Consider the following 202447-nt stretch of genomic DNA (forward strand, 5'->3'; position numbering starts at 1 on the left):
CACATTTATTTACTTATGCATGTATATCGACATGTATTTCAATTTATAAGCCAAGTATTTACTTAAAAAAAATAAACATTAGAGTCATATTGTCACAAAAAGGAATTTACAGAAGAAAGCACTATTTTAAGGACACACAGTAGACCAACATGATAACTATAAGATAACAACATGATAACGTTTCATGATAACTATATGAAGAAAAAGAACTTAGGGGCATGCATTACATTTCTTTGCCTATTATGGGAACATGTGTGCAACATATGTACACAATAAAGGATACAACTTGGTGAATATAACATGTAATGCTATTTTTGTCTTCATTTAAAAATATTGTATATGTATTAGCCATTCATGGTCAATGAATATATTGCAGTATATTGAAAAATATAAGCACTAGTTTCCCATATATGGAAATTCATTATGTAATATATCGCATTACAAGTATATTCCCATATATTTTTGTTCCGTGAGGCATTGAGTAGACCTAGTAGAAAGGATACTGACATTTAGATATTCGCTTCTGCTTCAATAAGTTTGCTTAGATATGAATACGTTTCTAAACATATCGAAACCAGACATTTACACACTTGAATTCATTATCAATGTAATTGTGACCTGACGCCAATCGACCACAAAAATGGAGCGACTACGCCACCCTGGATACTTGCCAGAGACAAGATAGAAATTTGTATAACTTAAAGCACACAGGTCCACTTCAAGAAGCGGCAAGAGACGTGAGCATAGAAATATATATACTTTTATTTAAAAGACTCCTACACATAATCATTTGAAAATAAAGAAATGTAAAATACAAACAAAAGAAAATGCGAAGATGAAAGAATGCCACCGGAAGCCACCGGAGATGGCAAACCCCTCTAAATGGTCCGAACCTAAAATAGAACAGGAGCCGAGGCCCAATCACGGGGTCTAGGGACACACTAGGCCACACTACACCTCAAACTGGTTACACCGGGGTACACACACACCACAGCACTCGTGGGGAACACCACCACACCACACTACGCCCGCACTCGGCAATCAGCTCCTGTAAAGGAAATGGACAGGAACAGATTTGGCACAAATTTAAGGGATGCAGGCATTCTGCAGGTACTGGGCACTACAATACAATAGGGCTAGTAGGCGCTCTACTTGCCCTCAACAATACAGCAAAAAAAAACAACAAGCATCGAGAAAACAATATAATAAGATCAACTTAAATTAAACCTGCTGCTACAGCACCACCAGGGACCCGTTTCAGAAAGCAGGGTAAGTGCAAACTCAGAGTAAGTTAACCCCAGAAAACGGGATACTCTGGGTTTTCAGTTTCAGAACGCGAGGTATATCAAACCCGTGACCGCGGGGTAAGTCAAGCCTGTTTCAGAAATCAAGGTATCTTATACTTAGAGTGAGTAACCATAGTAACCTACTCTGTGAACCTAACCTGGTCAGGAGCAGGTTTTATTCCACAAACCCGAGGTTTGTTTCAATCTCCGCCCCTTTTAGAAGCGCGAGTGGTGTTGAAATTGCCTTCGCCGTTTGTTTTTTCATTCGTTTTCCTTAATCGCGCACAAGTTCGTAACACAGACATTAAATTTCCGTTTATTCAGGAACCCGTAGACGAGGAAGTTGCATTCATTCAGAGAGAGTTACATTTACGTCGGGAGAGAATATATGGTGAAGCCACGTTTGGATGTTTTATCATATCCGGAGGATTCTTTATTTGAGCGGCACAGTTTTTCTTTACAGTCCATTAAATATATTCATAATCTGCTTCATCCTTACATCACAAACCTCACTCGTCGTGGCTGCGCTCTTACATCTGAGCAGATTCTCTGTATGGCTTTACGTTTCTTTACTAATGGAAGCTTTCTTTATAACACCGGGGATGCAGAACACGTTAGCAAGGCAACTGTATGCAGAGTAAGAAAAGTGTGCATCGCTCTCAAGCACTTTATATACATGTGTGTTAAGTTTCCTGTGAGAACCATCAAAGAGGAGGTTCATAAGATTGCAGGTGAATGGTGAACGTCTTTCTGAATAAGCTGATCAAATAAATGTGCTCTTGCTGCCAACTCTAATAATTCAAATACCCTTTAGGATTTCCCAATGTGATTGGGTGCACATTTAAAAGGTCCCACTCGCCCCGTTCTGTTCTGGCTTCGAACTGCCGTCGGTCAGAACGAGGGACGGGCGCTCTAACCACGAGCCTAACGACCGCAGTCCCTATTGCATCTGTCTCTAGAGCATCTCTAGCTGGCCTCCGTTAGACATAGCTGGAGCAGGGGCAAGCATGGCCAGTTTTTTGTCTTCTACAGCCACAGTGCTCGGTTCTCATATACTCAAAACTTTAAAGGCCAGTTTATTAAATATATCAAACATTTCCCAGTCAGGCATCCTACTAGTAAGAGCATTTAAACTCATCGGACTGAATGATGTTTTTATATTTTATTCTCAGCTGCTGCCATGTTCTTTTATTGCAGAAGGATTGCACCTACATGACAAAAAATCGTAGATATATATGTTTATATATACATATATATATATATAGTGCCTCCAATTCGACTGGCGAGAAATAAACCGAGCGCTTTTTGTCACGTGGCGTTGCCATGGTGAATCGTGTTATCTTCGCTCAATTGATGATGGCTTTTTAAAGCCGCGGTGAACACGCGTAACTCGTGTTCACCACGGCTTTAAAAAGCCATCATCAATTGAGCGAAGATAACACGATTCACCATGGCAACGCCACGTGACAAAAAGCGCTCCGTTTATTTCTCGCCAGCAGTAGCGGCTCCAGACAATTTTGATTGGGGGGTCAATGGGGGGTCCTGGTCATTTAAAGGGGGGTCTCATGAAAACCAACAGAAAATACAGTGGACACGGGTAACAACTGCATATTAATGCTATAAACAAATAAAACAACACAGCATATCAACCACTTTGTTTTTAATTAATTAATCAATTGTAGTTTGCAAACAATATGCTCGAACTTTAATTGCCATATCCACACCCAGTGCCGCTGCTAGTCATATTGGTGCGTTAAGGATAATTCCATTATGATGCCTCCCCCCACCCTGAAATTTGCCAGTTTAACTTTTTATTACCAAACATTTAACTCAATACCAATAACACAATAGCAGCATCGCAGTATAAAACCTAGGAACACTAAATTGAGAAAGTAAAATCTTCACAGCTTTGCTGACTTTGTCAAACATATGTAGAATAGCCAACACACACTACACATTTGAAAGTGCAAACTTTTCTTCAGTAAACAGAATTAGTAGCAGCACATCCACATTTCCCGAATTAAAGTTAATTAAACATGGACATACCTGCATGTGATGCACGGTCATCATCTCGCAGTTTCTTCTTCTTTCTTTTCTCTGATCCTGACTCCTAATGTCTTTTCGGGGCCATTTCCAAATAAGTTGCCTAGACTACCGTCTGTCACACTGCTTCAGGCGGACGCGCCATCAACCGGCGCTGCCGCGCGGACCGTACATGGGCGGGTGGTGGTGATATGGGATTGTTCGGCCGTGTTTTTTTTACATATACATGGCTAAAATGTGCCCGCCTAATCATTTTTCTATAGCCTAATGAAATAATATTAGATTTGAAAAAATGTTTTTCATTATGCTATTTTGGTGTCGCCTCAGCACTTAACTTGGCGTTAAGTTAACGTCACACGTCACTCAAAATGCAAACGTAATAGCTCATTTGCATAGCCCGTCCTTTTCTAGGTTGCGGGCTCTACGGCAAGTTAATGGTTAATTTGACTGCAGTGAATGATGTTTAATACTTTAGGGGAAAATCTTGGTATTAAAAAATGAACAATACATTTCTGACGTTATAATTAGCTATTAATGTTACCTGTCTACAATACTTTGTTCTCCATGCTCTGGTGATGCTTCCAACAAACAATCAAGTTGTGAATTTATGCGATCCCTTATTGCAGATAGGCGTCTTCTAAAATGATGATTAGGTTCTGTAGACATAATAAGAATGAATTGAACTCCTGACTTTATTTTAAATCAATCCCTTTGACCCGCGCTTTTGCAAAACTGGATGCTCCGACTTGCCGTAGAGCCCGCAACCTAGAAAAGGACGGGCTATGCAAATGAGCTATTACGTTTGCATTTTGAGTGACGTGTGACGTTGACTTAACGCCAATCGGCGTGCGGCGTTATTTAAACGCGTGGCGGCGTGTGACGTTAGTTTAGCGTCAAGCGGCGTTTATTTATGGAAAGCCGTTTGGGTCATATTTCGCCATCAACCAGACGCCTGGTGTTCATATGACGCCTGCTTTTACGGCGTTTAAGACGTACAGACGCCGTAAATTACGGCGTTTAAGACGTACAGACGCCGTAAATTACGGCGTTTAAGACGTACAGACGCCGTAAATTACGGCGTTTTAAATGCAATGCGAAACGCCGTTCATTTCGCCGTTAGAACTTCCATATTACGCCGTAAATTACGGCGCCTCCGTGTAACAAAGACGCCGTAAAAAGCGGCGTTTTTTATAATATTAAAATCAGCCCCGCCTTTTCTACACAGTCCAGCCCCTCCAATGAACACAAAGACATGTGTAGTAGAATGTCGATCTGAATAAGTGTTCCTGTTTTTAACTTTATTGCGAATAATGCTTAGACTTTCATCATGTGATATTTTTCCATTGAGCGCGTTTATCCTCCTTTTCGTTTATAATAGACTTTTGAACGAGCACGTTCGTGACACTTTGTGCGTTTATATGACTTCGAGCTCGTCATGCTTGTCATCCACGGTGGCGTAGTGGACTGCGTGCGCAGCAGCGGAACTTCATCACTTTTAACGATTGGAGTTCGACTCCGCGGTCCGACCATATTCTTCATTCCTTTTGAATTGTTCTATTGAGTCGTGTTTTTAAATGTTGGAGCACTACCTGTTGCTGGCAACTTATTAAATGACAAGAAACGCTTATTACAAGCCAACGGCCTAAGGCCTTTATGCATGCAATAGCTGCGGGCTAAGTCTGCTACTGTGGCTGTTGTCAGTATGTTTTTATTGAATTAAATTTTTCCCATCTACGAACCCGTTTGTATTTCCATTTACATATAGACTGCATATGCTGCATGCATTCAGTATAAACCTCTATAAGATTTTGACGATCAAAAATCTTAAAATTGAGGAGATTGTTCACATACAGAAACAGTAAGGGAAATGCTGACCAAAAAAACATTGTTGCGTTATTATTATATAGCAATTTTTAAAGGAAAATATAGGCCTGTTTTATAACTTACTTATTGGTAAAGACATAACAATCAGCAAAGGTGCAATAACGAAAGTTGCAGGCATCTTAAGCTAAATTGTCAAACAATAAAAGCCAATTAAATAAATAAAAAAATTAATTAATTAAATGAAAAATAATGTACACACAGTCGCCTAACTGGGCAGAACGTAAAAGGTATGCAACACAAAAGCACTGGATATTTAGGTTATTATATGCTCCATCCACATCGAGCTGAGTTTCTTTATTGAAGAAATACGTGCTTTGACGAGAAAAATAAATCATATCTAAATTCAAGTTTGTTTTTCATTCTCAGTCTGTTGATGCCGGCTGCGGAGAAACGCGCTCTTTGAGGCGCGCGGCTACATAAATACTGCCTTTCTTTAGAAGTTGCTAAGCGATCATGTTTGTTAAATCGTTTTGTATTTTGGGATGGCTATTTTGACGAGGCCGCGTTCACTTATCATAGTTTTAGTGTGGGACTTATGCATAACTGCATTATGTAAGTGATTTTTTATTTATTTTTACGAATAATATATAACTCCCTTAACTCTTATTTGCTTAACCAAATTATTTAGCCTTAATTATGCGTGCGTGTTGTTCTTTTATTATATTTATATAGGCTATTATATAATTTAAAGTAATGCATTAATATAATGAATTTATAAATGATTGCAAAATTAAGATGTGTTCTTCCAGAACTGTATACTGTACGTTATAAAATAACCCAACAGACTACTCAGATCATTAGAATCAAGTCAGTTAGAGATAACAAAAGTTGACTCAAAACAAGGTTCGTCAGCGATAAGAAACTATGCCACCTGAAGCCGCAGGCATCAGATGCTCTTCAATATTAGCTACTTTTACATCCAGATTAAAAACACAACTAGTCGTTCATTTGTCTTCCTTTTCCTTCCGTTGCACATTTGATTTCCTATTTATTGTTATTTTCTATTCTTAAGTATGTGTGATTTAAAAGAATTAACGCTTTTTGAATATCTCTTTTGCATATCCTTCTTTTTTTGTAATTTATATATAAATCACCATTAACTGTTTGAAATGTGCTATATAAATAAACTTGCATTGCCTGTATGTATGTAAATCATTAAATGGACGCCAATTGACAACAAGCCTACCCCAATTCTAAATGTACCGCAAACTCTTAATTTGATTGAAAATAGATGCCCTTACGATCTGATGTGAGATGTGCAAAAAGAGGTAAAGTATTCGATGAGCGCTCTTACGCGCCACCCCACTAGAATGAATGCGCAAACAAAGTGGTTTTTCATCGTGACTTCAGTCAACATGGCGGTATCGATCCCTATAACTGTAGCGGCCCCTTGGTTATATTCATCAAGATGCAGAGAGTTTCAAACGGGTGTCAATTTATTTATTCCTCTCAACGAGCACCATGCACCATGAACACCGTGAAAACTACAGAAGAATAGAAGAAATACAAAATGCTTCTATGTAGCTTCACATAAGAATCATGTTTACACACAATACAAATAATTGTAACAAATTACCAATATGAAATGAAATAAAATATGTTTACATTCTCTTTAACTTAAAATCCGTTCTGACAATAAAATACAATCCACACATTTTCCTTCATACCTCATTCCGCTTCTCCAAGGGCGCTAAATCAAAGAGTTTCTGCCATCAGCTAACATGCTCTCTAGCTCCACACACCATCAAAGTTCAGAGCTCTTAGAAATGACATGGACGAGTAATACAAAATAATAAAGTAAATTAACATGTAAACTCTTTCTTTATACGATTGAAATGGATGAGCATGATAAATAACCAAAAATTGTTATAAGTTTTTTACCGTTCCTCAGACGATACATGAGCACCACATTGTGAAGTGTAGCGGGAAGTTAGCGTAACAAAAAAAAACATCCGAAGAAGAAAAGCGCTTTTTCAAAATAAAAGCGGAAGCGGAACAGACAGGGAGACACTGTCGAACTATAGCCTTTTCAACATATACAAATAAAATATTATATATCTTATAAACTGTGTAGGAAAATATTAATTTGCTTTATAAGACATTTACAATAACATTACCAGTTACGCAGCATTTGTTAAAGCGTATTACTCAGCGCCGCCGCTCCCACCAGGCGCATCTGTGCGTAGGGGCACCAAAAATAGCCAAATCATTTTTTTTTATCTAATGTTATTTCATTAGGATATAGAAAAATCATAATGGAATTATGCTTAGGGAACCAAAATGACTAGCAGCGGCACCGGTATGTCTTGTACAAAGGAATTGTTAAGCAACTTAAAGTAGGCTATTTAGCATTACAATGACTGATCGCCGTTTCAATGTAATATTTACATTGAAACGGCGCTTCAGAGCCGCAAATACCAGGACAGTCAGGCACAAGAACAGTTTCTTCCCCCAGGCAATCTACCTCATGAACAGTTAAATGTTCCCCACTTATGCAATAAAAATGTGCAATATCCTTATATTTATTGTTACCCCCCCATCCTAGTACATCCCTGCATCTACTTAATCCTATCCCATTATAATTTCTAGCACAATTGTTTATACACTTATTTATTTGCCTATTTCTTGTCTGTGTGTTGTTGTCTCTGTGTACTGGAAGGTTATGTCACAAAAACAAATTCCTTGTATGTGCAAGCATACTTGGCAATAAAACTCTTTCTGATTCTGATATTTATATCATTGTTGTTGTTATAAGTGCCCTTAACAGACAATTACAAGACAAGGAAGTTTTGCTTTTTATACTTCGTTGTCGCAGCACCACACCATCATACACGAGCTTGAGGTTTAGAAGTTAACTTAGTTTTTTACCTTTCACGCCAAGAACAATCAAAATGTGAATTTGTCAGCATCATTACTCCAGTCTTCAGTTTCACATGATCCTTCAGAAATTATTTTAATATAGCAGTTATTAATAATGGCTCATATTATCAATTTTGAACATCTATTTTTATATTCCTGTGCAAATCAGCATACTAGAATGGTTTATGGAGAATCACGTGACACTGAACATAACGATGCTGAACATTTTTGATAACGTATCACATATTAATATAGACAACTGTTATAACAATGCACTTTTTATTACAGCCTCAACTAGCAGAATAAAATGTACTACATAGGCTAAACTCAAACCTCAATTAGCACCATGTAAAATAAACAATATTACGCCTTTCCAAAGCCTATGGAGCCTTTTGTGGCAAGCTACAACAGCCACAGTAGCAGACTTAGCCCGCAGCTATTGCATGCGTAAAGGCCTTAGACCGTTGGCTTGTAATAAGCGTTTCTTGTCATTTAATAAGTTGCCAGCAACAGGTAGTGCTCCAACATTTAAAAACACGACTCAATAGAACAATTCAAAAGGAATGAAGAATATGGTCGGACCGCGGAGTCGAACTCCAATCGTTAAAAGTGATGAAGTTCCGCTGCTGCGCACGCAGTCCACTACGCCACCGTGGATGACAAGCATGACGAGCTCGAAGTCATATAAACGCACAAAGTGTCACGAACGTGCTCGTTCAAAAGTCTATTATAAACGAAAAGGAGGATAAACGCGCTCAATGGAAAAATATCACATGATGAAAGTCTAAGCATTATTCGCAATAAAGTTAAAAACAGGAACACTTATTCAGATCGACATTCTACTACACATGTCTTTGTGTTCATTGGAGGGGCTGGACTGTGTAGAAAAGGCGGGGCTGATTTTAATATTATAAAAAACGCCGCTTTTTACGGCGTCTTTGTTACACGGAGGCGCCGTACTTTACGGCGTAATATGGAAGTTCTAACGGCGAAATGAACGGCGTTTCGCATTGCATTTAAAACGCCGTAATTTACGGCGTCTGTACGTCTTAAACGCCGTAATTTACGGCGTCTGTACGTCTTAAACGCCGTAATTTACGGCGTCTGTACGTCTTAAACGCCGTAAAAGCAGGCGTCATATGAACACCAGGCGTCTGGTTGATGGCGAAATATGACCCAAACGGCTTTCCATATTTATTTAACGCCTGGCGGCGTTAAGAAATCGGCGTTTCAATATTAATACGGCGATTAAAAGCACGCGTTTTCTGACCCTGTTGGCTTTCCATAACAGCGCGTGGTAGCGGCGGCGTTTGCCACAACCATGACAGAAAACATATTTACAATCCAAACGAACTAAGCGTGTATGATTTAAATTGAGGCTGTCTTGGTTTCTCGGCTGGGCAATGGATTAAATCCCCAGTTAAATCCTCTCCGCCGTCAGGATTCCCACCATCTGTGCCCGCTGTAGCGCTCGATGAGGCGCCATTTCTTTCCATCTGCTCACCTGTCTCTTCCGCCCTTTTTTAGGTATGACAAAACGATCCATTTTTAGCTTCAAGAAAAGTGCGTAGCAGCTCTTGCGGTCGCGCGACAGCGCCTTGAACGCAATGACGCAAGACGCAGCGGCAGCAACGTTCATAGGGCGTCGCATTGATTCTGATGTTTATATTTTTTTATATGTCGATTAAATTATTAATTATTATTGTTCTGCGTAGTTTGAAGAGAACGATTTTTAAATCTTTATCCCGGATATATATTTTAATATATATCAAATATTTTTTAATCAGGAAGGGGTGGGGGGTCTAATGGGGGGTCAAGGCGTTTTTTGGAAGGGTCTTGAGACCCCCCAAGACCCCCCCTGGCGCCGCCACTGGCTTCCATTAGTAAAGAAACGTAAAGCCATACAGAGAATCTGCTCAGATGTAAGAGCGCAGCCACGACGAGTGAGGTTTGTGATGTAAGGATGAAGCAGATTATGAATATATTTAAAGGACTGTAAAGAAAAACTGTGCCGCTCAAATAAAGAATCCTCCGGATATGATAAAACATCCAAACGTGGCTTCACCATATATTCTCTCCCGACGTAAATGTAACTCTCTCTGAATGAATGCAACTTCCTCGTCTACGGGTTCCTGAATAAACGGAAATTTAATGTCTGTGTTACGAACTTGTGCGCGATTAAGGAAAACGAATGAAAAAACAAACGGCGAAGGCAATTTCAACACCACTCGCGCTTCTAAAAGGGGCGGAGATTGTAACAAACCTCGGGTTAGTGGAATAAAACCTGCTCCTGACCAGGTTAGGTTCACAGAGTAGGTTACTATGGTTACTCACTCTAAGTATAAGATACCTTGATTTCTGAAACAGGCTTGACTTACCCCGCGGTCACGGGTTTGATATACCTCGCGTTCTGAAACTGAAAACCCAGAGTATCCCGTTTTCTGGGGTTAACTTACTCTGAGTTTGCACTTACCCTGCTTTCTGAAACGGGTCCCAGCTCACTCACGGTTCGCCTGTAAACACAAAGCCTGTCTGGTGTCACCCCTAGCCAATCTTACATCACACCACCACACCCAGTACATTTACCTGTAGAGGGGCGACGCCAACCAAATGACAGTCACAAGGTTTCCCAACGCGCCGTTCTGCAAAGAACCGCTAGCATTAATCTAATACAGGCTATCAATGACATAGCCGACATTCCTACATACCTGTTGGACGACCGGATGTACCGCAGAAGCAAAAAAAAAAAAAGAAAGGGCGGGACTAGTAGAACAACCAACCCCTTTTACCTAGGATATATATATATACCCTCCCCGTATCAACGGATAGGACAGCTAATAATCGGCCCCACCAATTGGTGCCATGGAAAATGTATAAGCCCTACCACATAAGGAACAAAAGTAACATGGTTATATGCAAGAACAACAAGTCACTTATGAGATCAAATCGTTTTTTCTTACCTGCTTCGACTCTTGCACCAGGAGAAATTGTAGCTCCGCTCTCGTTGCTGAGCCGAACCGGACCGCAGGCGGCTACAGTGTTTGGGTGCGCCGTTTTAATTTACCCGTGTAGAACGTTGAGTCATATTAGTACCGCTTTTGGCGCTCGCATGTAAAATCATGATTAATTGATACATTTTTTTGGTCAGCACGGGGGGCCACAGGGGTGACCAGGGACATGTCTACAGAGGCACAGGCCTCCGTGTAGAACCGCCACTGGTTGAAAGTATAAAGAAAGTCTTCATAAGATAGATTTCTCCATTTCCATCAATAAGTCCATAACAAAGTTTATGTTTTTGTCAAACCAATTGGGAAAAAATAAAGATTAATTTCTAGAGGTCAGACAGTTATTCCATAAAAGCGCTTTGTGTGGGGAAAAATTATGTTGAAAACAATCTTCCAAGCCAATAAGACTTGCTGGTGAAAATTTAAAAAATGTAACTGGTAATTTCCCGGGCAAACCGTTGGGGCGAGACTAGTGGCGCTCCACTCAACAGCGGAAATTCATCACCTCCACTGGAAGCCCGAGCGGCTATATGTAACCTAATTCTGACCTCAACCCGGAAGTAATTTATGAAACGAGTCTGTTTTAATGGCAATAAATACTTGTAATGTAATGCTATTAAATACCTTTAATGTTTCTAAATCGAGACATTGCTTCCAGGTTTGTATTTAAAAGTAAACATTATAATAGTTAGCAGTGAACAATAAATTAAACTTCAAATACATTCATTTTTATAAAAATGAGAAATGTGAAGACATAAAATTGAGGTAACAGACAAGACAACCACAGTAAAATATTGAATAATTTCCACAAATTAAGTTTGAATTGTTTTGAGTAAAAAACACAAACTATATAAAAACACATATGGGCACATCACACACACACGTTCATCATCACAGTAAAACATTGAATAATTTAAGAATTTACATGAGAAATTACATGTGAAAACTACGGTGGCGTATTGCTTCCAAGCACAGCTGGTAACGTCACTGCCGTTGAGATGAAGCGTGGTATTTGGACGCATCTGCTCCCCACTGAAATTAATGGAAAGGATTGGCGTATCCCATGCACGCAAAATTGGACTTTGGCGAATGCTATATACGCAGTTTGAAAGTGTAAAGTCGTGTTATTTAAACGCAGGTTGATGAGAACGGGTTTAGTCTGTTCTCACGGTAGTTTGTGACATGGGATCGGGCATGGGCCACTTTTAAGTCAAAAACCCAGTTCATGGGTCTATGTCTCTCACCCCTGTTTGGTCGAGGGGTCTAAACGAAAGTCGGTAACAAATGTTTTGCCTAAATGACGGCGCATATAGTGATAAGTAGATGTCTAACTCGTCATTGGAGGTTTCGTGCGAAGCTGACTATTAAAAAATCAGTTTGAATGGCCATGACGCCTCTGTGAACATCTTGGTAATATCATAAAACTATTTTGAAATATGCAATATTTGAAACATTTCAAATGTTGTGTACGAGCAACTCAAGTCTGAATTTAGTTTACGTATAAAATCCTCTTTTTACGATTTTCCTTTTTCCTGTCCTATCCCATAAATAACAAGTGTTTATTAAAACACAAAAAACAAATGAACATACCAGGGAGAATTTCACAAAACTGTCAATGTCATAAGGCTGTTTCTGACCCAAACCATCTAAGCGACATGGATCCCAGGGCACGATTTTTTACAGCATCTCTCCCATAGGCTTCCCTCCATCACAAACACAAGATTGGTCAAACTTATTAAAACATTAAAATATAATCAACATTATAAATGACAATTATTACAATATTAAGGGAAATAATATAAACAAGTATGTCATAATTGTGCAGTCCTACAAGATAAACAAAGAGTAAATGGAGTGAATGTGTGTTGTTTCCTAATTTTCTATTAAAAAGGTGTGCTGTGAGACCTAATCGCTTGCACAATTATACCGGTATTGAGTGACAGGCACTACAGTGGTTCAGATCTTACTTATCAGACAGACATCAATTTGTCCATTTAAATGAGGAATCATCAAATCTAACGCAAGTAAATTATGGATTACCTCAGGGATCGGTTCTGGGACCCTTGCTATTCTCAATATACAGGTGCTGGCCATATAATGAGAATATCATCAAAAAGTTGATTTATTTCACTAATTCCATTCAAAAAGTGAAACTTGTATATTATATTCATTCATTACACACAGACTGATATATTTCAAATGTTTATTTCTTTTAATTTTGATGCTTATAACTGCCAACTAAGGAAAATCCCGAATTCAGTATCTCAGAAAATTACAATATTACTTAAGACCAATACAAAGAAAGGATTTTTTTAGAAATCTTGGCCGCCTGAAAAGTATGAACATGAAAAGTATGAGCATGTACAGCACTCAATACTTAGTTGGGGTTCCTTTTGCCTGAATTACTGCAGCAATGTGGCGTGGCATGAAGTCGATCAGTCTGTGGCACTGCTCAGGTGTTATGAGAGCCCAGGTTGCTCTGATAGTGGCCTTCAGCTCTTCTGCATTGTTGGGTCTGGCATATCGCATCTTCCTCTTCAGAATACCCCATAGATTTTTATGGGGTTAAGGTCTGGCCAATTAAAAACAGGGATACCATGGTAATTAAACCAGGTACTGGTTGCTTTGGCACTGTGTGCAGGTGCCAAGTCCTGTTGGAAAATGAAATCTGCATCTCCATAAAGTTGGTCAGCAGCAGGAAGCATGAAGTGCTCTAAAACTGCCTGGTATACGTCTGCCGTATTCCAGACTCTAGGACCCTGATATCCAAAGGAAATGCAAAATTTACTTTCATCAGAGAACAGCAGTCCAGTCCTTTTTTGTCTTTAGCCCAGGCGAGATGCTTCTGATGCTGTCTGTTGTTCAAGAGTGGCTTGACACAAGGAATGCGACACCTGAAACCCATGTCTTGCATACGTCTGTGCACTGACTCCAGCTCCAGTCCACTCTTTGTGAATCTCCCAAACATTTTTGAATGAGTTTTGTTTCACAATCCTCTCCAGGGTGCAGTTGTCCCTATTGCTTGTACACTTTTTTTCTACCACATCTTTTCCTTCCCTTCGCCTCTCTATTAATGTGCTTGGACACAGAGCTCTGTGAACAGCCAGCCTCTTTTGCAATGACCGTTTGTGTCTTGACCTCCTTGTGCAAGGTGACAATGGTCGTCTTTTGGACAACTGCCAAGTCAGTCTTCCCCGTGATTGTGTAGCCAGAACTAGACTGAAATACCATTTAAAGGCTTTGCAGATGTTTTGAGTTAATTCGCTGATCCGAGTGTGGCACCAGGTGTCTTCAATCTTCAACCTTTTCACAATATTCTAATTTTCTGAGATACTGAATTTGGGATTTTCCTTAGTTGTCAGTTATAATCATCAAAATTTAAAGAAATAAACATTTGAAATACAGTAGGCCTATATCAGTCTGTGTGTAATGAATGAATATAATATACAAGTTTCACTTTTTAAATGGAATTAGTGAAATAAAATCAACTTTTTAATGATATTCTAATTATTTGACCAGCACCTATACATGCTGCCCCTTGGAAACATTTTAAAAAAACATGGAATTGGCTTCCACTGTTATGCAGATGATACTCAGGTATATATCTCATCAAGACCAGATGAATCCTCCCATCTATCCAAATTAGCAGAGAGAACATCGAATGACTTGTAATTTCCTTCTTCTAAATTGTAATAAAACAGAAATATGACTTAATGGACCAAAGACACGTAAACAGAATATTTAGGATTATGCACTGTTAAATACTGTAAGTCTAGGCGTTATATTAAACAGCATCCTGTCATTTCGAAATCACATCTCAAATGTCACAAAAACAGCCTTTTTCAACCAGATTCCAATATTAATATTTGTAAGACTGTGACAAGTTATATTAACTCTCAAGGCGTTTTCCAAGATGGGTATGTGTTAATTATTATCGGTATGTGCAAATAATAATATTTTTATTTTAATCAGTAAATTAATAAGTTAAAAAAAAATACACAATCAAATAGTTTCTCAACTGTATTTTGTATTTAGCTCCTCTGTTTAACCATCTCCAATACGCTTCAGCAACACCGACTTCCTCCCTCTGAAGGGAATGACATAAAAATATTATTTATCTAAAAAACTCTTTAATGATGTTTGAATTACAAGGTGTGAATTACCTCCTGTGGAAACGTCGATATGGTTTGTATCCTGAAACATTTTCATTTACCCCCCCCCCCCAAGCTGATTAAATCAGCAAACAACTTTTCAAGAATATGTCATTGAAATATTGAATTGATGAAAAATGAATTCTACCCAAGTTCTGGGCTGTGTCAATAAAGAAGAAAGGGAAATAAAGAATCAAACATGTTATCAGTGATAGAGATTAGATAGTGTATCTGGAGAACCAAGAATCAAGTTTCTACTCACTGTTGTGTCCATCTCATAAACGTCTCCAGAAAGGTTCTCCAGTTTATTGTGTAAATCACTGGACGAGGACAAGTAAGAGTTAATTCTAAGAGTACTGGCTCGTTTATTGAGATTTTGAGCTGCTGACTGACAACCTGCAATTAAAAAGGGAAAAGTGTAGCTTGCAATAAACATACAGTGAAGTAGAACTACATATTTTGTATCAGTGGTATGAATGAATTCTGTCATGTTGTATAATTTAGACATTCTTACTTGACGTTCCAATCTCCGCCAACCCCAACAATTTATTGATTACAGAACTGAAATCTATATTTGCAATAAATACTTTGGTTAAACTATATGGCCAATAGTATATATTTTAATATGGTATGTATTATAGAAATGATTAAATAGTTAAAAATATAAATTCATTACATCAGATGATTTTGAATCTTTCCTTCTCCAAGAGCTGAAATAAAATCCCTAAATGATAAAAAAACACTAAATGATGTCCAGCAATGAAACCAAATTTGCATTAGAACTGAAACTGAACAATATGAAAAAAAAATCATGAAATTATAAATGTATTTTCATGAGTCTGATCAGAAATAAATGCTCAAACCCTGACAGTGATGCTACATGTATGTGGTTGTTTCCAGACCGCTTGATGTGCACCATAACTGAATCTTTCTGTAATAACTGTTGATCCAGCAGATAACAGGAACGGAAAGGCAGTGGTTTTTAATTTGCTTTAACAGGCTCGAAAGCTTTCCTAAAGATATCCTCATCCGGAGAGAACTTCTGGAAATATTCTCAATCTTCTTCTCACAGAAGCCCACAGTCTTCTTAGAACACAGTTCTTGAGCACTTTTTTGAGTCTCTGCTTGTCTGAAGAACTGGTGGTGACCAGCAGGAAAGATTCGGGGAGGATTTGTCCTCGCATCAGTGCACAAATACAGACTTCCGTGGGGGCTTTCTGAAATCGATCAGTGGCTTGTATTGTGTGAAAAATGCAAATCCATCAATAATGAAGTGCATTTTTGTTGAGAACCACTGCAGCATCTTTGAGATCTTATCTAAAGGTAAATCGCAACTCCAGCTAAAGAGCCCATTGAAACTCATCTCCTCAGAAAAATACATCAGCTCTTCACACCTCAGATAAAAAACAGATACAATTTTGCAGGGTATCTTTCAGATGCCCAGTCAAACATAATCCTTTGTGTTATGGAAGACTTTCCACTGCCAGAGCTTCCCTGCAGAATAACAGCCATTGGATTAAGCAGATCTCCAAAGAAGTGATCTACACAGACTTCAGTATCTGGAACAAAACCATCCAATTAAATAAGAAATGTAGGAAGGCAGAGAGACAGTTTGTAAAATCTGTGGCAAAACTTTGACCACTATTGCTATATCATAAAAAAATATATATATGATACCCCCCCTCAGTTGCCAAAGGTCCAGAATTGAAGTCGTTTTTTTTCATGTGATTATTGTCATCATTGTTTTAATCAATGCTTGTGACAAATTTCTGGGTTGCTGTTTCAAGTTAATATGATTATTGTTGCTGGACGCAGAGAGAGTTCTCACAATACACTTTTCAAAGCAACGGCGAAGAAGCATCGCCTCTGAATGATGGGGGGAGGGGTTATATATATATACATTTTATTAAAAGGATTTGTCCACTCAATAGTCTACAATATAATAGCCATATAAACGTAGCGTACTTATAATAATAAAACATAGCAAAGAGGCATTGACAGAGAGTCAAGAAATGACGATGAAGAATTATGATTAATATTTCAGTAAAGTTCATTAAATCTATTCTGTTGTTAGTGTGGTCTTTAAACTTATGAACTGTGTATGTTCAGAGATGCTCTAGCGACAGACAGACTGCGGTCTTTAGCCTCCTCGTTAAAGCGCCCATCTCCCATTCGGACCGACGTCGGTTCAAAGCCCGCGAAGAAGCAAGTTGACAAAAATGCAATTACAATTTTAGGTGCATGAAAAAGCATGCTGGTTAAGATACCAGCAGACAAGCTAATCCAGCACAAATTAGTGCATAAAAGGTCACCAAAATGAAGTATTTTAACCTCATAATTAAATACAAAAGGAGGAAAAAAACTGCAAAAAGGTCCACTTTTTGAAAAAAAGAACCTCCCCTTTCAATAGGCTGGCTACGGACCGGATTACTGTGCAGAGTTCTTCAGTTTTATGAAATGTGTCCGCGAGAGAGTCTGATGAGGGAAGAAACTTTTCCTGAGTTTTGGCCATTAAAAGGATAAGACATTTTAAACAAACAGACTGGGGGATTTAAAATCAATAATTTAGAAAAAGCAATAGTTTAAACCTTATTAAAAGCTTAGAAAGTAGGCCTATATATAAACGTTACAACCATCGCTCAACATCTGCCATAAAACAGTCATTGTTGAAGATTATTTCCTTTTTTTCTGTTCGAAAAATCCAGTGTGGACAAAATTGAAAATGATAATGGTTTTAATGCGTTAATGAATTTGCGTCCGCTGTAGACACAGTGTGTGTTACTGGCCAGTAAAAAACAAACATTGGGGTTCATTAGAATCGCATATGTGATTTACTCACCGTCATCTGAATAAGCCATTGTGAAATTCGAGTTCATTTTAAGAGTTCACTTAATCGCAATCTAGTCATGTTCGCTGACTAGTTTGAGGTCCATTTCAACATTCTGTGAATTACATATTGAGATCTATAAAATAATCTGAATGGCATTCAATCCACGTGATAGTTTGTTATCTTCTGTAAAATTTCACAGAAGACGGGATGAAGAAATGTTTATTGCTCATATTACATAGTAGGCTATGTGGCGCAGACAATCTTTTTTTAATAATTTGGTCACCATGGCATTCGAGGTGGTTTTAGAGAGCGTATTTATTGAGGTACGAGGTTATTTCTACCAGTAGATGGCAGCAGTGGGCTAAACCAGACGTATACTGAAATAACGGTACGGCCGATAGACAGACAACAAAGGGATAGAGAAATGATCAAAGTTTATTCATCATATAGTGATTTTTAATTCAAATTGGCACATGATGATAAAGATACACATCTGCACTTTACAATTGAAAGAATGGCAGATTTTTACTCGGCTGTAGATTTTACATCTCGACTGTATGCACTCGTTTTCATTTCACTACATATCTACTTAAAATTAGAGACAGGAAATAATTGCTGTTGCGTTCGTTTTGGATTTAAATGGTCATGAATGACACAATGAAAACAAAATATTTCCAGTTTACACTTTATGCAAGAGGTTCACCAGTTTATTTTGACTTTGGGCGAAAAGTGACCTACGTAAGGTTCATTACATTAACATTTCGCACTGCAGCGACACAGTGACAAGCTACGCCATCGGACTTCCCTGCCAGTCGGAGGCGCTATATTACTATGTGGTGATCGTCACGAGGAAAAAAATCGATATATATATATACACATTCCTATTCCCCAACTCTTTAATGTAATAAACGCCAAGTGCATATTATATATTTGGATACAGAACAGCAGCCTAGTTTTAAAAAGAACGTCGTCTGCCTAAACAGGGAGGGGTTTTAGAGAGATGTTCTTCTCAGTGCGTTAGAAGGTGATGTCGTAAAGCAGAATGTCGTAAACCAGGTGCAGACTAGGGGCTGTAATGGGGAGGGGTAATGGAAGAGAGGGGGGCTCCGCAAGGCTGCGTATAGACAAAAATCATGGCGGATGGCCCCAGGTGCCAGCGGAGAAAACAGACACAGCCACGACACAACAGCGGTGAGTGCCGCAAAGTGAAATAAACAGTGCAGTCAATAACGAAAAATGGAAGTTTGTTTAATGTTTCTTCTGATGGTTTGTTCACCTTTGGAGGAGTTTAGTGGTGACTTTGTAAGTTGTGGAGTGGGAGAGTAGGCTGCACCGTTATACCTGAGTCTACCCGGACCGTTATACGGAAGGACGCGTGTTTTTTCACTCGTTCGCGTGAAACTTGTTTATAACCTTTAGTGCAAGTCAGAATTTAGTTTGTTTTACATATACTTTTTGTGAGAAATTACTTGTGCTTTATACTTAACGTCTGCTGGCCACCTTATAAAATGACGTTGTCATAATTCGGGTTAACCTGCTTAACTCGCATATTTAATACAGTAAAGTGGCAGATAAGTGTGGATTTATTTACAGTGTTTACAAAGTTATGAATAGACCACACAAGGGCATGTGGGCTCTGAAAAATTGCGTGCTTGTCTTTTTTCGGTTTAAATTCTGGTCGTACGGTTGTTTTATTCTTCTTTGTTCAGGCAGACTTTTGACGTTAGTTGTCAGAGCCGATCGCTCGACCACCCCCCCTAACACGAATAGTTGTGGTTTGATGTCGCTTTCTCTTTAAATAACCTCACCGGTAACCCTGTAGCACAGTTCGCTATTCGCTTACGAGCGCCTCTACCTTTTCCTGCCCGTGCGTGCGTATGACACCGAGTTCCGATCCGCCCGCGACGTCATGCGCTCAGGAGCCGTCAACGTGTTTACCTGAACGGTGAGGAGACAACGGAGAGAGCCAATGTCCTCTTTTACCGTTCGTCGCACTCCTCCCGTCTCCACAGCTGCGATTACACGACCAGTGAACGGAAGTCGTTTCGCGAAACGTGATCTGCGCGAGAGAAGCGAGGCGCACGCCGCGGCAAATGGCAACTTGTGCAGGTAACGTTAGAGAGAAGATGGTGTTTGATGGCAGACGTACATGTCGACCTGCGTCGTTTACATCACCCCGTGTGACTGCGGCTCAAACTGACGATTGTTCCGTCTTTTCTCGTGCTTTCACTCCGCGTTGTGACATTTTGGGCTTCGCTGGAACGCGCATTGTTTTGATTTCATTTTCGTGCAGTTGAAAAGACCGTGGAGTGTTTTGGCACAAGAGGTGGTTGGTCAGATTTCCGCGAGGTATTTATGTAATGGCGGTGTGGACCGTTATTTGCTGCAGTGAGGGCGGGGCGGCTGCGCTCATGTCGGAGAAGAGCCAGGTAGGATAGGTGACGAAACACCTACATAGGTGCTTTCATTGACACGCATTTTAAATCAAACACACCTTATCGTGACATATACGCACGACTGGTCGTATTAAAGCAGTTTTAACGAGCCTGATCATATTCAACCTACATTTCTTTGTGGGGAAACAAAGATAACCTACAGATCCCTGCGCGGACAGGTCCGGTGAGGAGCTGATTCACCGTTTCCGTATTTGTCGAAATTACAATCGCGGGGTTCACCGTTTTTGTCTATTAAATACGTTTCAATGTTTATGACTGTTTTAAACAAGGATGGATAGTTAACAGATGCTTTATAAACACACAGTGGCCAGGATGGTGAACAGGTTAGAGCGCGGATGTATTGCGATTATGCACAGTTCGGCGTACGCACATGCAGTAAACAGTGCATTTTATTTTCGATTTAAGAGCAGCTGTCTCTCTGTAGGACTCGGATTTGACATATACACAAGACATTACGATTTTTTTGGGCGTTACTACATGGCTCGGAAATGAGGTCAAGCCCGGGTCCACCCGAGGCTCATTTCTATTGGTTCAGGTAGTGAGCCGTATGTTTTTAGAGAAATGCGAGATATAAAAGGCGCATCAGATATCCTGCGTGGATTTGTGGTTGAGGGGTTTGTTTGCTGATGCAAAATCGGTTCAGATTCATGTTTTGGATTGTTATGGCTCGGTGAATGATGGCAGGATAACATGACTGCATGATTGATACAAGGATTGTTAAAACACAGGTAACGTTGACGTTTTTCAATAGTTTTTCAACCAGTGTTTAATGATTGAAAGGTTGTCTGTTTAAAAGTTGTTTGGTGCCGAATATAGATATTGTTTATATTTTAATATTAAGCCCTGTCAGTTTAAAGTAACAAGTCAACGTGACCTTTCCTCCTTTGATTTGATTTGATTCAATTTATTGTCATTACACACATACAAGTACAGTGCAACGAAATGTGACTGCCTATGAAAAGCCAGTTAGTCATTTTTGGTGATTTACTGTTTTCCACACACAATCAAAATGTGAAAATATAACCTTAATATCTTTAATACGGCGTAAGGCCATGAAATCATAGTGAACTTAATGGTTGAAATCAAACTTGTGATGCTTGTTAGGGCTGCTTGAGTATTGTGACAGAAATCTATATTGAGAATGCCAATATTGAGATCACGAACATTCAACATAATAATCAAAAAATTGATAAACAAAAAATTCACAGCCCTTAACTTTTTTTCATTCTATAGATTTTTCTATAGATAGAAATGATCAAAATTAAATTGAGAGTCAGTGTTACATATTTGTGATGTCTTGCAAGGATTTTGGTGGTTCTTCAACAAGGAGCCATGAATGACAGACACTCACAGATTAGCATTAGAGTGATTTTGAAGTCTTTCTTGTGCTACTCTATAGTGTTCAGCTAGAGCAAAAGTATCCATATTGTTCTTACCCCCCGCCCCCCCAGTGTGTGTGTGTGTGTGTGTATCATGCATATGTTAATTCAAGCTGTAAATGTGAGGTGTATGCATGCAAATTACAGGTAAAGACAACAAAACGAACACCTGTGGAATTAAGTACTTACACTTCCCTGTTAATTGAAAAGGGAAATGTGAGGCCATCAAGGAGCTTTTCGCATTTCAATGTGTGTGTGTGTGTGTGTGTGTGTGTCTGGGGAGGGGGAATCTTGCGACCGCTGGGGATCTCTTTTAGCATGCTAATCTCTCCCAATGGTTTGCCGCCTCTCTGTACAGCAGGGGGAACGCTTCTCAGGGTAAAGAGGAGGGTCCTTCTCTTTCTTTTTTTAAGGGTGGGGGAAGGTGTAGGGAAGAACTTTGTGTGAATTACAAGTAATATGCTGGGTTCCACACGAGTTAAAAATAAAACCTGATCTACAGAATTTCTGCATTGGACTGGCCTCATTCCTTTCCATTGTAAGTCATTTACTGGATAACCGTGAATTTTAAAACGAGGATGGATAAGAATATTTCAAAATGATGACGCAAATCTTGGTTTAAATCATTAGCATTCTTTAAAAAATGTGTTTGTGAATATGTTTTCATGCATGAGTGAAAGAAAACGCAACTGTATTTAGTGCAGTTTTATTGGTCTCATGTGGATGACACTGTGTGTGAATATTAGGCCTCTTATTAGGCCTGGGATAGAAAACAGCCATCTCACTGCTGCTCCCAAGGTACTTTATTATGTCCCAAGGCACACACAGAGCACCTAAACATAAACACACACACACTGACATAATAAAAGTCTTTCCATCATTATAATCAGTCACTTTACAAACACACCTTTTTCAACCAATCATTTGATTTATGAACCAGATTAAGAGTTCATTTATATCTGCAATAATTCTTTTTGACAAGAAATGATTCATACTTTTGGCTAAAAATAGTGCAAGACTTTTAGCCATTATTTTTAATAACGGAGATGCTTCTGTGCATAAAATGATTACATATACTTACTCATACATATAGACCACTGTGGGATCCTCCTGCAAAATAATTACTTAAATGCACTTGGAAAAGTAAAGATGTACAACAGCTATTTATAACAAATACCCTAAAATATTTATAGCACGGAAACCAATTTTGCTACATTCTATATAGGTGTGACAATATATAGATTTGGCAATACGAGAATACGCTGCGCCAAATATCGATATTTTAAGTAATTTATAAAACAAGAGGCTCTAAATATATTTATTATATTTACTTAGAAATGTGCCAGTATAAGCATTTTTAAATGTGTCAGTTTACAAAAGGTAAGCTTTTAATTAAAGCATAAAATGTTTAATAAACTTGAAATGGTACACTTATCTTTTTATGGGCATTTTGTCTAAATAGATAGGCAGATATTATAATCTATCGTTACAGAATTACAGAACAATATATAGATTACCGTAGTATCAGCACATCATGATATTATCTGTATTGAGCCATTTATCGTGATCCGTATCATATTGTGAGGTACCTTGTGATTCCCACAGCTAATTTAAGATGTTAACATTGTCAGTTAGTAAATCTATGAAAGGTCAAAGCACTTTTTTCCACAACGAAATGTATAAGATTTAAGTTCCAATTTGCAAACATGTTTCCATCCCATCGTTTTCATTTGGCAGACGCTTTTATCCAAAGTGACTTGCATTGCATTATCTTATGCATTTATACAAAGGTATCTGCAATCCCCTGGGATCTATCCCCCAAAACCTTGCGTTGTTAACACCAATGCTCTTACCACTGAGCTACAGGAAAGCTGTACTTAAGATTTTGGGTACTCCACAGTGTGTCGTGAAAAGAAGGGATGCAAACTCGTCTAGTATCTGAAGATCATCTGCATGTTTTTTTGTGTTGGGTGCTACATGATCATGTGTGTTATGGTTGTTATGTTTGATGTGGGTGTTCTGACAAACAGATCCGTTTTTATCTGGAGAGAAGCAACATACCAGGTAATGTTAAACAGTTGTTTTTGCCTTTCCAGACTGTTTCAGTTTTATCACCTGCAAAAATGACTTGAAAGTCCAGTGCTGCTGAAATCAGCACACTTCATGCGTCTTATGCAGGGTTTTTTCTGCATAGAGAAATTGGAGGCGGCCGCCTCCGTCAAAAGTAGACACAGACTCCCGCCAAAATTATTTCGGATGCCTTTAACAGTCATTTGTAACTGCAGTTGCGGCTTAACGCCTACACGGGGGCGCTGTTTCATAATCAGCACACAGAGGCGCTAAAAAGAGGTGCAGAACAAGACCTTGTTGTGTTTCACGGCCAGTTTTTTGTTTGTTTTGCATCAAAGTACATTTCATTTATTGTAATCTCTCCAATTAACATGATTTACATAATTGTAATGTCTTTATATGCGCAGTTGTTTCAGCGTATACTGTACACAGAGAGTTCACCAGTATTAACGCTTATCGTGTACTGAACAAGTCCGCACGTGATTGACTCATTTGGACCGATTCATTGAAACTATTGAACTTTTCAGTCACTGGCGAATATACAAAATCATTCCATCATTTAAAGTGAACCACAAGAGACTGCAAGATGTGAATGAGCTCTGCTCATTTAGTAAGACTGGTTAATTCAGTTGGCTTTTGTGGGCTGAACAGTGAAAATAAAAACAATAAAAAACATTTCTGTTTGGCTGAATAAAAGTAATGTTTTATATAACTTAATAATTGTCATTACTTTTTTATATGTTGCAGTCATTTTGGTTAAAACCACTTAAACGTACGGTAGGCCTACGTGTGTGTACACCACCTCCTGTTAAAACCCTGTTAAGTCATTGTGTCTGTGAATGGTAGCAGTTTCACTCTATAACAAGCCAAAAAGTTAATTCAAGGAAATGGCACATAAAATGGTGATCGATGATCGCTTGGGTCTATAAATACATTTTTAACTTTCTGATTGGTTATGCTGGCATTTCGGGTGGTACCCAGAGATTTCCTCTGCTCTGTGCATGCCACGTGAACATGCGCTCAAGTTAATAAGAATGGATGCTACTGTACCTTCTCATACAATGAAAAACCAAGGACATAGACAAATATGCAGCATAAAGGCTCTACTGCTCGTGTATATTCCAAATGTACTGTATTTTTATGTAAGCTTTATGTGAAGAACCAACTAAAGTTGTTGTATATCACAGACAGTGAGTGTTCTCAGCATTGCATGCCTTAAATTAGCTAGTGCTGGGCGGTATACCTGTTCGCACGGAATACCGGTGTGTTTTTGTTTGTTTGTTATAATACGAATTTTAAATATACCACATTACTGGTGTATGTAGCTTAAACAGTTTTGGATTAGTGTAGTGTTGTAGACTATTGTTGTAGAAATGATAATGAAAGCTAGTTCCGCTGCAGGAACGAGATATACAAACTAAAACAAACAGTAATCGATAGGGATGTAACAATATTATCGATACTGTGTTATCGCAATAGCAAAATTGTCTCAATAGTGTCGTGGTCGCATGACTGTGTGAAACGATAGGTCTTCTGGGCCTAACCTTAAGTTGGTTAGAAAAAATTATAGATATTACCTTTGTCAAGGTCCATCTGGTGCAATTATTTTGTTTTATAAAAGGGAGTCTTAGGTTAATTATATATATATATATATAGTTATATATTTTTGTCCCTGGCAAGAAGTGGGAGTGTTGCCTGGCAATAGGAGAGTAGTGTGTTGCACGCGCTGCTTTAGTTAGACTTCAGCTTTTTTCTGTGAACTTTTGTTTTGGCTTCTGTTTTTGCAGCGTTGGATGACAAGCCACAAGACTACTGTCCACATACGGACATCCATCGTTAACATTATGAAAAGCCCGCTAGCCATACACGATTGAAAACCGACTAAAGACTAAATCCTTAAAACAGTGAGATTTGTATATTGTTAGATCCCTAGTAATCGAGTGAACCAGCAACGCACAGACAAACCTCCAGCAGCAGACCTTCTGTGTTTTGAGCAGGTTGCTTCTGTCCTTTGGACGGTCAGCATGGGACACATATTCAGCAATGATCTGTATCAGCTGTGAGAATAGAGAGAGTTCTTAAATGAATTTCCATCTGTATATCTGAAATAGTTGTTTTCCCATCAGTCCTGCTCCTGTTTTAAAATTCCTCTCCTTTCTGGCATTTTTATAGACCGTTTCATAGGTCTGTGTTTAATGCTTAATATAACAATTTTATATTTCATTTATATACACATTTTATTGTATATTAATTGTATGAAATTAAGATAAACTACTCAACAGTTTTTTTGGCGGAAAGTTAAGTTTGGGCCACATAATGTTTGTTCATGTTGTTGTCTATGCCTAGAAATTACTCCTATGTTTTACTAATGTTTTCATTCTGACATGCACAGATTTTCTAAATAAGATAGTGTCAACAAATGTGAGGGAACAGAAAGCTTTAACAGGAACTGTTTTTGCATAATCTGAAGACCTTTACATCACTTCCTGTTTACGTCTTCTATTTCTGCTAGTTGTCAAGACACCAGAAGAAAACAAATGAGTTCCATATAAATTAAACCTGTTCAAATATCCAATTACAATCTGTGTGTACTCAAAAACACTAGTTTGACACTTGCACATCTGGAACCATTTATCATATCCCCCCCAGACACAGATGAGTTTTCCAGAACTTCATGCTTGTTCAACATCTAGAGACATTTGAAGAGTGAAGCACTCGCTTAATTTTGTATTTGGGCTGATATTAAAATGCTAAAACAACATTTAAACACTCCTCTTCCTGTAATGATACATAGCAGGTAAATTAACTTGTACAAATTCCTTGTGTATTGAATAAATATGAAGATTTCCACTGGCAGCTCACAGCAGTTTCTGGTTTACTGTTCATCAACATTGCCGGTAAATTAAGCTTCTTTAAGAGGTTTTGCGCATCAGAGTATTTAAAATAAAACGTATGCAAACTTGGGATTGTTGTAATAGAAGTAAACATGCAGTGCGCATAACACTGCAAACACCAGCACTCAATGGGGAAGGCCAAAGATAATATATATTTGCCGTTGCAATAAATTGGAAGAAATGCAACGCTAATATTTTACATTTGGAGGCGCTCTTGCTATAACGTAAATAGCTGTCCAAAAGGCTGCCGAGTGGCATTAGATATTAACTCGTGGGGATGCGATTATCGGGGATGTGTTTATATACTTTATACACATTGATAACTATATCTATAGTAAATTATATCACATATCTTCTACACATCTCTCCGAAAGATCTTAAGCTGTAGGCCATTTGTGACACTGGAAAAACAGTTCAAGTTATACAGTTAACAGTTAAAGTACTATCTGCTGCTAAACTGAACAGGTCATTCTCTTATGTACCTGCAGTGAGGAGTTTAAGAAGCGTGCCGGAGGCGACCTCAGATTCAGATGATGAAGACAAACTGCACATTGCAGAGGAGGACAGTATTCACGATGATCCCGGCCAAAAGCCCTCAGTGTTTCAGCTCGAAGCTTCACAAGACACGGTCAGCCAAGACGGTAAGTAAACAAACTAAATAAAAAGAAACATGTCAAAAAAATCTACTGCAATGCTAAATCGATCCTCAAAACATACACATGATTTATAGATTTTTACTTTGTATAAATTCATTTTTATTTGTATAGCACTTTTCAAAATACATAAAAAAACGTTTGTTACTACATTTAAATTGTGGCAGCAGAAGCAATTGTTACTTTGCGATATAATGTGGCAAATTTGAATATTGATTCAATTTTCTTTTACTTTCAACAGATGGCAGCCTGGGGCCAGATGCTTTGATACAAGAAATAAGGGTCAAAGGTCAGTTTAAAGCAAACCACTCAAGCTCTTAGCTTTTTGCCCATATGGGTGATCACCAAACGATAGGTTGAAGAGGGAAAATGAGATCAAGATGTGACATGCATATTGGCTCCTAACCTGTCAGAGCACATGTTACCCACCAGGCCACACCTCTGACCTGATAACAGTGGATGGGGTGGGGGTTTGGCTTTTTTGGACGGTTAGCTGTGTAATCATGGAAAGTGTTGAACCGAATGTGAGAGTGTATTACGAGTGGATAGCTGGAATAGGTGTGAGTTAAGCTCTCTGGCCTTGTAATTATTACCTTGTAACGTGTCGCCTTTAGTGGCCCACTCCCCAGTCCTATATAAAGACAATTAAACTTAATAAATCAAATGATTGCATATTACCATCAGGCATTTAAATTCAAGGTACCTTTTGGAATCTCATTTAAACCCCCTGCAGGTTTCATCTGAAGCTGAAATACATAACTTTTGACTTTTTTCCTGCAAAATCCAACCCAACAGAAATTATTTTTGGGCATTATTATAAGCTTAACATTAGGCTGGGCATCGATTCTGATTCACAAGCTCTTGATTCAAGTCAATGATTACAGATTTAATACAGATCTGATAGATATTATATACAGCATAACAAACAAAATTTCACAAAATAATAATAATCATGAACCGCTGCCTTTTATGTGAAGGCGATGTTAAATCCGCCATGTTAATTAAGCAATGAATGAAGGATATGCTCCTTGTAACATCCACCCGTTGTAAAAGGAAAAGTGACATCTAGTGGATAGTAGTAGCAATAACATTCATGTTAATGAATGTGCTGTGCTTGCGTAAATATGAAAGGAACAAAATTGGTTCATGGCTTGATTAAAAAAAATGATTAATCGATTTTTTTGCCCAGCTCTACTGAACATTATGAATCAAAGAAAGTTATGGAATGCAGCTTTAATATTTCAGTGGAAAAGAATGTGTTTTTATAAATGTATTTATTTAAAAGAATATTTGATGCTTAAGCTAAGGATGCACTGACGACAGTAAACACATCAGCTATATATAAAAAGTCCTACTTCATAGTAAAAAGAAAATCGCAGCTTTATTAAGAATATAGAATACTTTAATATTAGCAGTAGCTGAGATATAAACTTCTGCTGGAGAAGGACATTGTGTTTGGTGTTGATCTAATCTTGCTGTGTGTGTTTGAAAGAGGAGTGTGTCACTGATGAGGAGGAGGATGGTGCTGATGTTGACGTGACCGCTGAGGAACAGCAGCAGGCAGAAATGAAGGCCATTTCCTCAGAAACCCCAGAGGAGCACCAGAGCACGCCAGAGAGAGGAGTCCACGATGAGAACGGTACTTCTACCTCACAAACGTTTTTCTCTGCCCTTCTGTTTAACACTGTCTCCCTTCTATAGTATAAATTGTGCAAACCTTCGCTCACCCTCCCTCTCTCTTTCTCCCTCAGGTACTCCCGACGCATTCTCTCACATGCACACCTGTCCCCACTGTTCTCGTGGTTACAAGCGTCAAACCTCTCTAAAAGAACACATTAAACTCCGGCATGAGAAGAGCGAAGACAACTATTGCTGTTCGCTGTGTAGCTACACTTTCACCTACCGCACACAGCTGGTCCGTCACATGACCGCACACAAACACATCCGGGAGCAGGTACGACACCCCCTCTCACACCACTGTGATATTCACACCTCTGCCTGAAAAAAAATAAAAATCACACAGACCTTTTGTTCTCCGTTGCTGCCAAACGACGCATTTTAACCATCTGCTTTGTTCCTTCATTTGACCCTGCACCTTTCTTTTCAGCGGAATATTTCTCAGTCAGGTGGAAACAGGAAGTTCAAATGTACAGAATGCTCCAAGGCCTTCAAATACAAACATCACCTGAAAGAGCATCTTCGCATTCACAGCGGTCAGTTCCATGCAGATATTGTTCTTTTGAAGCTATCAAATGAATGAAAAACTAAATACTATTTCCTTGTATTATTAGCAACTTATAGTTTATTGTGATTTATTAAATTAATTACAATGACGATTAATAATATCAGTGACTAGATATTGTCTCTCTCTCCTAATCTAGGTGAGAAGCCATATGAGTGCTCGAATTGTCAAAAGCGCTTTTCCCACTCGGGATCCTACAGTTCTCACATCAGCAGTAAGAAGTGCGCAAGCGTGACGTCCGCAGTCAACGGCTTGTCCCGCACACCAGGGGTAAAAACAACTCTGATGCTCTCTCGCCCTACACCCATCCTTCTGAGAGAGAAGGTGGATGTTACGAACAAGCCTTTACAGGAGCAACTCCCCCTAAAACAGATCAAACAAGAGCCAGTTGAGCAACAAACCAAACCTGTGTCAACAACACCCACTACCACAAATGGAGTTGTTCAGGCATCAACCCCGCAAGGTGTTGTCCAGACTTTGGTGGTGCCCACTGTCGGGCTAGTCCAGCCATTCAGCATCAACCTTACTGACTTGCAAAACGCACTAAACGCTGCGATGGACGGTAACGTTACTAGGCCAGTGTTAGTTAGCACCAACATGAACGGGACAAATGCCAAAATCGTAGGCCAAGTGCAGACGCCAGCGCAGCCGCAAGCGGTTCTGTTACAAACACAGCATACGCAGCAGCAGCGACAAGTGATTTCTGCTTTCTCTTTGCCAGTTGTGGGCCAGGATGGAAATGCCAAAATTATTATTAACTACAACCCCCACCTAGACCCACAACTTAGAAATGCAGCGAAAGCAAAAAAAACACAGCCTGTTGTACAGCAGTCAACAGTGCCAAAGCCTGTTGAGGAACAAACTGATACGGCACAGATAAATTATACTCTGTCTGATGTCGCACAGCCAACCGTGGCGCAGGGTCTTTTAACCCAGTCCAAAGTGACTGAAACCCAAACATCACTCAATCCAAAACCTACACAGGTTAGTATTGTTCGACCGATCCAAGTCGGAAATTTCAGCAAACCTGCATCCATCATCAAGATAACACCTGCGCAGGCTGCTAGGTTGGTCCAGGCCCGTGCAGCGCAACCAAAGTTCACCCAGCAAACTCTTCTGCTGGTGAGAAGAGCTGATGGGACGCAAAGCCTGGTGGTTCGTCAAGTTGCTGTTGCCAATCCCAACACGCAGGGAACTCCAGCAGTGGAGACCAAATCCACAGAGATAACCTCAACCCCAGAAAAACCTGTAAACACGGTTATTTCACCAGAAGAGAAAGAGACGACAGAAAATACTTCCTTCGAAGAAGTCTGCAAGTTGGAAAACATCAATATTAAAACCGAACCTGAATCTCCGTCCAAATCAGAGACCGAGATGGAGGCAGACGGAGAGAAGGACTCACGCACAGATGGAATGTCCACGGTGGAAGATAAGCTGACAGTCTCACATTCTGGAACAGTTCACAGCGGTGTTGCCTGCGGAGATAACTTCCATAACTATGCCACTTGTCTGGTTTGCGATAACAGCCCAGGCAAACGTGATGGCATCGACGGTCTGAACGGTGACACCAAAGGGTCGCCTACAACTATCTCCCTCACCTCTCTACTCGATAAGGATAAAAGTGGAGCGGCAGAACGTCTCCTTCCTCTCTTGAAGGCCTACAGTCAGAACCCTCAGCCTACAGAGGAGCAGCTGTGTCAGGTTGCGAAGACGGTTAGACTTCCTTTAGAGGCGGTCAGCAAGTGGTACCAGAGGATGCGTTCCAAGAGGATACTGCTCCAGGGTGAAAAAAAACTGAAAAAGAATAATCAAGTGAGTACAAAACTCATTTGTAACTAATTATAAATTCATGTATTGTTTCTGAATTGTTCAGCACATCGTGTGCTGTTCAAAATTGGCTGTTAATAAATCCTTACTTCTATAGGAAAAAGCATCATCTGACTCAACCCAAGACACCTGCACTCCTGCTAATCCCCCCGAGGACACCTCAACAGACGTCCAAAATGGACTCCACAGCGCCACTCCTTCTCCTGTCCCTTCTCCGACCAGCGTGTCCACCGAAGATCTTAAAGTCATCGTGAAGACAGAAGACGTGGAAGAGGAGTTGCAGTCGGAGCCTCTGGACCTCTCGCTTCCTAAATCCAGCCCCGCTCAGGCCAGCGTCACCACCAATCTGCCAATCTCCGCCCAAAAGGAGCCGCTCAACCTCACCTGCCTCAAAAAACAAGAGTTTCTTGGCAACACCATCTATGTGGCGCAGACCAGCACGGGTCCGTTAAACATCATGGCGACGTCGTTGCCAACACTGGTTGCCATCGCGGAGCCAGGCAGCGCCCCGTGCATCAGTGCTACGGTATCTGGTAACACACGGACAATCCTCATCCCTCAGCTCACATATACATACAACTCCAACGTGAAGACGGCCGACAGCACCGCTGTGAACACGAAGGGGATGGTGGTACTCAGCAGTTGCCCGGTAGGGACAAATCAAATCATAGTTTCCTTTCAAATCTGATTAATTTTACATTTACACGTACGCATTCTAAACATATTTGTCCCTGGGAATCAAATCTATGAATTTTCTCCTGCCAATGAAATGCTTTACCTGATGATCTTTTCACTTTGGTTTGCACTCTTTTTCACTTCCTTGTCTCAATCAGAAAGTAACGGAAGTTACAACTGACTCCATGTCAGCGAAAGAGGAGGAGAATGATGAAGCCTCGCCTGTCCAAAAGAAGAGGAAGAAGATTTCCGGTGGCCTGTATGCCTGCAATCTGTGTGACAAGATCTTCCAAAAGAGCAGCTCGCTGCTGCGACACAAGTATGAGCACACAGGTTTGTACAACTGTGCATACATCATTTGCAGTGGGTCCTGAAAGTTTTTAGATCACAGAATGTGCTGTTCAAGATACATACTAGTTTCCAGAATAAAAGTTAAATTTTTCTTAATGGTTTTGAGGTATAGAGCTTAAGATACACGAATGTTAAAACTCTAACATTTGGAAACGTTTTTATTGTCACACTTAAAGGTCCGATTTCGCTTAGCTGTTGTTGATGTTCAAACCACCAAGAAATACACCCCTACACCTATCGTTCGCTTTCGTCAGCACTCGGCTTGACTAATGTCCATCCTGTGCACTGTGCAGCTCACTGCTGATTGGCTACAATGTTGTTTTGGTACTCGGCCCGACTTTGTCTAAACAAGTGTAATTTGGACACCCCACCTTCAATGTAAATATCTAAAGTAAAATAATAAACTACACCTCTGTTAACTACAGTGTTAACTTGAAAAGGTGACTTTATACTTTCAATTAAGAAAAAATGTAAATAGTTACTGAAAAAATTTGAAAAACGTTTAGTAAATTAAAAAAAAAATCAACAACGTTCAATTATTCACCAAATAATGACAATGAAGAATACTATGTTTCTAAATGACCTACATTTTACTAATGTGATTTTAAATAATTATTTATTAATGTATTTACCTCATAAACTGTTTTTCATTTACAACATTTTACAGTGCTTTAGAATTGTTCATTATTATTTTACGATATTGCATTAACAAATGTTAAAGTAATAGTTCACCCAAAAATAAATAATAATATATTTTGAAGATGAAATGAAGATATTTTATTAAAGGTTTGTAACGAAGCCATTTTCGGTCACCATTGACTACCATAGTATATCTTCATTTTGCGTATACAGGTTTGTAACAACTGGAGGCTGAGCAAATGATGATAGATCATCTGAATTTGTTTTTTATATTTTATATTCCTTTATCACACTTGGCAATCTAATGCATGCCATTCACACAGTTTTGAAAGTGTGTATATTCTTTTAGGGCCACTGTACCTGTTTATATCTCTGCCATTGCTTATAAACATTACCATCATTACCATTTCCAGGAAAGCGACCATACGAGTGCGGCATCTGTCAAAAGGCATTTAAACACAAGCACCACCTGATCGAGCATACGCGACTACACTCCGGAGAGAAGCCGTACCAGTGTGACAAGTGTGGGAAACGGTTCTCTCACTCTGGGTCTTACTCTCAGCACATGAACCACCGATACTCCTACTGCAAGAGAGAGAGCAATGAGCATCCAGAACCAAACAGTACCCCCACCCCACCCTCTCATCTCGACTCTGACGACAGAGAGAGCGATGGGGAGGAGGAAGAGGATTTATCCGTTCTGGACATGAGTGACATCCGAGTGGTTCGAATAGGGGAGGAATATGATGATGATGATGATGATGAGCAAAGTGGGGAAGAGGAAAAGCAGGGAAATACGCAGGAAGAGACAGAGGAAGGAGAATCGGTGACGGAGGTGGAGCTTCGAGATATCGACACACTGGAGGAGGAAGTGTGGGAAACTATGGAAACCGAGGACGCTATGGAAACTGAGGAATCAGGCTATGGTGAAGGGGACCTAAACCAAGAAGAAAATGCAGAGATGGCGACTGAAGAGGAACAAAATGACTGAAGGAGTTGTCGCGTAGGACAGGGTGACCTACTAAGCATCACATACAGTCCCCAGGTTGCCATGAAACTATCTCAGCTCTTTACTGTGTATAAAGCCCAGGTGTGCCTGATTCACAAACAAAATGTTCCTTGTTTTAAAGAAATATTCAGCGTTAACAAGGAAAAAGGAAAAAAAAAAGTACACAACACAACTAGACTTCTTTGGACTTTGAAGTTTGCTTGTTTGTTTTACTGAATCGCCCCAGTATGTCGATTTATCAGTGTTCACGTTTTCCTTTTTTTCTCTCTCTGTTTTGTTCTCTGTACAGTCAGATTTCTATACCTTTTATATTTGCCAATGAAGTTTACGAAATCAGTATTTTAAAAGTTTTGAGAAACAAAACTAAATTCTGCACTGCAGGTATAACCGGTTTACTCACAGGTGTGAATCTCACAAGAACGGTCAAGAAACATATTTTACACGCAAAACTAAAGAAATGGTAATGTTTTTTTGCAATGTAACACATTCATGACAGTTAACAATCCAATTGTTAAGTACATCTGTAAGTATAGACCTGTCGTAATGCAGATAATTTTATTAATGTATTTACTTGTATTCTTTTAATTAATGTATTGGTGCAAAGGGTGTTATAAGATGATTTTCATCCATATTATAGAAATTTGGAGTATTAGGGAAATATGCTTAATTGTCATGAAAATTGGCACAATGCAAAATATTGTGATAATTCTCTTTATTTTGGGGTAAAATGTGACCTGGACATTTCTGTGTGAGATTCACCAACAGATACGTCATGCTTCAAGTTTAAGATACCATTCAGTATTTTTACCTTGTTAAAACAAGCAAGCTGTTGTTGGCATTGCCTTGTTTTCCCACCAGATTGTTTGTCTGCCTTATGAAGGAAATTAGTTTGCACTTCACCGTCGAGAGCTCATCTATAAATAATGACAAAAAAATCATTTGAATTAACAATGGCAAAAAATACTTACAGGAATGCTTATTGTTATTTTCAGATTTAATAATTTTATTGAAAGCTTTTAAACTGTACATTGATAAAACGGAATAAGGGTTTTACCAATTCAGTTTTGTATCAAGCACTCCAAAACAGTTTTATTTGTTTTAATAAATCGTCAAAATATGTTTCGTTAGAGAAGGTTCTCTAAAGTACATTTTCACGACATTATAAGAAAAAGAAAAAACTTAAGTCAGGGAAAGGGTTTGTCGTGTCAACCTCAAAGCAAATTTGATGTGTTATTTCATTTACCTTTGTGTGGCTTTATATTGTAATATTAGTCTGTGTAGTCTGTTCATAGAAGATGAACGAGAGACTTGCACACCCATAGCCTTATGCAAGACCGCCAAGCTGTAAATGTCATTCACAACATTAATATAGTGTTCCACAGACAATCTTTGACTTTTAGTCAGCTGGCCAAGAAATGAATTAAATGAGATAAATCCCAGCCAATTGTCAAAAACTCAACAAGCCAATGTTAGAAGTACAGATGTCAAAGACTGTACAAAAAGTTTGTGACACTGCCCTCTACCTGTGATAATCAAAATGGCACATCATCTAGCTGTTCAGTGTTTAGAAATGTTAATTGTTTTTTAAGCAAACAGTCTTTCACCCTCTTTAAGCTTACTTTTGTGAACTCAAACCCAATTATTGTAAAAAAAAAAATAACAGTAATGTTGAAATAAGATACAATATTTGAAGTCCTATTAGACCAAACCCAGTAAATTGTAACTGCATGTCATTGATAAAGGCATTTACATTTAGGAATCTAAACATTTTCCGCATTTCACAACTTTGTTGTTGTGTGCGACACCTCGAGATGAAACAAATAAGTGAACTCGGCTATTTTTACAAACTAGTAGCAAGATAACGAATAATTGTTCTCCCAATATACATTACGAGTATGAATTATAGGATTGTATAGATAAAGTGTGTGGCTAAAGATGAGCAATATTTGTCAGTTAGAGCCAAAATTTCCCATTTAAGTTACTGATTAAGATTAATGAGGCTCATGGTTTGACAGCTAAAACAAAATATTGCGTCTAAAAGCCAGCACTCAGGAAAGATACACTCGAGTATAGGAAAACAAAAATGGCTAGATAAGTGCAGAAAGAAAACAGCACTTGCAATATGTGTATAGACTTTTTTTAGTTGACTGTTTGAGCAAACATTACAGTATTATTAATTTCAATGTATTACTAAATGTTTATTCTTTTTTTGTGTTTATGCATGTGTGTATTGTGTTTACCATCAGTATTATTGTCTTTGACAAATGTTTCATTTTTAGATCCTTGTTACATACTTCTTATTTTTGTATTGCTTTATTTATTACACGTGTAATACACAATACTGTAGTTTAACACAATGATACATTTTAGAATTTATCTCAGTGCCACGAAGGAGTTTAAACCATGAATATGATGCTGAACTTGACAGTGTTAGTTTTATAAGTTCCTTTATATTACTACAGAAAGGTAATAATGAAGTCGTTTGCACTCATTGCCAGTTTGGTCATACCCACTTCTTCAGCATGAATTCATATTGTTGTGCTAGTGTTAAAATTGCTATTTTGAAACCAAAATGAGTCAACTCATTTTAGCTCCATGTGTTTTCATTTGTGCCAATTTTGCATTGTGTGTATGTGTCATATTTCGCAAAAAGGGGATGATGAATCCATCATTTGTAGGATTTTTCTTCCTTTGTTTCTTTTTACGATTCCCCATATAATAAAATGAATTGAACCATCAGGTAGTTACATAATTATTTAACACAATGTTTATGGCAACTTTCTTTAAAGCACCAAATGATCAAAAACATTTCAACACACAGTGTCCACTGGTGTGAATCATGAGGTTTTCCATTTAAATGTAATTATGATTGTGTAACCATTGGGTGGAGCACTAAAGGAATATTCTGGCCTCTGCTTTCATTTACCTTAGAAAGAAAATTCTGGTCCCTCACTTTGTAAAAACAAAGCAAAGTTGGATTTTTAAGAACTTTGTATTTGCTGCCCCCTGGTGGAGAAATGTTGATAGTTAACGCCAAACAGTTTTTTATATTATATTTATTCTTGCTAGACAAAACTCAGCAAAGTGCCAACAGACACTTAATAACCATCTGTGTTAAATTTGAATTCTTAAAACATTTGTATCCATGTTAATACATTTGATTTCACCTCCATGTACTCTTACTCACCAAGTACACACATAAACTCAGTACCATAAAACATTTTTAAAACAGAGTACCACAAGTATTCTAGTACCTATGTCACCAAAAAACCAAAAACATTTGCAGAGCTGAATGTGATAGATTTTACTGCAGCTCTGTATTATAATATTTAACATGTGGTTTTTTTTTATGGGTGTTGTGAGAAACAGAGTCAGGTTGGATGTATCCTCTAAGGGTTAAATGTGCCACACACACGTGTCATTAAATTTCCTTTCCAAGAAAGCGGAAAGAGGGAACAGGTAGTCTGAATTTTACCCGACATACACTAACATACAGCATGAACAAAGCAGTACGTTCAGAAACTTTCTTTGATAAAGAATTATCAACAGGAAATCGAGACAATTATTTAGCGTATTCCAAAACTCAGTCCTCCTAGAATGTTAAACACAGTAACTCCAGTGCATCTCAGCAGTGGTCATTTCAGAGGTCATTTCTGGCATTCGTGAGCTGAACGTAATACATCGTGGAGTTTTATTATTATTTATATAATATAATAATTTCCATGTCCATTGTGTCAGTCATTCGGCGTGCTGTTCCAAGATCAGACTTAAATGTGATATTAACAGAACGGAAATCTAGAATAAAAGCATTTCGCTTCATTCTCAATCAGTGCCGTTTTCAGTCAGAAATTCTCCATATGCCCTCATCCTTCCAAACGAGAATGTGATTAATCCAAATATGGTCCAAAAAGGATGAAGTCCAATGGGAACGGATATATGCATTACATCCATATAAACGGTCCAACACTAAGCCCAATAAAGATATAGGACAGTATTTTTTTGTTGAAGCCAAAACAAGAGGACCTTTTTCTAAATTGTGTGGTCCTATGTAAACGGAGCAAAACATGTTCAGGCTGGCAGTCCAAGGGCGGTTGGTCTTCAGCAGTCCTGGCCTGTTAAGTTCGGTCAAAGAGTCTCTGTGGGTGTGACCTACCTGCCAAATATCGTTTCATATTCTATAAGAATGAGCTCAACAATTTGGTTCTGGTAGACCATGTGCACTGCCATATTTGCCGTTTCCATCTCCGGCCGCAGGAGCGTTGGGCCAAACACGATTGCTACACTCTGATTGGTCATTCTGTTCTCATCTGAGTGTTGTATTACTCTGCAAACAGAATAAGAGAAAGTAAAAGTATTTTTATGGGACAGATCTTATTTTTAGAATATCTTATTATATTATTGTCAAAACATGATTTGTTGTAAACGAATACTTTCAAAAGTGATAGAATCATGCAATGAAACTTGGATCTCATAAGCAAATTATATAAATGGCCCAGAAACAAGCATTTTCTTTCAGCGAAATTACACATTACTCACTTTTTCAGGTGTTTAAAAAGCGCTTGTATGGTGTCATGGTTCGGCCGTGGCAGCTGCTTCATCAGATCCTTGATAGTCTGAACTTTCTGTTTATAATCTGACATTTCTACAAAATAATGCAAACAAATGTGTTAAACTTGTCTAACGTTTCAACATATAGCAAGCACGTGTGATTTGCCTGCACTCACTGATGGCGCTGATGAAATCATTAAAGAAAACGTAGGTGAACAGAGGTTCAGGTAGTTCACGGAAAAACATCTTCAGGGCTCCAGTGGTCACATGAATGTCTTCCCATTTACTGTCTCCTAAATCCACCTTCTCATCTGTTTGTTTGAGCAAGATCAACACCAAATCGCACTCATCAGATACTCAACAACATCTACTGTATGATTAATAAAAGTTAATAGAGATGCATGATAAAAAAAAGTTTGTGATGATTTGCTTAGTTGTAATTTATGTTTTTTTCATTTTGAGATATTATGTAGTATTTTATAAAGAATAAACATAATCTCAAGTATTCCACTTTTTGCTTTTAACCTTACTTTTACCAAATTAAATAAAAAGTTCACTATTTGTGCTATCAGTGAAGCTGGGAAGGCAGACATGACTTACCATGATTAATTGCAAATCGCAGTTTTTGTATGATGGCTAAATTTCCACTGACTCTGTACAAACCATCCACTCCTAACCCTACAGTGTAGAAAAAAACTGAAATGAATTCACAAAAACACATCACAATGTGTCACGTCAAGGTTATAGGGAGAAAATTTTAAGCCATCATTATGCTACTATTGCTGCTGCCAGTAATAGGATTATCAAACACCTTATTAAATCTAGACAAACATAAAATAACATGTCATGGAAATGCAGTGACCTGACTTGGGGTTGGATGAGTGTAAAAATAATTATAGTGACAATTCTCTGAAATAAACAGGGATTGTCTGTTTTCATTTTTGGTGGAAGGAGTCAATTAAGTCATTAGGGTCAGATGGGAAAAGTTGGACAAAAATGTACCGTTCTCCTCCACTTGTTCGATACAGAGCGACACAAAATAAGGAACAGTGGAAAGCTCTCTGTCACAAAGACTCTTCAAACTGGACCCAAACACCTGATCTACAAAGAGAGAGAAAGACAGAGAGCAAAGATAAAACAACCATCCAAAGGACAAATGAACACAACCTATAATTAACTATACTTTTTTAGAGCACTGTAACCCCATGTCCAACCAGTTCTGATATCGTATGTGTTTACGGGCCCATGTTTGGTACCTTTAATATAGCCCTTGTCCTTGACGGCCTGTAAAGTGGGTCTGCGTGTGAGGAACTTCTTTAGCTTTGTCTTCTTAAGCTTCTGTTCTGAATTATCCATGCTGATGGAGTTCTTCATAGCTAAAGCATGACAGGTCAGGAAGTACATTTAAGGAATGACTATTTCAAAAACTGAAAGTGCTGAAAGTTATAGGTAACAAATTACACAGAATCACACGCACCTCTGGCTTTCTTGGAGTCTCTGTGCTCTTTGTCATGTTTCTCAGGGTCAGGTGATTCTGGCATGTCCTCTTCAATGGCCTCATCAGACTCCCATGCCTGTAACCCATGAACAAAAATGCACGTAAGCACTGACATTCTTTTAAACTCTTAGCATTCATCCTATGTTTAGTTTGACTTATTTGCATAGTTTTGTTCTTGGCCAATAATGTGGAATATTATTCAAGTCACTATTCACACTGACTGCACAGGTAACTGGAAACTGTTTTTTCTGTGTGTGTGTTCATACTCACATGTGTGTTTACGGCTTCAGTCAGCGCTTTGTGCCAGTCGTTGATGCAGTTGTCATTATCTGACTGCAGGAGGAGCTCCAAGCCCTGCCGAGTCTTCAGCTACACCAACAAATCAAAATCAACAAAATTAGTTTAGAATTCATTAACTAAGACAGCACATGTTTAAAGTTAAATAATCCAGTCTGTGTAGACCGTAACAACATACAAGGCTCACACACAATATTAAACATTCCCCTGATTTCAAGATCATGCCCTTAAAAGCACTTACCTCTAAAACATGTTTCTTGCTGGATTTGTCCTTAGATGCCCAGTCCACCGATCCTCCTCTCAGATCCACACTGAACTCCAGCTTCTGCTCTCTTCCAAACTGGTCAGAAATGGGAGATACATGAAACACAACATCCATGTAAATCACGTGGTCTACTAGTCATGAGCTATGCACTGTCACTCACCCAACCACTTCCGCCCCCTTGGCTCTTATTAAACAGCAGTGAAGAACCCCGTAAAATTGTCCAAAAGGAGGTCCAGTTCTTCCTGTGGGAGAAACGTATAACAAGGAGACCAGTTGGATCATCACAAACACTGGCAGAATATCATTATGGGTATTCCCTCATCCATCTGAATGAATTCCCTCCATGTGCATCTCATTTTTACTCACCTGACCTTCTTGCCATGTTCTGTGATTTTCGTCATGTTTAAAGTGCCACATTTCTCTGAAGGCTGGCAGGAATAAAAATGAAATCGATGTGAGAAATGATAAAGTGGACAACTATTCAAATCAAAACTGAGGCCTGTTTGTTAATGTGATTATGTGACTGTACATTGCAGACAACATGTTTTAATATTAGTAGAGAACCCGCACAAGAGACACAACCAGCAAATAAAGCTTATAAAACAGATGCCGCTCCTAAAATCGGCTTAGGCAACACCAGTGCAAAGCGGATTAGGACACATTAGGAATTCATAAACATTAAACACACCTTTGACCACACAAAATGAATTCAAAATAAATGCACCAACACAAATTTCTTCTTCAAAATAGCCTACATATATACTTTCTTATAAACTCTATTAACACTCCTTTATAAATCGTTAACACACACCCTCTTTATTCATTTGTGGCACGCGCGCAAGCGCACGCGCACACACACACACACACACACACACACAGAGAGAGACATACAAAAATCACAAAGCACAGCTAGCACTCAGGTAAACAAAGACAAAGAAAAAAGGTTTGAGTTGAGGGGCAGGATGAGAGAGTGGCAGAAAAGTTTGATGTTTTTGATACTAACAGAGTGGGGGGGTTTGGGAGAGGAGGGGCAGGAAGTGTCGGAGTCCGCTGAGCCAGCTTTGGTAGAGTCCTAGACAAAAGAAATACAATTAGTCAGTCTCAACCGTATTTTAAATTCTGGAAACATCTGTAATAAAACAAAGTACGCATATTATTGCCCAAATTCGTTTTGTGTCAGTACAATCACTTCCATCATATTCAGATCAATGTCAGGCAACACATGTTTTATCACTTGTGATTGATTATATTGATAAACAAGCCTTTCTCAAGCATTCTCAAACAGGGTGATAAATGTGACCGTAATTTAACATGCAATATGACGTCTTCGGAAATCACTGTTGCATTTGCTGAAAGAAGGTTCAATTGGTGGAGGTGCGCATGCAGGATTTCATGCGATGTGATTGGTTGCTGGGGTTTTAAGGGTGGCGGCGTGACGCTGCACTGACTTGTGGCCTATATGGGTGAGAGCGAGTGGTGCCTTTGCGACTTGCGGAGAGGACTCGCCGGTCCTTGATGGACTTCTTTTTAAACCTCTTTTAGACATGAAAGCAAACGTGAAGATTATGACCAGACCTTGGGGGGTATTTTGTTACATCACAAGCAACCAAATGAATTCAGTTTTTATCAGAGTAGCAATGATGTTTGAGGGGTGCTTGTATCAGAATTAGCATACAGTTTGACAGCTGAATATATACTTAAAATAATAAATAAATACGCTTAGGTGTAGAAGTTGACAATGTCTGCTGTGTGACCCCACTGTGTTTTTAATAGGGGTAGTGACGCGCAGAACTTTGGTACGTGTCTCTGTGTGTTTGTGTACCTTGTCATTGCAATCCGCTGCATATGTGCTGTGTCTCGACCTACTGATTGGAATAGGATCTGGCAGTCTCCGGTCAAGACTACGGGTTTTGTGGATGTCACCGCCTCCTGGCAGCAGAGGGGAGTGGTTAGACTAAAACAAAGGGGACGAGGGATAAAAGAATAGGATTCATTAGGACTGGCAATCGTGTATAACAAATAAAAAGCACAGTTTTAACTGAATGTCGTGTACCTCGGGCATGCACATGCTTTCAAATAAGTACCACAGGGCACTGAAACCAGGATGAACTATTTTATATAAAACTGTTACTCACAGGAATTTGTTTTAAAATGGCAATTTAGTTTTGTTATTTGGTGTAAAATATATTATTATTTTACAAAGAAATGTGCAGCATTTGAGAAATATTATTAGGACACTTTTCGTTTCGAATTGGTCTCAACTAATTTTGTGTTAAAAATCTTGAAAAACCATATCGGGAGATCAGTCTCGTGAATCGCATCACCCCGTGAGCCGAGAGAATCGTTACATCCCTAACAGTTACTGGTGAGTCCTGAACTGAAACAGTGAAACGTTTCTAATGTTGGTTAGCACTTGAATCATTACCTGTGATTTGAGGCCAACATTAGGCAGTTCCCATTCAGACCGGGAGACATCTTTACTGAAGTTATACAGCCTGCCTCGCTCATCCGTGTTTCGCAGCCACTATACACAGACACATAGAGCATGATAAGTGTTTCCAAATAAAACACATCTTTTATTGGTAGAGCATTGTGGTAGCAGGTCATAAGTTTGATCCCCAGGGAACACGCGTACAGACAGCGTCTGTTAAATATGTAAGCGTAAATAAACCTTGTGCACATGCGAATCTTGTCATTAGTAGATTAAAAAAAACAGTAGTTATGTTTGTCTAGTCAAACAGTTTGTACCTTCTCCTTAGTAAAGGCAGACACATAAAACATATGTCCACGCTCATCCATTTCCTCGGACCAGCCTCTAGTGGGCGAACCGTACAGGCTATCTGATTGGCTGCTCAGACAGTTTTCCTCAGATGACAGAGCCTTCCCCATACCAATCACAGGTGGAAAACAGGGAGAATGAAATACAGAAAGATCGAGAGAAAAGAAAAGGAGTTAATTCATCATAAGAAGTCAGACAAGGAAAAAAGATACAAGACAGAAGAGAAAGTTAATCAAGCTTTTTTAACCATCACCGGTCAATACTAGTTAGAATCATCACTTCACCCAAAGAACAACTGAACCAAATCCCTCAGAAATGCTTTGTGTGCATAGAGCTCAGGTTAAGAAAAAGGAGAGCTACCCCATATGCAATTGCCACGGCCAGAGAAAACATGTTGTAACGAATGGAGGGAGACTGTTTATTAGGGAAGTGATGAGACACTTTTCCCACGAGACGACACATGAGACTGAGTTCACGAGACCGAGACAAGATTTTTACACTTTTTTAAAGAAATCCTCAATGGTGAAATATATAGGGGAAAATAGTCTTTTATTCGCCTTAAAAATACAAAATGTAGGCAGAGAAACAGTGGGAAAGCAGCTCTGCTGGATGGTAAATCCCTTTGTATTTATGAATGGCTGGGCAGGTCACTGTAGCTCACAGCAGACATATACTTTGTGCAGTTATTAGCGTGTTCTGTACAGTAATGAAAACAGGCCGCACCACAACAAAATGTGCACTCACACAAATGTTCCCAAATATAGTTTGAGGTTGCACAGGTTGACCCCTTAACGTGCATTGTAACTGTTGACCTCAATAACTAAAGTGTATAATGCCATTCCATCCACTGGGAGGCAGTGCGGCAAGGATATATTTGATGCTGAGAAGCTGAAAAAAAAGTATTTTGATGTGGCGCTCTCTTCAAACACTTGCTGCAAGTGATGCTTAAAGTCTAGGAAAGATTTTTTTCACCTGATTTCATGTTCTAGACCTTCTAACAGAATATGTTGTTGAAACATTGTGATAAAAGAAATATCGATGTAACCTCAGAAAATGTGTGTGACGCTCGGTTAAATTTAATGAATAATGAATTTGACACCACCTTAGCTAACTGTTGGTTCATAATAACCATTGTATCAAAGCGTTTTTTGGAATAACATCAAGTAGATAAAGCTACAGCTGTCTAGATATGTAGTTTGCTATGAACGTTTTCTGTTCAATACTCTAATAAAAAGAACATGTTTATGAGTCTGCGATTGAAAGAAAGGATGGACGGACATATTTTTAGCTGTTTTGTTTTAGATTGTCACTAGATTTACAGTTTATGGAGTTACTTATTGGTCAAATAACTTTTAATTATGTTTATTGTTTAACTATCATTATATTTTGTTGTTTTTAATTACTTGCAATTTTATTGAACTCCTATTATAATACTTAGACTGGTGCACTTTTTACAATGTATTTATAGGATGTTATAATAAAACGTTTATACAAATGTTTAATTTTTTTTTAATAAATTCATAGATGATGTTAACAGACATCTACTGTCTGTTATGTTTTTATATATATAAAAAACTAATTAGTAAATTCGAGAATTACCCTGACTGGGCAAGTCAACCAGCTGGTTGACTTGTGTATCCACGTAGTTAATGGGTTAACTGACCAAAAAACTGAAAAAGGTGCTCAATGTGGTGTAAGAACACTGTTTTTGCTCACCTATTTCTTAGTGTGCCCGTTTTAAATACAGGGAGCATATGCGACAAAAATGGTCACAATTTCAAGCCCAACCATCCACCATGCCAATTGCATGAAGATATTGTGCTAAAACACCCCTCATAGTGCCTTATGTGCATTGAATGTTTTTTTTTTCTGTTTGTAGTGTACCTCAGCTTCAGTTGTCTCCCGTTTCTCCTCTTTCTTGGTGAGGCTGTCCCGCACCCGTGGCGGTTTCCAGGTTCTTTCCTGCGTGCTGCGATTGTAGTAAAAGTGTCTGCCGTTCTGGTCTTTGTGAGTCTCCCAGTCGCCATTGGTGTGGAGCGGAGAGGATGACGGCAGCGGAGGGTTGGAGGACTGAGAGATCTTCAGCTCCTGCAGGTTTGTGTAGACAGGAGAGTCAGGCCTACATTGCTGCTTTAACAAAGAAGGCAAAAAGAAAGACCCATCAAACCTAATGAAGAGATCTTGAATCCGGTAAGATTGCAGGCTAGACTGGACAAAGCACTATTCATTTCGTTTGCTGGGGTTTGTTTAGGTTTTTTTAACCATCGCTATTTAAGGGAGAATTACAATAGAATGAAAGAGACAGAGACCGGCTGTTTGACAGTCATAGAGAAAGAGAGACTGTCACTTTTTACCGCGCACTATTTATAGAAGATCCAGCTCAACCACATTCCAAACCCTTTTAACAAACACACAAACCTGGATGTTCACTTTCAATACAACAAGGCCTTTTAACAAGATTTGCAATTGATAGAAAAAGCACAAACTAGAACAACCTGCAACCCATAGATATTACAGAACATAGCGGATGGTCTCAAACACTTGAATGTAGTTATGTCTTAGTCAAAAAGTGAGTAACGGTATCTTGCTGAACTCTATAAGATGTCAGTACTGTGTACGAGGACTGTTATACAAAAAAACGACCTCCCAAGTAATTCAATTATGCCTAAGCACATAAAGGAGAAAGCGAGAGGTTTGATATGATGAGGTTTCTTATTGGGGGTTTATCAAAGTTATAATGCAAGTAAATAGGGTACACAATGAGTGATTGTACAGCAGTAAGCATCCCAGCATGCATCATTGTCAGGTAAAAAACATGTCTAGTTTGTTATTGTTCAAATTTAATTATGTATTTTCTTGTAGCACTTTGAGATTTTCTTAAAATGTAAGGTGCATTACAAATAAAATGAATTATTATTATTATGTATGTGTGTGTGAGTGGTGACCTAGGATGACACGTTAAGCCACAGTGATGATAAGGTCACCAGACTGAAGAGTGTAATGGTCAGAACTCTGGACTAATGCACTAATAAGGTCCACATGAGCCCAAACAGCACACAAAAAAGAACTTGAAACAGAGTAACGCTGAGAGAACTCCATGTATAAAGCAAATGTTAAAGGAAATGTTCAGCTTAAAATCAAAATTGTGTTATTTTTTCCTCATCCACATGACGTTCAACATTTTTTAAGACCCCTGGCTTCTTCGGAACAAAATAAAGATATTTTAGGAGACATCCGAGAGATTTCCAGGCCTCCTCATAGACATTATGGTTAAAGTTGTTGTCAAGGTCCAGAAAAGTACTAAAGACATTGTTTGATTGGTCATCCGCTCACAATGGCTTTTTGAAGCAACGAGAATACTTTGTGCGAAAAACAAAACAAAATAACGAATTTAAACAATATTTTTTTATTCATTTTAGGATACTAGTTATGTACTCCATCCATCTATATTTTTCTAGGATCGAGATGGAAATAAACTTTTTATTAAAGTGACACGCTCGCACTGCGGGTCATTTAAAGAGAGAAAGTGATGCGGCTCGTGTTTTCCACACAGTTTTAGATGCAAAATGTGAATCGGGCAATCGAGAACTCTGTATAACAGGTGTTTTCTTGTGTATGAACTGATTTTGAGGACTGCGCACTTGGACTTACTTGATAGAGCGTCACATGGGGCTGCATGGAGTGACCACAGGTGGTAAAGGAAAGGTTAGACGGAAAGCCCTAATATGGAGATGGACTGGGTGTGTTTTATGAAAACGACTAAACTCTTGCATCCGGCCGTTCATTTAGAATACTTAAAATTCACAAACATTAGAATGAAGTTAAAGCTAATTCATGTTGGAAATGAGCTGGAAAGTCTTCGTGAGAAGTATCATATCAGAACTGATACTAAACCTGCAAGCGGCAAAATCTGTTGTAACACAGGATGTGTGCAGTTACTTCTTTTCTCAAGTGCTGGAGAGGGTTTTTGAAATGATTTATGTGAAATGTGAAAAACACCCCATTGTGACCCCAAGGTGAACCTGAACCAAAGTGTTGTGTAAGCCTCAACACTAGGGATGTAATGATTAACGGTTTTATGATAAACCACAATAAAAACGTACAACAGTTAGTAATATCATGCCATATTTTAGTTATCATTAAACCTTATCAACTTATCGTTACTAACGGTAAATACTGTCCAGCATCAGCCAGAAGTTGCGCTAGACTTCTTTAGGCTCCTAAAAAATCTGTCATAATCTATCATTACCCGTCGTAGTAATTAGCATGTTTGTGGCGTCAGCGTGCTGTACTTGCGTTAAGTCTCGTAACTTGCTGTATTTTAATACAACTGAATGCCCAATAAAGCCGTTGTTGTTTATATTCATTTATATATTCAAAGTTTTTGTTTCTATAAAATAATTACGGAAAAATTTTTATGTTCATATGTCATGCTTGTAAATGGTGTTTTGTACTCACTTACAATTTACGTTAAGCTGTGGTTTAGTCACGTGGCGTGCTACTTCTTCCACTAAATTAACAGACGCAAGTCGCAGAGAGAGAGAGAGAGATGTTTCCACTCACTGAAGCTATTGTTTATCCAAAAAGACGCTAGTCACTTAAAAAAACCCTCTAAACACCGAGTGCCTCTTTCCAAAATGGACCAGACATTAATTAGCGAGTATGCTAATGAAGGGGAAACACACGTCTCTTAGCGATCATGTTCAGGGCAAGGCTACGATCACTCTTTAATGATATGACAAAACTGGGAGGACCAAATTGCCCTTATTGTAATCCGTCAAAATGACGGACGGCCTTAAGATTTTTCCGTCACTGGTTAAAAAAAAATCTGCCGATGACCGATCATTTCCGGTTAACGCGACCTCTGGCGTCAGCCAAAGTTAGCAAAAGTATAGCAGAGATGCATTATCAAGGATGCATGATAAATTATAAATAATTTCCTCTGGTTAAAGTTCTTCAGCTGCAAGCTGCTCACAGTTACATACATACTGTACAGTACTATCTTTCTGTCATGATCATTCACTCACTGCTATTAGCGAACCAATGTTGATGTAGGTACAGTATGTAGATACAGTATTTACGAATGTGTGAATTATAGGAACAAAAGTATATTGTTTGAATCAGACTGCTGTGTGTATGCTTTCTGTCTTGAGACCTGTTAGACATGTGGCTAATAATTTTTCTGGGTTGCTCTGGAAGAATATCTACAAATTTGTTTATTACATTGAAAATAAACCTGAAAAGTTTGAAGGTTGAAGAATCTTCAACTAGTGAAAAGTAGACTTGGTACATGATCTTCAGGGGAAAGAAGAGAACTGACGGTTACCTTGTTTTCTGCAGTCAGTGTTTTCAAATAAAAGCAGTTGTCCACTTTTTGCCTTAGTTCAGTCTTCGGAAATTTCATATTAATATTTAGATACTGGCCAATACACCGGTTATCGGCTTCCAATGTTAAAAAATTATCGGTTATTGATATCGGTCGAAATGTACATATCGCTGCATCCCTAAAAATTTTGTTATTTACATGAGACATACATATTCATCCTCATCTGCTCAATTTTTATGTCATTTGTTTGATGTTTATGACAACAGAAACTACTTTTAGCAAGTCACATCAATACAGTATAAAACTTGGTATCAGTACTTTTTGCATATTTCCAGGACATTGTTTGTAAAATAAAAAATAACTGTGATAAATTTGTTCGCTATAATAGTGATGTGAAATGTTCATACCGTTACATCTCTACTAAACACTTAATAAAGTCTGCTCCTTTTACAGGATTACAGAGACTGGGCGTGAAAGTAACCAGACTGAGACATAACATTGAATAGCCAGCAGGTAGCGTAATGCTCATCCTGTTTTGTGAATTGTCATTAAAAAGGGCAGGACCTGAGAACACTCATATAAAAATGAGCAGCCTTCTCACCATAAAACGGAGGTCATGAAAATATACAAATAACAAGGACTTCTCTGACAAACCCTTTGGTGCAACAGTTAAAGCTCTAAACATGACTACAAAAATTTATGACAAAAAAAACTGACTGGCTGACATTACTAACTTCAACTCCTCTGCAGTCTCAGTTTTATTATCACAAGTGAAGCGCTTCATTTATAGCTACAAAATATCTGTAATTAATAAAAAATACAATATAGTGTTTTGTTAAAGCTCGTGACACACTGGTACAAAATCAAGCATTACAGTAAGTCAACATCAATCTAAGCCAAAAGAAGAATATAGTTCAGCATTAATCTGTGCGGTGCACAAAGCCGTGGCTACAGAAAGACATGTATAAAGAATATATATTCTTTACATGTGTGTTTGTTTCAGGAACGTGAATAGGATTGAAGGCAAGATGGTGTGAGTGTTGGAATGAGGAAGCGTATGCGATCATGTCAGAACACAATCCCTGGAAACCAGAAGCAAGCAAAGGTACCTTAATAACTCCCAAAGGTTTTCTTCTCTGCTATAACTCCCTCTGGTTCTCTCTTTACTTCCATTTAGTCTGTCTGGTTATAAGTTGTAACTTTACAACTCCCTATGTACCTCCATCTTCTTGACCTGGCTATTTTTTCTCCTTCTAAACTTTAGAGTTTCCATCGAATCTTTCTTCTCTACCAAATTTTGTCTGTCTCAACTTTACATTGCATTCCTCTTTCCTGCAATACTGCTGTGTTTCTGAACACTGTGTGGCAACATGCCCTAAAGTCACTCCTTCAGACGTGTCTGCAAGCTTCCACGTCTCCCTGTAATAGGCCTGCACTTCTATTGCTTATAAAAGGGAAAAAAAGAAATCAAAGAAAAAGCTATTAAGATCGCTTACAACATTAAAAAAAACGGATTGCTTAGAAAGATAGAGAAACCATGATTTAACCCCTCATTCAGCGGACTGGCCATCTGGCGTTCCGGGCGTTTCACCGTTGGGCCGCAATCTTTTGGGGCCGGAACGGACGCTTCAGCTGCTCAGACAGATGTGTTATAAATGCGAATGCATGCTATGCGAAGTCAAAAGACACGTACAGTGTGCTCCCCTCCCCCCCATCGACAGAATTAACCATTCAACCCTCAGATTTTTCGTCCCAGACCAGCCCTGGTCATCAGAGATCATTTCAAGATCACACACACATCATGATTAAAGCTTAATCCACTCAGAGTCACAGCTGACTAGTCCTGGAAAGCTCCTCGCTATATGAAGAAAAATCTGTTTGCGTCTTTTGACTGCCGCAAAAAAGAATATCCAAAAGTTTGTAAAAGGTCTATGTGTGCGTCATCAATTTCTGAAAATGTAAAAATCTTAAAAGGTAATTCAACAGCTTTTTCAGATACACTATAAAACTCAGAATGCACTGAAGCACTGAATACACTGATCTGGTATATATCATATAGTTTCAGGAAGTTTGAGACAATTCAACTGTGGCTTCGAACCGGAGCTCACAGAAGGCCTCTAAAAGGAAGAGAATAAGATACACTAACATATTTATGTCAAGGAATAACTTTCAAGCAAACATCGTAATAAATGTACAACTATGGAGCACAATCAGGTTTTAAATCAAATTAAATATTTTATATTTTGTATAGACTTCCAAAGACAACAGGGTAAATTGTTAATTCATTGGGACTTTAAATAAATCATGCGATTGGATGACGGAGCAAACAGATTAAAACAGATTATGCATTTAATCTGTATCATGGCAGAAGTTACAGAAATAAAATGGTTTTTTTTCCCAGTGTGTAAGGAAAAGCCAAATGTTAAAATGTTGCTGCATGCATGTGGAGCTCCACTCCACGTGTAAATTGTTACACAAGTGTATTTGTATTATTGTGTGTGTGTCTTTCCCAGGCCAGCTGTCCACCGAGCTGTTATGTAGCAGAGCTTATGTAATAAGCGCGCACACACACACATACACACACACACAAAACAATACGAAGACACACACAATTGATTTCAACACAACCTTAACACATGCACATCGTCGTCACAGTACCTCAGGCACTAAAACAAGATACAAGCACATCATGTTCCTGCTTTGTGTGTTACTTTTTAAAACAACTGCTGTGTGTTTGTGTGGGTGTAGAACTGTGTGACTGTGTGTGATGCACACATCAGCACATCTGCCTTTGCATGACTAAGAGAAATGAGGGTTGGATCATAATGCTCCTGTAACATAACAAAGGTATGTATGACCGAGACAAGAGGGAAGAGAGGTATTTTGCAAGAGACAGAAAAAAGATAGAGATGATTATGATAAGTATGTATACTGTCTATATAAGTACGGTTGTGGTTAATGCAATAATAACATAGCCAAGAGTGCATGTCTTACCGGTCCCTCAGGGTACATTGTGTCTCTGCAGTGCTGTTCAGTACGGAATATCCTAAAGCGAAAAATGTGTCCGCAAGCAACTCTAATACTGAAGCAGAAGGATACAGGATGCTAAAGCCAGTGCACACAGTGCTAACACACATCAGCAACACCTCATCACCCCTCCCATTCAACAGTCACATCACGCTGAACACCCCGACCCAAACCCTCTCTCTCACTATCCCTCTGTTCTCAGAGAGATTAAGTCAATCTTCATACAACCAGAAAGACAATCCTTCTGCTTCCACACAAACAGCAAATCCGATGAGGATGTGAAAATGTCCAGAGTGTTCTCTTTTAACTATCAAACTCCGAAGTTAGCACGGTGAAACAGCTGAGAGATGCACAGACGGAGGATGATGACAGAGAGAGAGAAAGGTAGACATACATGGTACTCAGTTCATGAAATCCGACAAATTTCCCTTAACACACGTTAACAGACAGATTCACACAAACTGAAGACACCTTGCTTGGTTTTAAAAGTAGTTTTAAAGAGTTTTAAAAGTAGTTTTAAAGAGTCTTCACTAATGGCTTGTAGTAGTCTAATGAAATGAATAGGCAAAGACCGCTATTTTGAGTTGAGTTTTGTAATGTGCATCCCACATGTGTTTACACTAAGAAATGCAAAGAGACGAACGCAGAGCACCGACAAATGTTGGACACTTAATGCAATTGGTGGTCAGACTTCCCTATATAGCTGACAGACACAACAGACATCTATATTACACAGCCCATAACAGAGGAAGAGAAAACCAATGTCAGCAAGGAAATTCGTGTCATCCTACACATGCCAAGATGACAAAATATGTGCTGTTAAACAGAAATGATGTGGGGAGGAAGAGGAAAGAAAAGACAGTGGGAGGAGATTAAGAAAATAAATGGTTTAGAAAGAGGAGAGGAAGTGTGACTCCATGAGAGAGAACCAGGTTACGCAAGAGCTGTCTTGGCTGAAATGATCACAAGACATCGCATGAAATAAATGAATTGAGGCTCCTGTGACAACTAGTGTAAATTGTCTACATAAATTAATATACAAATCAATGAATACACTAAAGTGTTATTGGATGTCGACAAATGGAAGAAAACAAGCAGAACGGGTGCACAGATGGCCATTTTAACATTTACTAGAAATGTAATGCAATCACAAACATTGTTGACAACCTTAAAGGATACTAAAAGAATAAGAGACGAGGTCAAATAAGTGTTTTGGGAAAGGGGAAATACATTGGTAAAGATATTTGTTGTGTTCTGTTAGTCTCACCTGTAGGTTGTCATTGGAACTGCTGCTGAGCTCTTCCCCGGATTCAGAGTCATTCCTATTCTTATCCGAGTCGCCACCCTCTCCAGTCACCTGTTCCTGAACTGCACCTTTTTCCACTCCTCGTTCCCTCTTTTCCAACTCTCTGTTTTTATCCTTCTCTCCATTCGCTTTGCGGCTCGGGGACTCCGCTCTCGTCCGAGGCAAAGAGCACTGGGATGTGTTGGTCTGTGTATGTGGGACCATCCCTGTGGGGCTGCTCGGGCTGCCCCTGTCATCCCTGGGAGGAAGTAGCGCATTATGCCCAATGGAAGGCGAGGGACATGGGCTCTTTCTGTTATCATCTGACCTCTGTATCTCCAGGGCAGAAGGCCGAATGGTTCTCCCACGGGCCCCTGCGCTGGTAACTGAGTTCGGGAGGGGTTTGGAAGGGGGCATGAGAGCCCGCCGCACTTCTCGCACGTACTGCGCAGGGACGTAGAAGGGCTTACTGTTCTCATCCTTGCGCACCTGCCACCAGTCCTCATTGGTTTTCTTTAGCAACAGGTAACATTCCCCCTGCTTAATGGTGATGCTACGATCTTTGGATTTGTAGTCATAGTCGTATTCCACCTCTATGTAAGTCTGACCTGGAGCCAAAGAGCGGTCTGCCATCGCTGCCAGAGGTCAAATGTCAATGACAGAGGAAGGGCATGATGAGGTGAAATGTTGATATTTAATCAGCTGAAGCAGAAAAAGAAGATCATTTTACTATATCAGTGTATATATTTGATCCACAACACTTAAACAAAACTCTCAAATCTAGTCCCCAATGTAGTCCACATCATGTAACATTTTAAAACTACCTATAGACCCTTTCACAAGATGTATACATTGGTCCATTATCTTAAATGATATAATTATATCTTAAATATATTCGTTTAAAAAATTTATTTGGTTTTAAATGTTATGTTGGTGGTATTCTGTGACAATGTTTGTGCAGTGTTAAAAAACACTGCGATTTTTTTACTAGGATATTTGTCAACTGTAATAATACACTGACCTATCGGTGAACCCCGCCACTCTTACAGTATGCAAGTCATTGTCCTTTTATAATTTGGATAAAGAATCACTGCACTGTCTGCAAGCAGATCATTTTTGCCATAGAATGTGACTCAACATTATTGTCACCCTTTCACTTATGAATGGATCTATATCAAACGTTCATGTATATACAAGGTTCTAGTAGCCTATAGTCACAACTGTGATGTTATTTTCTGCCTTGTAAAATGATATATGAATCAATTCTAGCAATGAAATCTGCTCAAAAATAAAGGTGAAAAAAGCCTTTGGTAAGCCACTGACCATAGTAAATCGTAACTTAACACTAGCTTACTGAACAAACGCCTTATCCAATGAGGGATGAGATCGAGAGGTGTCAAGAATCTCAGTAAAGTATTTTTAGGGGCTAACGATGATTATATTGTGGGGGGAGGGTTCATTTAAATTAAGGGTAACCTAAAATCAAAATTCTGTCATAATTTACTCATCCTCTTTTCATTTAAAACCTGTTTGACTTTCTTTCTTCCACGAAAAGACAAAAGAAGCTATTTTAAAGAAAGTTGCAAGCTAAACAGCAACGGCACCCATTACCTTCTCTTGTACGGACACAAAACCAATGCAAGTGAATGGGTGCAAGCATGGGCGTAGGTTTAGGGGGGGACGCTACTAGTCCAAATCAATATTTTGAGATGACAAATTTGTCCCCACCAATATTTAGCAAGCTCCTTTGAACTGCTTTTTGGATCTTTGCGCTGCTATTTGGATCGATTCCAACGACAGTACAAGAAATGCCGTAATTTGATTACACAATTTAATATTGCCCCTTTTTGTACTTTTTTTAGATCCGCTATCCCACCCAAGAAGAAGAAAGTGGATATACGAAGCTTTTTCATAAAGCAGAGTGTAAGTAGGCAAAATAATTAGCCACACAAATAAACTAGCAGCAGTAGTGACTTACCAGGCTTTCAAATGAAGATTCTACTGTGGAGAATAGTATGATGTGGTAATAGTATGTTACCCAGGATGATAGAATGCTACGTTAGCAAGTCACTGAATGTTAATTAGCCTATCTTAACTTAGCATCTTGCAGTCAACATAAACAGAGGATCTGAGACATTTTTCGTTTCTACATTCTGTTTATGTATTCGTGAGTGTACCCTACCCTACATGCAGAGAAATAAAAGGGAAACCACCCACAGTTTAATGAAGGACTGTCATTGCATTGCTACACACATGTGCTGGAAAAACGTGTTGGCAATGTAAAAGGCAAAAGTTAACACTGTTGGTTATTCAAATATAATGAATCATTATTTGATTGATAATATACAAATAACACTATCTGGTAGGAGGGTTAAACTTGCTAGCCATGGGATAGACTACAAAATTAATGAAGTATAAATAGGCTACTAACGTATAGTCAATTATGTTTGTTTGTTAATAAACCGTATATGGTTGTTCAGCATTTCACATTCCCAGGTATTAACATGAGTGTGAGTATTTATTCGAGGTACTGAAGGGTAAATAGTGTTTATAATAAAAAAAGGTTATTATATTTATTTATTTAGAATTGTTTTGCTCCACAAGTTCTGAAAGTACTTCCTTGTGACAGTATTTTTTGTTAGTGTAAGTACTAATGTACATAATAATTTATGTTAATAAAACGTTTGATTGTTCAGATTTTATACAGTTATACTAGCTCTTTAGGAACATTTTACAGGATGGTGTATCGGGGTCAGGATACAAAATGAGATGTAGTAGATTCACTTCTGTATTATGATATTCTGTATTGCCAACAGTCTGAAATAAAAAAGGAAATCGCCATAAAAGCACCGGTAACTTACAATCAAATATTTCCGGGGGGGTGTCCCCACCAAAGCTGAGACCAAACCTACGCCCATGGGTGCAAGTTAACAGCATCTTCCTAAATATCATTTTTTGTGTTTAAAATGACAAGAGCGTGAGCAAACGATGGCAGCATTTTTATTTTCGGGTGAACTATCCATTTAATGAGAGGGAGAGGAGGACAGAGATCAAAAGCGTTCTTTTATGCTTCTGGAGCAGCCAAAATTTTCATTCACTCAGACAAAACCAGATTGTTTATGAGGGATCGGATGAGTCAGACTTTTTCATTTAACAGTCCTCCTGACTATGGACTAACACACATAAACAGACACAGCATTATACAACACACGAACATTCAACATGGGAAAACTGCAGTGAATTAAATATAAGACACGAACACACAGATAAAGGTTTCTGTTAAGTTAAAGGCAACTTCAAACAACAGTAAATGCGACACGTTGAAGACCAAAGCATGTGACAGAAGTTACACCGAAACCTGATAACTCAAACACAATAGCTCTCAAGCATGCTCGCCTAACCTAAGTATACATAACAAAACAAATCACTTTATTTAAAGAAAGACTATTTAAGACCATTTAACTGAATGACAGCACGTTGGTTTCATATTATGCCTTTGCAGTGTCCGTTTAGCTATATTGCACAACGTGTCACTATCCTCAAATTACGCATTAAAGTGCAATATAACATACTTCACGCAATGACACAGCAATGTCAAATGACAAGCAACAAACATTTAAATCAAACATATTACAGCAAACATCGGAAATGCCAAAAGCCAGGACAATCGCATAAAATAACGTTAACCCTTTAAAACTTTGAAAACTCAAAGGAGAATTTCCTTCCCTCAGGTGAGCTTACCTGTGGCAGACACTTTTGTCTTTCGCTTCTCGCAAACGTTACGTCTCTAACAAACCTTTGTCGTAAACATACAGGTATTTCTATTCATTAAATCAAGCGTTGAAAGTTTATTTCCGGAGAAGACAGAGAGAGCAGACCTGAGGAAACAGGTTCGCTCTCATTCCTACCTGCTAATCTGCTAACACGCTACACAAATCCATCAAAACTACCCAAACACCTTTAACAGGACACAGTTATGCACTTCGCCGAGAAACAAACGTACCTGAAGGATATATGGCGGGTGTTTCATGGGTTAAAGCTCGAAAAACCGCGGACTGTGAGAATCATTGGTCTGGTTAAGGAGTTGTGCGTCGAAGTTCCTGATTCCTTTCCCACGCACTCCTACCTGACCGGTGACTGTGAGCTTTCCTGGAGTGTGAAAGGATGATTGACGGGATGCTGACGCCACCGTGAGGCGAGAGACGGGAAACACTCACAATAAATCATGCACAGAGAATAGTGCAGTATAAACACACCTGTCTGTCATACTTCTAAAAACCGATAATCCTAAAAACAGAGGATTGTGCAGAAACACTCATTGTGTCAGTATATTTGTGTAAACATATTTGTTTATGAAAAACAAAAGGGTATTAAAATGTATAACTTTGAATGGTGATGGAAAAGCACTGTTACGTAACGTTCTGGCACCGATATAATTTTTAATTATTATAATATATTTATTATCTCACTTTGGAGCTGTTAGCCACGCCCACTTCAATTCGTTAAAATCGAAACTGATCTCTACTTCCTGATAGTCAGGGTGTGACTTATGATCTATGTAGTAAATTTCTAGCTGTCGTTTTTAAAATTTCACTGATATTGAGCTACTGTGTCTGTGTGTACGGTAAAATGGCAGAAGCCAGTGTTTCTTTGGTTCAGGATCAGTTCAGCTGTTCAATCTGTTTGGATCTACTGAAGGATCCAGTGACTATTAACTGTGGACACAGTTACTGTATGAGCTGTATCACAGACTGCTGGGATCAGAAGAGAGTCTACAGCTGCCCTCAGTGCAGACAGACCTTCACTCCAAGACCTGTTTTAGGTAAAAACACCATGCTTGCTGAAGTGGTGGAGATATTGAAGATTCAACTACAAGCTGCTCGTCCTGATCACTGTTATGCTGGACCTGGAGATGTGAAGTGTGACGTCTGTACTGAGAGAAAACACAAAGCGGTCAAGTCCTGTCTGGTGTGTCTCAGCTCTTACTGTCAAACTCATTTTGATCGTCATGAAGAACTTCACTCTGGAAAGCGACACAAAGTGACTGATGCCACAGGACGACTTCAGCAGATGATCTGCCCTCAACATGATAAACTTTTAGAGATTTACTGTCGTACAGATCAGTGCTGTATATGTTATCTGTGTATGGTGGATGAACACAACAATCATAAGAGTGTATCAGCTGCAGCAGAAAGAACTGATAAACAGGTATGAAATCACAGATTGTTATGGTAATACCACCGTTTTTGTTCTGTTATAAATGTTTCTACATTGTCCCTAAATAATACTGACGATTTATAAAATGCTAAAATAACAATAATGGCTATAAAACTAAAATACCAAATTTTAGGTGATTTTAATATAAGCTTGTATCATTATTTCCAACAGAAACAACTAAAGGAAATACAGAGTAAATACAAACAGAGAATTCAGGAGAGACAGAAAAAGCTTCAGAATTTGAAATTGGCTGTAGAGACTCATAAGGTGAGACTGCTGACTGCTATAAGAGGTGTGTCACGTTCAGGCCTCTCCTCCACTCAGTCAGTGAGGAGTCCAGTGCTGGAGAACTTTCCAGTCCCACTGAAGTTCACTGTGACTAACAGACTCTGTGAGGAAACAATAAAAGAGCTTCTCTCACTTTCACTCTGTGTGTTCTAACAGCGCTCTGCACAGGCAGCAGTGAAAGACAGTGAGAGGATCTTTACTGAACTGATCAGCTCCATTGAGAGAAGTCGCTCTGAGGTGATAAAGCTGATCAGAGATCAGGAAAAAGCTGAAGTGAGTCACGCTGAAGGACTCTTGAAGCGTCTGGAGCAGGAGATTGATGATCTGAGGAGGAGAGACACTGAGCTGGAGAATTTTTCACACACAGATGATCACATTCATTTCCTCCAGGTAACAGATCTGAAAATCAGGACAGTGATCTTTGAAGAGAATGTTTTGCAGAGATTGTATTTTATGCAATGTTTCTGTTGTTTGTCGTTGTGTGTTTAGAGTTTCCAGTCTCTCTGTGTTCCTCCTGGATCTACAGACTCACTCAGTATCACTGTCAGTTCTCATCTCACTTTTAATAATGTGGGGAAGCATGTGTCCCATCTGAGAGAGAAACTGGAGAATTTTTGTGGAGAGGAGACAAAAAACATATTAGACAGAGGTAAAGAACGTATTTTGTTATCACCTTATCACATCTAAATATATAATTGTTTTCAGAATCAATTATACTGAAGATGTATATTGGTTTCCATAGTAATGTATACTGAGATTATTCTCACCCCTAAACCCTTGACCAGGGACCAGTTCCTACAATGTGAGTCTCAACAACAATCAATCTTGCACATAAACGTAATAGATCAATTTAAGATGCTGACAATTTTTTACATGCAACCATTTTTTTTCTTAAAAATCCTAATTTATATACTGAAAAACCTCTGAATACATCTTGATGTTTTCTTAAAATTTTCTGAAATTCAGATTTTCTCATATAACTACATACAGATTAGATGCTTTGTCTTCACCAGATTATCGCCAGTTCACTCTGGATCCAAACACAATCCATAAACATCTGTTTGAGAGGGGCAGAGTGATTACTTATACTGGAAGAGTCCAGCCGTATCCGGATCATCCAGACAGATTTGATGGTTATTATCAGGTGTTGTGTAGAGAGAGTGTGTGTGGACGCTGTTACTGGGAGGTTGAGTGGAGCGAGGATGTGGATATATCAGTGTCATATAAGAGCATCAGCAGGAAGGGACGGAGTGATGAGTGTGTGTTTGGATGTAATGATCAGTCCTGGAGTTTGTCATGCTATGATTCCAGCTGCTCATTCTGGAGCAGAAACAAAGAGACTAAACTCCCTGTATGGTTCAGATCTTTTAGAATAGGAGTGTATGTGGATCACAGTGCAGGAACTCTGTCCTTCTACAGCGTCTCTGACACAATGATGACCCTCATCCACAGAGTTCAGACCACATTCACTCAACCTCTCAATCCTGGGTTTGAAGTGCGTAAAGGATCAAAAATAAAACTGTGTGATGTAGCATAATATATTGTCCAGGGGTTCCACAAATGAGAATAACAGAGTAATGTTGATAATCATCAACTGTTGCTTGCTTGAAGTCAAATCAACGGTAACAAGAAAATACCCAGGGGTAAAATTGTATTGCTGAGAGGTTCAAAAGTTATTATTTTTTATGAGAAATTACTTTTTGAAACAAATTAGACAATTGATAAGTATGCAGTTGTAAAATTAATGTAGATTTTGGTAAATCATGCATTTCTGTACATTTGATGAGAAATGTTTGAGTACATTTTGAAATCTTAAATATTAACATTTGCTTGCAGACTTGGCAAATGTGATCTCTCAGTGTGTGACATTGTTCAGATTTCTTGCAAACTTAAAATATTTTTTTTGCAAACAAATTTCTCATGGGAAATAGACACAGGAGATTCTAGCAAAAATAAACGTCAAGTTAATTCATTTATTCTGTAATTGAGAAAAAAAACTTGTCAAATACCTATCATTACTCAGTACAAATATTCCTATTAGATACATTTATATTAGTGATATTAAGGTTTGAAAAAGAAAGACCAGCTCTTAGGTCTGTTTTTAAATACACTTGTATCCCTTTTGTATAGGGGGCCATTCTCAATATTAACTAGTTGTTGTTAGCATGCCTACTACTGGCAAATCAGCTGTTTATTAGAATTTACAGAGCACATATTCTGCATGACCAGACGCTACATCCCTAATCCTACCCATTACCTAAACCTAACTAACTATTAATTAGCAACAAATGAAGGATTTATTGAGGAAAAAGTCAAAGTTGATGGTTTGTTGATAGCGAGAATTGCCCCCACACTGAATTGTGACCTAAACTTGCATATGTAGAATAAAAATAAATATTTGATCAACCTTTTTGGTCTTTTTGTTTGTTTAACCTGTGCAGAATACTCTTACTTTGGCAGAAGATATAAAAAAAAGCGTTGCACTGAAAACATGCCAACAGACACGTTGCCGCTTATACGCAGATCTAAGCTCAATAACAGTTAGACACTCAAATGAAAACATAAACTTTACTTTTATTTACAGTGATTGTTTCTCGTCAGTTTATAAACACCTCTGTCTGCTGGGAACAAATTGATAACTCACACTGGCACAGTGCAGCTGTATTCTGATCATCCAGATTGAATGTAAATCTTCAGGTGTTGTGTAGATGTAGCAGGTGCTGTTCTGACTCTAGTTGCTCATTCAGATGTAGATGTATATCTGAATGAGCAGTCACATGTCTAAACCTCATCGAGTGTCCAGATAATCTAGAATAGGAGTGTATTTGGATCAGAGCAGAGGGTCATATCATATTCAGTTTTCAGCATTAGTCATTATAAATGAACACTAATTTTAGATAACATGTTTAATCCTGTATAAGAAATTTGACATATGCCATACATTTTAGATCATACTTGTTTAAATCTTAATTAGACTACTCTTATTTAGTGTTTAACTTAATTTGTCGTCATTTATCGTATTGGATAATATACAACACAACATTTGTAATGCTTTCCTTTTTTTACATTAAGTATTTAATGATGTTTGCATCAATATCATTACGATTATTAGGCCTATCTGTGTTAAAATGCTGTATGGTTTCTACATTCATAGTTCCCCACTTACATTACAGTCATTAATTCATCTGATAACTTACATCAAGAAAGTCTTGTGTTATTTTACCAACACAAATCCAGCTATTGAATTGGTACAGTATATTGATTGAAACTCATCTCACTTTTACGGATTGATCATTGATCACCGGAAACATTAAAACTTTGTACCAGTCTCATTTGAAACGTTGCCAATAAATTATTGTTTTTGATACTTTTGCAAGTATTGGTAGTGTGCAGTATAATCTTTCATTACACGGTTTCATTTTGAAAGAAACTAAATCTGAAATGATCTAAACCCAGGGTAGAGTGGTTAAGTGAATGTGGTGTGGACTCCCTGGATGAGGGTCATTGTGTCAGAGAAGCTGTAGATCAGTTTCAGGGTCACCGGCTGGAACAAGGAAACAAGGAAGCATCAATTTGAGTGTTGAGAGGCATCCTGTGTCTTTCCATCCTAATCCCCAAGACATTTTCCTTCTGTTTTGAATCTCATTTTCGAATCTTCCATCTGAATTAAAATTGGGTTGGTTCATCCCACAATGTCACACAGTTTAAACTGGGGAGAAACTGGGAGAGAAACAAAAATGAAAATCAATTAAATGAAAATTAAGAAATATGTTAAATCCTTTTATAAATCTGATATGCTTTTAAATAAGCATTCACCCTTTTACAAACGCTATCAGGGAACTCTGAATACTCCTAACTACAAAAATATACCAAACAATTGATGTTATTATTTCCTAGTAATGATAAATGGTTTGCATGTCTTTGTTCAAGACATTTTTTAGGTTATTAGAATAAGATTAGAACACAGTTATTATATTGTATATTATGTTCATGCCCTTGTGCCAAAGGTGCTAATAAGTAAGCAGAAAAGCACTGGGACTCTTTTGCTTCGCTCTGCCACAAGAAATGTAACATCGATAACAGGTACTTACAAACACTTTATAGCAACGTATCACACAAATGAATGTTCATTTAAATGGTCAGAGCAATTCACACTAAAAGTGGCTTTACTCGTATTATAACTCACTTTCCTCTGTATAATTCTCCCCACTGAATATAATAGTCACTCTCTGGTTGCAGTCAAGTTCTTCGATCTGCTCAGTCTGATGAGTGCAGCCGTCTGTGGATTAACTGCACCTAAACCTTTACAGAAACACAGAACACACGTCGGTGCTGGATCCCACTGAGATAATCATGTTAAAGCCCAAGAGATGTGTGAATGTGCAAGTTACAAACCCTTTAATGTTTAGAGTACACTGAGGATGTTTAAGGGACTCCTTCAGTAACCTGAGTCCCTCCTCCATTAAAAGACCAGGGAGCCACGGTGTATCATCAGAGTTCCGTGAACCAACATTAAAACTACAACAGAAATGCACACACATTCTCAAAAATAGGTTCAGCAGACCAGTCCTGGTGATAACCACGGAGCAATGAAATACAATTTTATCTAAAAATAAAAACATAAAAGTAGTCCAATGAATTTTTGTGGTAATTTACAAGTTTTAAAGTTAAAATTTACTTACAATTATCAAGAATTGCCCAAATATAATAGATTGATTTTGAATGTGACTGTAATAGTGTTCTCTCTCTTTCGAATTCTCTTCACACAAATACCGTACACACTAGCACATAATCCTTACCTAAACCCTTTCAGACTTTTGCAGGACTGGATGAGGAAGAGGATTCTGAGGGCCCATTTCTCAGTCAGGAGGGGAGCAGAAAGATTTATCGCATTCAACCCAGACAAAGAGGAGAGATGACAAAACAGAGAATCCACCTGTTGATCAAAACCTGCACTCCTATAGACACAGAAAAACACGTAGGACTGAATATTAGAGTTTAAACTTTAGCTGTAATTTTAACAACTACATTGCATGGTAGAAAGGTGATATTAGTTTTGCAAACATACTCTTTGGTTAAACAGTTTATGTCATGGAAGTCCTGTAAGAAATTCTTCAGATTAAAACTGGACATCTCTGAGCGTGGAAATTGCAGAAGGATTTCTGAAAGTGATGGTACATTCTGTGGGCTTGAACACCACCTCAACACATTCAACCTGTAGGTCAAGGGTAAAAACGAAAAACACATGTACTGTATTATTTCAAGAACATAATTCACGAGTTTATTTATCCAGTACTTTGGGATTTAGGAGGTGAGGAATTAGTGTAAGATTCACGGCAAAGAGTGAAAGAGATTCTTACACAAGGTTTCCATCTGTGTTAAAGAGTCGGAGAGATGAGCAGAGACTCTCCGCATCATTGCATCCTGTGCTCGCCCTTAAACTGCCAATCAGAATCTACAGTTAATATTTGAATATCTACTGTAAATGTAAATACATTCGCACTGGATTTTAGCGTCTCGCCTGAAAATGGACCAAATGATGATTATCTGAGTTTAATAAATAAAATCGTAATTAAAGGAGCAGAATAACTTGATTTGTGTTCCTGTAGTTATTTCTACCTGATCTCCTCCCATTTCTCTGTGTTTTGTATGAAGTCTGTCAGGTTGAGGACAGTGTTAGCTGTGATGTTCTTCACTGCAATCTGAAGTCCACCCACAGTCTTCTGTTTGTGTAGAGCATGAAGAATCTGCTTCAGGCTTTCATCTGACAGGCCGCTGCTGTTCAGTCTGAAGAAAACACATACAAGCATCAAGAAAATTTTATGTGGGTTTTTTATTTTAATTTGATTTCCTGATATACTGTAGTCTTCCTTTATGCCAAATAATTAAGTCCAATAAATGTCTTAAATGTTTACCATAAACCATCAAATACTAGATCTTCATGGTTTAATCTAACCCGAGGGGGAATTAAAAGCAAATACAGGTTTGGTGCTTACCGCAACTCCCCCAGTAATTTTCCTTTTCCAAGAGCTGAAATCAGATCAGGTACTTCCGTGTCTGTAAGGTTTTGCACTGTCAACCTAAAACAAAGACACAGACTATGACAAACTTTCACAGTTATCTGTCATACTCAGCATGGACAAGAGCTTGCAAGAAACCTTTGCACCCATTGTCTGAAGTCAAAATATATGTAAATATCTACGTTTATTTTTAAGTCAAGTAAGCTGAATGCTTAGTGGATGCTCAGTGGTAAGAGCATGGCGTTAACAATGCCAAGGTTGTGGGTTCGATCCCAGGGGATTATACATACTAAGAAACAAATGTAATGCGATGTAAGTCGCTTTAGATAAAAGCGTCTGCCAAATGCCTAAATGGAAATGTAATGTAATGTATCACTTTAATTTAAGGATTTTCTTCTAGATATTTGCACCACAAAACAAGACAAACATTACTACAAAACATATTGTCTGTCAGGACCACTGTCGTCAAATATGTAACAATAGCATATATTTAAGGTTGGTGGAATGAAACTGTTCTGGGCAAACTCTCCACTCTTCCATGCAGCCTTGACCCCCTACCCGGGGAACCAGAACAGTTTACGATGCATAACAGGATTAAATTAAGTGATCCGATAGATACAGATCGATACGGAGGAGATGGGGATGGAGGTGGGTTTTGAGTGCAGCATTATTAAGCAGCTGATAAGGAGCAAAAAGGCAACTTAAATAGGACGCAGTCTAGTGTGTGTTGTATGACTATTGGTTAACGTTGATAAGCTGCACCTGATGTGATCGGCTGATGCAAGCTTGACTCACATGGCCTGCCAGAACTAGCTCAACGCTTGATTTTTGCTGTGTTTATTGACCATAAAAATTTCTGTAAGCCTGTGATATGGGACTTTATTGTTTCCAATTAAATGATGTTAGCAGGTTAATTCAGGTAAAATCGTAATGTCAAAAAGCCTTGAATTAAACAGTATCCACTCAACTAAATTGTTGTGCGCAACATCAAAATATTGATTATTACTTTTTTTTATTAAATGGCTCCCGAGCATCACTCACTCTAGTTCTGGTGTCCTGCACAGCACAGGCTGAAGCATTTTCAACTCTTCTGCTGCAAAATTAAGATTCAAGCTTCTGAAGTAAGGACAACACTCCAGGCAATACACCAATGCCCAGCAGTCAGTCCTGCTTAGAGTATCCCATGACATGTCCATCTCCTGCCAAGCTTCAACTGCTTTCTGCACAAAGTCTTTCTCGTGAAGCTCATACAGGCAGAGGAGAATAAAGGGCAAAAAGTTATAGTCTCTATTTGAGCTAATAAAGAGGATCCATTCTTCCAACTGTGCTTGTACAGAAGGTGGGACAGATATGTTGTGTATTTCCTTGAGCAAGTCACTCACTTCTTTATTACAGAGACCACAGAGAAATTGAATCACAGGAAGGAAATGAAGTTCAGGACATCCATACTTGAGTGGACAATTCTCATCCAAATACTGCACACCGTAGCTTTTCCAGTGAGAGTGGAACCGCTCTGTTAGTTTACTTAGAAACTCTTTTTCATCCAGTGAGATGTAGTACAGAGCGGTAAAAAACTCCTGAAAGCTGAGATGCATGAAGCTGTACGTTGTCTCCTGTCGGATTCTTTTCCTAAAGAGGAATTTGCCAAGGAATGGACTGCCAGATGGGTCTGACACGGTTTTCTTCACAGTTTTCAGATCAAACAAAACTTGTCGTTCCATCATTCCTCTCTCTGCCAGCTGACCCAAACTCTTCAGCAGGGTCGGGACAGACTCACTCAAACCCTGACAGTGATGCTCCAGTAAAGTAGAAACAAAGTCAACATATATGGATGTGGTTGTTTCCAGACTGCTTGTTACATCACAACCATCACTGAATCTTTGTCTGATAACTGTGCAGATGATCCAGCAGATAACAGGACTGGAACAGGCGGTATACAGGGTTTCATTTGCTTTAACAGACTCATAAGCTTTCCTGAAGAGCTCCTCTTCCTGAAAGAACTTCTGGAAATACTCCTCAACCTTCCTCTCAGAGAAGCCTATAATCTCAGTAAAACGCTGAGGTTTCTTTAGCAAACCGCCCAAAGTGTCTGTAGCTGTAGATCTGGTCGTGATAAGCAGGAAAGATTCGGGCAAAAGGCAACCCTTCAACAGGGCCGTCAGAGAAGCCTCAGGTGGAGCTTTTTTATACAGATTGTTGGCTGTTAACTTATTTGATGGGTCGCCAAATGAAAATTTTAGTTCATCAAATCCATCGATGAGGACAAGCACTCTCTTTGGTGACTTCTGAAGGACCTGCAAGATCTGATCTGCTGTTAAATTAGAATTGATGCTCAAGATCTCCACCAAGCTCTGCTCTTCAGATATCTGGCTCAGTTCTTTGCATTTCAAGTGAAAAACACAATCATAGTTTTCTCTGCCGTGATTTCCAGATGCCCAATCCAACATGATCTTTTGTGCAATGAAGGATTTGCCTTTCCCAGAGTTCCCTTGAAGAATGACAGCACCAGGACAGATTCCCTTACTATCTGCACTGAAAAGAGCATCCAGGACAGTGTTTACTTTCTCTGCGTTATTCTCGGAGCTCATCAACTGTTGGAAACGTTCTCCCATAAAACACAGTTCTTCTGTTCTCTCATTCTTCTCTCTGTGTCTCATTAGGATCAGAGGCTGTATGTAGCGCTCAGACAGCAGCACATACTCACCAGGCAGTGAGTTATACTCTGTCACAAACTCATATTCCCTCATGATCCACATCTTATATTCATCTGTGCAAAACACATAAAGGTCATGAGTGAGAAACAGAAATATGTCCAAAGATTTTGGTAATGTAGGACCATGAAAGATGAAAAATAAACTCACCTAAACTCTTTGCTACAGCATCAAGATCTACGGCAGTTGGTGGGTTGGTACCTGAGAAGGTTTTAAAATTATATATTCAACAAACGTCCCAAAAATATTATAGATAGTTTGTCACAACATAAAAACCTAACATAATTGACTCCTCTTCATGTTGTTTTAAACCCATTTTTATTTTTTTCCTGTAAAAAACAATAGGTGAAACCAGTGCTCGAATTGAATAAAGTATTATGGGGGGTCCCCACCATAATACACAATATATTTGATCATAATATGCATAACTATTTACTATTTATTAAAAACGGGCTTTCATAAAAGAACAGGCTTCTTTTACTGTATTTGGGATCAAATAGATGAAATGACTTTTCAACAGTAGTGTCGTCCAACAGAATAATTCTAACATTGTTTACCAATGTAGCATTTACTATTTTCCCCAAAACAACTGGATGATTGACACTTTGTGATAATAATGTTTGTTCCAAAAGACTTGTTTAAATGCAAGAAACTAGTTTATTAGAAATCTAAAATATAAATTGTGACAAGACCGGCTGTCAGTCTGTGTGTTAGTGTTGTGGGGATTTTTCAACGATTTCAGTGCAGTTTACATTGTAACATCCAGAGTCTGTCAGTTAGCAGACTGTTCAACCATTTCAGTCCAAAATATTGCTTTATTCAGGAACTAATTATGGCTATCAAAATGTAAATCATAGCTATTTCAAGAGTGAATCCCACATTTATATACCAATGTAAATTCCCGAAACTTTGCAGTATTGCATTAAATGAGACATGACAACTAGCCTATAAACAAACTTACTTTAAATTATTGTTAATTTAACAATATGCATGATTTTAAAAACATTTTTCATTGTCATTTTAACGCAAGTAAAAATATCTGAGGCATTCCCTATCTCTACTTTTTACTTCTTATGGGTCCCTGATGCCTTATCGGGGTCCTTGATCAATTCGAGCACTGGGTTAAACAAAAGTTCAAGTTAATGACTGAGGCTGTCAGTCTCCTTTTTGTTACAGAAGAAAGTAACTTGTTAACTTAAATAACAACATAAAGGTAAGTAAATAAAGACAGCGGTAACACCATACCTTCGATTATCAGATATAGTATACAAAAAAATATGTTTACTTGTGAGCACAGGTATACTATTTAGTGATAAATTAACCCTCTAGTGGCACTATGACATTCCCTAATTTGAAACTTCGCTTCCTGTGACCGGCATCTTCAAGAAATGCTCTTACTCAGATCTCTAAGCAGAAACGGAGCATGCTTTTCCAGTCCAGAATAAAAGGCAGATTTAACTGCATTTCCCCCAGAATGCAAGACTCCATATAACACTCTCAGTCTCTTCTGGTTGGTAGCTGCTGATTGGATCTCACAGTATGACTCCCATTCCATCATTCCATTTGACCGAAGATCATCTGCTATTGGCATCACCACTTTGTCCACCCTCTGAACGAGTGTCGCCCAATGAGAGTCCACAAACTGAGCACCTGGTGGACAATAAATAACAAAGATAGATAGGCATTGCAATAAACATTGTGATTTTCTACATAATATTTTTAACGTTTGCAATATTCAGCTCTGGTTGAAATGATAACTGCATTTATTAGTTTATTTTTATGTTAAAATACTTTTAAATTAAACAGTAATTGGGGTCTTTGGTCTAGACATTCAACTGCCATCCTTTAAAAAAGGGATTGTTTATACAAAAATGAAAACTGAAATAAAAAATGTGACATGTAGACTTTGTTCCATAAAATAATATTTTGAAGGACAACAGTACCCAAACAACTTTCTGACCTGAACCACTGAGACATTTTCTCAAAATCTTCTTTGGGGTTTCACAGTCGAAGAGCTCTGTACAAGATTTTAGACGTAAGGTAAAACGTTTTTTTTATTTTTGGATGAACAATCCCTGGTTTAACTATAGTCATTCTTTGTTTATTTGTACTAAAAGCAAATATGGTTGAACTACAGTCATCACAGTTTATTCATGATATGCAGTAAAACGGTAACCAGTCTTCCATAAAACATGTTTGCTAAACTTTAACAATAAAAACAATCTTGTTGAATTTTCAATGAATTTCTAGCAAACGGGTAGTCATAGAAGTCACTGATTCAAAGGGTGTCGTAAGGTTTAGTTGTCATTTGTACTGCCACTTTATTTTAAAATATTATAACATTTTGACTATTTTATTATAAAGTTTTTTACTGTAGCCTACTACTTACGAATTGCGTCATGGTCCATGTCTCACAAGCGTTTCTTCTTTGGTTAACTTGTCTGAGATTATCCACTGAAACGGAAATGTTTAAAGCACACAGCTGTATTTCGCGAGCATGCGAAATTATAACTATGCATTTACAGCATAGCGCCGTCAGAAAATGACCCAAATCAGCGGTCTTGCCTTCAACTTTACAAGTGAGATCGGCTCAAGTTTCTCCAAAAAAACTAAGATATAAAAACGGAGAATCTCGCTTAACCTGATTTTAACATGTGAAGGTCTTTATCTATTGAAGTCTTCTTACTGTAGATCCGAATGTCTTTACCTTAATGTAGCGGAGGAGTTTATGCGCCCGCCCCAAACCCCTGGCGGAAACCACCGGTACCGCCCAGAGGCGACACCGGAATTATTACATCACCTGTGTTTTATGGGCGTGTAGACTAGATATATTGTGTTTTTGTCAACAACAGACAGTCCTCCTCATACATTCTGGATAAAAAGAGTCTTATTGTTAAAGAGCACAAAAGTGAGACTTGTACTGTGTTACTCGTAAAAGGATAAACACTTTATTATATTATCCTAACAGCTACATTTGTACACATATGGTCCATTAACACTTACAACATACTCACTGTATTCTTTAGAAATACTTAGACATTTGTATTGCATGAAACATTTCTAAACAACAAATTAAAATCTGTAGTTAAGCTGGGAAAGAAATTGGAATCGAAAACGGCACCTTGATTCTTTCGATTCCAAAAACATGAATTGGAATCGATCCCAAAGATTCTGGAATTGTACAGCACTACTTCTTAACTTTGGATAAAACACTGCTCGTCACTGTCCTTTTTTTCTACACAGCCGTCCAATCACAGTTGAGTAGAGGCGGGACAAACACTACATTGGCCAACCATCAATCACAGCAATGGAGAAGTTAATGTTAACGGTTACTGCATTTTCATATTATTTAATATTCTTCGCAATCAGATACTAGTAACAAGTAGGATAACTGTTGCGGATATTCTAAACCACAGCAACCAACGCATCTCCAGAATATCGCGCAGAGCCTCGTTCTCAGGCGACACCAGCTGGTCGTTTTCAGAAGAGCACCATGCCCTGTTTAGAAATGATTGGAATTCATTAACATACACACATTTTACTACGAAATGTGACATTTATAAAGTATTTGTGAATATATTTGCTCAAAAATGTTGAAGTACTTGAGCTGCTTGCTTGCGCGTGTACTGTACAGTACAAATTACTATTCGAACTTCGATGAATCTTCAATAAGAACTTACAACATAAATAAATAAATACATATTGGTTGAAATAAGTCAACCTGTCGCTCTTTCTCTTTCATTAGGTTACCCCGAGCTTATTCCTGGCATGGGTAGAAAACCCTTAAGCTTTAAGAGTACGCACAAGGGGACAAGGTTTTCCAAAAATATAAAAGTTTATTCAAAGCATCAGAGTTTGCTAGGACAAACAGGTAAATTATCCCGTAGAAGACTACACATGTAACAAATGTTTCCTCCCCCCTCCCAATAGATCAAATTTATCTTCGGCGAAACCCAGATACAATTGCGGCCTAAACACAGGACCACTCAAGACCCAAAATAATTAATATGCAAAATCCCAAACTCATAATACACTTCAAATAAACACAAACAAAATAATACCTGCCAAAAACAATACCACACACAAGAGAGTAGTCCACGTGCGGTGGACGTCAATGTAATATGGAGCGTGTTCTAATGGCCAAAAGAAAATGAGACTGGGAAGGGACGTAAACAAATACAATAGAAATAATGAAACCGCCTCGCTAGTCAGTCCCATACACCACAATCAGAGCACACAGCTAGATTGGAAACATGCGGCACGCACGTACAGGGACAGACCAGCGAAGGGAAAACCTAACTACAAAGAAACCCAGAAATACACTTTATAATTCAATAACAATACAAATATTTCCTTTAATCATATTACCCTTTAAAATCCTTTCAACCCAATATAAAATAGTATAAATTACCTGCAACACTGTAATCAACACTGGACCAATGTCCTTGATGAAACTACACGGCATTAAAAAGACATTACCTTAATCGAATAAAGCCATATGTCGCCAACACTGTTAAAATCTCAATCCATACATGTACCCGCTCTCTCCAACGGTGTCCGCCACGAATAACAAAATATCCCAGCAATGTTCACATCTGTAGTAAACCAGATACGTGCTTTCAAAGGCTTTGTGGTCATAAAAACACAAAGCAACATTCACTTAGCCTACCTGCTTCGGGCCCTAGCCATGCGCATATGTCCTCGAGAGCATACCAAAAAGGCTTCCACACACTTAAGATCCAAACAAAGGGACCGGACCTCGTATTTTGGCATCCTCTCAAAAGCTAGCTAGCTCCCATGCTACATTCTCTCTCCGAGACTTTTATCGATGACCCACCGATATCCCTATAGCCTAAACAATACAATTAGAAACATACATGTTTCCAAGGCTACAACTCTTCCCCAACAACTGTAGTCATAGGTAACCTATAAGGGTTGGAATGCTGACCCGCGGTACACCTACTGGAGCGCCGTAGTTCTATGGGCGGAGTAGTTTCGAACACAGGGGTGGCCTCCAAGACACATCCTCAGTGGACCCCAATGGGGGCATGTCACAATCATCTAGCAAAACTACCCCTAAAATAGAATCGCTATCGGAGTCCGGGGGAGAGATAATACCTGGATTATCTTCATCCTCAGACGTAGTATCATCATTACTTAGACCCACATCAATAAATGCCTTTCGCATTTCCATCCGATGGACCTGCTTCACTGGCCCTGCCTGAGACACTGGAGCAACAGAGTACACCACACCCTGCTCCCCTGGCCCAAAAATCCACTGGCAACTTAGGCTCACATCCAAACATACATACAGCATAAACCAGCTGGGGTAAATATTGGAGCCACTTCCTCTTGTTCTCTGGGGGCATTGTTCACAACAGATCGGGAAGAGTGCGATTAAAAGGGTCGCACTGCCCATTACCCTGCGGATGGTAAGGAGTAGTCTGACTCTTCTGTACCGCATATACCTTACATAACTGGCTAAAAGGTTACTTTCAAAATGGTCTGAATGCAGACGACAAGGGACCCCGAAAAGGTGAAACCAATGTCGAACCAACACCTCTGCCACAGTACTCGCTCGCTGATCTCGAAAAGGGATCTCTTGGGTAAACTTGGAAAACACCTCTGCCACGTAAGTACCAAGACACTCTCCCTACAATCACTCGCAGGCTCCAACGCAGTAAACTCCATGGCCAAGATTTCATGAGGCCGGGATGCCTGTAGTGTTCCCATAAATGACCTAACTTTTGGTTGGACTGCCTTGGCAAGGATGCACCGCTGACATTCTTGACACCAACGTTCCACGTCTCTCACCATTCCTGGCCAATAACAACGATGCTTCACCAATTCTACAGTTCGATCTCTCCCTTGATGCACATGACTGTCATGCAAATGACTAAATACCTCTCTTTGAAGACATTGCGGCAACAACAACTGGTAGATTTCCTTATGACCATCCGGTGTATACACTAAACGATATAGTCATCCCTCTCTCTCACGCAACCGGTCCCACTGCCTAGCCATCTCCTTTACGGCTCTATCCCTACAAACCAATCTCGAAGGGCGCAAACCACTACCTGTGGCCCAAGCATTTATAAGAGGACCAATAACTGGGTCCGCCTTCTGCAAACAAGCCAAATCTACCGGTGAACATCCCGGCAGTGCAGCAACCTCACTAGCACTCACCACTAAGCATTCTGGCGACCCACCCTTTGACTGCAGCTGTTAAACTTGTGGAATCTCGGTCCCCGTGAAGACATTATTCATGGCCTGTCGAGAGAGTGCGTCAGCATTTTGATTAGTTCTCCCTGGGCGATATTTAAGCACAAAGTTAAACGAGGCCAACTGCAACAGCCACCTCTGCTCCAGAGCACCCAGCTTTGAGGTCTGCAGGTGACAGAGCGGATTATTGTCCGTATAGCCAACGAAATAATTTCCCAGCAAATGCTCCTTGAACTTATCACATACCACCCACTTCAGAGCTAAACATTCCAATTTCATGGAGCTATAATTCTCCATGTTCCGCTCTGTCCTCCGCAGACCCCTGCTGGCGTAAGCAATGGGACAACGCCTACCAACCTGCTCCTGGGACAAAACTGCCCCAAACCCTGATGACTTGCGTCTATCTCCAGAACAAAAGGCTTCCGGAAATCTGCGTATGCCAGAATCGGGGCTGTCACCAACTTTGTCTTCAGAGTTTGAAAGCAGTTCTCACACTCTTTGTCCCATACCGAAACCAAGGGCAACCGTGGGGTCTTGCCCTTTTTTACAGCGCCACTCAATCTAGTTACCAATTCATGAAGAGGTTTAGCAAATCCATCGATAAACCGACGATAATAGCTGGCAAACCCTAAAAAGGAACGAAGTTCTGCCAGGTGCACAGGACGCTTCCAGTCTTTTACTACCGCCACTTTCTCAGGGTCAGTTGAAACTCCCTGCTCCAACACTAGGTGTCCCAAATATTTTACTTGCTTCTGAAAGAAACAGCATTTGCTCAGCTTGATTTTCAGACCCTCCTGCTGTAACCACTGAAAAACATCCCCCAACCGCAAAAAATCTTCCTGTACTGAAGAGGAGAACACAATTATATAATCTAAATACAACAGCAATGAGGAGAACCGCTTATCCCCAAACAACCGTTCCATGAGTCTCTGGAATGTCCCTGGTGCATTACACAACCCAAAGGGCATACGATTGAATTCAAACAACCCAAACGGGGTACAAAAAGCAGTCTTTGCCTTATTTGCCTCAGCCACTTCAACCTGGTTGTACCCGCTAGTTAAATCTAGTGTAGAAAACCATCTTGCCCCCGTAAGGGCATCCAGAGACTCCTCAATTCTTGGCAGGGGATAAGCATCCTTCCGCATCTTTGAGTTCAATTGCCGATAGTCAACACACATCCTAATCGTCCCATCCTTCTTCTGTACAAGGACAATCGGAGACGAGTAAGGACTACTTCTTTCCCTTATTACGTTACTGTCTAAAAGCTGTTGAATATGAGAGCGTACACCCTCATATCGGGCAGGGGGAATTCGTCTATACGGTTGTCGGACTGGTTTCACATCCACTAACGGGATCTTATGTTTAATTACATCAGTACAGCCTTTATCCCTTTCGGTGATGGAAAAAAACGGCCTGATATTGATTCAAATGCCCGCTTGCCTGCTCTGCTTCCTGCCCAGTCAGCCCCTCGAATGAGGGCAGGTCGATTATGGCAGTTAGACAACTGCTCCCCCATTTGAACGGATACTTTGGCACAATAAACATCTTCCGGACATAATTCGAGTCTAGGCCCTGAGGTGCTCATGACTGTCACTACCTGAACAGAGCCTATAATCTGACGCGGGGCTACCCATACCTCCATACTACCTACATTAACAATGGGTGCATAGACTAACCCTCTCTCTGCATATACCAGGGAGGGGGACATTAACAAACCCTACCAGAAGAGCACGTTCTTCAGGCCCTGATGGTTCTAGGAGAAACTCAACCATTGCACCTGAAACTGGGGGGCAGGTAACAGGAACCAGGGTGAGTGTGCCCGCTGCCACCCGAACTGGGGTGTTACCCTGAACTCTAACCTTAAAGGAAGAGCAAGAATTGGACATGGCTTCAATTTTTAGACAGCATCGAAATGCCTGTTTCCACCCCAAAGTAGATGATTGTATTTGGGTATCCTAAAAAGCTCAGCACCATGCTCATTAAACAGGTTAGCATAACATTCTCTGATAATATTCATACCCAATACCGCGAGAATTTTCTCCTTCCGAGCATACATATTAGGCGAACAGGAATCTTTAACAATCAAAACCCCTTTTCTGGGTAATGTGACCCCAAATAAAATGATATCAAGTTCTACATACCCCACACAAGGACTATCCATGCCATTAGCAGCTTTTAATGCCAACCATGCGCAGTCATGAAGACCCCGCTTACCCAAATCAGAAATTTTTTAATTAAAAATAACTTTCTGGTAATGTGGTCACCATAGAGCCGGTATCCAACAAACACATTACATCAACAGATCCCATTTTAACAGTCAATGTTGGACAAGACCCCACCAACCCAAAAAGCCCAATACCCCCATCTCCAGTGTGTGGCTCTGCGCCCAGGGGGATTCTAGTTTTCGTCAACCCGACAGACGCAACCCCTCCCCTACTGGAACTCACAATAGGTAAAGGCCTAATTGGCATATTGGTGGTACAATATCTTGCAATATGACCAACTTGGTTGCATTTAATACATATAGGTTGACCATCAGGTGTTCTACGAAACCTACTACCTCCGAGACCTCGATCAATATTATTTGGAGACCCATCAGGGGTACTCAGCATCTTAAGGATCAGATCCAATTGTGCTTGTTGTCTTTCAATTCCATAACTTCTGAACTTACGAGACTATAGCAACAACTTACGTTTCAAATGCATGCGGGACTACCCTTCCCAGTCTAATTCTTTGGGGCTGTCCTTCCTCCCCCAAACCATTGCCTCTTTACGTAGTTCAAGGAGAGTCAACGACGACTGCTGCCTTACCATTTTCTTTAGTTCCCTACGAAGTGCATGGTCCTGAACATTTTCGCAGAACTGATCTCGCAGAATCACCTGATGATCAGACACCGCCCTAGGGTTAGCTTTTCGCACACCATCCATAAGAGCCATCAAGGTATGAGAAAATTCCTGTAGAGAGTCACCCTCTTTTTGCTTTCTATCAAAAAACTGTTGCTTTAAGAAGAGGAACAAGAATACAGTTCACGCAATACTGCAAATACCTCAGTAGCATTGTCTTTAAACTCCGTCCGAGCCTCGCCTTCTAGGTGATCGTAAACAAACATGGCTTTGTCCAATTCAGACATATATCTCCCCCTGATACAACTCTCCACCTCCTCGATCCATTCTTCCAACGACGCAGTACCCTTTGAGCCCCTTACCAGAGAATTTAGAACAACGCTGTCCCGTAGCTTCTGAGGCCGAGCTCGGACCCCCACTTGCCAACCCCCCTACTGGAGGTGGTTGTCTTAGTCTTAGTCCTTGTAGTTGTTCCAGCTCTTCTGCCATCACTGCAGCAACCCACTCCAATGTCTCCGGAAACAATCGTCCTCGAACCTGCTCGCTGTTCCTCCGTGAAAAATAAACAAACAGAACAAACTCTCGACTTCCCAGTCTTAAGTACTAAAATAAAAAGGGAAAAACCTGGTATGACCCTGCCGACTACGCCAAATGTTACCCCGAGCTTATTCCTGGCATGGGTAGAAAACCCTTGAGCTTTAAGAGTACGCACAGGGGGACAAGGTTTTCCAAAAAATATAAAAGTTTATTAAAAGCATCAGAGTTTGCTAGGACAAACAGATAAATTCTCCCGTAGAAGACTACACATGTAACAAATGTTCCCCCCCTCTCAATAGATCAAATGTATCTTCGACCAAACCCAGATACAATTGCGGCCTAAACACAGGACCACTCAAGACCCAAAGTAATTCATATGCAAAATCCCAAACTCATAATACACTTCAAATAAACAAAATAATACCTGCCAAAAACAATACCACACCAAACCACGCACAAGAGAGTAGTCCACGTGAGGTGGACGTCAATGTAATATGGAGTGTGTTCTAATGGCCAAAAGAAAATGAGACTGGGAAGGGACGTAAACAAACAAATACAATAGAAAAAATGTAACCGCCTCGCTAGTCAGTCCCATACACCACAATCAGAGCACACAGCTAGATTGGAAACATGCGGCACGCACGTACAGGCACAGACCAGCGAAGGGAAAACCTAACCAAAATGAAAACAGTAGGAACAGCACACAACTCCACCAACTACAAAGAAACCCAGAAATACACTTTATAATTCAATAACAATACAAATATTTCCTTTAATCATATTACTCTTTAAAATCCTTTCAACCCAATATAAAATTGTTTAAATTACCTGCAACACTGTCATCAATTTCCTTGATGAAACCACACAGTATTACCGACGGTCTATGCCACACTTATCTATATTAAAAACACTATATTAAAATTACCTTAATCGAATAAAGCCATATGTCGCCAACACTGTTAAAATCTCAATCCATACGCGTACCCGCTCTCACACTTAAGATCCCGGACCTCATATTTTGGCATCCTCTCAAATGCCTGCTTATAAATCCCCCACCATGTACTCGGCCACGCCCTACAAGCGAAAGGAGCTAGCTCCCCTGCTACATTCAGTTCTCTTTTAGCCACACCTAGCTTAGTTTATTGAAAACAAAACTTAACTTTACTTTCAGCTTAGGGAAGGTGTGTGATTCTACTGGTCACTGTCAGTTTCTTTATCTTCACTGTTATTGAGCTGCTGTTTGTGTCTGTGTTCAGTGAAATGGCAGAATCCAGTATTTCTGTGTCTCAGGATCAGTTCATCTGTTCAATCTGTCTGGATCTCCTGAAGGATCCAGTGACAATTCCGTGTGGACACAGTTACTGTATGAGCTGTATTACAGTCTGCTGGGATCAGGATGATCAGAAGAGAGTCAACAGCTGCCCTCAGTGCAGACGGACCATCAATCCAAGACCTGCTTTAGGTAAAAATGTGCTGTTTGCTAGTATGGTGGAGAAGTTCCAGATTGCTAATACTGTTGACTGTAATGCTGGACCTGGGGATGTGGAGTGTGACGTCTGCATTGGGAGAAAACGCAAGGCAGTTAAGTTCTGTGTTGAATGTCTTGATTCTTACTGTCAAAATCATCTGGAACAACATAAAAATCTCTTCGAACATAAAAGACACAAACTGATGGATGCTTCTGGAAAACTCCAAGAGAGGATCTGCTCTCAGCATCGTAAACTGCAGGATATTTTCTGTCGTACCGACCAGCAATGCATTTGTTTACTCTGTGTTATGGATATTCACAAAAACCATGACACTGTACACGCTGAAGCAGAACGGACTGAAAAAGAGGTATGATCTAAAAGTACATTTCAGGAGGCCTGCTCTAATTTTACTTTAGTTTCTATTTACATGTACAATATACTACATCTATTGTGTAAGTATGCTGGACATTTGGTAAAAAATTATATAAATAGAAAAGTTGTGTCTATTGTGTCTATAGGGTGTCTATTTACACTGAGTTCAAATACACTACTGCTTTACTCCCATAGTCGCTCCTGAAAATCACTCATCTTTTGCATTCGCATAGTTGAACGTCTTCGCACTGCTAGACACTTCCTGTTCCTTATGATCACTGTCCAGAATTGTTTACATATTCCAAAGTGGTCTATAGCGTAAATAGCATTTATCACTTTTTTCACTTGCCATGTGTTTTATGTTAAGTTTTTGCTAAAATCTGTGATCATAAAAAGGCACCTCCACTATCTTTTATCCCATTGCTAGGCACCTTTAGCAACCAACAATATTTTTAGCAACAAGACCGACAGCAAATATGTGTAAATAATATATATGTACAAATATATCTGTGCAGTCATGTAAATCTGTGCAGTCAAATATATCTGTGCAGTCATACAATTACGTTACCAGGCTTTTATTTAATATCCTGAACCATGTTTGGCTTAAGTTATAATTGTCTCCAAACTTCACATGTTGCAAAAAACATTTTTAATTCACTCACTCTCAAATAATTGATTTATTATAAGTAGGATGGATGGTGTGAAAACATGAATCAACAAACAACAACAATATTAATATATAGTATAAAATAACATCACAGATTAAACCTTAAAAACTGCAGCTTGATACTTAATATAGTTCGTAGGGTGATAAATGAAGTTCTAAACGCAGGTTTGGGAGGAGCCTAATCATCATTCAGTCAATCATGTCAATCATCATTACGGAGTGTATATAAAGAACAGTTCCCCTTACCGTTCTAGTTACGATTCTGCTCCGGGGTTCACAAGCCAAGTTTCATTAATCATTAACCGCTAAGACTGAATGGGCAGGCGAACTCGTGAACGCACATCTTGTCATGAACGTGTTGCGGGACAGAGACAGAGGACCCAAGCGCAGACAGCGGATGAAGGGTTAACAAGGGATTTTAATAATAAGTAAAAAACAGGAACAAAACAAAAACCCACGAGGGAGTAAAACAAGAGAACAGCACAGGTACACAAGAACATAAACTGACTTCACTAAACTAACATACAACTTAAGACAATACACTAGACTTATGTTACATGACAAGGCAGGAGACAAGTGCAACATCTGACACATAACAATGATCCGACACAAGACAGAAGACACTATGGCATTAAATAGGGAAATAATCAAGATGGGGACAGGTGCAGTGCATCAACTAATTAACAAGCAATAACGGGGAAACAAGAGGACGGGAACAGAGACGGGACCGGAGAGAGCCTATGGCAAACCAAAATAAACCATAATCGCCTCTCTCCACATTAAACATGAGGTTATGTCATGATCCTGCCACTAGACTAAGAGAAACATGACATGATGCGGCAGAATCATGACACATCTGGCCAATGTTTATCACAAAATAATAAACAAATTAAAAAACATTTCCCTGACAGCTTTAAGCCAAGACACATTTAAATAAGACAAACATGCAATTGCTTCTTTAGTGTAAATATTAATTTATGTGTTATTTTGATACTTATTTGCAGAGCCATTTGATAGAAACACAGAAGAAATGCCAGCAGAGAATTCAGGAGAAACAGAAGGAGCTTCAAGAGCTGAGAGATGCTGTAGTGACTTATAAGGTGAGTTTTGATCAGAAGATCAACTGCTGACTGCTGGAAGAAATGTTTCACAATCAGAACTCTCCTCCAGTCAGTCAGTGAGGAGTGTGTCATGGGTTCGATCGATCCCAGGGATTGCACATACTCAGACAAAATGTATAATATCATGCGTTGTAAGTCTGCCAATTGCGTAAATGTAACAGACTGTGTTAGGGACCAGTAAGAGCTGAACAAATGGACTAACTCTGAGACTCTCTCTCTCCTAACAGCGCTCTGCTCAGGCAGCAGTGAAGGACAGTGAGAGGATCTTTACTGAACTGATCAGCTCCATTGAGAAAAGTCGCTCTGAGGTGATAAAGCTGATCAGAGATCAGGAAAAGGCTGAAGTGAGTCAAGCTGAAGGACTCTTGAAGCGTCTGGAGCAGGAGATTGTTGATCTGAGGAGGAGAGACACTGAGCTGGAGAAGCTTTTACACACAGATGATCACATCCATTTCCTCCAGGTAACAGAGATCTGAAAAACAGGTCAAGAGCTATTTTTGTATTAAATGTTTCTGTTGTTTGTTTTAGAGTTTCCAGTCTCTCTCTGTTCTACCTGGATCAACAGAATCACTTAACATCACTGTCAGTTCTCTCCTCTCTTTTGATGAAGTAGGAAAATTGGTGTCTCTTATGAGAGAGAAATTGGAGAATATCTGCACAAAACAGATAAAAAATATATCTGGTAGAGGTAAAACATAATAATTCATTTACACTTACTGATGCATTAGTCATACAAGTTTTATACAAGTTCTTTTTTTAAACTGCAACTGAAGATATTTGTTGTATTCATAGTATCAAATGTAAAAATAATTGTGCCGCGAAGCAGAGAGGACTTCCTAAAGCGTAAGTTGCAAATATAAAGTGCGGACGCACGCACGCACGCACACACACAGACGCTAATAATCTCTTCTCACTAATAAATTTACATAATAAGGCACTGAAATAAAGACATTTCAAAAGTATTTTCATCATTTTATATTTCAGATTCCTTTCAGTTCACAATGGAACAAAACACAGCGTATGAAAATCTCTGTCTGTCTGAGGGAAACAGAGTGATTGCTAACACTGGCACACGGCAGCTGTATCCCGATTGTCCAGACAAATTTAATGTTCATCCTCAAGTGTTGTGTGGAGAGAGTGTGAGTGGACGCTGTTACTGGGAGGTTGAGTGGAGCGGTCGGGTGGATATATCAGTGTCATATAAGAGCATCAGCAGGAAGGGATGGGGTGATGAATGTTTCTTTGGACGTAATGATCAGTCCTGGAGTTTGTCATGCTCTCACTCCAGTTTTTCCTTCTGGCACAATAACATTGAGACTAAACTCCCTGTAGTGTCCAGATCTTCTAGAATAGGAGTGTATGTGGATCACAGTGCAGGAACTCTGTCCTTCTACAGCGTCTCTGACACAATGACCCTCATTCACAAAGTTCAGACCACATTCACTCAACCTCTCTATGCTGGGTTTAGATTGGATTATTCAAACATACTGTTTACACTGTCAAAAGTAAAACTGTGTGAAATGAACATAGTTAATATTTCACAACAGAATTGTACTGATCAACAAATATTATCATCCATGATGAACCAGTAAGAGTGAGATGTTTTGGTTTGTTATTGTCCAATCAATAATCAATAGTAACTAACTTCTGTCAGTAAAATAATATGTTAGACTATTTGTGTTAAGATATTCAATTAATCATTTGAATCAGTGTCTGTAATGTGTAAAAGACCATCGACACAAATAGTATTTATAGTTATTTCTGTAAAAGCCATTTATTTGCTTTAATTCAAAACAAATAATTTAAAAGGAATGATGTGTTGCTTTAAGGCAAGAATTTGCAGTCTTAAATAGTTTTATTACACATTTGCATAACATCTCATGCTAACAGTAGGCTATATTTAAAATCTTTAACCACTAAACATTTATTCAACTTTTTTAAAAGTATTTTATTATTAATATTTATTAGTATTGTAATACGTCATGATCCATGTCTCACAACAAGCGTCTGTTTCTTCGGTAAAGTTGTCTAAAATGACCCACTTAAAATGAAACGTCAAATGGCATATTTCGTATGTTGATACGATGATGATGCTTCAGCACCTATGAAGGTAGAATAGTAGCAAAACTCGAGAGCACGTACATGTGAATTTGAGAACTTGTACAATAAATTTTTGCACTCGTATGCTACAATTTACACTCACAGCTTCGATGTGAAAACCTGTAAATTCAAAATCTGAAGTTGAACGCTGAGATTTGCACTCGCAGACAATAGTCACAAACCTGTATTCTGAATTTGAAGCTGCAGACAAGTAGTCACAAATGTGTAAAATGACAGACACAGCTATAATGACAGACACAAACTTGAAATACATATTTGCATTTCTTCTTACATTTACATTCGCAGTACAACCTCAAATAGGCACTTGCAACTTCTCAAGTCTGTCACTGCAAGTTCAAATTTCGCGCTTCGACTTTTGCTACTCTTATCACGATATATCAGTTGCAAAACTGATTTGTGCACTTGCAACTCAGTAGCAGCGAGGGGCGGGAGAGGCGGGGTTGGGTGGCTGCAATGGAGTCGTTTCATTGGTTGGCACCTAGCCAATGAAATCGTGCTTCTTTTCTACGCGATGACGTCACGACACCCGCAGCCTCGCATTCGCGACACTTTGGTTGTCATCGCGATGGCGGGATATAACGATCCGAGGGTAAGTTTTTCTTTTTATACAATATTTGTTATTCAAATTATTACATACATCACATATAACAACTTGACATAAACCAATACATCATAACCTGTCAGTGACTTTGTCATAACAACTTGACATTACTAAGACAACATAAATTGTAAATTGTCATGTGGTTGGTTTTGACATTGGCTGTCATGAGGCAATTATAACTGTGTCATGAATATTTTTCTTGACCTCAACTACAGTGGTGCAAATTTAATTTGTCATTAAAATGTTATAATGGCCTTACGACAGCCAATGTCAAAACCAACCATCTGACAGTTTAATGTAATTTTAACCCATAAAGCTAAGTGGTTTCTTAAGTTTGATACTTAATCTGCAATGTCATGTTTATGACATATTTGTGACAGGTTGTGTTGTCTTAGTAATGTCAAGTTGTTATGACAAAGACACTGACAGGTTATGATGTATTGGTTTATGTCAAGTTGTTATATGTGATGTATGTAATAATTTGAATAACAAATATTGTATAAAAAGAAAAACTTACCCTCGGATCATTATATCCCGCCATCGCGATGACAACCAAAGTGTCGCGAATGCGAGGCTGCGGGTGTCGTGACGTCATCGCGTAGAAAAGAAGCCCGATTTCATTGGCTAGGTGCCAACCAATAAAACGACTCCATTGCAGCCACCCAACCCCGCCTCTCCCGCCCCTCGCTGCTACTGAGTTGCAAGTGCACAAATCAGTTTTGCAACTGATATATCGCGATAAGAGAAGCAAAAGTCGAAGCGCGAAATTTGACCTTGCAGTGACAGACTTGAGAAGTTGCAAGTGCCTATTTGAGGTTGCACTGCGAATGTAAATGTAAGAAGAAATGCAAATATGTATTTCAAGTTTGTGTCTGTCATTGTGTCTGTCATTTTACACATTTGTGACTACTTGTCTGCAGCTTCAAATTCAGAATACAGGTTTGTGACTATTGTCTGCGAGTGCAAATCTCAGCGTTCAACTTCAGATTTTGAATTTACAGGTTTTCACATCGAAGCTGTGAGTGTAAATTGTAGCATACGAGTTCAAATATTTATTGTACAAGTTCTCAAATTCACATCTACGTGCTCTCGAGTTTTGCTACTATTCTACCTTCATAAGCACCTGCGAAACTATAACAATGATTAGCAAAGGGCTGGCGAAAAACGACCAAAAACAGCGGTCCGATAACTTAATAAAAGTATTTTCTAAAGTGCAAGGTGACTCGATTATAGAAACTTTTATAGATAAAAAACCATGTGACCCGCATCTAACTTTGGAAGATCTTCATCTGCTGAAATCTTCGCAGTAGATCCGAATTCTACCTAAATGTAGCGGAGGTGTTTTTACGCCCAAAAGTAAAGGCTAAACAGGAAGTCATCATCATCATCATCATCTGTGTCTTCAGCTTTTATGGGTGTATGTTGTTTCTCAACCCCCACTTTGTAGGTATAGGGAAGGGTTCCGAGCCCCACCTGTCCCTATATCGCCCCAACAAAATGGTAATAATCTTTGTCCACTATCTGTCATGGTTATGTATGCAGCAGAATTATTTTTCCTTTACCTGTCAAAAATAGTTCTGACTTTAGAAAAAAACTGATAGATGAAGTCTAGAGCTGTGGATGCTGACATAAAATATTCTGCATTGATGGATCACGTTTTTGTTCAGACGTACTGTAAAACCTCCCTTACTCTCTAGATGAGTTCAGTTTGCACGTGAAGAAAGCTGCAGGTATAAAGCACAGTCTCATAACATATTTCTAAACTTGGACGTCTGTTTAAAGCTGTTAAAGATATTTAAACAGCTGTCGGCACTTTAGCATACTTGCATTTAACATTAAATGGGATGACGAAAAAGTAGCAACAATAAACATGTGACAAGAGTTAAGTCTCTAGAGATTTGTCGGTCATTAACACTTACAACATACTCACGGTATTCTTTATAAATACTTTGATATTTGTATTGCATGAAAAATGTGTCCATTTCTAAACAACCAATTAAAATCTGTAGTAAAGCTGGGAATCAAATTGGAATCGAAAACGGCACCTTGATTCTTTCGATTCCAAAAACATGAATCGGAATCGATCCCAAAGATTCTGGAATTGTACAGCACTACTTCTTAACATTGGATAAAACACTGCTCGTCACTGTCCTTTTTTTCTACACAGCCGTCCAATCACAGTTGAGTAGAGGCGGGACAAACACTACATTGGCCAACCATCATACACAGCAATGGAGAAGTTAATGTTAACGGTTACTGCATTTTCATATTATTAATATTCTTCGCAATCAGATACTAGTAACAAGTAGGATAACTGTTGCGGATATTCTAAACCACAGCAACCAACGCATCTCCAGAATATCGCGCAGAGCCTCGTTCTCAGGCGACACCAGCTGGTCGTTTTCAGAAGAGCACCATGCCCTGTTTAGGAATGATTGGAATTCATTAACATACACACATTTTACTACGAAATGTGACATTTATAAAGTATTTGTGAATCCGGAGGAAAGTTCTCGGGAATTTACTCATATATTTACTAATGTTTCATGAATGAGGCCCAATTTCTTTGCTCCAGCTAGCATATTTGTTCAAAATGTTAAAACCCGAGACAATGTAGACCAGAAAGTATCATTACATATAAAACGTGTTTTTATGAAGTTTTCTTTCTTTGTTTTTTATAAATGTTCTTAATTACATTTGATATATTTGCTCAAAAATGTTGAAGTACTTGAGCTGCTTGCTTGCGTGTGTACTGTACAGTACAAATGACTATTAGAACTTAAATAGAACTTATGACATAAATAAATACATATTGGTTGAAATAAGTCAACCTCTCGCTCTTTTTCTCTCATTAGTTCTCTTTTAGCCACACCTAGCTTAGTTTTTTGAAAACAAAACTTAACTTTACTTTCAGCTTAGGGAAGGTGTGTGATTCTACTGGTCACTGTCAGTTTCTTTATCTTCACTGTTATTGAGCTGCTGTATGTGTCTGTGTTTAGTGAAATGGCAGAATCCAGTATTTCTGTATCTCAGGATCAGTTCATCTGTTCAATCTGTCTGGATTTCATGAAGGATCCAGTGACAATTCCGTGTGGACACAGTTACTGTATGAGCTGTATAACAGTCTGCTGGGATCAGGATGATCAGAAGAGAGTCAACAGCTGCCCTCAGTGCAGAGAGACCATCAATCCAAGACCTGCTTTAGGTAAAAATGTGCTGTTTGCTAGTATGGTGGAGAAGTTCCAGATTGCTAATACTGTTGACTGTAATGCTGGACCTGGGGATGTGGAATGTGACGTCTGCATTGGGAGAAAACGCAAGGCAGTTAAGTTCTGTGTTGAATGTCTTGATTCTTACTGTCAAAATCATCTGGAACAACATAGAAATCTCTTTGAACATAAAAGACACAAACTGATGGATGCTTCTGGAAAACTCCAAGAGAGGATCTGCTCTCAGCATCGTAAACTGCAGGATATTTTCTGTCGTACCGACCAGCAATGCATTTGTTTACTCTGTGTTATGGATATTCACAAAAACCATGACACTGTACACGCTGAAGCAGAACGGACTGAAAAAGAGGTATGATCTAAAAGTACATTTCAGGAGGCCTGCTCTAATTTTACTTTAGTTTCTATTTACATGTACAATATACTACATCTATTGTGTAAGAATGCTGGACATTTGGTAAAAAATTATATAAAAAGAAAAGTTCAGAGTGTCTATTTACATTTTCAAATACACTAATGCTTTACTCCCATAGTCGCTCCTGAAAATCACTCATCATTTGCATTCGCATAGTTGAACGTCTTCGCACTGCTAGACACTTCCTGTTCCTAATGATCACTGTCCAGAATTGTTTACTTATTCCAAAGTGGGTTTTGCTAAAATCTGTGATTAAAAAAGGCACTATTTTTTATCCCATTGGTAGGCACCTTAAGCAATCAACAATACTTTTAGCGACAAGACCGACAGCAAATATGTGTAAATAATATATATGTACAAATATATCTGTGCAGTCATGTAAATCTGTGCAGTCAAATATATATGTGCAGTCATGTAAATCTGTGCAGTCAAATATATCTGTGCAGTCATACAATTACGTTACCAGGCTTTCATTTACTTTCCTGAACCATGTTTGGCTTAAGTTATAATTGTCTCCAAACTTCACATGTTGCAAAAAAACATTTTTAATTCACTCACTCTCAAATAATTGATTTATTATAAGTAGGATGGATGGTGTGAAAACATGAATCAACAATGAACAACAATAATAATATAGTATAAAATAACATCACAGATTAATATCTTAAAAACCGCAGCTTGATACTTCATATAGTTCGTAGGGTGATAAATGCAGGTTTGGGAGGAGCCTAATCATTCATTCAATCATGTCAATCAACATTACGGAGTGTATATAAAGAACGGTTCCCATTACCGTTCCAGTTACGATTCTGCTCCGGGGTTCACAAGCCAAGTTTCATTCATCATTAACCGCTAAGACTGAATGGGCAGGCGAACTCGTGAACGCACATCTGGCCAATGTTTATCACAAAATAATAAACAAATAAAAACAAATTTCCCTGACAGATTTAAGCCAAGATACATTTAAACAAGACAAACATGCAATTGCTTCTTCTAGTGTAAATAATCATTTAAGTGTTAATTTGATACTTATTTGCAGAGCCATTTGATAGAAACACAGAAGAAATGCCAGCAGAGAATTCAGGAGAAACAGAAGGAGCTTCAAGAGCTGAGAGATGCTGTAGTGACTTATAAGGTGAGTTTTGATGAGAAGATCAACTGCTGACTGCTGGAAGAGATGTTTCACAATCAGAACTCTCCTCCAGTCAGTCAGTGAGGAGTGTGTCATGGGTTCGATCGATCCCAGGGATTGCACATACTCAGACAAAATGTATAATATCATGCATTGTAAGTCTGCCAATTGCGTAAATGTAACAGACTGTGTTAGGGACCAGTAAGAGCTGAACAAATGGACTAACTCTGAGTCTCTCTCTCTCCTAACAGCGCTCTGCTCAGGAAGCAGTGGATGATAGTGAGAGGATCTTTACTGAATTGATCTTTCTCATTGAGATAAGCAGCTCTGAAATGACACAGGTGATCAGAGATCAGGAAAAGGCTGAAGTGAGTCAAGCTGAAGGACTCTTGAAGCGTCTGGAGCAGGAGATTGTTGATCTGAGGAGGAGAGACACTGAGCTGGAGCAGCTTTTACACACAGATGATCACATTCATTTCCTCCAGGTAACAGAGATCTGAAAAACAGGTCAAGAGCTATTTTTGTATTAAATGTTTCTGTTGTTTGTCTTAGAGTTTCCAGTCTCTCTCTGTTCCACCTGGATCTACAGAATCACTTAACATCACTGTCAGTTCTCTCCTCTGTTTTGATGAAGTAGGAAAATTGGTGTCTCGTATGAGAGAGAAATTGGAGAATATCTGCACAAAAAAGATAAAAAAGATATCTGGTAGAGGTAAAACATAATAATTCATTTACACTTACTGATGCATAAGTCTACGTAAGATTGAGAGTTTTATACAAGTTTTTTTTTAAACTGCAACTGAAGATATTTGTTGTATTCATAGTATCAAATGTAAAAATCATTGGGCCACGAAGCAGAGAGGACTTCCTAAAGCGTAAGTTGCAAATATATAGTGCGGACGCACGCACGCACGCACGCACACACACACACACACACAGACGCTAATAGTCTCTTCTCACTAATAATCTCAAATAAGGCACTGAAATAAAGACATTTCAAAAGCATTTTTATAATTTTCTTTTTCAGATTCCTTTCAGTTCAAAATGCAACAAAACACAGCGTATGAAAATCTCTGTCTGTCTGAGGGAAACAGAGTGATTGCTTACACTGGCACACGGCAGCTGTATCCCGATTATCCGGACAAATTTAATTGTCATCCTCAAGTGTTGTGTGGAGAGAGTGTGAGTGGACGCTGTTACTGGGAGGTTGAGTGGAGCGGTCGGGTGGATATATCAGTGTCATATAAGAGCATCAGCAGGAAGGGATGGGGTGATGAATGTTTCTTTGGACGTAATGATCAGTCCTGGAGTTTGTCATGCTCTCACTCCAGTTTTTCCTTCTGGCACAATAACATTGAGACTAAACTCCCTGTAGTGTCCAGATCTTCTAGGATAGGAGTGTATGTGGATCACAGTGCAGGAACTCTGTCCTTCTACAGCGTCTCTGACACAATGACCCTCATACACAAAGTTCAGACCACATTCACTCAACCTCTCTATGCTGGGTTTAGATTGGATTATTCAAACATACTGTTTACACTGTCAAAAGTTAAACTGTGTGAAATGAACATAGTTAATATTTCACAACAGAATTGTACTGTTCAACAATTATTATCATACATGATGAATTAGTAAGAGTGAGATGTTTTGGTTTGTTATTGTCCAATCAATAATCAATAGTAACTAAACTCCTGTCAGTAAAATAATATGTTAGACTATTTGTGTAAAGATATTCAATTAATCAGATGAATCAGTGTCTGTAATGTAAAAGTGTGAATAAACAAGACCATCGACACAAATAGTATTTATAGTTATTTCTGTAAAAGCCATTTATTTGCTTTAATTCAAAACAAATAATTTAAAAGGAATGATGTGTTGCTTTAAGGCAAGAATTTGCCGTCTTAAATAGTTTTATTACACATTTGCATGACATCTCATGCTAACATTCAGTATATTTAAAATCTTTAACGACTTAACATTTATCAAACAAAGAGGCGCTGACTTGAAGAAAGATACAAACAAGTGAGAGAAGCATTATGGGTAAAAAAGATATTTAAGTGCTAAGGAATCTAATGATTGACTGTGCTGAGATTGTATTATTAAAGTGGGATGTGGCGCGAATACGTGTTTTTCTGTGTCTTTGGTGTGATATAAGTTGCCCATGCATGTAGACATGACACTTTCAGACCGTATTTGAACTCCCTTCAATAAACAACAATAAGAAAGTAAACAGCATTACATTAGATATTATTTATTTGATATATTTTTATATTATTTTATTTTTATTCAGGGCAAATACTTGAAGAACAAACAATTGATTTATATATAAAGCCGCGGAAATTATTAAGAGACGATTTCAAATTTTTATTTAAGACAATAAACTGAAAAAGAAAGTTAACCCATAACAGAAATTTTCTTTATCATTTTGTCATCCTCATGCCACTTTGTACCAACAACATTTAAGTATTAAGCCTAGTTATTTTGGTTCACAGCCATTGTAAGCAAAAATGAACAACCAGTTTTGCACGCTTATTTTATTCATGACGTATGTTGTAACAATTTATTTTAAAAGTATTCTAAAATTGTTACTGTTATGACTAACTTGTGTTGTCATTGTCCATGGTGTAACATATAAGCGTCTGCACTGATCTGTGGTTTCTTCTGTACGGGAAAGTTGTTGAGATTATCGTTTAAAGGCGTATTGATTTTCGTGACGTCTACAGGTGTTCCGGTAGGTCTCCCATCCGGACCAACACCAGTTCGAGACCCGCGCACAGCGGTGAGAGAGGACCGGTAACATATATAAACTACAAAATTCATTACACTTCAAAGACAGTTTCTATTGTTTTCTTCAGCAGGAACTTCACATTAAAATATTACTACTAAATATTAAAACCTACAAAAAATGACAATGGTATTACCCTTAAAAACTGAAACCTATGACACATTATGCCAAAATACGGTAAATACATGAGTCCTTTTCGATCTGAAAACCTATATATTCTGTTCAAAACCTCATCAAAGTCCTGTATTATACATTAAGGCAGTATAAAGAGTCCTCTATGGGATGTATGGTTTCTGGTAGGACACCTTGGGAGGTGGCCACCATCTTGATGCTGTTTCTTTGAGTTAGTTTCTTCTCGTACCGTAGCAGCTGTCTCCAGAACCCTGCGTTTGGACGGATAAAAGGTCGAGCTGCTTGAACCTGCAGATGCGCCTGAAGAAGTGAGAGTCCCTCAAACCTCACGAGAAACGCCATGATCAGAGAAGGAGACCTGCTTCTCCCTGCCTAACAGAACACCAGTGAGCTTCCGCTGCGGTTTTGATGTATCCGTTGAGCCACAATGTCAAAGTGCTGGTCCAGAGGGGCGTGAGGTCTGTCCTCTATAGGTACACAGATGCAGTCCACCCCCTGGTACTCGGGGCAGGGATATTCGGCACAGGCATTCACAAGCAGGGTGATGCCTCTGTGGGACAGTGCCGACTGATTCAGGGCCTCCACTCCGCTCAGGTACAGAGAGGGAGTGACCTGGGAGATCATCCTAGTGACTGCAGAGGACATGTAATTATATTACATTTTACATATATTTGGCAGACACTTTTATCCAAAACGACTTATTGCATTGAATGTGACAGGTGACAAGAGTAATGTGCACTAAGTACTACCATTAAAAAGTTATTATTTTGACCAATGCAGACACGTAACTTTTGACACTTTAATAACAGTGAGGACTGATGGAATGTGGCTAATCTCTTCCCCTGAGTCTGTGCAAGTGAGAGTTTATGACAAGGAAGCGTTTATAAACAGCACATGAAGACGCCGGATGGAAAATTCACAGCGCAGGAGGATAAACGTTTACAAACCTTCTGCAGTCTAGAGCGCAATACAGAGGTCGTCAACGAAAAAATCTCGGGGTGGTCGCCATTTTGGCCCCACTGTGACGTCTTTTACGCACTTCCTTCATGGGTCATGCTGGAGCAGCGGCAGCGCCACCCAGAGGCTGATTGAGAACTAAGCAGTATAAATAGAGGAATAAACGCAGAAATAACGGAATTAATAAATAAATATAAAAAAAGATTGCCATTGAATTTAGTAGCAGCTGTGTATCCCCCAGTAACATCTGCAATCCATCTGTTTCTGAAGAGCTGTGAAACTGGTTTGAGATTTTGTAAGAGTGTTCGTCTCTCACCTTCTTAAATGTATTACAATAAAGGATAAAAGTGTGCCTGTCTCACCAGCGTCACAGTGAACACACACTCATTCTTCCTTTGGAAGTCATATTTGTCTGTGTAGCCTATATGCTTTGCCAGACTGGGATCTTGAAGTCTGATACCTTTTTGAGTCATTTCTTGCCCTTAACTCCTAAATAGGTGCTTCACAATGTCATAGAAGAAGCATATCTGGGTGAAAAAAAACCTTTAACATAGGAATCACCGTTCTGTGTCACAGAAGGTTCTGTAGATTATAAAAAGTAAGAACAGTGGTGCTTATACAAACTTTTAAGAAAAAATATTAAACCAATAATGGTTCTTCTATGGCATTGTTGTGAAGAAACTTTTGTTGCACATGTGAGAGATTTATTTTAACCTGCATTTATTCGAATTCTACTATACTACACTACACTACACTACACTACACTACACTACACTACACTATGTACTATGTACTATGTACTATGTACTATATACTATATACTATATACTATATACTATATACTATACTATACTAGGGATTGGTAATTACATTTAAAAGATCAAACATTTGTATAGTTTGTATAGTCAAAAAATTACAGCTAGCATTTAGACATATAATATAATTACTTCACAACTTACCATGGTCTTAATAAATCATGAAATAATTCAAGCTTGAAAAATAGGGGAAAGAGACATCTCATAATATTGATTTAATATTTTATTTACTCTTTTTCTCAAAACAGAATCACAGTAATAAAATCACAAAGTAAAAAACGATCTATTTCAATCAAAATCATCCTTCATCATTAAGACCAATTTATTTATTCAGAAGGGGGGGGGGGGTTATTTAGAACGAATTTATAACACTCCCCAAAAGCAACATGAAAAGAATGCAAAGGATAGATACCATGTCCTCTAATACAAGAAACAGTGATATGTAGTTTTGTTGCTCATTCTATTATATGACTAGAACATGCCCTCCAAAATAGTTTTTTACTGTAGGATACACACGACTATACGATTTGTTATCAATATTAATTACTGGAATATTGATCCAATCATTAAAAAATCTGTCTATTATATAGTATAATTATATAGTAAACAGCAAGGCTAATGTATGAGGCTTTATCCATGTATTTATTTACACTGAGAAAACTATGGTATTACATTAAAAGAAATCGAAAAATTAAGAATGAATAAGTGTTCCTTTATTTTGTATTGATGTTTTGGCACAGAACTTCAGATATTTAGCAGTTCCTGCAATAGACACCTAGTATTCAAGAGTTCCTAGTAATAAACGATATTTCACGTTACTATTACGCTGCATTTAAAAAAATATTTTTTGCCATTCTTTGTACAATAATGTAAACATACTTTTACAACACAAGATTACACACTGTATCTCCATCCACAGCTCAAAGAATTTCTGTCCCCTCAGGAGTTCACTGCTATAGCCATTCAGCTTTAGTCCCAAAATAAAGGCCTTAAAACAGAGAGAGACAAAAGACCACAAGTTTAGAAAAATTGTTAAGTAATGATATGGGGGAAATGTACAATATTTATATAAAAATATTTACTGTAAAACATTATAACAGTTCTCATTGTTATTAAAACCATCAAGATCTTTAGGTTAATTTAAGGCTTAATTTACCTTCGCAAACCCTCCTCAGAAAAGCCCCGGCAATCCACGCGAATTGTCACCATCTGGTTGCAGCTAAGTTTACACTCTTCATGACGGGTGCATTTTTGAGACTGCTTGTTGCATCTCATCCTATTACAAACCAGAGAGAAGAAATCCTATGAAGGTAAAATCATTCTAAAAGATTTGCATGCGCAGAATAACATTTGTAAAAGCGTACGTGACATTGCAAGCATAACATTTTTTTACATACGCAAAAAAGCTTTGCAAAGGTGTAAATCAGGCTTCAAGCGAAAGAAAACAAGTTTGCAGCATTGTATCGTTTTTCAGGAAGGGGGTCAGTATGGATATTTGTTAATAATGATATTTGTCAATATGGATATTCATCTCAAACAAACGCATCGATTCACTTCAAAAGACTTTTGGTAAGACCAGAGCCGTGTCGAGCAGTTCTTTGATCGATGGATACACTTTTTGGAGCTTCAAAAAATGTTCCCCCATTCACTCCCATTCTACGGCTTGGAAAAAAGAGGATACGTTGTATTATAAGTCCTATTGTATTATTCTTCAAGAAGAAAGTCATATTCAATAAGAATTCCTTGAGGGTGAGTAAAACATGGGGAAATTTCACTTTAGGAGCAATGTGGAAATTTTAGCGTCATCTAGTGGTGAGGTTGAGAAACTCCTTTTTGAAGCACTACGGTGGCTGCACAGAACTAAGATGTGGTCCCTTTTTCATTTCTTTGCCGAAGGAGTTATTAATGAAACGTATTTACGCTCCCTAGAGCAGTTTGTAGGCTGTAGAAACAACATTGCGAAATTCCATGCAAATGTACCAGCGTTGTATGTAAAAAGCTCATTCCAAGGTAATAAAAACATGACGTGTCAGGTATTTATGCACCTCTGAAGACATGTAAATTATATTTAATTTCTGTCAAAAGATCCTACACACTGGTACTTCAACATTCATTAACGTTCATCTATTGCATTATTTGGATAGGGCATTCAGTCAAAAAGTTGTGTAGCAAACAAATTTGATGTTTCAGAAAATAAGATGTACAAACCCATTAAATGTCATTGTGCAGTTTTGCCTTGTCCGTGACCTTCGCAAGATAATGATTCCCTCCTCCAGTATGTACCCAGCATTTATCCTAGAACACACACATTAAACAAATCCAATATCAGGTAGTGCTAAGTTCATGTTTCATACTTTGTAATTTCATAATAATTATGTAACAGCATTAATGAATGTAATTGAAAATTTTAATAGAACATTAACTGAAAACATGTTTCCAAATATGTTGTTTACACGTTTTCAAACTATTTATCCACATAAGAAAAAGGTTGCAACATATTTCAAGTGGCACAAAAGGCATGCACAAGGTAGAGACGTGCAATTTTTTTTATGAAGCTCCTCACACATGCAACAAAATCTGAAAATAAACATTTAGGATTTTAAAAACTTTAATACTGTACATGAATGTGTCTATTACTTACTTGAGTTCTGTTAAACTGGGGCATTTCTGGCTGAACAAGACGGCCCAGACACACAAGCTTTCATTCAGGCAATCTACAGACAGTTCCATATTTTCAAGTTTAGACAGAGTGACAGACATCAAGGCATCCAAATCCAAATCATTAAGTTTTTGCAAAAGGTTTGTCCAGTTGATAGGTTCTGAACGAGGCAGAGTGAAATTGAGTTGTTGTACAACAGGATATTTTCTGGAACACCGTGGAATCTTTATGGAGAAACTAAAAACAAAATAAAGAGCAACAGATCATGATTTTACTGATACAACATTACAGTGTAATACTATTCTGTTAAGCACTTCCTAAAGATAGTTTTATAATTTATAGTTTATTGTTAATTCACAATAATGTATCATTAAGGGGTGGTTTACATTATGTGTAAAGCTCATTGTTATTAACCGTATGTTTTGGTATTTTAAAAAGCTTAATATATTGCTGAGATTTTAATTTCTTATATCTGCATAGAAACCTGTATCCCATCAGTACATTGACATTATTGCTTGATCTGGTTAACTTTTGTAGGGTTTTTGATATTTGACAGACTGAGGACTAAAATACATTTATTGTACATGTTAATACATAAATCTGTCTTATCGTTTTCTCTGTTTATCATAAGAAAATGCTATTTAAGCTACCTGCGTACAGCTTACCTGAGCAGTTCATTACTAAATGACAGACGAAGTTCTTGGAAGAAACCTTCTGCATAACAGTTAATATAAACACTGCAAATCACAAAACAGACAAAAAAGCCTATGAGCTACATGTAAATTAAAAAAGAACACTAAAGAATGATGTAGAGGATGAAGTGTATGTGGGCATAACACATGTATTACAAGATACAATGTTAAAAAACATTACCATTGTGAGCTCAGGGTTTGTCTTCCTGTGAGAGCACACATTAGATCAGCAAAATCAGAGTCTGTTGGATTTTCTAGTTGAAAGCTTCAAATAAAACCCAGATCATTACTCTTCTGACTTTTATTTAAATGTAATGATGGCATTTAACTCACTATTACATTTTGAAAAAATGTTTAAAGTTCTTTAACAGAAAGACCACAAGATTTCAACATACTATTAGTTATATTAGTTCAAACTAATATTCTATTAGTTCGACATATAGGCCTGGTTTCATAGACAAGGCTTATCTCAAGCCTTAGTTAAATTAGGCTATTTCAGTCTCTTTTATAAAATGCTTAAGAAAGAAAACATTACTGGTGGGTATCTTGAGACAAAACAAGTGTACTGGCTGCTGGCATATGTTAAGGTACTTCAGGGCAAGTTATTTTCAGACATAGAATTGTCAAACATTCATTTCAATCTTTGATTACCCTTAAACCTTGTCGGTGAAACCAGGCTATTATTTTAATTTGTTTCAAATCCAAAAGTGAGACTTAATTTGCACTTTAAAAAATATCTAGAGCAATGGTGATTAAACTACTTACAATATGTTCTCACACTTGTGCAGTATAGGTAGAATTATAGACAACCTTTCAGATGTTACCATGCAACAGAGACTCAAATCTTTGATGCTGGGACAGCACTGAACGCAGTACACCAGCGCCCAAAGGTCTGTTCGTTTTATAGATGCACCATGTGACCTAATCTCACGGCAGACGTATAAAGCTTCTTCTACAAAGCTCTTTTCATGGAATTCATAGAGACAGTTTAACATATACAGTGTGTGAAGACAGCAACATCGTTCCATGAGCCATGTTTTCAGATAGGCCTGTGCATCTGGATGAACAAACAGACCATGTTTCCCAAGTCTGCGTTGCAAGTGCTCATTCAGAAGACCACATGCAAACTTGACCACATCATCAGAATGTGGTAGATGTTGTACATGTATGTCACCAGTGGGGCATAGCTGGGTTAGTTTCATTAAGGACTGGTCTTTATCCAGAATGAGATAGTACAGAGCAGTAAAGAACTCCTGAAAGCTGAGATGCATGAAGCTGAACATTATCTCCTGCTGAGCTCTTTTTTTAAAGAGAAACTTGCACAGAAATGGACTGCAAGCGGGATCCTTCACTGTCCCATAGACAGTCTGTGCATCAAACAGAACTTGTTGTTCCATCATCCCTCTCTCTGCCAGCTGGCCCAGACTCTTCAACAGGGTCTGGACAGACCCACTCAAACCCTGACAGTGATGCTCCAGTAGAGTGAACACAAAGTCAACATATATGGATGTGGCTGTTTCCAGACCGGTTGTTACATCTCCACCATCATTGAATCTTTCTCTGATAACTGTGCAGATGATCCAGCAGATAACAGGAATTGAACAGGCATTCGACAGGGTTTCATTTGCCTTTACAAACGTATAAGCCTTCCTGAAGAGTTCCTCATCTTCAAAGAACTTCTGGAAATATTCCTCCACGCCACTTTCAGAGAAGCCTGTTATCTCAGTAAAACTGTAAGGTGTTTTGAGCAGCTTGGTTAGTGTGTCTGTAGCTGTAGATCTGGTAGTGACCAATAGGAAGGACTGTGACTGGACGTGTCCCTTCAGCAGGGCACAAAGAGTGAGTTCAGGTGAGCATCTCTGGTGTGGATCTGTGGGTGGTGTCATGCTATAAATGTCCTCTGTTAGTCTAAGTTCATCAAACCCATCAATAATGAACATCACTCTCTCCGGTGACTGCTCTAACATCTGTGAGATCTGATCTGAAGTTAAACCGCAGCTCCAGCTCAAGAGCTCCACCAAACTCTTTCTGTCAGGAATGCAGTTGATTTCTTTACACTTCAGGTGAAACACAATCTCAAATTGCTCTCGGTAGAGGTCACCAGATGCCCAGTCTAACATGATCTTCTGCACAGCAAAAGATTTTCCGTTGCCAGAGTTTCCCTGCAGTATGACAGCACCAGGAGTGATTCCACGGCCATCTGGGTCAAACAGAGAGTTCAGGACGGATTCATGACTGTTCCTGGAGCTGAGAACCTGCTGGAAACTCTCTCCTTTAGAGGATATCTCCTCTTCTCTCTCCTTTCGATCTCTATATTTGTCATTGATCAGAGGTTCAATGTAGCGCTGACACAGCAGCACATGTTCACCGGGCAGAGAGTTATACTCTGTCACATGCTGGTACTCACTGCAGATCAGTCTTTTATATTGACGAATCACTGTGTTTATTTCTGCAGAAATAAATATCTTAATGATCATGTCTATGTGAACATCTATTTATGTTTCTGTACTGTATACAACAGGACTGCTGCAGTAACTAAATTAACAGTACACAACACAATATTAACCCGTCAAATATTTTCAATGACTCCAAAAGGATCATAATAAATTAAGCTCATCATTTACCTGGTGGCTGTCTTTTCCCAGAATCTGGGTGATAACTACCTGCTAAAGATTAAACACTTGCAGTAATAATATTAACATGATATTAACATGCAGCATTAACATAACATACACAATGTATACAACACACATATGTCTTACCAGAAGTATTATGTATTATTTGAACATTGCCTGTAATTGTATTAGAAGTCACTATAGGTGCTGTAATATGGCTTTCCCTTTGAGCCACAATACTAACTCTTGGCACTGCATCGGCTCCAGAGATGCTTCTCCTATAGCCAAACTCTATATGAACAATGGAAATGTAGGTAAAATACATTATACTATACCATAATATAATATAATATATGCTGTAATACGTTTCTAACCCATTTTGTTCTTGTAGAAACTCAGTTTGACATATTAAGTCCTGTCCTTTGTCTGTAAGAAAGAAGCATCTTGTTAGAAAATAAGATGCAAAAAATACAATGTCTTGATAGTGACAAAACAATGCCTATTTAAAATTAAACACTAACTGTGTCAAAGACAAACAAGTCTCTAGTCCAACCAGAAATACAACATTCTTTGTTTGAACTTTGGTCTAAAATGTAAAATTTTAAAATGCTTTTAAACAAAGAAACATCATGGCATATAGCTAAAATATTTCTCCCGAGTCTCCTTAGATAAAAAAAGCTGTTATGGTTTTAAAAGTCATTTTAAAATAATCTTCAGAAATTTACAAACTGAAAACTCATGGTGAACACCAGAGATAACTGCTATGAATTTAAGAGGCTTCCAGAGTTGTATAACCTCTAATACAGCTCTATTCAAAGTTTTAACTGAGACTGGAAATACTTTTCATTCATGCAACTATCATTAAAATAAACAAATCCTATCCTATACATTTTTAATAATCTAATAGTCCATACAGCACTGTTTATCTGCATTTGTGTTTGAACACCCATGAACACTTTCACCATCGCAAACCAGATTTAGCATAACAACAACCAAACGTGCTCCTTGTGTTAAAAGAAAACAGAAGACAGTGACTTACCAGTTCAAAATATGCTCGGAGGAAGCCGCAAATGAACAATACAAATAGAGAAGACTCCTTAGACACTTTCTGAGAAATAAGGAAGCAGTAGGATAGTTTCTTATTTAGATGTTGGTTGAAGATTACATCACCTGTCCATCTGTGACTGGTTGTATACACTGGTCTGATCGTTTTAAAAGAACTCACCAAACAAGTTATGGGAGGGAGGTTTTGAGCTAAATCTGTGTTTAGGTCTTTTAAGAATGTGCTACTGTGTGTTGATATTCTGACCTGTTTGTGTGACCTACACCTTTAAGCTGGGATGTGTTTCTGACTCTCTTTCAAACTGAGCATAGAACACCGTAAAAAAGTGAAATTTACTGTATTTAAAATATACCGTAAAATATTTTTGGTAAAGTTAGGATACAAGGATATATATAAAATAGTTTCGCCATTTTTCTTGTAAATGTGTTGTCTTGTTCTGTAACTTGTTGTTCCATCATCCCTCTCTACGCCGGCTGACCTAGACTCTTCAACAGGGTCGGGACAGACTTTTTCAAACCCTGACACTGATGCTCCAGTAGAGTGCTGTAAACATGCTGGTACTCACTGCAGATCAGCCTTTTATATGTGTGAACTGTTGAGCGCTTTGCTGCAACAAAAATCTATCATTAACATGTTTGGAACAACTATAGTTGGTTGCCAAATCTGGAAAATGCTGAAAATTTGGGGAAAATAAGAGGAATTTTGATATTTTTTTAAATAGTTATTTTACGTAAGAAATGTTAACATGAAGTTCACACCAAAGAATAATAACAGAATTTCTCAAAATAGCCCAGGTCAAAAGTTGACATCCCCTGATTATTAATACTTTGTGATGTTACCTGTACAGTTAATGACAGTTTTTATGTTTTGTTATAGTTGTTTAAGGGTTCGTTGTTTGTCATGAAAGTACACACAAGATCGACATCAGACTTAAAATGTACCCGGTGGCTTTGTTTTTTCAGAGTCTGGGTACCTAGTAATACTTGCAGAAGATTAAACACTTGCTAAAGTTAAGGTAATTTTGTGTTATTTAACTTCATTCAATTTTTCAAGAACTAACTGATCATCAAGATTGATTTGATTATGTTGAAGCAAATCTGAATATTTTCAACTAATATCTTATTTTGGAGCGTCAACATCTGCCCCTGCCCTGAAACACCACACAGAATAAACCTCAAACCTTTTAGGATTATAAACTTCAAGGCAGGTGTTAGAGCATAGCCGAGAGACCGCTTTTTGAAAAGTCCTGTTTATTTCAGATCCAAAATATTTCCAAAGACTGAAAAACTAAGAAACTTCTAATTTAAAACAACAACTGGGAAGTTTCCATAATAATATGCAAATGTGCCCTATGGTGTGAGGGCAAAAGTGTAGAAAAAACTAAAAATGAAGATAAATGTCTCTTAAGCTAATTATAAATATAAACAATACAATTCTGAAAGTTTGTTTTCAAAATTTTGCTATCACACCATAGGATACATGTACGGTTTAATCGTCAACAAATCAAATACAGTTTTGGCGCTCTTCAATGTGACGTGACCGAATGTAACTAGGCAAACTGATGTCTGAGGCTGGAAGTGGGACATTTCAACACTAAACTAACTAAAGCTAAAAACCTTCAGTAAAAGATTTAACTTGAATCAACTCAATCTACTCTATGCAAAAACAGTAAGGTACTCAATTATATTAAAAGACAAAATATTTTATAGTTATCATATACTGAAAAATGACAGCCAACATTTACATACAGTTCAATTTGCCACAGGCCTCAAAGAAGAGAAAGAGACGTCATGTTTCCGAATTTTGATTTAATCACACGTCATGCAGTCCAACCAGAAAAGTTTTCATAGTTTCATTGCCTTTTCCTAAACCAAAATCTCCCAATAACACCTTTCTCTCGGAAATGAACCAGTACCTTTCTGTCAATTATAGAGTTACTATTACACAGTAATAAAAATCATTTTTATTTGAGGTTATATTTAACCTGTGGCATTTCCCATTAACATCAATTTATTATCCTTCATACACAAAATTTTAAGAATTAAGGACTAATAACGCAACAGTGATTATAGTGGTCCTATTCTTAAAAGAGACAAAAACCCAAAAAGTAAAACATGAAAATAATGCAAAAGGTCATCATGTCCTGCAATTCACATCTCATAAGCTTTCATGTTCAATTTCTGGAGTGTAAACAACTAAATTCAAAAGACTTGAAAATAATCTAAAAAACCCAATTCCAACTCGACGACCTCTGGAAGAATGAATTCATTAGATTTGAAGCATAAACCAGCCCCCACAAATATTGCTAAACTGATTGGCTGATCAGTAACAGAGGCGGTGCAGGCCAGGAGTGACATCACAAGTTCCACAGTTACCTATAACCAAGCATCTCATTCCATTTACTCATAAACGAATGAGGATTTTGATACATGACACGGCAAACTTTAATCAAACATTTGTTACTTAAGAAACCATTAGCACTTGCAAACATACGTTTCAATTGTTAAGAAATCTTTCATACAACTGTAGCCAATCGAGTGAGGTTTGGTAACTCGTGTCTGGAAGTTTCTCCACCTTCCCATTTAAAGATCCATAAGATCAAAAATAACAAATCAGATAGCTTTCATATCTGAATGACTGTTCCATTCTTACAACTGTACTCCCTGACATTTGAACCTGTTTAGAGTTCTTCATGTGGGTATATCCCAGCTGTAGTAAAATAAACATTGATGAACACGTTCATATATCTCTATTCTGGTATTTTCAAGCTTATCACATTCTAGACACACTGACCCGTATAGTCAAGAAATGACTTCCTCTGCAGACATCAGGAAGTAGTTCAAACTGAGGTTACAGGTGAGCAGGGAGCAGCTGGAGACCGCAGACGACTCGTTTGAGGTCTGTTCTCATTGGTTCACTCCTAAGAGAATCTGCCCTTGAGGTGTGTTTAACCTAACGTGGAGCAAACCCACTGAAGTACAGATTGATAGAGCTGATTGAACACATTCTGGACTGCATTAGTTATTCATTCTGTAAACGTTTATTTCTTGATTTCCGTTATCTATTTTAAATATATATAGTGCATGTGTGTGTGAGCCAGAGTGCAAAATTCATAAAATAATTAGCTTCAGAGGAAAACGACAGATTGGGGGAGTGGAACTGTACAGCCATGGACATGTTGAGTCAGAAATCCTTGCGTTGATGCCAACAGGAGGATTTATGTTATGGAATGACAAGTTTCCATGAAGATTTCTTGCATTCTGCATCATCTGTAGTGAGGGATGAACTCGTTTTCAGCTAAAAAACAGCACACAAGAAAACACAGTGAGAATTGTCCCAGGAGTTCAATTAAGTAATAGCGGGTTGTCACGACAGTCGTCCTTTACATCCAAGGTTCTTTTTCGCTGAAAACTACACAAACCTCTTCTCTGGTTTGACTCCGCCTCCTCTAATGGGCATTGGCTGATTGTTCTGGTAAAGGATGGCACCCCCACCACGAATCGCATTGGGGTGAGTGGGAGACGCTGCAGGTTGCTGTCCGGGCCTGATGGGTTTAGCTACATCAAAAGCAAAGACACCAGATGTTAACAAGACACCAGGATGTGCGACTTATTTTGAAGGTAAACAAAAATATATACATGTACATATACAGTGCTTGTGTAAGCGTGCGCTCACCGATCTGTGCGGAGTGTCCTCTTCGGGCTATGTTCTTGGCTCTCACGGCCTCTTTGATGCGGTCCACCTCCTGCTGGTATCGCTTGCGGTCGCGGGCTGAGTTCTCTTTGGCGTCTTTAAGTGCGGATTCCAGAGCCTTCACACGCTCTGCTGTCGCCCGCAGGCGCTTCTCCAGTTTAGGAAGCTCACAGCGCAGGTCTGCATTATCACGCACCAGCTGGAGTAAGAATGAGAGAAAATAAGAAAAATGATCAGTTAGATATTATGAAGAAAAGTGCGTTTATCATCTGTGCGTGTGGCTGGATGACCTTTTCTGGTTTGCATTCACCTGTTTGTGGACCGATGTAAGTTGTTCTAGATTGTTCTCCAGAAAAGAGATCTTCTGTTTCTGAGCGGCACTGCCACCAGTTTCATCAGAATCCATCTCGGCACTCTACACACACAATGAGGACTTTTAGTTACAGTACATGGCAGTGTTAATACATTTATTTGAAAATATATCATGTCAGACACTCATAAAGAAAGTCGCAACACGGTTTCCCTCCCACCTTCTTAACACGAGTGGCCAGATCCTGTACAAACAATTTCCTGAGGTTGTGTAGAGTTTGTAGCTCCCTGGCCTAATTGTGCAAAAGAAAAGGACACATTAATTAAAAGCCACTATTTATTTTTAGTCGCCCTCTAGTGCCAAAAGGAGAAAATGCACTTACCACAGTCTCCTCCAAGCCTTTCAAATCTTGCCTGGCCTGTTCTCTGCGGTCCTGCATCACACTGGGATCCACACAAACACACACAAAGAGTTAATGGAGCCCTCACTATAAAAGCATGCAAACTTCTTTTATTGTTTATTGTAATCGAATTACACCATGCAAACATTCTTGTACTTAGTATGAGCTGAGTCTGTTTAATTTTGCCGTGTTATATTTATGAATCAGACCTTAATGGTCAGTATTTAAGCCACCGAGGCCATGATTACAGAGACTACCTGTAGTTGGAGATAAACTGCATAAAAGACGACTGACCAACTCGAATAATCTTTAATAATCAGAAATGGTGGTATGCTTGTGGGAGACATACGTGAGCTCTTGTAGCTTTCGGCTCTTCTCTTGGTCATTGGATTTGAGTTTCTCATGCTCAACCCTCAAACGCTCGTGCTCCAACATGATCTTCTGATTCAGACTAGACAGAGTGAGAAAGAGAGAGTTCATAAGCCAGGAACACGACATGTGGTAAAACAAAATGCAACAAAACGTGTCTATCTGTAGATAATATTGATTCTCTTCAGGAGGTGTGTGTGTTAGCGTAGCTTTGATGTTTGTATTGAAGTGATGTAGTATGTTGATGTATGTGTGTGTCTGTTTGTGCATGCGTGTCGTACTCCTGTAGATCAGTGATGAGTCTCTCTTTGGTGTCCAGGTCGTCTCTCAAACTGCTGATTTGTTTCTGATGAGCTTCTCTGTGATTATGGATTTGCTTCTCCACTGCCTCCTATAAACACATTCAACCATTAATATATACATTCATTATTTACTGTTCATTCTGAACAAGCATGTGTTTATGTGGGTTTTATTTTTACCTTGACCTCATTGGCACTCTGAATCTCGCTCTCCTTCTCCATAGCATGAACTTTTTCTGAACACACATGCCAGCAAAGAAAAAAACTTGCATTACTTTGATAAACAGTGGGTGTGTTATCATGTTCTTTTAATGTAAAAATGTACCCTGTGCATTGATTTTGACCAGTTCCTCATTGAGCGAGTCAACATCTTCCTCCAGTTGTCTCTTCTTCTGCTCTACGTTCTGCAGATACTCCGTCAGTGATTTAATTTTCGCTTCATGCTGCAAGACATCCACTCATTAATATCAAACACACAAGTGTTTCTTTTGGCTGGGGCGAGAATGTGTGGTACCTGTTGGATGCGTAACTGACACGCCGCCAGCTCCTTCTCAGTTTCATCCATCTTCTTGTTGCCCTCAGACTGCGTGTTTTCCAGTTGCTTGCAGCGTTTGACCATGGATTTAACTTCGGACTTCATTTTACTAATATAAAGTCTGGCTACAGTGAACTCTTCGTCTATCAGACCGCTGCCCTCGTGCTGCAGGAGAAAGTCACATTTCTTCAAACCTGTTTACAAAACCTTCAACAAAATCAAGACTTGTGCATTTTGTATCACTCACCTTGATGTCATTGTTGCCCACAGCGATGCCGATCTCTGTTAAGTCTTTAAGTAGTGATGACATCATCTCTGTAACCCTCTTCTTCTGGTGATTGGCCATTTCCTTCAGTTTCTGGAGCTCTGAGTCTATGGACGCCAGGGTTCTCTGACAAAGATGCATTGAAAGAGTTTTAAGTTTATGTTGTTTTTCTCATGACAGAACACCAAAGTAATGCTCCTCTGCTACTCACAGACTTCTGGTTCAGTTCTTCGCTGAGGGCTTCGAAGCCCTTGGTCTTGTCCTCCACCTCCTGGCTCTTCTGGTCATAGTTGACAGCTAGCTCTTCCAGGGCCTGGAGCACCTCCTTCACCTCTTCTTTAGACGCATCATTCTCCAATTGTAGACGTGTTAGCTCCACCTGCTGGTTGTCATGGTCTCGACGTGAGGAGGCCAGCAGCTGCAACACACACATAAACATGTGCAAACGTAAACACACACTCTATTCACAGAACCATAGTCGCACAAAGCCCATTTCTAAGCCCAAGGATCTGATTATAAGTACAAAAGTGATTGAGACTTAAGACTAAGACTGATATAAGTGGACGGAGCTTATATAGGCATAACTCAGAGTCTGTGTGTTTAAAGTAGGATTTAAATGGTATTTTATCTTCAGTAGCTAAAAATTGAAACTTAAAAACAAAACTGAAGGTATAAATGCTGACAGTTTTGATAATTGGAGAGAAAATCGCCCAAAGTTGGTCTGAATTAGATCAACATTCAGTTGATAGGACTTAAATAACTGCCCAGAGGTGGTGCCAATATGGCCACCAATTGCAGAGACTTCCCTTAAAAGGACTTTAATGTGGCCAATGGTTAATAAAACCATGCTCTCGCTGCAGTAAAAAAAGTTTAACCATATTATTTTAATAAAAACTATAGTTATAAATCCACAAAACATGCTTACTACACCATGGCTAAGGGTACAAATACAGAGAGAACCACAACTTACCTCTTCCTGATCCAACATCTGCTGCTTGAGCTTCTCCACCAGCTGAGACTGCTGGTTAATCTCTTCATCCTGAAGAACAAGTCATTGTTAAAGATGCATGTCAAAATAGAAGCATAACATCACCCCTATACAGTTCCACATTTTACCATCGTAAGCCAAATTGGTAAATATTCAGGAAACACTTTTTTGTTGAAGTCCTTCAGTTGTAGCTTGTTTTGTATGTATGTACGTGTGTACCTTGTCATCAAGCTGTTTGTAGAGTTTGGTGAGTTCAGCCTCACATTTATCCTTCTCTACATCAGTAAGTCGGGTACCCAGCATGCTCGGCATCGGCGGATTGTTTGGCGTGGATGCAAATTTATCATTATTAATAGTGTTATCCAGCGCTAAGACTTCTGCGTTTGCCTTCTCCTTATCAAACTGCTCTTCTGCAGGTACCTTCTCACCTGCAGGACACACAACATACAAAACCCCCTTGTTTAGAAACATTTCCGACTGGCAGTGACATACCATGCATATACGTTGTGTAAGAAAAAAGGATGCTTAATGTTTGGTCCGTTAATGTAATTGTCCGTCAAACCTTTTCTCCAGCGGTTCAGTTCGTTCTCCAGCCATGTGATGGTATTGCGAAGACTTTTGTTTTTCTCTTTCTCTCGTTCATATTTCTTCTTCCACTGTTCTGCTGTCAGCTCCACATTGACGGTAACTGTGTTCTTAATCGTTTTTGCCCTGTACACACACAGACATGCTGTTTTTTCACATGGTGCTACTTCATTCCTTTTTAGTTGTAGGACTTATGCAGATCTTTATTTCAGACTGGTTTAAGTATTTTAGACTTCTGTATAATAATTTCAGACTGCTGTATAATAATAAATGCATAAATAAGTGAGGCTTTCATCCTGAATATTGAGAAAAAACAAAGTGACAGAGGTCAACAATAGGTGTGCGTTTCTAACCTTTGTCCAAACATGAGAGTGGATTTGGTCTCAGCATCATTGTATGAGGAGGGTGAACAGCAAATGACGATGGTGGTCCTACAATTTCCACCCAGTGAATCCTGCAAGATCCTCGTCATTTTACTGTCTCGGTATGGAATGTACGTCTGCGAGAGAAACACAGAATTAGAACAAGAGACATTGATAACAACGAATTAATCGTTACATCATGGCACAATACATCACTAGTGTTTCAGCATACCAATGTCAATAAAGTGAAAATCCAATTACTTTTTAAGCACCACACACACAGTATAAGAACTTCCAGACAGAATAGTTTTACAGGTTCAGGAGGAGCTTAAGCCAACGGAACAAAGAGTGTAAAAAAAAAAAGAGTGTTTGTGACAGACTCACCGAGCCCTCGGCTAATGCAGATATCACGTTGCCCAGTGATGATAGAGACTTGTTGATGTTTTTGGCTTCATCCAGTAAAGCCCCTTCAGCTCCTGTTTTACTGACCTGTGAGACATGTATGCTTTTCAGCAGACACTTCCAAAGCAACCTCCAATCAGTTTGTGTGTTTCAATGTGAATCAAACCTTCTCACTTCCTGCCAGGTCAACCAAGTAGAGTTTACCGCTGAGCTTCTGTTCCGTCTGTGTGTTTTCTTGCTTCACATTGATGAGGAAGATACTGTGACTTCTGGAGCTGTGTTCATTCATGTCTGAAACACACACATATTATTATTATTAATATTAGATGCATCACAGACTCACACAATATTGTCTCTTTGAGTGTGTGAGTTTTGTATCCGTACTTGTCACTGCCACATGTCTGTTTGATTTTCCTTCGTCAATAGTGTCCATCACTTCATCTGGACTGCAAACAAACCGTTCAGTGCAACCCTAAAACCAGACACACACAATTATAGCAAACATAACTAACATGTTGCATCTTACACTGGGACAATATTTACACAGTGACAGGACAGCAGGTTTCAGAAGCTCACCTTGACATAAGGAACCCTGTTTTTGTCTTCATGTACGGATAAATTAGTCTTTGAAACTGCAAGACAGAGCGGAGACATTATTTCCCATCGAAAGCGGATTTAAAATTTTATTATCTGAATTTTATATCATAAAATCTCCAGATTACACAATTGTTTTCATCTGTAATGATGTCACTGTGTCACTGTGCGATTTTTACTTTGGAAATCTTGACATGTCGTTCACAAGAAACAATGGCAGATTATGCGTGTCCTCCCTAATGAGAACGGGTTGTTGTCTTTTACGACGTGGGTGACGTTGACTGGATGCATATATATATACTGAACCCATCTCAAATAAACTTTGACTGAATCTGGAATGTAGGTTTTCCTGTGAGAACCTAGATTTTCCTGTGTCCTGGGTTACATCCACATGGGATATATATATCTTCCTATAGGCTGATGTCATTGAGCAGGCGTAACTATAGTGACTAACTGACTTTAGGAAAAAAGCGGCTGCAGTATAAAAATAAACCAAAGATATGGGAATTGAAGCAGCGTGTTTTGTACTGGCTGTTTTGGCATCAGAAAAGCACTAAAAAAGAAATAAATCCCAACAGTGGACATGTTCCTAGATTGCAAGATGGGGACAGAATGGGTTGTCCATTCTACAGAGAGAACTTGGGGTAAAGTTATGTTATGTTTGGTCATAAGAAAATGCAACAGAAAGCTCGCCTCCACAATTTCAAAAGACTGTTTAAAAACCATCTATATAAACATAACATGTTTGAATGCTGTGTACGGAAGAGCTTTGCGTTTCTGTGCTGTGCTTCTATTGGTCAACATCACTACAGCGTCACAGCTGTCGTGAGTGACCAGAGAAAGAATTAAACATGCTAGTGCGACCTCGCAGGAGCAATTTTGGTTGTCTTACACTATGGCGAACTATACGAGACGACGCGATTGAATCTCGACGCCCCATGCCGTTTAAGAATTACTACGATGTCCTACGACATGCAAATCGGGACAAAATAGGGCTAAAATCGTGTAATCTGGAGAGGCCACTAGGTGTTTAGCTCAAGTGGCAAGCAAATGTATGACATGCTGCCATACTCACCATCCAAAAGGTCCCGAATCTTATCCAGATATATTTCAAAATACGACACCTGTCATAAAGTACCAACAGAACAAATCAAGAGAACAGATAACAGGCAGGCATTTCTTAAAGAGACAAAAAAATATTTTAAGGTTTATTCATTCTTATGTCATTCAAAAACCCATATGATTTTCTTTCTTTTGCAGAACACAAACAGTATATTCTAAAGAATTCTGGTAACCATACAACATTTGCCCTCATTGACTTTCTATTTTATGGACACAAAAAAAATCTTCTTTTGTGTTCCACAGAAAGAGTCATACAGGTTGAGCGTCATGAGGGTGAATAAAGGACATCATTGTTTTTTCGGGCTGAACTATCCCTGTGCCAAATGAGAAGAAGAAAAGTAGAGTGAATGAATGAAAGACATGCTTGTGTGTGACTTACTTTAATGTGGAACTCCAGGTTTTCATCCATAGAGTAAATGTAGTTAAAGATATCTTGTACTATTCTGGGAATAATTCCCATTGCATCTGTGTCATGGAGATTTCCCTTGAACACACGATCAAGTCGGTAATTAAAATACACATAAATTAAGGTACACTGCACGATTCATGGTCTTTGACTTTGAGATTTTCTGTCACACATCGTAAAACATGCAGTCTCACCTCCATTGTGTGCGTTTTGCCCGAGGACGTCTGACCATACGCAAAAATGGTTCCATTATATCCTCCGAGTACATCTGAGAGTGTGACAATATGATTAAACCTCATTGTATATACATAATAAATTTCCTTCGACTTGCTTTTAAAGGTTACTTTAACTATGAATGAAAGCAGAAGGAATCCATAAATGTTACCTTTGACAATGTCTTGAGCGCAGGCCTTGTACACCTGCTCCTGTGTTGTGTTCGACTGGAAAACTCTGTCGAATGCATATGGCCTACCCTGTGGAGGAGACAACAATACACATTACAGCAAATACAATTAGATTTAATCTCACAAATTGAAGATTATGTTCCAGCGAGTTTATGGTTTATGAAATATGCAATTGTTGTCACAGAACATCAGCTGTTGTAATCCGTAAGACCATTGAGCTTTTACATAAAGGTAAAAAACACACATAAGACATCAAATATGATCAGCCTGAGCAAGCAGAAAATTGTGCAAATTAACTTTAATATTAATTTATGCAATTCCAATGCCTTGATTTTAGTAAAGTTAGTACAAGGTCATAGCCATAAATGCCACGGTACTAATAATTGGCATAATTTATTTCGGTGTTTCGGCCTTGGTTTCGGCCAAGAATTTTCATTTCGGTGCATCCCTAATAATAACTGATGATGATTGGCTGATGGTCAGCGTTTGCCCACCAGAGGCAGAGGAGGGCGGGTTTTCACACACAAACAATATTCCGTCTCCTAAGGAATCTAAAGTATGCAGAAACTAACATTCCGCTATCATAGCGGAAAGCAGTCAAAACATTAAGAGCATTTCATGTTGTTAAATACGAAAAATATGTAGTACAGTAGAGTACAGTATCTGGCAGTTGTGAAGTTGGTACAGTATACAGTACAGAAGCGTATATTTATTTGTTGACCAGTTGTGGTCAGTAAAAGTTTGTTATTGTTCCAGTATAGTAATGATAATATTTACAAATACAATATTTTCTGTAATAATATATTGATATATAAAATATTGAATTAAATAGGTGTCTCTAACATTGACCCACAGCAACAATTAGATTAGTAGATTGGTGTCTACACTATTGGTAGACATGATTAGACAATGTTTTATACAAATCATTTATACTATTTAGTTTCCATTTTACTTATTTAACATATTTAATATTGGAGGCATCCAAGTTATTTGACATATTTGATATTTTTTTTATAAGATGACGGAAAAGTTACATTCCCTGGTACTTGGTTATTTGTGTTGCGAAGATGAACAGAGGGTTTTGGAACGATTCAAGGGTCAGTAATTCTTGGCCGAGGTTCCCTTTAAAGCGAGCAATGCATGTCGAGTAACAAATTTAATCATAACAAACTCATGAGGCTGAGAACTAAGTAATTAATCCCATCACACATTTACATCTTGTTTTTTCTAATGCGTTTCGTGACTTCCACATTCAATAGACACTGCCATTTTAGTAATAATACCTACAAAAAGTCTAGAGGCAAGTAAAGAAAACACTGTGTTATATAAGCGTGTAGAAGTCACGTGTAGAAGTCAGTACACGGCAAAATAACCAAATGAGTTTAAAACCCCAGAAATGTGTCAAAGACGTCTCGGTTCGCTATCTTTATGCACTTAAATGCAGTCTTGTGAGACAGCTGGATTTGAATTACGTTGCGGAAGAGTTTGCTCTGAGGAAATCACAAACTTTTTAGTAAGATAACGTTAAATGCTTTGGCGATTGATATTGCTTCATTTGTAATGCATGGACTGTTAAATGCTCGTCTACTTAATGCAGCAATGTACATAAACATAAATGTAAATCATGCAATGCATAGGCTTAGTTTATTCCCACGTTATAGTAGTTGGAGAGGTCAGAAGGTTTTTTAGGTGTCGAGTACTGTGAAAAATAAAAAAAACTATTTGTGTTGTTTCTTTCTACATTTTACTCCGAAGTTTTTCTATTCCGCTGAACTACTTTTATAGAGTTTTCTATATAAACACGCTCTAGACGGACGTGTTTTAACTGTTATGCCTGCGTCTGGCACCGTTTGCAGCGTCTCTCACATAAACACGATGGTTTTGATACAGCTGACCAATTAGATGACGCCGAAGGCGGGACGAGTGTAGTAAGCTTCTGTTTACAATGGCAACTTGGCACATGGCAATTTCTGTTATCAAAAAATGCCACGAGACCAATGCGTTTTGTGCTGCATTTTTAGACATGCGTTCTGTGCGACACACTCCTAAATCCTGTGTATTTCGGCATATGTGCAACACAGTATGTGACAATCACTATGCACCGGTTAACTGTCCAATCATAGCACACCTCGCTTTTCAGCGCGATGAGCTTTGTAAAAATCTGCACATTTCAGAGAGGCGGGCAAAGAGGAGATACAAACATGCACGGTATGTGGAACATACAAAGTGTTTAACCTTAAATCGTGTATACACATTGCATTACATATAAAACAAAAAACATGATTTGTTTTAGCCGTGTCATATGACCCCTTTAATAAACAGACACACATGACCAAATGCATACGTACACACACGGACAGTCGCTTTGGTTTTTAAATACATTTTCAGTCACTTTTTTCTGCACAATTACACAATATGGACAAAAGTATTAAGATGCCCCTCCTCATGAACAGGTTTGACTACTTCATTGTATTTGAACACAACTTCACTTCCTTTCTGTGAACACATATCTTAAAGCCACAGCTTATGATATTCTAGAGAACTGTGTGCTTCCAATGTTAAAGTAACAGTTAGGGCAGGGCCCTTTTCTATTCCATTTCCAACATGACAATGACCCTGTGCACAAAGAAAAAAATGAATGATTCATTCTAGTGTGGACGAACTTGACTGGTGTCTGCATATTGTTTTCATTGTCAGCTGATATAAACAAATATACAGGTGAGGACGTGACCACTTATAAAGACAAGCCTGAATCTTAATATGTCCAAAGTTTGAAGGAAATTACATTGGACCAATAATGTTTAACAGCTTTTCACAACCAAGCCACTAGTTAAATTCTTGTCTCTATTGTGACCATTATTGCCACTGGTTTTACTGCAAACCTCATAACACAGTTAACCTTCCAGTAAGGGCAAGCACACTGTAAACTCTCAATGACATTGACAATTGTTAGAATACTTACACTGCACTGTCATGAGTTAAATATAAAAATGGTCAATGTACACCATGATCTATATACTCTTAATGTATGGGCTGTATGTCGAGATACACAAAGTGACACCATGGAAACCAGCTTCCTATTGGAAGTTGAGGAACATTTTCCAAAGTTCTAATCGAGGCCATTCCATAGTCCATACCAATGTTCTCATGACACACTGAGTCATAGAAGTTGCACAGGGTGGAGTCCTCTCTATTCCCAATGCATTATCTCACCTTCCTCTGCCATTCAACTAGACACACACACACACACACACACACACACACACACCTTACTTAAATTACCGTGAATAGGCCTGAAAGTCTCCATTTCCACTCACTCTCTCTCTCTTAGTTGTCTATACAACAGAAAATAAAGATATCCGTTTCAAAGCCGGTCTATCAAGAACGTACAGACAAAAACCAAAACAGACCCAATTCGTACAACCTCATCTACAAAGATTTGTGAAAATGAACAGGAAATGCAGGAATGAAACGGTTTTAATGTTTACACACATGGGATGGTCACCCAATATACTTCCACAGAGCTTGCCAGTGAGTGTTTGCTTTCAAAGGCCATTTATTATGCTACAATTGTCCAACAATAGATACAGGTAAGGAGTTATGATGGCATGCAACAGACTCTCGCGCTTGAAATTAATAAACTTCTGACAGAGACAGAAGCTTTGAAAGTGTTGCCTGCCCAAAAACGCGGTTGAATCTTAATGCATTAATAACACCAGCCATGTGTTTCACTAAACATACACACCACCACATTTGCGTGTCTATGTTGTTCTTTTAAACAAGCTGAAACATCAAGGTATTTTTTCATTCCCTGTTGAACAATAGAAAATCCAAAAGGTTTCCATTAAAAACCAACTTTAAACAGCTGTTTACTAAACTAATAAACAAAAACTAAATGATGTAGTGTTTTTGAGCCGTATTCAAATTTAAGTTAATTGTTTTCCCATCCGCCATCGACTTGCCACCAACAGCAGGAACACATTACCAGTAGAGACCATTATAGTTTCCATTTAAACCAATACAACAATTCCCATTCAAATCATTAGGATGTCTTTGATGGGTTCTATTGTCTTTTATAGCAGGATAGATATTAAAAATGAGATTCTAATTAAGTTTCATTCATATTTCACTCAATGAGCCTCATGTCCACATCTGTTATTGAGACACCAGATTTAAAATGAAGTGTTAGAGACCCCATCATATTGTGTATTTAACACCCACATTAAGTGTGACGTTTTCTTGTTCTCTCAACATATCCTTACATACAGAAGTAATACTTTAAACCTAACGTTGGTCCATAAAAACGTGACTGAACAAGTGACTGAATTCTGACTGCATTTCCGCGTTAAATGAACATATCCAGCTAACACCGTTAGCCGGCAGTTGCTACAGGGAACAACGCAAAAAAGGCCGACGAGTCATCGGACTTGATCAACTGACAGATATCGGTGTCAGATGTTTACATTTAGAGATCGTGATCGGTTTTTGTGCTGTTGGGATGTGGGTCGCTAGCATTAGCCGCTCGCGGGAGAAATAAACGATAAAATCAGATGACACTCACCCCGATCACGACATTGTCTTCGCCCTGAAATTTGGCTATGTATTTGTCCCCCCTGGTCACCTCCGAGCTGTTCAAGGGCCTGAAACGGCAGACGACTTTAATCGTGCACTCCGCCGGGTCCGCCATATTCCCCCGGTTACCGAAGCACGAGAGCACCGGCGAGTGCAGGCGCAGACGGATGCGGACGAGGGTACACAGAGTTCAGCCTCTGTCCGAAATCTTGAGCAATGGGGTTTGACTGGCAAGCCGTGCGAATGCACGATAGGTGCTGCACTGCACGACACGGCGGATCGCTGCTACCGGGTCAGTGACGTCACCGGCGGATCGCTGCTACCGGGTCAGTGACGTCACCGGCGGATCGCTGCTACCGGGTCAGTGACGTCACCGGCACATAGCAGAATGACATTTTTAGGATTTATTTAAGGATTAACCGAATGGCTAATATACAGTAGGCCTACATGCTTTTGCCACCTTTAACAAATGAACTTTTAATATGTAAAACAAGGGAAGTTTATTATGTGAAATATCATTATGTAAGAGTCTGCACAATGCCTACTGCAAAATAACATTAACAGAAACATATTAAGTCAATTCCAGATTAATAATAAATTGACAAAACAATGTGGGCAAACAATTTCGTTGTGTAAGATGTCATCCAGTAAACATTTACATTTAGTCATTTAGCAGACGCTTTTATGCTGCAGTAAAAAGATTTATAGGATCATTCATAAACAAAAATAAAAAATGAGACACTTGACAACACCACTCCTTTTTACTCGATTGGTTCTATTGGAACATTTTTCTGCTTTTATTAAAGTAAACCGTTTTCTGAATTTCTTTACTGCGGCTATATATTATTATTCGAGGAAAATTATCATCAGCTGTAGGTAATGTATAACTGTGATGTCACTATTTACAGAATACTGTACATGATGAGTGACGGAATGAAAATATTATTTGTGGCAATAAAGACCCATATTTAGTTCTCTCGGAAATAAAATGATACAATTATTCATTTATAAGATCACACAGTTTGACTGTTTCAAACACTCTAAACCCAGGGTAGAGAGGTTGAGTGAATATGGTGTGGACTCTGTGGATGAGGGTCATTGTGTCAGAGACGCTGTAGAAGGACAGAGTTCCTGCACTGTGATCCACATACACTCCTATTTTTGAGGAGCTGGAGACAGCGAGGAGTTCAGTCTCTTTGTTATTGTGCCAAAATGAATATTTGGAGTAACTGGTTGGAAAGCAGAACAAACCCCAAGACTGATCATTATATCCAAATGTACACTTATTACGCCGTCCGACCCTGCTGATGCTCTTATAAGACACAGATATACTCACACCTGGCCCACTCCACTCAACCTCCCAGTAACAGCGTCCACTCACACTCTCTCTACACAACACCTGAGCTGTACCATTAAATCTGTCTGGATGATCGGGATACAGCTGATCTGTGTGAGCTTTAGTAATCATTCTGTTCCCATCAGACAGATGGAGGTATTTAAACACTGTGTTTGAATCCAATGTGAACTGATGGAAATCTGATGGAGACAAAACACACAGTCATTTGCTTCTGAATTATAATAAATAGCTTTTCACACAAAATAAAATACACCTGGATAGTACTTTTACCATTTTACTAAACATTTGATTTCAGTGTTGACTGTAATTGACATCATGAGCTGTCAAAATTGTCTGTGGTGCAAGTTGTGCTATTTTTATAATTACTGATAAGACTAAAACTATTTATATTTAGTTTGTTCACTAATGTCTTCCCGAAATAACTTACGTTGTAGGAAGTCCTCCCTCGTCTTAGGTTCAGGGGTGAGAACAAGCTTAGTGTATTTTACTATGGAAAAAATCTTCAGATTAATGTTAAAATCTAGAAATTTCGACGGCATATTTGTTTCATAATAATTTTCATGTATTTCTGAAAAAAAATTAATGCATCAGTGTTGCACCTCCAGCAGACATCTTTTCTATCTCCTCTTTGCAGAATTCCTCTAGTTTCTCTCTTAGATGTGAGACAGATTTGACTACATCTTCAAAAGAACTGACAGCGATGCTAAATGAGTCTGTAGATCCAGGAGGAACAGAGAGGGACGGGAAACCCTACACAGACACAAAAAACGAAACATTTTTTTGAAAAACACAATCTCTGTAAAACATGCTCTTCTCATTCTAAACACCACTGTGCTGTTTTTCAGATCTGTTACCTGGAGGAAATGAATGTGATCATCTGTGTGTGAAAGCTGCTCCAGCTCAGTGTCTCTCCTCCTCAGATCATCAATCTCCTGCTCCAGACGCTTCAAGAGTCCTTCAGCTCGACTCGCTGCAGCCTTTTCCTGATCTCTGATCAGCTTTATCACCTCAGAGCGACTTCTCTCAATCGAGCTGATCAGTTCAGTAAAGATCCTCTCACTGTCCTCCACTGCTGCCTGTGCAGAGCGCTGTTAGAACACACAGAGAGGGAGAGCGTTGGAATAGGCCTATTCATTCAGATCTTACTGTTTCCTCACACAGTCTGTTACAGTGGACTTCAGTAAGACTGTAAAGTTCTCCAGCACTGGGATCCTTACTGGAAGACAGTCCTACCTGATTGTGAAACAGCTTTTCCAACAGTCAGCAGTTGATCTTCAAAACTCACCTTATGAGTCTCCATAGCCTCCTTCAACTGCTGTTGCTCCTTCTGTCTATCTTTTACTCTCTGGCACAACTGGTGTAGCATCTCCTCTAGCTGCCTCTGTTGAGAAAGTCAACAATGTGTTTTAATTGTGTTAGTTAGTTGTATTTTTTAGCTATAGTGTCTTAAATAAAAAAATAAACTGCAGTTTGATATTAACAGGAATGCACAATAAAAAAAGATGATTTTTGTAAAATCTTAAAAACTGAGTTATCGCATTTAGGAACCAAACTCTTCAAATATATAAATAAAATAAAAGGTCAGACACTTGAATATTGTCAAAATATTGTAGAACCTGTTTATTGATTACCTACACATGAGTGTTTGCTATGAACTGACTTACCTGCTTCTCCATCCTCTCTGTTGCAGCTGATACAGTATCATGGTTTTTGTGTTCATCCACCATACACAGAATACAAATACACTTCTGTTCACTACGACAGTAAATCTCTAAAAGTTTCTCATGATGAGGGCAGATCATCTGCTGAAGTCGTCCTGTGGCATCTATGAGCTTGTGCTTCTTGCCTTTGAATAAATTCTCATGTTGTTCAAGATGAGTTTGACAGTAAGAGCTGAGACACACCAGACAGGACTTGACAGCTTTGTGTTTTCTCTCAGTACAGACGTCACACTCCACATCTCCAGCTCCAGCATAACAGTGATCAGGACGAGCAGCTTGTAGTTGAGTCTTCTTCAGCTGCTCCACCACTTCAGCCAGCATGGTGTTTTTACCTAAAACAGGTCTTGGAGTGAAGGTCTGTCTGCACTGAGGGCAGCTGTAGACTCTCTTCTGATCATCCTGATTCCAGCAGTCTGTGATACAGCTCATACAGTAACTGTGTCCACAGGGAATGGCCACAGGATCCTTCAGTAGATCCAAACAGATTGAACAGCTGAACTGATCCTGAGCCAATGAAATGCTGACCTCTGCCATTTTACTGTTTATACACAAGGACACATACAGCAACTCAACAATAGCCTAGCCTTCAAAAACCAGTAAGAGTTAAGCATTAAACAAGCAGAAAGACGTAAAGCAGCTCAATCCCACACCCAGACTGAACAGAAAGTATTTATGAGTTTCACTTACACTGAAGGGAGGAGTGGCAACTGACGTAAAAAGGAATTGTTTACACTCATACAGACAGGAAAATCAACCTAATGTCTTTCCTTTAGCTTAGTAGTGAAACTTGGCATTGCAGTGTTATAGGTTTATGCTAGTTTAGTGAATAAAGCCTCTGTTATACAAACATTAGGGTTTGATCTGTGAATACAATTACAGTGTCTCAGAAAGAGAAGCAATCCTATGGCAAACTCAGATATTGGTCAAGGCATAAAAACCTTGACATTGTTTAATACACAACCCATTTCCTAATGGATGTATGACAGTTTCAAAAGATGTACACTCACCTAAAGGATTATTAGGAACACCTGTTCAATTTCTCATTAATGCAAATATCTAATCAACCAATCACCTAGCAGTTGCTTCAATGCATTTAGGGGTGTGGTCCTGGTCAAGACAATCTCCTGAAGTCCAAACTGAAAGTCAGAAGGGGAAAGAAAGTTGATTTAAGCAATTTTGAGAGTTGCATGGTTGTTGGTACCAGACGGGCCGGTCTGAGTATTTCACAATCGGCTCAGTTACTGGGATTTTCACGCACAACCATTTCTAGGGTTTACAAAGAATGGTGTGAAAAGGGAAGAAGATCCAGTATGCGGCAGTCCTGTGGGCGAAAATGCCTTGTTGGGCCGACTGATTCAAGCTGATAGAAGAGCAACTTTGACTGAAATATCCACTCGTTACAACCGAGGTAAGCAGCAAAGCATTTGTGAAGCCACAACATGCGCTACCTTGAGGCTGATGGGCTACAACAGCAGAAGACCTCACCGGGTACCACTCATCTCCACTACAAATACGAAAAAGAGGCTATAATTTGCACAAGCTCACCAAAAATGGACAGTTGAAGACTGGAAAAATGTTGCCTGGTCTGATGAGTCCTTCGTGCCATTTGGGCATAGTTTAAATGCCATAGCATACCTGAGCATTATTTTTGACCATGTCCATCCCTTTATGACCACCGTGTACCCATCCTCTGATGGCTACTTCCAGCAGGATAATGCACCATGTCACAAAGCTCGAATAATTTCAAATTGGTTTCTTGAACATGACAATGAGTTCACTGTAGTAAAATGGCCCCCACAGTCACCACATCTCAATCCAATAGAGCATCTTTGTGATGTGGTTGAACAGGGGCTTCGTGCCCTGGATGTGCATCCCACAAATCTCCATCAACTGCAAGATGTTGGCCTATATTGATAGGATAGCCTTTCTAAAGAATGCTTTCAGGACCTTGTTGAATCAATGCCACATCGAATTAAGGCAGTTCTGAAGGCGAAAGGGGGTCAAACACAGTATTAGTATGGTGTTCCCAATAATGCTTTAGGTGAGTGTATATAAGAGGTAAACACATGCGCCTCAACCACACACAATGTGCCTTCCAAAATATGTTCTGGTTACAAAATAAATGCAATTTGTGATATTAAAGAAATGAAAACAAACTCAAGATTCTACACATTCAACTATTATTTTCCCTGGGGCTGAAAACTTGAGGTAAAAGTGGATCTATGTGTGTGTTTGTGTAAATTCAGACATTGCCAACAAACGTATTGTGCTGCCATCCCAAAAGGAAAACGTACCTTCCCTGGATCTTTTCCATGTCAGTGGAATGATTTGCATGTTGCTTCAAGAGTCATCTGTAGGAATCGGCTAAAAACGCATCTCTTCCGCCAACAACCAACTCATTAATACAGACTTCTATTTCCTCTTTATCCTGAGAAAAGGGCACTTTGTGTTGGTCTAATCGCTTCCATCAAATACCTCATTTGTAAGTCGCTTTGGATAGAAGCATCTGCTAAATTACTAAATGTAAATATAAGATATATCAGTTCACAGTGTACAGTTATAAATAAAACTATATGGGTGGAAAAATAAGTGTTCACAAAAATATAAGTAATGACTCTTTCTCGGAATTGTGCTGATCAAACACTTAATGCCCTGGGTTTATTAAACATTTTGTCATATACGTTTTTTTATCATTCTTCCAGGTGGGACTTTAAAAAACACCTCAAAGATAGATGATGCCATTGGAACGGGCATTCAGATTGTGGTACATACAAACAACTACGAATAGCCTTGTGAGGTACCATCCTCTTCACAGAAGAGAGCTCACGCTGGCCCCACAGGAATGGTGCCACCATAAAGTCTTGAAGGAAACAAAATGTCCCTTTTTGTTCGTTTTCCTTAATTTCATATAAAGTGGAATGATGATGATAAAGAAACCGTAGTCCTCTCCCTCATGAACTTCTGTTACACACAACAGACCTGCTTCTTAGCACAGGGACATACAATCAGTCATCAAAAACAGAGGTAATAAAAACAAACACCAAAAGGACTCCAACAAGGATCGAAGCCCCTAAATGAGAAAGGGGCTTCCCAAAAAAAAAAAAAATTCAAAAGCAGCATTGATTAAAAAAATTAAATAGTGCTTGAGTGGAGTGGGAGCAGCCACGTATGAGGAGACAAACAGAGAAAGAGAGAGAAACCCCTGCTGCTTTTTTCCAACAAGAGATGTTCACATAAAACAGCTTTAACTACACACGCAGACACATACACACTGCACATAAATCCAGGTGGTTACAGTGTATTTAAAAAATCTGTAAACACCTCACAATAAATAGATAAAACCGCAGGTTTTTCACCATGCATGTGACACATACATTCAGATAGACAGTCGCACAAACACCTTCTAACATTCACAATCAGACATACACGTACAAACGGCCCACACACTACGAAAATCGCAGTTTTTTTCTGATTTTTTCCCAAGTGCAAAACATCACAAATGAACAATTTCTGTATTCAAGTAATGTTATATACAAGGGGTGTATTACAAATATGTATGTACATAGAATTATTTCCATATTTCATAATTTACAGACCTTGATATTAACAGTAACAAAAAACTAAAACTGGAAACAAAGAGATGAGAATTGCAATTAAGTCCCAACGGCTGCCATGGAAACAGCGTCACTATGATGCATAGCACCTAAAGGAGACGCCTCGATTGAGGGATGGTTTGCGTGATTGGTCGAGGGGCGGGGCTACGTAACCTCCATAGCAACTGTGTTGTCTGTCAGGCTGTTTAACGGAGTTTTCTCTTTATCGTGATTTTCCCTGCGAGGAAGAAAATAAGGTCAATTAAATAAAATCTTTCGCTTGTTTGTAAAGTTGCTAAAGACACAAAGTAAACAGTTATGCAAAAAACCTACAACAGATGGTTGTAGAAAAAAGACATGAGAATGACATCATCATCACCTAGACTATTTTGTAACATCAAGCTAATCTCACCTGGGCCCTATGTCAAGGGTCGTCGACCCCGTGGTGACTTTTGGGATAGGCCTGTTGGCATTGCTGGCGAGTTTCAGGGCAGACGCTGGAACAGTGAGCTGACGCTGCAACTGGCGTACGTTCAAGGTGCCAGCCGAGGGCACGCTCACTCTCACAGCTCCGCCCATCAGCGCCTGGGCAGGGGCGGGTCCGGCCGTGGTAACGTGATGATTGGCCGAGGTGGTTCCGTTGTTAGTGGTGTTGGCAGCTGCGGGGAAGGAGGATGAGGTGGAGGTAGGGCCAGAAGACAGATGGATGGAGGACACTGCAGAGCTTGTGTGGTGTAAGCCCTTGTAGATGCCTATAGAATAAGTAACGACATTAAAATAAAGAAAGCCTACCCAACACAAAACCTGAAAACTGAAATACAAATTAAAAGTTTCATTCTTAATTTGCAAGACAAACCTGAGGCTGAGACGACTCCATTAACACTAACTCCCTCTTCTTTGCTCTTGAGCGCCACAAGCTGGTCAGGAGTCACAAGGGCAGAGGCAGCAAATTGAGCACTGGCAGCATCTATCGTCTTTGATACCAAACTCTGAGGGGCACAAAAAAATTACATTTTAAAACCAATTAAACAGTTAACAGCAGTTTTAAAATAAATGGTATAAAATTGTTGCTACATCTTAAGTGTCAAGTTAAGTTTATGTGTAACAAGTTATGTTTAAACAGAATTAAAAGGACAATATTCTTTAAAAAAAAGATGTCATGTATTTTAGACATAAACAGCAAACACTGAATTACATGGTTTAATTATTAATTTTTCTGTAGACACAGCTCATACCTTAGAAATGGTATCACAGAAACCTGTGGTTTTGAAACCTTAACTCTTCTAAACCTCGGTATACCTTGAAACCGGTATTCGGCCCATGTCTTGTGACCCTCTAAATCACCTCTGAGCTCCCGGGTGATGTAAACATGTCAGAGCTTACTGTAATGCTGTACAAGTAAAGGTGGACTAATGAAGTTTTTGTGTAGAGGACTCACTTGTGGGTTAATGGGAGTGCTGGCAGTTTGCTGTTGAAGCTGGACCTGTTCAAGCTGTTGTTTCTGCATGAGAGCGAGGTGCTCTTGGTGCTGCTGGTACTGTTCGGCGGTGAAAGCTACAAGACAGCACACACACAGAAAGTCAGCAACAACATTAACTACTATAGTACCTTGGTGTTTACGCCTGATTATCTAGAATCAGTGCCTAGTTCATCTTCATCAGTGTAATTTATTTTAATACAGAATTTCCTTTTTTGCTTCCAATTTAACCTCCCAAGGATAATTTTATACCTAATTATTGCCCATTTAACCTAATAGTAAAATATGAAGCGTCCAGCTATGTGGGTTTATTTTATCATACAAATGGAAGCATACAGTTCAGCATTTTGTGGTTGTGGTGTGCGTAAATCAAACAATGCATGTAGGATTAACACAAAGTGTTGCATTAGCAGTACGACACTTGACTCACCAGGTGTGTGCTGTGGGGCAGGTCGGATGGAAGAAGCTGGGCCTCCCCGTGTCCGAAGCGTGCTGATTGGGCGGATGAGGCAGCCACGGCGGGGTCTTCGTGCAGACCAGTGCTCAGGATTGTCTGGGTCGTCTGGCGCCCGAGGCTTGAAATGCCTCCACCGACAGGCTTTGATGTTGAGCAGGAGTTGCGAGAGGTTGGATTGAGATGAGGAGGGGGTGGAGGTATCAGTGCTGGTATGTGAGGTATCCTTGCTGTGCTGCTGGGTGGGAGACTGCGAATATAGCACGGGGGAATCCGGGTCCAGCCCGTGATAGACATCGTCCCAATCCGAGTGGGTCCGGTCTAACAAAACCCTACATGAGCAAATGAGAAATTATTCAATGCAGATGAGTCATTAAAAAAAATGCAACAACCACCACCAGTAAAACGATAACATTTCTACATGGACAGTGGCTTAAATCACCTGCCCCCTCTGCCAACGCGTCGTCGTGCCAACCCCAAGCATCGCCTTGGCACTGTGAGTGTGGTGAGAGAATAGCGATACCGCACATCTCCTAACCCGCCCTCACTAGGACCACACCAGGGCCAATCCCCAGCAGGTCCCGATCGAAGCTAAGAGAAAGATACTCACTTTGTCAATAACAAAACCTATACTGCAGCATTGAACTTAACAAGTATTTCTGCTCTGTTTATTATGAATCACAACTCACAGCTTGATATTGACAACCAGTTCTCCGCCGAAATCCAAAAACGCCATCTGGGTCATTCTCCTCCTCGACCTCTGAAGAACCAGAGAAGATCTGAGGGAGTGAGAAAGAGGGTGTTAAAGTATCATATGGACTCATGTCCTGCCGTTTATCTAAAGTATGTGTACAAGTACCTGAGAGAAGGGTTCATCGTCCGAGCTGGGAAAGTCATACTGATTGAGGTCTTTAGTGTTAAAGATTGCCGGGCCCAAGTTGGCAGAGCCTGCCAATGGCAATGGCTTGGCTTTCTTTTCATACTTCCTCTTTTGGCGTACCACCTCTGGTTTATCAACCTAGTTACAAAGAGTGACACATCAAAAACAAATATACGCAGGCAAACACAACATCTAGGACAATTATTAGCTTGAATCATATTTCAAGCAAGTATAGCATGCAGATGTCAGGGACCAACATTTTTCGATACACTCGTGTTGCTTTATGAACCATACAAAAGTAATTGAGTGAAGGGGAGCCGTCTTCACCATACATAAACAGAAATGTCTGTGTGTACCTTGCACTTGTAGTCCCGGTCGTGTTCTGTGTGTCTGTACTGGCTGCTGTTTGTGATTGGAATGAGAGGGATGACGGGCTTCTCCAGAGCTCTCTGGGCCAGAACCTCTGCCATCACCTCACCTCCGAAATCGGCCATGTTATTCCTAAGTACACACAGACACATCAGTCACTTAGACATAAATACTACATCTGCACTTAACAGCCCAATATACATTCAGACCCTCCAACCAACGAAATTCAATGACTTATCTACTAATTTTCTTTTAAGAAATGACACACTCAAAACTTCCAGGACAACTAAAACTTTACAACTGGCTAAAATTGTGATATTTGTACCTCTTCTCCACTATCTCCAACGTGAGGTGCAGAAGCTCTCTCTTGCTCTTCTCCCGCCTCTTGATCATCTCCAGGATGGTGACGGCTCGGCTAAGGTTCCTACGCAGCTTCAGCATCTTCTCGTAAGAAGCTTCATCATTCTTACGGTTCTGCATGGGAGACAGTGAGAACGTGAGAAAAAGTATCTACAAACCTTTGCCCTTTAATAAAAGATGCATAGGAGATGATCTTGAGTCACCCTCTTACCTTCCTGGTTTGCATCTTCTCTGTCCTGCGTCTGAAGGCCACATAAGAGTCATTGGTGCTGGAGCCGTCCCGCCTCTCCTGTTTGACAACTGGGATCACACAGCCACTCTGACATGCTTTTCTCTTCTTGCTCCAGTACTCATACACCTCCTTTATCAGTTCATCATCCTCCTTTAACAAGAGTTTGGCCTCCTGCAGAGAAACCGGCTGAAAGAGAGAACGAGAGATGTAATCAACAGAAAAAAAAAAGATTTATTATGAAGATGCATACACTTGAAATATTTGAAAACAAAAAACATATCATCCATCTGTGAGACTGAACATTTTGGGACTGACACCAGGTGAAGCCTTCCACAAAATATCTCGAAATGACAATATTAGATAAAGTAACACTATCTGGGTCTTGACAGAAATCCACTAGAACCTTGACATGAAATAATGCTTTAGAACTTTAGAAAAATACGAGATGTTTAGCTGAAGCAAACTGAGCAAGAACCAGCATCCTGTTTTTTAAACCGGGCATCAAATGACCTACTCCAAAGGCACCATTTAATTCTCATGAGCAAGTCTGCACAAATGTGTGTAAATATCGACAAGAGATGAGGGTAAAGTGCTCTAAACAAGCATAGCCGCATACAATTATACAATGGTTCTCAGACCAGTGCCTTAACCATGCCCTGGAGTACAACGCAGCACATCTAACACCTAAATTCTCAACAGTTTATCAGTACAAAAACCATCTGTAATCAGTACAACAGACCTAAACTGGAAACACACTGGAAACTAGGGATGCCCGTCCCAAGATTTTTGTAGTCGACTACTAGTCGTTCATTTAGGCCATTAGTCAACTATTCGCACGTTTATGATATTCATTTAAATTTACATGGGGAATGGGGACATCGGATGATGCTTTAAGCTTAATGGATGAAAAAGATGTTTTATGTGAAAAATAATTTCTATAAATAATGTGCAAAACACATTTTCTTTGGAAAAGAACTGTAGTCCTATTTTAATAGGAGTGTTCCCCATCCAAAAACGAGACTATGGCGGCTGGCCATAATGTGGCAGAGCAAACGGATAGCATTACCACATGGTGTTAGCATCATTATGTTCAGCTTCCATATTATTTCCAGCTAAAACAGAAGTCTGCATATTAGGAAATTTGAGAAACACCATCTCTGTCGTTTAACATGAGCAGCGCGTCTACACAACAGAGCTGTACGCATCACCCGCACCCATGACATTAATAATGATGATCTTCCACCACTACATCCTCTATTTTCTGTATTTAGCGTCAAAAGCACTATTTAACCATTTCCACATCGCTCCGATCATGTTTCAAGTTAGAGCCCTGCACTGGCCTTAAATTTAAGCCCTGGCCCGAGACACTCAGGCCCATGTCCGACTGAAACCTGACATGTTTGTTATTTCCCGCTGCCATGCACAATCCAGGTCGTCATTGACAAGTTTACACAAACAACGCAAGCGCATTACAGCTTTAGTCGCTGTGAAGAATTTATTAAGCCCGAAAATGAACGATTTGATATACGAGATGTTTAAAACAAAACTTGGAGCAGAAGAGTGCAGGAAACTTCATTTATCTGTTGATACTTACGAACGACAGGCGAATGCTCTTGTTAAGTTTTATATGACGTTCTATTTACGGTGTGGTGTGAACATGAGGAAAAGTTTCCTTAATTTACAATAAAATCATTGAGTCTGGAGCCATGTTAATGGTTGCTTGAAGATTTATATTCAGGTATTTGACAGACTCTTCATCCAAGGTGATACACTGCAGTCAACCTACAACCTTTGCTAGGGCCATTTGATTTCCACGATGCGGAAAATGTGGATGGAATTGCAGAATTCAGGCAATAAATGGCATGGAATCTTGCCAATTTAAAATGTCTTAATCAGAAAATAGCACTGAACAGCTAATAAAATTCAATTCGTGCTAAAAACACAGCAGTGATTCAAATGCGGTTTAAATATGTAATCTTCCTGTTCTGTGAGTCTCTGAATGAATGATTCGAGCGGTGCCCTGTACTGCACGAATAACACTTCTGTTTACAGCATCTCACTAAGTACTCCATCAACTCCAGTAAAGCCAGTGTCAAACATGCACTAAAAATCTAAATAAAAGTCTGATTAACTTTAACTACGACACTCACTTGAATAAACTATCAAATATATTTTGCCCAGTTTACACAATGCTCTTCCGACTAGCCTGCAGGAACACACAAGGTTCTGCAATAAATCTCTTTTTAGAAAGTCTTATTATCCTTTCGGTGTAAAAAACATAGATTGACCAGATTCTCCGTGGCATCAAAGAATTCATCTTTTTTTATTTCTTCACCTTCATAAAAATGAACTATTTTAATCCAGCCTCTAGTACCTGCTGTCCACTGCCTTTCTCCAGCCGGTCGATCATCTCCTCAAACTGCAGGGCACCCACATCCATCTTCTTCTTCAGTTTATTTACAAATGCATCATCCTCAGAGTCCAGATCATAATCCGGCTGCTCCGTGTCGAGGCTGAACGCTTTAAAAAGAAAATAGAGTGTCAAAATACTGCAAGGACCAAAGCAAGGAACATACAACACTACAGGCTGCAAATATCTACATAGTAGTCTGGGTGAATGGTGACTCACGCTGTATGTGAATGAGCTGTTTGGGCATTTTGAAGTCCCCTGGGTAGAGAGAGTCATAGTAGGCGATGTCGCTCTCGGCCTCTGGGACAGGAATCACCATGTTGTCCCTCTTCTCCCCATACACCTGCTGGGCAGAGATGGCCCGCTGGAGATGGTGCTCCTAAACGCACACACAGTAAATAAAAAGAATTTGCATTTAATAAAGTAAATATATAGAGAACAGTATACTAAATAAGTCATGAATATTTTAGTTGCAAGATTCTTTGTTTATTCTAAATATACCCTAGCATTGGTTTTTATTTAGCATGGATGTACGAGCTGCTGCAGAAAGAAGGTGATAGACATTTGCAAATAGGGCTGAGAAACTTCACATCGCATCACATCATCAGACACGTAATACCCGTCTAAAATCTTACCTCAAAACTAACATATTGAAAACAAGATGTTCAACACAGACCAATGCTTTGAATCTCGCTTCTCCACTTAAACGCATCACAAACACACAAGTGTGGCAAGAAAACATTACCACCACGCAGGGAAACTAAAGCCCGGCAGAACTAGATCTGTCAGACGCAAACGTTAGCATGCCAGCAAAACAATCACACGTGTCCCAAACCACAACATCCCAACCACAATTCAGAAACGGACCTCTCGCTCAACCTTTCTCACAAGCACACAGGGGAGAGCAAGTGAAGACCTCGTCATTTTGTCTCACCTGTACGGATACGTTTATAGACTGATATCGCATGTTTGATAAACTTCATGCAAGCTAACCATTGTGAAATGAAGGGTTTGTTCCCTTCTTTTGGTAAAGTGTCAGCTACCATCATTACATTCACTGTGTCAACATCACGCATTCTTCCCGTGCATGACAACTGCATTGAGACCGGAAAAAAAATCATCACATGATAATCATCATCAAATAAAACAGCTTACAGCTTCACCTTTTTTGCTTTCTCTCACAGAACAGCACATCAAAGGCTACATTTATCTTTGTGGCCCTACTAGAAATATTTATGCCTTAATGTGTTTACTCCCCTGACATATTTGCATTCGAGCCATCCGTGTTGTGGAGAACCATTCATTTACTGCCAGAGATATGCAGATCACTAGATTTATTCTAGTGCATTTATGAACATACGCAAAATTAGTACAATGTTGTTTACATAAAGACAACTGAATAATTAGCTTACACCAAAATACAATATTCAAATCTAATGGACCAATTAGTTCGACACTGAGGACATACCATAAAACAACTATGTAATGTTTGCTAGAGATACGTTAGATGGGACTGTTTTACAAATGTGATGTTGTGATAAAACAAGGCCTTGATTTAATGTATACCAGCATAGACATACCCAGACAGTCCTTCATCGGTCACATGCAACACAATCACAACATTTCTGTAAATTATTCTTATAATTTAATAGGTATACATGTTAATAATACACATGCCATTCAAGATACTTTCCCCATCTTGACAACCACCTTTACTAAAAGTTACTGACTGAATTTTTGCACTGACATTGTGGACCGTTGAGGCATGAGACAATTCTACACCAGTATGCGGTGCTGGAGGCCTATGGTGGTTTTGATGGTGTTAATTGGCGATTGCCGAGTGGGAGGGCGGAGACCCCTGTGGCCTTTGCGGGGTATTGCACCTTCGCGCAGTCGTCAGAAAAACCATCAAAATGGCGGGTTGGACAGTGATCACGTGACTCCTTTGTACTCCGTAAACCGTCTATCTGTTAAAATACTGCATAGAAATCACAACCGAGAGTGTATTCGCGTAGTAAAAATTCCAACGTTTGAGCACAAGACGCCAAACCTCGTCTGATTCGTACGGTATCGACACATTTGAGGCGTTTCTGTATTAGAAACGGCGGCCATTTTGTGTACACTGGCGCAGAGAAACAAGGGACGCGCCTCTTGCAATAAAACATATTTATTTTTCTATATACATGGCTCTGAGCAATAAAACGTACCGATTCCTCCTCTTTCTCCATCCCCGTTGGCATCTGTGGCACTGCCCGGTTAATAGACGCATATTCGTGCAGGTCGGGCAGGTCCTCGCAGCGGAAGACGGGTAGAGGCTTGGAAGCGTCCAGCGCCCGCGCCCGAAACGACAGTTTACTCATTTTATTCTCTATAATTTCAGATGCAGCATATATCTATGCGTTCCCCTAATGTTCCCTATTAGTCCGATTAAAGTTCTCATGGATAATGCCGGTTCGGTGTCCAGCAGTGCACGGGTCGGTCGGTGGAGGTGGCGGGGCGAGCGGAGGCGCCAGGCCGGGTCTCGGTCGCTCTCTCTCGGTGTGTGTTTCCAGCTCGCTCCGGTCCCTGATTCCAGGCTCAGTGCGCCATGGCCAACATGGCGGACATTAAAAACACTCTTTAACGGTACGCTCGTACTGGGCGGCCCAACCCCCCGATCCCAGATCAGCCATTCCCACACGGGCTTACGACGCGTGCGTGCGGTGAGAGAGGGGAGGGCGTAAAAGTCACGCAAAACCTTTTTGCACAGCACGCCGCACTTCAAAAACAACGTTTTCTCTTGTCAGTGTGCATAAACAAACAATGCATTTATATTTATATACATATTTTTTTTCAACTAAACAAAAATCCTACAAAAATTCAAAATGAAACAAACTATTTGAATTATTTGCTGTCTGTTGTTTTTAAACAATCACATGGTGAAAGCATGAGTAGAAGTATATGCAGTGTAGCAGGGGCCATTCTAGGTATTCAATACTGGGGGAGCTCAGCCTCCAATGAGGATATATATATATATATATATATATAAAATTAGGGATGCAATTATCAGTCATATCGGTATCGGCTGATAAGTGGTTATTTTAATGTTATCACCCGATAATATAATGTAGGCCGATTTATAATAGGTGATAAATAATCCTCTGGTTAAACTTCAGCTGCACACTGCTCACAGTTAAAATACTGTACAGTCCTGACTTTCTGTCGTGATCATTCACTTACTGCTATAAATGTGTAAATTATAGTAACAAAAGCATCTTGTTTGAATCAGACTGTTGTCTGAATGCTTTCTGTCTTGAGACCTGTTAGACCCTTGAAAATCTGTAATTTGTTTGTGGAATAAAAAATATACCAGAAAAGTTTGATCTTTAGGGGAAAAAAAGAGAACTAACCTTGTTTACCGCAGTCAATGTTTTCATATAAAAGCTGTGGTCCACTTTTTGCCTTTTGTTTCAGTCTCAAGAAATGTTATATTAATATTTAGATATGGTATATAGTCCAAAATTTACATATCGTTGCATCCCTAAAATATATATATAATACATAGCAACTATCTTAGCACCACATACTGTCAACATGTAGCTGGTTGATTTTAACCTCTAATTCTTTTCTGTCTTCATGAAAAAAAAAAGATTTGTACTAACCTCACTATTCTTAGCTTTGTATACTGTGCTAGGCTTTAATGGACTAGTTTTGATACACTTATGCTTTTTGTTGCCTATGTTCTTATAATTGCTTAAATTGTTTCCTCATCTGCAAGTCGCTTTGGATGAAAGCATCTGCTAAATGACTAAATGTATACATTACTTAATAATTAAGAAAGAATATGCAGAATAATAAAGAAAGAATATGCAGAATAAAGACAAGTTATTGTTATTAAAGTTGATATTACATTAATCGATCAATCTGCAACATTTATAATTCAAATTGACAACAACAGCCACAAATCCAAATAATAAATGTCACAATCAACTGCTGAATCCTTATTTAGTAGAAGCAATAACTTGATATGATGATTCCCTGCCGTTCATTCTGATTTGCACGAGCGCTGTCACTCTGCGTGTTCATCCATTACATTCACAATGTGTTTGAAATTAATAATAAAAATACTGAATTGTCTGCAAAAACAAAGGTAGGTACACTTTTGTGTTCTTCGGAACTCAGAACAATGAATGACAAAGCAGCCGAACCAGGCTGAACTACAGTTACTGTCTCTGCCAGTCGTCCCTCCGGGGCTCCCAAAACTACCGTCAGCTCTCTATAACTAAGTGCAGAAAAATAAAACAGCAAATCATCATGAATGACACATTTCTGTGCGCTACAATATCATCTTGATGATCGTTTTCTAAAGTATGCCGTCATTGGTGTGAAGTGCTTTCCTTTTGCTGGAGGTAACGTAACCAACTGGTTAACAGTGTGAAGAGGGGTGAACGCAGACATTACTTTTTACAGTGGATGGGAAAGTGTCTTGTATCTCTCCCGCATCATATAATGTAAGCTGCTTTTATTTTAAAATGAAAACAAAAATGACAGGAGCCTTTTAACTTCAATTGTGGTTATCTGATACCGAATAGACATGCTGTGCATGATTCTGTCACCTGTCTCATGTCAAGATTATACCTTTAAAGTGAAACAAATGCGTGACGACAACTATTTTACATTTATTTCTGCTGTATCTATTTTCTGCTGTTGATTCAGTTCATTAACAGGGAAATATTACAATGCTAATGTTAAAGTTTTCATTTTTAAACTATATTCTTAATAATATTCAGATGTACAGCCAGCGGCCTTAAATATAATTGAGACAATTGCTTAGCCTGCTCACTAAAGGTAACATTTCCTTAACAAATGCAGTACAACAACAATTATATTTTGCCTCAAAATCATACAATGTAAATCATTCTTCACGACTTCTCCAAAACATACAGTTTTAATAGACTCCCACAGAGACTGTTCTAGTCAATTTATTTTAGCGAGTAAATGGTAGTTACATAATACACATTTAAGAGCTTACCGTTACCGTTGTAATTTTAACCAGCTGAATAACTGAACCAATCCACCTGACTTTATCACCAAAACAGGTACGTAATGCAGTCAAAGACGTCAAGCGACATGTGACTTCCCATTTTGAGTAAACGCAGGTGAAGATGTCAAATCCTCCTATAAAGGACATTTCATTGCGAGCTTTGCCTTAATGATGCAGAACATCTCAAACACTATCCCCACGGGCAGCAAAGAGGCAACTGCCTCAATGTGATAATGAGACGCCCACAAGATCACATTTCACTGCAAGAACATTTACCGTTCCTCTTCCGGCTGCTGGGCAGATCTTTATACTTTGTCTTTTATAGAAATGCATTTACATTATAATTAACGAACACATTTACTAACAAATAGTATCAGTGAGAGTGTGCAAATAGCATGATGTCACCATCTATGGAGATCTAACCTAGTTTTCATACCTATTATCTGCTGACTGACAATCTGATCATACGAGTTCGGATTAGGCAGACACGGTCATATCTAGAACAAAACACCCAAAAGCCTCTCAGTTTTTTGCTGAAATCATGGACCTGCCTGATCACAATCCGTGCTAGTGTAACAACAAATGTCTTACCTCAAATCCTGGGAGACATCTGCAGCCCACTGGGTACCCCCGAGCCCTCCAGGAGGGTAAGAATCCATCCGGCATTGTCCACCTTTCTATGATCCACTGTCACACATTCACAAACACCACCATTGACCATGACCAATTAAGTCTTGACCTCAAGTCTTAAAGATGAAGGATGTCTTAATATGTCCAGGCATCACCTATCCACCCATACAACGGCAACAGCCAGATTATGACATCAATACGCACCTTTCCTCTAACAACAGCTGGGTCAATCAATATAACACATTGCCGCCTGTTGTCTTGTAATGCCTTTGTCACGTTTGAGAAGAACAGCGACAATAGCGCCACCATCTCCAACCAATGAACAATAACGCATTTTTAGTAGCTTCACAAGCGCGCGAATGAAGTGAACCCGTACGTTTGCAATTACGTAACTTCAATCCCATTCCTACAAAATGAACAGAGCTTTTAAACCCGTCGTTCAGTGTGAACTTCGCCAACTGGGAGGAGGTATAAAAGTCAACACTCGACCGCTTCCCTTCAGCCAACAAAGCGAAAAAAACCTTTGATAAGACAAAGCCATAATCGCGGCATCCTTATGTAGAGACTGACACGTAGGCTGGCGTTCACGTAAACGCAGTTAACACGAGCAGCGGAGGATGCGGCCATCCGCAGTCAATCCCTTTCTGCAGATATTTAACCTGCGCGAAAAGTCCACCTTCGGCTTTGTTTTAACCCCCAACCACGTCAGACGCAATCGCAGAAAATCGACGCGTTGTCGAAGTGCGCCCTTTTCAAACCAGACCTCAATTCTGAAGCTATTCTGAGATGTTTTCCGCGCTGACATAACGATGCTAGGAATATGCTGACGCTCGTCTGCCAAGTTCACTGTTGGACTCGCTCACACAGCGACCCGTTTTTATACAATTGGCGTTATTCCATCAATCCACGTTACAAAAAGACAGCAGACACTTACCAGCTACAGGGTCACAAATCTCATGCGACCAGTCCCGATTTGGCCACATTTTACGTTTCGTCCGTAAACACACGGCGTAACTGTGTTACGCATCAAGGTGGTGTTTGGCAAACAAACGGCACGGTCGTAAGACATGCTGCCTCTCTTTCTCCTTTTCCTTCGATTCCCGTTCGACCAAAGGATCCCTCCCGTTAAACAAAGTCCACGCACCATGTTAACGCGTGCGACAGGGCGATGAAAAAGTTATTTGCGGCAGATTAAGGCGCTAAGCAAAACCCCGGGGAGAGTCCGAGACTGCCACAGGGTTAATAACTTTGCGATGGCAGCGAGACGCCGTCTGATTGGTCGGTGAGTGTCACCAATCACCTGTGGGAAGCTCCAGGCATATGATCTGTGGCAGCATAAAGAAGACAGAGGCGCTGTGGCCTCTTTGTAATAGCAGCTAAATACATTTTTATGACTAAGTTATAATAAACATTGTTATTTTACAGTAGGATATAAGAATGCATTTACTTAACACAACATTGTTTAATTTCCCTTATAGAAAGTTTTGTGAAATAAAGCTTTATAACAGACATCTGCGAGACAGTCACTGAAAAAGGGGGTCTTAATTGAATTAAAACATATGAAATTTGATAATATAAGACGGAAATGTGAAAAGATATTAAATCAATAAAAAACTAGATAATAACTGACTACTCAATGAGTGTAATATGTGTGATCTTCTCTGGGGAGAACTGGCGGGTTGGGGGGTGGTCATGATCTAAACAGATCTGTTCTTACCGGGTTAGACAGGGGAAACAGTGCTAGATGCGAAATACAGTGCATTTAGGATGGCAAAATAAATAGACTTCTCGACTTCTGAATAATAAGAAAACACTTTCTCTATCCTTTGTCGAAGTCAAAATTGTGTCAAAATCAGACTGTGAGATCATCAAAAACCCTGAGCAAAACACAAGCTAAAATAATACATTAAATACCCATTGGGTTTGATATTGTTTTGTGTCACTGCTTGATGATGAAGTAGTGTTGTATTATCATTTGATAATCAAGTTAAAATGGCATCATCACCAAACCAGTTGTTGATGGTCACACAATAAAACAACTGGTTCGGAGATGCCCCAATCTTATCTTGGTATCTTTCTTTGCACTTCTAGAGTTGACTGTTATTGTTACAGTGTGATAGATAATGACAGGCCAAACTGGCAACAAAATTAAATGAATTGCTGTTAATACTTTAGAGACACCATATTCTTCATTCAGGTTTCAGGGTGACTAATATCAAATGAGCATACTTTCACGGTGCCAGTGGGCCGCATATGGTTGCAATAGAGGTTATGGTAATGTATTATAATGTTATGCCATACAGGACTGGGGGCACTGAGCATGCATTAACTGCGCCAGTGAGGCCATAACAGCCTTGGCCAATGGGTTGGTGGGGAATTCAACTGTGCTGAAATGGTGGCATTGTAACATTTAGTCCTATTAAGCGAATCTGAAATATGGATGTTCAGTGTTGGCTCATAAACTAATCATAGTTATTTTAGTCACATTCATTCAACGTGTCAGGTGACAGACAGGCCCATTGGAATGTGTCCCATGTTCCATATACAGTAATTCCAGGGCCTCAGTATGATCTTATCATTTTTGAGATAACACAAAACTTCTCTGAATCTTCTTAAATATAATTCTTAAAAGAGATCATGAATAGCAATTTTATTTTCTCAGGTTAAAACATCAATTAAAGAAAAAGTGAGTATAATTCAGTTTCAGTTGATCACCAGGATAAATATGCCAAATCACAACATAATGTTCTAAAGACATTAGACCTTTTTAACCATTACACCAAGATTTCTAAAATGACACCAAAAATAAAGCTAAAATCCCAATGACCATCCCAGCATGCATTATCCCTAATAATATATAGGCTCAGTAAACTTTCAGTGATCTGAACTTGGAGAGAGGAAGAGACAGAGGTCAACACCACAACACTGTTGTTTCAAGTTTTCACTGTTAGAGTGATACTTCACCCAAAAATGAAAATTCTGTCATCCTGTCCAAATCTGTATACATTTCTTTGTTCTGATGAATGAAAAATGTTTATAACCAAACCGATTTTGCCCCCCATTTACTCCCATAGTAGTAAATTATTTTGTTATTTTGTTTGTTCTGCTGAACACAAAAGAAGATTTCTTTGAAGAATGTAGAACAGCAAACAATTCTGGGGAACTTTTGGCTACCATTGTATTTTTCAATTTGTCAATGGGGGGCAAAATCTTTCCCTCTTTTTATCAGAACAAAGAAATTAATACAGATTTGAAACAACTCAAATATGAGTAAATGATGAAAGAATTTTCATTTTTGGGTAAAGTATCACTTAAAGCCAGCATAGAACTGAATACATTTAGCTCCTAATTTTTCGGTTTCTGCCACATGAACCTTATCATTGCCATCATTGTTTAAAGCATAGATGAAAAAAAAAACAGTGGTCATTAGCATCTCTCTCTTTGCAATGCGTCATATAAGGATGATCAAGAGGCTGTGGAAGATCTTTCTTCTTCGCCATCTTCATGCCGAAGTCTCCGCAGTCCGTCTCACATGTGTCTTTCTTGTCACCACAAACACATAACTTTGAGCATAATGGGAATACAAATTATTCAGTTATATAGTTGTCTTTAAAATTCATAATCTAGTAGTTTAAATGGGCATCTAGTTAGATTCATTAGGTTAACTCACTTGTGTTCAGTTCAAACTCCAGTGCAGGTCGGGCAGATTTCACAGGTTGGACCCCCAAACCTTGAGTCAGTACATCTGCACACTCCACAGTCACAGACACCTCGACCGTTACATATTTGTTTATTACTAGCCATACAGGTCGAGGTGTCCAGAGAGCAGTCACATGCACTGCCTACGTAGTTAGCATCACAGACACATTTCTGACACTCGCACTGACCATGACCTGAAAAAGAAACAGATACGAAAGCATGTGTAAAGTGATCCAAGTTCTCTTCACGGTTACTCTTCTCAACACAAAATGATGGTCATACCTCCACAGAGCATGTTGTTGGAGCGGTCGCAGCTGAAGTTGTCGCACTCACAGAACTTGCCGCTGTATCTCTCCTCTGGATTTTCTCTTCGTCTACACTCGCACGTCCCACAGATGCATTCTCCATTATTACTGCAGATGTCCTTCTGGTAACCCATGCGGCAGTATGCATCCAGATCTTCGGTCTGGACCTCATCTTGGCTGCACTCGCATAACCTGCCTAATCGGCCTTCATTACACCTGATATGAAAGTGAAAATGCTAAATTCAACAGGCTAACTTAGAAGTTTTTCATATGAGAGAGAGTAAGAGTTTTTCAGACCTGCATACTCCACACTCCAAAGTTCCATTGCCGTCTGTACATGCTGTACTGTTTGGGATTTTATCTTTGTGGCACTCACATTCGCAAATAAAGTTGAGGATGATCTCCACCTCCTCAGTGTATCCCAACGGTTTGATCTTTATCGTCTCAGAGGTGCCATTAGATGGACAACCGTTAGCCATGATTTCTACTTCAAACTTCACCTACACATGGGTTATGTGAATGGAAATCATTGTCAAGGCATACAGCGAATAAAAAAGGTATTCTGTCTGGTCATGCGTGCTGAGTTTACGCTGCCATGCTACTTTTTGCACTAAAAGGTTTTTCACATCTATGGTACTGTCTCACCTCTTCCCCAATGGAGATGCTGGAGCACTTGCGGCCATTTTCTCCTTTTTCGCTCACTCCATTCTTGCAGTGAGAAACAAAGGAAATGGACACACCTTCAGGCAATCGGCTGTTTTCCAGAATGACCTCAGAGGACAGAGACAGAGAAACAGATTTCACTTTCACAGTGAAAACATATTAGTGAACATTTTTCTAATTCCAAACAATTGTCCATTTCGAAATGTGATGTTATGATACACAACCGAGCAGTTACAGGTAACATTGTCACAAATGAGCTTTTTTGATTCCAGAATTTTCTGTGTGGACCCCACTGTGTTTGTGTTTTCAACATATTCTGTTAAACTTTATTTACTGAACAGTATTTATAAACTCTAAACAGCTCTAGATTTGACCACAGTTAACCATAACTTCACAGACAGACTCCTGACCTCAAACTCACATCAGGTTGTACATTGAGGTTATCTTCAGCCCTCTTCAATGTCAGCATAAACTGCTGTGCTTCACCTGGAGGATCACAAACAAACAGAGAATCAATTTAAAGAAAAATTCATTTAAGAATTTTAGAGCACTTGGTTTCTTTTTGTAGACAAACCCTACATTAACTGTTCTTCCACTAAACAAGTCCTGTCAATGGCATACGTTTGTTTTGAATCTCATAATGTTGAGTAAATTGGACATTTTTGGTTGAACTTTGCTTATCTTGATTCAGATCTCAGAACAAACCTCGATACGTCCATACATTTTTTAAACAGGCAGGGGTGATGTACAGACGGCGTCTGGTACCTGATCTGAGATTAAGGGTGACCTTCTGTGGCTGAATCTGAGTGATCTCATCTTTACAGTTCGTGACGGGTTTGTTCTTATCGATGGTGATTGTTCCTCGAGGGTTTTCAATGCCGAGTGCAGTGCAACCAGCTTTTTCCAAAGAATCTTGGTGATTACAGCCGGGAGGTTTGAAATCCTGTGAAGATGCAAGCAGAGACTTGTTAAAGAAAAGACTGGGATCATCTTTGGGAGTTTTGGGAATTTAAGAGGGTGATTAAGATTCTGGACAAACTACGCAGCCAAAGTAACTCACAGGATCTTTACACCACACACACTGTGGCCCGATCTGAATACATTGTCCACACGTTTTGGCAGAAAGGCATTCATTGCTGTCTGAGCACAAAACACATCCAACAAAATTAGAAGGCAAAACATTTAATGCAGTTTTGTTACTTCACTTATAGGAAGATGTTTTTGACTGCATAACCTTTTTTCGAGTATCCATATTTCTGAAATAAAAAACCCTGTCAATAAGACCTTAGCATATGCAGTTGCATTAGGAATTTAAATGTATCAGTGGTCACTAACATTTCTCACAAAAATATTGCTGTTAACCTATACAACCTCATTCATAGAAATGCATTATATTTCATCAAAAATCATAATTGCATTAACTATAAGTGTAAAGTAAACAACAAAGAAAACCTTCACGGAAGCAAATCTTGAATTAAGCAGTTTTTCTGTTGCGAAACTTATAATCACCACAAGACAAACCAGATTTATGATTACAATAAATCTAAAAGTCACTTAATATCCCCTAAGGGACTAGAAGTACTGTAGCAACATGTAGGCTGTAGCTTTGTTGTTGAGAGAATGATCTTTCTTACCTGTGTTTGCTCTGCTTTGAGCGACCAATCCCAGTAGAGCTGATATGAAAATCACCCTCATATTCATCTAAATGCGTGAAAATGTTATGAAATGTTTGATTTCAATTTCATTTGGTTTAACCAAGATAACCACAACATTTCTTCATATGCTTAAACAAGATGCCACAAAATTTTGCAACCCTTAATAAAAAATAAAGTTTGTATAAGTGATATTTACTTACCTTAACAGATCCAAAGCCTATTTTTATTTCAAAAGCTTACTAAAGTAAATGTTAATATCATCCACTTCTCCAAATTTCTTGAATTAAACGCAACTCTTAGCAGATTAAACCAATAGCACTGAGCCAAATGCGCGAGCAGGTCTTTATACAGAAGGTCTCACTCTCACTGCGTCTCAGACGAGGAAGTACAAAGTTAAAGTATGTTGGGTGTTAACTGGGGCTCCTCCTTGAGAACAGATGCACAAAATAAATTGAACAAATACATTTCTTAAAGTTGGAATGTTTTTTTTCATGGGAATATATATCAAATAATATATATATTAAATATTCATGTAGCTCAGTGGTAAGAGCACGGCGCTAACAATGCCAACGTCATGGGTTTGATCCCAGGTCTTGTAAATACTGAGAAACAAATATAGTATAATGCAACGTAAGTCGCTTTGGATAAAAGCGTCTGCCAGAAATGTAATTTATACATTTCTTTGTCTGGTTGAACAAAGAGAAAGATAATTAGACGAATGCTTATAACCAAACAGTTCTTGGACCCCATTTAGTAGAAAAAATGACAATGGTTGTCAAAAGTGCCCGTAAACTGTTTGCTTACATCCTTCAAAATATTTTCTTTTGTGTTCAACAGAATAAAACATTATCAAGAATTTTTCCCTCCTATGTCAGTCAATGGGGTCCAAGAATTATTTGGCTATAAGCATTCTTCCAAATATATTTTTCGGTGTTAATCATAACAAAGAGATTTATACAGATTTGAAAAAAACAACTTGACGGTGTAAATGACGACAGAATTTATTTTGGGGTGACCTGTCCCTTTAAATCATGCATGTTTTGTTTGATAAATCTTGTCCAGCAGTCTCAGATAATTCTCCAACAAATCAAATCTGTGTAACCAGGATGAAACTGTGCCATATTTACATATAAATATATTTATTGTCTTAATAAACCACGCTGACCCATAAACACACGGATATTACACGGATAAGTCCAGTTTTTATTTTTATTTAATAAATAAACTCTTAGACAAAGAAGATTGTGACAGTGAGAAGGGAAAATAAAACACTTATATGTAATGCAGTAAAGAAAGTGACATAGAAAAAAAAGACAAATTCTTATAACACTGATCTGTACATACAAAAAAAACAGAAATATTCTCCTGCTTTCTAGTTTTATATATAATCATGTTGTTTAAAAAATAATAAAACATTCATTCAAGAAGAAGAGTTTGGTTCCAAAATGAGCTGAGTCACACAGACAGTGAATATATGGCACCAGTGTAACAAACTACTTACAGACCTGAGTTTATTTTCTCATATTCAGAAGAAATCTAAACCAAGAAGTACATTTTTTGTTCTTTATACCAATGTTTTGAGAAAAAGAAAGTTGCATTCACAGACCACTAAAATCTCCCTATTAATTGTTTAAAAACAACTTAAAAACAAAAGAGGGTATTTTCAGGCAGATTTGATTGGTTGTCAACAAAAACATCTTGGATAAAGATTTTTGTTTGCGTGATGTAATCAACCATAAAAACACAAAAACAGAGCGGCACAGATCACATGTGTGTTTAAATTAGAAAACAATTGCATAAACAGAACTATATCAAATGCACAGCAAAAACGTTATAAAAATGTAGAAACTTCTTTACAATTCCTCTGGATTGCCAGTTATTTTCCCTCATATCTGGGGTTTACCACAGTGGTCACAGCGCTCTTGTAAATGGGATTCTCACCCTGAAATGATGATAAACAAAACCAACATGTAAACATGACAAATACAAGTGTGTTTGAACAAAAAAGCTTTGCATCATCAAAATGTACATTCATATAAGTACAAGGTATCATTCCTATTTTCAGACAGACCACACCCAACAAAATGCATCCCATTAACTGGGTTCGGTGTAACTAGTTACTAAGTAATTTTCCCTTGAAAAAGTAAAGTAAGGGATTGCTCAAATTTTTCTGTAATGTAATTACAGTTACCTCTAATGTTATTAAACTAAAACTGTGTTTAATATACGTGGGTGCAATAGTGGAATTGACATCCAAATTCAAAGTCTAACTTTAAAACCTGTGCTTTAATGTATAATGCTCACATTTGTAATTAATAATACTTTATGTAGATTTATGTTTTTTATTTGAATGAATTAAAGAGCCGTTTCATGTCTATTCTTGAATCACTTAACTAATGAAGGTTGATATAGGATATAGAAAGTAATAAGTAATTAAATACTTTCTGGAGAGAGTAATTACAATAATCTAATTACACCATTGAATATGTAAATAGTAACTAGTGGTTTATTAATTTTTCAGAGGAACTTGCCCAACACTGCCCATGAAACATGCCTCCAAACACAACTAGATGCTCCTCAGTTTTACGACAAACATTACATATTTTTAGGGGATAAGAAAGTAGGTAGCACTAGGTAATGAGATCTTAGCATGGTGAAAGGGGACCAACCTTCTTGACCAACAAATCTTTGATGGGTGCATTTATAATATCACAAAACTGATGCTTCATCTTTAACAGATAGCATTTACATTTAGTCATTTACCAGACACTTTTATACAAAGCGACTTACAAATGAGGTAAACAATGGAAGCAAGATTAAATCAAATGTACAGAAACATACCGTGTCCCACTTGGCATTCATCTTTTCTTTCTCAAATTTGTTGAATTCTCTGCGGTCGTGAAGAACCATGAGCAGCTTCCAGATGAGCAGCAGAGCTAAACCAATCAGAACGATTCCTGCGACCACACCAGCTACAATAGGGATGATGTCAGGACCAGATGGGCACTCTGTGAGAAAAGTTGCAAAGCATTATGGGACAAAAGATAAATCACCAGTTATTGATTAAAGTGATTAAAAAGTAATGATGACTCATCCTGCACTACACAGATTTTTGACCAATCAAATGCTTACTGGAACGAGAAAGTCCATCCCCCTAATAACACAGTCTGTGACATAACTAAAGCTTGATGACCCAACTTACCAAGACTCTCTGCCACATGGACCTCAACAGTGTTGTCATTTCTAATAGCGTAAGTGAAATAGAACCAGCAGTCATTAGCATCTCGCTCTTTGCAAACAGGTTGTAAAAGATCTTCCTTCTTCTTCACCGGTATATAATTGAAGTCTCGACACTCCTTTTCACATGAATCTTTCTTGACACCGGTCTTAAATGCTCGGCACTCAACACAAGCCCTGCGAAGCAAACCACAGCATTGAAGCAATGTTAGTGAAAAGTAGGACTCTTTCCAAACCCTGGTGAAATTGTCATGTTGCATTCTGGAAGTGTTGCATTGCATTAACATCTTACAATGTGTAAGTCCGCAAGTTCTGCTAATAACTCACTTGTGTTCGGTACAAACTCCAGGGCAGGTCGGGCAGATTTCACAGGTTGGGCCCTGAAACTTTGGGTCAGCACATATACACTTTCCACACTTACAGACGCCTCGACCGCTACACATTTGTTTATTACTGGCCATACATGTCGAGTTGTCCATTGGGCAATCACATGCACTGCCTGTGTAGTTAGCATCACAGATACATTTCCGACACACACACCGACCGTGACCTGAAAACGCAAAAAAAAGAAGATATGAAGCATACTCTATAATTGGATTATCAGAGTTTGGTTCCCAACACAAAAATGATGTCTGTACCTCCACAGAGCATGTTGTTGGAGCGGTCGCAGCTGAAGTTGTCGCACTCACAGAACTTGCCGCTGTATCTCTCCTCTGGATTATCTCTTATTTTACACTCACACGTCCCGCAGACACATTCTCCATTATTACTGCAAATGTCCGTGCTGTTACCAATGCGGCAGTTTGCATCCAGATCTTCGGTCTGGATCTCATCTCTGCTGCACTCGCATAACCTGCCTAGTCGGTCTTCATTACACCTGATATGAAAACGTCAAAATGGTGATCATGCTAATTTAGGAGTGTTTCATACGAGAAAGAGTAGTTCTAACCTGCATACTCCACACTCCAGAGTTCCATTGCCGTCTGTACACGCTGGACTGTTTTGAACCTTGTCTTTGTTACACTCACACTCGCAGATAAAGTTGAGGACAACCTCTACCTCCTCATTGAATCCCAACGGTTTGATTTTTATCGTCTCAGATTTACCATTAGATGGACATCCTTCAGTGACGATTTGTACATCAAATGTTACCTACGATACACAAAATTTAGATTGAGCAGGTTTCTTGCTGTTAGGTGGCTTGGTTTTATCTCAAATGTGTGTCTCACTGAACTAGAAGGCCATCTCTGGAGGTTGACCTAAAATGAGACCTAAAATGTGAAAAGGTAATCGACTTTTTTGGTATACCAGGGCTTAAGTTGACGTGTTCTGGTTTGCACAAAGTAACAACCCTGCATGCACAGACAGAATCTGGATGTCTAATGCTATTGCTGTCTTACCTCATTCCCAATGGCGATGTTGGAGCACTTGCGTCCATTTTCTCCTTTTTGGCTCACTCCATCCATGCAGTGAGAAACAAAGGATATGGAGACATTTTTAGGCAGCTTGCTGTTCTCCAGAATGATCTCAGAGGATAGAGACTTAAGGACAGATAAGAAGTTACACCATATTTAGTTGTTTGCTGAACTTTAGACCTGCAGGAAGTCTTCAGATCTAGTTCACCTTCAAAAGTCTAAGGTCACTAGGAGACAGATTTGTTAACACTACAGTGATATAAAAAACAATGATTTTTGATATCATGTTAATTCAACTCATATGGTAATATCATAAAGAATTCCACACCAGTTAAAGTTAAATTGATTAATTTACCCCAAAAATGTGAAAACACAAATAAAGATAAATTTGACTAATAGCATCTTTTATTAATGTTAGAAAATAAACTTGAATAGTTATCGTGATAATACCGTTACCATTTTGCTTAAGATAACCGTGTAGTGAAAATCTGATATTGTGACATCCATACACGGTAAAATCGCCAGTGTTAAAATAGTTCAAATTAAACCTCACAGTGTATATATCATCCACACTCTCAAAGTGTGTAGTGAAATAACAAAATTGCATTATTACAATTCAAGGAGTTAAAAATGTGCTTATTCGATTAGTGTGATTTGTTTTGAAAAATAAAACCTGAAAGTGCTTTAAAAACCTCAAGAGTTGACCACAGCTAACCATAACTTTACAGACTTCAAACTTACATTATAGGCATCAATGATGAGCTGGATAACATTGGAGGAGCTCGCAGATAATATCCCCGCCTTTGATTTAGGTATTAGTTTAGCCAGTTGCTATTGGGAACACACACATATACATACACCATCATTAACCTGAACCATATATTGTGCAATGATGAACAAGATGTTTTTGATCTGTGAAGTTAATGTAAAACATTTACAGACCTCATAAATCCCATGGAAAGGTTCAGTCACAGCAAAGATGGTCTGAATGTTGTTTTCGCTCAGTGTGTCTGCCAGTTGAGAGATTGTGGGGTAGTCCTGTCAGATAATACAGTGTGTGAACTGTAGCATTCCTTTAAATGGTACTAGGTTTAAGGCTGTAAGTCACCTAAGATTAAAACAAATAAAAAAGACAGATACAGACTTACAAAGTAGTGGCCCATAGTATACATGTTATTCTCCAGATGGCATTTCCCATCATTGGGACGAACAATTCCACCAAGTTTTCCATCTCCAGCTAAATGGAATCCAGCATCAGTGGACACCACAAGGAGACGAGTCACATTCCTCCAGCCAATCTCTTTCTAAAATACAATAACAGGACACCAAACACACTAGTCAGATCTTTAGTCCTGAATAAAATCGTGACAAAAATGTGTCTCTGGTTTTGTGAAATTCAGCAAACTGTGTGGTTACTATTTGACAAATGAATAAAAAAGGGAAGATCTACATTCCGAATCGACATTTCAAAGATGATGTGGTTCCTGCAGACATTATTCCGAAATGCCACAATAAATAAAATATAGTATAATATTTTGTTACTTGTCCAATTTAGTTCACATACAACATAAATGTGAAAGATTCTGTCCATGACTGTTCAGTCAAAAGAGCACATTCTTTTGGGATAGAGCACATTATAAAAGCACAGAGATTTCCTCTTTGCCTCAGGTTTGTTTCAACGTGTGCAAACATGTTCAACAAAGTGCTCTGACATTTATGGAATGCTCATTTTGTAGCACCCACCGTGCAGACGGCAGCTTGCATGATTGCATCAAATCCTGCCTCCGGGGAATCCAGGTTTCCAGAGGTCTGCTGCTTGCTAACTTCTCGGGTGAACGCCTGGCCGTCGCTGGTCAGGCTCAGGACGTTTTTATAGGTAAACGGTGCAGTGCAGTTACCGGGATAGCATGGGTTCTTCAGATACTTTGGAGTCGTCAGTATAAAGGGCATGACAAGCTTCTCCAGAAATGAGCCAAACCCTAAAATGAAGATTTAGGAGACCCTGAGCATTTACTAGTCGCATCGAAGTGTTTGTACAAGAAAATTTGTCTTCAGCGGTTTCCTGAACTGTAAAATGGTTACTTGAGATCAGAAGATTCAAAGCTTATTTTCTCAAAACAGTGTGGGTGTGACTGTGTGTCTTTTAAAACTACGAACCAATCCGCAGGTCCGACGTGGTGCCCTGCATCCTCTTGGCGAGGTCCGTACCGAGGTTCTTGACGTTCTCAATATTTCTTAACATGGAGTCGCTGAGGTCCATCAGAAAGTAGAGATCAATGGGGTAATCTTCTGCCCTCTTGAACTTTAAAGAGAACTTCTGTGCCTCACCTGTATAGAAATAGAGAAACATTTTAAATTGAATAAGTGGTTAGCAACTGTAAATACAATTCATTAAATTATGGAATATTTATTATAAATGATTTACTGTATCTAAATGATTTATTAGTAAAAAAGTAATGTGCTCTCTTCATTTCAAATCAAGTCAAAAAAGGTTTTGAACGTCTTGAGGCAAGTCAATGGATGATTTTTTTCAGGTGATTCATGCTTTAGATCTTAAAACATCAGTTCCAGACACACGCAGTGTTTTTCCTGCTACAGTGTTCAGTACCTGATCTGAGGTTTAAGGTGAGCTTCTGTGGCTGAATCTGAGTGATCTCATCATGACTTAATTTCTCCGCCACATCAGGTTTACGGTTCGTGACGGGTTTGTTCTTGTCGATGGTGATTGTTCCTCTGGGGTTTTCAATGCCGAGTGCAGTGCAACTAGCCTTTTCTAGAGAATCCTGGTGATCACAGCGTGAAGGTTTGAAGTCCTGTGAAGACACATGCAGAGACTTGTTAAAGAGAAGACTGTGATCATATCGGAGTTATGTGAATTAAAGAGGTTGAACATAAATAATCTCAACAAACAATCAAGCCAAAGTGAAATGACTTACAGGATCTTTACACCACACACACTGTGGGCTGATCTGAATACATTCTCCACATGTTTTGGCAGAAATGCATTCATTGCTGTCTGAGCACAAAACACATGTCCAACAAACTTAGAAGGCAACACATTTACTGCAGTTACAATATTGGTTCTGTTTAAAAACTCCTACTTTCAAGTGTACATAATATTATGCCATATTCCACATTTAATTTGTTCAAGTATGATTTTATTAATGAAATCGTTCTTTATGACGCCATGCTTTAAACACAAGCTTTATTCTAAACTTGCTACAAAACCTAGAATTGCTACAATCACTACAAAGACTCTTAGATCTAAAGAGTGTCCCCTAAGGGCCTAAAAATACTGGAGCAACATTAACAGTGTAGCTTTGTTGTTGAGATAAATGATATCTTGTATTACCTGTTTTTGCTCTGCTTTGGGAAACAAATGCTAGTAGAACTAATATCGACAGGACCCTTACATCCATCTAAATGAAGAGGAACATTAGGAATTACACAACAAACAAAGATTAAGGAGGGTTAATACTCCAAATCTATTACTAACACTCCCAATGTAAACTCTCCGGTGAATGATACAATACAAACACAAGTCTTTTTTATTTTATACAAATCATCTTGAATATTGAATGTATATTTTTTAATGAATGAACACATGAGGAATTACAAAAGTATTCGCACTAAAGTAAAGGTTAATTCAATAAAGGTCCACCATGCAGGAGTTCCTGAAGCAAGTTAATCATTAACCTAAATCTGCAGGAAGAGTAGGCAGTTTCCTGTGCATGCTTCTGATAATATATACCAAAGTGTTTTAAAATGAATACATATTACATAATAACAAACATATCAGAATAACTCCGACAACACTTAGAAAGAGATTGTAAATAGTTTAGCGTCTTTAGGAACTCTAACTATTTTAATGAATATAACTACAACATTTGTATTCATAATCTGTACTCAAGATGCCATTTAATATCACACCTTTAAATACATTAAAATAGAAAACCTGCCTAAGAGTAAACACATACCTTAACACATGCTCCTATTCCTCTTTCAAGTGTTCTGAGGTAAATATTTATATGACCAGCTTCTGATTTCATGAATTACATTCCATGTAACATAAAATTGTTACAGTCCTCAAAGCATTTAAAAATATAAAATGTATTTATACAAAAGTTGTGGCCACTGAGCAGCAGCAGTCTCACACCTCTCCCACTACGTCTCAGATGAGGAAGTACAAGCTAAAAGAGTAACGCAGGGGTGGGTTCAGTGATGCTCCTCCTTCAGAACAGATGCACAAAATTCAAAATGAAAGAAACAGTGAATACTCTGACAGGTCTTCAATAAAGATATTCTCTTGTTACCTTTAACCCCAAACAGTCCGAGATTATTCTCTGAGATCCGAGCAATAAATTCTAAGACTAAACTGTGCAAACATTATAAATTTGAATATAAAGATTTTTTAACTTATCATTTATTTATCCTCCAGTCGTTCCAAATCTGTATAAATGTATTTGTCGTGTTGAACACAAAAGAAGATATTTGGAAGAATGTAGGAAAGCAAACAGTTCAGGAGCACTTTTGAATATTGTATTTTTTCCTGGTAGTCAATGGCGGCCAAGAACTGTTAAGTTACATGCATTCTTCCAAATATTTTTCACTGTGGCCATTAGAAACAATACATATATACAGATTTCCAAGAACTTGAAAGTGAGTAATATTAATTTGACTTCTTTTTTTGACAAGAAAAATTTGGAAATGCCGCTTTTTCAATAAAAAAGCTTGCAGCGTTGTGGTTACAAGTAGAAGCGGGCAATATCCAGAGCCAATATTTGTGCACCTAAGGCAGCTCAGAGTGACAGACTTCAGAGGCAGCATAACAGAATTAGAATTGAATTATAAACCGAGAGCGTCTTTAAAAAATACTAATTTCCACTAGAAATGCAATCAAAGTTGTTGAAAGTGTAAATTTAATTTACATTTATTCCAAAACTATGCTCCAAACAGCGTTTCGGCCAACATATAATTTTTTCGAGCTTGATCCTTCCTTGACCAATCACCTGTGTTCAACCTATGTTATGTTATGTTATGGTAACTACGTGTCCCTACTCGCTTTTTATTGGTCAGCTGTGATAAAAGTGCTTGATTTAGAATAATTTTTTTTAGAAAACAAAAATTCCACTTTAATAGACGCTCTCGAACTGCATGAAAACACCCAGCCAGAACTTTTTTGAAAACACAAATTTCAATGTGTCAATGCAAAAGAGACGCTAGCAGCTTAAAAAAAAGAAGTCAATTGTGAACATGGCCTTAATGAATTTTTCGGGTGACCTGTTCCTTAAACACTTGTCCAGCAGCACATCTGGTTTTTATTTTTAAACGGGCATATATAATTATATCCTGAATATATCCGTTTACAATTTGGTTTATTCAAATGTTTGTGTAGTGTTAAAAAACTGAAACAAATACGTTTTTCTGGACCGGTGTTGTATATGTCTTCCAAAGAGATTTAGAAGTCATGTTGTGTCAGACAAATGACAATCACAATGAAGTCCAGTGTTTTCACTCTTTATTTAATAAATAACTCCTAGAAACAAAAGGTTGTGACAGTGGGCATGATGCTGAAATGAGAAAAAAGGCACTTTAAAACACAGAGTCTGTGTAATGTAACTTTAAAAGCTTTAAAAGATTAAACCATAAAAAGAGAGAAAAAAAATCCTTCTCATAACACCAACCTTTTCCAACTAAAATCTGAACATTTGTTTGGAAAATGATGATATTAAAAAGAAATTCAAACACATATGAAATGATATGAGTCGAAGATTTGAAAACAGTACATTAAAATATAGTTCTTGCACAGCAGACGGTAAATATTTGGCATCAGTGATAGTCATTAAAGAATTAGAGACCTGAGTTCATTCTCTCGTGTTTACTTTCATGTGACTTTAAAGTCAGGTTTCTCATAATAATAATAAAAAGCTGATTGTTCCATTCATAGACAATGATTAAAATGTCCCTTAAAATCTTTTAGTCGTCACCTAGACATGCTTTCAAATCAAAATCGAACACGCGATTGATAAAATTACAAAAGATGCTCTGACCGGTGGTCAACAAAATGTATCACTACAGACACGTTTATGGCGATGTAATGAGTAACTAAATAAAATTCTAACACTGTCCAAATTTCTGATTTCTCAAACTTTAAAAAAGCACTTACGCTAGAAAGCCCAAAGACAGTGAGTGCATTTCCACACAGATCCACACATTATAGATTGCAGTCAAATCACTCCGAATTATGCAGAGCAATGCATAAGAACATCACATGTGTGTCTGTTTTAAGCACCATGTACATAAACAGCTGTGGTCACGACAGCTACCTACTATCCCAATGACGGCACGCTCCATCCACAGGTTTGCATGATTTCTGTACCATCAAATGATTAATGTCTGTCATACTTTTACAGTGAACTGAAGGCATGACTATTTAGATTCTAGGAATCAATGTGTTGTGTCCTTTCACTGTGGATAACATTTGTTATTTCCACTCAACACCTTATCTAACCCAACACGATCAGCTTTGACATTCAGAAAAACAAGGCACGACAGACTTGTGACTTAACCAAACTAACAAAAATTGAACATTGGAAACATTGTATAAGATTGCATAAAAAAGTAAAAACTTACGTTTATACATACTGTACACTTTCAAAACAATGCATAGAAAACAGATTAATAGATTACACAGATCAGTGGCAAATGCACAGACAAAAGGTGATTTAAAAAAAGAAAACTTGTGAACTCTCCTCCTTTTGAATTGTTTTGCATACAGTGTTGCTTGGAGAAAGACACGCATGTCCATTACTTGCCCTCATATTTGGGGTTCACCACGTAGTCACAGCGCTCTTGTAAATGGGGTTCTCACCCTGAAATGATAATTCAAGAAACATTAGATATCACAATAAAGTCATCTTCAGGTTAGCATACCAAAGCATACCAAATACGGTAGAATCATCTTACACAAAGTGCACAGAACCAGCAAACACCAAAACAAGAGAGTTATATACACACAAATGCCTTGCAGTTATCTTGCATATTCGGTGATTTAAATAAATCTTCTCTTTATTTAGAAACCTAAAAAATAAACAACTCATGTCAATTACAGAGCATTGAGGGGTGTAGTTCAGTATACTTAAGATAATTTTTTTTAGACATTCATCAAGCTCACATCATTATAAATTTATTATGTCTTTTGTACATACTGTTAGCACTGTAAACAAAAACGCTCCTTAGAATTAGTGGATTATAATACATCATTCCGAGAGAGGAGAGAGGAGAGAGGAGAGAGGAGAGAGAGAGAGAGAGAGAGAGAGAGAGAGAGAGGAGAGAGAGAGAGAGAGAGAGAGAGAGAGAGAGAGAGAGAGAGAGAGAGAGAGAGAGAGAGAGAGAGAGAGAGAGAGAGAGAGAGAGAGAGAGAGAGAGAGAGAGAGAGAGAGAGAGAGAGAGAGAGAGAGAGAGAGAGAGAGAGATGCATGCAGCAAAGAAGAGTACAGACTCAAAGTGTGACTCCTTTAGATCCATAACTTGGATTCTGGAAGTTATTAATGGGGCTCTTGTATATGGGGTTGTCTTGCTAGATAGGCAGGATGGAAAGAGAAGTTTTGGAAAGAAAGAGACAGTACATTTGTCACAACAGAAAAGAAGCTGAAACAAAGAAACATGATGCCGTACGCTGCAGCATCTTTAGATTGGCTTTTACCTCAAAGACACCTTACCTTTAACATTAAAAAGCAAGCAAACTCTTTAAAGCAAACAATCAATAATGCGTACACCAAAACGTAATGTAGATCTGCATAGCTAGAAGTGTCAAGAATCTGGTTCAAAAATCTTTATTAGCCTATCCTGTCTTTAAAAAAAAGGAAATTACTGCAAAAATATGAATAATTTAACCTTGTGCTTCAAAAACACCACACATCAATCTATAATGTTTTCCCTTTTTTTCTGTGAGCACATTTCTAAGATTCCAGAAATGTAATACTGCCAGTGAGCAGTAGATGGCAGTAATGATCATCCCGTGTAACACCAGCCACACCCTTACAGAATGAGGTCAGGCATCCCAACACAACTAACTGCTCTTTACTTTTAATGGTAAGGTCAAACTACTTTCACAGAAATATTACATATTAAATAGTTTGTCTCTTGGGTCTGTCGACAAGTTCCTATTGCTTATATCTCATCACGAGAATCACAAGAAATCCTGAGATTCAGATTTTAGCTTTGGTTTTATTTTTCTTGTTTTCTCAAACATATCGTTTGCTTTGGAAGAAATGTATGAAGCCATTAGAGTCATTCAGATAACTTTCATGAGGCAGACATGCACTTCCCTTATAAGATGATAAAATTACAGCATCTTAATAAAAAAAGATATAATTTTTTTACATTTGTTTGTGTTTAACTAAAGAAAAGAAGCCAAAATTTCTTGAAAACTTCCTGTACTAATTTGAGTAAAAACAAGATCTATGTTGAATATATACAATATAACTAATGTTTTAAACAAATACCTGAAATGAAATAAAATGTCATTTCCAGAAACATACCGTGTCCCACTTGGCATTCATCTTTTCTTTCTCGAATTTGGCGAATTCTCTGCGGTCGTGAATAACCATGAGCAGCTTCCAGATGAGCAGCAGAGCTAAACCAATCAGAACGATTCCTGCGACCACACCCGCTACAATGGGGATGATGTCAGGACCAGAGGGGCACTCTGTGAAAACAATTGCAAAGGATTATGGGACAAAAGTGTAAAGTTATAAAGCAATTCATTAAGGTCTCATGAAATAATTTTTGTCGCTATCTATATGCTTATGTGCAATGCTATATGCTAGCTAGCAGATATGTGCATACACTATTTACACTCTTTCTCTTCCACTGAAAAACAGACTAAAAGTAACGATGACTCATCCAGCACTACACAAATTGTCGTCCAATCAAATGGTCTCTGGACTAAAAAGTCCCTTCCCCCTAATCTCCCCTTAACGGACTTTCTGGACCACCTGCTTGTCACTATCTGCATAGAAGCACCTTCCTCACGCAATATAAAATATTTGTACCACGTAACATTTTAATTGACTTTTTTTTGCTTAATTAAACAAATAACAAATAAAAAAGGTAGTAAACTTCATTTACATGCATTGATGGTGAAACTACTGCATTTCTGTGTCAATTCGTCTTCATTTTGAGCATGATACGTGTGCTATCACTTTAAAACAGTCTGTGCTGTACAGCAAACATAGCGTAAACGATCACTGCACAGACGCATCTGCATACGAATGCTGTGTGAATGATCTAATCCGTTAACATGGGCACGTGAAAAAATACAGACCGCATACGCACTGCACACAGAGTATGTGTGGCCCGGCCATAAAGCTTGTCGGCCCAACTTACCAAGCTCCTCAGCCACATGGACCTCAACAGTGCTGTCGTTTCTGGTAGCGTACGTGAAGAAGAACCAGCAGTCATTAGCATCTCGCTCTTTACAGTGATTGATGTAGGGCTTCTCATTAGGCTGTGGAAGATCTTCCTTCTTCTTCACCATATTAAGACTGAAGTATCTACACTCTTTCTCACATGTATCTTTCTTGTCACCGGTGTTAAATGCTCTGCACTCCACACAGTCCCTGAGAACAACAACAAAACAACACTTTTAGTTCACCCAGAGAAAATTAGGGCTGTGATCCAAACATATAGCAAGGTAGTGTTGCATTCTGGGAATGTTTTATCATGAAGAACTGGATTAACAGAGCCAAAATGAGATAACAAACAGCGTCATGACTTTATGTCTTCTGCTAATTACTCACTTGTGTTCGTTACAAACTCCAGGGCAGGTCGGGCAGTTTTCACAGGTTGGGCCCTGAAACTTTGGGTCGGTACATGTACACTTTCCACACTTACAGACGCCTCGACCGTTACAGATTTGTTTGTTCTCTGATAAACAGGTTGAGGTGTCCAGAGAGCAGTCACAAGCGTTGTCTGTGTAGTTAGCATCACATATACATTTCCGACACTCGCACCTACCGTGACCTGAAAACCAGAGAAACACGGCAAAATCACTTAAAGACTGAAACTTGCTCTTTTCACATCCATGCCATTACTCTACATACTTCAGAGAGAGATTCAAAAATGTGCTTCCAGAAAGAAAATGATGGTCCTACCTCCACAGAGCATGTTGTTGGAGCGGTCGCAGTTGAAGTTGTCACACTCACAGAACTTGCCGCTGTATCTCTCTTCTGGATTTTCTCTTTTTTTGCACTCGCACGTCCCACAAACACAGTCTCCATTATTGCTGCAGATGTCCGTCCCGTTATCAATACGGCAGTTTGCGTCTAAATCTTCTGTTCTCACCTCATCTTTGCTACATTCACAAACCCTGCCAATACGTCCCTCATTGCACCTGAAAATGAGAAGATATTACAGCCGGTTCAAGATGTGGATTTGGTCTTTGTGGGTACGTCGATACTTGCATGGCTGAAATAACTCACCTGCATGCTCCACACTCCAACGTTCCATTGCCAAAATGACACTCGGGGCTGTTTTGAATGCCGCCGACGTGACACTCGCATTCACAGATGAAGTTCAGGATGATCTCCACCTCCTCGGTGAAGCCCAGCGGTTTGATCTTTATCGACTCCGTTTTACCATTGAATGGACAACCCTTAGCTGTGATCGCTACATCAAATGTCACCTATGAAACAACAATAAAAAGCAAACATATTAATAGTTCAGCAGATGATTTCCTTCAAAGCAACCTAGAGGAACAGTTCCCCAAAAATCTACATTTTGTCATCATTTTCACACCCTCACGGTGTTCCAAACAAACAAGACATTTTGATGAATGTGGGAAACCAAACAGTTTTGGGGCACCATTGACTACCATACTTCTATGGTGGTCAAAGGTGCAACAGAACTGTTTGGCAAGAAACAATCTAACAAATGTCTGTCTTCATGTTCAGCAGAACAAACAGTCAACATTTATACAGGTTCGGAACAACGTGAGGGTTAAGAAAATGGTGACAACATTTTCATTTTTGTCCAATTCAGACCAAAAGCTTGAGGCAAAGCAGCCTTCCAGTTACCAAACCAACGCTTTAATCGCAGAATCTAGATAATTTTGTAAAGGAAACTGTATGGAAAGATACTAAATGTATTGAACTAAATGATAAACTAGAAAATAAAAAAAGATTCTCACCTCATCCCCAATAGAGATGTTGGAGCACTTTCTTCCATTTTCTCCTTTTTCGCTCACCCCATTCTTGCAGTGAGAAACATATGAGATGGACACGCCTTCAGGAAGCTTGCTGTTCTCCAGAATGACCTCAGAGGACAGAGACTGAGGAACAGATATTGTAAATGTTAGAAATGAAAAATATACTTGGATGCATATAAAAGTCATCCAGGGAAAGTTAAACAGGGGTTTATGCTCACATTATAGGCTTCAATAATGAGTTTTGTCACATTGCTGGAGTCTGAGGACAGCATTCCCACCGCAGACTTTGGAATGAGTTCTTTCAGTTGCTGCATGGGGAAAAACACTTTAGTCAGGGTACTTTCATACAGTGTTGCATGGTCAAACGTACAACAGAGTCTGATTTGCTTTTCAATGCAACTCTGCGTATGTTTTTTTTACCTCGTAAACAGGCTGGAACTCCTTTGTAATTGCAAAAATTGTCTGAATGTTGTTTTCACTTAATTTCTGAACCAGATGAGCAATGGATGGATAGTCCTAAAAAGGAGAGGAAAGACAAGACGTCTATGAATACATTGTGGATGATACCTTAAGCAGCGATGCATCATGGTATTACACACACTTACGTAATAATGACTCATGGTGTACATGTTATCCTGCAGATGGCATTTTCCATCATTGGGAAGTACGATTCCACCTAGTTTCCCATCTCCAGCAAAGTGGAATCCAGCATCGGTGGAAAACACAAGCAGACGTGTTACGTTCCGCCAGCCGATCTGATTCTGGTACAAAACACAAATGTTAGTAAGTTCTAGCATGTTCTTGTAACTCGACTGATGGAGCACAAAGGTAATAGATTAGATTCCCAGGGAACACAAACAAATACTGACAAAATGCACTGTACGTTGCGTTAAATAAACGCATGTGCAAAATGCATTGACATAAATGCTAGAAACACTATAGTAAATAAACAAATACTTTCAAACTTAAATATCCAAATAGGGAAGGTTAGATTAGCACAAGGCTAAATAACCTTGACCTGTCTGAAGCCATTTCTCTGACACTTATGTAGTGTTCTATATAATTTATGATAATTGGACACTTGGTTTGGATATGAAGAGTTTAGTTCCAAAATGAGATCAAACCTTTTTTTACTCTTTTGTTATGCATTCCAATTCATCTCAGTTCATTTTGATTTAAGCCATAATAACCTAATAAATGCAGTAAGCCACAAAAACATGATTTTGGAAAAACGGGGTTCCCTCATTTTGGAACCAAACTCTTCATATGTACTTGTGAGCAAACTTACTGCGCAGACTGCAACTTGCATGATGGCGTCAAACCCTCCCTCGGGCGAGTCCAGGTTTCCTGAGATCTGCTGTCTACTAACAAGGTCATTAAACCTGGATCCATCTGCGGTCAGGCTCAGCACGTTTTTATAGCTGAACGGGCTGGTGCAGTTTTGATCAGATGTGCAGGGGTTTAGCAGCTTGGCTGGTGTTGTGCTGATGTATGGCATAACGGTTTTCTCCACAAAGGAGCCAAAACCTAGAAACAAGATTAAAGTAAATCTGAAATAGTACCATGATGCTATCATGCTCCTTTGGAGGACAAAAATGCTTTGTGGTTCCTTACCAATCCTGAAGTCAGAGGTGATCTTTTGCATTTCAGTCATGAGATGTGTTCCCAATTTTTTCACATTCTCTAAATCATCTTTCATAGAGTAACTGAGGTCCATCAGGTAGTAGAGATCAATAGGATAATCCTCGGCTCTCTTGAATTTCAGTACAAACTTCTGAGCTTCACCTGGAATGACAGAAGAGTTCGCGATTAGACCATCATTCCACATGACTTCAGCCACTATAACACGATGAAACGGCAGTTATTATTGTAGTGAAATGGGCTGTTCACATCAGCCTTTGCCGTCATATTTTGGAGCAAAGACGTCTGAGAATGAAAATGAAAGCATTAGCAGCAGGTCATGTACAATACATACATTTTAGGGTTTGGGAACACTGCTGCGCGCAAGCTTAGAATAAACATAACGTTATCGTCATTGACACAACTTTAGTAACAATATAGTTATCGCTTTAATGTGAACGTCCCTTTACTCAAGTTAAGACGCAAGTATGTCGTACCTGAGCGGAGGTTAAGGCTAAGTTTTTGAGGTTGAATCTGGGTGATCTGATCTGGCTTCAGAGATACTCCGTCCCTTTTGCGATTTGTTACACTTTGGTTCTTGAGGGTCTCAACATTTCCACGTGGATTTTCAATGCTGGCTTTATTACAGCCCTTTTTGAGCAGAAACTCCACCTCATCGCACCGTGTGGACTTCTGCTCTCCCTGTTTCAGAAAGTTCTGCAAATAAAAAGTAGACAAACAAAGACCATAAACAGGTGAACGGGCAGACACTGAAATGTAACAATTAGTTATGTTACTTTGCCCACTGTTTTTTTATAACACAGTTTTTTATATTAAGAAAATATTTATTTAATAATAATTTTTGTATATATTTAATATATGTATTCATGTGTATATATATACGTATATGTGTGTGTGTGTATGTGTATGTGTATGTGTATGTGTATGTGTATATATGTATATGTATATGTATATGTATATGTATATGCATATGTATATATATATATATATATATAAACATAACAAGCATTTAAATTATTAAATTATTTTTGGTTATAAATCAAGCCTCCTCCCTCTTTAACAAAGACTTTGTACGCTTCCTGGTTCTTTCATGTGGTCTGTGTTAAACATGACTGTCCCTTCCTGTCTGCCAAAATCTGAGCCACATGGAATGTGCAGACATGATCGCATAGGACACTGACTCAATACCGCTACAAGGGAATATGTCCCAATGAAATGACTCTCTGGGTAACAATCAACCAACAGAATAAAGGTTAGCTGTTAAGTGATGTCACTCAGAACATTACAAACGTTGGTTGTTTGCATGGTCGCATAAAACAAGAAACAGAACTGTTTGTTCGAATGACAGGATGTCCTCGGCAATTGTTACACACTTGAATAAACAAGTCATCCGACTACAGGAAATGCCCCTAGTAACATTTTTCCCTAAATGCACTTAGTTGCAGGACCAGCCATTTCCTTCTCCAATGGTTTTGTCTGCACTCACCACGTCTGTACACCATCCACACTTCTCTCCGGCCTGAATGCACTCTCCGCAGGACTGAGCCGAAGCCTTTGTGCATTCATTACCATCTGCGCACACAACAAAAACGTCCATCACCATCATGACCTCGCCATTACGACACAGGAAATATAAAGGAAAGTGCATTTAATAACCGACACTGTGGTTGCATCCATGTGCAATATGATTCTCTCTCCCGGGACTCTAAATAAGACGTCTCTTCTGTAATGCTGAAATGGTTTAGTGTGGCAAAATGCTGTGGGAAGGTCATGTGAACTGTATTCATGATGGCATCCCCACAGCTTTCCATAAAGACATAATCCAATTCATGAGGTCAACATGAACTAGAATAGACAGCGAGACTTGTGCGCGTTCGTATTCCTCGTGGTGTACAATTCAGTGAAACGACTGAGCAGTGCGTTCTTACAGTTTTATCATGAATTCCAGAGTGCTGCTATATCTCACAGAGACATTCTTGGAATGAAGATCTTTGGAAATGTTTAGCTGATGATCTCGGCAGTTTTTGAGGAATTTTTCCGCAAATTATGCTTTTCTCCCAAGCATGTGGAGCTGTTTAAATCAATCAAATTCAAGGCTTGCTACGCGTGTCCATAAAATGCATACCTTGTTGAGCACTGCTGAGTCCAAGCAGAAGTGATATCAGGAGGAACACCTTAAAGTCCATCTGAAATTTGCAAAAGGACAATGATCAAATATTATCCAGCATAATGTACAGTGAAATACAGCTCTAAAAATATTATTATTTATGAGGTAGAAAACAGAAATAAGTAAATAATTAAGTATTAAATATCCTCATTTTAAGTATAGCTTAATGTTTTTCCATCTTGGCGACATAGGAAGTTCCCATTCGAACACAAGTTTGTGAATGTTTTGCGAACACATTCTATATGATTCAGACTGACATGCACAGACTTGGAAAAAATTCAAAGACCATTCTAAATTTTCATTTAGATATAGTGTTGCCATTCCAGTCCAGTGTCTGTGGAAGTGGAAAAAGTGACAAAGTCATCCAACAGCAATGTGAAAGACTGACAGCATGACAAGACAAAAAAGAATCAAGGTCATCACATAAATTGTTTTTTACATTTCCTAAATACACGGTGGCGTGCGGGGCGGGCCGAGAGCCGTGAGGGGAAACAGCGGGTGACACCGAGCCCCGGTCTCGCATCTCTCACAGAGGATGCTCCTCTCCATGCTCCGGAAGCATAAGAGAAAAGTGACAACAGGGGAGGAGCGAGAGAGGACCAGGCCTGGACTTTATGTTCTGCTTTATTATGTTTGTGTGGCTGGTAGTAGACCGTGAGGGAGCTGCCGGAATTTTACTTTGTTTGTTTGTTTATTATATTATAAGTGGTTGTACGTTCACTGGGTTCTGCCTCCTTCCTTTTTTCCTTTAAATGAACCTTATTAAATTAACCTACATACACATGTTCATATTCACTTTTAAGCAATACAACATTTATATTTGTATGTGTTCTTTGCAGTATTTGAGGTCTGAAAAAAACAGAGCATCTTTTCTGCTATTTTGGCCAGCACTTAGAAATATAGGTGCTTGAAAGGATCATCACCGCGATGCCATAGAAAAACCATTCAGTCAAAGGTTCTTTAAAGAACAATCTCTTTCTTACATTTTATTAATCTGAAGTATCTTCATATTCATATTTAAAACTATTAGAGGAAAGGGGATTGTATGTGTGTGACTTAATGTGTAGGCAGATAAGTGTTAGAAGGTCACTTCCTGTTCTACTAGCACAAATGCATGGCTGCAGAAAACAAAGACAAGTACACAGAGGGTGAGGGGGAGATAGAGAGAGAGAGACAGACAGAGAGAAACAGAGAGAGAGAGAGGATTCCACCGCCATATTTGGGAAGATGATAGATTTGCCGTTCCAATGAAACCTCCACCTCACTAATGAAACAAAGACAAGGTTCTTCTGTTTGTTGAATGATCTACTGAAAGTTTGGACATCCGTTCCAAAGAGTGCTGATTCAACCTTATTAGGCATGAGAGTAAGAGCAAACATGCATAAACACTACAGTGTTACTTGGTTTCCTAAACAACACTACTACAGACACAGATGAGATCATTTCCACAAACCCAGCATGATCAACTAACACACACAGGGTAACCCCAGCTGTTCTGAAGCAGAAGTTACATGTGACATGAAATAACACACTTGTATTACACTGAAGCACCAAATCTTTGTTCTAATCCAACCACAGCAAACCCGACATTACCCTATCTGTGCAAACACACACAGAACAGTTTTGTGAACACTTAAAGATAAGCAATTTGAAGCCTCGTATTTTACAATGAAAATAAGCTATTTGTATATTGAGGGTTTATCTCAGTGCACTGGCTGGTGTTTATTTAACCCTACAAAATATGCATCTGTTGCGTGTGTGCGTGCGAGAAAGCGTGTACAGACCATGGAAAGAAATTAACATACTATTTGTCCAAAAGATTCCTAAAAGGACATTCCGTCCTCATTTGCTCACCATTGATTTGTTCAAATCTGTATAAATGTCTTTGTTCTGGTGAACACAGAGAAAGATATTTGAAAGAATGCTTGTAGTTCTCTAAGTCACCATTTTAATGGTAATCAGAAGTGGCCCAGAACTGCTTGCTTCCCTACATTCTTCTAAATATCTTCTTTTCTGCTCAATGGAACAGAGAATTGTAAAAAACAATTTTTGGCAATGGTGGCCAAGAACAGCTTATAAGCATTTTTCAAAATATCTTTCTCCGTGTTCATCAGAACAAATACATTTTTACAGATTTGGAACAACTTGAGGGCGAGTAAATTAAGACTCGTTTTTGGGTAAACTGTTCCTTAAAGTATTCAACCTATGGAGTCCACTATGCCATGCCATAAAACTATACGAGTTATAAAATAGAAAAATCTGACACATAAAAAGTTGCTTTTACTGTAATTTGTCCATGCTGCTGACTCAGACATAGGAAGTTCCCATTGGAATACATGGCTGGTGTTTTCGCACATGTTTTCCGGGCGACTCCTAAAGATAAGGAGAGGCTTCAGGGTGACTCACTGACTATGGTACAATGTGTATCTTTACTACATCCACACATCAAACAAACCACTTCCATTTATGTTCACCGAAGTCTACATCAAATCAGATTTCATTAAAGTCCTGTAAGGTCCATATTGACCAACCGGGTTTTGAGCCAAAGACTGAATGAACAAAGTAGATTTGTTTTGAAATTAAGAGATTTGTACGAGGGTTAGATTTAGATACAAAAATCTTTAGCCTGGTATGAAAACAATGTTCATCTACGATTATGATACTCTCTAACTAGTGAAACAAATCTTTGTGTGTGTGACAGCTGGTTCTGGAGAATGGTTCAGTCAATCTGTAACACAAAACAGTTGTGTAACACTATCTTTTAGAATGTCAGAGTGTGTGCGAGACAGTAGTTCTCAATTTAGTCTGGTCTATATTCCTCGAGGCTACATTATGTTTAAGTCTTGATAATGCAGCCCTGAAGTCTGGGTGTGTTTCTAGAAATAAATCTACAATACCACGCTCTTTGTTTCTCCATGTCCCTAAGTCCCACCCACAGTTCACAGAAACCAATAAGATCACAGTGTATGCCTTCGGGCGACACATTCTCTTTGGTGTTCTGTTAACAAGCTACAAGTGCAAGTTTGCACACGGCCCGTCAGACAGATCAGACTTTTCTGCAAGTAAAATTAGTAAGAAATCTGAAGATTGTGTCAACATTTGGACAAATCATTGCAAATGTTATCCGAATCTTTAAAAAGTGCGTTTAAGAGTTACAATTTGCTACATTAAAAGGATAGTTCGCCCAACATTGAAAATTCCTTTATAATTTGCCATTTCAAATCTGCATAACTATCATAAATTATATTTTGAAAAACGCTAGCTACCAAACGACACTCAACCCCACTGACGTCCATTGTATGGACACAAAACCACTGAGACGTTACTCAAAATATAATGTATTCCACAGAACAAAGAAAGTCAAAGGTTTTTAATGACATATGGGCGAAGAAATGATGACATTTATTTTTAGGGAAACTATCCTTTTAAGATGTGACAAACCCATGTTTGTCCCTAGACTTTAGGGTCGACTGAGGACATGGCTGTGTTTAAACAGGAATTTCTGAATAGCTGTTCTTTGTTATTCACTACCTGATGATTGAAGTCAGACACAGGACCAACACACACACAGAGTAGCCATTAACCCCACACAGCCTCCACAGCAGGACAGCCATTGCCTTAATTAAATGGCTGCTCCCTACCCACCCACCCATCCACCCCCTTCACAGCCATGCACACTGCTAGGTGAATGATGATTATTTTCAGACAGAGAACGGGGAGACTCCACCTCGTAACTTTTGGAGGATCTATTGACAGAAATCGAATATAATATACATAACTATATATTCAGAGGTGTATAAAGACCTTACATAAAGCAGCGTAATGTCTTCCTTACCTCAGAATTAGCTATTTCTATCTACATACACTTCGGGTTTCCTTGCACGGAATTTGCCATGTTGTTTCTACAGTAGCCCAAAACGGACAAACTGCTCTACAGAGCGCTTTTTGTAAATATATTTGATTCTTTGGGAAAGAATCTAAAACGTGGTGACATCTTTGTTCTGCGTCAGCCAATGTAGTGCTTCAAAAGGGAGAGGTGAAGTAAGAAAGCATTTTTTTAAGAGTGCAATCCAATTTCCCCTCTTTACATTCAACGGTGTATTAATTCATAGCAGACACATGATCTCTCTTAGCACCAGGCTTTTAGTAAACACTTTTACATTCGTACTGTGCAGGTTACGACGACCAAACACAGCTTGTAATGCCTCCCAGCCCCATCCCTTCTCGCTGTTAGTATGTCATAACATCAGGCTGACGGGAAATGAGTCAGAGAGCCAGAATCCATATCAACAGAATAAAAAAACGCATCTTGATTCAGACTTCACATTCATCTTTACAACCACTAGAGAGGGTTAAACACACGTCTGCTTATAGATGCCCAGCAAAACAGCTGAGCCAGAACACCCACATTAACAGGTTATATGAGAACATTCTCTGCAGTCTCCTTTACATAGTGCAGGAACAACATAACAATGATTATTAAAACATGTCAAGTGATTCTAATTGAGGAACGTGACACTTCAGAAAAAAGTTAGCGTTTCATTCATCACACCAAAATTAAACATACGACAGACCTTATTTTATGTGTTGGTTCATTTTTAAATAGGTGAGGCTTGTTGCCTTTATTTTCCGATCCAAAATAAGCTCTCAAATAAGGGCGCATTTTATGGTTCACTCTTATTGACAGTCTTGCATACACATGCACCAAACGCAGTATTCGGTCTTGCATACACATAAACCAAACGTGTGCGCACATGCACAATCAAAAACTGGAAAGATTCTTCTATCAGCTATTTTTGCTCCTTTCTTCTCACTACACAAACTGATTATTTTAAATGCATATTTTCTGAAATACACACTGTGTACTAGGTTTATTCTAAAATATTTGTCCCTCAGAGTTCACACTTCTGTTTTTTAAATCACCTCAAAAGGACGCAAAAGGAAGACGGCCCTCCCTATAAGCGTACTAAGCGGCTGCTTAGGGCCCTGCCACAACTAGGGGGCCCCCAAGAGCAAATGAAATGACAGTTTTTTTGTGATATATTCACGACATACTGTCAGTGACTAAAAACATTACATTTTTGACAACTGTTTAGTGTTTAACGATAGAGATGTTAAACATACGACAGTATTTACTGATGCAAACGACAAAATGCGGATTTAGATTTAGAAGTACCTGTCAATTCAGCGTACTTATATTTGGGAATGTTGTACATTTATTTAATGGTTATCAAGTAAATACACTAAATAAAAAAAGATTAAATCACCCTCAAGGGCTGTATGGCTTAAAAAGGGTCTTTATAGCTTGTGGTTAAAATAAAATCTTTGCAAATAGTTAAATGCATTGAACAATAAAATGGTCTGTTTGCTCAAAATTTGAAAGGACAGTTCACTTAAAATATTTGGAAGTAATGACATTATAAAATATTTTGACAATCACAATAGACTTGTAATGCAAGGTTTATCGGTTTAGTTTTTATGACATTCCTACATCCCGAACACATATTCAACTAATTGAATTGGCTGTGTAAGGTTTTAAGTGTGCGTCCAAATAATCAAACATTGATAACAGTCGACTGTATTGGGGCACAGGGGGACCCTCAAATCAGTTCTGCTTAGGGTCCCGTAAAGGCTTGGGCCGGCCCTGAAGACAAGTAATGTTAAACATGATGAACAGCTTTTTAAACACATACACACAAATGTTGAGATTGTCATTCATTTTGTTTGGCTATGAAAAGGACATCTGTTTATATCATATTTTAGTGCATGCGAATCCATAAATCATAAACCCATTTTACACCGTGTTCTATGTATTAGGAAAATAATTTACATGCCTAGCACACAAAAAAGTTGCCCGAGCCTTCGCAAGGAAACCCCTCCCCTTGGCTGGGAGGTCACGCCCCTTTACGGAAGGAAGGTGACGCAAAATAACAGAACCACAAAACTAAATTGAATCTGAATGTGTGGAGAATGTAAGTTCTCATACTTTTAACCCTGTGACTTTATATTCATATAACACCGCACAAACAACATAATAAAGGTTAATTCAATAACAGTGTAGCATACATTGAAAATAGCTTTAAATCGAGGCATCCGGTAAGAAAACACAGCATCAACCTTTCACACCACCACTTCATGTAAATATGCGATGTTTAATGGGGATCCTCTGCGGGACCTTTTCTAGTAAAATTGGCCAGATAACATTTCACAGCCCTGCCAAAGCCTAATGCCAAAAACTCATGTGTCTTTTTAACACATCCCCCATGGGCGAATTTCATGTGGTATATGTTAAACGCATCACAAACGAGGATTACTCATGCTACACGTGTTCATCGTTTAACTTCCCAGGACAGACACATTTACCAAAGACCCTACCAAATAAAGCATTGTACACCCCCCCCCCCCCCCCCGAACCCTCCTGGACTCTCTCAACACTGAGTCAGAGAAATTACAGCAGATGTCCGGGCCCACAAGACTCAACAAAAGATCCATGATAGCAGACAGCAACTGCATACAGCCCGTGAAACACCGCCGTGGGGGATTGTTTGCATACGACCTGATATGTGAATCACATTATAGGGGCCTCGGGGGCAAATCCACGTCTTCCCTTTGAAGCGAGATAGATGGGACATACCCACCCAAAGTTCTCAACCAAATGTCACTTTCTTGAAAGATCTTTAAAGGAGAATTCCTTTAATTCAATAATCTTCAGATTACTTAAAGCACAGAGAACCCACATAACAAATGCTTGCATGTAATTGTGACGGAAGTTTAAATGATCGAAGTCTGTTATTTTGTTATCTTTACCTTGACACGTGTTCCCCGGCGATACAATTTTCGGGCGTTCGTTTATAACCACATTAGCTATGAAAATAAACCTCCAACAGAGAGCCGCTGATCGTCCGTGAAGTCTTTGTTGCTCGTCCTAACAACCCCGTAGTCGACTGCGAATCAACAGCTGGTTACGCTATCAACACCCCGTTTACTTCCAACCGACAACAGATTATTTCATTGAATAGAATATGAGTCCAAATGGCGAAAGTATACAGCGGGCAGTAAACCAGATTCGCCCTAACACGTTGCGGTTAGTCTTCGGTTTGGATCATGGGAAGTGTGAGCGATCGGCGGACCCTGAGATGGGTTTGCAGTGCAGCCTCTCCCTGCCTCCGCCCACAGGAAATGAAGTTAACACCCAATCCACACACTGCGGGCGACACACCGCAGAACTGCACGAGATGATCCGCTAAGATGTTAAAGTTGTGACGGGCATCGGGTCCTGCAATATCTCACTTTTCTTATTTGAACCCCAAAGAGTCAATAAAGTATTGCTTCATATTAGACCAGATTAACGATTTCGACACTAAATATAAAGACACATTCAAAGCACAACATTTGTAGGCACAATATAAAAACACGTTTTGTTGTCAAACACAGAATTGAAGGCAAGAAACGTTAAATTACATTTATGCATTTGCCAGACGCTTTTATCCGAAATCGACTTGCATTGCATTGTACATTTGTTTATTTACAGCCTATGCAGTAGCGGCTCCAGACAATTTTGATTGGGGGGTCAATGGGGGATCCTGGTCATTTAAAGGGGGGTCTCATGAAAACCAACAGAAAATACAGTGGACACGGGTAATAACTGCATATTAATGCTACTAAACAAATAAAACAACACAGCATATCAACTACTTTGTTTTTAATTAATTAATCAATTGCAGTATGGCTTTAATTGCCATATCCACACCCAGTGCCGCTGCTAGTCATATTGGTGCCCTAAGCATAATTCCATTATGATGACCCCCCCACCCTGAAATTTGCCAGTTTAACTTTTTATTACCAAACATATAACTCAATACCAATAACACAATAGCAGCATCGCAGTATAAAACCTAGGAACACTAAATAGAGAAAGTAAAATCTTCACAGCTTTGCTGACTTTGTAAACATATGTAGAATATCCAACACACACTACACATTTGAAAGTGCAAACTTTTCTTCAGTAAACAGAATTAGTAGCAGCACATCCACATTTCCCGAATGTAAGTTAATTAAACATGGACATACCTGCATGTGATGCACGGTCATCATCTCGCAGTTTCTTCTTCTTTCTTTTCTCTGATCCTGACTCCTAATGTCTTTTCGGGGCCATTTCCAAATAAGTTGCCTAGGCTACCGTCTGTCATACTGCGTCAGGCGCACGCGCCATCAACCGGCGATTGTTAGGCCGTTTTTTTTACATATACATGGCTAAAATGTGCCTGCCTAATCATTTTTCTATAGCCTAATGAAATAATATTAGATTTGAAAAAATGTTTTTCATTATGCTATTTTGGTGTCGCCTCAGCACTTGGTGCCTTACGCAACAGCGCGTGATGCGCGTGGGAGCGGCGGCGCTGGCCACACCCATGACAGAAAACATATTTACAATCCAAACGAACTACGCGTGTATGATTTAAATTGAGGCTGTCTCTCCGCCGTCAGGATTCCCACCATCTGTGCCCGCTGTAGCGCTCGATGAGGCGCCATTTCTTTCCATCTGCTCACCTGTCTCTTCCGCCCTTTTTTAGGTATGACAAAACGATCCATTTTTAGCTTCAAGAAAAGTTCGTAGCAGCTCTTGCGGCTGCGCGACAGCGCCTTGAACGCAATGACGAAAGACGCAGCGGCAGCGACGTTCATGGGGCGTCGCATTGATTCTGATGTTTATATTTTTTTATATGTCGATTAAATTATTAATTTTTATTGTTCTGCGTAGTTTGAAGAGAACGATTTTTAAATCTTTATCCCGGATATATATTTTAATATATATCAAATATTTTTTAACCAGGAAGGGGTGGGGGGGTCAAGGCATTTTTTGGAAGGGTCTTGAGACCCCCCAAGACCCCCCCTGGCGCCGCCACTGAGCCTATGTGCAATCCCTGGGATGGAACCCATGACCTTGGCGTTGCTAGCGCATACCTCTGAGCTACAGGAGAGCTTATAGTCGTTTATAGTGAAATGTGTTTTCACATTTAATCAGATTTTATAGTTGTATTTACTGACAATGTCCCGATTGAGGAAACAGACGACTTACACCCTTATCGTTTCACAGACAGCGAGCTCCTTTACCGTTATGAATAAATCCACTTCACTTCGGTTTCACAGCTGATCTAGGACCAGCCAAAGTGAGCGAGTCTGTACTATTTCCGGTGCGTGACGCGTGCCGTTTCTCACCTTGACTTAGACTTTATTATCAGACTATATTTATATTTACAGTGAGTCATTTATCCAAAGCGATTTACAGAGACAAGAGGTGTTGTGCAAATGACAACGAAGATTACACACGTCACTTCAAAAAGGAAGTAAATGTTTGGTTTGTGGGAATCGGGATTTGTCATGACTATGAGTAAAGAAATTAAATCGTTTTTTTCAGTGAAGCTTAACAGAACAAAGTAAGACAGATAAACACAACACATTAAATGGTTGTGTTTTTCCCAGACAAAATGAAGATGGCTTGCAGGACTCATATGTATCATATAGTTATTATTAAGCAAAAAGCTTTCGCATTGACCTTATAAAATCCACACCTGTAAACACAAAGCTGTTTCAATATACAAACAATATTATACAAACCTATTTGTTGTTATCTGACTAGCTTGATTCACCAATTATGTATAACTGAGACATTTTTTCCTTCTTCAATGATGGTTAAAAGGTTTTCTACCTCTGTTTCTAATCATTATTGAACACTAAAAATCTCAAACATTTCTTAAAATAACTGCGAATGTGATTGATCTGTGGATGCAAGAAACTATTCAACATTCAGGGCTTTCCTGAGAACGGGACGGGGGCTGGGGTGACCGAATGGATAGACACGGTGCGCTCGGTGTTTGGCTATGAGTGGACACATGATCGCGATGATGAAAGACATCAGTACCAACAGTAATCAAATTAATATAAATGATCTAATGTTACACTCATAATAACAGTTATTTTATTGAGTTGTGTGAATTTATTACTACAAATATGAATGGTCAAAAAATCTAAATTGCCGTTATCTTCTGTGTTTACAGTATCTGTACGCGCACGCGCGCGCACACAGAAACAAGAACTAGTGGTTTATGGGTTTGTTGTGAAACCGCATTAGGTTTCCTTTACCAGCACACAAAAAAGCCAATGCACGTATTCATTTTGAAAGGCTTAATGTGGTCTGGCTGTTCAACGGCATAGTCCACTTTAAGAAGTAATATTCCACTTGAGGAAGACGAAGGAAAACGAGAGAGAAGTCGTCGGGAGGGCTGCTGAACTTCTGTCGAAATTCATTCGGATATCTTTCAGCGACTAGCCGATTTCTGAGTGTGCATCGCTTGTACACTTGTTACAGTGATAATTTATAGTAAATTAGTTCACTCGATAACATCCAGTATTGTTTTGGACACCACAACAAACCGTTCCATCAGTTGTGCGCCATAAGTCCCAATTTCGGAGACTATTGTTTTTCAAACAGAGAAAATATGGCCTCTGGTGGTAGAGATTGAAATAGCAGCCCAACATTCCTTATAAAGCAGCGCTCTCTAGTGGCGGTGAATCGAAACAAAGTACATCATTTCCTGAACCGTTCGTTTGAGTCGAAGTCCAAATACTTTCTGTAGCACACAGTTGTCTCCAAACAAACAAACACTCCCATAACTCTTACAGTCTAAACAGTGGAGCCCAATAAAACCACACGTATGTCATTTAAGATTATTTTATAGAGATCAATAAACGGCAGCTTTGCCAGAATCAACAAATGAGCTTTTAAAAAATGAACACACCGTTGGAACAACAACAAACCATTATAGAAACTTTATTAACTTCACTCTTTGGACTTTCTTTGTCGCTTGGTCAGATTAGTTAGAACGCTGCTGATGCAGACGTCTTTGTGATGCTGATGGGACGTTAGTCTTGTGTCTTCACGTCTTCTTTTTTCCTAAAATCACAGAACTGTGAATACAGAACAGCCACAAGACAGACTGAACTCCATAACATCAAAAACTAAACGGGTAACATTTTTGTGAATGTTTGTGATGGAAAGTCAAAAGGGCATTATTTTTGTCCACTGGGGCAGAAAAACACCAGAAACATTTACATTTAAGAAAAATAACATTTCGTTTTAAATAGCATTAAAAAGTGAGCTATTACATAGACAGCTGAATTTTACAATTTTAAGTCATTAACGTTTTTGTTACTATCTAAATTCTTCATTAAATATATTTCTCAGTGCAAAATTACATCAATCAGTCCATTTAGGTGGGAGAAGGCTACATCTCCTCTCAGTTGTTGAAGCGAATTTAGAATCTTCCTTTGTGTGAAATGGACCCAGATGCCCTTTTCACTGCCTATGTCATCTCAACTTTTCCACATACCGCCAATGCTCTAAAGCACAAATCTTTCTGATCTTAATTCTAGAAGAAGCTGGTCTAACATTACTTTTCTTTTTCTTCACTTGATGATGTTTTCACTTTGACGTTTAATTCCCACACATTCCCAAAGTGAACGTCTCCTCAGCTGTCTCAAGATCAGGAGGTGTCCTACTGGCTCCTGGCAGTCTCGTAGACACTGAGTTTTTACAGATGATCCATGGGGATCACAAAGTCATTTGGTGGCAAATGTTACAGAAGCAGAACAAAGATTACAAATTGCATGAGATCCAGAGCAAAGAGTGTTGAAAAGTTTCAATAAGAAAGATTTTACAATTTCACCTTTAATTTAGCAGATGGCATAGATTGTTAAATCCTTGTGATGTTCAATTTCTCTCTTTATGACCATGCCAGTGTAAATAAATATTTGTAACAAATTGTTACCAAGTCAATTTATAGTTAATGTAGGAAGTAAGACTGTGAATTCACACATCTGTCCAACCCAAACATTTTTTAGAACAGTGCATCTATTGTTTTGTTACGTAAAAAGCAATGTGTTCATGTGAAATGTCTCACATGGTGGAACATTTGACACATTTAAACACAGACTTCTGTCTTTGTGAGAAGTCTGTCTCTGGTGAGAGAGCAGTTTGTGCTCAAGAGCAAATGACAGTCTGCCCATATGTAAAAAGGCAACAAAAACACATTTAAAGGCACCATTGGAATGAAGTGTGAGATGAACAAACATAAACATATGCTTTAAAACACTCAAGAGTACAATAACACTGAAAATCCATTTGTGTACACTGTGCCTCGCAAAAAAGGGGTCTTGTAGAGTAAGGAAACCCCCACTGTGTGAGAAGATACATATTTTTGTCTTGGTCTCATCACCAGCAACACATTTACAAACAAACAAACAAGTAGACAATCATCTGGCTGTACAATCTATACATAGCGACCGCTAGAGGCCGGTCCCATACATCCTGAGAATAAAACGCCTCAGTCTGCAATGACGTTCTTAAAACGTTCCTCTGAAATGATTCTGCAATTTCTCCTGGCATCTCTCACGCCTCTGTGTAAGACTTCTGTGCACTGAGTTTTTCCTTCTGTAGTTTAACTCCGTCCACCAACTCAAAGTTGTAGTTCTCAAGGGCGGAGAGGTTTCGGTTGGAGGTGTGGGCACACGCACAGTAGAACAGTACACCGCACACGGCGCCCAGCAAAACCCCTACTGCGCTCATCGCGATGATGGTGATCAGGATGGGATCCAAAGTCTTCAGCATGGAACCGCGTTCAAAACTCCAGAGGGTGTTCTCGGGTTCTGGACAGTGCACTAGAAAGAGGAAAAGAAAAAATAAAATGTATTTCCACTACTTTAACAAGAAACTATTTAATTTGTGTAATTTAGTCGCAGTTACTTTTTTTACTGTCTCATTGATTTCGTTTTATAGTCTGGTAATGTTAATGTATACGCTTTGACAATATGTCAAATGAGAAAAAAACAAGCTTTGTTTTAACTTGATATGACAGAGAGAGAACAACGTTTGTGAGAAAAAACTGTTGCATAATTTAAAAAGCTATAATATTTTACGTTCTGTTTCATGTTAACAAACATTTGCTTTTAAAACACTCAAACAAACAAGTGTCCAGTTGTGTACAGCTTAAAATACCCAACTGTGTGAGAAGCCGCAGAAAAGAGACCATTTCAAAATTCAAATTCACTATTTGTAAGCGTGTGTTCAGTTAAACTGATCATATTTGTTTCATTCTGTGAACAACTAACAATATTCCGCCCAAATTTCATATAAAAAATATATTGTTAATTTGCAAAAAATGAAGACTGGAGAAACAGTAAAAACAATTTAATGCAAAGTAAACAACTCCATATTCCCTTTTAAGCAATAGGCTACAACATTAATATTTCTACTCGTATTTAGGAAAAGCACTAAAATTACTTTTTGTGTGATAACCTGGATTTTTATCACAGTTTTCAGGTGTCATGTCAGGTGTTTTTTATTATTACTATCAACGTATTTTTTTGTCTTACCAATCTCATATTCATCATCGTTCGCTGGGTCTGAAACACACACACAAACACACACACAGTCAAGAGTCAGAACGAGAATTTATCTGTGTTGACAGATATATGAACAACATATCAAACTTGCAATATGCACTGTTGGAGCATCACACAATTACACTGCAGTGCTGATTTCTTACATTCATGAATTTATTAATTACATAAGATAGATGAAGTCGAATTCTGGTATAATATATTTAGGGATGCAAAGTTCATCACTATTTCAGCGTTCCGATTGCTCAGCAAAAACCAATGCATTGGGTTCGCATGCTGATACAAAATGAAAATGTATAATGAATAGCTTAAATGCACTGTAAGTTACTTTGCATAAAGACTTCTGCCAAATGTGTTAGTGTGAATGTTGTATTGGCTGAATGTACATTATTTATGCTATCAAAATTGAGTATTCCAGAGAGCCGTGTAATAAACCAACACATCTGACTGCCGAGTGCTGAAACTCGTGTCATACATTATGACATTGGCAATTAGTGGGATGTATATTACAACATTACTATAACACTTTCCAATTGAAACACAAGGCTTACCGATTTCATCTTGATCAGCTTCTTTATACTCTGGGTCTGAAACACACACACAAATCAAAAATCTAATAAATTAGCTGGTCGCTGTTGAAGTCAATGATGGGAATTATGTGTAATCTGGGACATCAAGGAGGACAGATAACAACTAGGATGTCCGAACCTCGGGGGAGGGGCCGAACACAAAAGGGGGGGGGTGTTAACATACCCTTGCACTCTTCTGGATCCAGTTCATCCAGTATCTTTATATCATCCAGTGAGATATAGCCAGATTCTGCGTGAGCCTCAAAAATCACCTGTAAACACATCCAACACATGTTAATATCACAGTATACATGTTGATGTGTTTATAGATTAAAGTGTTGGGCATCCGTACCTGATAAGGTGTGTCAGCCCTGGGGATCAAAACTCTTCCTTCCCTCCATCTGCTTTTCATCTTTCCGTTTATTGAGCGGACCAGATGTTCAGTCTCTTCTTTATTCCCTTCTTCATCTTCTCGCTCTATCTTCTGTTTGATGTTCAGAGTTCCTGTGTGTTTCTCAGTATAATGGTACCAGAATGACATGCACAGGTCTGAATCTGGTGCCGTGACCGGGAGACTGGACAGTCTTGCCATCCATCCTTTTGTCGCCAACTCTTCTTCTTTAACCACTTCGGTATTTCTCTCCGTCTCTCTGTGTGGGCTTGTGTTGAAAGCTGCATAAATGAAGTAATGAGGCATTCCTGAAAGAAAGAAGGAAAGTAAGAAAGAAAGAAAGAAGAGTCAGGTATAGCTGGGTTAAAAGAAAACCCAAACGTGTAATTCTGAGGTGTGACATCTATGTGTGAGATATATTTGGTATTTAAAAAACGTAAAAATGTCAATTTAACCATTATTATTTTGCCTTGAAAGGGAAGGATGAAGCCAACCAACCTGTGTGGTCCACATTAGGCAGTTTGTGGTTAAGATGCTTGCTACTGTTCGTAAAGTGCCATTCAGCTCCTTCACCATCATCTTGACTCCACCCACAGAAGGAGGGGTTCTCAGTCCAGCCAAAATCACAGGCAAACCAGATGTATGCTAAACAAGAAAAAAAAAACACAATGAGCTCTTTAGCTTTATATTCAACTTTATTAGAGTTTGTGATTGAACCCACTCAGGGATGTTAGAGCTGGTGGCAGATTTGTGGGTAAAGCATTGGGGAGGTTACCAAAAGGTTGAAAGTTCAAACCTCAAAGAGAGTTATATATGACCTAGTTTCCTATTACCATCGTGGACTTGAACAGGGAATTTAACCTCAAGTTACTCTAGGAGAAAGTTGATTTGGCAAGTCGGATAAAAGGCAAACTGTCCGTTTCCTCATACACCAGTTAGTACATGTTGCAACAGTGTTTTTGAAGAAGAAAACAGGATTCAGTTTTTGTATAAAGTTCACAAGGGGATGTTATGTAATTCTGATGAACAACACTGGATGGCAGTAGAGATTCTTTCATGTGCTTGCTTAACATAAAGAAAAAAGTATATTTTGCACTACTGATATATTGTTCGTTAAAACTACTAATGGTTTATTTTTAAAATGTTATTTACTTTATTATTGTGGAGTCTGTACAAAACTAGTACTAAGAATAATGCTTTAGTAACATTAAAAAATGTATGTGTATAAAACAAGATATTGAGGGTACAGAGAATATAAAAAACGATTGAGATCTCTTAATTTGAAAGAAAACACCATGTGTCTCTGACTGCATTTAAGTGTTAATAATGTCTCACCAGGCATTGGCTCATTCTCCAAAAATGGCTCAGCCACTATAGTTTCTGTTGAAAAAAGATAGAAAATTGCGTCAGGTCAAAAATCAACGTTAAAAGGTTACTGTGCATTCCTTCCAAAACCAAAATATATAGGAATATGATGTAAAATAGAATACATTAAAGGTCCAGTGTATGAAATTTAGCAGCATCTAGTGGTGAGGTTGCAAAATTGCTACCAACAGCATCCTCCCTTTTGAAACAGGGACAAGATGTCGTCACGTTTCGAATGAGATAACATATTTATCAAAGGCGCCCTCTGTGGAGCAGTTTGTCCGTTTAGGACTACCGTAAAAACAGCATGGTGAATTCCATGTATTCCATGTACGGTGTATGTGGATAGAAATAGATAATTCTAAGATAATAAAACTCTTTATTATGTAAGGTCTATATAAATCTCTGAAGACATAGTCATGTATTTTATATTGAATTACACAGCACCTTTAAATAATATATTAACATATTGGAACCAAATTTAAATATGTGAAAAGTGGCAATTTCTTATGTATTATTCATTATATTGAAATATAACATGTATGTATATATATACAGTGTATCGTTGTGTAAGGGATGTAACGCATTCACAACACACATTGCAATTTATATGTTCTATGTGTTCACTTGTGTTTCCTCTTGAGTTTTTGCCTGTTGTGCTGTAGTTGCATCTGTAAACGTGTGTTTGTGTTATCTGATATGTCATATACCTGTTTGTGTAACCTATAGGTCATAGCATGTTGCTCTTTCACTGTCAATGTGTAACCTTACTGGGTCATAAATGGTGTCTGTTTCACTGTGTGGGTGTTTGTGTTTTGTTGTGTTTGTAACCTTTTGGGTCATATTCTGTCTCTGTTTTGTTGTATGGAGGTTTGGGAATGTGTGGTCAAGTTTGCCAAATGTCCCATACAAGGATAAAATCTTAAATCGCCTACATTGTGGGGAGCAGACAGCGGTCCCCATTATGGAAACTGATCCTTATATTATGCTTATTTGAAAAATACAAGTTTCCGTGAATATACAAAACACCATCAGGACAGTACAAAACTATAGACGTGTATGGCTCAACGAACATACGGAAAAAAATCAGACCTCAAATACAGAGTGTTTGCGTGCTAGTGTGTGAGTGTGTGTGTGTACATTCTGGAGACCACCCAACAGCCCTCTGATGAAAATTGCTTAATAAATGCGTTACATAATAACGTTATTAAAATCTAAAAATACCAGAAGGTTTCTGCAAGGGATACAGTTAAGTGTAGCATTGCGGCATAGGTAATACTACAAGTACATGTTCTGAAGAACATATCAGCGGTGCTTGCTGTGGCAAAACTCAACACAATAAATGCCAAGGGCATTAATTCAATAACCCAATAAAAAAAAACAACAGTGGTTGCTAGGGAATTACCAGGTGGTTGCTTCTGGGTGTTCTGGGTATATTTGTATGCAGTGTAGTGTGTTACTAAGCACTAGTAGTGTTTTCTGTTAAGGCTTTGCAAGAACCACCAATTACATATATCTATAAACAATGAAAATCAGAGTTTTCTTGTGATGATACAAAAACAGGTTTGTGAGTAAGCATCAAACCTGCTGGATTGTAATCTGTCTCTCCATGGCAGTTGCCGTCATCCACACAATTGTCCATTGTTGTTTGAAAGATGGTAGGTGTTTGAATATTCGATGACACATTTGTGACTGTTGCTGCGGTTGCTTCCATGGTGGTTGTGATGGGGAGAGGTGTTGTGGGCTCTGGGGAGATAGACACGATAAAGAAAGAGTAAGAAAAAAGAGATCAAGGGAGCTTAGAGGTCAAATTAAATGAAGCTTTCATAGTTTCTGCAATATTTAAATAGATCAGCCTGAGAAAGAACTTTCTGTGAGTGCTATGATTGGTTGGTTTGGTTGTCACTCACCTTGCAGGTCACACCCCAAAACCTCCAGCCTTAACCCCATGCCTTCAGGTGTGCCACGTTCAGGATTGATACGCAGGAAATGCATCATCACGGGATCAAAAGTACGTACTTCTGGGGTGTCATGGTTAAGATTACCCGTAAACACCTACAAAATGGGCAAATGAGAGATTTTTAAAAACCTTTTGTTCCGTCTTAATCACATTTAGATATGAAATACAGAATGCTATAGTATATTGCAATTATCTTTAATAAGTATACATTATAATGCTTCTGAAAGAACTTCTGAAAAATAAACTTTGCCGTGATAATACTATAGCGTTTGTTCCCTAGTCAGTCTCCCAAATCTCTCTCTCTCACCTTCACTTTGTTGCTGTTCTTCTCTGGTATGTAGGTCCAGTCGGTTCCATTAGTGCTGTACATAACTCTGAAGCGTTTAATGAAAATATTCAAGTCTCTGTATTTCCCCCCCTGGAGGATGAGGCCCGTTACCATCCGCAAAGCTCCCAGATCCAGCTCCAGTGACTGGTTCTTCCCGAGAACCTGCGGGGGAGCAACCACCCACCCCGTACGCCCGGTCAGCAGTCTGGCCTGCTCCGGAAGCCAACCCCTTTCTGCAGACGGCCACACTGAGATCTGAGAGTCCGAAATGTGACCGGAAACCATTCCCAACATACTGGAGCATGGGGCATCTGAGAGAAAGAAAGAGAGGGAGAGAAAGAGAGACAGAATGAGCTGTCCTGATTAAAGAAGCACTTTCTTCTTATATATATTCTGACCCAAATGAAAAAGACATGCAGCCTATTGTCTTTATTAAAATAAACAGAGACACAGGTCATGCCTATTCGCGTCAGTATTAGGTGTCAGTGAATAATTCACTATGCGAGCATGGGGGTGAATCTTGTATGATCACACACTGATTAAGGTCATCAAACACACACGCAGTTTTGGACAGAACAGACAGCCGGTTTGAGAAAGGAAAGAGAGGTCCTGACCAAGGTTGTGACATCACAACCTCCCACGTCAACGTGGGAGAGTTAGTGATGTCTCAACATTGTTCCAAAACACAGAACAACAGTCAGGATTTGCCCGTGCGTTACTAAATTAAAAGATTGAAAGAGCTTCTTGTGATGCGTGTGTGATGGGATACCTGATATTTTACAGCCATACACCTCGAAACGCATGCAGATTCCTTGTTCCCAGGTTAAAGGTCGAATTCGTAAATAACGGGTGAGGGTGGGTTTGGGCAGCAGGGCGAGCATCTCATCGGTGGGATTTTGATTTCCATGGAACACCTGAGTGAAAAACAGCACATAGCCTATATCACAAACGTATCACACTTTCCTCCCCCATATCCTGATTTAATGTGTTTTTCTTCATTGCACATTTCAAAATAGACACAACACAGCAATACAACGGCAACAGATAAATATAAATATTCATATATACAAAAATAGTAGAATATAATGCCAGGAAAATATAAGCAGTAATATTCTTAACAATGATAGCAATATATACAAATATATATAAAAAATTAAAAGGCTCACCTTTGGTTTGGTTTTGTCTTTGATGATGATCCAGTCCTCTGCGTTTGAGCTGACACTGACCTTGTATGTTTTTACGTAATAAGCTTTTTTAGTTTCCTTTGATATGGCACCTTGTGTTCCTATGGCTGTCACATACCGCAGGAACCCCAAATCCACCTGAAAGACACAGAAACACAGATAGAAGAGCTATTATTGAGAATAATGTGTATGACTACTTATATATATCATATCTGGAATGACCCTCAAATCTGATTTGCTCATTGGTTTGGATCAGGATCAGGGATTAATACAAATCCCACAAACAACTGATATGAGTCATATACACATAAAAATCAAACGCTGTCTGTACAAACCCAAAGTCTGATTCAGTTTACACTCAAATGAATCATAAAAACACAAACGCCAGGTTGTCTGGTCACAGATCCAGAAAGGTTGACACATCATGACAAATGGTGTTGTAGGTTGGAACAATGCTAGCATTAAATCTAGACTGTACTTTATTCCCAAACTGAGTCCCAAGGGTTTGCGTGACTCTCGGGATAAATTAAACTCGACTGACGCAACAGAAGCGTGCATAAATAGCCCATTGAGAGAGTTTGGCGCAAAGCAAAGCGTTCCTGGCAAAAGAGTTCACATATCCCTTCCACTGGTTTCCACCCAAGAATCACAGAGCAGATTGCACAGAAAAATGTCATCTCTCTCTCTTCCTCACGAACAGGAAAGTATTGTCGGGGCTAATAGCTTTTCAATATTGTGCCGTATCAGCAGCAGTTGAGCTGCCAACTAGTGCCGGCCACCGTTAACAGGCCCAACAAGTGTTAATGACATTTAACAATGGCAGGCCGGAGCAGAGCCTCGTAAATGCTAGTATCACACTGGCCTTAAAACAAACATCAACACTTTTTTATAAAAAACAGGATATTAATAGATGTTTGAGATAGAGACGGAAAGCAGGATAAGGAAAGAGGAAGACGGCACTCAGCCGACCCCCGTGTTGCTTCTCTCTTCAAACATCGTTCCCAGACAGGGGCCAAAGACAGAACAGAATAAGTCAAAACTGCCCCAGGATAAGGATCACTTGTTCGGTGACAGGAATGTGAAGGTTTTGGACAGAACAGACAGCCGGTTTGAGAAAGGAAAGAAAGGCCCTGACCAAGGTTGTGACATCATTTGCCAACTTCAATGTATCATTTTTTACCGTTACAGTTTCGCCTCAGTTCACACATCAGATGTGCAACAGACCATCAGCAAAACACCCGTTTTACCACAGTGAGAGATGTGGTTAGAGGCATAGATCTACACTAAAATGTACTTTCTGTCGTTGTACAGTCACTCAAAACACATCCATTTTCATTTTCTTTCCTGTAGAATTCAAAATGAATACATTTTTAGTATCGTTCCTCAAAACAAATTTACCAGAAAAAACTAAAAAACCTGACATTCAAATAGTCTTTTTTATATGAGCAACACACTGTATACGAAGTCTTTCAAAACCACCGAAAAACATGTTTTGTGCTTTAAAGAGATCACACATGTATTTGAACAAGGTTATGACAGAATTTTCCCACTATTGCTGGAAATGGTGGGAAATTTCCACCACAGCTGAGGAAGCCAACTGGATGAGGCGCAAAACATCTTCAGTACATGGAAAACAGATCAGTCGTGCAAGATAAATTCCTTCAGACATTCCGTACCACTATTCCTAAAATCCTGAGAATGATAAATCAAACGTCTACTTAAATTTCAAAGGAACTGAAAGTGTGTTCCAATATATTCCAATAATTCCATACCCACTGGCCTAAATGACATTTAAAGGCTATTTCATTGCTTGTAATCTGAACTGAAAAAAAGATTTACCTCTCTTTCTCTGAGTGTGTGTGTGTGAGAATGAAATGTGTTTTCCAGATGTGTGTCTGTTTTCAGAAATGCAGACGTACTGTCAGCGTCTGCCCCGTGTACGTTGCTACATAAATTTCCTCATTCAGAGAGGAAACCCTTCCTGCATTCACTGCTGTGAGAATGACAACATGTCGACCACGTCCATTCTAGAAACAAAGACCTGCTTCCTCCGTATACAGTATATGTTTGTGTCCAGAGAACTAAAGTGGTATTACAGATTACTAAAACCTTGCTTGGATGAAATAATCTGTCGACATCTCTGTAAAAGCTGTTCATTCAACAGTTAGAGCTTCCACGGTGATTCCATGTGTCTGAAGGAGAAGGGAAATGATCTCTCTCTGTTATTTAATAAAATTGAAAAAGGGGGCTTATAAAAGCTTCTTACTTCACCTTGTACTGACAATTCGTCCATTGTCCTACAGTACATAAATACATCCTTGTGTTTAATATTTATGTCAAGTGGAGTCTCATATTCAAAGCCTCTTCACAAGCCAAACCTGTTTACACCCATCAGGAGGACAATGGGTGGTGCGATTGAATGTGTGTACTGTTTTGGCTAGACTTCGGAGGGTAAAACATCTAAAGTTATTCATGACTAAAAAGGCTCACAAATCATATACTGTATGTAGTTTTCTTTCAATTCAATTGTGAATAATGCATACTGATTTTCGTCGACTATATACTGTATGGAAGTAGTGTATGCGTGTGTGTTCGTGTGTGTGCTTTCTCATTACAGTACTCTGAAACTAATGGACCTTAAATACCAAACACAAGTACACACTTGCATTCACAAGCATAAGTTTAACTTTTTCCATGCTTTCTAAATATTAAGTACATAATAAAGCATATTAAAACAAACATTCGTTTTAATTTTGAATCTATGCACGTGTATGTCAGCGCATGGAAATATAACGCTATGGGGAAATCTTTCCATGGTAAATTACAGCATGTGTGTGTTTCTGAATGTTTGTTTGCGTGAGAGAGAGAGAGAGAGAGAGAGAGAGAGAGAGAGAGAGAGAGAGAGGGGTTCTGTCTACACTGTGAAGACCAAATGCTCCCACATGGATAGTAAACCTGAAATCACCTTTGCGGGGAGCAGCCAATGATCCTCGTGAGATCAATAAACAGCTTAATAAACATACAAAGTAATGATTTAATTAAAATCTTACTACTGGCTAGTGTTATGGGATAGAAAATATTATTAGTTCAGAATACACAATAGAACCGAATGGAAAGTCCTCATTATGATAGGAAAACGTGTGTACCTGTATCCACTCTCTAACCGAGTCCTCCGATGGCGTCCAGCCGTTGTCAGGGTAATTCAGTCTGGAGCGCAGTGGAGACCAGCTGGGATTATACTGGGTTGACGCCGTGATTCTGTCTTCTGTGATCTCACCACTTTCCATTCCTAAAGGCGACATACATTTACCTAAACAAAAACACACACACAGATCATCCTTTTAGAAAAAAACAGCAGACACACATCATCATACATTCAGAATTATATAAATGGATATGGTCTTCAAATTAGGTTGCGTGGGTCACATCGGTCTTCTTAACAGAAATTTAAGACTTTCATGTTTGGCCGCGGATGACCCATAAAGTGACCCAACGCCCCATGTGACAGTGGAATAAAGATGAATTATAAGCTAACAACCTCACAGCGCTTTATTACACAGCTGAACACACACACACGGTTCTGTGAAGTCAAGCTCAACTTGGTCTCAAAGGATCTTGAGTTTTTCTTCAGTGCCATCACACGCATTATTGCCACATTATTGCTAACAGTCTCGGTTAGCTTCTCTCTGAAAACCTGATAGATGAGTTTAATAAAAGCCACTGACAAACAGAGCTGAGATGGCAGAAATATCCACAACACATTAGACTTATTGTCATCTTTCCTGTTGGATTTATTAAATGCTTTGCTACCAAAATGAAACCGTCTCTTGATATTTTGCAATGAAAGAATTTGATGTACTAATGCTGCCTTCCCAGTTCACCCAGACTATTTATAAAAACAAGACTGCGGATCAAAACTCTTGTGATGTCCCAATCATCAACACATTAACATGGCCACCCACATTTATACATCAATGACTGTCTCATATTGGAACCGACAGCAAATGCGCAATGCGCAAGTCTTGTTATTTCAAATGTGAAGCCGAATACAAAAGAAGTCATTTTACAAATAAAAGTCTTTAAGGTTCAACGGCATCTTACGAGAGAGATTGCAGATGTAATGTTACAAACGTGAAACTAATTTGCGACTGATCTGGGTGTTAGAAACCCGACAAACAATATAAATAGACTTTAGGAAAAAAGTTAAATGTAGGACATGAGTTTAATGGAATGAGCTAGTGTGAAACTTGCCGGGGTACTGCTGAGATGGCTCGGAGCTGGTTCGGATGCTGTAATTGGCTGAAAAGCCATCCTTGGTGATAGCGTTATCTGTATGGATGCTAAGAGAGAGAACTCCAGTGTAGGAGATAACAAGGCTTGGTTTCCTAGAGCCACAGTACCGACCGATATGAGGTCCCACTGAGTGAGAGTGACGGAGAAAAAAAAGCAAAATCGAATTAAATTAAAATTAATATTATTAGTAAAATATTACATCAAAATTCTCTAAGCATGCTGAGAAATCCTAGACATAGAACATAATAAACAATAATACACTTAAGCAATAGTAAGTAAACTATACATTTTAAATTATTTATAGCTGTCTTTACCTGTCGGATATCCGTCCCAAATCTCTAGATAGTCAAATCTGCAGACAGCCCCAGCAGGTGCAGTCGTGTCTGGTTCCATATCGAAGCTCTGGAAGTCCAAGACAATTTCCGCCATCTTGGGTGCGAAGATGATGAAGGTGCACTCAAGGTTGTTTGGGTAATTATTAGGGAAGCCAGGGGTTTGGATCACTCCATGTGATGCCGTGAAGTTTCTGGAACACTCAGTACCTGCTCAAAAAGTAAAATAACGGTATGAGGGGATGTAATGGTGTTAAGCTTCATTGAATGATCACAACATTTTAAATGTGTGTTGCCTGCGCACCTGTGCGGTGTATCTCGTAGCGGATGCTGAATCCAGCGCCTGCACTTTCATAGTCAGAGGTGAATTTGATGAGCAGAGCGTTTCCACTAGAGATGATTGGAGATGGAGCGATTTTGCCGCAGAACCTCCCAGGAGAGAAAGCGTACTCATCCGCTCCATCAAACACCTGTACAAAATCATACCTATAGACACACACACATTGTTGTTGAAGTCAGGTTTGGTTATTTATCTGGTTAAAATACTGCTATCAGAATTGAGTTTAGGTATTTCAATGGTTTGATTAGACACTTCCTTTAGCCTACGGACACTTAATCGCATAGACACTTATTATTTTTACAGTTAGCTTATTTCTTATACAGTGTTTCTTTGTGCTAAAATTGTATTCCTTTAAAGCTGTTAAACAACCATGCAAAAAGCGCTTTAGAAATAAAATTGAATAAAAAAAGGATTATCTCCACAGCCTTTACAGACATTTTCATGTAAACTGTAAAACCCCCTTTCATTGCCTTCCAATAACTTGTGTATGACTCATTTGAAATTCACTTACACCCTCAGATCCCACAAAACCGAAACGTGAAGCATTTCCTGCTGACCTGACACTGGTTTTACACACAGGACCCCCTCTGAGTACGTTCACGCTCTTGTGCTCTGCTGTAACCAAAGACACTGACGGTCAATGTGACCTCTGACCTCTCACCACAACGTGACCCTCTTGGGAGCAGAAGTGTTCTTCCTGCCTTTCGGATAGATCGCCCCTGCACACTAGACTTAAATGACACCCTGATGATCCATATTTTTTAATTATTGGATTACAAACAAAGAACATGTACACCTGGTAACAGGGACATGGACGACATGGTGTTACCAATTAGCTACCATGTTAGTTACAAGAACACTTTCTCAATAATCAAAAAAGTTTATTCATCTAATCTTTTAAAAATGAGGAAACTTCAATATACAGTTTACTGAGGTCTTGGTTGGATAACATAAGTGCTTTCGGGTATGTGCATGTATTCGATAGCGAGGGGAAAAGACAGTTGAGTGATGCTGGTGTTTTATCTGATGACGGACAGATGCTGAGAGCAGATCTACCCAATTTATACAGAAGTGAAAAGATTTGAAGCAGAGGTAAAAGTGTTCTTCTACTGAGACACACGCAGAAAACAAGGATGTGAAAGGTGCTGAAATCATGATCTACTAACTGAGAGTAAACAATCAAACAATGAACCTAATCGATCCAGACACAATATATATACAGTAAGTGTACACTATGGGTGTCACAATATACCTGTAGTGTCAATAACAGTGATCTTAAAAACCATGATTATGGATATTGTCTTAATTCTACACATATCATAATATCATAAACTATTCAGCACCCATTCAGAATGAATAGGGTTAAAAATTATTTCACTCTGGCTTACTACACTTACTGTTTGTATTGATCGACTCAATGACCAAATAACAGACAAAACACACAATGCAAATTATGATGGCATCATTTATCTATCCTCAAAAACATTTTGATAGATATCGCGAAATCGCAAGTAGTTTTGACCATGATAACCGCATAGATAAATTAAGATACACGCAAGAGAGAACAATCGCGGTTTAAATAAAGAAAAGACAGACCGACAGTGAATTATCAAGACATAACAAAGACATACACATACATTTGTCCGACGCCTTCATCCAAAAGCGACTTACAGTGCAGTATAAATTATAACAATTCATGCGGAATTGAGACATAAACTTGGCTTTTCTAGCACCGTGCTCTATCAGTAGAGCTACAGAAATTTAAATTCAGAAGTGATCTGGGTAGTTGTTTTCTGGCAGTAGTCTCAATGATTTTCTGCTGCCTACAGTTTCATGAAAAGTATATGACAAGTCTGGCCATTTATCACATACGGTATGCTATAAACGCAAGTCTGCTCACTAAAGTATAAGCAACACCTTCTCATCAGCATGATTTGATTCATTTGTAGCCGTGGCACAAACTTTAAAATCGAGGGTTTGTTAAAACCCTTGTGTTAGTAAGCACAACTAATCACAAAGTGTTATTGGGAGGGCTGTTAAGAAGGCAGAGAGAGGGAGCCATTAATGATTAATATGTGCGGCATTTCTGAAGCATTCCCACACAACAAAGCCATTAATGATGAACATTACTTCTGCTCCGTAAATGTGTGTGTAGCAGAGCGGCTTGAGATGAATCAATCCTCATAAATGTTGCAGGGAATAACTTGCGTTTTCTCTACTGGAACACATATCATAAAACCAAACTATAAACTACATTTCTCTTTCTATTCACGTTTAAATGACGGATGTAGGTTCTGTGTGTGAAACTGTGTAGAAGTCCCCACGGAGATACTAAAGCAAATGTGTCTATGCATCGTTTGCTTTAGTAGAAAAACTGCACTATTTTATAATGTGGCTAATTCGTATCAATCCATACGACCTCATTCAGACATTTTCGTACGATTTACTTTCGCGCCTGTGACGGGTGTGCGCCTGTGAAAATGTGTAGTGGGCCAACTTCATAAACATGTCCCTGCAAATATCGCAAACGTTGTTTTAAAATCACGCATACAAATAAAACGACAAGAAGTTTTATAAATCTGATGGAAGTTTCTTACAAGTTTCAAGCATTATTGGTGGCGAAGAGATACGACATGTAGTGAAATGCTTGTGCGGTTGTCTTCTTACAGTTTGAAAAAATATATATACTTAAAAAGAAAACTATAAAATGACGACAGAGGAAGATACATTTAAAAGAATAATTAATATATAATCTGGAGATTTACAATACAATAAACATGGTAGAATAACGAGAACAAAAAACAACTGGTTGGTATGAGTTTGAGGGTTAGGCAGTAGTAAATATCATTATCTTACCACGAAAACCACTGCGTCTATGACTGGTCCGTACAAATAGCTTTGCATATCTGGATGTGCGAGATGACACAGGAACATGTGTGTCTGATTTCACACTAATTACGTTACTGTCTGGGGCCAGAGGCAATTGCCGCAAAGACCCCTCTCTCTGACAACCCCTTAGATAAGACAAGAATGTTCTACACACACATGCACACACACTGAGAAACTAGATAAGATGGGGGGGGTGTACTTATGCAACTCAAATAAAATAATTACATTCCCAACATTTTAAAACCATGCGCGTTCCTCAACCCGAAATCAAAATATCTGATATCTCAGTCTTAGTGTGTTCGTTTTACATTTTCTTTATCAATTAACAATTGTTTCACAGATTTTGTATGAAACTTTATCAGTGCGGGAAATTAGCGTGTCACTGTCCTGCAGGTTATGTCAGAATTAGCATAATTACAGTTTATTGTATCTTGAGCTGTTCATCTGAGAATATCGTTGGACTCAGAAATTAACTGTTTCTATGGCAACGCTCATAATGCCAAAATGGATCCGTGTGCAGCTTTGCTGTTAATGACAGCCAAATACTTAATCACTGCGTACTTCATTTACCTATATTAGCTAAATGTTTAAGAAGAAAGACTTGAGATGTGCTTATTAAAGCAATATCACAAAAGCAAAAAAGGTCATGTGCATATGTCATATTGCTTAGGTATATGGTCACTCTGACATTTCATAAACCAAACAATTCCCAATGGATAGAATCAAGTCCAGTTGGATGTATCTCCATCTAATACCCAGTTGAATGAGGAAATTACATCAGATTATGGAAATTAAAAGAATTGTGAATAACATTGATTTAAAGGGATAGTCCACCTAAAACGAATTGCTCATCCGCAAGTTGTTCCAAAACTGTATACATTTACTTGGTTGGTTGTACACAAAGAAAGATATTTCGAAAAGTGTTAACAATTGAGATTTCTGGGGGAACCATTAACTACCACAGTAGAACACATTGTATTTTTTGTTCTGTTAAACACAAAGAAGATGTTTTTGGAGAAGAATTTACCATTTGGCAGACACTTTTATCTAAAGCAACTTACATTGCATTGTAATATACATTTCTTTCTGACTACTATGTGCAATACCCCGGGATTGAACCCATAAACTTGGCGTTGGTAGCACCATGCTGCAAACACTGAGCCACAGGAGAGCTTAAAATTTTGCAAAACCAACATTTCTGGGGCACCTTTGACTATACCATTTTGACTACCCCAGAAAACTCAGTTGCTAGCATTCTTTTTTAACATCTTTCTTTGTGTTCAACAGAACAAAGAAACGTATACAGGTTTGGAACTACATGATTTTGAATCATTTATGACAGAATTTTTATTTTGGGGTGGAGTATCCCTTTGAATTGCGAAAGTTTTCACACTGCACACGTTTGATTGACATGTGAATGTTTTCACTCAAGAAAATTCATAATCACAGTCATTCTGATGATATGAAACCAGCATAAGTGTCAACATCTCAAGCTCTTCACACAGATGTAAAACCGCGCTAATCTTGATGGACATCTAAGAGTAACACCACTTTGAACGTCTGCTCTGTTACATAATAACGTTAAATGAAAAGCCTGTTAGATCCGATGTGTTGTGCCCCGCAGCGCAGCACAAGAATGAAGAGTATGTTTTCAGTGATCTCCTGGGTTTTTCTGCAGAGCTGGTCTGATAATGTTCAACATGATCTCTGCCGTTTTGCCAGAGCTACAAACTGAATCCAGTCCAAAAACAACACAAAACCATCTGGTCCAGGTTAAAGGGAATTCTGAGTAACCTTTCCTTTCCCATACCGGCACTCATGGAAGCATGTCCAAAACTCACCAGACATTCCACGGCACACATTCATATCTACACTTTTATATTGGCAGCTGCCTATATTTATAAGTGAACATCTGAGCCCAGTGCATGTTAATGAATATACAGACATATTCTGGAACACTGTATATCGGTAATGAAGTCATTACCATATTGTTATTCATGTGGCATGGTTTACACAACAAATGGCATCCCTTCTTTAAAAATAGTAATTGTAGTATGCTAATATGCCATCCAACCATAACCTAACTCATTCTTCCTCATTATCTCTCTTTCTCTCTCTCTCTCTCTCTCTCTCTCTCTCTCTCGCACACACACACACACACACACGTTTTATTATCTCCGTGAGGACAGTCCATAGGAGTAATGAGTTGTATACTGTACCAACTGTACTAACAGGTTTAGGTCCCCACTAACATACAAAAACCAAGTCCACACACACCCACATTATTTCCATGGGGACAGTCCATAGGGTAATGATTTTATACTGAACAAACTGTTTATTTCATCCCCTACCCGTAAAGATCATTGAAAAACTTTTTGCATTTTGAGATATTCAAAAAATACATTTCTTTACGATTTATAAATTGTTTTGCCCATGAGGACCTCAATTTTGGTCTCCATGGTGGCACGAGTCCCCATGTGTTGGTGTGCATTCAGGTTTAGGTCCCCACCGGGAAATAAAAACAATGACTCACACACACACACTCACACACACACACAAACGAAACAAGATGGGCTAAAGAAAATGTGGAGCGAAAGGGATGTTCATGGTCTGTTTACTACCCTCACATCTCCTCTCAGGAGCCCACAGCAGGACACTCAGCAGAGGGGACTTTTCATTGGTCCCTTGGCACCGTAATCCAACCCAATAGTAATGCAAGCCTGTGTGACTGACAGCTGCTGATTTACGTCCCATTTACAAGCTGTTAAAAATGTAAAAGAGTCACAAAATCTATTTCATTTATGAGATTTGGTTCGCACAAGGCTCGTTGTGTGAGTGCGGTGATGCTGTTAACCTAACCACTGAAATAAACCGCAAGACAATAACAAGCTCTGCCTCCATCCTCAATATCATTAACGTCATTGCCCGACGGCCCCCTCATTACAAAAACAATCATCTTAATTACTGAAGTGATGCCGAGCCCTCATCAGTCTGATGAAATAAAACTGTAAACAAAAAGTTATCAGATCACATGTGCCTTTTTCCCTCTATAGGGAAAAATAGTCTTCCTTTCCTTTGGAAAAAAAAACATCTGTTTGAGGTATGTTGTCCATAAATAGATATAGTTTAACCCCTAAATTCAACTTTTGAAATATTCAACATTTTATTTTCAACCAACAGGTGGCACACACCTCTGGCTATAAATATAAATCGAATGTTTGAAACCAGGTTGAATTGTTTTGTTTTTACAATTCCTGATGTCTACGTTTTCTCTAACGTTGAAATACTCACTTGCAGTCCCTGCTCTCCAGGTCGAAATGTGGATTGAAGTTGATGAGGATCTTCTGCTGTGGCTCGGGCGCTTGGATCAGCCAGGTGCACTGCTCGTTCACAGGGTACCCGGTCGGGTAACCGGGAGAGGTCACATAACCGGCGCTAGCGATCATGATTTTCCCACCGCAGGGGGTTTCTAAAAGACACAGAGGAGAGGGGGAACATCGTTAAAACATCGAGGCAACATACGAGGCATTTTAATGAACTACATCGTATTCCACAAATAACGGTATCTGCATCAATAATGTCCAATACAGTGCGCTCTAATCTTACAGGCTGTTCGACGGATCGATAAGATTATGGTCGATAACGGGCCCGATGATCGATCAGTGTCTAAGATTACAAAACAGCCGCTGGGAAAATACGTTTAACTGTAAGGTTAAATCAGGTAAATTGGGCGACTTTTTGATAAAAAGTAAGTCTGCTGTCAAAAGTTGTGTCAAGAGTGCCGTTGTGGGGGGTAGATACGGCACTGTGTCTGAATGTTCGAGTCTGATAACACACACACCCAACTCTCTCCCTTTACACACATAAACACATAAAGCTCACACATACACACACAAAAATAAATACACACACTGAAACCGAGATCGAATAGATCTTTCTGAGGAATGCTGCCAACGTTTAAACGGACTAATGCACTTGTGTCATAATCCTAAAATAAACTAATTAAACAGGTTAAAGGCAATACCTAATACCTAAATACCGAAAATGTGTTGTCAGGTAATGCGTTTTAAGTCACAAATATTAAATGTCTGAATCACCCTGACAATTTTAGTACTGTGATTTTTCTCGTCAGACTTTTAATTAAAAACGACACAATTTCGTTGTCAAAACTGATAATCTGATGTAACCTTATTAACAGCAAAATTGTGTCTTTTAGAATGACTGATTTCTCCCCATCTGTTGGTTCTTTCCTGCTCCCCGTATGAAACGGTAGTTTTCACACCTCAATAACAAACTCACCCGTTAGACCGCGCGCCACGGACAACCCCGTCAGAGTCACAAACAGCCAACACCAATACATCCTCAATCAGTCTCCCGTCTTTACAGTTATATCCTCTGGATTTTGTCCCTTGTATTATGTTCGGATCCAAACGGCAGTTTGTATGAGGCTGGTCAGAGCACGTCAGTCGGAGCGCATCCTGTCACTTATAGCGAACCGGTGTTTTCTCGTCCATACCGTAAAGAACGCAACTCTTTATCCTCGGCGTGGAGAATTGGACATCCGAAATAGCCCGCACTGTATAGTTATGTTATAATGTCATAATCCAAAGTGTAGAAGGACTTGACAGCTCTTCGCTGGCTGCTCTCTTTGGCAGCTGGGCAGGGGGCGCTTCTGCGGGCGCGCAGTCGGGTCACTCCCTTAAATTACCTATTTCCGTCCTCTGTCACGCGTGGACAGTCACTGGTGGGCTAGTTTAGTAGGTTCTCGTTGATGTGAAGCTTCCTGAAAGCGTTGGTCTCAACACTCCGGGCGCGCAAACGCCGCTCTGGTTGCGCGTTCCTCTCGTTCCTCCTCCTTGAGAAAGAATGAGCAGTACTGGGAACAAGCAAACCCTCTAACCCCTTCCAGGCAGAGACGCGCTGTCTCTCTGCCAACCAGACACGGAGACAGTCTTTGGCCAAACCAAAGAGACTTAGCGCTACTTTGCGTGGGAGCGCAATGGTGAAACAAGATGTTGCCCAATTAGCCAACAGAAGAATACGAAGACTTAGTCTACTAACCATCAAACACATTGGCATTTTATTGTAATACACAACATATGTGAATAATTTGCATCTGTAATGGGTTTCAAAAGCCTTTGGAGCTCTCATTGCGCACGAAGTCGCGCGTCTTTGGGCATCGCAATAAGGAGCAGAAGCGCGCCGACTATGAATCTGTTTCTCTGGCTCGTGACATAGTGACATAAAAATGTGTAGCACGTAGTCACTTGCAGGCTCAGAGGCGCAACAGAGCAGCCAGCGCTGCAATCTGATCATCCACTGGGAGAAAGAGAGAGAGAAAGGCAAAAAATATTTTTCTGCGCAGCCTGCTCAACGAGGAACCATAGTGTGGAAGTGGCAATTAAAGTGAAACACATTTAAAGCACCATACATGTAGTCAATACAGCTGGTGTGCTATAGTCCAGATCTTGTGCAATTTGACGAAAAATCTTCTGCTTTGTTTACCAAATCTTACTCTTGGTTGTGCATGTATATAGATCTTTTAAAAATGGAAAGAAGCAAGTAAGGGGAAGAAAGTGATGTTTGAATATCCATTTGCTCATTATCTGGTAGCATGCGTTGATCGTTTTAAGCCTGAGGGTATCATTTATCAAATAAGTCTCCTTAGATAACTGAGCAGTTAGTAAAATCATTTGCAGGGTTTAGACAGGCTTCTGAACCCAGGATAAAAAGATGCTTTTAACCAATCAGAACTCTATACCTATACAAAAAGCACAGTAGGCCTACTTCAATAGTATGATGACACCAGAATGCATTCACTTTCATACGAAGTTTCAATATAGAGGTATCATGATACAGATAAAATTAATAATGGCACTGCCGTGGTGCATGTCACTAAAGATAAAGATGTTACATTTTGGTCCTTTTTCTAGTGTATCCGATTAGGATTATGAACAATTGGGCACGTGAGAAAGAACCTTTGGTATTTTAAAGCATGTGCTTTCATTTTAGACATAAACTGTGCATGCCGCACGTCTGCCATAATGATTAATGACGTTTGATAATATGGAGCTGGTCAGATAACACCACAACCCCTCACTGATTCAGACATGCTCCTGACAAGACGAGATAAAGAGCCATCACGCACGCAAACAAATCCGCATAAGCATTGCTACGGTGTGCGGGACAGTTTCACCAGCTGGTAAAGATTTAGAGTAAGACTCAAGACGGAAGACATGGATCTCCAGCTTACAGTGCACTCTGACTCGCTCCGTATGATTTTCAATCAAACACTGTGTGTGTGTGTTAGTCAGAGCAGTTGAAATCCCCTAACACATAGACATTGTGTTAATCTCCTCACAAACACTTGGTCTCTCCCGGTCTCTCTCTCCTCCAGCCTGTTTTATGATGCTGCCACACTCAACAGAGCCTCAGGCCCCTGCACACAAAGAGATGTCTGCTAGAATAAGTGAGAGAGACACAGTGAAAGAGAGAGAGAGAGATTGAGAAAGAGAGAGAGAGAGAGAGTTAAAGTCAGCCAGATATGAGCTCCTGCCAAACCTGATATTTTATTGTCATGTAGCTGAAATAAAAACAATAACATATTTTAATATCCTGATTGTTTATCATGGCGGGATGAATGACATGAAAACATGTTCATGTCACTCATCAAATCAAATGAAACAAGAAACTCTATTTGCAAAATGAAGCTTAGTATGTGCCCAGATGTTAAACTTTTTTAAATATAATTTCCATTATTCTCATATGGGATTCTCATTAGATTCTCATTACTGCACATTTTCCCATTACAGTAGAAAGAATAAAATAGGGCTTTTTGCATTATGGTAATGCCAAATGTGGAAGATAATTGTAAAACAATGCAAAAATGATAATTAGACAGAAAGTATTTTTAAGACAGAAAGCATTTGTTCTTTAGATTATTGGGTGAAATATCACCCAGATATGTCCTAGAAAACTTCCTAAAGATGAATTTGTATAATCTAACACCCATTTACAATTAAATCATAAAGCAGTTTACATCATCTCTCTCACTCACTCTGTTATGCTTTCGCCACCCTTACTTATTTCTCATTCCTTCTTCACATTCACTCCCAATCATTCATACAACTGCTCGAAGGCCGTTCTGTTATTCTTACCCGGTCAGTCATTAAACAGAAAGCCCACCGCAGCCACGGGAAGTCAGCACGGAGGACCAATCTGATTGGCTATCCTTCAGAATCACACAGCGGAGCCGGCATCTGCTGGGACCAAAATCCGAAACCAGATAATTTACATACAGTTTGACCTTCCACACAGCCCTGTGTGTGTACGAGTGTGTGAGCGAGCGTTACACACGGCTTTCCTCCTGCTATTTATCATTCTTTCATGCAGGCAAGGGTGGGGTGTGGTTCATTTTGGGGGGGTTCGGACATGTTGCCGCTCTGTTGCTTCGGGCCGTTGTGCATGTGAAGAAATTTCTAAAATTACATCATATATCACACAGCGAAAACATATAATCATACACACATAGTCAATCAAACACACACAGGGACACTTTTGATAGATGGTTGAGACGGAAAAATACTTCACCGCTCCCAGAAGAGAAATGTTGTCATTTTGAATTTAGAAATGTAATATTTTTTGTTTTGCCGTCAGGATTCCGTTTGGATGAAACGGGGGCGACTGGGTCGCGATACTGAGACACAGGGGAAACACCATGAGGCCGGGGGGCCTGCGGGTTTGTGAAATGCTTCGTTGGAGCTCAGCTGAATCCCCGAAAACACACATACAGGATCCTACTGTGCCCCTGAAAACCACCCTGTGTCACCATAGGAACACGGCTTGTTTCCATGGTGACAACTGAAGTTTGTAATTATGACCCGGCATCAACAGGTGAAAGTCAATGACTGTCACCCCCCATTCTACCCTGTTCCCTCACACACACACACACACAGTTGAGTAGCTGTCTGCGGTTTCCAGTTTTATATGCATTACACAAACCAGATATTCAAGAGGCTGATCCAGATTATTTATGTGGTTCATGCTGAGATCATAAAATGGCTTGAGGAACAGCCTGAGCATTCTTGACCCCAGAAGAGAAACATGCAGTCTTGTCAGAACCTTTTATTCCCCAATGGATAGCTTATTTTATGAGGCCATTACCAACTCCCATGAGCACTTCAGGGTTTTATCCTAGCACCCTTTGGTTGCCACACAAAACATGTTTATGGCCAAAGTATAAAGTATGTGTATAGTACAAATCAAATGATTTGGTTTTGGTTTCATTTTGTTTTAAGATATCGTTGAGATCCCTCTGAAACTGTAGCGGAGACATGTGAGGTTATTGTGGATTTCTTAGAAAATCACCCCTTTGCTAAAAGACTCTTATTTCAAGGGATCCACGAAAATCTTACTTTCCATATACCTTCTCAGGTCATCTGCACCATCTAAATATGAACATTAAAATAAAACAGCCATATTGAGAAATAGTCATTTTAGTCTGGTATCAGAACCTTGAATAGTTATTTTAGCTGAGAATGAGGAGGCACATGGAGTGAACATCACATACAGCTCGATCTGCAGCTTTATCTGTGCTTTACTGTGGTAATATCATCAGTCCACACAGAAATCCCCCAAATGTCAAATAAATGTCACATCAACAATTTACGCACCATCCTGCCGATGTGCAGTGCGATATTTCTGGAGATCTGGATTTATATCTGGATGCAGAGAAAGGAGAAAAATCATGCAATAGAGCCAAGAGAAAAGTGGAGAGGGAGAGAGGGAAAGCGTCCTCATACTGTCTGACAGATGTCAATGCATTTCTGTATATAAACAGACACCGCGTTTGTCTGATATGAATGCTGATGTTCACCAATAGTCTGAAGAACAGTGATAAGCACATTCACACACATACATATATTCTTTCCATTATCCTGTTTCTCTGTTTCGCACACACATACACAGATGAAAACAATGCTGGAACAGCATGAACTAAACAGAGCATGCTGGGATTTTCTGTTCACTCCATACACAGGAGAATGCTTGAGAAGGCTACCATTAAAGGCTTAATGATTCTGAAAACACGCAGGTGACCTGGTGTATGCAACAAACTTCACACATCTGTACAGTCTTATCAGAAGCGGTCAATGTTACCGCGGAGACCACAGGATTCCACATGAGCCAAGAGAAATCGGCCTCAGATTTGATGATGTAGATGCAGATGCTGTTGGGTATTAAAAGAGTTGCTATTGCTTGATGCAGGTGATCTAAATTTACGTGACTTTATAGGCTAAAATAGTACACTTATTAAAAAATAGCACACTTGCATTAAAGTCAACTTCTCAAAAGAGTAATGATTATGAAATACCTCATAAATCTTCAGAACTTGATTTTTGTAAAACCCACTGAAAGGATTTGTCACATGGTTAAAGCCAATCGGGAAAATGCACTATATAAATAAAATGACATTTATGAACGGATGAAAAAAATATTAAATCTATAGTATGAAGGATGATCTGATCATTTTGATAACTTCACTTTGAAGTTAAGTGATCACTTTGATCACTAAAGCATGGGGTCAAACACACACATCCAGCACTAATGCAGATACTGACACAAACATGTCATCTTGTTTTTCCATCATAATTGTTTGAATTGGGACATTTCCCACTGACCTATTATACAGAGCAAAAGTCCAAGTCAATATGTTTGAGCCTGTGCGTGTGAGAGAGCGAGGGGTTTTTTCTGGTTTTCATGGTTCCATCGAACAAAAGACTCATTAGCATGGTCACATTCTCTGGAGAGAGAGAGAGAGAGAGAGAGAGAGAGAGAGAGAGAGAGAGATTGGGAGGGGTATCGACCTGTGGGAATACTGTCTTTTCTCAGAGGACGCTGCCTTGATGCAACATCCTGACATATCCCCCCAAAGCCATACTCAACTAATCCCACGCCAACAGAACAGCAGACTTTAGCCAGCTCTGCAACTCGTCTAAATAAAAACCTATATATATATTAACTGATTTTCTTCCCATTAATTCATCTAAATGTATTCATAGTGTCCATTACATCTTCAGAGATCACATAATACTTCACCTTTATGCTACTTTTAGACTTCAGAGGATTGAGTGTTGAGATAATGTTGATATATTATTTTAACACTTAACTGTAACACAGCAGTGAGGGTAAGAGAGATCTGATCTAACATCTATATTGTAATTTACATTACATTACATTACACAGTGCTATGCTATACTATACTATACTATTCTATACTATACAGAACTGTATTTTCAGGTCTTTTTCTTTATAGAAGTTAACACGCTTAAGACGCTTATTTCCAAAGCAACTAACAAGTAGATATATTATGGACATTTTTACATAACGCAGTGCACTGTTTTAGAATATACCATCAAAAACATGGTTGTATTTGTTAACATTGGTTAATGCACAGTGAATTAACACCAACAATTGTTAAGGAATAGTTAACTTTATTATTTACATTACATTACATAATTTCCTCTTGTCATTTCAAACCTGTTTGACTTTCTTTCTTCTGAAATACACCAAAAATATATTTTGAAATATTAGTTTCTTCTGCTGAAGAAAGAAAGATGAGGAAATGATCATAGAATTTTCATTTTGAAGGTGAACCACTCCTTTAACACAGAGGCTCCGTTAATGCTGTTAAACTATATTGCTCATTGTTAGTTCATGTATGCTAATTCATTTACTTGTAAAGTGTTACCCTAAAAACCTAAATGAGGTATACATAATGTACATGAATGCAATGGTAAAGATGGATTAAAGAAACAAACAATATTTTTCTACAACTGTGATTTCCAGCGAGAGTAGCACTTTTAAAAGTGTGAAGCATGTGTGTTTATCACATTAAAGATGAATTACATGAACATGAATTAAATCATATTCGTACAAAAATATTGCTGAAACACAAGCAAAGAAACAAGAGATCAAGAAAGTGATTGTGTGCACAGCACTGTATATGTGTTAATAGAAATTTTTCCCTTTATGTGTCAATAACCTTTATTTGTCAGGCCACTTCAGTTCCTGAAAGATGAGAACTTAAACTAAGAAAGACAGACAGACAGAAGAAAGAAAAGAAAGAAAAAAGAGAATAATTTATATCACTGCGAGCGAACTGTGATATTTGCAGGTTACTTTGGCAGTTACAAAGAATTTCAGTCGTTGTGTATATTTCACATACCTGCATTATAATGTACAGAGGTCAAAACTCTGTGTGTGTATAGAAGAAAGGGAGAGAGATAGAGAAAGTAATATTGCGTGTGCGCCTTGCTTTATGCTAATTGTGCAAGAGATGGATGTGCTGTGCAGGTAACAACGTCCCTTGGGTACTACCTTTAAAATGGAGTGTGTGAGAGAGAGAGAGAGAGAGAGAGAGAGAGAGAGAGAGAGAGAGAGAGAAGAGAGAGAGAGAGAGAGAGAGAGAGAGAGAGAGAGAGAGAGAGAGAGAGAGAGAGAGAGAGAGAGAGAGAGTAGAACTGCAGTTGGAGTACGTTATATTTGCACATATTCAAGCATGTGGGACACTGTATTTAGGTTTGTGTGTTTTGATGCAATGTTTCTATTTACCTTTAAACCAGATATGCTGACTTTGTGCTTCTGTTCCACCCACACTGCACTGCAAAGTGTGCACTGCAGAGCAAACACAAGTACACAAATTATTCCAAACACTACAAAACACTCTTAACACACAATAATACAAATGCACAGTATGTACAGGTCTTAAAGGGACAGTTCACCCAAAAATAAAAATTCTGTCTTCGTTTAACACCCTCTTGTCATCTCAAACCTGTATGACTTTCTTTCTTCCGGAGAAGACAAAAGAAGATATTTTGAAGATCCCATTTTGAACTAGAAAATGTGAAGCGCAGAGCTGCAGAACGATTAGTATTCACATAATGTAACACCTTCATTAATGTATAATATTATTTTGTTTCCAGTCATGCAGTAAAGGCTGGTTATAGCATTAATTGTTAATCCATTCAGCTCATTAAAAAGCAGTTTAATTAACGATAGGATCAGTGGAGCACGGCACTAAAGTCTGATATTATTAAGCTTCTTATTTCTGTCCTCTCATTAAGATAACGTGTTGTTTCTAATCCAATTACAAAAGAGACAGAAGCCATCATTAAACACACACACACATGAAAGAGAATTTGTGCAGTCTTAAGTCTTTGTCTACTTCAGATGTGGTGGCAGATGAACGTTGAAAGTTTTTAAACTCTTGAGTTAATCGAGATGGGTTTAAGGGCTCGTGATAATGGTCACTTTGTTTTGTCACGCGTGGTGCCCCCCCACTAAGCACATGTACATAGCGATGATACAGATTTGCTTCACCTCTTGTCTACACTGAGAGTGATGCAACGGAGTTATCCCATGATTTATGAACGAAGCTTCTACACTGCTAGTGTGCTAATGGTGCTCTCAATCAATTTTCTTTATTTTTGTCGAAATGAAGTGTTATCTCACAGGGTATTTGTAATAATAAAGGGTATTTATAATCAAAGCTCAGACTGTAATGCCAAGCTACTGTTGCCCAAACAGAGTAATATGTTTATACCATTCTGTAACCCTTTTAGCGATTTTTGAGTGTTTCAAATTATTTCAAACTAATATAAAATGTATTAAAATATCTCAACCTAATAATTGAAATGTGACCACTGACAGTAAACAAAGCCACGTGTGAATTAGGTGAATGGTGAGGAAGTTTAATATAAAGTGGAACCGGAGCAAACAACAGGGTAATCCAACAAACATCCAATGGAAACGAATAAGGGTAATCCAATGAGCTAAATACATCTACGGAACAAGAAGAGACACAGCACAAACCACCCATGGAGACATACATCAACATTACATTAATACTAGACAAAGAAAAATGTGCAAAGGAGAGTACATATAGTGTACGGATGATAGGGTGCAGGTGTGAAAGTCAATGATCTCTGATGAGAGACAGGCGCAGGCAAAAACAACGGGGACAGGTAAGGGAGCGTGGCAAAAGAACATCCATGGGGCAACAACAGGGAAAACAGGACTCAGGAACAACGGGAGTGTTGCAATTATCCTATTCAAACTGTTTCGCTATTGTGTACCGCTAAATATCAAGAATCATCTCACAAATCACGATAATACTGACGCTACATTTTGGTAATACTACAATAAAAAAACCTGCTCATGCGTATGTAACCGTTTGGCCGGTTTCCCAGATGGATAGAAGATTAGTCCTAGGCTAAAATAAATGTTAGAGCTGTTTAAACTGTGGAGAGCTTGTAACATGTAACAGGTGAGACATGTTGGTAAAAAACACCTAAATCCCCTAAGGCTAGTCATGGCTTAAGCCCTCAAAAGTCATATTTTTGTCCTGAAATGGACAGAACTTTCTGAATGTTCAGCACAAACTACTTTTACCGATACTGTTTTGAAAACTGTGAAAACGTAAAATTGTCTGAACAAGTCAAATATTGAAGGGCTTGTACTTGCAAAATCTAAAGAAGAGTAGAAACTGTAGAAAGCATATAGCAGAACATGTGTGAACATGTTATGTTTTGTGCATTTATATGTTTGAATGCATGCATAGCTGTATATGTACAGTATATCTATATATTTATATATATGCGTGTGTGTGTGTGTGTGTGTGTGTGTGTGTGCGTGCGTGCGCTTGTGTGAGAATGTGTATGTGTGTAAGAGAACAATTACTAATACACAAAATGGGCATTGTCAGAAGGAACATAGGTACAAAAGCTGTCACTGGGCTGGTGGACTTTTAAAAAGTTCACATTTGAACCTAAAGACTGCACGTAGGGCACAAGGTGATTTTTGTTATTAAAATTACAACTTTGAAATCGTTTCTGTTTATTGAAATAAACAAATTGACCTATAAATTATTGGATAAACTTGGAATAAGTTTATAAAACTAAAAGTAAACTATACAATAATTACGATATAGCAACAAAAAATAAACCAATAAATTATAAAATGACAAAGCATATACCAAAATTGCTAATAACTCTGTAATGTTACCATATATATATTTGAAAATATGATATTTTAAAGGGTACTTTTTTACTACATGTATAAAGAAACGTTTTTAGCTGATTTTTTTATTTATACCACAGCTTTCCTACAATTTCCTATTTTTTCTTGCTCGAAGCACCAGTGAATGACAATATCACTATTCCAGTAAAGGAGCACAGGAACAGTAAATGATATAAAAAAGCTAATATTCCTCTCAGGTAACTAAGACCAGCTGCAGTTTTTTCATTCAGCCCCAAGCATCCAGCGACAAGAGACACAATGTACTCCAAATGAGCTATTAATTCACTTCAATTCTGATGAAGAAAAACTGTCAAGAACGGAGAAAGAGGAAGATTAATCTGTGTATGAGAGGGAATAATTTAATTTACCACATCCAGACACCCTGCAGAGTCTGGAGGTGTGTGTGGTAAGCATGTAGGTGGTACACTCTGCATTGGACTGATCTGATCCTTAAATCAAGGAGTTCTCACACTGCTAATTATGTCTGGCAAAAAACACAGAACACACTACACCGCAATCAGATAAAGGTAGAAACATCCCACACGGTAAAAGCAGGGTCAGTTCTTCACGCACTGAAAAAACATTACAGGAATTGTAAGACTGTTCTGGAATCAGTAGTTTCGAACAACACATAATTACTGAGTGGTCTGGTAGTGGTTTGCAGAGAGATTGTGATTTAGTGACAAGGGTGGAAGACACCCCAATGTTGTAGTTATGTTGGGGGGAGGTTTTCTGAGATATCTGATGGAAACTAGTGCAAGTGGTTACACATACAACATGAGTTATTTGAAATTGCAACATACACTGTTAGAAAGAGAGTACAAAACCAACACAAAGGAAATCAATATAATGCAAGCCAATGTCTGCACAAAAATACGCTTTTGTGACAACTAGCCCCAGTCACCCCTATACTCTAAGGCTACAGGTAGAAGAAAAGCCGATCGGACACAAACCAGTATCTCAACAAAACTTCTACTCCACAGGAAGTGATTGAACGCTATTTCCTGTCCTGCTTCTGAGATAACATTGTATCCAGCTGCAAGGGCACTTCCTGTGTGTGTCTCTCTCTTATTCAGTGTCCCTGATGCTCTCTCGCTGTTGATTCTTAACAGCGAACTAAAAATACTTCCCAGATGCTTTGTTCATCAGCTGTCCGTCTTGAAGAGGTGATGTCAGAGAAGTAATTAGTCCAGCACAATGGCATAAAAATAGCCGGGGGTCGAACGCAAAGCCTGCCTTGGAGGGTTTCCCTTCAGTTTGAGCTTGACAAATCTTTAAGACAAATGAAGGAACACAAGAAGGACGTTAGAAGGACTTAAAAGAGAGGCTGAACTCTATCACTCTTCCTCTCTTTCATATGACATCCAAGCCCTGCTGGAATAGTCTTTTTAAGTGGACGTGAAGACCTCTTAATGAGCCGCGCTGACCGTTCTCCCTCATTACCTCATTAAAGAGTGCCATGTCGTGAAAATCGGATTTATCAGACACAATCAGATTAAT

The 202447-nt window shown here is 38.8% G+C and overlaps 13 protein-coding genes across 29 annotated transcripts; 3 read left to right on the forward strand and 10 right to left on the reverse strand.

Annotated features, from left to right (window-relative positions):
- The first annotated feature begins 19035 nt into the window (after positions 1–19035).
- zeb1a (zinc finger E-box binding homeobox 1a) lies at positions 19036–36991 on the forward strand. 3 transcript variants are annotated; one of them, XM_079451389.1, is made up of 10 exons: positions 19036–19249; positions 27346–27498; positions 27752–27799; positions 29003–29149; positions 29262–29464; positions 29618–29723; positions 29892–31564; positions 31677–32228; positions 32413–32587; positions 33658–36991. In XM_079451389.1, the coding sequence occupies exons 1-10, from the start codon at positions 19192–19194 to the stop codon at positions 34233–34235; spliced, it is 3693 nt and encodes a 1230-aa protein (XP_079307515.1). In that variant the 5' UTR covers positions 19036–19191; the 3' UTR covers positions 34236–36991. The 3 variants fall into 3 exon arrangements, with proteins under 3 accessions (XP_079307515.1, XP_079307516.1, XP_079307517.1); XM_079451390.1 differs by lacking the exon at positions 19036–19249 and adding an exon at positions 19951–20167; XM_079451391.1 differs by lacking the exon at positions 19036–19249 and having other exon boundaries at positions 27406–27498; positions 29005–29149.
- A 309-nt stretch (positions 36992–37300) lies between these two features.
- Positions 37301–57401, reverse strand: arhgap12a (Rho GTPase activating protein 12a). 7 transcript variants are annotated; one of them, XM_079451406.1, is made up of 19 exons: positions 57282–57401; positions 53261–53980; positions 45525–45767; positions 43610–43741; positions 43287–43385; positions 42684–42815; positions 42310–42396; positions 41865–41933; positions 41228–41289; positions 41022–41103; positions 40838–40936; positions 40570–40668; positions 40279–40375; positions 40058–40177; positions 39804–39902; positions 39402–39479; positions 38978–39112; positions 38790–38895; positions 37301–38577 (listed from the first exon to the last, which is right to left on the reverse strand). In XM_079451406.1, the coding sequence occupies exons 2-19, from the start codon at positions 53909–53911 to the stop codon at positions 38403–38405; spliced, it is 2565 nt and encodes an 854-aa protein (XP_079307532.1). In that variant the 5' UTR covers positions 53912–53980; positions 57282–57401; the 3' UTR covers positions 37301–38402. The 7 variants fall into 7 exon arrangements, with proteins under 7 accessions (XP_079307532.1, XP_079307533.1, XP_079307538.1 ...); XM_079451407.1 differs by lacking the exon at positions 43610–43741; XM_079451412.1 differs by lacking the exons at positions 43287–43385; positions 43610–43741.
- Positions 57402–57808: 407 nt separating this feature from the next.
- On the forward strand, positions 57809–61193 carry LOC306891309 (tripartite motif-containing protein 16-like protein). Its single transcript, XM_079451443.1, has 6 exons — positions 57809–58486; positions 58667–58762; positions 58940–59173; positions 59273–59432; positions 59526–59585; positions 59797–61193. Exons 1-6 carry the CDS (start codon positions 57908–57910, stop codon positions 60318–60320), a joined length of 1653 nt encoding a protein of 550 aa, XP_079307569.1. The 5' UTR covers positions 57809–57907; the 3' UTR covers positions 60321–61193.
- Positions 61194–61335: 142 nt separating this feature from the next.
- On the reverse strand, positions 61336–70279 carry LOC306891290 (NACHT, LRR and PYD domains-containing protein 1 homolog). 4 transcript variants are annotated; one of them, XM_079451400.1, is made up of 12 exons: positions 69904–70279; positions 68913–69164; positions 67665–67715; positions 65845–67570; positions 64780–64863; positions 64403–64570; positions 64144–64224; positions 63852–63998; positions 63583–63741; positions 63175–63301; positions 62970–63079; positions 61336–62503 (listed from the first exon to the last, which is right to left on the reverse strand). In XM_079451400.1, the coding sequence occupies exons 1-11, from the start codon at positions 69920–69922 to the stop codon at positions 63041–63043; spliced, it is 2853 nt and encodes a 950-aa protein (XP_079307526.1). In that variant the 5' UTR covers positions 69923–70279; the 3' UTR covers positions 61336–62503; positions 62970–63040. The 4 variants fall into 4 exon arrangements, with proteins under 4 accessions (XP_079307526.1, XP_079307528.1, XP_079307527.1 ...); XM_079451402.1 differs by having other exon boundaries at positions 61339–62503; positions 63179–63301; positions 69904–70263; XM_079451401.1 differs by having other exon boundaries at positions 61339–62503; positions 62970–63085; positions 63179–63301; positions 69904–70263.
- A 7850-nt stretch (positions 70280–78129) lies between these two features.
- On the forward strand, positions 78130–91038 carry LOC306892531 (uncharacterized protein; the record flags this gene model as incomplete). The annotated part of the gene is made up of 12 exons (XM_079453658.1): positions 78130–78952; positions 80629–80724; positions 80973–81206; positions 81274–81433; positions 81538–81588; positions 81730–82333; positions 86392–87046; positions 88149–88244; positions 88493–88726; positions 88794–88953; positions 89269–89799; positions 90965–91038. Exons 1-12 carry the CDS (start codon positions 78377–78379, stop codon positions 91036–91038), a joined length of 3471 nt encoding a protein of 1156 aa, XP_079309784.1. The 5' UTR covers positions 78130–78376.
- Positions 91039–91150: 112 nt separating this feature from the next.
- On the reverse strand, positions 91151–92173 carry LOC306891329 (dual specificity protein phosphatase 14). The gene is given in 3 exon segments (XM_079451479.1): positions 91151–91530; positions 91534–91790; positions 92106–92173. Coding segments are annotated over 2 exon segments (507 nt in total). The 5' UTR covers positions 91783–91790; positions 92106–92173; the 3' UTR covers positions 91151–91272.
- Positions 92174–93136: 963 nt separating this feature from the next.
- Positions 93137–100100, reverse strand: nlrp3l (NACHT, LRR and PYD domains-containing protein 3-like). The gene is made up of 11 exons (XM_079451417.1): positions 99936–100100; positions 99271–99322; positions 99044–99187; positions 98906–98947; positions 97047–98730; positions 96463–96546; positions 96255–96326; positions 95572–95826; positions 95139–95225; positions 94087–94206; positions 93137–93918 (listed from the first exon to the last, which is right to left on the reverse strand). Exons 2-11 carry the CDS (start codon positions 99272–99274, stop codon positions 93900–93902), a joined length of 2511 nt encoding a protein of 836 aa, XP_079307543.1. The 5' UTR covers positions 99275–99322; positions 99936–100100; the 3' UTR covers positions 93137–93899.
- A 1548-nt stretch (positions 100101–101648) lies between these two features.
- On the reverse strand, positions 101649–115563 carry kif5ba (kinesin family member 5B, a). The gene is made up of 26 exons (XM_079451398.1): positions 115255–115563; positions 110675–110762; positions 110484–110557; positions 110263–110367; positions 109837–109885; positions 108744–108799; positions 108552–108639; positions 108334–108458; positions 108150–108254; positions 107757–107902; positions 107381–107529; positions 107038–107246; positions 106801–106869; positions 106042–106248; positions 105813–105956; positions 105545–105730; positions 105356–105473; positions 105211–105266; positions 105013–105122; positions 104712–104813; positions 104345–104405; positions 104183–104254; positions 103963–104067; positions 103635–103851; positions 103381–103516; positions 101649–103256 (listed from the first exon to the last, which is right to left on the reverse strand). The coding sequence occupies exons 1-26, from the start codon at positions 115378–115380 to the stop codon at positions 103253–103255; spliced, it is 2907 nt and encodes a 968-aa protein (XP_079307524.1). The 5' UTR covers positions 115381–115563; the 3' UTR covers positions 101649–103252.
- Positions 115564–115744: 181 nt separating this feature from the next.
- Positions 115745–119352, reverse strand: LOC306891306 (tripartite motif-containing protein 16-like protein). Its single transcript, XM_079451440.1, has 7 exons — positions 119031–119352; positions 118287–118881; positions 117908–118003; positions 117477–117710; positions 117222–117372; positions 117050–117109; positions 115745–116801 (listed from the first exon to the last, which is right to left on the reverse strand). Exons 1-7 carry the CDS (start codon positions 119078–119080, stop codon positions 116263–116265), a joined length of 1725 nt encoding a protein of 574 aa, XP_079307566.1. The 5' UTR covers positions 119081–119352; the 3' UTR covers positions 115745–116262.
- Positions 119353–120918: 1566 nt separating this feature from the next.
- epc1b (enhancer of polycomb homolog 1 b) lies at positions 120919–135108 on the reverse strand. 4 transcript variants are annotated; one of them, XM_079451424.1, is made up of 15 exons: positions 134706–135073; positions 133733–133828; positions 128338–128497; positions 128083–128228; positions 125688–125894; positions 125442–125590; positions 125104–125248; positions 124727–124885; positions 124557–124646; positions 124310–124458; positions 123844–124199; positions 123375–123490; positions 122793–122925; positions 122349–122688; positions 120967–122174 (listed from the first exon to the last, which is right to left on the reverse strand). In XM_079451424.1, the coding sequence occupies exons 2-15, from the start codon at positions 133805–133807 to the stop codon at positions 122102–122104; spliced, it is 2298 nt and encodes a 765-aa protein (XP_079307550.1). In that variant the 5' UTR covers positions 133808–133828; positions 134706–135073; the 3' UTR covers positions 120967–122101. The 4 variants fall into 4 exon arrangements, with proteins under 4 accessions (XP_079307549.1, XP_079307551.1, XP_079307550.1 ...); XM_079451422.1 differs by lacking the exon at positions 134706–135073 and adding an exon at positions 133976–134191; XM_079451423.1 differs by lacking the exons at positions 133733–133828; positions 134706–135073 and adding an exon at positions 130326–130780 and having other exon boundaries at positions 120919–122174.
- Positions 135109–136385: 1277 nt separating this feature from the next.
- On the reverse strand, positions 136386–140466 carry LOC306891317 (integrin beta-1-like). 3 transcript variants are annotated; one of them, XM_079451457.1, is made up of 11 exons: positions 140294–140466; positions 140073–140139; positions 139499–139578; positions 139204–139381; positions 138860–138924; positions 138421–138546; positions 138073–138275; positions 137753–137991; positions 137638–137664; positions 137442–137541; positions 136386–137334 (listed from the first exon to the last, which is right to left on the reverse strand). In XM_079451457.1, exons 2-10 carry the CDS (start codon positions 140137–140139, stop codon positions 137453–137455), a joined length of 1074 nt encoding a protein of 357 aa, XP_079307583.1. In that variant the 5' UTR covers positions 140294–140466; the 3' UTR covers positions 136386–137334; positions 137442–137452. The 3 variants fall into 3 exon arrangements, with proteins under 3 accessions (XP_079307583.1, XP_079307581.1, XP_079307582.1); XM_079451455.1 differs by having other exon boundaries at positions 137442–137664; XM_079451456.1 differs by having other exon boundaries at positions 136408–137313; positions 137442–137664.
- Positions 140467–141284: 818 nt separating this feature from the next.
- LOC306892532 (uncharacterized protein) lies at positions 141285–167078 on the reverse strand. The gene is given in 33 exon segments (XM_079453659.1): positions 141285–142035; positions 142935–143101; positions 143296–143507; positions 143658–143880; positions 143969–144207; positions 144280–144482; positions 144731–144871; positions 145487–145576; positions 145688–145783; positions 145894–146049; positions 146489–146724; positions 146903–147073; positions 147354–147558; positions 147682–147761; positions 148098–148164; positions 148723–148798; positions 151557–151581; positions 151584–151617; positions 153289–153455; positions 154136–154368; positions 154549–154771; positions 154903–155141; positions 155230–155432; positions 155937–156077; positions 156173–156262; positions 156375–156470; positions 156560–156715; positions 157243–157481; positions 157569–157739; positions 158072–158291; positions 159082–159167; positions 159721–159781; positions 166570–167078. Coding segments are annotated over 32 exon segments (4812 nt in total). The 5' UTR covers positions 166570–167078; the 3' UTR covers positions 141285–141969.
- Positions 167079–170479: 3401 nt separating this feature from the next.
- On the reverse strand, positions 170480–191867 carry nrp1b (neuropilin 1b). The gene is made up of 18 exons (XM_079451403.1): positions 191171–191867; positions 190163–190340; positions 183947–184128; positions 183625–183852; positions 183269–183436; positions 182164–182327; positions 179000–179155; positions 178603–178747; positions 177813–178144; positions 177456–177600; positions 177130–177291; positions 175516–175560; positions 174679–174825; positions 174142–174488; positions 173974–174061; positions 173772–173807; positions 173194–173223; positions 170480–172479 (listed from the first exon to the last, which is right to left on the reverse strand). The coding sequence occupies exons 1-18, from the start codon at positions 191229–191231 to the stop codon at positions 172211–172213; spliced, it is 2883 nt and encodes a 960-aa protein (XP_079307529.1). The 5' UTR covers positions 191232–191867; the 3' UTR covers positions 170480–172210.
- Positions 191868–202447: the final 10580 nt, after the last annotated feature.

Source organism: Barbatula barbatula, assembly GCF_947034865.1.
Source record: "Barbatula barbatula genome assembly, chromosome: 3".
NCBI classification, from domain to species: Eukaryota; Metazoa; Chordata; class Actinopteri; order Cypriniformes; family Nemacheilidae; genus Barbatula; species Barbatula barbatula.

Excerpts from the sequence above, each read along its gene's own strand:
- zeb1a (XM_079451389.1), top strand. The coding sequence starts at position 19,192 with ATGGCGGATGGCCCCAGGTGCCAGCGGAGAAAACAGACACAGCCACGA. Across the intron at positions 27,800-29,002 it reads ACAAGAAATAAGGGTCAAAG|AGGAGTGTGTCACTGATGAG; the intron begins GTCAGTTTAAAG and ends TGTGTTTGAAAG. Across the intron at positions 29,724-29,891 it reads GCATCTTCGCATTCACAGCG|GTGAGAAGCCATATGAGTGC; the intron begins GTCAGTTCCATG and ends CTCCTAATCTAG.
- arhgap12a (XM_079451406.1), bottom strand. The coding sequence starts at position 53,911 with ATGGCAGACCGCTCTTTGGCTCCAGGTCAGACTTACATAGAGGTGGAA. Across the intron at positions 45,768-53,260 it reads GTTCCAATGACAACCTACAG|CAATGTAGGCCTGACTCTCC; the intron begins GTGAGACTAACA and ends TTGTTAAAGCAG. Across the intron at positions 42,816-43,286 it reads ATGTTGGCCTCAAATCACAG|TCTAACCACTCCCCTCTGCT; the intron begins GTAATGATTCAA and ends CCTTTGTTTTAG.
- LOC306891309 (XM_079451443.1), top strand. The coding sequence starts at position 57,908 with ATGGCAGAAGCCAGTGTTTCTTTGGTTCAGGATCAGTTCAGCTGTTCA. Across the intron at positions 58,487-58,666 it reads CAGAAAGAACTGATAAACAG|AAACAACTAAAGGAAATACA; the intron begins GTATGAAATCAC and ends TATTTCCAACAG. Across the intron at positions 58,763-58,939 it reads TGGCTGTAGAGACTCATAAG|CGCTCTGCACAGGCAGCAGT; the intron begins GTGAGACTGCTG and ends GTGTTCTAACAG.
- LOC306891290 (XM_079451399.1), bottom strand. Across the intron at positions 64,864-65,844 it reads TGCAGGACACCAGAACTAGA|GTTGACAGTGCAAAACCTTA; the intron begins GTGAGTGATGCT and ends TCTTTGTTTTAG. Across the intron at positions 64,571-64,779 it reads AAATTACTGGGGGAGTTGCG|ACTGAACAGCAGCGGCCTGT; the intron begins GTAAGCACCAAA and ends TGTTTTCTTCAG.
- nlrp3l (XM_079451417.1), bottom strand. Across the intron at positions 98,731-98,905 it reads TGGGAAAAGACAGCCACCAG|AAATAAACACAGTGATTCGT; the intron begins GTAAATGATGAG and ends TTATTTCTGCAG. Across the intron at positions 94,207-95,138 it reads TGCACAATGACATTTAATGG|GATGAGATGCAACAAGCAGT; the intron begins GTTTGTACATCT and ends GGTTTGTAATAG.
- kif5ba (XM_079451398.1), bottom strand. The coding sequence starts at position 115,380 with ATGGCGGACCCGGCGGAGTGCACGATTAAAGTCGTCTGCCGTTTCAGG. Across the intron at positions 107,247-107,380 it reads ACTGAACCGCTGGAGAAAAG|GTGAGAAGGTACCTGCAGAA; the intron begins GTTTGACGGACA and ends TGTGTCCTGCAG. Across the intron at positions 104,068-104,182 it reads TGGCCACTCGTGTTAAGAAG|AGTGCCGAGATGGATTCTGA; the intron begins GTGGGAGGGAAA and ends TTGTGTGTGTAG.
- LOC306891306 (XM_079451440.1), bottom strand. The coding sequence starts at position 119,080 with ATGAGTGTAAACAATTCCTTTTTACGTCAGTTGCCACTCCTCCCTTCA. Across the intron at positions 118,882-119,030 it reads TTGCCACTCCTCCCTTCAGT|TAAAATGGCAGAGGTCAGCA; the intron begins GTAAGTGAAACT and ends GTGTATAAACAG. Across the intron at positions 117,711-117,907 it reads AGGCTATGGAGACTCATAAG|CGCTCTGCACAGGCAGCAGT; the intron begins GTGAGTTTTGAA and ends GTGTTCTAACAG.
- epc1b (XM_079451422.1), bottom strand. The coding sequence starts at position 134,080 with ATGGTGGCGCTATTGTCGCTGTTCTTCTCAAACGTGACAAAGGCATTA. Across the intron at positions 124,647-124,726 it reads ACGATGAACCCTTCTCTCAG|ATCTTCTCTGGTTCTTCAGA; the intron begins GTACTTGTACAC and ends TCACTCCCTCAG. Across the intron at positions 122,689-122,792 it reads TGGAGTCGTCTCAGCCTCAG|GCATCTACAAGGGCTTACAC; the intron begins GTTTGTCTTGCA and ends CTTATTCTATAG.
- LOC306891317 (XM_079451455.1), bottom strand. The coding sequence starts at position 140,139 with ATGAATATGAGGGTGATTTTCATATCAGCTCTACTGGGATTGGTCGCT. Across the intron at positions 138,276-138,420 it reads GCATCTCCATTGGGGAAGAG|GTGAAGTTTGAAGTAGAAAT; the intron begins GTGAGACAGTAC and ends ACCCATGTGTAG. Across the intron at positions 137,665-137,752 it reads CAACAACATGCTCTGTGGAG|GTCATGGTCAGTGCGAGTGT; the intron begins GTATGACCATCA and ends TTTCTTTTTCAG.
- nrp1b (XM_079451403.1), bottom strand. The coding sequence starts at position 191,231 with ATGTATTGGTGTTGGCTGTTTGTGACTCTGACGGGGTTGTCCGTGGCG. Across the intron at positions 190,341-191,170 it reads CGTGGCGCGCGGTCTAACGG|AAACCCCCTGCGGTGGGAAA; the intron begins GTGAGTTTGTTA and ends TGTGTCTTTTAG. Across the intron at positions 174,826-175,515 it reads GGAGAATGAGCCAATGCCTG|CATACATCTGGTTTGCCTGT; the intron begins GTGAGACATTAT and ends TTTCTTGTTTAG.